At 41.1% G+C, this 263905-nt stretch overlaps 5 protein-coding genes, 1 long non-coding RNA gene and 2 pseudogenes across 11 annotated transcripts; 6 read left to right on the top strand and 2 right to left on the bottom strand.

Moving 5' to 3' along the window:
- Positions 1–5066: 5066 nt before the first annotated feature.
- Positions 5067–8156, top strand: twist2. 2 transcript variants are annotated; one of them, XM_026144853.2, is made up of 2 exons: positions 5067–5816; positions 7600–8156. In XM_026144853.2, exon 1 carries the CDS (start codon positions 5289–5291, stop codon positions 5781–5783), a length of 495 nt encoding a protein of 164 aa, XP_026000638.1. In that variant the 5' UTR covers positions 5067–5288; the 3' UTR covers positions 5784–5816; positions 7600–8156. The 2 variants fall into 2 exon arrangements, with proteins under 2 accessions (XP_026000638.1, XP_080147065.1); XM_080290939.1 differs by having other exon boundaries at positions 5083–5700.
- Positions 8157–20507: 12351 nt separating this feature from the next.
- hdac4 (histone deacetylase 4) lies at positions 20508–141576 on the bottom strand. 3 transcript variants are annotated; one of them, XM_026144284.2, is made up of 28 exons: positions 141411–141576; positions 127721–127915; positions 87962–88024; positions 65553–65729; positions 65326–65471; positions 64381–64531; positions 62378–62498; positions 60473–60591; positions 55004–55132; positions 54786–54892; positions 52192–52311; positions 51683–51893; positions 50431–50648; positions 45853–46125; positions 44696–44882; positions 44240–44373; positions 43393–43495; positions 42244–42290; positions 38889–38996; positions 36972–37027; positions 36707–36794; positions 35498–35617; positions 35305–35402; positions 29187–29305; positions 28335–28468; positions 22227–22311; positions 21900–22041; positions 20508–21143 (listed from the first exon to the last, which is right to left on the bottom strand). In XM_026144284.2, the coding sequence occupies exons 2-28, from the start codon at positions 127740–127742 to the stop codon at positions 21104–21106; spliced, it is 3318 nt and encodes a 1105-aa protein (XP_026000069.2). In that variant the 5' UTR covers positions 127743–127915; positions 141411–141576; the 3' UTR covers positions 20508–21103. The 3 variants fall into 3 exon arrangements, with proteins under 3 accessions (XP_026000069.2, XP_026000070.2, XP_026000071.2); XM_026144285.2 differs by lacking the exon at positions 87962–88024; XM_026144286.2 differs by lacking the exons at positions 87962–88024; positions 127721–127915; positions 141411–141576 and adding an exon at positions 70913–71204.
- LOC145421108 (uncharacterized) lies at positions 47032–50627 on the top strand. The gene is made up of 3 exons (XR_013902398.1): positions 47032–47171; positions 48835–48914; positions 50488–50627. It is a non-coding gene; the product is annotated as an uncharacterized LOC145421108 (long non-coding RNA).
- Positions 141577–167529: 25953 nt separating the features above from the next.
- On the top strand, positions 167530–174179 carry LOC145421007 (uncharacterized). The gene is made up of 2 exons (XM_080290710.1): positions 167530–168143; positions 171400–174179. The coding sequence occupies exon 2, from the start codon at positions 171692–171694 to the stop codon at positions 173252–173254; it is 1563 nt and encodes a 520-aa protein (XP_080146836.1). The 5' UTR covers positions 167530–168143; positions 171400–171691; the 3' UTR covers positions 173255–174179.
- A 118-nt stretch (positions 174180–174297) lies between these two features.
- LOC113007897 (lactase/phlorizin hydrolase-like) lies at positions 174298–186970 on the top strand (annotated as a pseudogene). The gene is made up of 17 exons (XR_013902386.1): positions 174298–175158; positions 175423–175493; positions 178853–178930; positions 179022–179115; positions 179671–179761; positions 179869–180547; positions 180643–181291; positions 181393–182931; positions 183043–183311; positions 183412–183702; positions 183812–184010; positions 184768–184970; positions 185054–185160; positions 185388–185519; positions 185621–185844; positions 185994–186216; positions 186382–186970. The product of XR_013902386.1 is annotated as a lactase/phlorizin hydrolase-like (transcript).
- A 13803-nt stretch (positions 186971–200773) lies between these two features.
- Positions 200774–213334, top strand: LOC113007899 (lactase/phlorizin hydrolase-like; annotated as a pseudogene). The gene is made up of 17 exons (XR_013902385.1): positions 200774–201386; positions 201658–201728; positions 205101–205178; positions 205277–205370; positions 206202–206286; positions 206417–207071; positions 207167–207815; positions 207917–209455; positions 209567–209835; positions 209936–210226; positions 210336–210534; positions 211009–211211; positions 211295–211401; positions 211658–211789; positions 211891–212114; positions 212274–212507; positions 212733–213334. The product of XR_013902385.1 is annotated as a lactase/phlorizin hydrolase-like (transcript).
- Positions 213335–235210: 21876 nt separating this feature from the next.
- On the top strand, positions 235211–247632 carry LOC113007898 (lactase/phlorizin hydrolase-like). Its single transcript, XM_026144938.2, has 17 exons — positions 235211–235829; positions 236512–236582; positions 238692–238769; positions 238861–238954; positions 240092–240176; positions 240267–240945; positions 241041–241689; positions 241791–243341; positions 243437–243705; positions 243796–244086; positions 244169–244367; positions 244600–244802; positions 244883–244989; positions 245138–245269; positions 245446–245669; positions 245838–246068; positions 246998–247632. Exons 1-17 carry the CDS (start codon positions 235217–235219, stop codon positions 247192–247194), a joined length of 5673 nt encoding a protein of 1890 aa, XP_026000723.2. The 5' UTR covers positions 235211–235216; the 3' UTR covers positions 247195–247632.
- Positions 247633–251559: 3927 nt separating this feature from the next.
- gjc4b (gap junction protein gamma 4b) lies at positions 251560–259071 on the bottom strand. Its single transcript, XM_026145450.2, has 3 exons — positions 258883–259071; positions 253095–254271; positions 251560–252992 (listed from the first exon to the last, which is right to left on the bottom strand). Exons 2-3 carry the CDS (start codon positions 254239–254241, stop codon positions 252979–252981), a joined length of 1161 nt encoding a protein of 386 aa, XP_026001235.2. The 5' UTR covers positions 254242–254271; positions 258883–259071; the 3' UTR covers positions 251560–252978.
- Positions 259072–263905: the final 4834 nt, after the last annotated feature.

Raw genomic sequence — 263905 nt, 5'->3', positions numbered from 1 at the left:
TCTGTTTTTTGTAACTGTCAAGTCAATGAGTTGCATTTGAGTTGAGTGTGGCTGAACTTAGGGACCGTTACTTTGTGCCAAGAGCGTTCTCTTATTGGACAAAACTGATAAAATAAACAACCTATCCATCTGAGCCCCCCTCCCACAACCAATCTGTGTATACATATATAAATACAAAGCTCAGGTGGTAGAGCAGGTCAGCCATTAATCACTGGGTTCAACAACTAGCCGAGTCCTCAAACCACACACCGAACCACAAATCTATCCTCTTGCCTGCATGGAGAAAAATGCGAGTCACTTTAGACAAAAAGCATCTGTGAAAATCTATTTTATTTTTAAATTATTTATATTTCTCAGCTTAATTTTGACTGACAGCGTTTTGGAACCAGGGTACCTTACCTAACAGATACAGCATGCACCATGTGACTATAGATCATGATTTCTTTTCTTAAGGCAGCTCTCCCATAGGGTGTAAAGCCGCTGAAAGCTGCACTTCAAAGCTTGGCTTTTTCATCGGATGGCCATAATTCTGCAGGGCAGCCAGGCAGAGTCAGGTACTGCGTGCACAGGTTTTGGTGTGGGTGTGGGCTGATGGTGTGTATACGTATAGGCGTGTATTTGTGTCTGTGTAGGACAGGGGTTATTCTGCTCTATTTCCCCTTCCACCTCCAGATATCAAAGCAAACTCTAACAGTGGGGGTCTCTGGCATCCCGGGCCCCTTTCCACCCAGGAGACAAAGCATCGAGCAGCGAGTCTGCATCGTATTAAACAAAGTCTAAATGCTTCAAGCTGTTACACACTCCCCAGTGAAACCTTTATGAAAGGGCCCCTAATGCGATTTCAGAAACACCTTGTCATCAGCCCCGGGGCCGAGGAATGGTGCAGTGTGGATGTATGAATGAATGGGTTCTGGGCGTTACTGAGGACTCGCTCTGTGAGTGCAGGTGACCCTATGGTTTTATAGTCCAATATGTACCACTCATTGATATTACCTGTTGTTTCATTCACTGTGGAGGCCTCTGCTAAATACGGGCTCTTATTAGAAACAAGTGGCAGTCTCGTGCTTTCAAAGAAACGCAAGCCTGCGATTGCACGTTTGGGACAATGTATCCCTAAAGAAATGTTTTAGCAGGAAAGGCAGCGATGTGTAATTTTCTCTCCTTGATGCTATCGGCCTTTTGAAGTTACAAAACATGTCTTGTTGGTTTTCTAAATGTATTTGCATTCATTCGACCTTAAATAAGGACTTTGAGTAAGTATGACGCGCGAGTTCTTATTCGGAGCTGACTTGTGAGTCATATTTTCACAACTTACTGGAAGAGAACTGTGCAATAAAACAGACATTCATGTTTTTTTTCTCAAACTCTGGAAACAGACACGCTTTTACAAAACAGCAGCGGCAGAGATGGCTAACATTTGTTTTCTGTTTTGTTCCAATACTAATCAGCGGTGATCACTCATGTTCTTTTTGTCAATAGATAGCACTGACCTTTTGGAAATGTTGTACTCTTCTTTTTGCTTGTGGTCCTCACAGCCTGTTCGGAGAAAATTCCTTGTCGTTAGGTGCTTTGTGGCTGGTTCAAGTCGCAGGGTTGGATTCCTGTATAGATATGTAAAGGATTCCTCCAGTGGAAGCAGTGGTGCTACAAGTAGCTTTAAAAGCGATTGCACTCCTGGTAATAGACACCGTACTCTGTGCAATGAAAAGCAGCTGGGCCTTCCTCTGCTGATCTCTGGTTCATCTTGAATCACTTTCTGGCACACCCGCACGCGCAGATCCGCACATGTTAAGTGCACATATAAAAAGGCAAATGTGGATGCACTGATGCATGCCGTAATCAGGTGATAATGTAGACTGTACACGACTTTGCATGCAGGCCAAAGCTAGTTCCTCTTTCCAAGATCATTTGGGGTGAGACTTCACGAGTGTCTGGGGATGGCGGGATAGTGGTGAAGTCAAAGGTAACCAAATCTGTCAGACACACAGCAAAACTTCACTCATCGCAGCCTCTAACAAATCATCTCTTTCCTGACTTTCCTCACACATCCGTGACCCTCCACGTCAGATCAAAGTCTTCTGTGAATCATCACACGTCCGTACATTTGGCCTCTTTGTTTGCCATTTCATCTCTTTTCTTTCTTTTTCTTTTGAAACTGCTTTTTGTCTCTCAACACCTCTCACTCTCACTCCTCATCTCTGTCCTTTTCTGTTTATGAGGCGGTGCATGCAGCAGGGATGCATTTCTTGCTGCAGTGACAGCAGAAAGGCTCTGCGCTTATTAAGGCCTTGCCCTCGGCTCATGTGGAGCTGGTCTTAAAGGTGTCAGACGAGACAGAAGTACGTCATCCTGCTACGCTGAGTTACGGCCCAAGCTCACCTTTGATCTGAGAGGCAAGTCATCCCTCTCTCTCCCCCCTGTCTCACTTCATTTTACAGTATTTGGCTGTGTTTTTATCTTCCAAGAGCCAACAGCCTCTCTCGATGTCATTGAACACTGGGTGAGATGTATTTGAATTATGAATAAAGAAACAACACATGGTAACTAAACTACCTCAGCAGCACATCAAGTTAAAGGTTTTTTGATTAGCTGAATTATTTTTACTCTGTTAGTGTGAAAAGTGTTTTTGCAAGCTTTGCTTGACTTTTGAGTGGGCACTTGCTTAGCATTGCCTAGAGCACACAGTGGGTGGAAAAGTGTCAGCTAAGGTCCCATTCTTCTTCTTTTTGTGAAGTTTGTGTGTGTGTGTGTGTGTGTGTGTGTGTGTGTGTGTGTGTGTGTGTGTGTGTGTGTGTGTGTGTGTGTGTGTGTGTGTGTGTGTGTGTGTGTGTGTGTGTGGTTGAGAAGCCTACCTCATAGTCACTGCACAGGATCAGTCTCATACTTTGCAAGTCAACCCTTCTCCCAGGGGCCTCTTGCAGCCCAGCCAGGGAGCAGAAGGTCAGAGGTCATAATTGGGGGAAAGTGTGTGCAATTTTGTGCACGCTCCTTCAGGTGCATGTTCCCTCTTTCATACTTGCTCTTGTGCATATTCGAGCATTGCTTTCATATTTGCATGTGTGAAACATTTCCTTCTTCGTGTAGAAGCTGTATGAAGGAGGCCAGTAAAATGTGAAACCACACTTGGACCTAGCCCGGGGCATGCCACGGTCTGAATTAATGCATCTGGCACTACGTAAAAGTAGAGTGACACTAACCGTTACCGGTGATGCCTAAAACACAAAGCACACTCGGTTCGCATAAGCAACACCAAGTTCTCAGGAGTTTAACGTTTGCTTACTTCATACTTGAAACTTCACGGCTCCTCGTGCCACTGCCATCAAATTCAAACCGAGCATGTAATTTAACACAGAACAATAAATATTTTCAGTTCTGATATTTTATGTTGCCTTTGTACTATTTCAATTAATATAAATCTTAAATAATGGGCAAATCATTACATTCTGTTTTTATTAACACGCCTAACAGTCGAGCTGCTGTAACGTGATTATTTTCACACTTGTGTGTGTGTGTGTGTGTGTGTGTGTGTGTGTGTGTGTGTGTGTGTGTGTGTGTGTGTGTGTGTGTGTGTGTGTGTGTGTGTGTGTGTGTGTGTGTAAATTAGCTAAATTGCTTGTTAATGATGTCATTCTTGGACCAGTTTGATTTTCGTTGGATTTACATTAGCAGTTAAATTTCTGTTTCTTTAATAAATACATGAACATCATGCAATACCGGTTATAAATATAGCCCCTGCTGCAAAAAAGTAAAATATACACGCTCTCGTTCATTAATCTTCATTAGGAAATGTTTTGTTTTATCTTCAACACAGTCTTATTACTAATATTAGTCCAATTTCCTGTAACTAAGTGAAAGTCGGCTTTATCCCCAAGAGTCGAATAAAATGCATTTGATTGAAATAGAACATCTTATTTCATCCGACTGTCATATTTTTTGTCCGATCTCTTTTTTCAATAACAATAAAATAACTGGTTATATTTTGGTGCTTTATGGGAGCTGAAATGCTCTCCAGTCAGAAACTGATAACAAAGAAGTTAAAGAAATCTCCAGAGGTCACAGTCAGCTGATTTGGACAAACTGAGATTTTGGCAGTGGATAAATTCAGCTCTATAATATGAGCCACCTGTGCGCCGCTCTGTGTAGGGAAAACACGACGTGACAGATGAAGAGGTGGGCCGCTGACAAAACGCATGGAAAACCGTTCATTGGAGGTATCGGCAGAAACCGGAGAGCTCGATGGTTAGTTTAAGCCTCCTTCCTGTTTGACTTCCACATTATAGGAGCTGCGAGTGCGCACAGACTTGATTCGATTAAATATCAAGCGGATATATTTCCACCGGTCCGACGAGTCTGTGCGTAAATCGCCCTCCGCGGTGCGCATACTTTACACTGGCGTTAAAACTCTGTTTTTACGGTACACGGAAGGTTTGTGTGGCTGTAAAAGGCCTCGCAGGGAGCGACTGTGGCACAAAGCCTTCACTCTCCAAGAACAAATGGATTTTATACTGCAGTTAATTTGATAGTTTTATTGACCCTAAAGGCTCTGGCTCATGTTTTACTTTAATTCAAATCCAGCGACCTTTTAAGAAATCTGGAAAATATTTTTATGAGGAAAGACTGTTATTGTTATTATCATTATTATTATTAAACTTTAACTTTAAGATGTAAACTAACTATAGATATATGTCAAAAATATCATTGCAAATATTCCAAGAAGAACGAGACAATTTTTTTCTTTTTTATTAAATTATTTTTTGTTAAATTATGAGTCATTTCATCATCTCAGTAAAAATAGTGAACGTAATTTTCTTCCACGTAAAGAAACTGTACTTTTTTTTCCTTCTAGGGACCACCGATGCTAAAAAGGGAAAAGAAAATAAGAGCAGAGTAAGTCGGTCATCCCTGGCCTCTGACAGTAAATACGAGTCTTGTTTAAGTCTTCTATGATACACGAAACCATGACTGGTCCCTCCCGCTTGCTGAACACCAAGGCGCACACTAGCTCCCCCTCCGCACCTCAAAACCCCTCCCCTTCCACTCTTAAACCTATTTAGCATCTGACGCCGGGATACCGTTTCCAAAAATATTGTAAGGAAAAAACTTCCTGCACGAGGAGAATCGTGCCAACCGCCACTTTGACCATAGTTCCTTCCAAAGTAAGACGCGCAGAGACCCATCTCGAAATTATTCCCCTCAGCTTCAAGGATATCTATACAATTTTTGTAACCACGGCTTCAAAGGTGGACAGCGTGTTTTCCTCTCTATCTCTGCATTTCTTCAAGAAAGAAATGGAAGAGGGCTCCAGTTCTCCGGTTTCCCCTGTGGATAGTCTGGTGACCAGCGAGGAGGAGCTGGACAGACAGCAGAAAAGCTTCGCGAGAAAGAGGAGGCACAGCAAAAAGTCCAGCGACGACAGCAGCGGCAGCAGCCCGGGTCCGGTGAAACGGGGGAAGAAGCCGAGTCCGAGCAGCACTCAGTCGTTCGAGGAGCTGCAGAACCAGCGGGTCCTGGCCAACGTCCGGGAGAGGCAACGGACTCAGTCTCTGAACGAGGCCTTTGCGTCTTTGCGCAAAATTATCCCCACACTGCCGTCGGACAAACTCAGCAAGATACAGACGCTGAAGCTGGCCTCCAGATACATCGACTTTCTCTGTCAGGTGCTGCAGAGCGACGAGATGGACAGCAAGATGTCCAGTTGCAGTTACGTAGCGCACGAAAGACTCAGTTATGCGTTCTCTGTGTGGAGGATGGAGGGCGCTTGGTCTATGTCAGCATCTCACTAGCACCCACAGACCGTCACTTCCAATGCCAAAGCGGTGGGTAGCACGAAGCCCGGAAAGAAAAAAGTCGATGATGTCAGTGTTTACAGCAGGAAAAAGAAGTAATAACGATGAAGGGCTCGTTTGTAAAGGCGCCGCTGTAGGCAGATATAACGCCTTATGGTAAAACGGTTATGAAGCGCATTATGGGAGTCATCCCCCAAATTCTGTTTATTTTCACTTTGAACTTTACTTAAAAAAAAGAGTCGTTATCAGGTGACGACTTGACCACGTGTCTGGAGGGAAACTGTAGCCAGATGTGTAGGTGACAGGCATCCAGTGCGTCAAACGTGTCCCCATCCCTTTTTTTAAATGTTCAAACTTTAAGCACGAGGCCGCAGCATCTTTTAAACCCTGCCTGTCCGCGCGCAAACTCTCGGGGACAGAATAATCCATGATATCAATTTGATGTTCCGAGACTTGAGTGAAGCAGAGGGATGTGAAAAATGTGCTCGTGTTTATTTGAAGGATTAGGCGGAGGAATGAATACAAATAATAGTTGCGGAACTTGTTTACATGCAGGCATTAAGTAGGTGCCACATCTGCTGCTCTCTTCTATTTATTGCCAAAAAAGTAAGTTTTTTTTTTTTTTTTAGTTTTTTTTTAACTTTTGTAGTCCCTCTTATAAGGACCCTAGTTTTTCTTTTTTTTAAAGGGCCAAGACGCAGCTGTAGTGCCACTACGGGTAATTTATATCCACAACAGAGCGCCTTCCTGTGTGGAGACCGCAGGAATGGGCAGCTCCTGCGGCTGGACGGGGAAGTTCAGGCCAGTGCAAGACAACAAAAACAGAGCCCGCATTAACACGCAGGCTCGTTACTTTCTTCGGGCTTGCTTTGCTCCCTGATCTGGTGGACTGGTTACTCTACAGCTGACCTGCAGCTGGGACAGATGGCACTGTTTTGGAGGTTTTACTTTTAATTTGAGCTTTTTATTTTTATTTTAGCAAAGGGGTATTAAAGAGGGAGTAACAGTGACTCTATTAGTGATGTCAGTAATCAGGAATGCGTCTTGTTTTAGTCGCTGTAACCTTCCTTTAAATATCCGACAGGGCTCAGGGCCCGATGTGAAGATCGAAGCCTGTCCGGTCCTGACTGCTCCTCGGAGCTCCTCTGAATCTGATATCAGGCTCTTCACCGTGATTTGCTTTAAATTTGAAGGCGCATCCGCGACATGCTGGCTAGATTCAAAATATTCCGACGCGTGGCTTGATAGCGTTAAAAAGGCAGAGTTAAACCGGCGCTGGGGTTTCTCACGGGCTTCAGGTTTATCCAAAATATAGTTGGAATGAAAAGTAACAACAAACATTTTTTAATTTAGCAGCAAAATGAATAATTCACACCGGGCTGTGGACACACTGCGGGGCCTTTCAAAACAAACTGCGACCTTGGTGAGCCGCGTGATTTATTTCAATAATAACTCGGGGCTTAACTTTGCTCCGAGGAATTGGATTTTATTGTTTCAGGCTTGTCCACTAACGCCGAATTTACTCAGGTGCTTTAAAACCGAAGCCCAGAATAAAAGCAGCTGTGGAAGTACATTCGCATTCAAAACCACGCTGCTTCCCTGCCTCCATGTGGTTTTACTCAGCTCCGTGGCTAATAATTGATTCATTCATTAGTTCGCACGTGCTAATTGAGCCCTTACATGCGTAAAATACGCCAGATGTCCTCCCCCCGAAAAGCCAGAGCCGATAGATAGCCTGTCACTGTCCACACACGTGATCCCTCCTGATCAATAACATCTCCCCCACATTTCTTTCTCCCTGTTTCTTTTGCAGACTGTTAACTTCTACAAAGTATGAAGACCACAGGGATTATTGAAGAACCCATGGACCTCAAAGGCATGGCGCAGAGACGTAATGCGAGCCACAACTACAAACTCTCTGGGAGTGAGTGTGGATGTCGACCCATCGCACTGCTTCTGATCGTCCGGAGCAGTTTGTGGAAGAGAGAGCGGGGGAAGCAGGAAAAGAGCCAGAGCCCTGTGATGTGTGTAGGCCTAAAAGATGTTACAGCGAATAGCTCGGATTCACGGCCTGTATTCCACCAAAGCCATCCGTTAATCGTTTTTAGAAGTAAATATATTTTTGTGTTTTGTTTTGTTTTTTAAAGACTAAACCAAATTATAAATATATATAAATAAATGCATTTTGTAAATACTTGTGTAAGTACGCCTATAGCCTGTAAAGGGACCAATGCAATTTAGATTTTTTTTTCGCTGCATGGATTTAGTTCATCGACTTTCTTTAGCAAGTCTCCATCCAAACTCCGTCCAGTGTACATTTTCTTTGGTTTGTTTTGCTTATTTATTAAAACACGTATTTTTTGAAAGAAATACGTTCCGGGTTTTTTTTTTATTCGAGTTATATATTTTAGGCTAGAACATGTAGTTCTGCTGATTAAATTCAAATAAAAAATACATCAAAGAAATAAATATAAAATTAAAAAAAAAATTTAGCCAATTTTTTAGATGGGCGTAAAAGAATACGGCTCCCATGTAAACCACATTCTTTCCCTCTTTCTCCGCTGGGTGTGAGAACGTGCCCCTCCTCTTGTTATGGAAAGAAAACACCGAGAAAAAAAACAGACCATAAAATAATACAGCTTCATTAACAGTGCAGGAAACTCGAGCCAGTTTCAAACTGGGTCATATAAAATGTTTGTACGCTTAAATAACGAGTAATCATTTCAAATGGCGATGCCTTTGTGCTTCCTAACGAGCAGGGAGCCCCCAAAAAACCGCAGATAAGGACAATAACTCTGCCTGTAGTATGAAAAAAAAAAAACCCCAAAGACCCCTCTTAAATGACTGAAGAAATTCCTTTGAATCTCCGCTCAGTCAATACATCCAAACTGTTTACATGTCGTTTTCCCAGACGTGGTTAGATGCAATCTAAACACTAAAAGGACCTCATTGTTAACGTGGGGCTGTTAGTGTAAATGGATGGCTGACTCTTTGTGGCTATTTCAGCTGTGTACAGTGCACTGTGGGTCTGCTGCTGGAATAACTGGGTAGCCTAATTTTATCAACCAGTAAAACAAACGCCTGCCCCCTGGTTTAAATACAGCACTTTCAAATTACTTTTTCCCGCACTGAACCGCCGGCTTCTCCGGTGAAAAGCTGTATAAAGAATCAGCGATCTTCACTGAGCTGGTCTTATAAAATACTTGTGTTACTAAATATTTAACCCTCTACATGAGTGATGCTGAGTCTGATTTTTTCTTAATGGTCTTTGAACGCGGCCTCAATTAGGAGCCACCTGCAGCCACCGTGGCTTTATCCTCCTGTAGGTTTGTGAATATGGTAATGCGGCACTCTGCCGTCAAACACTTTTACTGTTTTACAGTGTGAGGAGTCTGTGCAGCAGGGAGCCTCTTTTATTTTGAAAATCAAGAGCTTTCCATCACTTAGAAACCGAGAGTGACCTATATTTATTTCAACCTTTTAAAATAGATTGGTTTATATGATAAAGACGGTGTGACCAGTCCCAGTCTTACTGCTCGAGGAATGGCACGACCCTCCCTGCATGAAGGGTAAGGATCAGGCCATTGTAAATGTGGTGAATTTACACATGCTATACCTGAGCCGCATGGCAGCCAAAACACACTCACTGGAGTTTCTGTATAATAACAAGCGCATATTCCTGTGAGCTCTAACTAATTAATCTCTAAGAGTTTAAGCAATAATAGCCAGAATCCTTTTCTAAATCTTTCACAATGTTTCAAAAAAAAATATGAACAGACGCCACAGTGTGCAGTCACTTTTGGCATGGTGGTCTTGGACGTTGTTGTGCAGCCCTTCCTACCAAGGCCGGCTTATCCATAGGAGCCCGTTTGATACCTGCTCATTATCCCAGGCCCTCACAGCTGAGCAGCACAGAATCACCCGGGGCCACCGCTCCAGTGGTGCGAGAGATCCAGATGTTTCCCGTAAAATCAGACGGAAAAAGCTACAAAACTTTAATTTGCACTAAAAAACGGAATAAAGTAAAGGTTTACACTCTGTGTGCCTCAAACGGTATTGTGTGTTCGTCTGGTTAAGTAAAAAAAAAAAAATCAAAGGTTAACCTTTTACCACTTTGAAGGGTGATGTTGGCTCAACTCTCTCTCTCTCTCTCTGTGTGTGTGTGTGTGTGTGTGTGTGTGTGTGTGTGTGTGTGTGTGTGTGTGTGTGTGTGTGTGTGTGTGTGTGTATTTGTTTGTATGTGTTTGCTGGCAAGGCTGGAAGTCAGCTGTGTAGGCTGCCACTGAGGGAATACACAAAGCATTAGTCAGGCTTCAAATATGCCTCAAAGTTTTGAGCCATATCTGATTTTTCTCTTTGGTTCCCCTGTTGTGAAGGTTTACTTTATCAAGTTAAGACTGATGAAACGGGTGATTAAAAAGGTATTCTTGCTAAGAAATTAAACTACTTTGAGCAAGACAGCTCTTTATTATTCAGTATTTTATGCATACACTGGCCTCACTAGAGGAGAAAAATGCTTCATGCAAACACAACAAAAGCTGCAAACAAGCCACATAAAGATCCTCCATCTGTCATAAAACAAATAAAAATGAAACTGCAGGCGTTTCTTTCTGTGTTTATATGAACCGGTGCTGACATTATGGACATCTTCACTAACAAAGCAATAAACTGCTGTGTATAAGGTAAATGAGCAGAAGTTCAAATGCGAGGAGAGAGTGTGTGATAGTTTGAGAGTTCAGAGAAACCTGGCAGAGACTGAGCTGTCGAGGCTGCCCTGAAAAAAACAGAAGATTCTGGCATTTTTCTTAAGCTCGTCTCCACCTTTCCTTCATTCCATCATTTATTCAGGCGCCCTGAGATCCTACACAGAAGCATGTGCCTGCATTACTGTCATATCTCAGGCTCATATTCTTAAATATGAGGATTTTATTTCTTCAAAGAAGGTGGAAACTCAATATTTTAGATTTTTCTTAAGCAGCTTTATGCCTCTTACAGTCACCACACGTCGTCACTCACAGTCAGCTCCTTCCTCTTCATCATGCATCTGCTGATTGCTGATTATGCTGATTACACTAACAGAAAGCGTTTGGTGTATGGGATAGTTTGTAATGACTGATCGTTGAATTCCACCAGCAAACCCTTTTTTTCCCTCAGTCTGCTTCGATCCTGACCTACAGCCTCAAACTTAACAGACTTTACACGACACTGCTGAGGTTCATCCTCCATTAATCCTACATTAAAGGGCGTGGCACTCGAAAGCACTCCTAAGTATCCTCATAACCCCGATTTTGTGTGTCTGTCATCGGCCCTATAAAAAGAAAAGTTCACTGCATGCACATAGTTCAGGTCTCATACCTACTCTCTGGCATCTCCGTGCTTATCAAAGGGTTTCCTGCATTTTACAGCTCTGAGTCGTAGTGTGCACATCATCCTCTCATCCCCACACTGCTGCCGTTCACTGCGTGTCTCTTTGGGGTATTTTATTTCCCCATTTTGTGTGACAAACACATCTGCAGTGCAGTTCTGAAAACACCTTTCACTTCTGATTTGTGATGTACTAAAAAAACCCGATCTGATGCTGCTGCCACGTGAAAAAAAGACAACGTCTGATCTGTCATGTTGTTTTCGTATCTCTCTGTATGAGATTACTGTTGTTATAAAAACAGTGAAGGCAATCACACTCAGTTCTGGAAAGCAGAGAGACCAAATTCCAAATTAATGTGGAGGCAGATGCTTTTGTTGAAATCCTCTCTGGGGTATGAAGTGTTATTTAGGAGTCTTTTATGACAGACTGTCAAAACAAAAGCTTTTTTTTGGAGCATCAATTGATATCAGGTCTGGATTGCATTAAGAAATAAATGTGATCAATTAAGCAATAGATAAAGTATAATTGCAGAGCACAAATATGCATGCAGCTGTGGCCTGGAGCTGCATTATGTGTGTTTATTATACATAACCTCTGGTGTTCTCTAAAGTCCATCTGACCTCAGCTTATATGCATGCACACATATATATAAACTGCATCCATTTCTGACTAACACAGCCAACATCTTTTATTGTGCATTTAAATATGTATTATCCCTTCATAAGATTGAAAAAAAAATTGTGTGAATCGTCACACCAAGTTAGAAAATATCCAACTTTAGCGTCAGTGATGTCAGCCAAACAATAATTGCAGCCTTGCTATCAGGTTCAGGCGAAGGACGGTGGAAGAACGAAACATTTCTTTAAGGTTTCACTGTTTTTTTTTACTCACAAACAAATACACACAAAAAAACACATTAGCTATAATAACAGTTGATCAATATTTCTAACTCACCCCATAGTGAGTTCGGCCAGACACCAACAAATCAGTGCTTTTGCTGGTAAACCACAGTTTACAAATATGAATATGTATAATTTCCCTTCACCGTGGCTGAGAGCCAGTAACGAGGCTGATAGCTGCTCACAGACAACGCAGTAAAATTTGATTTGTCTGCAGGCCGGGGAGGAGACGAGGGTCTGTGTTTGTAGGGTGATGTGCCCCCACCTTCCTTTGCGCATCATTAGCACTAGTGATGACTGCAGGGTCAGCAGGAGTCACCAGGTCACGCCACTTCAGGAGCCAACCTTCTCGTTTATTTTTCACTACATTCAAGAGAAATGAGAACTAAACAGCTAATATATTCATATATAATTTAAGGCAAAAATAAAATATTTACTCACTGCTTCGAAAACCCAAAAGGAATTTGTTGGTATTTTTTTCCACTCTGCACAGGCACCACTATAAACGCTGAGGTCCATCTGTAGGACACAGCGGTTAAATCCACATCACAGTTCAAGCCGTCTGAAGACCTGGAGACGCCGCTGGTGGCACGGCTTCAAACAAGCAACATTCGGATTCATGATTACGATTACTGTGGCATTAAAAACAATAGACTATAATGTTATTAGTAGCATATCTAGAGAACATTTGTAAATAATAATAACAGCATCAATTTTCTCAGTCACTTCAATGTCACTGCAAGGCGCTTAACTATATTTTGTAAGATAAAGACCCCGCAATTATACAGAGAAGACAAACACAATTTAAAAAAAAAAAACCCTATGTGCAAGCATCTAGCAACAGTGGGAAGGAAAAACTTCCTTTTAACAGGAAGAAACCTCCGGCAGAACCAAGCTCAGGGAGGGGCGGGGCCATCTGCTGGTTGGGAGGGAGGGAGACGGGAAAAGACGGGCTGTGGAAGAGCGCCAGAGATTAATAATAACTAATTATGCAGAAAGGTGTATAAACACACAGTGAGTGAAGAAGCAACAACCAGGGCATCATGGGAACTCCCCAGCAGCAATGACCTAAGTCGGTGTAACTAAGGGAGGGTTCAGGGTGACCCGATCCAGCCCTGACTATACGCTTTATGAAAAAGGAAAGTTTTAAACCTAATCTTGAAAGTAGAGGAGGTGTCTTCCAAATCCAAACTGGAAGCTGGTTCCACAGAAGAGATGCCTGAAAGCTGAAGGCTCTGCCTCCAGTTCTCTAGGAACAACAAGTAAGCCCACAGTCTGAGTGCAAAATACTGTTTTGGGTGTGATAATGCACTGAGATGGGGTCTAACAATTAAAGACCCTGTATATGAGGAGAAATTGTAAATGGCCTGTATTTGTATAGCACTATACTAGACCCTAAGGACCCCAAAGCACTTTACACATCCAGTCATCCACCCATTCACACACTGGTGATGGCAAGCTACGTTGTAGCCACAGCCACCCTGGGGCGCACTGACAGAGGCGAGGCTGCGGGGCTCGAACCGGCAACCTTCCGATTACAAGGCAAACTCCCAACTCTTGAGCCACGATCGAAGGATTTTAAATTGTCCTTCGCCTCCTCCAGAACCACAGTGTGCTCAGCCACACCTCAACGACATCTCAGGAACAGCTGAATAACAAACCACAGTGCCCGAGGCATTGATCTGGCCCTCAAAATCCCCAAATACCAAACTAATCAAGCATCTGTGGGATGTGGAAGAACAGCCTGATCCACGGAGTCTCCATCAGACAATCCACAGGACCCAAAGGATCCGCTGCTAATGTCCTTGTTATAGACGACCGCAGGACGTCCACAGCGGTCCCGTGGAAATTCCCAGATGGGTTTATGGTTGTTCTGTTGGCAAGAGGCAGACCTACACAACATTAAGCATGTGGTTTTAATGTGGCTGATCAGTGGATGTACAGTATGTGCTGCTGTCCGTCACTGAACTTCGTACTTAGTCCTGAAACCCAAGCTGAGAGTGACCTACTGTTGTTCTGTTTGCAGAGCCTTCCAGCCATGTGTGTGTCTTTCCATTTTTGATGTCAGCGCACACCGAACAGTAGACTAAACACACACAGTAGCAAGATAAGCAAATGCTGCACAGCTTTTCAAATACACTATGGATCAGAAGTGTCAGCCGGACTGACGGAACATCCGATGGAAAGAACAGCAAACGGCCACAGGCTCCTCACGTTCATTTCCATTGTTTCCAAAGTCATGCTTGGAATAGAACAAGTCGAGAGAAACTGCTGGATTTGTTCTAATTTTGTGTCTAACATTTCGTCGACCTTTCCTTCTCCAAGACTTCACAGACATTACTCGACTGGGCCGCCTCTGTGATCCCAACGTACATGTTTGTTAGGACCTGTTAAATATAGCTGATGTTTGTGTGCTGAAGATCCAAATTTAATTCTAATGACTCTCTTCTATAATTAGTTTTATATGTCATCCAAGCAACTGGCCAAAGCCTCATCGCCCATTTGGAGTCACTCGAACCTGCAATTAAAAAGTGCGGCGATGAGCACAGCTGGGAGGATGAGGCCTTTTTTTACGCATACGGGCGGCTGGGTAATGACAGAGCTGACTGATAACGGCTGACGCTGGAGGAAGATGAGCAAGGCAAGAAAGCTGCGGCAGACCAGAATGTCACTGCAGGGAAATGAGAGGGAAACAAAATAAGGGGTGGGGGGTTCTGACTTTTCAGTTCTTTGTTGTGGAAGAAGAAACCATCTTGTGGGTTGAGCTTCAGGAGGGGGGAAAGTTCAACTAGCAGGGCTTCACCCGTTCTCTGACCTGACCTGACTTAGAGGCCACGGGGGTTGTGTGTCACTGCATAGCGGGAATACGGTGAACTTAAGGTGAGACGGGCAGTCTGTGTGTGTCACAGGCACGCCATTAGAGCATCTCAAGGCACAGAGGAACCATAAAAGAGCACATTCCCAGCTTTACTGTCGTTGTTTTTAGTAGTAGCGCTTTCAGAGCTCTTTTCAGCATCTCTAAGATGGTAAATATTGTCCCTCACGCCTCAGCTGAATGTCATTTTCTCAAGAAACCAGATGTTGTCTTCTCATTTGTCTTTTACACTGCATGGTGCTTCAAACCTGACAAGTCTACAAATCCTGCCGCAGTGGTGTTATTTACACTGTTACTCACTGAATTCAGACTCTGACCGAAAGCACAGCGATGTATATTTATTTGAGGGGAGGAAAGTCGGGATTGGCTTTGTTTGTTTTTGGACTGTTGTCTTAGCGTTAGTTCCACCACCATCAGGGATTCAACGCTGGTTAAGACCTTTGACCTCTCCAAATGGGTGTTTAATCCTGGTCAAAGCTACTGTGGGGCCCTTGTTGTCGTTCTTGCCAATGATGCCCACCTCTGGACGTAAAGGCACACTACCCCAATTTTACACTGAAGGCTGTTTGCAGGAACTGGGGAGCGCAACTTTGAATGTTAACATTTATAAAAACTTGTGTGCCTGCAGAGGGAGCTGTGTGCAGTGTGATAGCTTCTTTAGCTTCAGATTAGCTTTAATTTAGTGTGCCATCTTTCACTCTCATTATTTTAATTTGTATTATTTACTGTTGTCATTTATATTTTTATTAATTTAAATTTTTTTGGTCTTAAATCATTTGCTTGTTTTTGATGACTTTGTTAGTGCAGCACTTTGGTCGTCGTCTGTAGTGTTTAAATGTGCAATATAAATAAATTGACTCCGTTTTTTTGGCTGTTGGTTGGATTAAAGATTACAAGCTTGAAAGAAAAATCAAATCTGGGGATTTTCGGACCTTTAGCTTCTGTTAGAGCAGAATATCTGACCAAACAGTCTGCGGTCAATATACATCGCAGGAGATTTGGCCAAAAGCATATTAGTTTAACTGGCGAATCTACTGGGATACGCTCCAGGACTGGATAACCAGTTAAGAAAATGAATGCATGGATGGACCATCATCATAAATATTAGCATGAGGTCCAGTTGACTATGACTGGAATTACTGGAGGCGAAGCTTGGCAGATTCAACCATCAGCTACACCCTGCTGTGTTGGCACACCTCTCAGTCAAACCATCCACCCTCCTGATTTTGACCTTGAACAGATCCAGATGGATGAGTTTTTTGCACTAGCCTTGGACTTGTGAGCTTTTTAATGCTGTAAAGTTTGATATTTACATTTTAACTATGGTATTGACTCACTTGGAAGTTGCCAGTTGGAAACTGCATGTCTGCAAGGCCAGATCAACCTCATCAGAATATCCTCAGAAACACAAGCCTTTCTCAGGCTCCATCTTTTTTGGAAATTTTACCAAGCGTGGCATTCATATGCAACCATATGATATGTTTATGCAGGATTAAACTCTGTCTAGTCTCCAACCATTACCCACCACAACAAACTGCTGCAAAGTAGCGATGGAAGCAGATACGGATATGCTGTTGCACTTGAACTTTTAAGTGCAATCCCTTTAAATCTCTGTAGTATTTCTTTTATCGCGTATGAGGACACATCCTGAACGTCTGCCTTCATGCTTTTTCTTCGAAATTACAGCAAACAGTAAAAGCATAAAAACACACATTGAGGTTTTTTTTTCCAAAACAATACTTTATAATGTACATGTCAAAGACAACATGTTAGAGCAAAGGTTCCCGAGAAAAATGTACTATTTTTGTAACAATGGTGGAACAAGTCAAAAACATAACTGATAAAAAAAAAAAGAATATGCATTTTATACATATGTAAACCTAGAACTGTTTGTTTCTGAACCACAGTGGTCAAAGAGATAACTGGCTTATTTACTGGAATGGACAACTGTAACAATGACCTGGCGTCTGGATGGAGCCCTTTGATGAGTTCAGACGTGACAGAAAACACAAATATCTTCTGAAAATCCTCCAAAGTCACATCTCGCCTGGTTTGGGAAAAAAAAAAAAAAAAGACAGTCCATTCTGGTCTTATAGTTTACAAAGCATCCCACCAAACAATTCATTTTCTACATAAATACAATAAAATCTATTGTCTGTGCTTGATACTATTTCTTTTTGTGACTTATTCAACTTAAGTCTGCCAGGTTTGATGATTCATTCGCTACAGGTGAAAGCACAACATGGAAAGCACCCAAATTCCTCCATATTAGAAACAGAAAGAGAAGCAAAGAGATAAAAATAGTTTGGATACAGTGAAAGTCCTTCAGTGCTTGATCCCTTGTGCTGGTGTGTGGCAGGGGACAGACAGACAGGTAATGCATGCAGACAGACGGATCATGCAGGGAGAAAAGAGGAGGAGCTGCGTGGGGTCAGACCGGGGCATCTACAGAAACAAGACAGCTCTCAGACCTGCGAGGGTTAAAAAAAAAAAGATTTACCTTATAATAAATGGAAATTACACCAAAATGGAATGCTGCTTTTTTCTTTTTGGTTACTGGACATTGTTTTAAGACTAACAGTGAAGACAGATGGCCAGAGTAGCCAGACAGTGCTAGTTTTGGCAGCGTTTGAGAAACGAAAGCATTAAACAGAAGAAAAGCCATGACTGGCACTGTTGTGCAAAGGTTCTGGGAATGTTCTGGGCTGGGTTACTGAAAGGCATCTCTTCAAGTGTGTTAAAATGAGCCGAGATGTCAGCATATCCCAGCTGAGGTCATATTCAGGATAGCCCGATTATATGCATTTTCATATCCCGACTATGAAAGTACGCAAGTATCACACACACAAAGAAGCTGGCCAACATCTACAAAGGAGAAGAAAACAATGTGTGTCTCACAAAAAGGGAATGTACAGAAAAAGCTAAAAAATGATAATAAAAGATGCCCTGCTGCAACCAGACCAGAGGTTTTGTTTTGGCAGAATTTACTTTATGCACGATTTAATGCAAACTGTATTGGTATAGATATTATCTTTAGAAATTTACTAAAAAAAGATGATGGTGGAAACAATCTACCATATCCATATCTCAACTACAAAAGTTACGGAAAGGATTTGAGACTTAAAGACATTAGTGGTGCATTAGTAAGGAGAGGGAAGATCTCTGCTAGATACATTCAGTTAAAATAAGCAAATTTATTTCTTGTACGTCTGATTGAAATTCCCCCCCAAAAAAGAAAATCAAACGTGTTTTTTCCTGTTTTTTTTTAAGGCATCGATACCTCGGTCCTGCTTGGCTGTTACTGTGATCAAACTGCGATTTTTAGATACAGAAACATAACTTGCATACCAAAGCTGATGAGACTTCAGCTGTGAACTTGAAAAATGTTAATTTAAATTAAAAACTAAGCATACTTGGCCTGATAAGGAAATAAACGTTGATCATACAAAACCATTTGCAAGGCCCGTCGTGGTGATTTAACACAGGGGGGAAAAGCAATGGCTGTGTTCCAATTCTAATCCGCCCTCGCTATTCTTCCTATTCTTTCAAATACGTCAGATGATAATCTTTAACAAAGAGGAACAAAAAAAAAAGACTCAAATTTCCTGAAATACTGAAACTTAACAGATGCCAGGCAAGATATGCGCGCAAGAACATCTGCATGAGAAAGAAAAGGTATGGAATCTGACAAATATGTGCATTAAAATGCAAGGCTGAGCAGAGGGCGACTGCACACCTACTGTAACAGTGTTATGGTACCAATGGGGTAACTAATGAAATAAACAAAACAGACAACAAAAAAGTCATTACTGCTGAGAGACAAAAAAAAGCCAGAAAGATGCTGCTCAACACATGATCAACAGCAAAAGGTGCCTTCAGTAACACCCTAAAAAGGGCCAACTGTAACTAAGACCCACGGAAAGTATTGTTTTTCAATACCAACTTCAAAAACAAGATCGTAGCATTTTGTAATGTATAGATATATAATATACTCATTTCTTTTTATATATAAATCTACTATGAACAGACAGTAAATACACAATTGTCCATCATTATACAAAGTAGAAACATTTGAATCCCAACGCTCCCGCAAAAACCCTGAACCCAGAAAACGTACTCATGTAACGTCCACTAAAAACAGAGTCTGAACCCTCACCTGCTGTGAAGTATGTCAGCTTTACAACATAACAGAGAAACAGAGAGTGGACAACACGCACAAAACAACAGGAAAATTGTACAAAAATAAGTCACTAGAGCTCAAAAGCAGAAAAAAGCGAAAGAGAGGAAAACAAACCACAAAAATAGTGAATGTGTGTGGCAGGAATACTCAGGAGATCAGTGTCCTATGTACAGTAAATAACAGTAAATACCACAGCGCTCCGTTTCCTGTTCACTTAAAAACGACATTAAAGACACGATTAGTTTTTAGGTCAAATAAAGGCAGCAGAAGGTAGTTGCCCAGAGGGCCAAACACAAGCTGGAAGGAAGTTAGCATGTTGATCAGAGGGGCCACTATAGTCCTAAACTGGGACTGTTTAATTATTAAATTAAACTACTACGACCTAGCTGCTGGCTGTGTGTGTGGTGCAGAGCGACTGGGAGCTATATCATGGGCTTGACTTCAAAAAAGTCAGAGCAGGAAAATTTTACATCTTGTCTTCTAAAATATTATAACATATAAAAATGCTGATTCAAAAAGATTTGATGCTCAGATTAGTAACGAGACCCGGCCTAACGAAACGATTCAGAATCCAGGAGGACAGGCTGAGCTACATGTGCTATTTAAAGCTCAAATATGTGCATTTGAGCCAAGGGCTGTCAAAAAGAGGACTGCATTTTATAATGCAGAACACCTAAAAATGTTTGCATACTATTAAAAAAATATAGAGAGAACAGTTTGTGCTTTATTGAAAACGAAGAGGCAGAAACATTCACACCTGCCTCGTATCACCTGACATTTGCAAAGCAGATGTTCTTGATCGAAAGGATCGAAAGATGTTAGGCCAGCTGTGAAAGCTCCAGAACACCCCTCTGGAAAATCCCAGGTGGTATGGTCCTTGTCTTAAAGAGAGGGCTGGTTCAACAAATGAGCCCATGTGAGATTAGTTTATTTCCATTCGGCAAATGTCTGAAAAAGTGAGACAAATTCTAATGTAAATACCGACACTGCTCAGTCGTTGTTATATGTGTGGGGCGGTAAGTGGTTATACTCTACAGAGACAATAATCTGTCATGCTTTGGCTTCATTTTTATGTAACTACTACATACGATATAAACAGGATTCTATCTTTCATAAGTCCAAGTGCTCCAGTAAAGTGCATGCTACGTATATCTTTCTCTGACAAAGATGCCTATGTGATTAAACGATACAATTCCAACTCTTAATTTCCTTTTTAAAGGAGCCACCTCCAACTTGTGGCTGGGAACTACCTTCCAAGCTGACACTGAAAATGAGGGGAAAAGGTGGGGGCAGAGACAGTAGGCTGGTTGCAGGGAATTATAGGTAAACATGCCAAAGTCCTTCAGTCTATGTGCCAACAACATGCAGGCAGTGGATGTCTTGCCAGGATAGAAATGTGTGAGGGCTTGGGGAGAAGAGGCCTCAGTCCCAAAACTATTTTTAAGGCAAAACTCTTCCAGTGGAGTTCAAAAAAATTCCACCAAGTTTAGACGGGGTGGGGGGAAAGGCACAAATGTCTTTTACTCTAACAGGTTTGTGACCTTTCTCATCTGTAACCTTCAACAACATGGAAAACTGACGTTTTTTCCCTCTCGTTTAGATATCTGGAAAGAGCAAGAACCCATCTTTAGTCCAGAGTAACAATCACAATAGCTATGGTGGTCTTCACGAAAGCGAAGAGATGAAGATAAAGCAGGGACAGAGCAGAATTACACGAAGAGTAGATGACTGTAGGTCCTCTGCATGGTTCTCACTGGCAATCAAAAGTATGTCTGTCTAGTGTTTTAAAAGCACTGGCACTGGAGGTTGTCATTACGGGATAGCTGAAACAATCGTATATCCAAAAGTCTTTAAGTGCAATGCAATGCAACGCGTTTATGCTGATTGCTCAGTGCACCGCTGATCAGCAAAAGGGTCGCTCATCTTCAGTGGTCCATTTTTGTCACGATAAAATGCCACAGACGAGTCTGAGTGATCAAAAAGGTCGTGGATGTTTCTTTACATAGGAGCTTCCTCTTCCATCGGTTCCTCTTCAGCCCTGTGAAAAAAAGATAACACTATGAACAAAGGAGAAGTAACAGATGCTTAAAACTGTTTCAACTAATTAACAACAAATACAACATATAATGTTACAGCAGGAAAAGGCTGCATTGAAAGAGTCCTGTAAAAGAAAGTTTTCACAGGATTCAGTAGCGTATTGAAGCAACAACTAGAAGTCATCATTTTCTGTTTGACTTTTTCCTTCTCTCACATCATGAAGGAATTTTGGCTCACTCTTCTTTGCAGCTTTGCTTCAGTTTTTTTAGATTCGCAGTCATTCATTGATTCATTTATCTCTCACAGCAGCATTTCAATCACGTTGGACTTTGACTGGGCCACTGCAGCACTTTGATTCTTTTCTTTTTCAGCAATCCCATTGTGCTTGGGATCATTGTTGTGTCCTGGCCCAGTCGGGGCAACGGTTTTACTGTAGCCTCACATTTAATTCTAACTACAAGATTCCCAATGTCCTCTGACTGAAAAACAACTTGGTGTGAGGTGTTTGGGCTGATGTGCCGTGTTTGTTTTCATTAAACAAGGTGCTGTGCATTATGGGCAAACACCTTCTGTTGTTCAGAAGCAACTTTGTAAACCTAACTTTAGGCTTTTTCTTGGCAATCCCTCTAAACAAGCAAAGCTTCTTCAGGGGTAACTCTGGCTCTGGTGTTGCGATATCGTGATGACCTGCTTTACCTCCTGAGCCAAATGTACACTAATGTAAACCAGTGACTGTAAATGACGACAATCAACTTACCTCTTTCCAATGTGCTTGTTTGCAACAGACAATGAGGCCATGGCAGAAACAGTTTCAGCTTCCTCTGCTTCACGCTTGAGGGCCTCACTCAAAGAATAACCCAGTGAGGAGGCAGAACGTTGCAGTGAGCACCAGTATTTACCTAATAACGAAATGCAGATAGAGTGTGTGCAGAGATATAATATGTTCCGCTAACTGGGTTTGAATGTGAAGTTTAGCATTTAGAAGCTTTGCTTACCAACTACCTGACTTACCCTTAGGGAAGCTAGTTACACCTAATTATTATTTCTAATGCCAGCAGGAAAAAAATGTAAAAGATCTACTCACTGTGAAATTCGATTACTTTCTCCATAGACCGTACCGCATTTGCATTTGGTCTCTGCTGCAGCACCTCATCGGGAATGGGGTCCAACTGAAAGGAACAGAAAACGATAGAAAAATTAAGCATGAAATGTTTTTGTCTATCAAAAGAAAAACATGCACATTTTTACAGTATCAGCGCTGAACCATCAGAAGAGTCATCTGTCAGACTACTTATGGCACCTTTGCTGAAATAAAACTGCTCTAACTTGGCGATGAAGCTATGTCTACTGGGAACATCGGTTAAGCGCTTTAAATGTATCACAGCGTTTCTTCTGGTGAGTTGCATATGGCGAGATAGGCCTTTCTATAAATGTGACTGACAGCTGTTCAGAAGCCTCCCTCCAAAACTTCACTTGAACTAATGCGAGTCCCTCCAGGTTTAAGGGATCGTTTTTGATCGTGGCCCACGGCCCACAGTTGAGTCAATCCAAGAGGTGGGGAGCAAGTTTGAGCTGCTGACACAATAGAAAATAGGCCTGCAGATGCACACCACCTCCCACTCATCAGCAGCTCTGCTACTCTTTGACACAATCGACAATGCGTGCTTTGTACAGCGTCCCACTCCGAGGACACATGCTAGTGCAACAGATGCATTAAAGCAGAAACTGCCAGTTCACCCAAGCGCTTGCACTGGCACACACGTGCACGCACGAAAAATGGAATCCTCAGAGAGCTCAGCTCCAACTGCAACACACAGAAAACAGGGCTATTCCCCAAAGTGCATTCCCAACCCGGAATGATTCAATTTCCCTTTTGGCCAACTGCACATACGACACTTTCTCATCCCATTTTGTCAAATAGGCTCATTCAGCTCCACATTCCACCACAGACAACATGCATCCCTTTTCTGCTCAGTCATAACCCCAACGGAATAAAGCACTGACTGAGAATCATGTAAAGAGAGACACGGAGAGAAAGAAAAACAGTTTGGCCTGAGATTTGTGAGCAGAATGCCAGAGAGAAGAGGAAAAAGTCATTGTCGGTTGGTCTCGCTTGGCCGAGGCTGGAAGTTTTCTTATAATTAAAACAAATAGTGTGTGGGAGGAGTTCAGAGGGAAGAGGGAAAAGGCAGTCTGGGGAGAGGGATACTTTAATCCTACTGTGGCACGACAGGCTACATCATGCAATGAAGAATGGACAGAGGTCGCACACACACACACACGCGCACACACACACACGCGCGCGCACACACACGCGCGCGCACACACACACACGCGCGCGCACACAGTTTTAGCACAATATTTTCATTGGCCTATTTAATATTTGGCCAACACTTTCATCCAGAGTAACATACAGTAACAATGGACGGTCATTAAGCTTCCTAAAGCTTAATGACCGTCCATCAACTCCAACTATTTATCTATGTAATAAGTCAAAGCCGGCCTTACTTTTCCATACTGTTTAAATCCAAACAAAACCCTCAACGCACCAAAGGGCCGTTCGGGACCTTGCTGATGGTTTTCAGTCACCTCTTTGTTTCCTTTCTGTTCACTTCTTATTTCATTTTAATTCACGGCTTGCTTCAATTTAGGGTTAAAATACACCTTTCCTCAACACTAACCTAAGATGCAGTGACAGATCTGCCTCGCTGCCGTTATAGGTACAGCAGTGAGGCCCAGCTACGAGAACGAGCTGCTGCACTCAATAATCGACAGCCATGGAGCTCAATTACCGCAGAAGGTTCGGTTCTTCACCGCCGCATTTAGTCTGGCAATGATGTACGCGTCAACCCGTGTCAGCCGGCTCTCCTTCATATCCCGCCTCTTCAGCAGAGCTGAACTCGGAATAAATGTCTGGATTTTTTCTCTGGTGTTGCCATTTCACAGAAATGAAATCACATTTATGTGATACTGTAATTTCAAATGTCATTTAACTGACTGGACAAAGAAACGAGGGAGAGAAGCACATGAAATGACCCGAGTCGTATGCAGCTCTGCTCCTTAAAAGTGGTGTAACATTACTTTAGTTGTGGCGGAGAAGGAAACAGCAGTGCTTATTATCCCATCTCAAAATTTCCAAGTCTGTAGACTGAAATCATTAATCTTTTAGTCAAAACTAACTCCTCCAACCTCCAGGCTACAGCCACCATCTACCCACCATAACCCAAGCCAGTTCCAGCCCAGAACTACCCAGCCCGTGCAAATCCAGCGTGCGTCAGCTCCCTGTCAGAGCGAGGTCAGGGGTTCTCTGGGGTTTCGTGAGGTTCACGTTAGAGCAGAGTTGGATAGGGGCAGTCTGTCAGCTTGATTGACAGCTGGGCCTCACGCTTATAAACTTTAATGGCTCTTGTCAGGGTAGTCCAGGGGCCCCACCCAGCAGGTGTGGCAAACGCACATATACACACACATACAGATATGCAAGCGTACTCTAACACAAGCCCAACTTTCTCCAGGACATCCTCTGTGATGATAATTCTGCTTATTTGAGTTGGTTGTACTGGCCTTGGCCGGATGTCTGGATCTTGGTGTCATTATAAATGTGTCGCAGTCTTTGATAGATAAGTGCGAGAGAATGATGGTTTGAATAATCTCTGAGGAGGTCTGCATCGCTCTGTGACACAGCGGTCCAAAATACAAAAACTCCTGCCCAAAGGAACTGAGACACCATGGAAAGCCATGAGCTGAGCGAAAGGAACGTGGCCCGGTAAAAACATTCCTAAGAGAGGCTGAAACCAAAACAGTGGAAAGAGGAGGAATTCCACTTGTTCAACAAAGAAAAAGTGCACAAGGCATCCATTGTTTACTGTTGTGTATGTGTGCATGTGTCGGCGGTCGCTAAAACCAGTTGATTATGTTATGCTAAGTAAACAAGGAAATGATGTGCACTGTGCAAAGCAGGCCACCTTTTTTGGAATAAAGGTGTGGGTTAGCCTTGCTCTAGTGGGGGAACAGTCAGATCCAAAGAGGGGGACAGGTGAAGTCGAGTGTCTTACTGTAACTGGAGTGTAAACGCACAAAATAACCTCATTGACAGCTGGTAACAATTAGCATATTAGCCAGTTGTTTATCAAATAATTGCTAACAACCGTGGTTCGAGCTGGGCCAACATCTGTTTGTGAGCAATCATCAATTAGTCCAGAGTTCAGAGTTGACTAGTGGAGCTGCCAATGCATCATTCATGAGCTATTTAACTAGAGAAACTTCAGCATTATGCATTACAGCAGTGAGACTGAATAAAAGAGCCTGTAAAGTCCATTCAGCAATTTTCTTCCCTAACTCTTCCCACCAGCTAATTTGAGCTGCTTTCAAAAGAAACCCAATACTCATTATAGCAAAGCTTGTCTTAACCTGCCAAAGAAAGTACGGCTAGAACTCTCACACAAGTTCGAGTAAAACACAGAAAGTACGAGACACAGGGGAAGAGAAGATGATGTATAACATACAGAGTCTTTTGCAGTACCTGCGCATTACCTCCCAGTCCATGATGGTCAACTAAAGAGCACCAACAGCATGAACAGTGTTTCAGTTATAGTCGTGCATTGGGTTCATGATACCTGCAGACAAACCCCTCGCCCCCCCCCCCCCCAGGCAGCTGGAAGCAACATAAACAAATGCACAGCTGACCAGCAGTGATCGTATGCCTCAGTCCATCCCTCCAACACGCACACATGCACAAACTGAAACAGTCTCAAAGAAAGAGAACGAAAGTACTCAGTCATTCAAAAAAAAAGGATTTATTCTGACTGTTATTCATTTGATGCCCAGCTGGCCTTGGACCCAAAGGTTGGCAAGGCTTCACTGTTCCTAAACTTTGTTTTTGCCATTACCAGGACAGAAAAACAAAACAAGAAAACAGGCCACCATCCTTTCCCTCCAGCTCCATCCCCCACTGACGTTTTCCATCAACATTCCTTGTCCATTACAGAAACGTTTGCTGAGATTACGTTAGAAACACTTGCTTCCTGCTGTTTTGATCCGATCAGGGACATTTTAGTCTACTTTTTCTTCTTTGCTATCAGCTATCAAAGCACCAAACAACCGTGTGATCTGCCTTTGTTCAAACAGCTGACATCACTTGCTGCCAAAGAGCCAGCCGGAGCAGGTCATGCAAACTCTAGTTCTATCTTTGAAAGGGAAAAACATCATTGTGTTCTTCACAACTTTACTCAAACCAGTCTGCCCATTCAACACATGCCAGTAAGGCCTTCTGTACAACATGTCCTGTCAGGCTCCTGCCATATATCTATATCTATCTATATATATATATATATATATATATATATAGATATATATAAATATATTTAAAATCATTATTCAAGATTTTGTTTTTTAAATTAAAGATGAAGCCAAGTTGTTGGGACTTGTGTATAGTGGCCAGGTTTATTGAAAAAGACTCCGAAGACCTGCACAGGTACAACAATACTTACACACGTCTTAATAACAATAGCTTCCTCCCTCCCGACTTCAAATGATTGCTCCATTTCCTTTTATTATCGGATTCCAAGACCAAGGCTGACCCTGCTTGCAGAGGTGTGAGGGTAACCACTTTCAGATGTGTATCAATGACAGGGCCCCGGGTGAGAGGGATGCCCTGCAGAGCCGAGGCAATTGACGCTCCCTGCCTCCTGCCTATTTTCGAATTTTCAGCTCCCCATGGCACTCGTCCAGGTACCTCCTCCAAACCCCTGCTGAGACTGGTGCTCTACAGGCGGCTGAAACCTTAGAAGCAAAGCCCCTGGCCTAAAATATTATTTTTGCTTCAGGGCGGTACTGTGAGTAACGAAAGTGTCCTTCAAGCTGGAAGTCATGAGCACAAACCTTCGTGACAGCAAAAAGCATCCGCCCTTCTGAAGTGTCCTTGAATTCCTGAAGCTTTAACAGATGTAATGGCAGTGCTATGTACTGCAGCTTCAAGTCATTGGTGGGCAAAATGCAGGTACAGAGAGGCAGGTTATTACATTTAGCCTCCAAGTTTAGCCATTTCCCATGAGCTGGAAGCTTTCTTTGATCTGTTTAGTCAGCGGTTAAAACATCGCCAGCGTGCTCACGATGCACTTTACGATTCTTTTTAGAAACGCCATTTTTATTTTGTTTTTCATGCAGGCTTTGTTTAGAGTTTATAAAATAAAAGTACATTTTTAATTATTATTGCTTTTTAGTATTTTGCATTAAAGTGTCCCGAGGAAAATGTTAATAACACTGCATCAATACACTGTTACATCACATGGTATGATGTATTTGTATTTCAAGGTGCTCTATACTGCTGATACTGCAGAAGATGACGGTTTTAGCAGGAACAGAAACAACTCCAATGACAACGATCTGAGCCTGTGCGTGTGGCAAAGACTCCAGTTTAGATTGTTCCATTTTTAAAATAAATGTTAATATATGTCAGTCTGGATATTAATCCTCGATGTAAAGTGTCTCTCAAGAATCTCCACTTGAAATCGCAGTTCGCTGGTTCCTTTGCAATGAATCAGACACCAGCTAGAAGAAATCTGTGGGTAGCCATGAATCACAGAGCTGCTCCACTCCACAACCTACACACTCTACAATTAACCTTCTGCCTGGAAATCCTCCCTCTGACGTATGTGTGTGTGTTTGGTGCTCACTTCCTGTCTGAGTGGTGGGGTAGATGAAGAAAATGTGAAGAGCTTGGGCTTGGATGAGTTAAAAATAAAAATCAGCCTGCTGTTGTTGCAGAATTGTACAAACTTGTGGTGTAGTAATAAAATACTTTTGAAAACAGGTTCATCCTTCAGCAGGGACTATGAACCAAAACACTGCCGTTATGTGCGATGTAAGAAAATACATGACAAACACTTAAATATTCAATCCTAAAACATTGTAACAGCAAATCAAGAACCGAAATCATCGCTCAGTGATTCATTTGTAACACTTTTTGTTTTAGCGTCATTCATTTAAAGTGTACACAAAAAGTCTGCAGTGTTACTGAACCGCCTACTTGCACTGGAGCTCAAACTCCAGTGCAAGAATTATATGAGTGCTCACATATCATCACATATCAGCTGACACAGGCAAACGGTCATCTTTAATGTGCTGATCAAGAACAGTTTGACAATACTTGACAAATATTTAAAGTACTCTCTCCTTCTCTCTCTGCACATCTTACCTCATTGCCAAGCAGAGCAGAGATGCAGGCTTCAGAGGCATCACATATGGCTGTGAGGTCGTGACCCCCCTCCAAGGCAAGCACCAGCCGACCGCCTGCCAGACCCATCAGCTGCCTGGTCAGGTAGCCAAAGCCTGGACAGACAGGAAATCACAGCAGAAATGGCAAAGGGAGGGAGAGAGAAAGAGCAGGAAAAGAAAGAAAGAAGAAGAATGAAATGGTATTCAGCCTCTAACTTCCTTTCTGGATATTGATCAAAGAAAAAAAAAGCGGCTGGAGCGTGGATGAAGGAAGGGGTGAATGCATCACAGAGGAAAAGAGAAAGCGAGTGCACTGTGGATTTACTGGGGGGCAAAAAACAAGCCCTAATATAAGCCAGGTTTAATTTTAATAAATGTGGCTTTGCGTTTAGTCTTGGTCACAGCCTTTGATGTTTTTCCTCTCAGGATGAGGGGCGTTCTTATATATGTATTCAGCCATACTTTAGTCCCCCTAAATTCGACCATATCCCCTCTTCCTGCAATCCTCTTTAACCCACCCATAACCCCCCCTCTTTGACAACAAAGACCCCTAGCTCTTATTTGAGATCTGCTGGATGGTTTTAGAAAAGCTCTTTGCTGTCACGCCAGGGTCTCTATCTGAATATGTAAGTTAGATATGCACACTGCACACAAAAGGGGCGAGTTTATGTTTTTGAGTCTTTCCTAGCATTGAATGCAGTGTAGCATCACACAGCATACGGCACGAGTGACGTGGTGCACGCCTTAAGATGTGCATATATGATTCAGCTCATAGGAAAAAGAAAAAACAGATTTAGAAGAAATGAAATGGACAGTTTGAATCAGCACTTACATTTGGCTGTCAGTTTGTATCCTCCCAGCGGTGGGGCATGTCCATCTACTGCATCAAAGCCAGAAGATACCAGAACCATATCAGGCGCAAACTCATTGGCAATAGGCATGACCACCGTCCTGGAGAAACAATAGGCAACGTAATGTATCCGTAAAAACACTTTAGTTAAATCTCAGTCAGTCAAAGGTTTTCAGCTTCTGATGTCTATATTTCGACCTTACACATCAGCATCTGCATGCATGCTTCTTATTTGGCTTGCTCCCCCACACACGAAGGCCAGAAACCAGAAGTAATTTTAAAGTCTAGTGTTTCTCAAAAACATCACAAAATCTTGGCGATAAGTGAGGTTAGATTTTGTCACACAGCCTTGTGGAAAATTCTCACTATTATATTGTATTTTTCAAGCAAGGCTATAAAAAGTGTCACACTACATTTCACTGGCATTCTTGCAACCGGATATTCTTAAACTGCCACATATGGTTAATATTTGATCTAAATGACAGGGTGACCGGGCTGCTCTTACTGTATGAAACATGTATTTTTTAAAAAAAAAATGCATTAAATACAGCAAATACTTTAGATTAGAAAGAAATGCAGCTCAAACCACCAAAAGGAGAATCAAAACCACCAAGCCTGAGATTTCAAGATTAAATTATAACACTATTAGAAGCTGTCCCATGTGAATATAAACAGTTCGTTTTTCCCACTGCCATATTTCCAATACATGAAACTGTGTCAAAGGATAAGGAACTCACAACAAAGCATACGTGGACATTAAAGAAGCACAAAAACCAAAGTGCTCACATCAACAAACTCAGGTCTGACAGACTTATAAATACCAAATAACGATTACCTCAGCCAAGGTTATTAAACACGATAGCTCGGAAGGTTGAACTTTGCAGTCATGTTTATAATCCATTAAAATTTGGGTTAGATCTACCAAGGTCTTCAAGGTTAACTTGATGATTTATTGTTTGAAAATTGACAAAAATTATTATAAATTGGCAGCTTATAGAAAGTACCATATATAGACTTAAAGTATCATGTCAGATTTGACCTCTGCTTTGAGATCGATGGACTGATCTGAAGGACAAAGTGATGATAATAGTATGTAGAGCTGCTGAAAACTATGTTAATAACTGCCATCGTCTTTAGGCATATATGGACTGCTATATGGCTTTGCATCAGTATTGTGTTAGCTCTGATGACTAAAAGAAGAGTAACAAGGACTGCTATAAAATCAATATACTAAGAAATGGCTTCAGTGTTCTTAGTGCCCTCGTGATGTTGCTTTCTTCCACTCTGAGGATGCTACAATTCACTCGCACTGTCAATGAATTGCAGTATTTTTTTTTTTTTAATTTCTAAACGGTCATTTTTCTCCATTTCATGGTTTTCAAAGCAAACATCCAACTAATCAGTTTGTTTGTACAGTATGTGTGTGGTAAGGAAAACTGCCACATAAATGTTTGAAGTGGAAGTTTTGGAAATTTAGTGCAATGAACCGCATGAACCTTAAGTAAAAAGGAAAAACGGAAGGACAGATATAATTGCATATGTGTATGCGTGTTAAGTACGGAGGATAACTAAGACTGGATGGGTGTGGTGAATGAGGGCTGCTTGTGTACAACCTTCATCTGACTGCTTGTGTGCAATGTGTCATACACAGAAATCAAATCAACAGTGGAATAGTGCGGAATGATTCACTGCAAGCTGTGGCTGGAAAATCCAGTCGGTTTATAGGATGACCTTGTTTTGAAGAAAGGGTTTTTGACCAAGCAGATTAGATAAAATAAGATTAGAGCTGTTTATATTTAACTTTTTTTGTCGTCCTATCACAAAATAACAATAACACAACTTTTAAGAAGTGAAAACTTTAGATGTTTATGGGGTTTCCATAAGTTATGAACCTGTAATAATCAATCCTCGAACTAGTAATAACAGGAGGGGCACAGACGTATCATGTGACATAGCATTCTGGTTTAGCATAATTTACAATGTCTAACTGAGTTCATAAATAGGACTTCCCAGATGGCAAAACAAGTGTCTCTGTCATTCGCTGTGGAACCTCTGGCATGGCACAACAATTTTTCTGGGGCCTGGGATATTTGGGCAAGTAGCATTTTAGTGAGGTCTGTGACTGATGGAGTACCACAGGGTTTCGTTGTAGGTCCCCTGTACTTTGCTGACCTCAGGAACACGGTGTTGGTTTGCCAGCTGTGGGTGAACAGCGTGCCCTGAGCTCCGTAGGCCGCAGGTTTTTCCATCTCTTGCTCACCACCAAATTATAACCCTTAGCTGTGCACACCCCACCCCCCACCACAACACAACACTCCTACATACACACAGCTGTCTGAGGGAGAGGTGGGAGGTAGCACTGGGAGGTTTTTGGGAGTCCCAGACAGTAAGTATACGCAGAGTGTGAGCGTCACTGTGCGCTATCGTGCAGCTGGCAGCGTTTCAGATGAAAACGTCAGGCCGAATAGGATGAAAAACAAAGTGAACTTAATTGAGTAAAGACATAAATGAAGAGTGGATGAATGAGGCGAAAGACGTGACATACTGCATCTTTTTTTTTTGCTGTTTTCCAGCCTTTCATATACTTCAAGTCAGACAGCCGTAAACAACACAAACGTGTACACGAGCAACACAGATAATTATGTTTGGATTTATGTTAAATTAAAAAGGACTTCTGCTAAACCCTCTGACTAACTGCTACATTTATTTAAGCATACAGCCTTGGCCCATTAACATTTGGGGGCCATAAAGACCCCACACTAAAAGAAGCCTGCCAGAGACGCTTATGTGGCCTGACACACGACTTGGTGGGAAACCTTGACTGCCGAGGATATGCCTCAACCACCAAGGGCTCCTCCACCCTCTCCCCTCCAACCTTGAATACAAACAGCAACTAGTTCTGGTCACAATGCTGAAAACTGCTGGTGTCGACAGTTCCACACCCCACCCCACTGGAATAATATCCTGACATTTAAACAAATAAAAAGCCGCAGTGATCAATTACCAGGCTGGCAGAGAGGGAAGTAAGTGGTTTTGAGAAGGGCTAATTGTGCGTGAATCAGAGGCTATGCACGCTGAGATGAAAAAGACTTTTTGTTAATTAAGGGAGGGGAGAGTTTACGACTGAGCCGTAAGCGATGGGACATCCTGACCAAAGAGGCTGAAATCTAAACCACTGCTGGCTGTCTCCCAGTTACATTTAACTACAAATGCAATTACTTGACAGCTATGTGGTCTAAACTTTTGTTTAGCATTGTTTGGCTTACCTAGCAACAGGTGCAGCTGAGTCTGCATGCACAGAGAGCACAAAGGAATGCTGAATGGCTGTTGCACTTCAGCTATGAGATGGCTTTAATAAGAATACTCAAAATAGATGCAGCGGAGCTCGGGAAAACAACGAATCCTACACTTCCTGTTTCTGCAAGCCAGAATAAGCCTGGTGACATCACTGGGGGTATTTTCTCAGTCTTTTCAGAGAGAAGGAGCTCCTGTCCACAGAGTGAGGAGCATTCCCTCAGCTGTATGAACAGATCTCCATGCGTAAAATCTGTGGAGGCGAACACATATCTTCGATTGGCACCGCTTTAAAAGACTTGACCATGCTCAACCTTATAATGCACACTCTTTTTCATTTACTCTGCTCCAAGTAATTTCTCCTTGTCTGATTCCAGTGAGCACTTTTAGTATTTGGCACATGTCACCCAACATGATATCAAATGTGCACACTCGAAAAAGTTAACGCGGCAATAGGTCTCGGCATAGCTGTCTTTTTTTTGAGCCAAGAAAAACTTCCTCTCTCGGGACTACACATCTGTATGTAATTAATCTAGTCCTGAATTTATACATTGCCAGATCTTGATTATGCCCTGTGATCCCATGTACTTCAGCTTTGTAACATGAAAAGCAGTACTGTCATGTACAGAATATATATTAAAAAAAAAGTATTACTATCCTATCATTTTGTATAGGATGACTGGCTCTGGTCTAGATGAAAATGCCACCAAATTAGATATTTGTAAGCTTTAAAGCTCAGAGAAATTCATTCTCATGGGGGAAAAAAAGGAAAGAAAGATCCTTCAGAGGGAGCAGCACTTGTCAAACCAGCAAACAAAAGGTTAAACTGCAGGCTTCCCCCCTTCGTTCATAAAAAATGAACAGGAGAGCAGGAGAAGAGGGAGAATAAGAGAGCGAAAAACTCACACACGCACACTTACACTTCAAAGCCCTGTCATCTGGCTCTGCGGAGAGCTGGTTTGAATTAAATTTAATTCTCCTCCTCTCTCGTCTTTCCAAGTTCATGGCAAAAAGAGGGGGGTGGGTGGGATGGGAGTGAGAGAGGAAGAGAGAGAGAGAGACGGGGAAAGAGACGGTGCTTCTGGTTTTCATTAGGGCCAATTTTCTTATCTTTTTTCTCTGTGCTTTCTGGAGGCTCAGACTTGATCCCCTGCAAATGCAACGTGGCACAGGCCAGAGGAGGAATGGGAAGGTACTGGCTGCAAGGCACGCATCCCCTCCTCAAGACAGAGAGAGGAAGGAAAAGACCAAAACACACAAGTAATAAGAGTGAAAGAGCAACTGTGTTCACCAGGTGTTTATTTTGGGTTGTAGATGTGTGAGCAAACAGATATGAAAGGTGTGCATTTGCACATCTGTTGCACTGTGCACATTTTGCACACAATCATGCAAATTTGAATCAGGGCATGATGCATTTGTTTGACAATGAGTGCATGCATGCGTGTGTGTGTGTGCGTGCATTTGTGACAGATCTATGACCTGCGCACAGGTTTGCTGGTGCCCCCGTGGGGCATATAAATTGTCCAATACCTCTGGAGCCTCTGGGAATTAATGGTGACACGACCTGAGGTTCATGAACACCAAGCTCCTATTCTGCCTCACGCAAAGAAGGCTGAATCGCAATCGCATTAACAACCTCAGCATGCACAGGCTGATATGCAAATGCACGTATCTGTGTTCATCACTCCAGGACAAACGCACACAAAACAAGGGCATAAGAAAAGTTGATCCAGATGACAGCAACACTTTTAGTCCAGTGTGCGTTAAGAGTGTAAAATTAAATATTAAATAATTGTAAATGAGAAAAAAAAAAGCGTGAACTCTATTTTCTGAGGCAAATTCTTAATCACAGGAAGCCAGAGTTTGAGTGAAAGTTCCCTTTGGTTCAGTTAACTGTGTTTTCGTGATTATATTTTGGAACTATTCAAGAATTTCTAAAACTTGAAATGAGTGTGCAGGGTTAATTCTTTCCCCTCCTAACGCAAATAAACATATAAATACAGAGTTATAAAAGTAATAACTTAGTAATTTAAGGTCTTCCTAATGGTCTCTTGTGCTGTTAGTATTGGAGAGCTCTCAGTTATACTCATCTCAACTGTCAACACAGTCATTAACATTTAAAAGGTGATTTAATACAGAGCACGGTTACTAGTCTCTTTTTGTGGTTTTATTTATTTATAAATTCCTGAGAGTAGCACGTCTATGATGGTAGAGGGAATGAGAATGAGGCAGCAGCTACTGACTTCAGTCATAGATTATAAGTAATAGCTGCAGTATGACATACATTACGTGGCTGTCATCAACGCAGATGCAAAGAGCAGGGTAGAAAGAGGAGGATGAGGAGGAGAGAGAAGAATACAAAGGAGAGAGATGGGGAGCGAGAGCACCCTGGGTTCTGGGGTGCATTAAGAAGCTAAGGTGTACTTCCGGGGGATTGCGTGCCTAAAGCCGCAATGAGCCAGTGGCCTGTTGGTTTGATGTGTCGGGCTCGGGCCAGATGGACAGACAGTTGCAAACATGGACTCATCTTCAAAGAGCGCTGGAACCAATCCAGGCCTTCTCCTTTCCAGCTGTGTGAACTAAAAATGTATGAGAGACAGGTACATGTCTGCACCGAGTGCATGCCTGTATCTGTGGAAGCTTATGTATAGTTATAGGAGCGCGCCTAATGGGAATCAGATGGGATAAGGGTGAGCACCATAAGTTCTTAACAGCTACCAACAGGTAATTTGTTACACACTGTACTTCATACTCCAAGGCTATGACAGGAAGAGTTAGACTGCAGTGAGTGACATCACTGTCTTACCTGAATGCAGCTAGATACTCTGCATCCCCCATAGGAGGGTCCAGTCCCCCAGTAAAGGCCATGTTCACGTTAAAACCTTCACCTGCTCCACTGCCCACCTAGGAAGCGCAAACACACGTGACTGGGTTTGTTATGTGTGGGCTGACCGAAGGCTGGGTCTGAAAGGTTTATTAAAAGCATTTGTCGTCTTTACCTCATCGGGTGCGCCACTTCCCGGGAAGAAATTCCCATCATCGTAACGATGCAGGGACAGGTAAAGGACACTGGGGTCAGCGTAGAAGGCCTGCTGGGTTCCATTGCCATGGTGGACATCCTGGAAAGATTATAATGGGCATTTTTTTATTAAAAAATAAGCATATAATAATATTTTCAGTGTAATTATCCTTTAAATCTCTTCGGTCAAAGAAAAACCAAATACCAGGGGCACATAGAGACTGCCTCGTCATTAAGACGGATTATGATGAATAGGTTTGAGGAAATTAATGAGATTCACAGAAACGGGACCATCAATCTCTGCACCTCCACTTGGACCAGCTGACTGATGCAGAGAGAGAGTCCTATACTGCCAGACTATATCATCTCCTTCCAGCCTGTTGCGATGTCACAAAAGGATTCAGCGCGATTCAATAAAACACTCGACTTCAACAGCTGCTCACTTTTGCCAAAAGCGTCAGTTATAAATGACCTCATTGTCTATGTCTATGAATGCTACAGTACACAATTTCTAAAAATGTCCCGGCGGCTGGAGGCGAGTGCCATGACAATGAGCCTGCACTCAGCGTCCCCCTGTGACAGACAGAGAGGAAATTAAAAGGCCCTTCAAAGGCTTTGGGGAATGGCCGTGACCAGCCAGGGATGCCACTGAACAGCACCGCTCCTGGACACGACAAAGGCTCCGTCATACCTTCTTATAAATTTTATTTTTTTCTCTGTGAAGAAAAAAGGGATAATATCTGACCCAAATAGCCAGACAAGAGCTCAGTTTGCGGCTGCTATGTTCATAACCCCTCGCAATTTAAAAACAAGTGGAACAGATAACATAATGAGGATTTTTATATTTTTACTGCCTCATAAATCTAGCAGCTATTTTCTTTTCTTTGTTAATAGAAGTTAGTGAGACGTTTGTGCCTTTGTCAGCTGACAGTCTCTTTCTTTCACACTTTATGGTATAAAAAATTATTTTAAAGTAGTTATGCAGAAGGGATTATTCTGGGATGCAACACGAGCATAAAGAGAAACAAAGAGTAGCTAGCCAACGTTGTCAGTTTCTCTCTCAACTCTTTGTCCTTCAAGTGAGAGCAGACGTCTACCGTGCAAGAACCTTGAGCCACATCGTGTCTAATATTGTACCTGTGCATACAGGTATGCTGTCATGTAACAAACATCCCACTGAGAAACTCACCCAGTCTACGATGAGGATTTTACTGACATTGAGCCTCTGCTGCAGGAGCTTGGCTGCTATGGCGACTGAGTTAAAATAACAGAAACCCCTGAGGATTGAACAAAAAAAAAAAAAAAAGAGAAGAAGACAGCAACAAAATGATGACATTTTAAATTTTATACTCATGCTTAAGCAATATTATTTGCATCATGCAGTAAGTGCTGTATAAAAAGTACAGAAACACTAAAGTAAGAGGAAAACAGCTTTGTAAGATGAGATTACTTACATAGGTGTGCTCTCCTCAGCGTGGTGTCCAGGGGGTCGAACGATAGCGAAGCCATTCTGTCGGCAAAAACAGATCACAGATGACACGCCTGCTCACTTCATTTAAAAGACTAGTAAAAAATAGTTTCACAAATCCACTGCTGCATGCAAAAACCCACACATGGAAATCCATAAAGACTGCGCTTGGACAGTTTCTTAATTGCTTATTTAACGTGGGGGCTTGGGATAGTGGGCCTACACAGGCTGAATTAGCCCCTCGTGTGGTCCCATGGACAGGTGTCCAATCCATCACAGGGCAAACACAGAGTGACGCATAACCACACACTCTCACATTCATACTTACAACTCATCACAAATTAACCTAAAAAGCATGCTAACACAACTGGACTATAACAACGAACACATTATTTTCCCAGCATCGCTATTTACCCCGTAAGGACGAGTAATGTGTCGATGAACAGAAAGAACACAAATACATTCAGAAGTATTAAAATCTATTTCTTTATTCTAAAGAATACAGATGTTAGCTTCTCCCACTGAAAGTGCATGCGTGTCCTCACGGGAACAATGAGTCTGTTAAGGCGAGCTTTGTCAAGGCAGGACTCCGAGCAATTGTTTTTGGAGGGTCCCAGCGCAATGTGGGGACATTAGATAGATGTTTGAGCTTATGTAGAGCGATTGCAAACTGGACTAATGATGTTGAGTCAGCTGCAGCGGATTAGCAGCCAGCCGGAAGATTACTGTAGCGACAACTGCCTCTACTGGTTTCCCCACACACGGTTAAAGAACTCTGTACGGTACCATATGTATGTGAGCGAGTGAAGTTTCTCTATACAAAGAAAAAAGTAATTAAATTAAAACAGACGTGGGGGGAAACAGAAAGTAGAAGCCACAGAGACAGAAGTGTGTGTGTGTGTGTGTGTGTGAGAGAGGGAGTGTGAATGTGTGCCTTCAGTAGATTTATGGCTTTCTGTGGAGTTCATAGAGTTGTTGGTGCAGGTGGAATGTGGTCATTTGGCCATGAAGGATCCTCGGAGAACCGTCTGCATGTGTGTAAGCATGCGTGCGTGTGTGTAGGTGTGTGTGTGTGCATGTGTATACAAGCATTAATTTGAGGGTAAGTCAATACCAGCAAACTTTAAGCAGGAAATCACTCAAACTAAACTGTGTTGTTGTTAATTGTGCAAAGTGATGCACAATCACTCATGCCCACTCAACATGATGGCAGGATGCTAGCAACCCCACCCAAAACTCAGCTGGGTATCAGCATGGTGTGCTACTGTTTCTTGCTGAAGAACGTCACGAGATAGTGTGCTATACTGGTGCAAAGCTAACGCTAACCTGGTCTGCAGGTGGCTTTGGTGCAACACTTCTAAAGGGGGCCTGTTAATGGGGACTGCTGGCGCTTGCGGTGCGTGTGCACCGGGTCTCCCTGCTGGGTTCAAACAGCAAGCCGCCACCGCCACAGACGCACGAGTCTGGCTGGGATGGGGAGAGGCGTGATGGGGTGGGGATGTCTGTCTGGGAGGTGCGAAAGTTGGTTCTGGAACTTTTTCCTTGTTTTTTTTTTTTTTCCTTTAAGGTGTCTGGAAGTACGGCCGGATAGCACATTACTAGAGGTGACCTGATATAGTGCTCTCTTTGCGCTGGGCCTTGTTCTGTCTGTAAGCCTATGTGACTGGAACTCAGGTGGAAAATCGACTAGAGCAGTAAGACCTTAACAAGGATATTAAAATCAAACCCCTCGAAGTTGGAGGGGACCAATTATACTGCAGAGTCCATTTGAGTTACATAGCATTTAAAGGTTAACGCACATTTACCCGCTCCTAAAGGCCACAAGTGCTCCAATGCCTAAAAATACACTGCAGCCCTGCAAACAGCCATGACTAATCGAACTCCACGGAGCATCCAAACCAACCTTCAGTTCTCCCGATGCTACTTTGAAGACGAGCTCCACCACAGAGCCAACAGCCAGACGCGCTGCGCTGGATGAATGGACTTCATTCCAAATGGTGTCGCTGTCCACCTGCCAACACACACAAACACACATGAGGCCTTGTATTGTTTAAATAACATTTTCAAACGGAGCCAAAATATGCAACTTCATACTGTTTTCCACTTATCTATTTTTTGCTGGTGTTACTGACAGCACTTGAGTGGGGCAGAAGTCGTAAAACTGAGCACATTTGAAATCATTTAGCTTGTGTCATTTCACAGCATCAAAGTTACTCTTTGAAAGTTTGTCTGCAGCGGTGCAAGAAGGGCTGGAAAATTTATTCACTGTGAGGAAAACAACAGAGAGAAACACTACGAGACATAAAATTGGAGGATTCATCGCGCTGTGTATAACACAACAGACTTTCTAAAAATCCCTTTGATCCGTAAGGATATGACACTGTAACTCCGCACTCCAGAGACCAATCAAAGACTTAAGTATAATATGATGAAAACACAAAAGCCTTAATTAATAACAGGTTAAGCAGCAAATTTATAGTAAGCTGTCAGTTATACGTCAGTTTTAAGGTTAAACCATATAGAGGGGTTTTCAGGCAAACAACACTCATTACGTTTACAGATATTTAGAGACATTCCATAATTTATCCACCTTAAAATATTACACGACAAAAAAAAAACAACTGTAAAAGGCCGATTAAAAAAAAAAAATTTTTTTTGGTATAGAACATGAGGTTTTTTTTTTTTTTTAAAATGACTAAAATGTGCGTGTGTGTGATCATATCTTTGTGGGGACCAAGAAATGGACGTTTACTATACGTGTGAGGACCAAAATCCTGGTTCCTGCAAGTCTGAAGGCATTTCTGAGACTCAAAATGTGGCTTTAGTGACAGGGTTACAATAGGGTTATGGTTAGGTATAGGGTAAGGGTTAGGCATTCATATATCATGGTTAGGGGTAGGGTGAGGGGATAGGGAAAGCTTTATGTCAATTAGATATACCCATAAGATATGAATACCTGACGTGTGTGTGTTTGAGCATGCTTAGACACAGGGCAACTATTCAGTGGTCAAGCCTGATTAATGCAGAAGCACGGGCAGCGCAGCGCCCCCCCCCCAGCCCAAATCACTACAGTACCTACACACACATGCATACAAGCCCAACAGACCACAATAGTCTGTGTGATTGATTGTACGCAGAGGGCCACGCACAGGATAATATACACACCCTCCATCAGGCATGGCAGATACTGCAGGCAGATGGAGCACACGATAAACACAGAGAGAAGAAGCTGGCTGAGGAAAAGAAGAAAGTGAAGGCCTGTGTGTCAGTGTGTTTTGAACCGTGCACACATGTGCAGAGCGGCCGACGCCAGAGCTCTAAGCGAGGCTTTCCTGATGTAAACCTGGGGGTCTTTGAATATGTTAACTTTAACCTGCCAGTCGCTCGCCCTTTCATCCACGCCGCTGGCCTTTCAGTCAGTCAACTGACCGAGTGGAACATTAACCTTAGCCACCCAGTCAGATCCTCGGTCCTTCAACCAGTCAGCGAGCCGAGCGAGTCGACAGCCTTTCAGGCAGCCGCCCCCCTTTTCCTCCGGTCTCCAGTGACGAAACTGATCAAGGCCGGATGATTACTCCATAATAACATCCACGGAGAAGAAAAGGGGCTCTTTTAAAGTTGCGCCAAGAAAGAATTTGTCATGAAATGAAACTGTGGAGCGCTCAACATACACTAAAGATACTAAAAAAAGGGGAGTGCATTGTTGATGAGTGACTAATGGAACCCAATGTGAAGAGAGGGGAACGCGGTGTAAGTGGATGACAGTATGTAGTAGCCGAGTCAATGACTGAGCGAGCGAGCAAATCAAGAGTCAAGTGAGTGAGTGAATGGGAAACTGAATCATATATACAAGTCAGGTTAATGAGCGCAAACAGATGCTGCTCTGAAGCAGCGCGAGTGCTTTATTATTTCCCATGTTGATGTTTAGTTTTGCCTCGAGCCTGGAGGGGGACACAAGCTCGTCGGGGGAAAGTGAAAGGGAAGTGGTGTGTGTGTGCATGTGCGTGAGTGTGAGTGAGTGTATGTGTTAGAGGCAGAAAATAGCGGGAACGTGCTGGTATGACAGAATGATGGTTCTCCACAGGCTGACAGCTTAATTTGAACCCCCTTCCTCTGCAAGCGAGTGAGTGTGTGTATGTAAGACTTGTATGTGTGTGTATGACAGGAAAACAACAATTTAGTCCCATTTGCCATTATAAAGAGCAGAACGGAGCAACGCAGAACTCCGGCTTTTCTTGTTCCCACCGCAGCAGCAGGAGTGGTGGCCCCAAAGGAGGCAAGAAGAGGAGAAAGGAAACAGAGGTATGAGGAGATGAGGAACGATGTAGAGAGATCAGGTATGTGGCAAGGTAGGCATGATGTAGCCTTTCAAATGCTCAATATTGTGAAGACAACAACAAAAAAAGCATGGAAACACACACACACACACACACACACACACACACACACACACACACACACACACACACACACACACACACACACACACACACACACACAAACAGGTGCACAACTGTTCCAATGTATCAGTTTTCAGATACATTATCACTTCCAACTTGAAGCAGCCATCAAAATCATTGCCTTAGCACACAAGAATCCCCAAACACAAACTATGCAATGCACACAAACAAAGTCATACCCCCTGCCCCACACACACACACACACACACACACACACACACACACACACACACACACACGCACACACACACACACACACACACACACACACACACACACACACACACGCACAGCTCGTAACATCTGGTTACAATTACTAACACGGCGGAAAGGCGAGCAACAGCTTTTGTTGCCTCTGGTCCTTGAGGGGTGGTGTTTGTGTGTGTTTGTGTGCATCTGCGTGCTAGTGTGTCAAGGCTGTGTGTGTGTGTGTGTGTGTGTGTGTGTGTGTGTGTTTGTTTGGTGCAAAGAGAACAAATGGGACCATTATTTAGGCAGGGGGCAGAATGAGTGGGCGAAGGAGACACTTATTATACTGCTATTTGATAAGGCTGAAACTATGCTTATTTGCTTCATTCCAGAGTCTGATGGAGCTGTGCCAGATGGGTATTGATTAGACTAACAGTGTTGTAAAAACACAAGTGTCTATTACAACAATTTTCCACTGAATAAACCAGTATGACTAACAATGGCCTTTTCCAAGAAATATCAAGAGCGCAAATTACAAATACTTAATTAGACAGTGAATATTTGGAAGATGACTTAAGCATGAATTAACAAACAGAGTAAGTGACTTACCCCTATGCCTCCACACGGCAACCTCACAAACATGGGATTTACTGAACCTGAAGAGAAAGAAATGAAGTGAAGAATTAGAAAGAGAGAAAGCAAAAGTGAAAGGTTACTAAGGGAAGAGGTTGCACTGCAGACTCACAGACACCCTTAAAACCAACTATTTGACTTTGTGACCTTATCTAACAGCAATAGTACACAAGGGCATGCTTTAATTAGGTGAGGTGAGGAAAAAAAAGTATCTGCTTGACCTCTCAATCAAGCCTTCTTCAGGAAAAAAAATCTAGATTTGGCCAGAGAGGGGTCAGTTTGTCACTGAAGAAGAAAATCAATAAACTTCACATTTCTGACATGTCTGAAAACAAACTAAGCTGACGTAGTTACTGACCCCGAGTGAACTCTTTTCAAATGTGTGCTTACACTTTTAATTTCCTTTCAAACAAAACAACATCAGCTTACTTTATTATTTGTAATTTCTTTTGAAATTAAATCTGACTGCTTAACATAATCCTAATCCAGAGTTAAACACTACACCACTAACAAATATTTAATATAGTGTGAATACTTTAATTCCTGATTAGCCGCCACCTTTGTGGTTTATTCCTTTACTCCAGCTCTTACTGTAGGCTATCCCACTTGTACGCTGAAGCTCACACAGGAGTATCTGGTAAGACTCCTGTGTGAGCAGTAATAATAAGAGGAATTTATGCCTCCACTGAGTGAAAGCCAAGATCGCCACTGGGGCTCGCCCCTTTGATTTTTTCACATAATGCAGACTACTTCACTACACCTGCACTTTAAGGCCAGACATAAGTGACTAAGCAGCCTGCGAGACTTTTAGTTTAGCAGCTCTAGTTGGTCCTTGTCTTATCGTAACACCTCTGAGGACTTTATTAGAAGGACCTTTAGTTATGATACGATTTAAGCATTAGAACAGATTCCTTTAAACGGACCCTGCAGAGTCAGGCGGTCAACTTCAGACTTGTGAATAAATGCATGAAACTCTACAATTCTCAAAAACCCAGTAAGTCTTAAAGCATCCACAATTTTTTTAGACTAAACTAATGAGTAATCTAGTCTAGGAGGTGAAGCAGTGCACGCTTGGAAAAAGTGTGTTTGTGAATGTGTGAATGTGTGTGAGGAAGCATGTCTTACTGTCTAGTTTCTGCCGCAGCGGGTTAGTTCCATATAGCATGACGTGGGCTTCAGAGTGGACTGTTTGCAACTCCTCCAATGAGGCCTTCCTACCACGGATACACTGAAAACAGAGAGGAAAAAAAAGATACACAACTTCTGATTAGCTTTTCATGCTCCGCATTTAAACTCCCCGCAAAAACAGGATAGGAGAGCAGAGTTCTGCAGAAGTTTTATCATATTGTTAGTCCGAAGAAATAATATACAGGGCGTCCCAGTGTTGTCACTGAGTCAGTTTAATATTAGATCATATTCGAAACCTCAATGTGAGAGTTTTCACCTATAAGGACAAACGTTAAAAGAAGTGCATTAACACTGCCTCCTTCTGGCTACGACAACAACCTGCAATAAAGTGGTAAAACATCACTGTCAGGGGAAAATAACACAAACACTAATATATGAAACAATTTCCAATGACACAACAACAAATGTGCTGTTTTTTTCTGTTTTTTAAATTTGGGCAGGTGTGGTGGGTAGTTTGATTCCTGGCCTGCTCCATAAGTGTTCTTAGATGAGATACTGAACCCGGAATTGTCCCAGTGCACCTGACTACTTTAGAGGGTGTGTGTGCGACAGATAAGTGTATTATGAATGTGAGGGAAAACATATGAGCGTAGCTTCTAGTGTAAAGCGTTTAGCATCAATCAAACAGGAGACGACTGCATAAACGTCAGTGAAGTTAACATTTGCTTTCTCAACGTTTCCAAAGACTGACAACGATTCTTATTGTTTGCCTCTGAAAGCTAAATACTCATGTACATTTTCTAATTGTCCTTCAATAATAACACAAGTCTAACTTTGTCTTTACCTCACAGTGCGCCCTGAGGCCTGTTTCCTGCAGTCGGGACCAGATGCTCTGAATGCGGCCAGCGTGCTCTGGATGACTCGTTGTGCTACCACATATGCACTGGTGCTTCTGCATCAAAGACTCATACACAAGACCTGGGAAATTCACACACCACCACGCACAAACATATGGGTGATTATGCACCACTGACAACAAGGATAGAAACAGCTGTCACGATGACATTTTACGGTCACACCATAAGACGTGGTGTGATTATCATCTATTGCACCTGCTTCTTCTAAAGCAACAGGTTATCATTGTGCAATAAGCAAAAACCCTGTTTAGGATGTTTAAACACTGCACACAGCTACTCACTCTCTGCATTGTGTTTGATTACTGTGGTGCTCATGACAATAAAAAGCATCACTGCTGTGTGTGTGTGTATGTGCAAAGAAATAATTATGTAACTCAGCAGACCTGTAGTGAATCGAGGTTTGGCTGGCGGCTCCTGCACGACCATGGGGAAGGAGGAAGAGGCTGGCGATGACTGAGCTCTCGACAGAGGCCGGTGGCCAGCAAAATTGGCCGAAAGCCCGGCTGCTTCCATCGAGGCTTGGTAATTCCTCAACTGGTGGATCCGCTGCTGCTCTAAGAGCAGAGCCTGCTGCTCACAAACACAGACAGTGCAATATTCAACAGAAAGCTGGGCTGCAATATGAGTTTCCCACCAGAAGATGGCACCAAATACCAACATCTTCCTACTTGCTATAGCGCCCAGTTTAATCAGCTTCCATAAAGAGATTCCTGTTGCAAAGAACCAAACTACATTTGGTTGTTGAAGCAACATTTTCTAGCTGACATAGTGCCAAACATGAGTGTTTCACATTAAGGCGTCATAATTATTTTAAACTGCTTACAGAAAAGAAAAGTTATTATGTAACTATTTATGTAATTGTTTTCAAAATGATCTGTAAGCACCTGAGTGGAATATTTCAGTGCTCGCTAAGCAGTCGTGTTTTCCTGCTCTGATGGGTGTGTCTGTCTACACTATGGGCGCCATGGCGACAGTGAGAGGAGTGTCTGATTGAATTTGGCTGAGCGGACAGCAGGGATGTGGCCAAAGAGAGACTGCGATGTACAAATTCACGTGTAACAGAGAGATTTGTTGCTGCTAACAGCTTTTACATAAAATACTTGCACGTGTATGCCCGCATGAAGTTGTGCTACGGACTAATTTCGAGGATATTTATACACATATTATACTGGAAGCGGGTTGGGTAGTCAGCCCAGTCGGGAGGAAAGGCAGATCAAACAAATGTGGAGTGTAATGTTTCAGTCACAAGAAGCTCCATCTGTCACTGCTATCAGTGTGTTGTTCAGCCCAGCTACAACCACTTACTGATTACTGTAATACAAAAAGAATCCTCCATACTGTGTAATCGCTGCCAGTTTGAATCATCATGCACATATATGAAGACATTATGTCAAACATATGAATCTGACACTGCTTTTAGAGTCATGCAAAAGAAGAAACTTTCTCCCTTTTTATAAATGCCAGATTAAACTTGTGGAATTTGAATTTCATGCCCAGTCCGTCTTTTCCACTCCAACTGGTCCCCGCCATTCGTGCTTACCTGTCTGAACAGGAAGTCCTGCTCAGCCTGCCTCTCTCTTTGCTCCCTCTCTTCTTGCTCCTGGGGATCCGGAGGCTCCTGCTTGATGACCACCCCACGTAGCAACCCCGTCTCTTGCCCAGAGGTAGGAGAGGAGGACGATGATGACGAGGAGAGCGCCTGGTGCTCCCTAAGCTCCTCCTCCGTCTCTTCCGGGTGACTCTGGTGTTGCCTGCCTGGTCCTGAGGCTCCCGGGCCTGCAGCTGAGGCCTGATCGCCGGGCTTGGACATTATCTAGAGGGCAAAAAGACACGGCCAGGTCAAACTTTTGACGCAGTGATTTGACGGTGTTATGCATGTTTTTAGAGGAAAAACTGGAACACTTTGGACATAAAAGAAAATGTTCACATAACATTCGGCCAAGATTAGGGAGTCAACTGATGATGTTAGGAGCCAGTAACAGAAAGACGTTCCAGAAAACAGAAAAAAGACAGAACCGAGAGTTTCAAAAGCATGAAGGGAGGAAAGCACTAAGGAAACATCAGGGACAACATGCTCCAATTTAAAACTACACTTTGGATGTTTTTCATTCCAAAAATAACTGACTAATCAGTCCGCGTACAAAGTTAATGAAAACAACCTTAGATAAACCCACCAAAAGCTAACATTAGCCGGGGCTTTTGACTTTTTGCACACACAGAAATAAACCACATCTGTACTCTGGATTCTGATAGGCTAGTTATTTGTTTTCAAACTAATGATATAATCTCCTGAGACTATGGATGAATTTTACTGCTAAGTTCGTCGTGTCTGAACATGTAAGAGAAAAGAAAAAGCGAGGAAAGAGAGTGGAAGCACCGCAGAGGGGGGATTGTAATAATCTTGTTTTGGCAGCTGCCCTCGTCCCTGTCGTCACAGACCTCAACCTTGATGTGCAGGTCATGATTGGACAGGACCACTGTTTGTGCCTGGAACACACACACACGGCTGGCATATTGCCCAGGGAACAGTCCATTGACGTCAGAGAGAGCAGGCTCTTGCCTCATCCCAGTCCCTCTTCTCCAAACAAACTCAAAACACTCCTGCCACACTGACTCTCTTCCTTTCTCTCTCAATTTGTTCTCTTTCCCTCTGTCTAACCCTTCTTCTTTTACAGAGGAAATAGTGGCTGGGACGTGAACCATAAGGGGGACAGACACTAAATAACCCTGTTAAATCAGCTGGAAGAGGGAGAGGAGAGACGGGGTGGTGGAAACACTTGATACACTCGGACTCTGTGCGTTTATTTCTCTCCCCTAAGCACACCGCTGTACCGCCATAGTGGCACACAACAAGCTCAGGTTGGAACCATTTCAAGATTCTTTCATTCATTTCTTTCTTTCTGCTGCAGAAAAAAGCCAAAAGTTTTCAGGAAGACCCCTTTTTCCTGCTGACTTGACTGATAGATGCAAATAGGGAAGGGAAGGAAGACTGCAGATGAGTCAAGAGGTGGCTATCCAAGGGTGAAAAGGGTAAATGAAATAACTCCTGCCAACAGGATATTTCTACATAATAGTTAGCACCACTTTTAAGAGTCAAATGGTAGGCGTTACATGCATCACTGGAAACATATTCGTCCCACGCTGCTAACTTTAGTCGCGTATTTTCCCACGTCAAACAGAAATATAGCAGATATTAAAACCAGCTCGCAGCAATCAATATTTCTTGGGGATAATGTTAAATTCCTCATTAAGTCTGATCTTTATGAGGCAAAAACAAAACAAAGGCAATGAGTAACTACGGAGTCCGCTGGGGGAACTTCTCCAATGACTTCCATGGTGCAATGATATTAGGCAACATTAAAAAGCAGGAAATGAATAGACACCTAAAATAGCACTGTCATAATCCTGCTTTGCGGTTAATGCAGGAGCTATAATTACAGTCACAAATATCAGGATAACAAGTCACACACACGGCAGTCAGACACGGACGGCAGGAGAACAACTACACCATTCAGTAGCTCGAGGTTTTATTCATTAATCTACTTCTGTGCATGACTTTGGTAAAATAATACACAGCACTATAGTAACGCTCAGCGATCATCACACGCCAAAGCATTTTCTTGTTGTGGTCTAAAGCTTAAAGTCTAGCTCTTCAGGTGTTCAGGTGATATTTTGAGTAATGGACTCAGGTTACATTTCTTGCTGAAAAAGGGCAGATCGTTAAAGTTAAAGGTGCCATTACAGCTTTTTAAAGCTACGCAGAATGGCTCCAGTTAACTAAACAACCACCATCCTTTTTCTGTCCTGCGTCTTTTAACAACTTCATGCAGTCACTGAACTCCTGCCTCTTCTGAAAACCTCACTGGACGCCTTTTATTTAATCCTGTGTGATAATTCCACTGCTATATGAAGAGGAAATCATCAGGTAAGGGATTGCTTGAAAGTCTCTCCGAGGCCCGTCATGGACACCACACACACAAATACACAATTGTCATCCCTTCAAGCCACACAGGAGAAAATAGGCTGCGAGTAACCACGCCAACCCAGGGAAATAAAGCAAACTGTACAAAGACCTCAACGTTCCAGCAGCTTTAAATCCAGTATCTGTTTCCCATGAGGCAAGTCGGGAAAGCAGTAAGCTACAATTAGACCCTAATAATAATAAAAATGAACTGACTTAATTGGAAGACTTATGTAGCAGAACTCAACGCAAAATTACACAGAACATTATAGCTCATTATAATTGCCGACAAATAACCTAATGGGATTTACAGAAATTGCCACAAGCTTTGGTGACTTTACACTTGTTCATTTTTATGCATATATGTTGTTCTGGTTGTACCGCAAACTTTGGCTGCTGATTGTTAGTGATTAGTGGGCAGCTCCTCACCTCATCCTCTGTGCAACTCAAACCATTTTAGTTCCAGTCTCCCTCAGCGCCTCCTTCTAATATGCATGCTTTGTCCATCTCTTCCTCTTACTAGTGTATAAATCTTTATGTGGGGAAAAACTCTTTCTGCAGATACATGTTCAAGCCTGATCCCCAACCTGAAATATTGAGGTGACATCCACAACAAGAAAGATTACAGGAGGATGTTTCTGGTAAGTATGACACTCACTGCTTGCTTTTTATGTGATAAAACTATTGATTTAGTATCTTAATCATATATAAACAATGGGGGATTTTTTTTGTAAGTTTGCTCACTTACAAATAAACAAACTGTCTTGTATTTTGTGGCAGTTTCGGTTTAATGGAGAGAGACAGAATAAAAGTCACTCAGTGATCCTCTGCAACCCAGCCAGAATTCTAGATCCCACAGACTAGGGGTTAGGGATACAACCAGTCAATTAAAGATACGCCAGAGCTCATCTTGTTATGTATATAAAGTACACCTGTTTATTCCAACCTCTCCACCATCATGTCAAGACCAAAAAGTTGTCCAAAATTGTCGAATGGACAACAAAAGCATCAGTAAGAAGCTTGGTGAGGAGGTGAAACTGAAGAAAACTAAAATGACCAACAGTCACCCTCAGTCTGGAGCTCCATGCAAGAGCTTGCAAGAGGATGATCATGAGAAAAGGTGGTGAATAAGCCCAAAACTATTAAGACAGTTGGGCCCACAGTCACCAAGAACACCACCACTGGTAATCTTTCAGCAGCTACAAGGTCCCCCTGCTCAAGAAGGCACACACACAGGCTGGTCTTAGGTTTCCCCGTGAACATCTCAGTGACTCAGAAAAGGCCTGGGTGTCGGACGAAACCATGTTTACTGGGAGGAAAATGCTGAGTATGACCCACAGAACACCAACCCCACTGACAAGCAAAGAAACCTAAAGGATTTAAAGTTTCTGTGAAGAGGAGAGGACCAAAATCTCTCCTGAGGGGTGTGCAAACCTGGTGAGCAACTATAAGAAACATCTGTTTCTCTCCATTAAAATAAAACTACCATTAAAATTAGAGACTGTTAATTTCTTTGCACGAGAGCAAATGCACAAATTCAGCAGGGAGTCAAATAACTTTCCCCTATTGTGCAAGGATATAAATATATTTTTTTGGGGGGCTGCTATGCCTTGAGTAGATGAATGCACGTCCATGATAAGCTGACAAAGCCTCAGATTTTCGATCACATTGATTACTTTTACAAATATTTACCTGATTATTTGAACCTTTGGGCACATTTAATGCAGCCATGTGACACAGTATATGAAATTATGAATTTCAGCCACATAAATTATGACTGTATCATAGAGCAACTTCACACATAAGCTTGCACATACGCACACTCTTCAACAATGAAGCAGTGAGTCATATTTCCTGTGTGACCATATATGGAAGATGCTTCCTCTAGTGCACAGTTGCCAGGGTGACAGTGAGAAGCAGGGACACATGAACACAGAAAGAAAAGAAAAAAACTAGCTAAAAGAATTGCTAATTGCAGGCTGAATCATCCAGCGCTTGGAGAAAAGAAAATAGGACTCACAAACATTAACCAAGTCAGTGTCATGTAGATAGACAAACACTCACACACACAGTATATGGACAGACATACAGCTGCCTGCAATACCGCAGCTGTTCAGAGTTACTTTTGATACTGCGCACAGACATGTGTTGAAATACCTTGTTGATGATGTGCTGCTGCTGCTGCTGTTGGAACAGTTGTTTGTGCTTCTCCAGGAACTGCTGGTGCTGCTGCTGGACCACCAGGTGCTGCAGGGCCTGTGTCTGTCCGCACTGCTGCTGGGGCAGAGGCGCCGACTGCGTTCTCCCCAGGGGACGGTGGCTGCGCATGAGCTTGGAGACGGAGGACGATGGCAGCGGTAGGCCACCCAGCCCAACTACAGACAACACAGAGCGGTTGCAGGAAATGATCTCAAGCATTTTTTTCCAAAAGCTGTGTCTTATTTCTGTAGCTCCACTCATCATTCACACATATTTTAGGTGATAATTTTAGGTGATTTTATTTCATCTACTTAAAAGAAACTGGAGGCTTTACAACTGGAACCACAGGGGCCCCTCTCATATGACGGATGGAAACCGTTACTCAGGAATACCGGCTGCACATTTTAGCTGCAATGCAGTGCAGGTCCTGCTTTTTTCTAGCTGAAGTGATATTTTAAAATAAGATGATGTCAGACAAGTTTGCCACATTTGTCTCCACTTATAAATTTCAGTAGCTTGGTTCAAGCAGCCCCTGCAATATAAACAGTAAAATAGATCATGCATTAAATGTACTGTAAGTGACAGAGTTTCACTCCTCAGGCTGAATCACATCTGAGCAATCAAAAGGCCAAAAAAGGATTGATTTTGGCAAAATGTATCCTTTGACAGCTATTTAGGTCTTTATTAGTGTTTTTAAGTCATCTCCATTCATAAACAATGAACAGCAGAAGGAAGAGGAAGTCTTGGCCCTCATATATGCCAGCTTCATGGGAAGCTTTCCAAAAAAGATCGGCCTTCATCTTTAGAGGCCAGATTCAGCAGACAATAGCCAATGAGATCACAGATTGCAGCAGTACAGAATGAACTGTGAGGTCATTTTCCGAATCCACGACAAATAATCTCAAACAAAAATCGTATTTATTTTATTCCTTAAAAATCGTTGACGTTTTTTTCCTCCAGTGATGCTCTCAAAACTATAAGCTGCCCAAATCATTAGAACCTTGAATTGTGTGTATGTAATCTTTCCAGTAATTATTTTGGCACACTTTGAAACATAATACTGTTATCGCTAAAGCTTAGAGAAGAAACAGCAAAATATTTGGGCTGTAGATTCTTTCGGTGGACCACACAGTATCAATAATTCAGACCTCACCCACTGTTTGAAAGAGAGAAAAATAAAAATCCTGCAAATGTTGCAGTGAAAACTGACCCACTGGACTGTGGCTTGGATCCAGCAGTACCATGTGTTGGAGGAGGGGGTTGTGACCCACCGTGCCCCCTCCTGGGCCCTCCCTGTCCAGTGCTGAAGATGCCAAGTAGGAGGGCAGGTGGGAGGGCAGGAAAGGAGGGGTCAGTGGAATGCCCTGCTGCAATGCAGGCAATGCCAGATGACTCTCGCCATCTTGGTGTCCCGATACCACCTACAAAGACACACAGGCAGGGAGAGGGAGAAAGAGATGTTAAGGTGGGGAAAGAAGGAAAGAATGAAGGCAATGACAAGACTGACGAGTTCAAATCCAGTTACAGGCTCTGTAATATCCTTTGTATTTCTAAGGAAACTAACCAATGAACCTTCTCCACAGTGATGAGAGTAATTACAGTACAACTAATGAACGATTCGCTATAACTAATGTCATATTTCCCTCGGGATGAATAAAGTATTCTGATTCTGATATCTAAAAGTTTGATTCTGTGGTATTTTCTTTTAAATGGACTCACAGTGCTAGCAGGTCCTGTGGCTGGCAGGCCCAGGGTGATGTTGGGCAGAGACGGAGAGGTGTAGAGAGAGAGGTGGCTAACTGACCCTTCCCGTGTTGCCAGCCTCTGGAGCAGCGAGGTCTGCAGACACATCCACATTGACATAAATACAGTGCAGATCCAAGAAAACAGTGCTGTGTACAGTGCAAGACTTTTCCATCTCTCTCACACATACAAATGCACACGCAGCCACGGGCACACAGTCATGGATATTAGATTCATTTAAATCTATTTACCATAATATGTAACCACAGCTATGGCATGAATAATCCAAATATAACATTAACCTAAAATCAAAACTTCCCCCGAAAATTAAAATTGACTTGCTTTATGAAGACTTAAATGATGACACTGATTAAACAGATGCGGGTCTCTCTGCAGGTGAAGAATGAAGCCAAAGCTTAACAGCCAAAAACTGCAGTTCCTCAAACTGCCACTTGAGGCTGGCATCAAATGCACGTGAGTCCACAGAGAATAACAGAATAGCAGAAATAAACATGTTTACATCCTGGCACCAACTCTTTTGGTCTTCCTACTTACTTTCCCCATTATGTCAACTGTATGGAGCTTTTTATACCTCACCTAACACCACAGGGTCAGGCTGTGGTCCAGGCTCTTTTACACAGAGTTCGGTCATGAAAGGGTTACAGACCCAAAGAGACAGAAGCAACAGGGTTAACTTCAGAGTGTACCTAACCTAGCTGGCTGAAGGCCACTGATGAATACCTGATGATTTTGGAGCTGAAGAGCCCATGCAAGACTTTTGAAAGTACCCCTCGTGTCTCTTTGGATGTAAAACATGTTTTTTATCCACTCGTGCGGCTCGTTATAAAATGTGAGATCACTTAAAAATTGCAGAATGTTTAAAAAAAATGTCGATGGGATTCCAGGAATCACATTCGGAGACTCCAACTGTCTCAAGATGTGCAGAGTTCACCATTTTTGCACCTGAGAAAGTTTGTGATGCGGGTTATTTGTCCTTGAATTTTCTGTGTAGCCTGTATGACTCACACATTATGACTGTATTATCTAGGACTGATTCCTGGAGTACTATAAATAACACAGTTTTGTGTGATTATGTGTGAATTTAGTTCTCAGTCTCATTGCTGTTATTTATTGAAACAGCAGTGAGACCCTTTTCTAAGAAAGCTGGTTGTCTCTCTGGGCCTTGAACACTTTTGTCCTCTGACGCAGACTCTATCGCCCAGTTAAATGTTCTTAGAGTCATGTGGAAATAAAAGGTGTGGCTGTTTGAAGCGACAGGTTTCTCTGAAGAGTGAAAATCTAGTATCATGTTCTTTTGTTACTTATCACTAATAAGCAGCTATCTGTGCATCTGTATAGTTTACTATTACAAACTGCTAACCACTTTTGGTAGCAGAGGTTGATGTCATGGTTAGGGATGGGTATCGTTTAGGTTTTATCTGATACCAGTACCAAACTGGTACTTTTAAAATGGTGCCGGTGCTTAAATGGTGCTTAAAGAATGGAAAACACACACTTTGTCCAAAAACCTCTCATGTTTAGCTGTTTTTTTGTAAAAAGATAACAATGTTAGCCTTTTCTGGAGCTATGGGGCATATATGGTATCACTCTTGGCTGGAAGCAGTGCTTAAACAATGGAAAAAACACAAACTTTGTCCAAAAACCTCTCATGTTTAACTGTTTTCCACTTTTTCTTTGGTCATTTTAGCCTTTTTGGCCAGGGTGGAGGGAGTACCTGCCATCAAACAAGAAGACAGCTGCATGTACCCACGACGGTGTTTGCTAGTTCACCTTACATGCATTAATGTAATAACGTGGTTAGCCTACTCAACGTGAATTATACACGGACAACATTAAGCTACTCGCCCAGAGAAGAACGGCTGCTGCTGCATCACCATCCATCATCATTTCTTCTACATTGGCAGGGCTAGGGGCCAGGACTCTCCTCTTCCGGTTCTTGGGGGATGTTGCTAACTCCGCGTCCGATAACATGCACCACGCCCGCAGTAGATGTGCACGGTGTGAGGTCTCGCAGCAAGCTATCAAATACGGTGCATTTCTCGCCTTTTAACAAAATGCTATGCGTCGCCAGGTGTTTTATCAGATTCTTGGTGTTACCTCCTTTGCACAGTATCACAGTATCAGCTTAAAGCACTTGTTGCAGGCTGCTGAGTTTGCATCTTTTGCTGTGAAGTACAGCAAAACCGCTTTGCCTTGGGCATTTTTAATCTGTAGCTCTGCTCTAAAAGAACGGACGCACCTGGGCCCGCCTACTATCCTTGGAAACGTAAAATGATTGGCTAGAATCTGAAGTGTATCACATCTCAGGAAAAAAGCACCTAAATGTGCGCTGTTTTTCGGTCTGGTTACTACCGTTTATGTCAGAACCGGGATACCGATACCCATCCCTAGTCATGGTGGCCAAGTCCATCTTTCATATACAGTGTATGGATTAAATATACTCACAGGCTGACGCCTCTATTAAAATAAATTAACACTGCAAATCCTGGTGTCCTACTTCACAAACACACATGTGCATACGCTATAATTAGAGATGCCATGATGTTTACCTCTCCTGGACTGCTGCAGATTGTGATCCCATTCTCTGTGGGGATGTTACTGGAGCCATTGTTGGGGGAACTGGGACCTGAGCCTGGTGCACTGTTACATGCAGACTCTAGAGTACATACAATGAAGAAAAAATGAATCAACTTTCTGCACTGAAATGCATCAAACTGGGTGACTATTTGTGATAGCACCTTAAAACAACAGTGACAGGAGTCCTTACCAGCGACGTCTAGGGGACGCTTCTTAACAGTAGCAAGGGGTCCATCTTTCCTACGGAGCAGAGGGCTGCTGCGACGCTCCGTCACCTTCTGTTTTAGCCGAGAACGAAGCTTTAGGTTGGGCTCAGAGGCTGAAAAGACACAAATGTCCATACATTTCAATCCAGTTTAAACGATTTAGTGTCACTACAACTGTCACCTCAAAGAATTTCATATTGCAATGTAAAGACGCTAAAATGTTACATCCTAAAGTAAATCAGACTTTCTTTGACTTAAACTCATGTCTGTTTGTAATGTCTATAACTGAAATAGCTGAGCTGCGACAGGGCTAGAGGCCTTTAATTTCCAACTAAAACACCATTTCTAAAAATAAAATGTGTTACAGCTCAAGCTCGCCCCATAAATGACTTACAGTTTACACAGTTTCTCTAACCTGGCAGTCTGGCCCTCAGATTTGTGGGTCACACGAGTGGGAGCTCGTTTGTTGGCGTGTAGCGGTGCTAATGAGCTTGTCCCTATAGACCACACTGTATGCACTGGCTGACATATTTGGGAGCTGAGGTTTGCCATCATCATGTGACAGCGGGAAGCGGTGCAACACCAGGGGAAGCAGCCAAATGGTATTTTCCTTGACCCCACGCTTAATGATGCTGCCTTCACGCTCTGCTAATGAACACTGCTTGTTTCCAGACACTTCCAATTTAATACAAACACGAAAAATGAAAAGAAAACTGACAGTGTTTTCAATTAGGTTACTACGCAAATGCTGTGTGTGGTGTGGGAAGGCGCTACATGAGGTGCAGAGGCTTGTCAGAGGCAGGCGTACGGTATATCCGGGATTCCTGTCATGTCACCATCCGCGCTTGACATTTTCTGCGCAGTGCTGCTTTGGTGTCTCTGTTGTAGGCAGTTTACCAAACAAAGGCAGATTTATTCTCTACTCCACTGGCTTCCTTCCGTTCCCTTAGGTAAAGCAGGACGGTTGACCACCAGTTGACCCTATGCTCGTCCCCTGACCTAGTATCAAACAGACCATGCCTCATTCATTAGCCTCAGAGAAGGAGGCGGGGCTTTTTGGTACAGCCAAGTGGAAGCGATTGATTCTTTGTGTAATGTGGAGATTTATTCTGCAGCAGAAGAATTATTCTGGGTCATTACAAACCCTCTGGCCCCTAGAATGCTAATCAAAGTAGGATAATGCACCAAGTTTTAATGTACTTCAAAGAGGTGCTAGCTTTCATTATACCACCTGGTCAGCGGGGATGAGATAAACTATCATGAATCTATAATGTCTAAGTACTTTTTCAAATGCACTCTCAATTTTAAGGGGAACAGTGCTGCAGAACTTATGAAAGTCAATTATTTAAAAAAGACCTTCTTAGTGGAGGGCACTCTTCCAAAGTCTTTGTTAAGAGGGACGGGGAGACTGAGGATAAAATGCTATGCATTAGTTTAACAGGAGGAGACCCTGGGAGAGTGAAGCCTGTGAGAAAAGGAGCGCAGTGCATTAAAGTTATATTTTAGACTATGACATGCTGAACTGTAACAGCCTGACCATTCTTTCAGTGCTGACACGATAATGATAACTGACAAAAAAACCCGATAATAACTGCACGTCAGATTTTCTCTGCTTTAATAATCTCTGATTTAATCAACAAAACAGAACAAAAGTTGGCCTTTGTGTAGTTCTCAGCCATTAAAAAAGGCAATCAGTGTTATCTTTGTATGAATGCCAGCATTCACTGATGAAGTTTGTAGCTGTCATAAAAGAAAGCATTCAACATAACTGGTTTACCTGACTGACTCTGTCTGGTTTAAACACGATTCAATTATTCGTTTAAATACTGGCAAGAGTAAGATAACCGTGTGCTGAGAACCTATGAGAAACTGAGCTGATCCACCTCCATCAAAGGTCTACCTGTGGACTGAGTCACATGCCCCTGCTTGTTTACTGATACATTAGTAATAACTAAGAAAAAGCTAAATAGTCATCAGATGCTAGCCGATGTTTCTGAGCCACTCTGTTGCTCTCAAACTGGAGCGTTTACCTCCCTGCAAGCTTGCTCAAACACGATTGGTCAGTAGGATTTGAACTATAATCAGACTAAAAATAGACCAAAAAGTTTCTGCAATCAAAAATCCCTCTGGTCTGTAGATTGTGTACATGAGCAGCCAGGCGATGGAAACTGAGAAGAAAGAACCACAAAGGTAGTTACAGCAGACACAAGAGATACGCATTCAAGGTTGTTTTTTGTGTGTGAGAGTTATTACGATATGGAGTGCTAAAGGGAGCGGCTAGAGTGCGACCGCTACCGAAGGACAAGCTGGAGATTAGAAGGACGTTAAAGAGACGAGGAAGGAGGGTGAAGCAGGGTGTATGTCTTTGCTGGGCACCATTCACAATGGGAGTGTTCACCTCAGGACACAGTGACTTTGAAGGGTGTTAATGCCGACTGGGCAGAAGCACACCAGTGTGCACACGTGCGAACACACTCGCTGCAGAGGGCCCAGACTGTTCTTTTTTCTGCTGATGATAGCGTTTTATTGCAGCCTTTTGTGCCTCCTTCACCTCCATCCATGCCCTTCTTTCTTTGGCTTAGTCTAAGAGCCCATTTCTCTGGAATTATTTCCTCTCCTGCTCCTTATTGTTGACTCTTCATGGACACACTGCTTGTTACAGTACTGCCTCGATTTTGTTTTTCTTTTTTTCAGATTTAGATAATCTCCCACCAGAGCAGGACATTAGGCAGCATAACTGTGTGGCCTTGTAGGTGTGATAATAGATGGGACCAGAAGGACTTTTATAACCTATATAACACATACTTTAAAAACCAACAGTCCGAGCATGATAAATGTGATATGGCATAACATATTTGAATTTAAGGCACATTTTATATCTTTTATCACCCCTTCAAAACATCCAGATAAAATTCTAGAAACGTCCTACCTGGATGCTTGACCATGCATCAAGACTCCCTGACGTCACGTGGCTATATGAATCGTGCTGATGGTTTCCTGTTCACGGAACAGGACAAAAACTGATCCCTTACACTTCAAGTTATCCATTATATCTCAGATTAAACATCTGCATATGTGGTATTTAATATTTTAATAGGGAGGTGACGGGGAAACCGGTTCTCAGATCTAAAACATATTGATCAGATGCTCATTTGTTTTGACAGAGGAGTCCCGGGCTAAAGGAGTCAAGCCGGGGGAAGCCATGCTGCTGTGCCAAGGGGAGGGAGGGAGGTTTATGGAAATCAATAGAGCAGTTTGCTGAAACTCATCAACTGAGCTTCCGAGAAACATCATATGTGGATCTACATTAGATAAATGGATTAGATGGACACAGACACAAAGACATATAGACAAGCCTTTGTCTCATTTGCATGTGTTCTACAAAAAATAAAAATAAAATAAAGTCAATCAACTTTGATTAAGCAGTTCACTAAAGCCATTTTATGGCATGAAAAGACAGCATTGTGATTAAAAACCATAATTCAAGAAAAGATTTCTTGCGGGCACATTAAATAAATATGAACATAAGACACCAAAGAGCTCGCCAACAGTTTCCCTTTGATTATAAACACTGAGGTTTTCTCAGGGGAGACACAACTGTTAAAACCAGCGACAGCCGAGCCGTATATGAGAAGCGAGAATGAAAGAATGGAGTCATTTTTACAATTCAGCTATTTTACCGCCATTTGTAACATACCAGAGCGACCCATAAGAGCATAGCGCAACCAATTCACATTCCAGCAACATCACGAACAGTCAGTCTTTTGCTTGATTTACCTTTTGTTTAGTTTAATATGTAGAAGTGCTAAGTGTTCATCCTGGGGTTAGACAGGAGCAATAAAGAACGCAGTTAAACTCGAAGCTAGGACGTGACCTTCCTGACTACAGTCACCAGAGACATGCAGCTCATAAAGGAGTGTCAAAATGTAAAGCCGAGCAGGATAAAAGAAGGAAAAAGGAAAGTTCTGAATTGCACGCGGATATCCTGCATGCTTCGACATTAGTGCAAAGTGTGTTATGGGAATGTCAGTGTGTGATCTCGTATGAAAGAGACAGGGAGAAATGGGGTCAGCATGACAAGTCTGCCTCTGTCGTGAAGGCCTTGCAGACTTCCTGCCATAGCGTTCAAAGTGGCCTTCTGTGTTCTGAGAGTCATTACCACAAAGCCCTCCATACTTGGACAATGAGCCCCTTTTGGAATATACTGTGTGCCTGAACTTGCTAGTCAAAAAATAATTTTTAATGCACATTCAGTGAACATAATAGGGCAAAAACGTCATGTGTGACAGCTCCAGCGTCAGCAGAGTGCACGACTGCGGCGACTGCTTTCACTCACTTCCTCCGAACACAGTTCACATATTCACTTCAGCCAGTCCTGCTCACTTCTGACACAACAGTTCCTCAGTAGCCGTATCTGTATGTCTATACGCAATCGAGTTTTCCATCTCTTTCTCTGGTTATATCGCGCAAGCAGAAATACCTTAAAATCCAAAACACTTATCTTAAAGAGGTCTTTGCACGCGCGCTCTGATATATAATTAACTCCTCATTAAGCTTTGTGTCAGTGCTCAGTGGGAAGAATTTTTAAGTTGTGGATATTTCTCAGGGGAAAATTCCTGAATTACATAAAGTGTCCCTGAAAGTTGAAACTCGCAGTGTGAGTTTGTGTGCCAGGAAAAATCATTCCTGCCTCCAATGCGCAGCAGGTGGGCAAGAGTGCAGAGTACACAGAGTTTGGCCTCCAGCTGTGAAAGCAGCCAGTGATACGGCCAAAGCAGCTGCTGACGCTAAGTGAATAATCACAGCTTGGCTGTGCTTAATATGGACAGATGGACAGAATCTGATGCAACCAAAAGGCAGTAAGTTTGTTTTACATTTCCTTCAGCGCTGTTTTGTTGACCGGAGCGATCCATGGTGTCTGTGAAGACGTGTGACCGAATGACTGGGTTAAAATCTTAAAGAATGCAAACAGCCTACAGAGTTTTTCTAAGGAGAAGCTGACCGTAAACAAAAATGTTTCCACTCACATTTACTGTAAGACCTTGAAACCAAGACAAATGTTTTTTCAGAACCATTTCAGGTCTCTTATCTTTGAGTTTGTGCTGGTTGCTTGACAACCTGCCCATTGTTGTCATTTCTACTTTGGCTTTTCATAAAAAAACCAAACCCAAAACAGCAAAATCTAGTGTGTGTCTAGACAGACTCCGCCTCCAGTCCTCACGCAATGCTAAGCTAACGGACTACTAAGCAAACAGAGGGCTCTATTATCTTCAATCTTCCGTGTTATCTTTTTAAACAACAATTTTAAGAGCTCCCGTAATTTTTCATGTGGTTGATAACCGGTAAGACAAAACTTTCACGTTGCTAAATGAGGAAGAAGGAAGATCAGTGCAGCACTGTGGAAGTGTGGAGAATGTCAACAATCAACACAACTTCAGCAAAGCCTTCTGTACCGGTTTTGCGGAGAGGGAAGTCATCTTTGGAGTCGTATGTGCCCAGCATGGGATGGTTGTACGCTGACAGTGCCGTTTGTGGAGGTGAGCTCTGGTCCAAAGAGCTATGCTGAGTTTTTCTGCAAAAAAACAAAAAAAACAACACAAAATAGACGATTAAAAACACTAAACAGTATCAGTATAACGTGCTACATGAATGCGGAAACTCTGCTCCGCCGGCTTTGTACACACGACACATTCCCAGCTCAATCTATTACTATACGTGACTTTTGATACTTGCATACCCACACACAAGCTTGTGTCTTCTCTCCAAAGTCAGCTAGACACGTCAGAGCGTGGACAATGACGTGGGTGGAAGGAAGAAAGAGGTAAAGCTAGAGGGACAAAGCCTGAAAGCTGAAAACCTTTTTTTTCCATTTTAGGAAAGTAAACGGGCTGAAAATGCACAGAGGCAGAGGTGAAACAGAGAGGGAATACACGCATGAGAGAAGTGAGGAGAATGCCAACAGGTCAAACAAACGGAGAGAACCCTAAAGAAAGGGGAAACCGTGATAAGCGTGATTTATAGCGACTGGCAGCACAGTCCTCCTGATTATTCCATCATCTCCTGCCTTGGCAGAAATGTTTGACTGCTTAAAGCCTCTTCAAATATTTAAAGCACAGGAGAGGTGCCATTGTCTTTTCTCTCTGCCCACTTCAAACATGCGCACACACCTCAAAGAGAGCTAGCTGTCAATCACTGACAACAAACACTGACAGGAAAAAAAGCCTCATCGCTTCAACGTTTTCTCTGCAGCTCGACTCAGAGAGGCTAATGCTGATGTTGGAAATTTGATGTGAACACAAAAGCACATCAATGACAGACGCCTACACAACAGGAGTTCATAACACCACGGGGTTCGCCATGTTTGCAAAGCCAGGATGATGAGAGACTTTCATGTTGCTCATCACTGGTTTTTATGTTTGATATTTTTCCTAGTGTCGATTCTTTTTTTGCTTAGATTAAAAAAAAAAAAAAAGCAGCAACCAAACTCTCGTAAATGCATGAGAAATATGACATGCTGATGTTTCATAGCTCTGAATATTAAGGTTATTGAAATACTGATGTGAAAATGTTTTAAAAGAAGTCAACATAAAGCATTTAAAACAAAGTCTTTTCACTTCAATCAATCTACAAAGTCTATATTAAACCACCTGATGTATGAAAGACCAGTCTGATGGTGGCAGCGAGAGCTGTTAATGACATGTTAATCCAAAACGTCGCATCCTGATTTCTATCAGAAGTAGAAAAGTGGACCGCGGTATAACAGAGCCATCAGTGTAGGGCTCAGGGGTTTGTCATTTAATTCCTGACCCGTGTGAAGAAATTGCTCTAAAATTCTTTCATCTTTAAAATGTTTGACTTTAGAAGGAAGAAGGAGGAGGAGGACATCAAAACTCCACACAGATGGACGGTGGTAACCCCGGCACCACGTTCACAATGGTACAGTCACAATAAGGAACACAGTGGTTGGAGATTCATTGCAACCTCCGTGTGCAATGAACTTGAAATGGTTGGTTTGAAGGTGGGGGAAGTCTGTGACTGCTCGCGGGCAGCCACCATCTTCAAACTGACTTTGTGCCAAGACAGCAACAAAACAGCAATAAGATTAATTTAGTCTGCTATCAGTTTTCCACCGAATTGGGTCAAGTTGGCAATTAATGCAATGCATTTGTGGTAAAATGTTTATTCACTGAGATGAACTGGCAAAAACAAACAAACAAAAAAAAAAAAAAAAACATGCAACACTCAGAAATTCACTTTCACTACTTACACTCCGAGTGCAGCCAAACAGATATTCAGGAATTCCTCCACAAATTGTGACGCGGTTGTTGCAGAACGTGTGCAAAAACAATGACACTCACCCATACCAGTAGCGTGGGTCACTGGGCAGACAGTGGTTTAGGTTTCGCTGAGCCAAGGCTTTCTTTTTGTTCAGGACAAACTCCTGAAGTCGCATCTTTACCTCTGTACTGGCGACTGCACCTGCACAGCAACACAGAGACGGGCAGAACAGTAAGCAAGCGAACATTTTTCAGCACAGCCACGTCCTTCCCAACCAAAACACAAAGAACCTTTTGCCCTACGAGAGCTGCTGCCATATTCTCCAGTCTGTGACACTAGGAAGATTATAACTACATCCATCCATACTTTGACAGATAATGGCAATCTGAGTTCTACAATCAGAGTGCACAATCTTGCATTAGAGTGTCACTGAAATCCCACTGAGACCACTGCAGCGCTACGTAACCTGCCTCGAAGACGTGCATCACGAGTTTCACTCCGCTCCTGGTCTCTCCTCAATTACCAACCTCCTCTCACAGCAACAAACAAATTATCAAGGGAGGGAGACAGAGGCAGGTGAGAGGGAAGGAGAGATGAAGAGCGAGGGAAGCCGGGCTTAAAAAACTGGTTTCAGAAAGTAGAGAATAGAGTAGAGGTGTGTTTTCATTAGAATGTGACAGTAGGAGTGATAACAGGTGACGTGTCGAGCCTCAGAGCAGAAGTGGTAAATTCACTGTGTGAAAATGACAACAGCTAATACATGTTCCCTAAATCATGGTGCAGCTGGAAGTGCTGACATCCCAAAATGTCTGCTTTGCCACTGAAGCAAATTGGCTTTTATGAGACTGCCTCAGATGCAATTTAGTGCAGTACTTAACAAAGCTTCCTCTGTTTGCAACCCAATGCTTTTTCCATAGACGTCAAACTGTAGGCTCACTCTGCTCAGCGCAGAATGATTGAGAAAAAGGGCATTACTGGAAAAAAATAATGGCTCTGAAAAGTGGGGGTCCATACACTGTGTGTGTGTGTGTGTGTGTGTGTGTGTGTGTGTGTGTGTGTGTGTGTGTGTGTGTGTGTGTGTGTGTGTGTGTGTGTGTATATATTTATTTATTTATTTACGGTCGTATCCAAAACCTCGTTTTGTTCATTTACAGACATGAAAATGCGCACAAACACACAGCAGCATGGATGGATGCATATTTCCTATATTACAAGACTGATTCAAGTATAAGTACAAGTGAAGAAGCAATTTAGTAAAGTGTGGCTCAGAAATGTCATCGAAAGGGCAAGTTTATAAACAAAGCGCCATTCAACAAGGAAATTCAAAGTCAATTACGCAGTGAGTCTTTCATACGAGTACTATTTAGCTGTAACAATTAGAAACACAATTAGCTTGATGCTGCTAAAATAATAAGGAATCACATTTTATTTTAAAGGAGAGTTCGAATATTTTGAGTAGAGGAAACAATAGAGATGATCTTGCTCTGTCCCAGTTGTTATTGGTGAGCACAGAGATTAAATAACTGATGCAATGATGTCTAAAGAAATGATACCAGACCAAGAAATATGTTTAAAGGGAATAAAGAGAGAGAGAGAACATTGCCTGGTTCAGCTTTATTGCTGTCATTTTATTTCACAATCAGTCCGCCTGTAGAAAAACTGACGACACGTCTTTCTGCACGACGTCTCGCCCCTCTAACCCCGTCTTGGCTGTCTTATTATGATATTCCCTGCGGTGAATGTGTGAGGTCAGGCTGTTCTGACTGCTGTGCTGTAACTGCAGGTGCTGTGACAGAGGGGCTGCGAGGGCCAAGCTCCTCTGACACCTGCTGTGATAATATGGCACAGTGTTTCTGCACAGGTACAGCAGATGTTGGCAGCGCACAGCAGAGCAAATATGCGCTCGGTCGAACACGAAGACTTTGTTCATAACACCTTTGATCCCACTGCGGAGTAAATCCAAGCACTGAACTGACTATTTTGGCCATACGTTACCTTCTTACAGTAACACTGTGCACATTTTTGATGAAGATCTCTTGGTCGCTTTCTTTAAAAATAATTCTCTGTGGCAGTCGCTACTCACTCTCTTGTCCCCTCTCCTTGTTTTTGAGCTGTTGGAGTTTGTGTTCCCGCTGCTGCTTCTCCAGCTGCTCCTCGTGACGTTGTTGCTCCATCTTTCTGTGGTGCTCCAACAGTTCTTGTTGATGCTTGAGCGCCAGTAACTCCTGTTGGTGCTGAGAGAAGGACGAGGAGAGTAAAGAAGAATCAGTATGAGCTGAAAGGACTTAGCCATGGTGATCTGCAGATAAATAAATAACATCACAGAAAGCAAGAAAGACTGAGTCTGAAAAGCAAAGCTAATATAGAATGGCATTATTTTTAATGGCCACAAGGGGGCGACAGCTGTGGTTCCAGTCCTACAGAAGTCTATGGGGAAACGGTTCTCTGTAAACACTCTCCTGATGAATTTATGGGCTCAGTCACTCATTTTTGTTATTTTATTTTATATTGGATTATCCGGAATATACTTGTTGGCAAGCAACCTGTAACGACCTGTGTGTCACTAGCCAGTAAGGATGAGGGTTTCACGGTCACTCTGCTGTCACATCCAGGTTCAAAGCGGGTGGCATCGAGGTAGCTACGCCCGTTAGAGATGCAGTCAGGCCAAAATGACAGTCGTTGTTACCTTTTGGTTTTGTGGTCATGGCAACACAGTCAGGTTTTTTGGGGCGTTTTGAGCTGGGTGATTTGCTGAAAAACGTACCAGCACTAGATCAGATTACACCAGCATACACACTTAAATTCAATTTGTTTCTGTTTGCCCTTCACCAGGCATATTTCTGCTGAGTACAGCTCTACAGTATCCGAGGAAGATTTCCCGCCTCACCCCCATCCAGCTTTCTCACACACACACACACACACACACACACACACACACACACACACACACACACACACACACACACACACACACACAGAAGGGAGGAGAGGAAATTTTCTCCTCTCCATCTTCATCACAACACCTCACCTTGACATGCTCCTGCATCTGGGCTTCATGTTGTCGTGATAGCTGTTCATGTTGCCTCTGAAACTCTGCGATGAGTAGCTGCCTCTGGAGCTGCTGCTTGTGTTTAAGAGCCACCAGCTCCTGCTGCAGGTGCTGCTCCTGCTGGCCTGTGGGAGGTTTTGGAGACGCGATTACTCAGCGCATCTACATCTACGGGCTGGAATGCCGCAAGATAAGCGGAGACTTACTAATGACTGGTCCGCGGCCTGTCTCAGTAGACGTGGAGGTGGGTGGCGTGGGGTGGGGTGGAGGAACCAAGCCAAAGGAGGGCTGCTGCTGGTGGTGGTGAGCGTGGTCCACTATGCGCAGATCCATGGGAAGGATGGCTGTGGCGGTGGAGGGCAGCGCCGCTGTGCTCACGTCCACTGAAACAGCAGGGAACAGTGAGCAGGAAATTTTATTATATGTTCACATTAAATTTGTAATTATTTAAAGATCATCTTAAGTTCATTTAATAGCAGCCAAAACATCATGTCCTCTTTGATCCAAATGAGACAGACGGACACTTGTTACATCAGATGTCCAAACTCTGTGGCCGTGCCAGCTGCACTCTTCATTACACTTCATGGTGCTCGCGGCTGCTTGTAACGTTAGCACTGAGAACTTAAGTCTGTTTTTATAGCTGTACACAGCAGATAAGAGCATTAGGGACACAGCGAAAGCATAAAATGTGTCTGAGATTTTGAAAGCCGGAGATCATCAGAGCATCAGTGTAAGCGGCAGAGGGAGAAAACGTGTTTATGTAAATCCATACAAACATCAGAGAGCGAAAACACCGCCCATCCCACCCCAACATGAATTTCACAGCAAGGATTTGTGCGTGTCTGCGTTTCGGTTTGTTACCGTGTGTGTGTGTGAGCAGAACTGCTTGTGTCACAGCCGTCACGACTTCAGACGTGACACCGTAAAGAAAAAGGTCGCAGGAATCGACTTTTTAAACCTCACGACAAGGTGTTAAAATATTAGCAGGCAGGAATAAACCGTAAAGACCCATCTGTTGTTGCTTCCTTTATGATTTACTCAGTCTGCATCATTTAATCTGCTTTATATGAATAATCCAGCGAGGTCGCACAGGGCCCCATGGTAAATGAAAGGTAATGCCCTGCTTGTCATGCAACAGCTCAGGGTACGAGTGCAATCAGATTAGTTCTCTACAAGCAAACAACACAGCAGCTTACACACAAAAAGTAGCACACCAGGGAAACGAGAAAAAAAATCAAATTCTGTGCCTTGATCTTTGAATAAAACATGCTGTGATCAAACACCATTAGCACGCTACTCCATTCAATCCAAATTGCAGATTCAGTTTTTGAAATAAACCTTTTATCTATGCAAGTAAATTCTGACTTATACATCAAAACCTCACGTGCACCATTTGGTCTACTCGGATCAATATCTGCTGTGTGGAGAAGCAGCTTGCACCACGCCAAGCCCTCCACCAGCGATCAATAACCTAAAACCAGCGCGAAGGCTCCCCAGCCTATCGTGGATGTTCTGGCATCCCTGGTGGCCAATGAGGTGGCGATGAAGTTGCAGTTACTTGCAGGAAAGGTCCAATGACATCTTTGGTACTGGGCAGGTTTTCAGTGCGGGGAGAAACTTGACACCACCCAATGGGACAGCATGGGAGAGAAGAAGGGTGTGGCTAGGCCAGACTTGCTGGTGCTTCGCTGGTGCACACGTGTGTGTGTTTGGTTGTATCACTGCTCTTGCAGGGACTTGTTTATAGGCTGGACATTAGAAGTTCTGTTAAATCCTTCAGTTGGAAAAGATGAAAAGGACTAGGCTTAGAATTAATTAGGCAAGGGTGGAGGTTTATTTAAAGACTTAAGAGTTTACCATCCAGCTGCGCCACTCTTGCTGCTCTTAAAAAAAACATAACGCCAGGTGAATTTAGCAGCATTTACTGTGACGGGTGAGTCATCTGTGTCTACATGCAGGAGCCTCATTAGAGGACCACAGTGACTGCCATGTTGAGTAAAGAGTCGGTCCCAATCAACCATGTTATCCAAACAAAGCCAGCCGCACTGAACCATGTTCAAATTCAGCCCCCTTCTCGCCTCTCACGCAAACATTTACACAAACATGTCAGCTGTTTACACACATATTTAATAAGCAATAAACATCAAGGTCAAACAAAACAAAACGTTTTGTTTGACAATCAGTGGTGACAAACATGAATGGAGCTGGACCTCAATTAATGCCACCTCAACTGTAAATGTTTCCACATGAACTTAGGTGAGTGGCACAAATGTCCTGTAAACAGGCCTCTGGCACACGCTCTCAAACACTCAAACACACACACACACACACACACACACACACACACACACACACACACACACACACACACACACACACACACGATCACTTCACAGCAAAGTACAAATTCAGCTATCCAAACTTTCATGCAACCCTATGGAATCCTTAGATGTTTATTACTAAACAATAAAACAACAAACGCAGCTGTCTCGCATGACCTGAAATGAAATATGGAGCAACTCGTGTTTTCGCAGCACAGATTAGTAAACTAACACATGAAACTTATCAGACACACACGTTTTGCCAACAAGCTGACACTTAGTGCCACGATTCAAACACAGCAGAGCGAGTTTCTCAGCCAAAAACATGCGCCAAAGAACCAAAATAATTTTTACCCAAAAACGGTGCTAAACTTGTGCCACAGCAGTCCCCCTCTCCCCACCTCGGAGCAGCTGGTCCTGAATATACCCTTGTCCCTGTGATGCATATTCCTTTGTGCGGTTTGTGTTGTGCAAACAGTGTTTTAGAAGCACTGGGTTACCTCTGTGCGTCTACATGGGAAGCAATTTTAAAAGCCAAATGCCTTTGTATGTTTTATTATGTTAACACGGCCGGCCACTTACGGAGCTGTGATCAATGGCCAAGTGCAAGGCTAAAGCCAGGCAGCAAAATAAACTAATTACAGCTACTTATCCTCAAACTGAGGGGCTACTAGTGCCGACGGCCAGGAAGAGACAGAGATGGAGAGAAATAGGGAGGCGGTGTAATAATCATCGCTTCGACCAGCTACTCCGAGGCTAACCACACTGGGCTGCCACATTAAGACTGCACTGAGAGCTATTGCTGGCTACAGATTGTGTTGTTAGCTACACAAAGAGACACAGGAAGATAAATAAGGATCATGTACCAACACAGTCTATACCCAAACTGCGCAGACTCGGAGAAGTCGTTCCAGTGCCCAGAGAGAATGTTTTTGCTCCTATGGTTTCATCCTCTTGGATAAATGCATCTCACATGAGAGAAGATGCACTTAAGACTGTAATGCTGTCGGGATTGTGTATCTTTAGGGGCTGAAACTATTTTCTTTAATTATCCAGACACAATTATGCTTTGGATCATTAAAAAGAGGGCTGTCAAAAGTTTGGAGCTCCAAGGAAACATATTTGCGTCACTAACAGTTCACAGTCAAGCTGACACGGCTCTCAAGGATCGCAGTACTGTTACAGTTGCACCGTGACAAAAACACCAGCAGCTCTCCTAATAACAAACCTCAGAGGCATGTTTATAGTAAACAAAGCCTTGTCAATGGCGGCAGACAAACAGGGCGACATACAGCCCTGGGAGAAGCCACCTGTGAAGTAATTAGCCCAGCTTACACTGATCGCACTCTGTGAATATGGCATTGGCTTACGGGGAGGAGAGGTGCTTTCATAACAGCTGACTCACCCCGACAACAACGGACGTGATAATGCAAAGATTCTCGCTGCAGATTTGGATGAGCAATTCAGAATGAATGCTAACAGATGCTTCCTGAAATAAACGAATAAAAATACTAGCGCTATTATTACGCACTGATTTCTATCTCGAGTATATGTGCACGTGTGGAGACTACTGCTGTGGTTCTTGCAACCTTGTTGCACAAAACACTGCAAATTGTAATAAATAAAAAAAAGTCTTTTTTCGAATAATTCACAAATGAAGTTGGCTCTAAATGTCCTTAAGCCCCAGGACGTCTCTTTAAAACTATAAAAGGCAAACGTAAGATAAACTCTGGACAGGAAATTGTGTTTACTTTGTAGAAATCGTTCAGGATCGAGAGAGTTCATGACTACGGCCTGACTGAAAGCAACGAAACCCAACATAAACAAAACTCTTGAAATGCCAGGCTCTGCCTCCTCTTCTCTCTCTCTTATCTCCTCATTCATCACTGTGTCCCTCGATGTACCCCTCCCTCCTTCCGCTCATCATCACCCCCCCAATCAGGCTAAGATTATGGATCACACAGAGTTATTTATAGACGAGGACTCCCAGAGGAGTTCCTCGCCCCACTGGGCTCCTGTGCACTCCCATGTATGTTTACTCACAGCTTATGAGAAACTAAGAGTGCAAACTCATTCACAGTTCCAACAGAATGAGCAAATGTCAACACAAGCCTCACAAATTTAGAATGAACAGCAATCGCTGACATAATGTCAACCGGCTGCGAGCCCAGCAGACTCAGGTGCTCACAGAGGAGGGAGGCAAACACCATGGTGACTGCTGGGACTGTGGCCAGTGGTTGGTCGGACAGTGGAGAAGGGGTGGGGCTTGAGGTGGAGGGTGAACCAATGACGGTAGGCAAGCGATTCAACAAACGATCTGCATGTGCATTTAGCTCAGTGCTTTACTGTCAAGTCCGGGGTGGGTGGGTGTGACTGTTGATGTATGCCTCGCTGCATGTCCCAGTAGCATGGTAACATGGCCACCAAAAACCTGTGGGTTTTTTCTGCTTCCTCCTTTCTCTGGCGATATTTCCCCAGATTAACTTATAAAAAAACAAAATGCATTTAGTACTAAAGTGTTCTCGTTAGGAGATAAAGAGATACAAAAAGTGTATACTAGCACTTTTCAAGGAGATTATCTAGCTGTGTCACAGCGCTGTGATTTTAAATGTCAAAGCTGGAGTAAACTGAGATAAATTAAAGTGATCCAAGGCAGGCAGCAGCAGAGTCAAATGGTGATACGGGATGCAATCTAACATTCAGTCCTTTCTGTTTATATGTCGAGCAGTAGTCCCAGTGAGCTTACACACTAACTTCCATGCATTTTGCTCCACACATGCACACTTATGTGCACAATAGGCTGTGCGGAAGGACAGACGCAGCCACTGCCATCTGCTCCATTCAGTTAAAGGCTGCGCTGAGCGAGCCTCCATACATCAGTGCCATTCAATAAACACTGCCACTACTCCAAGCCGCACACCCACACACACAGCAAATGAACATGCACACACACGAACATGCACTCACTCCCTAAGTGAACATATATACGTAACACAGCAACACATCCACAGGCAAAACAAGAGTCTGCATAAACAGATGCACGCCTGTTGATCACTTAATGTACAATCAGCACACTGCACTGAATAAACTCTGTGAAAGAAGACTCCAACAACACATCCTTTACACAAAGGAAAACCACAACAAACCTACAAGCCGGCCGAGCACAGCTACACGAGGATAACATAAAGCACTTCACTACATGCGGTTTGAACAGTAATTCTCTGCATAACAGGAATAGCTCTTACCCATCAGTTATGCCGTGCTGCGCTGTTCTTGCACGTTTGAGAGTGGCGTACAGTATCTGAGCGAGAGAGAGACAGAAAGTGCGTTTGTAGCCAAAAGTGCGAGTGAGAAGAGATGGCGTTCAAGTCCACTGCAGCACACAGACACAGCAGACCGGCCTGGGTTAGGTCCTAACAACAAATCTTTCTCCCTCTCGATCTTTCACACAGTCCGTCTCTCACTCTGTCGCCTCTCTCTGCTCCTCTCACTGACGTGTTTTGCTCTGCCCTCCAGCTGCCACTCTCCCTCCCTCCCTCTGCTCCTCCGGTCCCCTCCCACTCACTCTCTCTCCCACTCTCTCTCCCTCGGCTCTCAGTGACATCAGGGGGCAGTCTCGGGCATGTTGAGCATTTTATTACAGTCACTCTCCCTCTTCTAACACACCGGCAAACACTACATTCCTATTTCCCTACACCACCTATGCTTTCGTGCACTAAATCTGCATTTTTGGACTAAACAGAGCCAAGTTGTACTTACCCACGCTTACACATTTATTAACAGACACACACACACTTTATGTAAAATCCTCCTACACACCAGGAACCTTTGAGCATAGACAGTCGCTTTCTGTGAAGCTGGTTTGACAGTAGCAATACATTACAACCACTGAAGACACACATACGTCACAGACATTGTCTCTGTTCACTACAAACACGCACATAGAAACAAAACGAGCTGTTTACTGGTGGAGACTGATACCCCAGAAACTTTATGATGTTAGTAACTTTGTTCTGGAAACTCTTTCTGTTTTTAAAAAGAAAAGTACCTTTTATTCCAGTGAATCATCGCCACCTAAATATGCAAATAATGGATTATTATTACACAAGACGGAAAGAGGTTCATCTGTTTAAGGAGTTCTACTGAAGCAGTTAAATAAGTAAATCTTAGCAAGAATGCATGACTAGTAAACAGGAGAGACGCTGAATCACAGGCCTGAAACCTTATTTGTAGATTAGTGATGAGTTTGGGATTGAATGATAACGGGGAGCGTTTAGGGGACGGCTGAAGGACTGGCCTACTGAGTGGAATCAGTCCACTTAAGACAAGTGCTCCTCTGGGGGCAACACCTGACGTGCCTTTTGGTTCTTTCAATGAAGGTTCAGTCGATATGTGTTAAAAGAAACAGGCAGGATGGACCTGACTGTTTGCCCCAAGTGGGTTAGTTGTCCTCTGCGCTCTAACACTCTGCTTTCCAACTCCCCTTGAATTACACTGGAGTAAAGGCAGGGTGCCAGTTGTGAACTGGAATCAGACACCTGCCTTTCACCGACAGGGTGCCAGTTCAGAGCCCGGGTGGAGCCAGTTACGCTTTAATTTCTTTAAATAAATACAAGTTTTGACAAGTTCAAAAATCAAACTGGACCAAGCGCTGCACAGAGGAATCATGGTGAACAGAATCTGTGGGCTGAGTCACAGGTCGATTTCTTGAGACGGCCCCTCCCATATACGCAGGTATGTGGTGCAACTTTGGGCCAAGCAACTTTATGATGGTGTGATGGCGTCGGCTTTCTTCGGCTCTCACGCCAGTGTTTGTTTTTTGTTTGTTTTTTTCAGTTGAAATTCGCGGGACTGCATTTAGAAAAACATGAGTGATATACTGCCACTGTGGAGAATGTTCAATTTTTCACTTTTATGAGTAACCCCGTTTGCAAGGCAGTTGAAAACAATTGTCTTCATTTTGATTCTGATGGGAAACAGATGGTTTTCTGATCCACTGCATATGGAGTTAAACAACACTGAAGGGTTAGGACTGCTCAGTCCAACTGAGATATGTCCAGTGCTTGCAACATACACATCCAAGGTCAGAGATGTCCTTTGCAGTTTTTATGTCTGAAAAAAAAAAAAATCAAAAAGTAACAAAGAATTATTTTCTTTAACGGCCGTCTAGCCTGGCAGCTTTTGCAATCATCATGATCTTGCTTTTCCAAGACGGGCTCTGTAAACTCTTTAAAGGTTCCTTGCGTGTTTTTCTTCTTCTTTTCTTTCCTTTATCCATTTATTCATTTCTATTATTATTCACATTAGTGCATATGGAATATGGCAATGCCCAAGCTGACAAGGAGAAGAAAAAGAAAAAGAGAAAAGATAAGAATAAACGGACAGAGCAGAAGCGGGGGGGGAAAGGAATTACACTGATAGGTTTGAAACTAAAGAGATCATGGAAGCACACAGGATACCAGCATGCAGCATACTGTCCTATTTTTGCATATGTTCCCATGAATGTGCATGTACATACACGTGTGGATGTATGCGTGTGTAGCATGGTCTGTTCCTGTGTGTGCGTGTTTGCAGAAGCTATTTTTGAAGTTCAGTGTAGAATCCAGGAAGCCAATTTTGTTTGATCAGACAACCCACCTACACACCTGGCTGCGATAAAGGCCTGCCTTATCAGCTTGTTGTATAGTGTTGACGTCAAAGGCTTAGCTAAGCATCATGCAGCCATGACACTGATAACACCTAACGCTACTGATCCCAAACCGCAATGGCATACACGCACGCAAACAAACACCGTGTCATTTTTAGAACAGGGAGAATCTCCCTCGTACAGGCCGCTGACACATCGCGGCGAAATCAGCGTGCAGAGAAAAGCCGGGAGGGAAAGACGACGGTCAAAGAGCAGCAGCAACGATCTGACAACTTAACAAATGAAAATGAACAGCGGGGTGCGTGTAGTCGGCTTTGGAAAATGTTCGTTGGTCAACACCGCATACAAAAAGGACGACTTGTTTTCAGACCACTCATGCATTATTGGGCTTGTTTGGATGGACAACATAAGAAAGAAGCAATTAAAGCAAATTTGTTTTGTAATCAACAAAAGTCTTGAAATAAAGGAGCATGCTGCAGTGCCATATACAGCTCTTCACAAAGAGTTTCAACACAAACAGAACTTCTCTTGCTCCACACGGAGTTGTTCAAACCATGTTGTGGTGCCACAGCAGATGTTGTTTCCTGTTGTTAATATGTGTCTTATTGGGACTTTTGTCTGCTTCCTTAGTCACAAGGGATCACCACAGCAGATGGATCCACATATTTTATTTGGAAATATTTTACGTCAGCTGCCCTTCCCGCAGTCTCCCTCCTGAGCATTTGTGCCTCCTCCCCTCAGACTGCAGCTTTTTTGCATATTAAGCAAATGTAATAACAACTACATATGGGACTTCCACGTAAGACTCGCTGCCAAAATCACTGATGTCCGACAATAGCCAGCCAGCAACAATCAGGTCAAATACACAACAGGTTTGCATGCAGATACAGTAAGTGTTGCTTCTACCGAACTGCATCCTTGGGACTGCTGGATGTGACGAGTGCTCATCAAGTAAAACCAACTCATATTAGTCAAAGCCCAGAACCTTCATACAAGTTAGGCAATGAATTCCTGTGAAACTGGGCTTTTGCAGTTATTTAGAAGCCTTAGAGAGAAACAGACGAGGCAATAAGTGAGTGATTCACAGATAAATAACTATCTGCATCATAGTCAGTGTGCACATGTGTCTTAAATAATGCATGTGGCATAATGATCGCAAGGCATGCTGAAATACACAGTGTGGCAAGCAGGCAGACAGAACTGATGAATAAGTAATGGATGGTGTCCGACTCATAATGTACACACGAGAGCTGCTCACACACACACACACACACACACACACACACACACACACACACACACACACACTAAACAATAAACGAACCTGTTCAAGCTCAGGAAGAAGAAAAGACACCGAGTCGTATTTTTGTACCTTGGTATGCTCTCGTCATCCCTCCTCCTCTTCATAGTGATGGGGGGCTTTGCTTTTTTCATCCATCTCCCCAGAGAACTCCAGACCCAACTTAAAATACTATGTCGTTTATTATTGATTTGAGTTATTTATAATACACACGCATACTCTCTTTGTAATCCCCCTTTACCTTCCCTTCTCTCCCCTTTAGCGTTCCCATTTAATGGCACACTGGGAAAATCTCAAAATTGAGGAACTAAATCTGAAACTTATAATAACAATACAATAATATATAATAACTAAAATTAGTATTACGAAGTATTTCAAAATAATATCAACACAGATTTAGTTAACGCCATGAAAGTCAAGAAAGGGGGCATCTTAGGTTTCCACCTGCTACAACAGGGTAACACCCAGTCTGATCCCAAACCCCCGGTCAGATTATTCTCTGGTCTCTAAGAGGACCCAGATAAACTATAAATAAACTAAAAGACAAAGTGCACTTGGCTAAAAGAAGCCTCCAAAAGTAAAATGGGGGAAGAAGCAGGTGAATTGAAGGGGGATGCAGATGGGTTGTAAGCCAGTCCCTCTGCAGAGCCCAGAACGTACTAGATATCAAAAGGGCCACTAGGATGGCAACAGAGGCAGCAGAATTTACAAGGTGGCAAAATATAGTGTGTATATATATTTTGTTGATATACTGGAGTGAACTGAATGTTGTCAGAAGTGACTGAGGTTTAAAAATGTTTACAGCGATTGATATCAGCTTCTTTTTACTGTCTATTGAACAGCATGTGGATACACATAAAAGCAAAAGTGACAGAAATCAATACCATCGCTATAAACCTGTGTGGTGCTGCCTTTCTTTGCATACACAAACACACAAATACACGTAAATATACACACATACGCTGACTGGACAAATCACAAGGAAGCAGCATCAGTTTTCTAAAACGTCTCGAGCTGCTGGTTGTATGGTTGTAAGATCCACTATGAATACATATACACAGTGAAATGATTTGTCATCCAGCAGAGATGTAACTTAAACGCTTCTAGCTGTGTTAGGCTGCTAACACAAACCTTATAGAGCTAAATAATTTATATGAGTGGGAGGCCTACAGAGATAAAATTATCCAGCCATATTGTAAAAGACACTCTGAGAAGAGCTGAAAGTGCAATGAAAGTTATTATTCAAAAATAAAATCATTGCATCCACAGATATTTCTTCTTCGGGCGATCGTGGCTCAAGAGTTGGGCGTTCGTCTTGTAATCGGAAGGTTGCTGGTTCGAGCCCCGGCTCGGACAGTCTTGGTTGTTGTGTCCTCGGGCAAGACACTTCACCCGTTGCCTACTGGTGGTGGTCAGAGGGCCCGGTGGCGCCAGTGTCCGGCAGCCTCGCCTCTGTCAGTGCGCCCCAATGCGGCTGTGGCTACAATGTAGCTGGCATCACCAGTGTGTGAATGTGTGTGTGGATGGGTGGATGATTGTGTATAGTGTATAGCGCTTTGGGGTCCTTAGGACCAAGTAAAGCGCTATACAAATACAGACCATTTACCATTTACTTGGTTTGTATCCAGAAGAACAATAATGATGAATCTCAGCTTTTCACTGTTTAAAGCTAAAAGCATTGTTTTTGGAAAAAGCTCGGGCCAAATGATGCCCACTGTACAGCCTGGATATGTGTGTGTGTGTGTGTGTGTGTGTGTGTGTGTGTGTGTGTGTGTGTGTGTGTGTGTGTGGGGGGGGGGGGGGGGGGGGGGTAAAGCTCCACAGAAATATAAATTCTGGCAGTTCTGAAGAACTGAAAACATCAAGGCTTAAAAACACCTTAAAAACGCAGCAAAGATAACAGAAAGAGAGGCTTCGAGCTGCCAGCTGCAGAGAGGAACTCCGTTCATTCATATTTTATACCGTCTCGCTCCATCTCAATTGTAATGCCTTCGCCGAGCTCACAGCAGACAGAGACCCATTAGCTTTCAGTGATGCTAAACTGAACTTATGAAAGACGTCAGCCCACCGCACTGCTCCCTGTGCTCTTACAATCACATGGGTCACAAGAACACCAACCGCTCAAATCTCAGACTCTTCATGAGCAATGAAGCTGTTGTTTACTACGGCCTTGTCAACAATGAAGAAAAAATAAAACCACAGACAAACAAACACAAAGATGACCACAGATGTAAATGGAGGATAAACAAATATCATCTTGTGGGGCTATATTAAGGACTTGTTGCCCTTTAAAAGGTTTTTTATTTTATTTCAAATACCTATTTATACTTCGTTTTTACTCTGATTATTTTCTATTACAGAAACTGTAAGCATAGAAGATTAGAGATATCTGATAAAGAGATACACAGATTAGAAAGTCTATTCTTGATATTCACTTTTTCAGTTCTACAAAACGCCCACCTCTCGTCTTTCTCGGCACCATCTTCTACTCTACTTAGAAAATTGGTGCAGGCAGAAAACCATTGTCTATTTCTTCTCTTAAATGAGTCTGCGGTAAAGTACAGTCTATCACTGACAGCCATGCCGTAGTCATTAGCCTGTGGGCTTATTTATAATGAACTCCTTTTCCAGGACCAAGGAAAGCTAACCTTTGGTTGTGATGGTGTCCTGGACAAATGGTAACAAATTCTTTGCGAGCAGAAAGCAAAGGTCTGAGCCCTGGAGTGGTCATCCATAATAGCTTCCAGAAGACTCTTCCAGAGCCATATATTTCTACTAAGGCTTTTAAAAGCCTTTACAAAACACACCTCTGCATTAATAAGTGAGTTTGACAGGAAGTGAAAGGGCAATGCATAGTTGGAGTCAAATGTGAAACATATCCATTTGCATATAAACAGACAAACACTACTTTTACAAATGGCTTTAAAGGAACTGGAGACTCTGATGTGGTAATTGATGAGAACTTAGAAAGAGGAGGGAAAAAAAAAAAAAAGAGTATTCGCAATACTGCCTGCTGATTATATCGCATTCTAGCGTGCACATGCTAATACGTTACCGTTCGAGTCTTTCTTAAACAGGCAGAGGGAAAGAGAGAGGGAAACCACAGCTGCAGATTAACAGAATCAATGCAAGACAAATAAAGTCTGCAGAGCTTGTTGGTTATGCCACAATCTGTATTCTGCATTCAAGTTGTGTTCAAGGCGGTGGTACCAACTCCCTATGTAAGCATGCTTTTCTTTGTGTTCAGGGACTTTTATATCTCTGACCACTCCAGGTTTAATCACAAACAATGCATTTTTATTTTTCCATTGCCCGCAAAGAGCAAACAGGCAAAATCATTTTGAAAAAGTCTCATTATTGATGCACTACGTCTATCCCACTCTTGAGCTTTTTATAGCTGCAGAAAAACAGTAAAAACAACCTATTTATTGACGGCAACAGGCCGTCTTATTGCTTAGCTGTCACACAACACACAAACAATGTTTCAGACCATTGAAGGCCAGATCACCTAATGAGCAGTGAAATCTCTCTCGTGCATAAAGTGCACAGGTTAAGCTATTTTTTATTATGATCCAAGAGAGCAAAGGTGGAAATGCTCATCAAGTACCTTCAGAAAGATATACTTTATATGCAGTCTATACTCACAGCCTGGCTGTATTCATTCAAGAGCCCCACAGCAGCAATAACACTTCCTTCATCTGCATGAAGCCACAATGCACATATTTGTACTTTTTCTACTGAAAGCAAATCAATACAACCTCAAAAGCTCCACCTTCCTCAGGGGAAGTTCACCCAGGCTGAACTTTCCCACAGAGTTGAACCATGGTGAACTTTGAGCGAAGATGCGACCCAAAGCGTCACAATCGCAGGAGACACCAAAAACCAAACACAGAATTTAGACAACTTTGCTCTGCCGAAACAGAAAGTCGTGCCCGGTGCAGACGGGTCATGGTTTATATAGCGGAGGCGTGACGATTTCACTGGACCGTTTTAAAATGTTTGTGATTTGGTCACAAAGTTTCCAGGCCTACCTTCAACTGTTCCTGTGGAATTTCCCCTTCAACTCTGTGACGTGAACAAACACACGAGGAAATAAAAACAAATTTTAAAAGTGTTACGATCAGGGTTGGTTCCCTTGTGATCAGAATGCAAAAGTAGAAAAACCATCATTAAAAAACGTTTCCATTTTGCTGTCCTGTAATACTACACAACCACACCTTCGCTGGCACTTCAAATCCCCACATCTCTCCTCTTCACCAATTCCCATTGTGCCCCAAAATGTTACTATCTCACATCAAAAATGAAGGTTGGGGTTTTTTTGTGGTTTATTTATGTATTCATACACAAACATTGACTAACACAGCCTCACTCTTGAGACGTCTGGTAGGTTTTTGAAAGCCATGACAGTCAGCCGTAACAGGGCCAAATGCAATATTTATAACCTGGTAACATGGTAAAATCTTTCTCCCTATATGACATCCGCACAAAGTCTCATGCAGAACCTGCCGAGGCTGTCAGGATAATGGCACTGATGCAGACAAAGTAGGTTAAGGCAATGCCTGTTCTGCTGGAAGACGAAAACAAGTCTGGCTCGAAGCACTCCGCCATACTTTTTTATGCCCAAATGTGAAGAGTGTGTATGTGTGTGTGTCTCTTTAAGGGGGTTGACATGAAGGCCACAACCTCAGGCTATGTCTGTAAATATAATCAGGCTCTAATACACTGCCTTGTATTCCCTTTGTAACGCCTATCTTTCGCTCAGGATCAGATTTGATTTCACCTCATGCTCTCCGACAGCTTTAGGTTTGTTTTAGGATTCTGCCTTAAACTCGTGGCTGTATGCTCCGAGGACTTTATATCAGCCTCTAAGGAATATTAAAAATAGTTAAATTATTCTGTTCCGCTTGGGAAAAATAAGTCGTGACGAAGCAAAGGGCAGAGGATTATATCTTAGCTCATCTGAAGTTTCAGAGAACCCATTGGAAAAATCTCCTGAGCATCGTCTTTGTTAGTGTGTGTGTGTGTGTGTGTGTGTGTGTGTGTGTGTGTGTGTGCGTGTGTATTTCTGCTAGTGATGGTGGTTAAGCAGAAAAGTAGCAGCTGCCCACCAGCTCCTGCCTACACCAACCTGGCACCAAGCAGGGGAATCCATGCCAGGTCAGGGAGTGACAAGGATGGGGAGGGGGTTGGTAGGTGGCTCTGGGGGCCCATATGGGGGGCTGGAACCAGGACCCGACAGCCTTGTGGGTTCCCTGGTGAGCATGTACGTATTAAACAGGTGGCCTTCGGTTAGGAATTAGGAAAAGGTGTGGACTCTAAGTGACACTGCTGGGATCTAGGACTAAAAATTCACAAGGTTATAATGTTCCGTTTATTTATCTGTGACCTACGTCCTCAGTTTAAATGGATGACTCAGTCTTGAAATTGTATGTTTTAGTGCTTACACTCATTGTGATTAAAAAAAAGAAAAGGGTAATGTGATGATAATGTGTGGCGATACTTCAAAGGTTTTCCTGAGGGGAAGTTTGTTTTCCTAATGAGTTCTTCAGCATACAAAAGCAAAAAACATGAAAGGATGTGATGACAGGATGTCGTACGGAAGAGAAATGAGAAGTTAACGAGCAGAATGAAAGAAAGAAATGAGGTTGTACCACAAGCAAATCTGACCCATTGTGACGTAAAGCATGTTCCTTTACATTAACAGAGTGGGAGCTAACACCAACACACAAAACAACAATGTCAGGATTAAGGTCAAGCATACACTCATGCGCAGATACACGAAACTCTCTGTTCCAGCGAGTAGGGAGGGAGGCAGCAGGGGTCTGGCTGGCAGACAAGTGTCTGGTCATGGTGACCTACACAAGTGGTGTCCTCTGGAACACACCTCGCTCTCCATCTCTGGCTTTTCACCACCAACCCTTTCCCTCTTTCGGCTGCGTTTCCACTCTCTTCTGTCCTTGCTTTGCTGTTATTTCCAAATTTGCACTAAATTATTGGAATTCAGCATCACTGAAGGGAGAACATTTCTGCGGGGTTAAGGTTGAGGTTAGCGATTTAGCTGTCAGCGGTTAATTCTAGGAAATGCATTATGCCAATGAGCATCCTGTGCATGTGCAGAGAGATGCAGATGCAGAGGGGGAAAGAATTTGGTGTAGTCCAAAAATGTTTCTCTCCACTTTTTTTCTGATTTCCTTTCCAGAGTTTTGAAATGGTAATGAGGCTGCTGGTATTTGCATAATGTGCCTTTCCTCGTTCCTCTTTTTCTACTTATCCAGGCTCTCTTCTACTCAAATTGCGGTTCTCCTGCCTCTTACCATCTCCTTTCATTGCATTTATTCTTCTCCTCCCACTAACCTGCTCTCAGGTTCTTAAGTGCTCATAGATTATTGACAACTCTAAATAAAGATACGATAAGATAAGCAGTTCAGCCAGACAACAGGAGCTGACCAACAGGTCTGCCACTTCCTGTGTGAACAGCTCCTCGTTCTTAGCAGGCTTGCTCAAAGCCTCTCATTCAGCTCAGCCCTAATATCAGCACTGTGCAGACGGAAAATGGACACTGCACAAAGCCTTAAGACTAAAAAACTGAAAAGGAAAAAAAGAAATACTGCTGTCAAATTTCTTGCCGATTACGACGGTGCATGCCAGGCAGGCAGTGATGAAAGGAGCCATAACGAAGTCCTTCTGTGAGCTACAAAAGCATTTCTGGTCTACATAATCTGTCACTTCTGCTCCCACTTTACTCTTCTATTTTCCATCCTCTTCTCTCAATTTGTCTTCCTCTCTCCTCCTCCTTCCTCATCACTTCTCTCACCTTCCCCTCCCTCCTCCTCGCTCCCTGCAGCGTCTGTGCTCTGACAGTTATGTGTGAGTGGAGCGTGGGCTGCTGCTAATTTGTGCAGAGTGGGAGAAAGCTGTTTTGGCTCACCGAGGGGGGGAAAAAAAGCCCAGTTTAGCCTATATGATGGGATGGATGGATAGATAAGCCAAACTAAGCACAAACACACACACAAAAAAACTCACTTAATACACGTTTGTTTAGCCTGTAATTTTCACATCCTTGTCTAATGTCACATGTGCATTTACTGATAGAAGCAGCTGCTCAAACCTACATTCACATCCAAAGTGTGGAAGTGACTCTGGAAGGTGCAGACTTCTGTTCCTCTTACAGTACCTCCTCCTGGGTGCAATTTAGTCATCCTGATTAATATGCACCCAAATCTGTTTCTATCAGAGTCTTCCTCATTATCTCCCTCATTTTTAAATTTCAGTAGCATTCATCATGTCGCCTGATTGACTCAAATTTTGATCTGAAACTTTAAAAAGAAAGAAAATGCACAGTCACAGACTTGTGGCTTTAAGGTCGGCACCACTCACTGATGCTGTTAGCATCTCATTAAGGTCTGTGTTGAAATGGACTTTGCAGAATCAAATAAACACACACACACACACACACACACAGAGGAAGTGTTACTGTTGCTCTTGGCACCCACTTAATTAATTCTAACACATCGTATGAATGTGTTAATAGACCATTGTACTGTACCTATTCCAATAAAATGCTGTTGTCCTTTTTTTGGCAGGCATTTAAACATTTAGTTATTCTTAGGGTTGGAACAGTCTCCACATTTTCAAGTGAATTTATTCAGCATCTCAGTCCAGCGAGTTAACTGTAGAAATACAACTGTACTAGCTTTGAAGAGAACCGGTTAATCTTCCATCTATGGCGGATCCTTTGTGGTATACACAGTATGGGTGGCTGCAACCTGTGATGAAACACTATTTCTGTGTGCTGCCCACAATGATGGTATCATGACAGCAGTTTTGCAATACTCGATGCTCTGCAAGAAAATTATCTACAATACATCAAATGTCTTAATGAAAAAAAAAAACAACCTCTGAAAGTGCAAAAAAGCAGGAATTCTGCATTTTTCACTGCCCTTTGTTGTTAGTGTGCGTACTATCGACACTATTCAACATCAATTTTGTGGCAGTTCAGTTAATCGGATCTCTGATTTTCTTTTTATTTAGTTTATCCTTTTTACAGCTACTTCCCTTCACTTTAACCTCATTGACTTGATAAGCACCCCAATGAAGAGCCATGAAGTACTGACTCCTGCAAGTCAAATTATCAATGGAATCTGCTATGAGTACCTGTGTATTTCAATAAAAACAGTCAAAAGAGGCACCGTGTCCTCTCTGTGCTGCCTCCCCTTTCATCTCACCCACCAACCGGCCCAGCAGATGGATGCTTCTCCCTGATGCTGGTTCTGCCAGGTCTCTTCCTGTTAGACAACAGATCTTCCTTCCTACCATCGCCAAACTCTTTCTCACAGGGAATTGGTGTAATATAACTGAAATATCATCACAAGAGAAAGTAATGTAATATAATGCCCTAGAAATATTTTTTCCACTCTAAATACACTGTGGGACATTTTGTGTACAGCTTCTCAGCATTTAAAGTGTAATGTACATTGTAATTTATGGAGCCAGTCACACAGACGTAGAGACCAGTTGGAGACCACCTTACAACCACCACAAGAGGAAAGAAATGAGCATTTGCTATAGTCACATGTAGTTTGTATGGAAGGTACTAACTTGTCTAACAGTTGTGAAACAGGAGACTGTGGTCCAAACTAGAGATGGCACGATACCACTTTTTTATGTCCGATACCGATACCGATATCATAAATTTGGATATCTGCCGATACCGATATGAATCCGATATAATGTTTTTTAATCAACAAAACTGTTTTTTAAATATCTTGCTGCATTTTGTATAAGTTCATACTCAAGTTTAAAACAACAACTACACTAAAGCTATTCTGTTATACCTGTATGCAAAAAAAATATTTCATAGTTCAGCAATACTGATCAATCTAATAAACTTAAACCTGCACCATCCTCCCTATTCTGGTATTTTAAAGAGTACTTAGCATAAATATTAAGCAACCTAACTAATAGGGTTCCAACTCCCAGCAACAACAAAAATAAATAAATAAAAAATAGGGAACCACCCCTCACGCTCCACCTCATGATGCTTAATCGACGTAATCAACCTTAATTTGATGCAGTGTGAAAAAAATGCACAGAAATCAATTATTTTTCAAGAAATATTAAATAGATTCAACATCTTTCTTCAACAAAATTGCAGACTGCACAGATGGTACCTTCCCAAAGGAAAAAGTACTATAGCTTATTAGGGTATATATATTAGACTTAATAGTCACTATATACAGTAATTGACTTCTATTCATTTTACATCAAATTAAAACTTTGGGTGTCAGATAATTATTTATTAAAAGCTCGACATTTTAAATGAGAATAAGAAAGAAAAGTATGTCTTTGTGCCCCCTTTTCCCTGTTAATGCCCTATCGGCCCCCCTGGCTAAACTTTGCTAGATCCGCCCCTGCACAGTTACCAGCGTCAGCTACGTAGAAAAAGATCCTGGAGTAGAAAGTAATATTAAATAAATTCTAACAATAGCTGATCAAGCTTAAACGTGCTGCTGTTGTTCAGCCGCTGGTTTCCTCTTTCTGGTGCAAAGTGGGCCAAAAGCAAACTAGAGACATGGACTCAGAAAAGCCGATCAGCTGATCGTTAAGCAGTTTCATCATTGAAGTAGCAGCAAGAAGACGCAGTCGCTTGTTAAGCTTAACGCAGGAATGCTTTACAAACATTCAGAGATGGACTTACACACTTGCTTTACTTCTCTCGGGATAACTTTGTCGGAGATGAAATGCTGGGTTGCTAGCGAAGCTCCACATGCTATCCAGACCACCGACAGGTCCCGCATGCCACAGCCGCTCTATCACGTGATGCATACTGCTCCGACGTGCTAACGTTCTGAGGTGAGTTACAGCGTGTTGCAAGTTTTGTGAGGTGCTTTCGTGATATTTAATGGATCGGATTACATTTTTTATTTTTCTCCGATATCCGATCCAGTAATTTAGGTCAGTATCGGACCGATACCGATACGTAATATCGGATCGGTCCATCTCTAGTCCAAACTAGAAATGGAAATCTTCCACCTTCTGAAGTTTCACCTTTGGAAAGGTAAGTCACATTTTTAAAAAAAGTTTTAAAGTGCCCACTTTCCAGTATGTGTCATGTCTTTTTCAGTTTTACTGCGACTCGGTTTGCAAGTGCGTGGGCGCCTTCCGTCTTCTGTAGGAAGTGCAGGCGTCCGAGGCAATCAGTTTTTTGGTGCAGCATTCTCTTTGCAACCACTTGCCAACCAATCAGGAAAACCAAATTTTTTCTTAGAAGCTGGAGGTTACCAGGTGGTCATTTACTGGTCTGTAAGCTTGTGTCAGTGAGGTCTTATTGATATTTCAATTTATAGCAATTTGTATGGAGGAAGTGACTAAAGCCTTGAAATAAATTCAAACAATTTATTTTTTAACTGCTTCTTTGTTGATATGGTGACAAACATGAGTCATACCACACACAAAAAAATAGTGCCTTTAAGAAACTACTTTCACTTCTTTCATATGACACAGGGTTAGTTTCTCTTCTCCATTTTTGTGAATGTCAATGTATCATTACACAGTGATGCGATTTTGTATATAACACAGTTTTAACCCCCATTGGTCCTATCCACCACATGAGAAAGGGGTCAAAGGTTAATCCCTGCTTGTCACTATTAGCAGAGAACACAGGCTACAGTGGAGCTCTAACACTTTCTACAAATCTCAGACTTGCAGTACATTAATAAGTTTCACATTTACTTCCCCTTTCAGTTTGCTCACTCGCCCACACGTTCATATTCTTTCTGTTTCGCTCTCTCATTAGGGAGTCAGTTAAAGACTTGTAAATGTCAATATCATTAAGTTCATTTCTCTCCATATTATAGATACCAGCTCAACAAAGGCAGGCATCTAGCCCAAAGTTAACCGAGGAGTAGAGCAGGAGGGGATAAAGTGTGTTGGTCTAATGGGGTATAATTTTGTACATGCATTATATTATGCTCCAAGCTCCAATAAACGCATAATTACACCAAAGCTTTCTTGCAGACATCAAATTTTATGGAAGACTAAAACTTTCTAGATTTACAGCTTTGCTAAGAAACTCTAAAAACACTCTATTTCAATTTCATTCATAAAGCAGGGGTTTTAACATTTTTTTATACTTAAATGAAAACTAAAATGAAACTTGAAAGTCTCTGAGAGCCACTTGTTGTTTTGGGTTTTATTAAATACATGGATGTAGGCAGTCGGTTGAGTTGTTTTCGTGTCTCCTGGACTGACTCATTGCTGGTGAGATCAAAGCAGAGGCCTTACAATCCGCAGGATTCATGGTTCTTCTTGTCACTGAAGTTAGTCCTTTACAATCACTCTCGTGCTTTGTATTTGGCACCAGTAAGCTTTCCGCCTCAAAGTACTGCGGGATGGATACCAATCTAAAGATCACGAATGCCTAAAACTTCTGCACCATTGTCTATGTGCATGCGTCTGTCTGTGTGTTTATGCCATTACGTGGGTCACCACTGCAGGCAATGAAACATACTATTAGCAGGCTACAGCTCCGAGCCTTGGCACCCATATCTGTGACATCACTGCTGCATCAGCATTTCGTCCTGCCACATGGGACAAACATACCGCTTGTGGGTTGATGACATGCTTATGTGGCGCGATCATCCTACGTTCCAGTCAACAAGAAGATGAAGTTCCAACCAAATTTGCTTGTGCCACGTGCACTTTCACGTAAATGCACATGAAGTGACACACGCAGAGCGAATTCTAAACGGAGTCTGTCACTGAATAGCAAATTGTCATGTACTAAAAACAACACGCAACGTCAGCTAGTGGAAATGATTGCATGGCTGGGCCTAAATGATAAGTTCCCTCATAATCAGACACTGACAGGGTGTACTCTTAAGCCACATATTAGCAAGCAAGAGAAACCTGATCACCTCTGAGCATTAATGTTCTGTAATCACCTGTGGTGTACACCACCCAAAGACAAGACTGGATCAATTGCTCAGCTCTCAGTAAACACATGTAAGATGTACACCACTGAATTAATTGTACTGGATAACCTGTTCAACTGCTCATTACTGAACAGGTTTAGATACTCATTATCCAAGTATCTAATCAGGTAATCACATGCCAGAAACTCAGCGCATGTGCACACGCAGACACTGTCAACATGACCTGCTCAAGTTCAAACAGAGCAACAGAACAGAGAGGAGAAAAGTGATTTAATTTACTTTGAACGTGGCATGGTTGTTGGTGCCAGAAAAGCTGGTCTGAGTGTTTCAGAAACTGCTGATCTGCTGGGATTTTCACCACATAACCATTTCTACGATGATCCAACACAGAGAACTGATCCAGTTAGCAGCAGCTCTCTGGGTGAAAAAGCCCCATTGAGATAAGAGGAGATTATCCAGACTGTTTCGAGCTAATAGGAAAGCAACACGAACTCAAATAACCACTCGTTACAACCAAGATACGCAGAAGAGCATCTCTGAACACACAAAACGTCTAACCTTGAAGCAGATGCGCCGTAGCAGCAGAACACCACATCATGATGGTTTTGAAAGAGGAATGGAAGAAGCTATGTATGTCCACTATGAGCGACCCTCTTTGAACAGAGGCGGTGGTTTACGGCACAAACTGTCTGCCATCTATAATCCAGTTTTGAGATTCCTTCCCAGACGCCTTAACGCCCGCTCATATCCTGGGCCTTCTGACCTCAGAAAATCCCATGATAGGGTGGGGCTTGGCTGACTGTGGCCTACACCCGTTTTCACACCTTGGCTCATGTGATTAGGTAGAGGATCATGGGGGGGGGGGGGGGGGGGGGGGGGGGGTCCACTGTCCCTCTTTGGGGGGGGGAACTCCCACACGGCTTAAATCTAGGACTCCACCATTTGACCCTAGAACTGAAGAAGCTTCTCGAATGAGAGGTGAAATATCTTCAAGCAACTTAAAGAAGTCCAGACGCTTTTCTTTCCAAGCTCCTTAGACTACGATGACCATGACTGAGAACCTTCACAGACATACCACACCGTGTGCTTCTCCTGTAAACCAAGAACAGGAAACTGAGGCTAACCAGCCCCCCTGGTACCCTGGTACCCAGCCCCCCCTGGAACCAACAGTTTGGATGGTGGTGTAATGAATTTTGGGGATATTTTCCCTGCAAACTTTTTGGCCCCTTATTACCATTTGAGAGCTTGGTTTAAATGTCATCGACTACCCGGGTATCATTTCTGACCAACCTGTAAAAACCTGTAATAAAAATTTATACGGTGAATCCAAACAATGACAAGACTGATCCAAGCCATCAACACCGATCCAAACACAGTTCACACACATGCAGTTACACAGACAAATAAGCCCTACCAAAATGGTTGTGTGCCGTTGGTTTAATAAGTTCCAGAGGCTTCTCCGTGCTGGTTAATCCACCTGTCGGAGAGAAGGAAAAGTTGGGCTAAATATGGTCTTTAATGTGGCAACAAAATTAACTTTAAAATAGAATTCAAAATTAATTCTCAATTTGGCATGGACTGTGCAGGATTGGATTAAGTTAAGTAGGATTAATTTCAGTCATCTTTGCAAGCCCTCATTAGTGAGAGTATTAATATTTATATTGGGATGCTTATGAAATTAGCATTAGTGAAATCTGAGAAGAAAAGTACTGAAGATGACTTAAAAGCATTCACAAGCACAATGTCAAAGTCTCTTCTTAAATGGATCAGTCTTCAGGCTTTCTTAATCTGGCTTCATTGCTACAGATATCTGCTCAAAAGAAGGCCTGCTGTACTTATGACTGCACTTATCAATATGTCAGGAGATTTTAACAATGTTTCCGGCTTCTTTCAGGAATCCAAACTGCATGATGTAGTACAGAAAGCTGGAAGTCCAGAACTAGACTTAAGCCTTGTCCATTACACGTCCTCCATGCCAGGCCCCTGTCGTATGATGGAGTGCATGTGTAATTATTAGCTGCATGTGATAATAAAACAATTAGCAACTGATTCAGTCATGGACTAGCCTTTAAAAAATGTAATAAAAGAGAATTCAGTAATTTCCAAAACTCTACATTTAATTGGAAACTAATTGGAAGACAACAGCTGCTGAAACTGAGGACTGGATCTGTGCAACAGCTTTCAAAACACATGAGAGACGATGAATACATTTGAGATTTGAAAGGAAGATTTCCTGGTTTTTAAAGAGCTTTCCCCGCACCTCCACTCTTGTCTGAATTTCAGCTGCTCAACAATTTACAGCTTACTTTGTTTCTAATTTACTTCTACTTGATAGTTTCAGGACATACTGAGGAAGTTTTCAATGAGTACGTTTTGCACCCAGAAACTTTCTTTTTGTACTGTATCAGGTGTAGAATGAGACAATAAAATCCTCCCCAGAAAAGAGATTCGTGGGTGTCAGTATATTTCTCCACAACCTTTATATAAATCATTAAGCATTAAAGGTGCCTTCACAGATGTGTGAGTTACTCATGCCATATACACTAATGTAGTTCTAATATCATTTAGCTTTAATATCTTTTTTCACTCTTTAGCCTGGATAATTTCGCACACACATTACATATAGTTTATTTACATTTTACACATATCCCTTTTTTAAAAAAACACAGGTTTTTTTCCTGTATTCCCATTCTTACTGCTGCTAACATATATTTCTAAACTGTATTTATTATCCATTTAAAAAGACTTTGACCTACTATCAGGTGCTAAGACCTTGAAAAAAGAAGATTATACCATGTACTGTAGTTGCAGCAAGAGCAGTGTGGTCAAGAAGTATGGGGATTTTTCTCACAGTGTGTGGGAGTGGGGCTCTAGTATGCTGGGCTTATAAATGAAATAGTGAAAGTGAAGCAGTGCCGACTCTCAGCTTTCACGTCAGTGTATGTAGTGAATTGTAAACCCTTTTGTTCACTGTTGTTAGAGGCAAGTTAAACATAAACTTATATCAAGCAAACATCACATTTAATCTTCCATTATTCATAACAGCCCTCCAACATTTATCAACAGATATTCGAGCTCTTCTTCTGTGTACTGCAGCCTTGTTTAGCAAGTGATTCACAATATCAGTCACACTGGCATCAAGTGACAACAGTGTTATGTTTTATTTCATGACTAAGTTATATGAGTTCAGTACAGGGATGTGATCACCAACACTTACTGACTGTACAGGACACACAGAGTTATAATTAGCCTGCTGGACTGAATTTTAAGAAGGCAGCTAATATACATTTTAGAGCGTTTCCAAGGTTACCTCAATGAAGAAATTTCAGCTTTTGGGCGACACCGTCAAACGGCAAACAGTTTATGCTTGCTTTTACAAACTGTCACTCTGGCGCTCCGTGGTCTTGAATTCAAGCTCTTGTGCTGAATACAAGCTTGCTGCCATATTTCTACTCAGCTTCGTTCAGCCTACATTAGTTTATCTTTAAGACTGGCAGCTGGTATGCATGGTGGGGTCAGTAATCCTGCAATTATCACCACTTTTGGGAAGCAAACTCTTAGAATGTAGTAAATGTCTAACTTTGTCTATACTCAGTGGGTGCGAGCACAAACACAGCAGGCTGTCAGAGTTAAAAATGTGTGCCAGACGAGCAAAAAACGACGAAAACTGACACACGATATAAAATCGACAATGCTTAGCAAATTTGAAAAGCAAATAGTAAGTGTGAATGGAAATCACAACATCAAAAAAATGTTCATCGTTTTCTTGAATCATTGGAGACAGACATGCGGAAAGAAAAGAGAAAGTGTGGAAGAAAAGGAAAATGTGAAAGGAGACCAAGTGCTGTGGCCACATGATCGAGCAGCAGTACATGACATACCCACAACTACTATGGATTTTGTTTTTCTGGGTTGCTAGGCACTATTTTGAGCCTAAGCAGACTGTCCTATGACTAATACATGATGAAGGGAAGGGCTGAATTAAATATTCATATCGCACATACAAACACAGTAAATGCATTTCTTGAATTCCTGGGCAACGCCGGCTTCCTTTGTGTGTTTAACAGAACATATTGAAAAAGAAAAGACACAAAACTAAAGAGAAGAGAAGCTTTGAATAGACAGAGTATTATAGGAAAGCTGTGTGTGTGCACACGTGTGTGTGTGTGTGTGTGTGTGTGCGCTTGTGCGCGCATGTCAGTAGGATGGCAGTGGCAGATGGCAGAAAGATGACACCAGAGCTTGATGGGCAAGAGACAGGCCACACTTAAACACACACAAAGGAAGATTTGAACGTGTGAGGGGCTGTTATACATCTTCCCTCTGTTACGCTAAATTCCACCACCTCATTTTAACCTCTTTGCCTTTGGCCTCATGGAAACTCTGTGTATGACTTTCTCTTTAATATATGCAGAGATGTGTATAACAGCCTGATTTTAGCCTGAAAAAGAAGTCATGGGGTGGTGCTTTAAGATCGGCAGACAAAGTGGGAGCTGTGCATGACAGTTAAGGTCTACTTTTACCTGGTATAGTGTGTCGTAATGGGGGGAAATCTATGCTGCAAGATTTTATGACTCTTTATCTGCCACAACGATCAGCAACACAAATGCTGTTTACCTTCAGTTTTTATTGTGTCTTGGTCAGAGCAGTTTTACAGAAGTCGATTTTTATGTGTGACTGGAGGAAGTGACTTAAAAAGGAAGACAAATATAAGGCTCAGAAATGTGTGTAATTATCTGCATGTGCAGAGGAAATGTATTTCGCGGAAACCAACCAGCTTCATTGGGTTGTCGACTATGACCGGTATGACCTCTTAACGCCTGAGCGGGAAGACGGGTCAAGAGCTTTCTGCCATAACACGCAGTGATGAGAGAAGGTCTCCATGGGAACCAGAACAAACAAATAGGCAGAAAGAGAGAACGTGTTGTTTTAAACCTGGTGTTTGCAATACTCATGGCACTACCCTTAAATAGCCTGAATATCTCGGCTCAACAAGCAGTCACAGTGCTTGTTGTTAATGTATTTTCCAGCACAACAAATGACATAGTGTTGTGCAGAAACTGATAAAAGCCCAAAGTAAACATGACATAGGAACACTTGAGGAAGGTTAGTATTGTTAATGAGATTATGGGTTGGAACAAAAAAAAAACAAACAAAAAAAAACAGCAGTAATTAAATCTTCATTTGAGTCGTCTCCCATTCTTTACATTCTTATTTAGGTTTTGCGTGTTAAATTATATTGTTCATTTTCTTAGAACAGGCACATCCACGAAGCACAGGATAAACACCTGGTGTTTCTGGGAAAATGTGTGACGGCAATGATGTTGCCAAAGTTTAATTTTCTTACAATTATGATTAAAAAAATAAAATAAAAACATATCGACAAGTCACAGGATTACACATGTGGGGATAAACTCAACCGATGAATTGAGGTTGGATTGTTGATATGACAAAACAGGCTACTTGAGGGCATTTCCTGTTATCAGGAAATTATCAGTAAATCAAAATAATCAACAAACAGACTGACAATAAACCTCAGATCTTAACTCGACAATCTGACTGAATCACCATTATATCGGTTTATAGCTTTCATTGTTTAAAAGGCCATTAGCAAGTCCAGTTTTTCGTTTTGTATCAAGCATACATGATTATTAGCCCTGCATAACATTACATTACATTAAAGCACTGATTGGTAGCAAGAAGATAAAAGAGATTAATTTTATGCGCCGAGCAAAGCACACAGAACTATGTTTTAGGTGTCGTGTTAGATAGATCCTGCATACGCACATTCAAAGAGCACCTTCATCTGACCGTGTATTATAGATATGCTTTCAAATTCTGTCTTGACCTCTGATGTCCCTTAGACACAAAAATTGGAACGCCAGTGTTCTAGCTAACCAGGTCCAATATGTCCTACTTTGCTCCTGATTTACTTTCTCCAAAGGCCAGCATTAATCAATCGAGTACCTATATCGAGTCCATTGGAGAAGATACCAAGTGCTACCTGCAAAATTGCCTGCCAAACCCTTTAATTCATTTTAAGGAGGGCATTTATCCATACTGTCCAAATAACACATCAGTTGTGTCAGAGTTTTATTGAACAGTTGTCCTCTCTACAGTACAACTATTATCTGCATTTACGGTGGTGAAAAGAGCTAAAGTTCAAGAGAGACGAGGCAAAGAGGTTCGCCACCACTCACAGCTCATTCGGTGGTCCGAGCTCTGGCTCAGCTGCTGAACAAATGGGAAGAGGAGCACTCGAAACGGCTTAATTATTTATTTTGTTATGACACATTTTGTGTCACCAGTATTTAGAGGATGTGCTTGTTGTGCAGCATAATGCACAAAGTGTTATTAAAGTAAGTAATGTCCTGCGGGGTGTTAATGCTGTGCATAAGTTATATGTGTTATGTGTATGTAATGGATTATTTTAATGTGCAGACCTGTGACCTTTGCCATATGCATACCTCTTAGCAAAGACTGACCATACTCCTCAGAGACAAGTAGGAATACAGAGTACATATGGTATGTAAAAATAAATCTGACATAAAATTTAAAAAATACATGTGTGCCCGTAAGCTCAGGCAGGAAAATGATTCGCTCTCTTTCCTTATGTCATATTCCTTTTGTAAAAGCCTAACAGCCTTCCTTGTGGACAGACATACGTGATCGCCACATGGAAAAGGAAGAGGAGGAGTGCCAAGTTACCGATGGCTGGCAGAACGACAAGTTGGCTCCGAGGCCAACAGGAAGCAGGAGTGCCTGGTTCAGTGGATACACACCCGGTGTACTAAGCTAAGGGGAGAGCCCTTCCACAGCGTAATAAGAGAAGCACAAAGAATACATGAACATTCATAAGAACACATAAGACAATGTGATGACATTTACACACCCATCTCGCTAGACCGAAGGTGTCAAACCTGCCTTGTTCAGGGCCGCTTCTCTGCACCATTACCATACACGCCAACCTGTCTAGTCCACTACAACTCAGTCTGGTGTATTCTGAGCCCTGCCACCCTCTACTCTGCCAACTATGCCATTCTGTCTGCCGAGGCTCCACCAAAACTGCCCTTCTGCTACAACCAAACTCCGAGCCAGTCCGAGAGGGTGCCAGCAACGCCAACCTGTCATCGCCACTCTAAACCGCAAGATAATCTGCTGGGAAGCCAACATATGAGGAGACTCAATCCAAAATGAGATCTCAATCATGTGACTGAAAAAATGACTTTCCATGGAAACTTGCAGTTTCTGTATTTGGTAAGGAAGCTTCTTTTCTTCCCCCTTTCCTTGACATCAGCTTTATTTAGGAGATTAGCTTATAGTGTATGTGAAGCAGTCTCCAGCTAAAGGGTTTTATCCGTTGTTTGCTCATACTGTCTAAAATGACCTGTATAATTAAAGAGTCACAGGACAGGTCAAACCAACATGACTCCTGAGCTTAACAAGAAGTCACCAGCTGTAGAATCAGCCACTTCTGTGTGGAAAAACATCCTGCTCCTCACATAAAGGGTCTTGAATAATCAGGCCCCATATTATCTTAATATAGTACCATATCTCCCCATTAGAGCACTTTGCTCTCGCTCTGCAGGCCTACTTGTTGTTCCTAGAGTATTTAAAAGTAGAATGGGAGGCAGAGCCTTCAGTTTTCAGGCCCCTCTTCTGTGGAACCAGCTTCCAGTTTGGATTCAGGAGACAGACACTATCTCTACTTTCAAGATTAGGCTTCAAACTTTCCTTTTTGCTAAAGCATATAGTTAGGGCTGGACCAGGTGACCCTGAATCCTCCCTTAGTTATGCTGCAATAGACGTAGGCTGCCGGGGGACTCCCATGATGCACTGGGTGTTTCGTCTTCACTCACTACGTGTTCACACCTCTCTTTATTCAGTCATCAGTTATTATTAATATCTGGCTCTCTTCCACCGCGTGTCTTTTGTCCCGTCTCCGTCCCATCACCACCAACCGGTCGCAGTAGATGGGCGTCTCTCCCTGACCCCATGTCTGCCGAGGTTTAGCCTCAGTAAGATATTATTACCACTGAAGACTATATCAACTAAGATAAAGAGAAAAATTGTGTACAAATATATCATATTCTAATAAAAGTTCAACAGTTCCAACAATCACAGTCTATAAATTAAAGTCGCACAGATTAATCACTCACACTGATGCAGACTTTTGTATATAATAACAGATCAATTACAGAGCATGCCTGATAGAGTTTCAGCTAACTCTGAGATGGTGCCCCTCTGACAGATTCTAATCAAACCTACTGGAACTTTCTAGAGACTGACCTCTACATTATTCATTCATGCTTTAATAATTAGCAATGCACAGAACAGCAAATCCTTGTATTGCCTGTTGAATCCATCTATGTGCAGGCTAAACCCATGAAAAACTTCTCACCACTGCAATGCTGCAAACCACTTGTTGGTGTTGTGGCCATGTTTACCAACTACTCAGCCCTTCCTCTGGGCATTTTAAACCTACGAGACAAACCACAGACTTTGACTTTATTTTTACTGCTGAGCCTTTTTACATTTGTCTGACTGCACTCACATGTGTGTACTGTTTGTGTACACATACATTTGTGTGGCTTGGCTGCTATTAAACAACATAATTTAGGTATTTATAGTACACACAATATGCATTTATGTGTATGTACTACAGTCACGTTAAGACTTAAATACTAGTTTCTAAGGCCAAAGTATATTTACTTGTTAAACAGAAGAATAACAGAGCTTCTGATATTTATATACAATAAATAGTTAAAAAAGCTTATTTTCATCATTGTTTTGTCCAAGTACGCTGCTTTAATTAAGAAGCAGTTTTTGCAGAGAGGAATAGCCAAATGCTTGTCCTAATATATTTTTTAAAAAACTTATATAGTTTCAATATGATGTACTATATACTCCTATTTTCATTGCAACTGTCTTAAAACCTCCACAGAAACAAAGCCACCTTCTCAAATTCATTAACAGGAAAACAGATTTGTGGTAAAATGCAGCAGCGTCACAGCTGAAAACACAGAAAGAAGTGATCTGCGTATGTGTGCGAGGCCTGCTTTTCTGTAAAGATGCTCCTGGAAAAGAGGTTAATTACTACATGTTTTTGTGCCATCAACAATGACAAAGAGCATCGGTGACACTCGGGCCCATGTTTCTCATTACATTTTAGGTGCAACTCATCACAAAGACTCAGTGAAACAAGGGCTGTGTACACATTTAACCAGGAGCACGCGTGAGCATCCAGATATCCTCGACAGGATATTTGTAGCTAAAAAAGTAACAATTCGGATTTTAGGTCAAACGGTCTGATCCAATCTACCACTCTTACTGTGTCTCACTCACACACACACCAACTATCCACAAACAGAGTCCATGTGGGCTGGCAGCATGCAGGCAACATGAAGTAAGTCCACTGAGAGACAGCAGATTGTGCGCATGTTCGAGAAAGGCATTTAAAGGAATTTAAAAAAAGAGAGAGAGTGACATCTGTCCAGGATTGAAGGGGTCACTGGGAAGAGAGAAGGACCTTTGTGTTTGTAAGAGCATTACAACATGTGCACAGCACTCGGCAGAGTCCACAAGATTGTAAAATATACAGGTGTGGAGGAAAGAGTGTGGACTCCAACAAAACAGATCATTTCTGCTGAATTTTAAGTAAAAAGAAGTTAATACAGTCCCACAGACACAAGTGTTAATACATGTTTTTCTTTCATTAAAGCAGTTACACTTCAAATAGTCTGAATTCATCTTATACTCTGCATTATACTGTGCTCAGTCCATTCACTATCTGAAACTTTAAGTGTTGTTTTGCTGGTTTGCTGCTCCTCACGAGCAGAAAATCTAAACTAGGTGGGGCTTCTGTGAGCTTTGCAGTCCGAGCTGCTCCCGAGTTTACCTTATTAAGGCTTTCCTCTCTCGCTGACATCATACAGACCCCAAGATTGTTTCTGACAGATTTTTCCCAGAGTGCTTATTCATATTTAATATGAATGATAATTTTACACACAGCAACAAATTGTTGTAGTTTTCAACTTGATGTGTCTCTCCTGCAGAAGACATCAAGCCAGACTATAAGCTTGTCTTGGTCTGTGGCATCACAGTCTGTCCCCGTGCAGGATTTTGATTCTGATGTGATTGTCTTCTTTGAGGCTAAAATTTCTACAATCTACAACTTGGCTAAGTCTTTCCTGAGTGTCTTAGGAGTCCTTGTGGGGTCTTTAAACATTTCTAGCAGAGTCGATCTTTGAAACCTTCACTTCCTCCTTCTGTGCTGAATGGCCCTCTTTGAATGTCCCGATTATACTCCTCACTCCAGTTCTATCCACTTTGGAAACTCTGTGATAATTTTGTATATTCACCTCCTGCTTTGTGAACATCAACATTTCTTTTTTCTGTTTTGGGCATGATGCTTTAACAGTGACAGCTCAAACCTCTGCTGAAATATTTACACTGTGTGTAAACTTGAAGATAATTTTTGAAATAATTTTATCCTCCTCTGTCTGACAGAAAATAAAGAAATAAGGAAGCGTATAAAATATCCACTTTAACTAAAAAAAATGTAAACATTGAAAATGAATATATATATACTGCTGTTATAGTGTGCTATCATCAGGGAGGCTATGTCATTCACTTCAATTCTATTTTATTTATACTGCGCCAAATCACAACAACGGTCACCTCGAGGTGCTTTATATTGTAACATAGACCCACAGACAAGGGGCGGCCATCTGCCTCGACCAGTTGGAGTAAGGAGGGGAAGATGAGACAAAAGACGCTGTTGAAGAAAACCAGAGATTTAAGTACGGTTCAACGCAGAGAGGTCTATTAACACATGAGTGAGAAAGGTGACTGGAAAAGAAAACCTCAGTGCATCATGGGAATCTCCCAGCAGCCTACGTCTATTGCAGCATAACTAAGGGAGGATTCAGGGTCACCTGGTCCAGCCCTAACTATATGCTTTAGCAAAAAGGAAAGTTTGAAGCCTAATCTTGAAAGTAGAGATAGTGTCTGTCTCCTGAATCCAAACTGGAAGCTGGTTCCACAGAAAACTGAAGGCTCTACCTCCCATTCTACTTTTAAATACTCTAGGAACAACAAGTAGGCCTGCAGAGCGAGAGCGAAGTGCTTTAATAGGGTGATATGGTACTACAAGGTCATTAAGATAAGATGGGGCCTGATTATTTAAGACCTTGTATGTGAGGAGCAGGATTTTGAATTCAACTCTGGATTTAACAGGAAGCCAAAACAGGAGAAATCTGCTCTCTCTTTCTAGTCCCTGTCAGGACTCTTGCTGCAGCATTTTGGATCAGCTGAAAGTTTTGCAGGGAGTTTTTAAGCACACTCTGATAATATTGAATTACAGGAGTCCAGCCAAGAAGTAATAAATGTATGAATTAGCTTTTCAGCGTCACTCTGAGACAGGATATTTCTAACTTTAGAGATGTTGCGTCATTACCATGTGTGCTCCAAGCTGCACCAACAAGAAAGAAGGCAAACTATTTTAACCGCGGTATCTGCCGTACCTCGCTGATATTTGTCTAAAATGTTATAACCAGCTTTGTGGCGATTAAACTTGACTTCAAAACACGTTTGTGCTTTATTAGCCTTGAGAGCCACAAAGGACTAAGAGCAGGAAATCCAAAGGATGTAACACTGAGAGAAATCCCAAGGTTTCATCACAACTCTACACAGTACCATGTTTACCCTCTAACCTCAACTCATTTGTCATACCATTCTATTGTGAAAGGGACAAATGACTTTTTCTTACGATAAGGACAATAGAGGGTTGATAAGTTCTCCTACGCTGAATGCAGGCACCACCAGTTTAAAATGCAGGACTGAAGCCACCATGATGAAGACAAAAGAGTGAGACGAACAGAGACCCGTCATGACAAGCTAGCTACACCAGCAGGCTGTAAACCGCTGGAGTTAATTGCACCTTTTGTGTATCAGAGTTTGTTTTTACAAGAACTGTATTCACTGTGTGTGTTGATGCCGGGAATATGGGTGTGATTCTCAGCATGTAAAGTCATGTTGACTCCTGTTGATTTTGTGTGTATGCTGCTGAGACCTGTTATTAGTCTCTCTATAGGCTGTGCGTTTACATATGTAGATATAGTGAAAGTCAATAGCATGCCCCTGATTCTCTTTACATTATGTTAATAGGTAAACTTAAAAGAAACCCGATGTTTAACGCTGGTTAAAAAGCTGGAGGGGATTTTTTCCGCCCTATCCTGTATTATCATTTACATTTTTAGGCCTATAATAACCCACAAGCTACTGAACCTGGAAACATCCAGGACATCTGGACAGCCAAAATTCTACCCTGCTGCAGTTTTTACTGTGGTATCACAGATACTGCATTCACATTAGACTTTGAATGATTTTTATTTGTCTCAGCACTACAATCTCAGGTCACAGTTAGAAACTAAGACCTTAGGCCTCATTTAGACCTCTGTGGGGAATCTTTGTAGAGCCTACGACGTAACCAGCACAAGAGGCTGACGCTGTTGCCAACATTAATGTTTGTGCTGGTGAATTATGTGTTAATTACTGCGTGGTCATGTCGCAGTGTTTTATGTACAGTGTCAGTCGAGACAAACAAATCAACGCTAGGACTTCTTTCCTTCCCGACTGCCTGCTCTTTGTTGCGGTCAGTTTTTATGTTTGCACATTCCCTCAAGTCCATTCCAACAGTTTCCTCCAGGAATTTGCTGACATTTCTGAGTCCTTACATTGATGCTTTGACTATTATTCATCATACTAAGGCTATGATTGTTGTTCTCTCAGTGATAAATTAAAAAACTGTGGCACAAATGTATCCGGAAATGCACATGAGGAATGAATTGTACTCAACAGGCCAATCAGCAGGTTGTGATGTGAAGTTCCACTTACAGGGCCGTGCACGTCAGGTTACAGCTCAGGCTTTCAGAGGGTATTTGTGCTTATTTCATAGCTATGGCGTAAAACACACATTCTCACATCTGGGTTTAATGATCCGAACTTTGATGCTTCTCACATATTATAAATTACTATATTAATCAGACCTCCAGATGCCTCTCAACTGTTGATGAGCGCAAGTCAAACTCAATTATAAAATGACTGCTAAAAACAATATAATGAGCAAAAAAGGAGTCTAGAAGGCTCGGTCGGATGAGCAACCTTGGTGATGTGATCATTTATTGTTAATCACGGTGAAATTTAATTAAGTCATTACGCCTTAATAAATCAAACAACCACAAACTTTGTACAAAACATTTGAAACCCAATCCAGAATGAACCAAAGAGATGCTAACAGGGGGGGGGGGGGGGGGGGGGGGGTTATCTGCTAAATGTAATTTGATTAAAATCATTTAAATTCATTTACGTTGTAGTTCCATTTGAGGGCAAGTTAAACCAAAATTAACAATATTATCAACTTTCATATCCACCAACAAATCCTTTTAACACTTTCATCATAAAAGCAATAAAACCACAATTTAAGAAAGGCTTTAGAAGGGAAAGGAGAGTGAGATGGTGAAAGGAAGAGCAGTAAGGCACACAGGGACGGAGCGAGTGATCCCACTGTCCCATAGCCTCAGGTGCTGTTGGCAACAGCGTAGAGTTATAAGGCAGGGTCAGGGGTTAGGGTGACACACTACACATCCTTCAGGAATTGTGTGTGTGTGTGTGTGTGTGTGTGTGTGTGTGTGTGTGTGTGTGTGTGTGTGTGTGTGTGTGTGCCCAAAACATTAAGCAGCCCTGAGACTACAGCTCACAGATGTCACATGATCACACTGGATGCAAAGAAATATACAAGCCTGCTGTATTATTGGGCTGATGTTGGCTATTAAAAACTAATAATCTGTCCATTTTAACAAATTGTTCTAAGATAAAACACCGAAACTGAAACCAAATATGGAGCCTGTAAGGAAAGGAAAGTCCCTAACATTCATTTTGGCTCCAACATATATCGTCCACCAAAATGTGTCTGATCAGTAGCTCTCCCCTACTAATAAAATGCTTCCTGGGGGAGAAAGAAGAAGCTTCAAAGTCATCCTCCAGTCGATATGCGATCCTCCATAAATCCCCGAGCTTCCTACAGTCTCCATTTTCAGCACAAATCCTCCCTGTGAGTGTGTGAAACCTACTCGCACCTCGCCATCAAACTCCTTTCTCCTAAATCAACTCTCGCCACTCAGCCCATCTCCTTCCTCTTTAAACTAAAGCACTATAGTATAACTCTATCAAGGACCCTGAAAAGGAAATCGATTTTAGAGACACATCGTGTTCCACTTTTTGCCCCGCCTCAACTCTGTCGGGCTTTAGCAAAAATATGTGATTTTACAGAAGACAAAGATCTACAGCTACAGTAAGATTAAAGTAAATTAAACTTTATAAATGAACCAATGTAATCCTGTAAAAACAGGATGCACACAGGTCTTTTGTGTCTTAGTGTCCTGCTGCATAAATCATTGATTGTTTAGTAAAGTTTCATACATTTTCTGAAACTGGGAACGCAATTAATAGTTAATACTTTTCTTAATTCATGTTCTCACAATGACATTTGTGACACTGATTATATCCATTACTGTACAAAGACTTTATAGGTAAAAGTAAGCAACAACACTACAACTAATTGTCTGAGTCTAGTTTCATGCAATTATGGGAACATGAGCATGAAACACACTCGATGACCTTTCAGTACATTCCTGAAAAGAAGACTCGCTGCAACACCAGTAAGGAAGAAAGGAAGGAAGGAAGAGGAGCATAAGAAATAAAGCAGTTTGAAGGAGAGAATAATTAAGTGCAACCACAGTGCAGGGAAAAAAAATAAAGGGGGAATCAACAAGGAGGTAGTTCATTTTTAGGGCTGGCTAATGTATACTACCAGAGAGAACTAACACAACACCGAAAAGACAAAACAAAGAGACAAGTTTTAAAACATGAATATGAACTGGAACATTTTTATACAAAAAGCCTGTGCATTCCCAGTAATTAGGAAGGAATTTCTTACATGTGGCTCTCTCTGACGTCAATCCTGTACCTTCCCAGAGTTTGCTTTCTCTTCCCCAGTGCTGTGAATGTTTAGTGTTAGGCTGCTTTTGGCAAACCTCCTGGACTTGGGTGCTAGAGAGGTTTAGGGGGAAGGGTGGGGTTTCTCTGCTTGTTTGAATAGCAAGCAGAGATGAGCAAGGTAACCCCAGTTCAAGTATTTGGCTCTCCTGTGCTAATGCACTGTTATTGTGTATGTTGGCGATTGCTAAATAAGTATATCTTAACAAACTCAAAAAGTTCAGATATTTCAAGCAGAGTGCAAAAAATCTGTAGACTTCAAAGACATGAGAACCAATAAATACTGGACTGGTGTGTTCAAACACTCTTATATAAAGTCCATGTGAAGTGTTCGTTTGGCCCCAGCCTGTGAGAAGGTTTAGATTTTTGATTCTGCTTAAAGTCCTCTTTAGGGAAAATTTACAGTCCATTCATCCAACAGTAATTATGTAAATTCATTCTGGACTGCCTGCAATCATAAAATCCTGTTGCTCTGCTTTTAAAAATCAAAAAACACAGCTGATTTAAATTTGGCTGATCTCCACTTGTGGATTTTGTTTTTTTCATTTTTGTTTTTTTTAAATGGAGTTGATATTTATGAGACGTTCACTGTAAGTGACATTCTGAACACTTGCCTGCGTTTTCTGCCATGCACAGAGCCCAAACATTAATTTCCATGTCAAACTAACCTGATTCCCTAGCTTCACAAAACACCAATCAACAGTTTAAGAGTCCAAAGTGTCCAAGCTCTAAGTGGACCATTCGGTAAGGTGCATGCAGCCAGGTGCAACAACAGTTCCCCATGAAACCATGCTGTCAGCACAGTTCTAGTGTGACGTCCTGAGGTATTTAAGGGAGAACATTTGGTGATAATGAATTGAACTGCAGCACTTGTTATTGTGCACGAACATACAGCAGTTTGAAAACCCAAGAGCTTTTCTTAGCTTTTCCTCAACAAAATCTTTAATCTCATTCTTTCCATGTTTGCCAGATTAGATTCCCTGATACTTTACCCTATTCCTGAAAACAAAATAAATTGGACTTATTGTGAGGAAATGAAGTTCAAGTATTAGAATAAAAACAGAGAACTTTTTGAAAGCAGCTGACCCAAAGTCTGAATAAATTTGTCCATCAATACCTCATCAGGCAAACTGAATTAACATTTTTACCAAACTAACAAATACTAAAATACTTTAATTTTCCAAGTTCACAAAATAATTTCAGTTAGTTTTCATTTTTATTACAAATCTTTCTTCACAGCTTGTTTAACTGTAATAGTTTTATTACAGTCCTGGCTTCTTCTAGAGATCACGTGGAGGACATGAAGACATGTATGTGGGACATTGACTCCAATCATCTGGACTCAACATTGAATATCCTTTATCCAGGGAGCTCTATGATACAAAGTCTATTAATGTAGCAGGTTACAATGAGTCTGAACTCCTGCTAACCCTCCACTTAACAAAACACGGCATTAACTGTCAGAAAAACACATCTCATGTGGACTACCTACTGTTGATGCTACAGGTAAGAAAAAGGGCAAATCAGGACAATTTCCCAACCTGATCCTCCTGACATTGTCCAGACTCCACGTGTGGAAACCGCTTAAAAGCAACAAGATTCTCCTGTTGTGCTCGAGTTCTAAACTAGAATATCTGCATCGTGGATCTCTGTGTAATAACCTGATCTGCTTAAGCACGAGTGCATACTGGGACATACATTCTGCTGATGACAGTCTGCTGACAGCATTCATGCAGCACAACATAAATAAGATAAAAGCAATCTTGTAACATTATACACAGCAGCCATCTGCTTTGTGCTGTTTTCTGTTCAACTAAGATAATAGCTGAAATGCAATCAGTTTGTAAACAGAATGGTGTGTGTGTGTGTGTGTGTGTGTGTGTGTGTGTGTGTGTGTGTGTGTGTGTGTGTGTGTGTGTGTGTGTGTGTGTGTGTGTGTAGTTTACTTCTGCATTCACCAGCATGTCACACAAAACCAGACTAGGGGATTATCTGTAATAATAGTGACTCACTTGGGTTTTAGAAGAGTTTACTATAGGATTACAGACCAGTCTGATGCTGAGTGAATTGCACTGTCATTACAATTATTAATATTCATACTGGGCTCATACTTACACTGTATGTTTCTTTCATTGAGTGTTCTGATTGCACGAGCACCAAATAACGCACTACACTTGATACACAAGTAACTTCATTCTTTTGTATCTAAGATAACACAGATGGGTCATAACTGGCTTATCTTTGGATTGTTCTGCAGCATGTAGAGGGTGTGACTGATCACAGTTGGTTTTAAAAATGTTTAATGATATAATTTGTCCAGTTTATTTGATAAACTTTTAATAATCAAATTATCAGTTTGATATCTCAATAGCTTATATTAAAGCCACTCGGATTGTTGGGAATTACTGGGAATTTTTTAACCAAGTCTATCACTGACAACCAGAATGTCCTTGTATCCATCTTCTTCCTCTACCAAATGTCTATGGGAACAAGCCAACTGTGGAGATACTTACTTTAGGCTTAGTTTATTTGTTTTTCTCCCCTCTCTCTACGTGCCCGGTGCAGGATTGCTTGAGCTCCTTCACTGAGCCTTGTGTGTGGATTCATAGTTCCCATGCCATCTGATGTCAACAAGCTCCTTCAGCAACACTAATCCACTCCTGAAACTCCCCTAGATCAGTTAGCAATGGAAACAAACTGAAGGAGAGCCAACTTTCACACAAGTGTTGTTTAGAACTCGAGAAATCACCTCATAAAAATGTAAATAACTTGGGACTCATCTCACATGCTGTGCTGCCAATCACATTTGTGTATGTAAACAGGAACGAATGAGGTTAAAAAAAAAAAAAAACACCAAAATTTAGAGGATGACAATAAATCAAGAAGCAGAAAAGTTAAACTGGTGTAAAAATAGCCAAAATTTATGCCGGTGTTCATCGGTTTAGATCAACTGTGGTGTTCTTTCAAACTCTTCATTCCATGTTTAGTTATGAGTCAAATAAAATTCTGTCACAGTCAGATACACGTTTGTGACCGTTGAGTAAAATACAAGCTACGTACGGTGAACATGACCCAAAAAACTCATTCACGCAAAAGAAAGTAAAGTCGCATTTGCAGAGGGATGATGAATGAACATAATTTTTTTTAATAATAAATCACATTTTTTTCTTTCAAAAAAATAGAATAGTCAGTGTATTTATGATGAAGTTCATGTTTCACTCAGATTGGTCCACCTGTCAAAGAAGACATGGGGGACAAACAAAAAACCATAGACACATTTATGATTAAATTCTGAATGAAATTTAAAACATTACTTCAGAAACATAAAATATGCACAGCCTATAAAAGTTGCTTTTCAGAAGTCTAAACTTTATCTTTATGGGCATTGCCATGTTGGTTTTTCTAAGCCAGACAAGGCTATATTTAGACAAGAGGGTAGCGTGCCAAAATATCAGTTAATTCAAGCAAGCTTGGTTAGCAGCATGCAGCACATAGACGGTACGAGTCTACACTCAGAGACAGACGTCTGCTAATTCGTACAAAATAGGAGAGTATTGCTCACCAAACGTAGAACACAGACAGACTGTTAGTCCAAAATATCGACACATCAAGTCATAATTAATTGTCAGATAATTATAATTGTACTATAAATGCTTGAAAATGGCACAAACAGCATAAACATGTTTGAAAGGGTGTAGATCTGTGGCTAAAACACCACTCAAAGTAGCACCACCTCTAATAATACACACTTTAATTCTTAATACAATTTACTGAGATGGAAACTTTGGCTTTTATATAATAAAGGTTCCCAATTCATATTAACCTACTAAATTAGTGAGGCAATTGTACACCACTTTACCCCATGCATTAAGTGCTTTACCTGCTTGCATCCGTGCCTACAGCTAATTTAGAATCACCGTTTAAGCTAGCATGTATATCTCTGGACTGTGGGAGGAAGGACAGGATGACGTGCAAACTGCAAACACAACCCTGGCGCGGTGATCAGAAGGTTCAAACCCAGAATCGTCTTACTGTGACAGTGCAGGGCAACAATGTTAACGGCTGCACCATCCTCCATGTTGGTTTGCAGAAAGTGAAAAATCAGCAAGTAACTTGTTTTTTCTTTTGTTGAGTACGGTTGCAAACTTGTTAATATCCTTGTTTATGGATATTAACAAGGTTTAGCCTCAAGTGGACATTTTAGGAACTGCAGTTTTTGGCACATGCAAGGTGGCTTCATTTTTCTGCCCCATAAGTCAGCAGCTGTATAGAATGTGTAATTAATCTAAACTAAACAGACATTTAGGCACATATGAAAGCGTATGTGGATCATATTCCTTTACTTTCCTACTCGGAGATTTTCTCTGTTCAGACAACTTAACTAAACAAAAACCTTCAAGGTCAATCTCTTCACTCCATTCCACTAGTAAGCAGTCCATTAGCCAGCTCATCTTTCCCTAAACGCCTGGCATATTTAGAGAGGCAGTGTTCGGAAGGGCTGTGCTGAGATCACAGAACTGTCAACATGGGCCTCTGACAAGGCAGAGCATTGCCATTACTTTCATGTGAAAGGATGGGTTAATTATAAGATTTGGTTTCTAATATGAAGCCTTTCAGAGGAAGTGGAGAGCTTATACCCGGTAATTAGACATAAATCGTTTGACTGAAGCAAATGTGGGGATGTGGAGGAGGGGGTGGGTTGAGTAAGATCATGCTTTGTCTGTGGCAAGGAGGAGAAAATACAATCCCATGGAAACACAAGCTGAGTTTTGCACACAGGTTTAAGAACATGTTCATTGTAAGGTGATGCAGTAGGACCTTAAATCTATCTCATGGTCTATTTTGTATACTGACAGAAAACTACACACACAGCCATTTAGGATAGTTTGTTTCCTTTCAATTTCATTAGGTGTTATTGTGCCGTAAACCAAGTAAATATACTCCATGGTTTGAAAATGTGCCAACTGGGTCTAGACTGGGTCTAGAGAGTATTTTAAATTCAGGGAATTTAAAATAGAAAGTAGCTCGTCCACAGAAGGACTGGTAGCTCCCCTTACGATAAGGGTTCAGATCGCGCGAACAGGTGTGAAATATGTGTGTTTAGTTAGTTTGTTTGTTTTAATCAATTTTAAATCATGCTTTTTATTTGTTTTTGTTTCTAATGTCTCTGTAAAGCACTTTGAATCACCTTGTTGTTGAATTGTGCTATACAAATAAATTTGCCTTGCCTTGCCATTCTCTTACTACTTTGGTCTAAACTGAAATATCTGCATCTGTCCAGAACTATAAACCTTGACTACTTCCCTTGACTTCTCTTTACATGGCAGCAGATGCTTGCCCCTCCCGAGCCTTGTTTTGGAGAATGTTTCTTCCTGCTAAAAGGGAGTTTTCCTTCCCACTATTGCCAAGAGCTGGTTCTAGTCTCATCTGGGCGCTCCATTTTCTCCCGCTATCAGACATCTTTAATCAATCGTACTGCCAACGTGCGCTTGATAAAAGTGCTGCCTTACCGCTGGATCTGGTCCCAAAATACACAACGTAGTGAATGACTGACTATTCCCCGTGTGTCCATGCACAACACCAACTTAACAACTAGTTCACCTCAGTTCACTACAGATTTTATGACAGAAAGAAAACACGCTCACGATGAAATGTTAGAATGTACCAATACCAATGAACAACTGGCTGAATAAAGGTAGAAAGACCTCTCTGAACACTCTCACTCTAACCACAGTATGACTAAACATGCTACAATTACAGCCTTTGACCGCTTGATTTTGAAGCACCATTTCAATAAGTGTCAGCCGCGATGGATTCATTATTCACATAAAAGGGAAAAATGAAAGGGCCTGTGACTGTGCTTGCCCGGGGCAAAAACACAAGGAGTATGTCCTCAAATACTAATAGACCCACACCGACACACTAACGCACACATACAGTAATGCGTTGCTTACCATTGGCTCAGTCCCTTCACCAATTTTCCCCCTCTAATTACAATTAAAATCGTCACGCTTGTTTTTATGCAGCATAATTACACCAGCACAGAGCTGAGAATGGCTTGCTTGTTTGTTGTGGTCGCAACAAAAGGGCCTTCAATAGCGGAGGCCTGTGTCCAGCCTGACCTTTGCCAGCAGAGATGGAAAGCTGTCTATTTTCTCTGACCTGAATATTAGTAGATTGCCTCTGAATGTCATCTAGGGGATAAAAGGTTATTGGTTCAAACCCATTTTAGGAAATGTATTTCCAACGCCACACAATCCAGGACACCAAATCGTCACATCTAACAACTTTAAGGACGAATGCGTCGTCACATTAGGGCTGTGCGATATGACCAAAATCTCATATCCTGATATAAGACATCTATCGTCCCGATAACGATATAAATCACAAAAATTGAACATTTTCTGTAAATTCGGTGAATCTCGGGCAGCTCGACTTGCGTGAAGTGTTTCCAGCTGGGCGTCGTGTACCTGGGGTTGAGTGTTTTAACCGATGCATGAAACGATACATTTTTAGACGTAAGTTGTAACGCCCGCTGTTTTCTTTGTGAGTATTTATTACACGGCGTGCTGCGGGGAAAAGCCTGTTCTAACGTTTGAGTCTAAGGTTTATTTTTTAGCACCTGGCGGCTCTTTTTTTGCTTCTCATCCGTAAACACTCTGCATCTTTCACGTGATTCAATTTATTTTGAAAAGTCTCAACAGGATCTTGAGCTTTATTGTGAAAGGTTTGTGGAAACTAAACCAGCGGACACGCGATGGTTTTACCAGCGTTGTTGCTAACGACAACGCATAAAAACAGCCGCTTTTCCGTCTATAGTGTGGTTATATTAAATATAAGAGAATGAGAGAACTTTAAGAAATTAATATAGCCACTACAGTGACCATCAAAATGATGAAAAATATTGTCGTAAACAGTTTATTTTGCGACACCACAAAACAAATGATAGCGTAAAATGAAGTGATAGACGTTTTTATATCGTTATATCGAACAGCCCTACGTCACATGATAAAGAAATTTTCACAGAAAGTTTGCAGTCATGTGAAAAAGTAAGTACAGCCTTACATCTTCTAATTAAGAGTGTGAGCAGCAGCCTGGTGCTGCTAATAAATCACTTTATTAACTGGTTATTACAACGTATGATCAACTCTGCAAAAGCAGAAAATCAGCAGGTTAAAATTCATGACAATACGATGTTTAAAAAAAAGAAAAAAAATTGTACATATAGCTTGTTTGCAATTGTTGCAATGAGAAAGATTCTTCTGTCTAATAAAAGACGATAGCATCACAGCTTAGTTTTGCAAGGTTGCCTCAGATCAAACCAGAAGAGATTTCGAGAACTATGTCGTTTTAACAGATGAGAACAAAGTGTTGATGTTTGGCCATCGTGCACGGCACCACGTCTGATGAAAAAACCCAAACAGCACAAAGGTTTCATACGAACCACCTAACTATTCAAATACATAAATCAGCACAGGACCAAAAATATTTTATCAGGAAGCTCTAGAAGATTTCCAAATGACCACAAGTTTCTAGGAGCAAATGTATGTTTTTAAAGTCTTTTAAAGTCTATCTGGCCCTGACCTTTATTTGGATATTTAAACAAACATATACATATCTACTACAACAACAACAACAACAACAACAACAACAACACATGAAAGCCAGAAAATGGTTAAGAATCTAAGCTAAAAGGGAGTTTTCCTTCCCACTATTGCCAAGAGCTGGCTCTAGTCTCATCTGGGCGCTCCATTTTCTCCCGCTATCAGACATCTTTAATCAATCGTACTGCCAACGTGCGCTTGATAAAAGTGCTGCCTTACCGCTGGATCTGGTCCCAAAATACACAATGTAGTGAATGACTGACTATTCCCCGTGTGTCCATGCACAACACCAACTTAACAACTAGTTCACCTCAGTTCACTACAGATTTTATGACAGAAAGAAAACACGCTCACGATGAAATGTTAGAATGTACCAATACCAATGAACAACTGGCTGAATAAAAGGTAGAAAGACCTCTCTGGAACACTTTCACTCTAACCCAATGACTGTATAAAAGATGGACGACGCGACAGCACCCCAAAAATGAAGCCAAATCTCTCTATCGCCCCCTGGTGCCTGGCTGCAGTATAGGTCATAAACCCCGCCGCCTCCATGTTAGCGGATGGGACTGGGGTCAGACTAAAATAAATTTATTCTCCTCAGATAATTTTTATCCAAAGATTCTTTCTTTTGTTTTCAATAGTTCTCATCACGCTGATTTATGTCCTAGGGGTCATCATAGCAGCTTTGACTGGCAGCTGCAGTCACGGAGAAACTTGCGTATCTCTGTCCGGGAATAGTAGATAGAGCGTAGGCTCTGAGAGGAGGGCCAGCGTTTACGTTACGAAAACAAGACCGAGTGTTTTAACCTGACAGCTAGGGCTGGGCGATATGACCCAAAATTCATATCTCGATATTTTTTAGCTGGATGGCGATAGAAGATTTATATCTAGATATTTTTTTAAAGCCATAAGGTAAGAACAAAAAGAGAGTTCTTAGTCAAAGCTGTGTCCCAGATGTCACACGGGCACTTTTATTAACATACAGCATAGATGTACATGAAAAAAACTACTCAAAAATAAATTATGAGCATTTATTATATAATAAAAGTGCTCCATAAATAAAAGAAAACTATTTTGTTTTTGTGCATAACAAAGAGCTCACAATTGTGCAGTCAAAATGTAAACTAAAAGACGCTGAGCATAATAACAAGGGCAGATTTCACAGCTGCTCTGTTCCCAAGTTTGTGACTGACAGCCTGGAGTTTGAAATCCGCTTCGTAACCGTGTCTCTTAACAGGTGCCATTTATGGTCCTTATACACACACAATACGGTAATATTACGTTGAAGCACAGTACGTATCACTCCGCGAGGCTCCTCGGTAGCCGTAATGCTCCGACAAGGCATCAAGCCGATGCAGCTCCGTAAATTACCAAAGTCGTACTAAAACATTTTTTGACAGATTGCTGAGCGCCGTGTTCCACATAAAATCGGTTCGCGGCCATCAAGCACATCAGAATTCATACATAAGGCGCGCTGTCGATTTTTGAGAAAATGAAAGGATTTCAGGCCGTGCATGGCGTTAGCGTGGTTAGCTCGTTAGCGTGGTTAGCTCGTTAACACGTTGACGCCGTCCAGCCCCACGCACGGGGCCATGCGCAGTAACTCGTTAACGGAGATTTGCCGTGTCCATCTTGTCGCTGCCTGCAGGTGAAGCAATGGGGGAGGAGGGGGAGTGTGTTCAGTGAAGGAGGGGCGAGGCCGAGTAACGTTGTGGAAAGACAAAAGCGGACGAAAGAGAGGCAAACTTGTGGCTCCACAACTATAATTATAACGTAACATAGACTATATCGATATAAAAGATATTGTCACATCTTATATCTCGTATAAAAATATATCGATATTTTTTTAAAAACTCGATATATCGCCCAGCCCTACTGACTAAACTGGACTACCCGACTGAAGGACCCGAGGCCCCCGCTGCACTTTTTCGGTAAGTTAAATGTGTTTGTAAGCTACTCCATAACTACTGTCCTTAGCTAGCTCCTGAGACCTTAGCTAGCTAAAATGAGCACTCGGCTGTCAGGGTTCGTTTAGCTAACCCATGCAGGTGAATGAATTTACCCTGACTAAAGAAATCAAGAGAAACGCCCCGGGCTACTCAGTCACTAATTACCGTTACTGTACTTTTATTACAAGTATTATACTGTAAAAGCAAGAGGCTGCACCCTGCTTCAGCTCCTGTGCAGAGCTGAATACTAAATATGTGCAAACAACAGCATGTTTTCAGTCTCTTGCTACATCTGTAAAGACAGTAACATTTTTTTAAAAGCTTGTACTTCAGTAACTCCTCATTAATCAGGAACTATGGATTAAAGTACTGTAGTGTACTGTAATACTGAAAAAAATGTAAGAGAATAACTTCAGATCCTGAGTGTGTGAGGACAGAAGAATCAGCTTTATTTCAATTTTGAGGGATACAATTTATATTTGAGTTTGTGATGGTTCTGTTCTCTTTGTGATTACAGGAGCTGCCCTCAGATTCAGACCTCAGCACCACCCAGTGACAGCAGACAGATCATCCAACATGTTCACATGTTAACTGCAAAATGAACTGATGAAAACAGTGCAAAGGTTAAAATACCACATGTGCTGTAGTGAAAGCTGCAGCTGTTTTATTGATAAAGTTAAAGACAAAAAAACAAAAGGATTAATCACTCATGTAACTGTGTCACTATATATCAGCATTAACAGGACCTCAGTTTGGTGTTTCACAAAGCTGCTGATCTCAGACCTGCACAGCTTCCGTTTTAAACGCTTGATGTACTCAGCTGCATGAAGAGCATATGAAATTTTCTCTAACACAATCAAATAAAACCTGATGAAGGTCAAAGGTCGTCACTTGTATGTTTAACTACAAACTTGTGGTCTGGAGTTCTTTCTCAGTTTTTTGCAGATAGTGTTATTTACCATAAAGTGATGCAGAGTTATTCATACCAGAGTAACCAGAGAGGATCGTATATTTTTAAATACCGTAAATGTCGGGCTATAAGCCGCTACTTTTTGCACAAGCTTTGAACCCTGCGGCTTTTAGTCAGGTGCGGCTTTTCTATGGATTGTCCGTGATTTTTGTCATATCGTAAGACGATTTGTTTTGTGTGTTCCGCTGTTGTACGGCACTACGTTGCCTGGCGGAAGGATCGGGGTTCAAGAGTGGTATGTTAGTCACATGTCCGTCCGCCAGGCAACGTAGTGCCGTACGAAGTAGCGCGAAAAACAAACTTCAAAGTAGCGCTACGCATTCAGCGGGAGTCGTGGATGATGAGCGGCGATAAACTTGCAAGTTATGCCCAAAAAGCAAGTTATGCCCAACTCCACCGGTGGATTCTGACAGCGTGGAAAAGTGTGAAAACATCCACGATCACCAACGGATTTTGAAGGGCTGGACTGCTGCATGATGGAGAGGAGGACACCGCCACGGCCCTTCTGAGGGTGTTCGACTCTGACACTGACAATGAGGATTTCTTTGGTTTTGAAAGTGACAACGAAGGAGAGAAGAAGAGTGGATGACGAAGCCATCCTGAGCCTGTTTGTATCCGACACTGGAGAAGAGGACTTTGGTGGTTTTAGTGCGCAGGAAGAAGAGAAAGATGATGGTGAATGACTGACTTTTCTTCTTGTTAAAGCCGTGTCACTGCACCTGAGCCTAAAAGGTAGTCCGAATCTATTTTTCTGGTGTGCTGTAGGTTATTGTTATGTACTACATGTGCAAATATGTACCCATAACTTGTTTTTCAAAATATTAATAAAAGTGATGTCTCCAAACAGCCATCTCTTTCCTGACAATTCCCTTTGTGCATATTCTCTTACATATGATAAGTCAACATTGAAACACCTGCGGCTTTTGGTCAGGTGCGGCTAATGTATGTACAAAACAGGATTTTCCCCTGATTTTAGCTTGTGCGGCTAATATTTAGGTGCGCTTTGTAGTCCGGGAAATACGGTATATAACTTTCTACAGGACTGAATATAATATCTTTATGTAAAAACCTGGAGCCTCTGGGGAGTATACGAGTATTTATAACATTACACAAAGCAAAGGTCTCCATCACAGTGTTCATGAAATGCTGGGTTTATCCATCTCCTGGGGCGGGCCTACGGAGGAGCGCTGAAGATTTCCCTGTGAGGGAGCTGCTGGTGAAGATCATGAGTCCTGCTTGATCAATGCCATGAGCTTCAGTGTTCCTGTTGTTTCTTAAATGATGCCTCTTTCAGTGGGTCAACAGAACTTCTGGCACAGGACAGCTGTGATGAAAGAAAGGGAAGAAGTTTCTCCAAACCTCTGGACCCAGAAACCCAGCTTGGTCCTGATGGTCTCCTTCACTAGTTTCTCTCCAGGGTGAATGTAGCTGTTGATATAATATGGACTCTATTTATACAGGGAGTGCAGAATTATTAGGCAAGTTGTATTTTTGAGGAATAATTTTATTATTGAACAACAACCATGTTCTCAATGAACCCAAAAAACTCATTAATATCAAAGCTGAATGTTTTTGGAAGTAGTTTTTAGTTTGTTTTTAGTTTTAGCTATTTTAGGGGGATATCTGTGTGTGCAGGTGACTATTACTGTGCATAATTATTAGGCATCCATCCATCCATTCGCTTATCCTTTTCAGGGTCGCGGGGGGCGCTGGAGCCTATCCCAGCTGTCATAGGGCGAGAGGCAGGGTACACCCTGGACAGGTCGCCAGTCTGTCGCAGGGCCAACACACAAGGACAGACAACCATTCACACTCATATTCACACCTAGTGGCAATTTGTATTATCCAATTAACCTATCCCCACAAGCTGCATGTCTTTGGACGGTGGGAGGAAGCCGGAGTACCCGGAGAGAACCCACGCAAACACGGGGAGAACATGCAAACTCCACACAGAAAGACCCCGGCCTGATGGTGGAATTGAACTCAGGACCTTCTTGCTGTGAGGCAACAGTGCTAACCACCGTGCCACCGTGCTGCCCTATTAGGCAACTTAACAAAAAACAAATATATACTCAAAAGCCTGCCATCCATGGATTCTGTCAGTGTTTTGATCTGTTCACCATCAACATTGCGTGCAGCAGCAACCACAGCCTCCCAGACACTGTTCAGAGAGGTGTACTGTTTTCCCTCCTTGTAAATCTCACATTTGATGATGGACCACAGGTTCTCAATGGGGTTCAGATCAGGTGAACAAGGAGGCCATGTCATTAGTTTTTCTTCTTTTATACCCTTTCTTGCCAGCCACGCTGTGGAGTACTTGGACGCGTGTGATGGAGCATTGTCCTGCATGAAAATCATGTTTTTCTTGAAGGATGCAGACTTCTTCCTGTACCACTGCTTGAAGAAGGTGTCTTCCAGAAACTGGCAGTAGGACTGGGAGTTGAGCTTGACTCCATCCTCAACCCGAAAAGGCCACACAAGCTCATCTTTGATGATACCAGCCCAAACCAGTACTCCACCTCCACCTTGCTGGTGTCTGAGTCGGACTGGAGCTCTCTGCCCTTTACCAATCCAGCCACGGGCCCATTCATCTGGCCCATCAAGACTCACTCTCATTTCATCAGTCCATAAAACCTTAGAAAAACCAGTCTTGAGATATTTCTCGGCCCAGTCTTGACGTTTCAGCTTGTGTGTCTTGTTCAGTGGTGGTCGTCTTTCAGCCTTTCTTACCTTGGCCATGTCTCTGAGTATTGCACACCTTGTGCTTTTGGGCACTCCAGTGATGTTGCAGCTCTGAAATATGGCCAAACTGGTGGCAAGTGGCATCTTGGCAGCTGCACGCTTGACTTTTCTCAGTTCATGGGCAGTTATTTTGCGCCTTGGTTTTTCCACACGCTTCTTGCGACCCTGTTGACTATTTTGAATGAAACGCTTGATTGTTCGATGATCACGCTTCAGAAGCTTTGCAGTTTTGAGACTGCTGCATCCCTCTGCAAGATATCTCACTATTTTTGACTTTTCTGTGCCCGTCAAGTCCTTCTTTTGACCCATTTTGCCAAAGGAAAGGACGTTGCCTAATAATTATGCACACCTGATATAGGGTGTTGATGTCATTAGACCACACCCCTTCTCATTACAGAGATGCACATCACCTAATATGCTTAATTGGTAGTAGGCTTTCGAGCCTATACAGCTTGGAGTAAGACAACATGCACGAAGAGGATGATGTGGACAAAATACTCATTTGCCTAATAATTCTGCACTCCCTGTAATGAAAAGAACAAATTAGACTACACTACTGAAACGTTCTGCTGATGTTTTTAAAGTTTCCATGTTACCAGGATGTAGAGATTTAACCAGTGTTAGATCCATTGCACTCACAGTCTTATGTTAAAATCTCAAAGGACACCGTTATATTTTTGATATTAACAGTAACTCTGGGCCTCTGTGGAGTGTGCAGCTGATCTCACCGCTGTCTAAAAATGGATTTAAAAAAAACAAAACAAAAAAAAAAAAAAACACAAGAAGTGCTGAATCCTTCAATAACACGGACTATTAGAGTAACAGGTGTGTAGCATCACTAACTAGCTAGCAACAAGCCTCCAACACAGTGCGTATGCTAGCGGCTAATCTAGCGAACGAATTAACAACAGAGTGATTTTAGAACTATAAGATGATAAGCTGTGTTTCTTTTTTTTATAACAGTGACACCTTAATTAAACGAGTCGTCAGTCGCGGTAAACCAGCAAAAAACTCACGCCACCGGGCTACGTAAAAAGTGTAGAGGGACGTGTTTGCGGTCAGGTCCAGCGGGTGTGATGGCGGGAGCGTTACACAGTTGCTCCACCTCAAGTCACTACGGCGCAGACTCTGGCTCCAAATTTGCAAGATGGCAGCCTCCACAAGTGGGATATTTTGGCTTCATTTTTGCACAATGGGAGGAGGCGGTGTCACGTCATCCATCTTTTACACAGTCATTGCTCTAACCACAGTATGACTAAACATGCTACAATTACAGCCTTTGACCGCTTGATTTTGAAGCACCATTTCAATAAGTGTCAGCCGCGATGGATTCATTATTCACATAAAAGGGAAAAATGAAAGGGCCTGTGACTGTGCTTGCCCGGGGCAAAAACACAAGGAGTATGTCCTCAAATACTAATAGACCCACACCGACACACTAACGCACACATACAGTAATGCGTTGCTTACCATTGGCTCAGTCCCTTCACCAATTTTCCCCCTCTAATTACAATTAAAATCGTCACGCTTGTTTTTATGCAGCATAATTACACCAGCACAGAGCTGAGAATGGCTTGCTTGTTTGTTGTGGTCGCAACAAAAGGGCCTTCAATAGCGGAGGCCTGTGTCCAGCCTGACCTTTGCCAGCAGAGATGGAAAGCTGTCTATTTTCTCTGACCTGAATATTAGTAGATTGCCTCTGAATGTCATCTAGGGGATAAAAGGTTATTGGTTCAAACCCATTTTAGGAAATGTATTTCCAACGCCACACAATCCAGGACACCAAATCGTCACATCTAACAACTTTAAGGACGAATGCGTCGTCACATTAGGGCTGTGCGATATGACCAAAATCTCATATCCTGATATAAGACATCTATCGTCCCGATAACGATATAAATCACAAAAATTGAACATTTTCTGTAAATTCGGTGAATCTCGGGCAGCTCGACTTGCGTGAAGTGTTTCCAGCTGGGCGTCGTGTACCTGGGGTTGAGTGTTTTAACCGATGCATGAAACGATACATTTTTAGGCATAAGCTGTGACGCCCGCCGTTTTCTTTGTATTTATTACACAATGTGCTGCGGGGAAAAGCCTGTTCTAACGTTTGAGTCTAAGGTTTATTTTTTAGCACCTGGCGGCTCTTTTTTGCTTCTCATCCGTAAATACTCTGCATCTTTCATGTGATTCAATTTATTTTGAAAAGTCTCAACAGGATCTTGAGCTTTATTGTGAAAGGTTTGTGGAAACTAAACCAGTGGACACGCGATGGTTTTACCGGCGTTGTTGCCAACGACAACGCATAAAAACAGGCGCTTGTCCGTCTGTAGTGTGGTTATATTAAATATAAGAGAATGAGACAACTTTAAGAAATTAATATAGCCACTACAGTGACCATCAAAACGGTGAAAAAATATTGCCGTAAACAGTTTATTTTGCGACACCACAAAACAAACGATAGCGTAAAATGAAGCGATAGACGTTTTTATATCGTTATATCGAACAGCCCTAAGGGAAAGGATCAGTTGACAAAGAGTGAGCGAGTGAATTCGACAAAGTCGAAAGCTGACGGCAGCTCGCGGCCCTTGCTGTCGAGCTACGTCACATGATAAAGAAATTTTCACAGAAAGTTTGCAGTCATGTGAAAAAGTAAGTACAGCCTTACATCTTCTAATTAAGAGCTCAGGTCCAAAACTATTTTATCAGGAAGCTCTAGAAGATTTCCAAATGACCACAAGTTTCTAGGAGCAAATGTACATTTTTAAAGACTTTTAAAGTCTATCTGGCCCTGACCTTTATTTGGATATTTAAACAAACATATACATATCTACAACAACAACAACACATGAAAGCCAGAAAATGGTTAAGAATCTATGATTCACCGTGTGCAAATATTTGTAGCCATCTGTCTTACCTGCAGCACATTAAGTGACACTTCGCCGGCAACTAAGGCTGAGTAATGATGTCATTCAGGCACTGTAATCTAGGGCTGCTTTTAGATTGCTGCCAACATTATTACAGGGCTTCACCTCACTGGGTAATGCAACAGGCTGCCTTGATCCGCCTATAAAGACATAACACCAAGCTCATAACATCATCGGGGTGAGACCAGAGCAACACTGTGCACCTGGACCTTAAAGCGGTATTCAAAGGTGCTGGCAGTGCAATTAAATCAATTCTATGATGGAAAACTACCACCGCGAAGACGGCAGTGGGACTGGGCTCTGATGTGGCTTGTTTATGTTTTGGTATGAGCCTACTGTGTGTTTCTGGTGTGAACAAAAAGGAATAAGAGCTCCATTAGATCTGTGCTCCCAACAAAATGTCCTTTGTTCTCCAAATAAAATACAGTTGTGGGAGAGGAAAACACTGGGGAGGGTGGATAACTGGTGTCTAGTAATAGGGTCTATAAATAGATCAAAAGCATATTTCCCTGTTTTTTTGTTTTGTTTTTTAGCCCTGCCACTAATAATCCTCAAGGCACCCTGCACTAACATAAACTTGTGATTACTTCATTAGAGCGAATTTAGATGAATATGGTTAGCCTAATGATAAAGGAGGAATTACTTTTCATATTAGGTTCAAATGTCTTACATGTCAAATATTTCAATCTTGAAAGGATGAGCTGCTCTGCACAGCTCTCGATAGATCTGTCTTGGACCATGCTCAACAAAGGAAATGCCTAAAGGTTGATTCTGTTCATCTGAACACCGCGTTTTCAGTGGGAGAAACATTATGTCACTCATCCAAGTGACATCTCCAATGGTTCAAAGATAAAATATTTTAGAAGAAGGACAAGTCACAGCATCAGAACTCAGAAATACCCTCTTAAAATCCTTAAAACACCTGCATATTTAACTTTATAACACCCACAGCAGTCTTCACTGTCCAAGTGTTAGTTTCTGTGTTAACCAACTGTTCAGTCCCACCAAAAAATCCTCTGAGTGTGCATCTTTGTCAGGTCAAATAAACATTCCCACGGAAGAAGCGGTGTTTGTGTGCGTTACATGTTGTGTCAGCATCTTCCTCTGCATTGAAATGCTTGCCGAGTGGCTTGTCATTGCACGGATGCTCATTAATAGAGTTTTAGCTCCCGTTGCAATCGTGTGAGAATGACAGAGAGCCTGATAGACGCAGACACAAAGACAAAAGCATTGTCGGCCTGACAAAGAGGAGATAGTTTAGCATGAGCTCAACAATCAGTGACATTTCACTGAGCTACAGCAGAGGAGTCCTTATATTCGATATATGCGTACACAGACACACTCACAGCAAATACACCTTTCATAAACTACAATCTTTCTCATAGTTGGAGTTAACTCCAGTTAACAAGCTTCCAAACTCACGGGTCACAGCGAGTCATATTTCTTACCCAACTAGCTCATTTATCTAGCCAACACCAAGTCTAAGCAGACTCTTGCTGCTTCATTCATCTAATAGGCTGCTGCCTCTGAAAGCTGGAGAAATGAGCGTGCTACGCTGTGGTAATGGATGTAAGAGAAATCTGGTAAATTACGAAGTGGGAGGACGACAAACCTCATTTACATGCAATTTGACTGATGACGAGTGTGGCTGAACTCGGTGATCTCGCATAGATTAATTCAGGAAGTTTCCTTGTTCCCCAGAGTAAAGGCTTCATGTAGCCTCTGGTGATATGGGTATTCTAGATAATGCAGAGTTTTACGATCTTATGAGTTTATGATAATATATTTGGATGAAAACTGGGCTGTGGCTAGTCCGAGACACCAAGGCTTCCTGTCTTAACCTATGTAAAAAAAAGAAAATCCCACTTCTATCACATTAGGAAGCCAGTTGTTGCTTCTCAAAGACTTGGCTAAAGTTTTCAAAGATCGCCTGCTGGAATATATTTCATAAGAGCAATATTTTTGCGTTATTTGTCCTTTCTGCTGTTTGGTCAAGAAATGCTGAACAAGATATTGCTGCTCTTGATGAGGTTCTGCTTTTAAAAGTAGGACTTCATCAAATAAATCAATAAAAAAAAAAATCAGCCAATCCATTGTTCTTTCTGAATTATCATTATCAACTCAACCTAGAGCACTAAAACACAACCAGACAGCACCCAAGAGTTTAGTTTCTATTCCAAGTTATAGCCAGATTAACCACAGCCAATATAATTTCATTTCATATAGTGAAATCAGTGGCAGTTGACCAAAGATGAGAAGAGAAGACAGCTTAATATCATTAGTATAATACATTTTAAAATGCTGTTATAGCATATGAAATCAAGCAGTGACACACCAGACTAATTTCAAAGTGTCTTCCTCCCATTTTTCCCCTCAGCTCGCCAATGATCGGACTAAGGTCGCGTTTTCATCTTTATCTGACTCTTTAAAAGTTCACAGGTCACTCTGTGTGAACGTAGCCTTAATGTTCACTCAGTTCACTCTGTGCGGCTATATATACCTGAAAACATAAACTTGACATTTTGCATATCAACCACCCACTCATGTATCACTCCACATCCAAAATAGCAAGTGTGTTTATCCAAAACACAGATAATGCAGCAGCACTACTGTGGCTTTGTGCGCTGCAGCCAACAAGCAGCTTGATGCTAACAAAAATATCACAAATCGAGGATCTTTCCATTCCACAAAGATCTGTTTTTTATATTACATTAAAAGATGGAACACACACACACACACACACACACACACACACACACACACACACACACACACACACACACACACACACACACACGGCAATGGAAACAAGATATCTAAATATAGCTTTGCTTTTAATTTGACCAGCAACATCATTGCAATGTCATACGGAAGAAATTTTATGAAAAGCAATCTTACCTGCTATTTATTTAAGAAATTCTTAATAAGAAGCCAGTATGTCTCAAAAAAGGCTTCAGATTGCACACATTCACACATGCAAGCTGCCAAGTGCAACCACAGGAGTCGACTCTTGGCAGCTGAGCAGCTCCATTGGAGCAGTAGGAGTTCAAAAGGCTTGGTGAGCACACGGTTCAGAAGGAGGAACATAATACACTCACTTAAACAACCCTGATTTCCCCAGATGAATCTGAGTTATAAAGCCAGAAACCTCCACGTCTGAAATCGTCTTCCTCTACCTCAACAAAGTCACTTGTGCCATATTAGGAATCATCTCTTGCTGCAGACTGAATTTCATCAGTTAACTGGAGAACTGGTTGAGTAGTGCTGCTTAAAAAAATGTCAAGTCCCTCTTGGAATGGGTTGGTTTGTAGTACTGTTCAGTAAAAGCAACAGGCAGGAAGGTTTAGGGCCAATTTGTTTCCATTATGACCTTCTGAGCAGGCTAGAAGCACCAAGGCCCCACTCAAAGTAGAGCCGTCACATGGCAGAATCGTGGCACAACGCCCTACTGCTGCTGGCTGGTGCTGATAGAGACATTATCTTCTCACAGAGGAAAGGAATGAGAGAGAAGGAGGTTTCTGTGAATTAATCATGAATAAGATGCCGTGAAATGATGTCAGCTAGCAAAACTCTGAAGATTAGGCTGCTACTTTAAATGATGTTAACCAGGATCAGATTGTTTGGGGAGTATCACAATGAGAAGACAAGAACAGTCAAAAGTTCCACAAACACAGAGGGGGAAAAAAATAATTTAAAGGGCATGTGCTACACTCATTTCCAGTTCCATAGTTTTGGTATTCTTCCATGCAGGATTCACATTACAAAAATCATTATTAGTCATATCCTGAATCTCTAAATATACCTCCTTCTCTTCCCTTTAACCCCTACCTTCATCTGATTGGCTGTCTCTCACAAACAAAACATTTGAAGTGATCGTTTTATACCTCAGCTCTCAATTTCTGGTGACAAACATCCACATTTAAACTTTGTGAAAGAAGTCGATGAGTGATGTTTTGATGGCAATATGCTGTTTTCTGTCAATAAGCGCTGCTTTTATCTGCCATTAGCCTCAGTTAGCTGCTGTTAGTCCCCATTAGCTGCTGTTAGCCAGCGTTAATAAAACTGTCTTTAATAAAGTGAACGTAACATTGTTGGGCTCTGATGCTAAGTGAATAAACTCTCATATGATGTGAGGATGTAATCAAACTGTGGGAGCTAAAGTGTGATTTTTAGGATACCTGAGCATAATACTAGCTGGCACCGTTAGCTTATAACAGCGGTCCCCAACTCCCGGGCCTCGGACTGGGACCGGTTCGTGAGTCGTTTGGTACCGGGCCGCGAGAGTTGAGGCTCAGGTGTGAAATGTATGGTTTTCAGGGTTTCTATCGGTTTTCAGCGTTATTTTGTTATCGTTTTTATTGTTAACTTGGTTTTCCTGGGTCTTTTCACGTGTGTTATGAATAAATCTTCTTTTTTTCGGTACCGGTACTAGTTTTATTTTGTTGTATTTATCCGCGACACCTTAAAGGCCGGTCCGTGAAAATATTGTCAGGCATAAACCGGTCCGTGGCGCAAAAAAGGTTGGGGACCACTGGCTTATAACCTGTTGTTGCCCTTTGGCCATCGAGTTCTCTTCTCCTCCACCTTTGGTGTTCCATGTATGTGGTCAGTTTTAGCTACATACGAAAAACACAACTATTTGCATTAATCTCTGTCCCAGCCACTGCATTTAAATATGGTGGGGCAAGATGATAGCTTCCACAAACTACAAACCCAACTCCTATGTATTTTTAAGAGATTAATTACAAGCTCATGAGAATGCATATGTTTGCTGGAAAATGTAACTACACACTATAATTAAGAATACAAACCTTTTTATGTATTTAATAACCTCAAAAATTACTGACAGACTGACTTTAAGCAACTGATAAAGCAGTGCAAGCATTTAGAGTCTGAAAGCCGAGCTTTTAGCTCCCTGAGATTGCTCGTACATATCTTGACCATGTTTGATATGCATAACTGTAATAGAGTACATTTCTGGGGGGGAAAAAAAATCATAACTGATCCACTAAAAATAAAATAAAAGCTCCATTAGATAAACCAAGACTATTACAAACAAGTTTACAAAAGTATGAGAGTATTCTAATATCAGCGACAGTCTCTAAATATCGGTTTAGTATTAAAATAAACGTTTCAATCTAAAAATAAACCTTCCTCTGCTAAATGAATTAGTCATTTCTAAAAGTTTATTTATCATCCATGAGATTAATCAGCAAAGCAAATAGAAACCTTGTTAAATGTCAGTTTTATCAGACCTGCATTAAAACCTTAAGAGGCAGAGTTGAGATAAGAGTGTTTAGACTGTGGTCTGAGTGGATGACTGCTTATCAGTTAATCTTAATCTATGGAACTGAGTCGCTGCAAAACCACCCAACTGTTTCTGAAACACGCAGTTTCTATTTTTAAAGCAACTTTCCTGCAAGGCAAGACCTGCTTTTTCAAACCACCAAATTGGTGCCACAAGTACAAATCTGCAGGGGAATGCCAATCATAGCGAGCGTGGCGGCTCCGTGGGGTATTTCATGCATTTTTAGCACGCCGTGGCACACAGAGTTAGAGGGACTCGGGGCTTATCCTCGGATTAATGCCTGGAAAAGTTCATTCTGCCCTGAGAGATCCAGGGTGCACCGAGTCCTTCCTAAAAGGGATTGTGTAACTGCTGGAACTTTTGATTTTGTTTTGTTCATAGAAGCAGGAGGATTACATCCTCAGAGACCCACCTGACCCACCTCCCTCTTCTCGGCTGTCCCCTGCTGAACTCAGCGGACTTCATCCCACAGCCAGATGGGAAATACAGCAGTACACGGATATTCTTTTCAGAGCTTTCTGCTGGGCAGAGGTCTTAAAGACAATGGGGCCCTCTTGCATTTCACTTCTAAATGTGAAGCCTTACGCGTTAATCTTAGAGGTCAATCATTTTCTTCATTTCACTACTTATGCCAGACCGGACATCTGGGAAAAACCCCATAACTACATACAAGGTCAGCTCATGCTGTCATTTCTTTTCTTTTCCCCACAAAGCAACGTCACATGCAGCAAGTATTAAGTTTCAGGACAGCCTCGTTTACTAGCACGGCTGCTGAAAGATTAAATAAGAAAAGAAAAAAAATCAACACAAAAGGCCGGGTATGAGAGGACGTTAAAAATCCATTACCACATTGTCACTGCTACCAAAAACAGCCCTAAAAATAATCTAATTATGAAATGATCTTTAATTACGTGAAAGAACACTATGCATAACAAAAAACACAAAACCGCAATTCAGTACCGAGCTTCTTGTTCCAGCAGCGGCAGCAGCAAAGCTCTGAATGCTTAATAAATTCTTCTGAAGGCTGCACCGCACGCTTGTTTCATCTGACAATGAGACTACTTGAATGGAATAGTCTGGAAAACTGTAGAGGGGAACACAATCATGAAGCAGTAATCTTATTTCTCCACAGCAGCTCCCATTGTTCTCCTAAAAATGCTTCTGTTTAGTCCGGTTCAGCTCTCATTCCAATCCATCACTCCATTGAGAAATATTCTGCAGAGCCAAGGATAAATTAGAACAATAACCGCGCTGCGCGATTTGAATGCAGCAATCAGGCTCGGATAGGAGAGAGTACTGTTGTGCTCCTCCAGCTCTTACTAGATAGCAGTAGCTGCTCTGTGCACGGCTGCAATCAAGCCCAGATGAATTGAACCACCTCGCTCTGTGTTCGACTTCCCTGATAACTTCCTCTGATTAAGCTCCTGCTTAATTCACTCTGCCTCTCGACTCTGTCGACTTCAGTCATCTTTAGACAACTTTCAAAACGTTCAGACTTAAACCATCAATTAACACCAGAGCCTTCTCCGATACAGCGACACCGGCCTCTGTAAATGAGGAATCATCGGCGTGGACCGGCAGGTGTTAAGCTCCCTTTTTGAAGATTATACTTCACTTGCAGTGGCCTGGCCCAGGCTAGCCACTCTCTTCTAATCCACCACTGCAAGCTTTTGATAGCTCCCACTGAGAGTCTTTATTACAATTTCTGATTAAAACCTGGAGCCAGAGAGAAAACGAGACAGACTGAGAAATTAGAGTGACAGAGGAGAAGGAAGGGCAAGTGAAAGAATTAAAAATTACTCCTATTTCAAATGCAGGAGCGTAAACTGCAGAGCAGCTGCCTTTGATTACCTTTAAATCTAATACTTGGGCTTAAATTTTGTTAGAGGAATGAGCTGACCCCAAAGGCCTAAACACGTATCTCATATTCTGACAGGAAACAGACCCTCCAGGAAAGACTACAGAATGAAACCCTGCATTTTTAGTTTAAAACTGCGACATTAGCACCACTACTGAAATGCTAGAACCAGACAAAATTGACGAGAGCCAAGGGAAAAAAAAAAATCATTAAGATCATGAAGAACGCACTGCCTCGATCAGTAGAGAAAACAAAACAAAACAGTCTTATCTGGTTTCAACTCCAGCATCATTTATGAGGCGCTTATTGTGCCGTCCTTCCTCCCTGATACTGAATAATCTCTGGGATAAAATCTACACATGGCTGTGGTCATCCCAAAAACATGAATAATTCACAGCCATCTGCCATAAACCAACAGTCTAAATTAAAAAAAGACCGAGGAGGTGCGATTCCTTTATTGTGATCACTTCTTTTATTTTGTGTGTGTTTGTGTGTGTCACAGAAAGGAAGTGTGGGTCTGCTTTTGATTCACTTTATTACGTCGTCACAGGAAGCGAGACGGACTCACGTTCACACCTACAGATTTAAATAATTAGCAATTTAGAATTCGCAGTTAACCCAACCCATGCATATCTTTGCACTGTGGGAGAAAGCCAGAGTAGCAGGAGACGTAAACACGTCTCTACCTTCTCGACAATTTAAGCCAATGTCTGCAGTAAATTAGAAATGAAATGTTAGATGTAAAATGTTATTATGTACAGGTGACTGTTGTATGAGGTTAGTGGAAGTCTCCAAAATGATCACGTGTGTAATTATCAGTAAGGCTGCTGGTTCTCAAATTTGGGGCCGAGTGATTATTTTACTCACAACTAAGCCTAAGACAACAGCAACAACCTCACCTTTAACCATGTGAATGGTCTGTTAAACAACGCTGCGATCATTTTATCTCCCCCAACTTTTTAAAGGCTGTTAAAGCCTCACTGCTGATTAGCACTGAAGCTCCACACCATAAAAAGCGATCTTCAGAGCTCCAACTATCAGTTACTTTAAAGCAAGTGGTTGTCATGTTGAAAGTGATATGTTAGTCAAGAATGTCATCACACCTACTACGTTAAAGTGACTAAGGTGCTTTTGCGGACATGAAGCAGACCCGTTAAGATGCCGCCAGCATTTCATGGTTTCAAGGCAAGAAAAAAATCCAGCGGGGAGTTTTCTTGGTCTCACTTTGTCAAAGTTTGTGGCTGCTTTGTTTACACATTCTGTCCAGACTGCAAACATAAAGCATAAGTACTAAACAGCAGCATCCATATCATCACAGAAGAGGAGGCTGGGGCCAGTCCAAGAGGCAAGAACAAGACTGAGACTGCACAATACACTCTGACCCAAGTGCATACAACATCCAGGATTTTTTCTGGTTAGACTCTAGAGGTCTCAAAGCTTTTTTAACCAGCTATACAAGGCCTCCAGCACCAGACGGCCCCTCTCTCTGTTTGTGTTCCAGGCCGGCGAGTCGCTATGCATGACGATTTATTGACGCAAGATCCCCCTCAGCCAGGACTGCCACCGATTACTGCTGCTGGAGAGAGGAGACGAGGGCAGGGAGAGGGGGGTAGACAGAAGGGGAAGGTCTTGCAGGGATAAGAGAGTTTTTCTGTGTGTGTGTTCTAGCTCTGCCTCCAAGGCCATAAACCCAGTTCCAAAATGCCAAGTAGCATGTCAACATGCCAGTCTTTGCCACCCAAGTTTAAATCAGACAAAAGGCTCTTTAGTCCTCTAAGTGGTGGTCTGAAAAAATAGGAAATGATGATCTGTCATACGTGGAAAAAGGCTTTACCAGAACTGCACAAACTGAAGGACGACAAGGAGAAAATGAACTGCTAACATGAAGTGAAACTGAGCAATGAGAGCTTAATTTCTGAGCTCCCCAAAGAGAAGGAACGTCTGGCACTGGATGAATGCTCTGGCCTAATGCAAACACAATCATCCCTCACCTATTTTTTATTTCATTTCATAACAGCTGACACTTGTTTTTCAAAAGATTTGTCCATCAGCAGATTGTTAGCTGTGACGTAAAAATTCCACCTCCCCAAATGAAATGAAAAACATGCGACGAATACAACTCTTCCTTTAACTAAACACTGGAGAAACGTCATCAATTCAGATTTATTATGTGAAAAAAACCAAAACTGCTAAGTTACATTTATGTCATATATTCTGAGCATGAGCAGGGAACAGAAATGACCAAAATAAAAAGGAAATGAAACAGGAAAACACGGCCCACTCCAACGATCACTTGCATAACGCAGCGTATTTAAGAAAAAGAAAAAAGAGGAAGAAGACCAAGAAAGAAATCAGTAAATATCTTTGGCCTGTGCCAGTTTTCCCCGTAATGTGACGACATGAATCCCCTCTGACGCAAACCCCTTTGAAAAGCCTTTTGGCAGGGACTCAACCATTTCTCCAAACACTTTTCAAAAGAATAGAAGGTGATGCCAGCAAGCTACATTGTGTCACACAGAATCTTTAGTACTGCAACAATTAATAAATGCCTGTGAAATCAATTTGCTGAACATGACCAACACAAGCAGAGCTTGATGGGAAGTGAGGACACAATGGACCTTTTGTCCAGTTAAGTAAAATAGAAAATCCAGACCTGTGCTAAGGAGGAAAAGAATATATACTTTTCCCATAACACAGCAGCTATAAATCTATTCAAAATAAACTGCCGTGTTTAAATTTTACATTTCTTATTTCTTACCTTGGCAACTGTGAGAGCTCATTGTTATGGCTGCTGTTGCTCGTGCAGACTTGATGTGGAAAGAGAGGAGCGAGGGCGTCAGTGCGCCTCTGTCATGGTCACCATCGTTCGCTACCCAGCTCGACCAAAGAGGAACATGGATTCATCACACTGTGCCACAGAAGAAGACCTCGTTGGACTGCTTCACCAAACAGCCTGTGAGGAGGAGATACAAAAAAAAGCGGGGGATTTCATGCAGGCGCTCATTTATCACTGCAATATGCTCCAAATTTTTAAACAAACTTAAAACAAACACGTTTATGGTTTTTGCCATTCATTTATTCCTCCCTGCACAGGCAACAAAGCACAGACAGCCCTGCATGCCAACCAGCTTTCAAAGAACTGATGACCCCAGTTCAAAGTTTCTGCCTCTCTTCAGCCCCAATTAAGTCTCTTGCACAAAACTGTCCAGGACATTCTGACACATAGTTGGTGAAAACCACTGACAATTAGAAAATAAACTGCACTGCAATTTCTGCTATTGCTGTTACAAAACAAAGCCAAGTGTTTAATATTCAACAGCAACTTCCTAATTGTTGTAAATCTGTTATAAACAGTCTTACAATTACAATTGTTGCTAAAAGTGAGAAATAAGGTGAAGAAAATGTGGCAAGAATCAAGTTAGGACACGGTCCTGAGTCGCACTTTCTCACATGCAGCACACAGCAGGAGACGGTCTGCAACAATGCTGGAAACACAGAGTTCAGTTTAGGTGAGAGTGTGTTCGGCAGGCAACACACATGGCTTGCAGAGAATTTCCCGGACAAATACCCTCTCCATTCTCACAATCGGACATCACGCAGCCTTTGCTCTGGGGAGCTGCTTCAGTAAATACTCTTTAATATTCAATCCAACTGGCTTGGAGATTTTCATTTTGACATAAAACTCTGCTCAGTTATACAGAGAAAAGTTCAGGGCAGCAGTGCAGGTGTTAGACAGCTTGGATTTGGTGGAGAAAAGCAGGAGTGGGAATTCAGTCTGTGCAGGGGCTGTGAAGATGAACTTCCACAACAGCTTGTGGGCTTACAGGACTGATGTTCTCCAATGCTGATGGTTGAACAGCCAAGGGAGCAACAGTGGGGCTAACTACGAAGAGGGAAAAAGTACAAAAAAGGCAGACTGGACATTCGTTTTCATTTTTAACACTCTGTTGTATATTTTGGCATCTCTTCTCCACAGCAGGGGCTAAACCAAAGGACCAACAACACAGCAAACAGCAACAAGAGTAGCCCACAGGGCGGGTTGGTCCACATATTTTTGACACTGCCCTCAAGTGACAGGAGGCGGCTACAACATGTCCATGTGGGTCTTCCAAACTTTCAGTGCACGAGCAAATTTAAAACGGAGACTAAAAGAAAGAGAACGGAGTGAAAGCAAACTGGCAAGTTGTATAAGATGTTTATTTTTTTTATCAAATCAAAATGATTCATTTGAACCATCTGGCTTTACGTAAAATCACAGCATGTTTACAGAGTAATGCGAGTCACTATCAGAACTGTCATCACAACACTGCCTGAGCCACACCCAGCAAAGAGATTGAGCAGGTGTACATCGGTGATTAAGCACTGCAACAATAATACACCGCATTTTTCACATTTATGCATCAGAGCTTACCGGGGCACACGCCTTTGCAAGCATTTTAAGATTTGATCACATCTATTACTGTTACACTGTTACCGTGTTTGCTCCCACAGTTTGCATGGTCGGCCTGGGAAAGTCACTGCCTAAATGAAAGGCTGTAGTAGAGCCCCAAATGAAATGCAAACAGAGGCTTCATGAAGGCTTAGACTCACCTCTGAGTCAACAGCAGAAGAAAGAGGGGAAGAAAACTTTTCATACTGCCTGGTGTTTGTGTGTCTTATGCAATCAAAACTGCAAGCGGTGCGCAAACAAACACACAGAGAGGCCTCTGGCTCTTCAACTTTAACCGGCAGAAACTAAAACTCACCTCTGTCACGTCTAACAGGTGTCGGCAGAGCTGAAAACAAACATGTGGTAATGAGAGCTGCAATCAGTCCGTTTAAACCCCACAGTGGCCGCAGCAAAGTGCGTCTGCGCTCCCTTCTCTTTCTCAAACAGACACGCTCGCTCTTTAAAGCTGCTAAACTGAATTACTGTCACATACCTACGTTCAGTTCTGTTGCGCAGAAAAATAAAACTTCATGGAAACGTATTCCTGCCAACAGTCTCCAGGCTCTTACCTCAGCTATCAGGAATTACCATAAACACCATAACGGTCCCTTAAGTCTAGAACAAAATCTGAGAAACCAGATTATTAATTGCCGTCAAATGTGAGGGGAAAAAGTGTCAGAGTACTGATGGGATAACTGCCACTTGTGACTTTGAGAAAAAGATGAATGTGTTGCTATGACAAAAGTCAAAACACAGTATTTCCACTCTTTGTGTTGAGTGTGCTCTTCATAGCATCTTTCAAGCCATTGGGCAAAACAACAATGGAAGAGGTTTAGATGTCAGTCTGAATTCCTGATAAGGGTGTGTGTTTAGTTACATGTACACTGGTGACACTTGGATGACCGTGAGGGACACCGAAAATGGGTGTTGATGGATTTGCTGAGGCATGGGGTGTCAGAAAAAGTCGCCAGGGTGCCAACTGGAGGGCAGTGGAGCTATTCTCAGCTCAAACCACCTATTTTTGTCAGACGAGTTGTCTCACACACACGCGCACACACACACGCGCACACACACACACACACACGTAGACACACAATGTGCTTTTACAGTCTGTTATAGTGTGACAGCAGTGACTTTAGGCATTTTCTCCTCCTGCTCTCTCTGTTGCCAAACACATACACCATGGAGCTCAAAGACAGGCCTTTACCGACTCCAGCCAGTTGCAGATTGTAAAGCTGATCTGTTGTCAGTTGTGATGCTACTTCCACATGACTTCATTTTTTTTCTCCTGGAATCTTAATTACTCTACGGGGATCCCATTAAAAATGGATCTTTGTACAACACTGCAGATATTTCTTTTTCCTGCACTGTGGCACCATAAAACACATCACCTGCATCTCTTCAAGCATCTCATTTTCACCGGCTAACTCGTCTGGATAAGATTTATTATTCTCATGCAGTGAAGTTTGGATCTGGAAACGTTTCATGGCGCTTGACAGGAAAACAGCTCTCAGGACCCCTTAATGGACTTCATTTCCCAAGCACTCTGAGCACTGCCGGGAGTAATCACGATAGCATAAAAATAACATGTGGTTGGATAGTGAGCAGTAAACAACAATTAAGAGACCCCTTGCATAGCTCATGAAATGAATCATTGAAAATGCATTTGCTCCATGAAGACCGCCTCAGCCTCTCAGCCCTAATTGACTATGAATTATTCAGCTGGCGATGGGATTAGTGCCTTGTATGCCATGGACTGACATGTTTCTGAGGTGTAGAGTCTTTACAGTGTGATAGCAGCTCAGTATTCTTGAAATAGATGTGGATGGCCCAACAGGAAGCTTTTTGCTTTATTATTACCACCAAGACAAAAGTAGAATATTGTAGTGTGTCTGACAGGAGCTGGTCGGTCCATCTGTGAAGTAGAGCTGGGCGATATAAGGTTTTTTCATATCACGATATGTTTTTTTCATTTCAGGCGATAACGATATCTATCACGATATAAGCCAAATAACTATATTTGTAAGATTTAAATGTGCCGTTGCTCACAAGTAAAATGTGAAATAATCAGCAGCTTGTTTTTATTTAAATATTTATTTCCCATAATAAGTTCAACAGGGTAGATGTACTTAAGGAACATGAGACTTTTTCAGATAAATAAAGGCAAATATTGCAAACTACACAAAAGGCAGCCGCTAAAGCGTTTAAGTTTCAAAATAGAACAAACGAAAACAGACTAAATTGTCAATTCCACTTAGAAACAAAAGATTAATTCTAAAAATAAATCTTAGTTTGTTTTACAGAAGAACAGACAAAACTGACTAACTTTTGTCAATATCAAATAAACTGAGAACTAAAAGGAAATTCTCAATCTCTCCTTGTTGTATAGCTTAGCTTTTCAAACAGTTTTAACAGTTACTTTAGTCTGACAAAAGCCGAATGACGAATTAGCGCTTCCAGTCAGAGACTGAGGCTACGTCCACACGTACACGGGTATTTTTGAAAACGGAGATTTTCCGTTTTCGTTTTAAAAAATAATCCCGTCCACACATAAAGGCAGAAATGAAGGAAAACGCTGCTATGAACATGCCAAAGCAGCAGGTGGCGCTATATTACTAACCGTGCAGAAATGTTGGCCAATCAGAAGTCTAGAAGCCTCGGTGGGAAAAAGTAAACAAAGCTGGGGCATAGAAGCAGAACCGAGTCGTATGTGTGGAGGGACAGTAACTGTGTGTATATGTAAGCATTTAAACACTGCAGAGAGTAGAATTAACAGTAACAGTATTGTAGAAATTCATTTCACCGAAACAATAACGTGGCGCACAGTGTGACGCATGCACCAGTTTATTGTATTTCCAGACTTGCTTTCGGCACAATTTACAGTGCACGCTACTCTGTTTTTTGTCAGACTTGAAATAGCCGAAATACCTTCACACTACGGAACTTCTATGGCTCTTCCGTTCGACAATCTCTTCGGCGTTGGAACCATCATCTGTTTTCTCTTCGGTCACGCTCGGTTGATTTTTCTAGTCGGCACACTCATTTCCTCCATTGCCCGCTGGCTGCTTCCCAAACAAACACACGTGCGGCTTGGCACGTGTGCTGTACGTAACAAGTAACGCGACGTGACGCTGCGGCTGTGATTGGTTCGGCTCTGCGCTACTTAATTTGGATTGGCTGACTTTTTTTTTTTTTTTAAAGAGGACAAGAGCGGCGAGGTCTATCGCGATAGTTTAATTTCTCTATCGAGTAAAAGTTATATCGCGATACATATCGTTATCGTTCTATCGCCCAGCTCTACTGTGAAGTTCAGGGTGTAAAACAAGGGCTGGGTAATGTACAGCTGATATAATTTCAAAACATATACCGAATGAGACAGTCCTGTTTATATAAGAATGTCCTTTGATGCTGAGGTATATAAAGTGTGCCCTAGATAAAGCTCTCTATGCAGACTCTCACTTTCTGCAGTTTCTCCTGACGTGAGTGATAACTAAAGTTTGAGGCATTCGTTAACTGAATGTTAAAATTGCATTTGTGACTGAAGCTGATGAGGTTTCCTGCTTTATTTAAACGAGACACTAAGAACAAAACTGCTCTTTTCAAAGCCAAAATACTCAACAACAACAAAAAAGATTCAAATCTCATAGTTTTAGATTGTACATGCCAAAGACCTACGAGAACAGCTGAATCACTGCACCACCACTGCTTCCAAAAAGCCTGAAACCGTCATTGCTTTGAAAAGGTAGATTGTGGTCATAAGAATTAGAACCTGTACTCCATCACTTTTGGGTGCGTAAACCCTAAAACAGGTCTTGCATTATATCTGCCTGCGTGCACCTTCACAGAAATGACTGCTCTTATTTTGACAGTAGTTTTGGCACAGTGGACAGGAGCTTAGTCCTGCTGGAAAGTAAATCAGGATTTCCATGAAGCTCATCAGCAGATGGAAGCATGAAGAGCTTCTACCACAATCTCGTGGTAGAAGGCTGCACTGACTTTGGACTTGATGAAGCACAGCTGACCAACAGCAGCCAACTCCAGCAGATCACACCCCAAAGCATCACAGAAACGTCACGCTGGACTTCAAATCCATTGGATTCTGTGCCTCTTTACTCCAAAATGTACTTTTATCTGAAAAGAGCAGCTAGACTACTGAGGAACAGTCCAGGTAAGACACTTCTGACAGTGTTTCTGGTTCAGGAGCGGGTGGATATTTGGATGAAGTCTATTCAATGACACAAGCCTCGTCCACTTGAAGTTCTTTAAATCATCTTTTCTTTAAAGTCCTCATTTTACTGACACCTTTCCCTTCATATCAACTTCAATACAGCACACAATGTTCCACATCAAAATGCAAAACAGTAACCGAGTACATGTTAATGAAATGACTGGAGATAAAAATCATGAGACCAGCCTCGAGACCTGGTACCGGAGTTCTACACAAATTCAAATAACATCACGGATATTGCATTAAAAGTCTTTTAAATTAAGCGACTTTAAAATGTTTTAAATGCAGCTACGGTGAAGGCAAATCATTACTAAACATTCAAGCCTAAAGTGGTGGAGGTCGTGTTTTATTTCTCAACAACATACCATTTTAGCATTACTTCTGTTCATGTACTGACTCATCTTCAGTCACAGTTTTTATTACTGGGTTAACGTCACAAAATGCTGGAATTCATCTAAATGTCAAATAAAATATCCCGACGTGGGTGAAGCACACCAGCTAAATGCCCGAAAATTCACTTTTCCTGCATCCTCAGCTGATGGTTGACTCAACCAGATGCAACTTTTTATGTTGAGTTATTTTTTTAAATTAATAGTTTCAGAATATTAATGCAACTAGGAAGGGAATATGAACCAAAATTCCCATCACAAGAACAGACAGATTACCTGAAATGGTCTTTCTTTTGCCTATTAAAAAAATGGCTATTTGCACAATGGCTGAGTGTGCAGGCCTGTCCATCACAGGTACCAAGCTCTAACCCAACACAGCTGTGCTATTAATAGACACAATCAGTGAAAGGAAAACAAAATGGGCACTAATAAGGATGTCTTTCCAAACTGCAAACCTATTGATAACCGATTTCAGAGCGCTAGGACGGGTTCCAAGTCAGGAGGAGGTCCTGGAAAAACACAAAGAGCTAATACGGGTTATTATTAGAGTTGCGAGGCACCAACAGGGTGTAAGGGGCTGAACTGTGGGAGAATAATTCACAGCCATGAGTTCATTGGGTGACCACAAGAACTCATCAAACCTCAAAATCACATCAGTTGAGGATGAGAGCTTCTGTATAGCCGCCCATTAAAATCCCAGCATCCTTCTTGCTGCTTTCAATCTTTGTCTTCTTTTCGGGCCAAAATCCATTTTCTTTGATTAAAGTGAAATTTCAATCTATACTAATGAACAAGTCTGAACGTAACAAAGCACTCTTCTGCTAATAATAGAAAAGTCCTAGCATGCACAGCTGTCTTTCCTGGAAGGTTAACATCAACATACCTGTACTGAAAGTTTTCTGGATCAAAATATAAGCAATGTGTGCTGATTTTATCAGGTTGCACGTTTCCCTACATTCTTACTGGTTTAGAAAATCCAAACATTAGCACACTGATACTGTAAATGGTAAATGGGCGGATTCTTCTATAGCATTTATACAGCCATTTGTTTTTTAAAGAAATGTTAGAATCGTGCAAACAGTGACAACACCATTTTTGATTGGACTATATATAGTATATAGTGCAAAAAAGTAATTGTAAAATATGTATGTGACAAATATTTTAAGATTGTCTTAGGGAGCACCAAAACACTAAAACATGACAGTGGTCATTATAATGTTACAGACAGGCAAGAACGATAATGCTATGATTTCATTCTTAGCCCGCTACCTTAATGACAATTTTAAGCCAGGAGACAAATGTTATCAATTTTGTCTGTCTGTAACATCATAATTAATAACTTAACAGATGGCTAACATTGCTATCAAATGAAAATACCTTCAGCTGAAAGATCCACCTTTGATTTGGCAAAGATTTTAATACCAGATGCAATTCCTAAAGCAGCGCTCCCAATTAAGGAGGCATGGGACCAACACCAACACTAGGCGTACACTAGTTTGTGATCCCCTGAGGCTGGGTTTGTAACTCCTAATAGTTAAGCAACTAAAATTATTGTTTGGTGGCCAAGTTAACATTTATGATGGTTCATGACCTCTGAAAATTGTTCAGTGTTGTGGACATCAAATACTTCAGCTGCTGGTAAGGGGAGGAGCTGTGTACCTACCTGTCTGCAACTGCTCTGTGTGATGTTTTGTGTCAACTGGAGGAGGCCAAGATGCTGTCATTTGTATTGGTACTGCTGCAAATGATAACATAATCACAAAGTAATTTGCAGTATTATCAGTCAAGTTAGTATCTGAGAATCTATTTTTTTGACAACCGTAACAGAGGTAGGAGGTATTGTGGAGGGAGGGAGTAGTCTGCAAGTATTGTGTGTGCATGCTTGCTTTCTAAAATTCATTGATTCATTCATTCATTCAAATATACTTCACGCAAGTAACTCCAACTCTGACTTTAAATCAGTAAGCCTGGCACAGCAGCAGGTGAACCGGTTGTCCATGTGCTCCAGGTCATGGTTACAGAAAAAGGTTACAACTGCTGACGAAGAAAGACCACCACTGCCAGCGTCAGTCCCAGATGGTGATATTGAAGTAAATACAGATGTAGAAGACTCTTGGTGCATAAGCAGGTGAATGGCATTGAGGACCGCTATAACAGCCAGCCAGCCCGACCTGTGCGGAAAACCCAAACTGTTAAGGGCAGCAACAAGGCGGCTAGCAGCAGAAGAATGAGAAAAAACGCAAAGGGATCATCTACTAGTAAAGTGATGGTGTCATTCCAACAGACAGCTAAAGAAATCATAATGAAAAATATACTGCTAATATACTGAGGCCGTTAGACCTACAGCCGCGCAAGTTTACATGTGGAAAACACTGAATGGTTAGCATGTGCCAACTTTAACACTGTCAGATACCGAGAAGCAACTTTTGCCATCTGCATCTAGTTTTCTAAATACACATGGCACAATGAAGGTTATTGAAGTGAGACTAAAACCAACATATGGTGATTAAGAGGAATTAAAATCTAAACTACACTCATTTGAAAAGCAACTGTCAACTGCAGTTTTGGTTTGATAGACAAATTACTATTTGGACCATGCTGCTTGAGTATGAAACCAAAGCTCCAATGCCATTTACAAAGCCAATCAGTGTAACATAAACAACATGTGAACAAACAGGGGTGCCTGTCCCAAATACCAACCACATGCTAACTGATTTTAGAGGTTCAAAGTCAGGACAAGAACAAAAGAGCTAAACAGGGTTTTTTTATTGGAGTTTTGAGGCACCAACTGGGGATAGAGCTGAATGTTGGAGAATAGTCAACAGCAATGAACTCATACAGCACCCAAAGGGGGTCAACACAAGGATTCATCAAGCTTCAAATCACATCAATTGAGGCTGAGAGCTTCTTTACAGTTGGCCATTGAAAATTCACAGTCCTTTTTTTACTGCCTTCAATCTTCCTCTTGTTTACTTTTGCTGTTTTTCTGGCCAATATCCAGCTTCCTTTCTTTTTATAAACTTGCATAACAGTAAGCCAAATGAGAAAAAACAATGTACTGTAACCATCTGTTGACTGGTTGGCTGCTTTAGTTGAAGGATTCATGTGCAGCCGATTTCCCCAAGTGTCATTCAAACTATATTAGTGTCTTCTCAAACACTGTGCAATCAAGAGAAGGACAAAATAAAAGAATAAATGAATACAGACTGAAATCAAAGATACAGTAGTATTCAGAACGGCAGTGAGCTGGTGGAACGACCTTCCCAGTTTACAAATTCCTACTGGGTGACTGTGGATTGCTGGGTTTTATTTGTCTCCGAGCACAACAGTCTCATTAATAGAACCCATTAGAATCCAACAACGTCCACAAACTGTCCACAAACAAGCAAACGTTCTGAGCGCCAGCTTGTCCTAAATAATAGAAGGAAATTGGAAAGTCAGACCCAGAATTTCACAAAGCACAATGGAACCAAGATAAATGAGCTTATTAAAGAGATTAAAAGAGGCAAACTTAGGACACAAGTGCTCATGAACTTTGGTAAGGTAATGATGTAGGTAGCCCGTGTGCTTACTGGTCTAAGGTCACTTACTGCAACTTCTCTTATGTGCGCCTTTCTCCTATTTTTGTCTACATTTCTCTTGTTTCTTGACTTTACACATTTCTCCTGTTTGCTATTTATATTTTATCCCAGCACAGTTGATGCGGAGCACCTACATTTTCATAGTCCATGTGCAATGACAATAAAGGGCTATTCTAGTCTATTCTACACATCTTGAGATTTCTGTACTCCTCTGAGTATACTACAAGCCAACATGGAACTTAGAGGTTTGATGCATGTACTCCCCATGATATTAATGCGTAGTACTGAATTGGGGCCAAGATGTACAGCTGTTATACATCCACTATATCTTTCCGTGCTACACCCTCCTTGGCGCAGTGATGATACCAGCTGGGGGACAAATCATACAAACAAAGCTTCTCAACAAGATTTTCTTCTTTGTTGGAATCTCAACTATTTTGTTCTGCATGCTTTACTTCCATCTATACTGTTTGAGTTTGTTTTGGCTCTTTCACAAGCGCTCGTTGATCAGTGCATCATTTCACACTGCATTCCTATTGGTCAGTTGGTAGTCAGCAGTCACACTGTGAAATGCTTATCCTACACTTCTGGTACTTTATGAATTTTGCCTCAGGCTTGGTTGGTTTAAAGACCAATATAACTTTGAACCTCTCTTATTACGTGACTTAGTACCATGAGTTTGGAGTAACGACCAAAAGATATCAGCATGACATATCACCTGTCTTGTTAGTCAACTTTTGTCTGGGAAACTCCAGGAAAAAATAGAGGCTGAATCAACTAGATGATTGAAGAAAAATAACAAAAAAAACCTCTTTTTCCTTGTACTTTCCCAAAACCAGCATTTTAATCCGCCTAATAGCTCCTAATAGAAATACAAAACAATCTCACAGTGCACTCTCGGTTCATACTCAAACAAACAAAAGCACAACTTGCAGGCCATCATATAAAAGCTTTTTCCCTGATGAAAAGATGAAAAGACTGGTTACATTTACCCCAATCAGCCCAGTGTTAGAGACAGACAGAAGTTCTCTTTTTCTTTACTGTCAAACCCAAAGTCCTGCTTGAAAATGCAGACTTCCTAATATTACAGCCTTTTGCACATGGCACTAACTGCAACAGATTCCTTTAAAGTGGACATAATATGGCTGACATAATAACAATAGCGGGACTTCCAGTCTGTATTGTGCTATTAAGTCTCATTTAGCTTAAATATTACAAGAAAAAAAAACTATTTTCTTAAACACTAACGCCTAAGATCCAACACCCTCCAGCAGATATTGGGCAAGAGGCGAGTTACGCCCTGGGAAGGGCGCTGGTCTATCGCAGAGCTAACACATGCACATGTCTTTGGATTGCACAGGGAGAACACCCAAATCCCACACAGAAAGGCCCCGGCTGACCAGCTGTGAGGCATCAGTTCTTACCACTGCACCACTGTGCTGCCCACATCAAAATCCCACATTGCACAGTACAATTAGGAATAATTCAGTTCCACAAACACAAAAGTCTAAAATGTGAGACAGTTACTGCAGGTGTTTAAGCCATGCAGATGTTTTGTTAGATGGACTCACAATTAATTTACAGTGATTTAAAAACTCTCAGTTATCCTTTAAGTCCTTAGTCCACGTAAAGCTGTCGAAAGGGGAAAATCAAATGTGCAGGTGACTTTTTGTCTTTTAAAGTCAATACAAGCAATACAACAGGTGTTTCATTTGAAATCTGACCAGATTATTTATGCTTCTCCTGTAGCTTACTGTACACCCCCATCACGGAGATGCAGATACAGATGGATACAGAGCATCTGGTCAAAATCCAAGAACTGTCTTGGGTGGGTCGATCAACTCTTGTAGGGTCGTCCTTGCCAGAAAGCAAAAGGGTCCGACTCCGTTTCGCACTCACATTCTACAATAACCCACACAAATCATCATCACTGGTCTACAAAGACTAAAATCCAGAGGAACTGCAAGATATTTCACACCCCATGATCATTACAAAGAAAACAAGAAAGAGACTTAGATAATAATAACTGAAATCATTACCACGCACTACAACCATGTCAACATTTCCTCTTTGCATGTAGAATGCAAAATGGCAGTAATCGCCACAAAGAAAAACTTTGTGCAAATGCAAAACCATTTATTTCAAACAAAAACATTTTTTGTGGCGGCTTTGCGTTGCAATCCAAAACGCCATAATATGGTCTTCCTCTGGAATTTTTCATGTGGCCAAAGAATAATTACAGGCTGCCAGCCCCGTGGAGTTTTATTAGGCATGTTTAGAGTTTGTTTTGTACAACAAGACTTTGCATATGCTTCTTAAAGGGGACACCCATCCTCCAACCATCTTATTCTCCCACTTATTCCAGCTCAATACTTGGACTCAACTCCTTAGAGAAGTCACTTTTCCAACGTTCAAATAACCCTTTTTTTATCCTACAGTAGGCCTTGGTGTAACCTCTCAGGTTATCCACTGTCTTAACAACCCATTTAACTCACTCCCCAAATCAGCTTTCTTCTGGTTGGCTGCCCGTCTCAGTCAGAAGGTTCAAGTTTGCAGCTGCTGTGCTCACAATCAGTGTGGCGTGTCTGAGATTGCATGACATCACGAGAAGCCAAGAGTGAAAAACAGTCTAGAGCTGATCGTTCAGAGATGCCAGAAGCCCGAGCGTTTGGCTCACAAACATTTATTTCTTTTACACCATCATCTTCACTATGCTGTTACCTTCAAAGGATTGAGATCATGATGTAATGACATCCGTCATCACCAAACAACTGAATGAGACCACATGAGGACGTTTTGAAGCTGCAGAAGATCAGACATGCCTAACGAGTTCTCAGTCACAGACACTGCTGAACATCAGCTCTTAAAGAGTAAGAATATAACAGGCAGCAGGCTGTAGAAAGAGATCCTGCCATAATTCAATGATGCTGTTTTACATCTTCACCAGTCTGGCCTGTGCTCTCGGCAGACTCATCCTTTAGGAGGACAACTCAGACATTTCTTTAGTGGACTGCTGTGACCTTGTTCCCGTGGGGCCTGGAGTTTACAAGCATGCGCCAGCAGTGCTCCAGAGCTTGTAATGCTGAGGGAATAGTTTCCACTAGTGAAGGCTTACAGGAGATTTAGCAGAGCACAGGCACAGCCCTGCTGCTGCTCCGCTCTGTTTACACTTCACCGAGACAAAGTTTACAGCCAGAACTGCGGCAGCGCGGTCCGACCTCAGCAGAAACCTCCATCACACGCGCACGCACGCACACGGACACCCGTGCTGTCTCTGTGTTACTTGAGGAACTATGGAGCAAAGCGGTGCGTTTAACTACAAGAACAAAACTTTATGTGAGCTCGAACAGCTCCGCTGGAAGCGCGGCTGTTTGCGCCGAAACCTCCCCAGAACATCTGGCAGCCCTTCGCTGTAACCTCAAAGTCATCATGAAGGCAGTGTGCCAACACGAGGCAGAAACAGTGAATACGCTTTAATAACAGTCCGCTTCTCACCGCAGTCTGCCTCTACCGAACTGAAAGCTGAGCAACAATGTTGCACAACACACTGTTTTTGATCACCTACTACAAACTGCTGAAAGTGAGCAACAACGCATCTATTGCGCAACACTCACGGCTTCCTTCAGCTGACTGTAAAACACCCACAAACCCACACGAAACAGAGTAAAGTGGAGTTGCCCCACGACTGCAGCTCACTTCGGGGAGACGCAAAGCGCAGCGACCCCAGAGATAAACATCGCTAACTTTTTTTCAATCATGTGCCTTAAACGTTCAAAGCAAACACTGTTTATTTTTCCACAAACACGGAACAGAAACAGTACCTGAACCGAGCTGTGCTGGCTGGGAGCTGTTGCTGTTCTCCCGCTGCTTAACAGCATCCACGGAGCAGGGTTTTAGGACCCGTCGGTGCCGTTAAAAAAAAAATCAGTCATCCAACAGATCCGCCATACTGAATTAATCACGTGTCAGACAACCCCCTGTGTTTCCGTAGGAGGCGGGGTCTGCGGGCAGTATGATTGACAGCTGACGGGAAAATCTCTAAGTGGACACGAGGTAAGACCACCATTCTGACACACAGGTATCATCACCCGTCCTTATCCTCCTTTACTACCAAGTACATTAAGCTTTTTTTATTTTTAACTTGTTTAATGGGGTTTTTATGTATTTTACATTCAATAGAGGATTCATTTGATATCCAAGTATGTGCTCAGCAAATATATATATGTCCTAATTTTGTTTAAATTACAATAAACAGTAAAACAGCTCCTGAGTGCTGATTCAAACCTTTGGTATTTTTAGGCAAATACCAAAGTACAGGCCAAGCAAAACCCAGCCTGCACTAAAGAAACAAGGTTTCTAATGTCACTGGAATGCTCGGCACTCCTCTTACTTTAATATATAACACAAACAAGCCTGTACTTTTTTTTAATCAGGAAAAATAATGCACCCACTGGTACCGAAGAATGAAATCCCCGTGCGAACTCAGTCTGCTGTTTCAGTTGGTTCTTCCCACTCCGGGTCGACTTTCCCAAACTGCAGATAACATGTGTCAACTTGTCACACGCAGTAGCTGGTTTAATACTTAGGTGGAGAGATATGTGGCAACAGTAGATTTTCCAGAAGGGGTTGGAGGACTGCAGTTGCCCTCCTGGAAGTGAGCCTTCTAAAACCATATACACTTCAAATTACACACACACACATATATATATATATGTGTGTGTGTGTATGTGTGTATAAAGCTGCCTTATAGTGTCCAAGGAGACATTCAATAGCCACAAAACCACATATGTAACTGATATCTGCACAGCACCAAAAGGCTTAATTCTCACCAGGGGGTAGTGCTCTTGATTCCCCTTGTTTGTTAAAGGAACACTTCCGTAAGCTGAGAAGTGCAACTCCAACTTCCTCTAACAAACTGGAGCATGGCATACATCTGTCTCATAGTTTTTCCTCTTCAGTCGCCACCAATGTTGGTCAAGTTACTTGAAAAAAGTAATCAGTAACTAATTACTGATTACTTCCCCAAAAAAGTAATCCAGTTACTTTACTGATTACTTATTTTCAAAAGTAATTAATTACTTAGTTACTCAGTTACTTTTTAAAAACACGATTTACAACCTGAGTAGGTGATAAAGCGACAGCTCTTTCAGCCCAATTCTACTTTTTCTGCATAATCCATCATACAAAATGTAATCAAATGGAAAAGTCTCTTTTTTAAACTTGTTTTATTAGTTTTAATCTTTTAACTTTATGCATCAAGCAAAAATTTTATTATATGCAACATTCTCTAATTAGTTTAACATTTAAACCTATTTTCTGCACATTCCAGCTCATAAAATAAAATATTTTTTGTGTTTACACTCAGTCTTTCAAATAGATGCAAGTAAAACACAGCAGAAAATAAATAAAATCAAAGACTCAGCGGTCCTTTTGCTCTATTTTCACCTGTAAAGCAGGAGCAGGGTAGGCGGAGGTTTACCCTGGTGCAGGTGTGCCGCGGTCAGTGGAAGAATCCGCGAGTTTCTCTGTGAGTTTCCCATTACGTTGTAGCTACTCGGTGCTTGTTTGGAAGTTTAGGGTTTTTTTTCGCTGTAAAAAGAAGTTTTCTTCCCACGCACAGCGGACGCTAATGTTTTTGTCACTTTTTATGGAATCAAACTCAAAGTAAGGTCAGTACTTCCACGCTTTAAACGCTGCACGCTCATACTCTCTCTGCACTCGATATGTGATCCATTGTTGATCTGCACACAGCTGTTGTCACGAACGTCGCACTTGCCTAAGTCACTGTCATGAGACATTCTCGCAAAAAATCACGGTTTTAGTAACGCAGTAACGCAGCGTTCCTACGGGAAAGTTGCAATAGTAATCCCTTACTTTACTCGTTACTTGAAAAAAGTAATCGGATTACAGTAACAACGCGTTACTGCCCATCTCTGGTCGCCACATTAATCCCTGTGACAGCTTTATTGGCTCGGTCAGTTTTACACAGCATCCCAAAATAAGTCAGCGAACAGTGAGTTCATCTTGTGTATAATATTAACTACAAACAGATGTTTAGTTTATTTAAAGTCATTACTGTGATGTTTAAAAGAAACTACAGCACAAAAGAGATGAGTTCATAGCCTGCTATAGACAGCATGTGTGCCAACAGCAGGAAAGCTACACAGGCCATGGAAGGATTTTCCTTTATTTTACAGTATTTGCACCTATTCAACTGCATGTTTATGTAAATATCTCATCAGCCAAGCAACTCAGTGTATGTAGGCATTCAGATATGGTTGAGACCAACCATATCTGTGGAAAAGAACAAACCCAGTGACTGTTAGCTCTCTGGGTGAAAATGTCTTGATGACATAAGAGGTCAGAGGAGAACATCCAGACTGCTTTAGGCTGATAGGAAGGGATCAGGAACTGAAATAATCACTTGTTCTAAACAAAGTATGCAGAAGAGCATCTCTGAATACATCACGCTTCAGATCTTGAGGCAAATGGGCTACAGCAGCAGAAGACCACACCAGGTGCTCCAGGAACTATTATCACTTCTTTTTCCCATTAATCTTCTTTCCTTCCGCTGTACCTTAGTCAGTATCAGTATTAAGCAATAGGGCTTACTCCCTGATTTATCTAGTAAAATGACGCTATGAATCACAGCGCGTAGATTAAAATGTTGCACAATTCATGAAAAAGTGCCATTCTTAGTTCCCTTTTGATTGTGCAATCTAATGTTTTCACTCTTTTGGAGGGGGGAGGGGGTCATCTTTGAAGAGCAACATTATGAATGTACACAGCCAGTAACTCTGACGAGTGCCATTAATTACCAGCGTTTGGGGAATTAACACACATCAGCAGCTGAAACAGGGAGCAAAGACATCAATAACAAGCGGCAGCATGAAAATAAAAATGACACAATAGCGGCAAAAACAAAACGCTCAGTGGGAAAGCAGGTTTAATTAGGTGGATAAAATAGAACAGTGAGCTGTAAATCACCTCATCCCCTTTAAACATCATTCATCTACTTATTATCCAAACACATTGTCTGGATGCGATTATGGCTATGAGGCGATAAAGGCGTACTTTATTTTTCATGGAGCAAACAGAACCTGTGACTTTTTTTTCTTCCATTTAAAGGACAAATTGACTAGGAAGTACTCATGCAGGCTGGAAGCAAAACAGAGACGTTTTGAAGATGCTCGCTAATGTAGCCAGGCTGTCAAAGAAATGTGATGAATTGCTGTTATGTGGTAACTTTGTCCTTAAATAACCGACACCCAGCAGTGCACCGTGTGTGGTCATAATAAGCAGTTGCACTGATGCAAGTACTGCACAACAGTGGACTGTATTACTGTCAGGCTTGAAAGGACACCTGATGCTGCCACAGATGTAGCAGCAACAAGGCTGGGATTACATAAACACTCCAGCTTTAAGAGTGTGGGCTCACCCAAAGAGAAATGAAACAACTCGACCCAGTGGAGCTGCTCGCTAAAGAACAACACTGACAGCATAATGAGCATCCTCTCACACGGGCTTGTCCACATAAGCAAGGAAGCTGATTTGAACAACGATGGGATGGCTCAACCCGGCCACAAGCTCCACTGACAGCATAATAAGTATTCTCTTGAAACCCGTCCACGGCATTTAAGAATGGGATGCATCCAGAGTTTATCTGCTGCAGTGGAAGCAGATAGGGCCAACACAAGATGCCACACCAAGCTATTTGATATAGCTAGATAGTTATAAAGAGCTCATTAGGATCATGTTCATTCATTCAGCACTATGGAATAGAAATGGCACAACTCTTTGACCCACAGCAACATAGATTGCATTAAATCTGCACTGCATTAAAAGAAAGTGAGCTGATCAAATGCAGTACAGCGATACAGTTTTTGAGATATGAACATTTGTTTTTTGTTTTGTTTTGTTTTTCCAGAAAAACTACAAGAGCGTGATAGTAATGCAGAAACTGCATCCAGGACAGAAAAACTGCATTATGTTGCTAACCCAACATAATGGCTCTTTTCAAGCATCTGCAGGGACAGCATGCTAACGCTAAGCTAGTAAAGAACCCAGAGTGAAGTTAAAGCTGAGTGAATGCCGACCCAGCCCAGCAGCCAGACCCTGAATTTAGGCAACAAACTGATGGGCAGTCAGGCTGCAGCCTCAGTTTCTACCTGTTTATGTTTCTATAGTAGAATCGCCATGGCGATTGCACTAAAGTCTCTTTGTGCTGGTTTTCATCTTTGATATTTGTGTTGTCGGCTTTTTGTTCATTACAAAATACTAAGAGAAAGATGATATATGTGTCCTCAATATGAAAGGTATTTGTGTTGGTGTGTGAAACTGTATCATGTAGGTTTATATCGTTAAATGATAATTATGAGACAATGTGTTTCGTATCATTTTATGGAGAAATGCAAAAGTAAAGTAACAAGTAGTATAACAAATTACTTTCTCCTGCGAGTAATTATGTATTTCATTACTTTTAAGAAAAGTGTTCAGTGCAGTATGTATAATAATGACTTCTTTTTGAGTAATGATCACAAAACTGATCAGAACGAAGAAGGGAAATACTCCCAACATGCACAAACATTTGACCCACCGCATACAATTAATTTGCATGAATGTAATGTCTTTGATATGGCGCTTAGCGATGGTGGTGACTCAATGAGGAGCCAATGAGAATCCAATATGAATCAATAAGGAATCAATAGGTGATATCGATAATGGAATCAGAATTGCTAAATACTTATCAATTTCCATCCCTGGCATGATTTTAAGGAAAAGTAATGAGTAATGTGCGATATATTACTTTTCTTGAGTAACTGACCAGTTCGCACCCATATTCAGTGTTGCCCTTTGCCAAAGAGTACAGCCGACATCACTACACGGTTTTCTGAGAAGGCCAGATGTGGTCTACATCTGGCCTTGAGTGACACCGTAGCCTGAGGGTCAGTCTGGCTTCTGCATATTTTGGAATAAAAAAATAAAGAAAGAAGTGATTTGTCCATTTCTCACTAAGAATTTCCTGCAGTGTACCTCTAGCCATGATCATATTCAAATATTCTTTATACTGATGTGTCGGTAGACTGACTGAAAAGTAAGAATAAGGAACAATTCCAGCAGCGTGTTGCGATGCTCTTTGTTTGCGAGCTTGTCAAGTGCAGCATCTTTCATCCTTTGGGGTCATTGATGGCCTGTTCCATCTCCTAGCTCTCTGAGTACACTCACTTTGATTTTGTGCTGAGATGAGATCTGCTGCTTCACACCAGAGTTTCTTTTCTCGGTGTGATGGAGCAGCATATGCACGCTGTCCTTTAATGGCAGAACAGATGGTGGCTGACATCATTGTTTTCAAGCTCGTGCACATGGACGCTGATGTCAAGCAACACATGCAGCTTTTTCTGACCAGGAGCAATAGCAGCCTCTGTGGCCACAGGTGGTAGTCACAGGATTCCTGCTTGGATCTAAGTGTAGGTGGTAAAGAGAACCAGAATACAGTTTATCAATTGCTCGTCAACAAACAAAATCTTTTTTACTTTGCATGACTCTCCTGGCCATATTGTCTCCAGATTTGCTGATTTTATACTCACACAGAGCCAAGATCTTCAGCCTGTACAAAGAATAGAATCCCTCAGCAGAAGGATATGAAGTTGTGTATTAGGAGGATCTTGTGCTCTTGAAAGCAGTTTCACTACAAGCAGACAAAAGAGACAGATTGCTTTCTGTTTACTGTGTAACAAAGACATATGTGAAAAGAATGTCTTGGTGAAATTATGCTCATGCTGTAATAAACAATGCATTCAAAAAACAAACTGAAATCATGCACAGTGTCTGAAACTTTCCGCTTGCAAACACAGTAGGCATAGAAGTAATTATCTGCTTTTGTATTTTAGCATGATGGTGATTTTACAGAAAAAAAATGAAATGTTTGGCATGGGCGCATTTTTGGGCTTCATCTCTTTCTTAGGCTTTTAGAAAAACTCATACGGTCATCGTCTTCCCCGAGAGAGGGATGAGGTGAAGACTTCCTGTGGCTTTTCACCTCTCAGTGGCAACGATTCATCTTGAGTTTCCCTTCCTCTGATCATATCCAGAGCTTCATTCCTTGTCAACTTGTTCACCCATCAATCTTTGCTAAGTTCTCCTGAACATGGACGGCTGACAAAGTGGAGCTTCCTGTGTTTGAGTGCAGGAAGAAAAAGGAGAGGTTAAAAGATTATAGAGGAGTCTGGAAGAGCTGCAATTTGTGCAGAGCATGAAAAACAAGAGTGTAACGCCAACTTTGAACTTTTTGAACTATTAAAGTGTTTCTTTCTTTATTTTTTTTTATAAAAAACTTAAGCTGCACATGTTTGTGTGCCTGTGGATGAACCCTGACTTTTTCAGCCCCCTTTTTGTGTCTGCATTCAAACATTTCAACAATAACTGGAGTGCTTAGCCTTGAAACAGAAAATCAAGATTCACGGTGGATAATGTGCATTTCACTTCATTACTTGAGATAACATCTAATTCCACAGTGTGCTCAAAAATGTAACCATATCCAATATTTGTTATGACGCACTACGGGGTGAGAGCATGAAAAGAAACCAGAGATCCTTCAACGTCTTTGTGAAAGTTTTTGCTGTCAGAATGACACCATCCAACATAGTTAAGTGACATAAGAGACTCTCTCAAGAGTTTGAATGACACGAAAATGGGGCAAGAGAGACATTTTTCTCACTTGGGTTGATACTCATCTTGTCACCCTTGTCAGGACGGGAGACAACAGCCTGCGGGCTTCAGAAAAAGAGAATGACACAAAATAGAAGAGTTTTCCTTAGCTTAGCTCTCAATCTTGTTGAATGTAAAAGGATTCCTAAATACTGTGTGACAAATCTGAATCGTGATGATAAATAACCTGTTACTTTGAGACATAACTTGATGTTTAGTTTTAATTCAACAAAGTAATGTCAGCATAAACTGTCGTAAGTGACATTCTTTGTAATATCACTTTCTTGTTGTCTGAGACCTGTCAGAGAAATTCATACAAACTCCGAGTATTATGGATTCGCTTAAAGTTTGTGTGACATTTTGGCTGGAAGGAAGGCATTGCATTTAAACTTTAGCTCTCATGATTCAATTCAATTCAGGTCAGTTTAATTGCATTTTTTATATAGCACCAAGTCACAGCAACAGTTACCTCAAGGTGCTTTATTTTGTTAGGTAAAGACCCTAGAGTAAACCCCAAAAATCAGATGACCCGTGATGAGCAAGCACTTGGTGACAGTGGGAAGGAAAAACTTCCTGTTAACAGGAAGAAACCTCTGTCATCTCACCATCTCACCGAGCAAAACAACCGCTCATTTGAAAACAGGAGTTTTTGGGCCACACCAACACAATTTAGCTTCCTTACTTGCCCTTCTTGGCAGATGATCTTGAACGGGAATCAGCTAATGTTCTGGAGTTTTATATGCCCGTCGCAGTAAGTTTTTTGTTCACAACTCAAAGCAGATTTTGCATGTCATGTCTGCAAATTTAAATTTTTTGTGCAGCATTTTATTGCATCATATGAGACATAATAAGTATGATATCTAATAGCATGCCAAAAAACAGAAAAATGGTTTGTAATAGGATTTAAAACATAAGGGTGCTGACAGGGAGACACCGCTTCACCACTTCAGATAAAGTCTGTAAAATGTAATTGCTCAAAATCCCCAGCAGATCAACAAAACAACTCGTGGCAAATGACTCAAACAAAGCCTTAAAACTGTGGAGCTATAGTAGTTAACAAGAAGTCCCAGAAGCACTGAGTTTCCATAAATGATCCATAAATCATCTACTGCAACAAAAGTGCATGACTATATTCTATTTTTGTCTGTAAAAATCATACGTATTCCATCTTCATCACATAAAAATCCTAATAAGCTACAGCTAATCCCTCTCTGCTAACAGAAGCAGCTTGCCCACACAATCACTGTCAACAACCCTCCTTAGAAATGCCAGTGCGGGCCTTTCAAAACACCTGCTTCATTAAATCTTGCTGCTTTTCTTCCAAACATTGACTGGTAATTGTGTTTGAGCTCCGCAGTCACCCAAGATCTTGAGGAAATACACACTGTATGCCTTCATTGTAATATTGCTTTGACAGCAGCGGATGGATTTCCTGCCCGCTATGACGGGAAGATCAATTCTCGCAATCCAACGATAGCAGAGCATTCTCCAGAGAGCACAGCATTATCTTTTAAGAGATAAGCTAACGCTGGCACATTCACACACTGTAGGTTAATGCAATTCAAAGTGGGATAGAGGATCTGGTGTAGATGCCTGCAAATGCAAATGGGGCACACATGATGGAGTGGGGAAATTGCTGGTACTGCTGTAAACTGGTGTGCAGGGAACAGGGTTTTGTGTGTAGGAATAATCTAATAATGATCTTCTTTGCCATTATCTTATTTAATTTTAAGATTTCTTCCACCCACAGAAGAAGGAAAAAAAGCTAACAGGGCGTGTGTTTGTGCATCTAGCTAATGTGATTAAGAGCCCGACTTTTAGTTCTTTCTGTTGTTGAATGTTCAGCCCATCGATTTAGCTCTTTGGTCCAACACACAGACAATTTGTGTCAGCGATTAATGTCAAACGATGCATGTTCAGTTTAATCCAAGACGGTGAAAAGCAAGATTTATGAAACAGGTCTGCAGACTGTGATTTGTTACTCAGGTGTTGGAGCATCGTAGGCATGCTAAAGGAGATAAAACACATCATTTAAGGAGTTTATGAATCGTGGGCATAAACATGTGATTGATGAAACAGTCCTGAGGCACATTGTGAGTCTAGATGATAAATATCATGCTTTCATAGCTTTGGCTACATCTCAGATTTTTTTTTAATAGTTGTAGGAATTAGTTTTATGTGACATATCATCTTATTTTGTTATCAAATAAGATGGTATCCCCCCCCCAAAAAAACACCAAGCAGTCATCCTGTCAGCCAGGCACAGTCAAGCGGCCCTTCAGGTAACTGTGTCAAGGTTTCACTAAAGTATTCAGATGTAGGAAACAGCTGACAAGTTTATCAGTTTTAATGAACAGAATTTTCAAAATGAGCAGTAACAATGAACGTCACAACAGGATCCAGCAGGAAACACAGCTGCTCCTCTCTTTCTGCAGGGCTGACCTCCGCTGCCCAGAGTTTCAGGCCAGGTGAGTAGTAAGGATTCATATAAGGTATGTAAAGCAGTGTTAGGTAATAAATATATAATCTTAAATGCTTATATGCTGATTATATTGGTTTATATAAGAGAGGCCCAGACTTCAGTGTAAAACTAGGCTGCAGGCTGACGGGAAATTACATGCTTTTGCAGCTAGAAAGGGAAACCAACTAAGTGTGGTGTGACGTAGAGAGCAAGTATATAAATACCTAGGCTTCCGTTTGTGCTTCAGACCTGGGGTTGTGTGTTTTGTGTTCAGGTCTCCATATCCCGGATATGTAAAAGCTACACTACCACACATCAGACAACAGTCCAGCAAGTAGTGGTGGTGCTGCACTGAAAAGTTGTGCTTTCTAGAAATCAGAAGACCACGCTGACACTGTAAGAGACTGGTTAGTCATAGCCACGCCCACATTCATACAGGTAGAGGACAGAGAGCACAAGCCAAGTCTCCACCTGGAGGACAAGGGGGACCATGACACACTGGAAAGGCATCTCAAATATGTAAACATGTAAATCCTTTTGTTCCGTTGTATTATTTTTGGCTCTTTTGATTGAAATCTCGTTGGTTATGAAACAGTTGTGATCAGATAGCTGCACAACAATGGGTAAACAAACTCGTCTTACTGGACAGAACATTTTCCCCATTATAAAAACACACGTAGATGTAGATTTTATTTTTAAAAGCTTAGTCATCATTGTGTGTCGCTTATTTGTGCAACATCAGGGCAGTAAGGTGCTAATAATAATAAGCAATGTTGCATCACAGCGAGAAGGATCTGGGTTAAAATACGCCGATCCCCCGAAGAGTTTGCAGAGGTCTTGAAGAGGAAGGGTTTCTTTCCCCTTTTCAGCAAAATTTAGATGTGATGATGCTTTTACTCAACATCTTGACCAGAGGAGCAGCTCTTCACCTTTCACTTTTTAACCAAATGTCAGAGTCGTATAAATGTGTAACAAAGCCATCCATTCAGGGTTTTTTTTCCTGTGTGGGAGCAGATAACAGATGCAAAAAACCCCTGAGCAGAGTATAATACAGTGCAATGCAATAGAAATGTCAATCACGGTACGTGGCATTCAAATGTTTAGTCAAAACTGCTGTTTACTGCCTTAAAAACATGACGCTGAATGACTGGAGGTGTAGAGCGTAATTCGCTCTACACACATAAGTGTTGTTGGTTGTTGTAGCTTTTCTGTTGCTTGATGTTTAAAGAAGGGATAACCACCAGTAAATATTAACTGCTTGCTATACTGCTTATCTTTTTGCGTCAGTTTAAGGTGCAGCAAGTGGATAAGAGGGATTAATGGTATCTAAACCTTAAAACACCAGCCAATCCTGTAATCCAAGCCGAGCATGGTTGCAATAGTGCAAATGTGTGTGGCTTTGGCGATCCTTCGTACATCTCCTGACACCAACGATGGCTCTGATGACAGAGATCACGCCCTACACGCTTTCTCCTGTAACAGTGCGTACACGCCAGTTTATCCCATTTTACAACCCCAACTCAAATCCAGTTCCTCTTTCAGACTACAAATGCTGAACCCATGATCCTGAGTCACCACCGGCTCCATCCTTTCTGCTTTAACCAGTAACATAGATGCTTGGTTTGTGGTGTATCCCTCCATAAACACCCTCCCCTTTTAAGTTCTTTGTCCTCGTGTTCATCCACGCTAATGGCGCATCCACGCTTATTCCTGCAAATTCCACCCCCTCCCAATACCAGTGCAAAACGTGAAACATGACATATAGAATGCCTTTTTTTAAGCTTTAAGTCAAAGCTTTGTAGGGCTTGTTCCATACTATATGCTTGTTTGCCAGCCTGCACAGTAATGCTGCTAAGAAATATCTGAAAAGAACCAAGAACATTGTGGCACAGATAACGTCCTGTGACGGTGTGATAAACAGAAGCTACTAACAACACTGATCCATTATAAAGAGAACTCGAGGAATGACAGTGAAGTGGGAAAGACGCTTTGATGCTGTCACAGTCCAGTGCAATCTCCACACCAGATGTGAGCAGCATTACTGTGGTAACAGTGGATTATCAGTGATTACATAACAGGGGCTGTGCACTTAAACCCACACGATAAACAGTCACATTGTGCAGCCTTTGTTGCTAGTGTGTACAGTACAGATCTGGGTGGGACATATGGTCCTGATGGTTCAGAGAAGTAGAATTTCAAGAACAGACAGATCACTGAGTGTTCAAGGCCTAATATGCCTGTTTTCATAACCTTGCAAAAATACTCCATTATTAAATATATAGACGGATTCTTCATTAAAAAATAATAAAAAATTAAAATGTTAAAGATTAAACAAAGAAGAAACTCTGCAGCGAGGAAGCTCTCATTGTACCCTCTAATTATGTCCTACTTCTCCATTCACACTGAGATAAGACAGGCAGAAAAACATAAAAACACCAAATGGCATGAACTCTCAGTGCATCTGTGTTTGTAAAGTTACCCCTTATCATGATTATTTTAAATTATCTGACTTCAAAAGCCAATTAAAATGCACTACATCGTGTATTTAGGATTATTCAGGTTTGAAACACAATCTGCGTCTGCTTATGAAGTTGGACGTTTGAAAATGCTCACGATGAGATTGCTCCTGCTGACTTATACCAACACCCTGGAGTCCATTTTCATTGTATGTGCGCTAAATATAACCAGCTTGCATTTTAAGCTTGCCATCATGCTATATGCACAATCTGCTGCCAGTGTGGCCAGCAGATACTCTGATCCAGAAGCACTGTTCTGCTTCCCCTTGTTTAAATACTAATCAGACCTGCTGAAATCTGATTGGGGAATACAACATGGACTACAAGAGTCTACAAATAAAAACCAAGAAAGCAACCAGCATTTTGCAGATGAAGATATTTGCTTATAGAGCCAATATGTGCATGTCTTAAATTTTGCTTCGGTTGATGAAGGTAAAATATAACCCTCTGTTGTTAAACTCTACTGCACAGGGTTGGCATGGTGGTGCAATCGTTAGCATTAGATAGACTTGAGTCTCTTCCCGACCCTGAACTGGATAACTGGTAAAGACAATGTACAGATGGATGTCTTTGCATGGTGAGGGGTGACATTATGCTTATCAATAAAATACTAAATTGTAGCCGTGTTTTTGTAAGCTGTCATCTCGAGTGTAACAAAAACTCTATTATTAAAGTAAAGACAGTCTCCTGCACAGATGCACACATCTATGCACTCAAACACAAATCATGTCTGATTGCCTGAGGGGGTGACCTTTACGAATAAGAGCCCGAATCATCCACCTCCTTTGCTAATAACAGAAGTGCTTCACTACAAAGTATGTGCACTGATTTAACAGACAGGCAAATGTCAAACAGTCTGCAGGCATACGTATACGTTTCAAAGTAGCGGTTTTTACAGATATTGTATTGAAATCAGCACATGCTGGGAGCCAAACAGCAAACGCCTACTGGGAATTTCACCATGCAATCGAGTCAACAGTGAAATCCACCTGGGCAGGCATACCTCTTACCTCCTAATTACTAAGGTCCCTGGAGAAATCTAAAGTCATTGTTCTCTAAAAACACTTTTAACTTAAAGCCCTTTTGAAACATTTTGATTGTGTTTTCAAACAAGTAAAGGTAATTGAGCAGAAAGCTGTTGCTCACAGTGGGGTTAAACTTCGTGCTGCAACAGGAAGTTTTATTTGTTCAGTTGCTTTAGTCAAAATGTCCAGCTGAGCTCTTGTTAGCTGTGTGTGTTTGTGTGTGTGTGTTTTAATACATTATAAGCAAAAGACTCTCAAAGAATTCAAAATTGAAATCTATAGAATAATTCCTCAGTAGCAAATAAAATAGTAGAAATATAAATAATAGGTAAAAAAAATTGTAAGAAAGTCAGGAAACCTTTTAAGGATTTTGATGCAGATGACTGCTTAAATTAGAGTTAATTCAGATAATTTCTCAGTACAAACCAAAAATAACTGCTGAATGATTCGATTCACTTCGGTTCAGTTGTATTTTTATAGCAAATCACAACAGCAGTTGCCTAAAGGCGCTTTATATTGTAAAGTACAGACTCTAAAGTAATACACAGAAAATCCCCCAAATCAGATGATCAAGCACTTGGCGACAGTGGGAAGGAAAAACTCCCTTCTAACAGGAAATAATGTCAGAATTGGGTTCAATGCAGCCATCTGGCATGACTGGTTGAGGCAGATGACAAAATGCTTCATTTCCAGTATTTTCTTGCATGTGTGTCAGTAGGTGCTTTGTTTCTGTTTGTGGTAGAGCAAAGCACCAAAGCACTGCCTGTGAGTCAGAGTAAAACAAAAGAACCGTGCTAGAAGTTCAGTGAGGTTGAATTAAGGGAAATTGATGCTTTGAGATTAAATAACGTGACATGCATATTTCTGGCAGATGATGCTAGTTTACTAAGTTACAAGCGCTTACTTGCTAACCTAAGGAGTAGCTCATTCTGTTGTTGGAAGTCTGTTGGAGGTCTATGCAAAGAAAGAACTATGATAAGACTTGCTTTTCCCGGGACACCAAAGTTTAGTCATTTTATAGTTTAACTGATACTGCAGGTATCAATAATGGATCAAATAAGGGTTGATGGATTTAGGCTTAAATGTCTGTGTTTAAAGTTGTGTAAATAATCAGGTTTTGGCTAGCTATTGAAAATGTCTACAGGTCCTTTTGAGTAACTTCATTTGACTCTGTCTTACATTTGCAGCAGCGGAGGCAGTGAATGGTATATGAGTCAGTCTGTGAGTCATTTGGATTCAATCGGCTCTAAAATAAAAACTCTTTGTGTAACCGGGTTTCAGTTTTTTCCACGTTCTGCATTTTTGTCTTTGTTGCATTGTGAAAGGGAACTAGCGAGAGATGACAAGTAGCAAAGGTCAGGAGCCGGAGTGGTGCGGTTAAATGGCATGTGAAGGCGGCCGCTGCAGTGACAGTGTTAGTCATATCCATCACATTTTGTTTTGGCCTTCATGTAATTATTTGTCTTTGTAACCATTTGCTGAATCTTGAGCTCTGTGATTACAGCAAATTAAAGCATTGAAGTCATACATACATGCATCAGTGGCAAAAACCTTTTTACTCCAAACTCTATCAACTTTTAGGGGGAAGGTGATTCTTCAAACTCACTCTTCATTTACCCAGATACTCGCTCTTGGACGAATTGATTCATTCAAAACAACCACTTGTTTGCGAGCTTCTATAATCTCGATTCTTATAGAAAAACATACAGGGGTGCTCTGCAGTTACCTGTTACCATTTTTATAATAGCTTCATTTCGGAATTTCAAATGAACAGAGCTCCCTGGCGCCACAGTGCAAACCTCCAATAACTGGGAAAAGGAGGCGATACTACAGCACACAGCTGTGCAGCATTTGGTATATACCTTTATTCTGTGCAGGAAGGCTCTCATAGAACTAATGAAATCACTCTCCTACCTGATGATCCTGAAAGTGTTTGCTAGTTTGTTTTGCAGAATGAGGAGGCAGTTGCACAGGTTCTCCTCAGCAGGGTGAGTAAGCCTGGTGGGAGAATGGCACACTACATCCTGTCATGTTGGGGCTGTTGCTAATTGTTTCCCTGAGACCAGTGGCACGCCAGACAGACAGACCTAATTAGGATTTTCAAAGACTCCAACCTGCCCGACAAAGTTGTACAAACCCTCGAGCAGGTACACAACACTCACAAGTTGAGTTTATACTTTTGTAGAGACATCACAGATTACTACATAGAGTCCTGGCTTGTGAGAAGACTTTGTATTTGCATACAAGTACAATATTACAGTAATTCCCTTTTTATTAAAAGTCCTGCTCTCATATTATGGCTGTGTCCCTGTCTGTTGACAGCAAATTCAGAAGAAAAGTCTAAATAAATCCAGACTGTGGTAACTCATGTTTCCCTTTTCACTTCTGAAAATTAAGTGTTATAATCAGCAGAGACTCTAAACTGGTTTTGGCACTCAGTAAACATTAGCGAGCAGTCTGTAAGCCTCAGAGAAACACCAAGCTGTATACCAGCTGCTGTGTGCATACTGCCGCATGTCCTTTGAAGTGCCAAAGCCAACCAGGCCTCATGATGAATGAGCCAAGATGGACTGAAGGTGCCAAACGGCAGACTACTGCCAGGTCATTGTCCCAACAATAAAGCGTAATTGAGCTCTGAAGCAGCAGCAGAGTTATGGGTAACGCTGTATTACACGCCTGACCAGAATTTCCCCCTCAAGGACTGAGAGGATTATTGGAGGGCACACATACATCTGGTGAGCTGTACACGGCCGGCATGTTCCGAGGAAATAGCAGTAGGCACAGCAGTCTCTGCAGCACAACGGGAACCCTCTTTCCAATTTCCTGCACCAGTTTCCATTCCTGCTTTATTTCGTGCAGGGACCTGTAAAGAGGGATTCGCTAATGCAGAATGTAACATTTAGCCGATATGGCACCACAGAGCACAAAACAAGGAAATTGATTCTGTCAAAGGCAATATTTGTGATAATGATCTCAATAAAAACATAGGATGATTTCAAACAGGGTTAGCACAAGTCCCTATAGAGATTTCACACCTAGCGCAGCAGTTGTTTCTAACAGGCTTTAAAACAAGTGCCTGAGGTATAATCTAGTTCCCTCAACACAGTAAAGCTTGATATCAGAGCTGAGTTAAGACTTGTTGACATACATGCTTTTCCTCTGCTTGTTTTAGCAGCGACACAGTTGAAACAGTCAAGAGGCCCAGACCTTTTTTTAAAACGTTGCATCTAAATGATCCATGCTGTCTATCAAATATGTAGACAAGCAAATTTTACAGTTGTTTGCATATATGTCGTCGTGCAAACAGATCTTTGCGCGCACTTGACACCAATTTCGTTCATTTGACAACTTTAATAAAAATATTGATAGATCACAAAACATCATCTATCCCTTAAAGGCTACCTTCAACATTTTTATCATGCAGTGAAAGAAATGATCTAACAAAGACAATCTGACACCCATTTATCATTTAAATCAAATTTTTAAAAAATACACAGAAAATTCAGTTTTTTGGAAAATGGAGTGTTTATTGAACCTTCTTATGACGATTGTTCTTAAAGATACGATTACCAATTTGTTTTAATTGTATTCTAATTTGTACCAATTTCTATTACATTGCACAATTTGTTGCTAATTTCATCATGTCATTTACTCAGATTTTGCATAAAAACTCAAATCAAATATGACGCATTTGAGGTAACAGGGCTGAGGAAACCTACTCTGCTCATTTAAAACCCCTTATTCTTTTATTTTAACTGTTTTAGCATTTCTCCTTTTAAAGACACGTTTCCTTTAGGCCAGCCTTCTTCTTTTTTTCTACTGGTGCAAACAGAAGGTTCAAACAGCAGGTGGCACTGGCTCCTGTGCTGTGAAAACTGTATTAGGGATATCCCCTCTCAGTGACACCATAAAGCCCTGAGTAGAAAAAACTGCCTGAGCTTTGGGATCCCAGATTTTACACCGGCTGACCTCAGTCTTTCAGACTTTGGTCATGTTTGTATGAGCGTTTAGTTTGGTGGGTTTCCATACACACCTTTTTGTGCTCACTGCATAAAAACACACAGGGACAGAAAATGTGATAAAATGTTAAAAAGATTGTGTATCGCTGAAAGATGACAAGCTACAAAGTGCAACAAAAAGGAACTAAAATCAGACCACCCTCACCACCAAGGTCTTATTTCCCAATTAGGCTCTCGCATGGAACACTACAACGTGATTCAATTCACGCTGCTTGTTTTTACGTGAAATCTTATTAATTAAGGAACCTTATTGAAAACATGCCGTTGTTTTGGTCTTGGTAAGGAATAACATATGTATTGTATATGAAGCATTTATTAGTCGATGAGACCAAACGAAGAAAGATTTGATTTGTCTTGAGCAACTCTTTCTTATTTTTATTTTTATTTTTTTCTACATTTTGATTGCAACTTAGTTGCAATTAAACCCCAACTTTACAGCTCGCAGAGGATCATATTTGGGGAAACAAAGATAATAAATTATGTTTATGCATTTCTGTGTAGCACCAAGCTTATGACTGCTGTTCGATCAGGAGTTCGTGGAGAAGCAAAACAGACCTATTCAACTTCTGATAATTAATCTGATGTAAATGAACAATTATACTGCCATAAGCCTTGGCTACTGTGGAAAACCCTATGACGGGCTGAGCACTTCTTCTTCCTACTTCCTTCTTTCATTTTCTGTGCATTTGCAGCATACTTCATACAGCTATCTCAATCTGTGCCCTCTTCCTGTAATTTTCCATAGAAATCTTTGACTCAGGAGCTGAAGAGAAGTCCTGATTTGAGATGATTGGCCACATCAACCTGCTCAGATCTTTTTTCTCCCTGTCTTCACACTCCTCTCACCCCACCAGTCACTGACCCTAATCCTGGATCTGCTGAAGCTCTATTTCCATTAAAAGGCTTTTCCTCCACGCTGTCACATCACAGTCTTTCTCAGAGGGGCCTGCTTGCTTTCACTGTATATGATATTTTCCAGGATTCACGTCACTAAAGTTATTATTCCGTAAGTGAAGTGAAATGAAAGCTAGTGCTCTCTTCTTATTAAATCTTGTAATCTTTTTCTTGTTTTAATGCACTTTGCTCTGTTCTTCTACCCGCCTACATGTAAAACACTTTGAATTGGCAGTGAGAATGAACTGAGCTATAAAAACAAACTGCACTTCCTTTATGTTCTCAAAGTGGCCTGAAAAATCTCTGCAAACACACAACAAGGTTGCTATTGTTCGTACAGGCAAATGACATAATTTAACATGCACGTTCAAGCTGTTTATCAGCTTAAATGTGTATGCATGTTGTGTAATTCATTGGATGCCGTGGTAACCTCAAAACAACCAACTAACTAAGACATAGCAATGGGAGTTTCATACTGGAATGTGTGTGTGTGAGGCAGAGAGTGAGCAAGTACATCACTAATTAGACTCATAAAAGTAACACACACAGACCTGGATTTCCAAATCTCAGGTTGCCACAGGAAACAGACAAAACAACTCCCAACAATTAGTGTTATTCTTTACAGATGTATGTTTGTATGAGTGTAAATATTTATGAGGCTTTTTTGCTATAACTCAAATTTTCCAAAACAGTGGAGTTATTGGAGAGACAAATTAGTAGAAATCTCTAATGGGACATGTGTGTTAGCCACTCAGTCTTTTTTAATTAAAGCCAAAATAAAATACAAAGCACCTTTGTTTGGATTCACGCAGATGAAGGAAATCACTGGTAGGATTTTTGGGTGATGTTCAGTAGCTGCAAATTTCTCATCGAGGTGATTTTCGATATATTTTATTAATTGCAAAAGAAAGCTCGGTCTTGCAGGAGGTGCTGCTTCCAACTGCTCAGCTGGAAACATTCTTAAAGTATCACATTGCTATTACTGGAATGAAAATATTCCTCCTCCATTCCGGAGTCTCATCCCACACTGTTCTTCAACAGTAATGTTTTCCTCTCCTAGTGTTTCAAATGGGAAGATCTCAGCCTCTGTCCTGGAAGAGAGACAGAGCTGAAGACTCCCACAGTTCTTTGCCTTTGTGGAGCATCATTTAATCACTTTTGTATGTCAGATTGGATTAGTACATGACACATAGCTAATATATACAGCAATAACAAATGGCACAGGAGGGTAAACTAACTTTAAAAAAAAATCTGTAAAACTCTTAAAGAGATTAACTGTTGTCATGCGCTCGCACAGCTGAGGCTATAACAGGAAGCAAAGATGGCACACAGCAGTTTGCAATCACCATCACTCTCCCTTCATGACACAAAGGGGAGACTTTCACTCAGCAAGCATTTGATTAAAGCATCAGAAGAACATCAAGTTCCTTTTTTGTATTGCTGCAAAACACAGCATGCAGAGGTCGTACACAGCAGCAGATGGGTGTTGTATTCTAAAGCTATACCTGACTTTTATTGTGATGTTGGACCGACTGTAAGTGTATTTTCGTGGAGTAACTGTAGCTGATGATATTCACTAAGAAGCAAAAAGATCTTGTTGTCAGATTTATTTGAACTGGGATGATATCAAAACCAAACCCTTGAACCTACAGTGAATACCAAATACTTTGTAATTATACAAATCAAGTGAATCCAAAGCTATGAATTTTGCAGTAAGAATATTTTTGATCCAGAGGGTTTCTTTTTAAAAATAATAATGGATTGGATTTATATAGCGCTTTTCAAGGCACCCAAAGCGCTTTACAATGCCACTATTCATTCACACACTGGTGGAGGCAGCTACAGTTGTAGCTACAGCTGCCCTGGGGCAGACTGACAGAAGCGAGGCTGCCATATCGCGCCATCGGCCCCTCTGGCCAACACCAGTAAGCGGTAGGTAAAGTGTCTTGCCCAAGGACACAACGATCAGGACAGAGAGCCCGGGGATCGAACCGGCGACCTTCCGGTTACAGATACGCTTCCCTACCCCCCTGAGCTACGGTCGCCCCATTTTGCCAATTCTTTTCTTCTTCTGAGTGTGTTTAATATAAGTTGTGGTGAAAACGAGCATCTGCATTATTATTGCTATTAAAGGGAACTTTGGACGCTCATCTCGAGCTGCATTTTTTTTTTTCTTTACAGCAGCTTTGCATGACTCGCAGTTCAAATATACTGGACTACTATATACTGCTATGTACAATATAATATTTATTTTATGCTGGGGCTTGGTCCTCATTTCATCATGCTTGAGAAAAACTAGGAAAAGATGCATGCAGTGTAATTATTTAGTATCTTAAATAAGTGTTTATGAAACAGAGATCAGCAGGTGCACATGTACATGTCATCAAACTTTTATGTATATTAATTACTTGACCTAAAGACATTTCATGAAACTATGAGCCAACATGGTTTCCTCAGTTTGACCCATACCCCATCAAGAGTGACTGAGGTTTCAGAGAGGAAACAGACTGCTTGTTAACCAGAGCTGCTGAAGAGCATGCAGAAGAGAGACACCTACTGTGTGTTAATGCCTACATCCTGTTGAGATGAGGTGGGTCACCCTGGAGACCAGATGTAGGTTTCTTCACAGGTGGGAGCAAAGAAACAGTGTATGTGCTCTGTTTGTTCCTGGATGTGTGGATTACTGAGTCGACAAACAGGCATTTCTCCACAATAGTTTTAGCCAGAGGTCACTGACCAAAAAACCTTTAAAGGTGCAGGTTTGACCCAGTGACCTATCCTTGAAAATAGTGGAAGTAAAACGAAATGCAAAACTAACTCATGGAGCAGCTCAACAGTTTAAGAATGATGATGTACACTCAGTAATGTGAATTAAGTGCTTCAGTGATCCCTTCGGGAAAGTGAGTAAGCATTGCATCAGAACAAAGTAGGTCATTCACTCCACATTTCAAAAAATCAATTCGAACAAATTTATTCCTTATCAAAATTTCCCATCATGTTATTTCAGTAAAATGACAATAAAAGACCAGTGGAGGAATGAAATATACCACGTTGTGCAGCTCAGAACAAAGAAATATGTTTTATTGCACAAGCACATAAATGCCTTTTAAAATGCCCTCATTAGCTTATCATCCTTTTACCTTCAACTCAGATTTTTGTGAAATATTATTATAAAATCGTGATATTGTAGTAAGAGGTAGAGAGTCACAGCAAAAGCCTCGTTAGAAAATAATTTACTGGCGCCATCCAGAGGTCAATCATTGACACTGGCACGTGAAAAGGTGAAGCTCTTCTGCCAGCTGGATAAATTCAGGGCACACGTGAGCAAACCTGTTTTACTGCTTTAGCAAAGCTGCTGTCATAATAGGGAAGTTATAAGTTGGTTAGAAATAAGAAGAAACTCAGAGAACAAACAAACAAAAAAACATTTCTTCTAGTCTGGACAAAGAAGAGGTGCCCCGAAACGTGGCTTATTATCAAGACTTTATTTTTCTTCATCCTAACAGATTTCATTTATTGCATTCAGGAGGTAACAACATTTTAAGGTCATCCTTCATATTTATGCAGGAGCCACAAATACGAAGGAAGCCACAAGCCAGTAAGTTTGGTGAGAGGCAGTGTACAGGTGTTGTATATGTGTAATGTGATGACTTTGGGATTCTACTGTTACAAAAGGGAGCAAAACAAAAAAATATCGACTTGTTTTTTCAGCTATATTTTTCACTGTCTCTCTCCTCTGTTAGAGACGTGCATTTGTTCCACAAGCTTATATTAAACAGAAAATGCAGCAATTCCTTCATCCTACAGTGATTGGGCTGGTTTAAACATTGATAATATGACGTGAGATGTGAAGACACAATTTATAGATGTGAGGAATGGTGTAGGAGTTCACACACACACACACACACACACACACACACACACACACACACACACACACACACACACACACACACACACACACACACACACGCACAAGTTAATGATTTGTGTGCGTTTATGACTTTTTAAAGATAACAACTTTGTTTACTCTGAACATATACATAACATTTTAATGCCTCATTGATTTTACTGCTCATGTACTCCATTCTCTTGGTGTCATTCAGACTGCCCCACCTGTAATCAGCTGGCCACTTAAAGAACTTAAAATTTAAAATTCAAGTATTCTGAAGGAGTTCATAATATTTCCAGAACTCAAAGGTGTAGAACAGATGATTCCAGAAGATGTCCACGACCAGGAGGAGTAAAGTTTTGCTTGGAAGTTAGTCAGACCCACTGGGCCACGCGCTCATCAGTCGTAGCTGTTGGTGTTGGTGTGGCTGTTATACCAGGCTGTAATGCAGGCCAGGGCTTCCTCTACCCTTACCTATATTTTTATTAGTTTGAGGGATTGCTATTTAAAAAGGTGCATAAAAAAAAGAAACACACATTCATGGCTTGGTGATTGTTTATTAGGTTTATCAGGTTTGACATTTGGGTTACTATTTAAGTGACTGTTTGTGGAAGGCGAAGACTGATTCAAGCGTGTGTGTTATTAAATTTTTTTTAATTTTATTTATAATTTTTTCTATGTGTTGTATTGCGGTTTGATGTTTGCTTATAACTTCTGTTATTCCAGATGCTTACATGAATCAGGTAGAGTATAAAAGAAAGCCAGCTGAAAATAAAATTAAAATGAATTGATTTTAAAATCACATTATAGTTTGCAAAAAATGTCATGTTTGACCTCTGACCTCACTTTTACAATCCTGCCTTTCCTTCAAGCTGACCCCACTCAAGAGACAGAGAGCTGCACTGTAGTATAATATCATAGCTAATAAGCTAATACGCTCAAGCTATTCATGATCAGTTATTTACAAATCAATATCTATTATCCATGAGTTACTCCTACATGTTTGTGTAATCAAAACAAACATGTGTCCTGCTCAAGTTTTCAGGCAGTAGGCTAAACAAAGAAGTTTGTTAAAAAAAATAACAAAACAGAATGAATATATAGAAAATTTTATACTATTTCTTTAAAAGTTAATATTGTCCAGAGCAGGGGTCGGCAACCCAGGGCACATGTGCCAAGGATTAACTGATGCAAGACCATAGCGGGACTGGCCATCGGGCATACTGGGCATTACATATCTTTCAATGTGTGAAAGATATGTAATGATTTCTAAGATTCTAAGTTTTGGCTCAAACAAAGACAGTTTCATACTTATTCTAAACTTTAGGACATTAAAATTAAAAAAGTGAAACAAAGAATAATTAAGACGAGTTGTTTTGCTTTATTGGTTTTCAAGCTGGTAATCTCAAGGTTGTTTTGAACCTCTCAGTCATTCTTTTGTCAGAATTTTATTGGTGACGGTGTCACCTTTTGATTTGAGCCGTACAGATTAAACATTTATGATGATTTTTTTTTTTACATAACAAAAAGTGATATGTAGATCAAAGTTCAAGTGGTATGGGACACATCATGGCAAGATAACGTTAGTTACATCATGTTGTAACTAACAGTTACCGCTGGCCTCTCAAAATCAGCAGGTTCCTCTGATTGTCACGGGTTGCCGGGGCAAGTTGTGCGAGTTAGTTAGGACCCAGGAAGCGGCAGCTCTGGTGCAAGTGAGTTTAATAACAAAAGAAAATACAAACAGCAATGGCGAACATGAAACAGGCAAACCTAAACTGGGCAAAACAAAACAAGCCAGAAACGAAGACGCAGGGAGGTACGAGGAAATACACGGAAGACAGACGGACAGAAGCAGACAAACCAGCAATGAGGACGAGGGAACACACACTATAAAAACACACAGCAGTAATCAGGGGATGGGGAACAGGAGGGAAACACACCTGGGAGACATAACAGCTGACGAGGCAGGGGAAACATAAACAGAACACACTGACATCAGACAGAGACCTTCAAAGTAAAACAGGAAACACACCCTAAACACAACACACACCAACTAAACACAGACTGGAGGACACCGACATTGGCACATGAAACGTGAAACAGAAGAGTACAAAAACCCAAGATAACCAAAACCACAGAATAATAATAAACTTAACATTGGGGCGATCGTGGCTCAAGAGTTGAGAGTTTGCCTTGTAATCGGAAGGTTGCCGGTTCGAGCCCCGGCTCGGACAGTCTCGGTCGTTGTGTCCTTGGGCAAGACACTTCACCCGTTGCCTACTGGTGGTGGTCAGAGGGCCCGGTGGCGCCAGTGTCCGGCAGCCTCGCCTCTGTCAGTGCGCCCCAGGGTGGCTGTGGCTACAATGTAGCTGCCATCACCAGTGTGTGAATGTGTGTGTGAATGGGTGGATGACTGGATATGTAAAGCGCTTTGGGGTCCTTAGGGACTAGAAAAGCGTTATATAAATACAGGCCATTTACCAGGCCATTTTAACATAAACACGGAGTCACAGACTCCGGACCATGACACTGAAGTGATACTAAGTCTAAATAGATCACTTCTTTAATGTCATATAAGGTCAAACTTTCACAAAATGTATTTTATCTTTAAACTCTGCTTAAAATTCAACGGTCTTTGTTTGTATTGGCAACATTTAGGACAATTATTTGGATACAGTTCAGAATCACTTTAGTTTGTTTTTTTTACAGTAGTGTGTAAAAGTTTTTGCTCCTTTCTGATTTCCTAATTTTTCTATGTTTGTCACATTTAAATGTTTCAGATCATCAAACGAATTTAAATATTAGACAAAGAAAACACAAGGAATCACAAAATGCTGTTTTTAAATGACAGTTTTATGATTAAGGGGGAAAAAATCCAAGCCTACATGGTCCTGTGTGAAAAAGTGATTTCTCTTTAAACTGGTTGGGCCACCTTTGGTAGCAACAACTGCACAGAAGTGTTTGCAATACCTGGCAATGAGTCTTTTACAGCACTGTGGAGGAATTTTGGCCCACTTATCTTTGCAGAATTGTTGTAATTGGGTTTTAGAGCATTAAACAACCTTTTTAAAGTCGTGCCACAGCGTCTCAATTGGATTCAGGTCAGGACTTCAGGTCATAGGTGGACTTACTGTTACATTTCACATCTGCCTTACTGTCAAGTGAACCTCAAAATGTGTCATATATAAAAAGCAAAATGTATTCATGATAAGTTATTTACAAATAATGCCTATGACCCATTACCCTCTCCTACATTTAAAAAAAAAAAAAAAAAAAAAATATATATATATATATATATATATGTAGGAAAAATTGAATATTGATAATGATATTGTGATAACATCATTTTCATTGTAGTTTAGAAGTAATATTACATGCACTTTGCTTACAGACAAAACTCTTATCAGAATTATATTCTTGAAAGACTTACTTTGACAAGAATATAATTGCGATAACAGTTTTCTCTGTAAGAAATATATAAAATTCTGGCTCTCATTCTTTGTCCTTCAAGCTCGGGCCTTTACCAGAGGCCTGGGAGTTTGAGGGTCATCTTTGCTGTTCCTAGGACTGCGCTCTTCAGGACAGAGATCTTGGATGTTGTTCCTGGGATGTGTTGGAGCCACTCGCCCAGCTTGGGGGTCACTGCACTGAGTGCTGTTATTAATGGGACCACTGTTACCTTCACCCTTGACATCTTGTCTTAGCTCTTGGTACTTATTAAGCTTCACGTATTCCTTTTTCCTGATGTTGCTATCCCTCAGTATAGCTCCATCTACTAGTTACTACTATGTTGAGTTGGTTAGGCATCACCTTCCCTTGGCCTGGAAGATATCCGGACTTCCAGGCGATACTTGGTATAGATGTTGCTTTTTACTGTGCCGGCCACTTGGTTATGGCGTTCCATATATGCCCGGACTCTTGCACCCTGCTGTTATGTGCTGGATCATCTCAGGCTCATCTTTACACAGCCTGCCCCTGGGGTCTTGCCTGGTGTGGTAGTCACCAGCCTCTATGGATCTTGTGCTTAGGTCTTTGTTTCTGTGCTGCCATCATTAGTGCCTCTGTGCTGTCTTTTAGTCGAGAGGACGGTCCTTCCATGATAGTTCCTCTTCTTGCTCCTCATCCATCTTAGATTTCTGCTGACTGAGGTATTCACTAAGTGGGGATAAATTCCCCACTTAGTGAATACCTCAGGATATGAATTCTACATGATTACTATTAATAAAAAGTAAATAAATACATGTTAAAACTAAACTTGTATCAAATAAATCTTTTTGATACCTTGTTGCACATAAAAAGGCTTCACAGACAATAGCAATAATAAGAGTGGTAATAATTATAACAACACAAACCTTTCAACATCTCTGCAACACTTCGACAGTAAAATGTTAACTATGTTAAACATAAAAACAAACCAACAGAAGTTGTTACAGGAAAAATGATTCTATGTTTCTTTACCTTCTTTTAAATGTACAAAGATGCCTTTTGTCTGCCCTTTGCCTATGGTTAGATTAGTTTAGAATTATCTTTTTAGACTTTCTCAGCAAAGACATACTGTTTTGGGACATATTGTTTTAGATTGTTTTATCTCTCACAGCCTTCTCCCAGCTCTCTGCTGACGAGACTAGCGCCACATATGGAGTTGTTTATTTTATTTGTTTTGTATTTTCTTATCCTGTTCTCACTGTCTTTCCTATAAAAATTACCAAGCCACTGTGCATGGTGTGAGTTGTTCTTAGCAGCTCACCCGTGTACACGTTTGATAAAGAAAGTAACTTTGTCTCATTGTGTCTTTATTTCTCCTGGGTCTTTTACAGAGTTTTCCCCCAACATTTCTTGGTCCTTCGACAGCCGGATCACCTCCATCGTGTCCCATCTCCGTGACCAGTCCACGTTGTTCGCCTGTCGACAGCCCACACACCAGGTGTGTGGAAAAAGACCAGGAGCGTTAAATTCGGGTCTTGGCCAACGTCTTAGAAAGCGACCCACGGTGGTGGGACCCGATCGAGGTGGACCAGACCCGGCGACACCGACCAGGTAGATACAGACACACTGACACAATCTTGCGTAAAAGCGCATTTTGAATTCAGGGAATTTAAAATAGCGGAAGTAGCTCGTCGACTGGTAGCTCTGGGAGCTCGTCGACTGGTAGCGTAGCTCGTCGACTGGAAGCTTTGGAAGCTCGTCGACTGGTAGCTTTGGAGCTCTGGGTAGCTCCCCCAGCTGGGTCTAGACTGGGTCTAGGGAGTAAGTAGCTCTGGGAGCTCCCCTTATTATAAGGGTTCCGGTCGCGCGCGTCGAAGCTGTGAATGTGAGTGTGTGTGTGTATTGTTTTAATTAATGGAGCAAGCTGAATTTTCACGGTCCAATAAGAGACTGAGCTGCTCCTACTGTGTTTTTCTTTTACTGCTATTCACTGACGTGCTGGTGAGTTGAGAGAACGGTCGAGTTCCGTCTCGTAAAGTTCACACCGCTTTTGGAAATAGTCCGAAAGTAGAAGGGCGTGTGAGCAACCACTCTCGTCTCTAATACCAGCGAAGGTGATAGCAGCTGTATTGTGTATATATTACTTAAACAAAAATAAGTAAATACATAAATAAGATGGGTAATCACGCAAGTGAAATTAAAACTCACTCCTGCTGACGAGCAGGGGTGAGAAAAGAAAAGTCCAGACGCCGGACAAAAACAGTGTCTGTAAACTGAGAGATTTAAGAAAACAAAATATAGACAGTCAGAAGAACAGAACTCAACTGCCAGTTTAGTAAAACCAGAAGACGAGACACTGTGCAGTTCCCACAATCCTTTTAGTAAACCATCACTCATTCCTGCAGCCGCATCTGCAGCACCACCCATATCAGGAAGAACTTAATAATCCCTTATTAAGTGAAAACTAGAGATCACAGTAGTTTGAAGTAGTTTAAAAGGGTTGAAAACAGACCCCACTGAGTAGATATAAATATAAAAAGTACGAAATAAAGATGAACAAAGGGAAAATTACAGTAGAAATTATCTTTAGAGTATTTGAAATTAATAATAGCAAGGATAACAACCTGTAAAGTGATATCAACAATGAAACACAGTTGGCATGATGACCATGCCCAGCATGTATAAAATGAATATAAAGCAAATAATTCACACGAAAATATTTTAATAAAATAAGGTATATTAAGGCTGTGTCATTGTTCAGCCAAGGACAGTGTGTGAAAAGGTAACTGTCTCCATCCTGGGAAAAGGATGATTCTGCAGGTCATCTGAAGCCCTTGATGGATACAAAATAAAATATAAATAATATATTATAATAGAACTGCCTGGTCCACCATGCAACAGAGAGAACAAATGTGACCGCAGATTGGATGAATTCAAAATTATCTGTTTGCTGAATAAGATGATCCTAACTAACAAATTGGCTCAGTAGTAGTATAGTGGTACACACTGATAAAATATTATAATATGCTATTGCTGTTATATAAGACAAAGAGGATAATATTAACAATGACATAATATTAATATGAAGAGGCACCTTAATCGGTTATGATGTGAGGTGAATAATTGTTAAGCAGTAGTCTGCATCAAGCTTAAGGTTTGCTGAAACTCAGTGTAATGACATGTGAGATGAAGACAATACAGAGAATAACTAAACTAATGAAGTGCATAGAGGCACTTGACCAGCTTGAAACCTATCATCCTAGAATGACACATTGCTGAGATAGAGCACACCTATAATAACAACCAATAAGCAAAACCCTGTAGACAACAGCTAAAACTACAGGATTGAGAAGCTGAATTAAATATGTAGACACTGCTAAGCTGATGAGCATGTTCCACATTTTCTTTTCTTTTTATTTATTTGTTTCTTTTAGAGCAGAAGCATTCTGTAACTTAAAAATAAGGCTGACTGTTGACAACAGACTAAAACACTAATTCGCAGGTGGCTATCAGGAACAGAGAGGCGAGCAAAGTCACAAACACCAAGGCCGCAGACAGCCACGCAGAAACAGCAGATAACATAGAGACAACGCCTGCTAGAACCGTGGAGAGGAAGGTCACTTCACACGAGATTGTTGCGCATGTGAAATACACAAAGATAAACAAATAACCATTTATATAGACAGCCAGTATGTTTTCTCTGCTGTGCATCATTTTGCAAAAAATCTGGAAAACCAGAGGAATGATTACACCAACTGGCAAACCAGCATGCCAACCTCTTACAACGCCTACTGACTCTTTCATTACTACAGGCAACAATTTTGCTGACAGAGCAGCAAAATAGGCGGCACAACAGGCAAACATCACATTGATGGCAGTAAACACACATCAGATTCCACTGGATGTGTTGAAAAATGAACAAAAAGCAGCAAGCACAGCAGAGCAGGCAAAATGGCTAAAACACGGTGCAGTTCTGACAAACGACTTAATGATGTGTTATGGCAAGCCAGTGTTGCCAAAATTCCTCCACAAAATGGCGGCATTAGTGACTCATGGCTGTACGCATTTGTCAACGGGGGGACTGACCAGTATTGTCAACTCTCATTTCTACACTGTAAATTCTACACAATACTCTCATTTCTACACTGTAAATTCTACACTGTAAATTTTGAAACCTCAGCAAAACAATTTGTCAGAACATGCATGACGTGTCAAAAATATAATGCTCAGGGTAACCTGCGACCACAAAGAGGCCGTTTTCCAACTCCGCCTCATCCTTTTCACACAACTCATATGGATTTTATTGAACTAAGCGAATGTCAAGGGTCGAAATATGCCCTAGTGGTTATAGACGTGTTCTCAAAGTGGCCGGAAATCTATCCAGTGAAAAAGGCAGATGCAATTTCAGTAGCAAAGTGCCTATGCAATCACTTCATACCCACATATGGCATCCCAGCTTTGATACGGTCAGACAACGGCACTCATTTTGTAAATGATGTCATCACTAAGGTCTCTGAAGCACTCGGTTTCAGCATAAAACACCACTGTGCTTATCACCCTCAGAGCGCAGGCCTTGTAGAGAGAACTAACGGCACTATAAAACAAAGGCTCAGGAAATGCATGGCAGAAACAGGAAGGCCGTGGCCTGAATGTTTGGGTTTAGTGAAAATGTGGATGCGCTTAACACAAGGCTCCCATAAACTAACTCCATTTGAAATCATTCATGGCAGGCCGTTTCCACTGCCTATTACCAGTCAACCAATAGACAAATCAATCAGAGAAAACACATTAGCAGAATGGATGTCTAAGCTGTTAGAAAACAAAGAGATCGTTGTACATAATCAACAACCTGATGATGTTTCTCCAGTGTCTTGCAGACTAAAGCCCGGTGACTGGGTTCTGATCAAGGTGCTCCAAAGGAAAAACTGGAGCACACCCAGGTGGGAGGGACCATACCAAGTCCTCCTCACTACACCGACCGCTTGCAAAATTGCGGAACGACCATCCTGGGTCCATCAGAGTCACTGCAGGCGTGTCAGTGAAGCCATCTAAACACAGCTGACGGCAGGCTTGCCCGCTTGTTGTGATCTCGCCCGGTGGAGGGGTCAGCTTTCCTGGCCGGGGGGTCTACTCGCGACAGGAGGGTGTGTTCCGTCGTCATGACGTGGTGGCTCTTATCAACTGCAGCGGCCCTGACCATGGCCGGGCTCCTCACCTTTGCTTCCGTGAGGGACAACAAGTCACGCTACATGGAGAAAAGGCAGACACTGTATGACAAAGGAAAGTACACCAAGTTTCCCCATGGATACGCCACCAACTTCTGGTGGCAGTTTATGAACACTACAGCTCACCTGAATAACAAAACTGACTGCTATGCATGTACCCATATGCCCCTATCCTCGCAGACGTCTGGCCTGTGGCCGTACAGCATACCTGAAGATCGCAGTTGGTGTCTGTTGGGCCTGGCAACACATCCAGGCTACGGTACTCTTTGGTCCAAAGCCAACTACAGCATCCCAGCAAAAGCAACCTGGAGGTCATCATCACTCACAAATGTGAACTGTTCCGCACAGACCTACCTACTGACCTGGCCCCAAGTCTCAGACCCACTGCCTGATGTAATTCTACTGAACAAACTGAACGCATCACAACTGCCAGTATGTGTGATGAACAATGGCTCGCGGGCAGTGGGGGAGCTGCCTACTCACCTATGTAAGCACATATACACTTTCTGCCCACCAAGGAACGAGAGGAAGTGTATGGCCTGTTCAATCAACGCCACCTGTGCCAGTAACACGACGCTGATGGGCCTAAACTGTCGCTCCGACTACAGCTACCGAATGCCACTACAAACAAAGACTCAGTACCAGACAGGATGTGCACGGACGGCACCCAGCAGCAGAGGAACCAGAGTTTTGGCTGACTGGTACTTCCTATGTGGCAACAAGGCTTATCTGTCACTCCCTGAAGGTTGGGGAGGTCTGTGCGCCCTGGTGGAATTATCAGATCACGTTTTCTTCATGCAAAGTGTTGCACATCACCCAAGCAGCCGGCAGAGACGTGAAGTGGACATCGCCTCCCCCAATTCTTTCGGCATTACCGTGGACACTGGAGTGCCGGGAGAGTTTCGCATCTGGGGAGGAGGAGTGAAATTCTTACAGAGCTTGATCCCCGGCATTGGAGTTGCCGAGGTGCGGGATCACGTGGAGATCAACCGATATGCTCTGCTACGACACATCAACTTGACTAAGACCCTGGGAACTGCCTTAGCAGGAGAACAGCAGGCCATCAGAACGATGGTGCTGCAGAACAGACTGACACTAGACCTGCTAACAGCATCACAAGGAGGAGTTTGCAAGCTGATCGGGGAAACATGTTGCACTTTTATCCCTGATGGATACGAAACTGGAGGAGACATTTATGAAGCTTTGCAGAATTTGACCGCTCTGCAAAAATATGTCACTGACCACACACCTGGAGCAGCTACAGCACAAGGCTGGCTTGACTGGCTGTTCAGCGGTTCATGGCTGGCTGCTGTAGCAAAGCCATTTTTTCTTCTAGGTCTCATCATGATAGCACTGCTCATATTAGTGTTGTGTGTGTTGCCATGCCTAAGAGTAATGATTTCAAAGATGATAACAACTACAATGACTGCTTATGTTGCCGTGCCTGAAGAAGAACAACATCCCGTTGCAATTCTGTTAGAGGAGAACTTGTACTAGCTACTAATAAATGACGTGGTGATTAAAAATGACTTGTCAAGTGATCATGCACTGATTAAAACATTAGTAGGTTATGCAAGTTTTCATGCTTTTATTTTTTTTGAAGTCTTGACTTTTAAACATAAAGTTTTTCATTTTTATAACGTTTTCATACTCTTATTTTTTTTTTTGAAGTCTTCAGTTTTAAACATAAAGTTTTCATTTTAAATATGAAGTTTTCATTATTTTACATATAAAGTTTTCAATTTAAGGTTTGCATCATTTTAAATATAAGGTTTTCATCCTTGTATTTTTTGAAGTTTTCATTTTAGTTTTCATCCTTTTATTTTTTGTAGTTTTAGTTTTATTATTTTTTCTTGTTTATTCCACTTGTTATTTCATTTACTATGATTTTCATTTGCTATGTTTTTCTTTTTATTATTTTCTTTTGTTTTATTCTTTAGACCAAATGACTGCCATTTCTGCTATGATGACATTTTGAAGATTTTGGAAATTAAAAATTGCCTAACATACTTAATAAATAATTTTCATAGACAATTGTTGTATACATTTAAAATAAGTTAAACAGGGGGGAATGTTACAGGAAAAATGATTCTATGTTTCTTTACCTTCTTTTAAATGTACAAAGATGCCTTTTGTCTGCCCTTTGCCTATGGTTAGATTAGTTTAGAATTATCTTTTTAGACTTTCTCAGCAAAGACATACTGTTTTGGGACATATTGTTTTAGATTGTTTTATCTCTCACAGCCTTCTCCCAGCTCTCTGCTGACGAGACTAGCGCCACATATGGAGTTGTTTATTTTATTTGTTTTGTATTTTCTTATCCTGTTCTCACTGTCTTTCCTATAAAAATTACCAAGCCACTGTGCATGGTGTGAGTTGTTCTTAGCAGCTCACCCGTGTACACGTTTGATAAAGAAAGTAACTTTGTCTCATTGTGTCTTTATTTCTCCTGGGTCTTTTACAGAGTTTTCAAAGTCAAAAGTAAATAAAAGAGTTAAAAGACTAAAATTAAGCACCTAGGATAGGAGTAGTAAAATTAATGACTAAGATATGATTCTACAGCAATAAAAAGTATATCAGAGCTCAAGAACAGAAGATGGGGAAGGTGTTATCTCTAGAGTCCAGAGTCTATCTGCCTATCTCTCAAAGCTACAATAAAACACTTGTGATAACTAGATGAGGTGCCAATAACAATAATTGTGTAACAATGTAAAAAAAAGGAAAGATATTGCTGTTAAATAGCTCGGCTACATTCAAAAAATATCAGTTGTTCTGTTTTTGAGCCACAATGAAGAAGCTGTTGTGGGTCTTTTGTCTGTACATTTTTTGTCTCTGTAGTTGTCAGAGCAGTGAGGTAAATGGAAGAGAGGACTTCATGTTTCTTGCAGGGCCTCTGACAAAGCAGTTGGTCAGAAGCTCAGACAGAAGCATAAATGATGCCTTTGACTGCAGTCATCCCGTTCCTCCTGGCTCTAAGCAGTACTTTGAGTACCTGCAGAGCAGAGGGGTGACCCACTTCAAAGTACCGCTGTCATGGGCTCAACTTCTTCCTACAGGCCACCCCAGCCAGCCCCAGCAGGCTGTGGTTAGATGTTACCAGACCCTGCTGAAACAGCTGCTGGAAGCAGGTCTTCAGCCTCTGGTCATCCTTCATGGATGGACAGTTCCAGAGTCTCTGCAATCAAGGTATGGAGGCTGGGAGAGCCAGGAGCTGGCACAGATGTTTCAGCAGTATGCAGAGTTTGCCTTCCAAGAGTTTGCACCACTTGCACACTCATGGGTGACACTGGATGGTGTTTGGCATGATGGGCAGCCTGCACATGCTCCCAGTTTTCTGCAGAACATCCTTCAACTAAACAAGAACATTTACCAGATGTACCATCAACACTTTCCTGACAAAGGTGAGTCAAATTAACAGGAAAAATGACGATTAATGACAAAAGTGTCGTGACTAAATTTATGCTTTCAGAATTCTTCTCTAGTAAATACTTTTTTGTATTTCTCTGAGGATTGAGTTCACTTAAGGTTTTGTTTATAGACAAGTGTCTTGAGAAATCACTTGTAAAAATAAATCATATATAAACCAACTAAGTTAATAAAATCCTTCAGCACATGTTCAGCAGTTCCAAACAGTAAAAGTGCCTTTCATGCTTGTATATTTGCAGGCAGACGTCTGTCACTTGGACTGAAAACTAAAGATGTGGTTTCTCTCTCCGACATTAAAGCTTCAACAAGTGTAAGTTTTTTCTTTTCTTTTATATATACATATCTTTTAAACACTAATATATGTATAGTCAGAATTTCACCTCCTTGCATGATTTTTATTTAGGATCCTAATAATATTTTCGGTTGTTGATATTATTTTGATAATCGGCAATGAAATATTTTATATTTACAATAAGCTCCAGTTATTTACTCACCAAATACAGTGGGGCAAAAAAGTATTTAGTCAGCCACCGATTGTGCAAGTTCCCCCACCTAAAATGACGACAGAGGTCAGTAATTTGCACCAGAGGTACACTTCAACTGTGAGAGACAGAATGTGAAAAAAAAATCCATGAATCCACATGGTAGGATTTGTAAAGAATTTATTCGTAAATCAGGGTGGAAAATAAGTATTTGGTCAATAACAAAAATACAACTCAATACTTTGTAACATAACCTTTGTTGGCAATAACAGAGGTCAAACGTTTACTATAGGTCTTTACCAGGTTTGCACACACCGTAGCTGGTATTTTGGCCCATTCCTCCATGCAGATCTTCTCGAGAGCAGTGATGTTTTGGGGCTGTCGCCGAGCAACACGGACTTTCAACTCCCGCCACAGATTTTCTATGGGGTTGAGGTCTGGAGACTGGCTAGGCCACTCCAGGACTTTCAAATGCTTCTTACGGAGCCACTCCTTTGTTGCCCGGGCGGTGTGTTTTGGATCATTGTCATGTTGGAAGACCCAGCCTCGTTTCATCTTCAAAGTTCTCACTGATGGAAGGAGGTTTTGGCTCAAAATCTCACGATACATGGCCCCATTCATTCTGTCCTTAACACGGATCAGTCGTCCTGTCCCCTTGGCAGAAAAACAGCCCCATAGCATGATGTTTCCACCCCCATGCTTCACAGTAGGTATGGTGTTCTTGGGATGCAACTCAGTATTCTTCTTCCTCCAAACACGACGAGTTGAGTTTATACCAAAAAGTTCTACTTTGGTTTCATCTGACCACATGACATTCTCCCAATCCTCTGCTGTATCATCCATGTGCTCTCTGGCAAACTTCAGACGGGCCTGGACATGCACTGGCTTCAGCAGCGGAACACGTCTGGCACTGCGGGATTTGATTCCCTGCCGTTGTAGTGTGTTACTGATGGTGACCTTTGTTACTTTGGTCCCAGCTCTCTGCAGGTCATTCACCAGGTGCCCCCGTGTGGTTCTGGGATCTTTGCTCACCGTTCTCATGATCATTTTGACCCCACGGGATGAGATGTTGCGTGGAGCCCCAGATCGTGGGAGATTATCAGTGGTCTTGTATGTCTTCCATTTTCTGATGATTGCTCCCACAGTTGATTTTTTCACACCAAGCTGCTTGCCTATTGTAGATTCACTCTTCCCAGTCTGGTGCAGGTCTACAATACTTTTCCTGGTGTCCTTCGAAAGCTCTTTGGTCTTGGCCATGGCGGAGTTTGGAGTCTGACTGTTTGAGGCTGTGGACAGGTGTATTTTATACAGATGATGAGTTCAAACAGGTGCCATTCATACAGGTAACGAGTGGGGGACAGAAAAGCTTCTTACAGAAGACGTTACAGGTCTGTGAGAGCCAGAGATTTTCCTTGTTTGAGGTGACCAAATACTTATTTTCCACCCTAATTTACGAATAAATTCTTTACAAATCCTACCATGTGGATTCATGGATTTTTTTCACATTCTGTCTCTCACAGTTGAAGTGTACCTTTGGTGCAAATTACTGACCTCTCTCATCATTTTAAGTGGGGGAACTTGCACAATCGGTGACTGACTAAATACTTTTTTGCCCCACTGTATATGAGAAACAAAATTCTTCCACGGCCTCAGAATTGACAAATATCCCCTTTAATGATTTTCTTGCATTTAAAGCTTGTTTTTAAATCTCTCCAAAATATTACAAACCTCAAATTCAGCTTTTTAAGGAATTTGCTTATCTGCTTAGGATGAATATTCCAGTGAACGTCCCCACAGATGTTCGCTTACATGATGTTTACCACTCATTGATAACTTAAAGTCTGTAAATGAATCAGTCCACATTAAAAGGTTTGCATGTATCACACAGGTGATTTTTACTGTGGCCAAACAATGAAATCTTACATTTGTCTCATGACAAAACTTTATTTCCATTCCAAGTAACGTGCATAAATTGCACGTTAACTGGCTGTTTTTGCGGGGGGTTGCGTCTTGTAGAGGATTGTTCCCTTGTTATAAAATTATTTCAAGCCATTTAAATAATTATTTGATCCAATTTTTTAATATTTTATTCTTTTTATTTTGGTTTTGTTGAAGGCATTCAACAACTCTTTACTCCACACACTCTAGTGACAAGAACAGCAGCACTAACGTACCTGAGGTTAATCATTCCCAAAGGAAATTTTAATCATTTTCTCATAATCTGGAACTACTGACTGTTGTTATATGGATTTTATATGGATTGGTCATATAATTATATATTTTTTGTTTGTTTAGAATAAGATTGATTTGGTTTTTTATGTCATGTTGAGTGCTGTGTGGTAGGCAGGATATAGGACCCAATTTCAGGACTCATATTTCAGATTGAACTTAAAGCGGCAGCGTTTATATCAGGGAGACCTTCCATAAAAAGTAAACGTCACAAAAAACAAACCAAAACCTCAAACTAGAAAACTAGAAATAAACTGGACACACTTGAATCTAAAAACTAAGAAACCAAGAAAACCACACAGCACGGTGACAGTACAACGCAACACTGACAGAGAAACACGGGGCTTAAATACACTGAAGGATAACGAAGGAATGAGACACAGGAGGAGAGCACAGCTGTGTCTTGTCAGCAAACATGGCGCGACCAAGGGGAAGCAAAAGTAGAAACACTGACAAGAGACAAGGGACTGTCAAAGTAAAACAGGAAACATGAGACAGTTCACAAAGACGCAGACTAAACACTATGACGTGGAAACACAACAGACCTAACAGAGGCAAGACCAAGACTACAAATACAGACTAAGTCAAGAGTATAATAATACTGGGCTAGGAAATATAAAATACACAGAGAACCTAACAAATAAACAAGACTCAAGAGAGAATCCAAACAAGGAGTTAAACAGGGAATACAGGACTCAAAACAGCATATAAGACTATCAGTGAATCAGAACATAAACCATACTACAAAATATTACCAAAACACAAGAAACTCAAAATGCTGGGTCATACTGACCCTGAACCATGACATTCAATTTATTTAAATGATGCCAATGAAAACAAAGAATAAGTAACTTTAATTACCTTAAGATTTCTAAAAAATGATGACGTAACGGTTCAAAAAAGTCCCATCTCAGAATGATGTGACAACCTGATGTTGTGTATCTCCTGCTTGGAACAGATGGACTTCTTGTCAGTGCACATTGACTACAACTGTGCCATCTCTTCAGAGTTTGAAAATGAACTGAGGAACTTACAGGTACAATAAGCATTATAAGATTTTTTTTATACGTTGCATTTAACATTTTGCTGATACAGCAAAGCTGCATATGTTTCATTTTATGTTGTAGATTTTGAGCGGGAACTTGCCTATCCTGATTTACGAGATGAGCGCTCATGATTGTTCTCCCAATGATTACCAGCTTCTTGGATATTTCCTAAATGGTAAATGTCATGACAGCTTTTTGACTTTCCAAATTTAAGATATTAATAATCATTTCCCATAACAGAAATGAGAACAATACCTAATTTTATGAATGTGCAGCTGTATATGTAATACTACTTTCCGGTAGCTGTTGTAGTAGAGATTCGTGTTGTGAAATACGTACTCATGGTGCCTAATACACCAGTTAAATGTTTCTGTGACTATAATACCACTTATTATTGTGTACAGTGTACATCCTTTTCAAAAAACAGCTATCTGAAGATATTATGGGATGGCAGAATAAAGAAAAACCAAAGGCCACAAAATCTGGGCAAATCCTCTGGTGTTATTAACCAAACAGAATACATTAAGATAAAGTTCTAAATCTTGGGAGTGTTATCATGTCATGAAATCTTCTTGTTATGGGCCAGTGATGTTATATAAGGCACCCATAGACTTAGCACACACTTATGATGTTTTTCAGTAATAGTGAATACATATTGTTACAATAACATATATCAGAACTATATCAGAACTGAACTTAAAACAATTCATATTTCTTGAACACAACACAGTCTTGATGGACAAGGACAATGGCCTGAATATTATGGGATGTGACATGAAGGACATGTTAGGCAAGCTGGACACGGAAGATGCTCTTGTCAAGTAAGAGTTCATTTTCTGATTTATATGTACTGGAATTCTGTTATCTTTTTTTTTCTTATTTGATTAAAGATTTGCTTATATTTTTCATGTCTCTCTCTTTCCAAAAGTCATGGCATTTCACACCACACCAGGATGACAGGGTTAAGAAACAGTTATCAGACTGTGTGGGATAAATTTAAGTCCCAGACTACAGCAGAACGAGATCTTTTCCTTCAGGAATCATTCCTCTCTGGCTTCCAGTGGGCCACCTCCAGCGTATCCTTTAAGACTGAAGGTGGCTGGTCAGAAGGTGGGAAAGGAGAGACTATTTGGGACCGGTTTGGTCATGAGGGATTGGCCTTTGCAAATCAGACAGCTGACCTAGCTTGCGACAGTTACCGTAAGGTAGATTATGATGTCTACCTTCTGCGAGGTCTTCAGGTCGACACCTACCAGTTTTCCATCTCTTGGGCCCGTATTTTCCCCACAGGGTACCGACAGAGCCAATCAGAAAAAGGAGCTCAATACTATGACCAGCTGATAAATGCTCTCGTTGCATCTGGCATACAACCCATTGTCACTCTGTACCACTGGGATCTGCCTCAAGCACTCCAGAATTATGGTGGATGGACCAATGCCTCCATTGTAGAGGCCTTCAAAGACTATGCAGATTTCTGCTTCTCCAGGTTTGGAGACAGAGTCAAGATCTGGAACACATTCAATAGTCCCTGGGTAGTGAGCCATGCCGGGTATGGTACTGGTGTGCATGCCCCAGGAGTAAAGGACTATGTGGAATCTTCCTATCAGGTGACAGTGATGTTATTAGAATACTGTAATTAATCACTGTATTACAAGTGTAATTATTGCACTAATGTACTTAACATTTGATTTTGCATTATCAGGTCACTCACAATATTCTCAAGTCCCATGCCGAGGCCTGGCATGTCTATAATGACAATTACAGGAAAACACAAGGAGGAAAAGTGGGCATTGCCTTGAACTCTGACTGGGCTGAGCCCAGTGACCCTGCTAAACCTGAAGACGTAGCAGCTGCAGACCGTTACCTGCAGTTTATGCTGGGCTGGTTTGCACATCCCATATTTGTAGACGGAGATTATCCTGCAATACTCAAAGATCAGGTGGAACAGAAGAAAACCGCATGCTCTGACTCTGTACCAGCAAAGCTCCCAGTTTTCACTCCCACAGAGAGCAAGAGGATACTTGGTACTGCTGACTTTTTTGGTTTAAATCACTATACTTCTCGGCTGGTCAGCAACAGTGATGGTGGGTGCACCCCTGGTCCTGACGGTGTGGGTGACTTCCATGCAACTGTGGACCCCACATGGAGTTCCACAGCTTCTGACTGGATCTATCCTGTTCCTTGGGGACTTAGAAGGCTCCTGAACTACATTGCAACAGAATACCTGAGTGCTAACAAATTACCTGTATACATAACAGGAAATGGGATGCCAACAGATTACAGTGTTGACAGTCTCACTGACACCAGCAGAATGGACTATATGAAAAGTTACATCAATGAGGCCCTGAAAGGTTAGTGTTGGAGATTTCCCCAATTTGAAGGCACATTTTTTTTAGAGAGAGAGTTAAAATAATTCAAATATTAATTTTGTTTTTGTTTGTTCATTTTGTAGCAACACTCACAGATGGAGTGGATGTGCAGCGATTCACAGTGCAGTCACTCATGGATGGATTTGAGGCAAACCAAGGCTACAGTCAAAGATTTGGTCTTCACTATGTCAACTTTGAAGTGGGATCCAGACCAAGGACCCCAAAGCAATCTGCATATTTGTACGCTGAGATTATCGAGCAAAACGGTTTCAGTTCACAAAAAAGTAAGAAGTTTAAAGCTGCAGAAAGGCCATTAACTCGACGTTTAGCTGCTTTACCACCCTCAGAAGTTCCATCTCAGGCAAAGGTAGTTTGGGAGAAATTCTCTTCACAGTCAAACTTTGATAGAAAAATGTACCATTATGGCACTTTTCCTGAGGGCTTCAGTTGGGGAATTTCTTCTTCGGCCTACCAAATTGAAGGTGGCTGGAATGCTGATGGCAAAGGTCCTAGTATATGGGATACATTCACTCAGACAACTAACACTATTCCTGATAACGCAAACGGCAATGTAGCCTGTGACAGTTACAACAGACTTAATGAAGATCTCTACATGCTGCGGGCTCTGAGGGTGAAGTCATACAGATTCTCTTTGTCCTGGTCCAGGATCTTTCCTGATGGCACACGTAAGTCCCTCAACCAGAAAGGTGTTGACTACTACAACAGACTCATTGATGGTCTTATAGCGTACAATATCGAACCCATGGTAACACTGTACCACTGGGACCTTCCTGAAGCTTTGCAAAAGGTCAATGGCTGGGAAAGTGCAGAGATGATAGACATTTTTAATGACTATTGCGACTTCTGCTTTGCTACATTTGGTGACAGAGTGAAATTCTGGATAACCATTAACCAGCCTCAGACAATTGCATGGTCTGGATATGGACTTGGAAATATGCCACCAAATGTTGTGGACCCAGGATATAGACCATACATAGTTGCACACAACCTCATTAAAGCCCATGCCAAGGCCTACCATACATATGATGATAAATATCGTCAGTTGCAGGGTGGTCTAATCTCCATAGCCCTCAATGCTGATTGGTTTGAACCTGCTGATGTCAACGTAGTCCGTGAAGTGGTGACTGCTGACCGGGCGATGCAGTTCCAACTGGGATGGTTTGCACATCCTATTTTTAAGAATGGTGACTATCCTGATGCACTGAAGTGGCAAGTTGGGAACAAAAGTGAAATCCAAAGTCTTCCACAGTCAAGACTTCCTTCCTTTACTGAAGAAGAAAAGAACTTCATCAAGGGAACTGCTGACGTATTCTGTGTAAATCATTACACTACAAGGGTAGTGAGCTACTTTACAGCTGCACTTCAGCCTCACTCCTATGAATCAGACCGGGACATGAGAGAAGCAGAGGAACCTGATTCACCAACTACAGCCATTCCTAACCAAAAAGCTGTGGCCTGGGGCTTGAGGAGACTCCTCAACTGGATCAAGGAGGAGTATGGTGATCCAGAGATTTATATTACTGAGAATGGAGCAGCAGTAGAATGGGATGACTTTGAAAGAGTAATGTTTTACAAGGCCTATATCGATGAGGCTCTCAAAGGTGCAGTGATATAAAAATATTTCAGAAGATATTTAACATTTTCCACCACTGCCATGACTGGTTGTTCATTTATTTTGTATGTATGTGTTTGCATTTGTGGTTACATTGCAGCCAATAACCTTGATGGTGTGCGGTTGCGAGGATACACAGCAACAGCTTTTATGGATTCTTTTGAGTGGCTGCACGGGTACAAATTTCTATTTGGGCTGCACCACGTGGACTTCACAAACCCAGACCGTCCAAGAACACCAAAGTACTCAGCTCATTACTATTACAACATCATAAAGGATAATGGTTTCCCCTTGCCAGATGATGAGAAGATGCTTCATGGCCACTTCCGAGAGGATTTTATGTGGAGTTCTGCTTCAGCATCATACCAAGTAACTTATACTTTTACTGAAATTTTACTTTTACTCAATACTGTCTTGCTTCCCTTGTTTTCATCTCTTTAAATTATTGTTTTGGATTTATTGTGTCCAGATTGAAGGAGGATGGAGGGCAGATGGAAAAGGTCTAAGCATCTGGGACAAGTTCGCTCACAGTCCTTCCAAAATATTAAATGATGACAATGGGGACATAGCCTGTGACAGTTACAATAAAATAGAAGAGGATGTTGCGATATTAAAGCAGCTGAAAGTCAGCCATTATCGTTTCTCCTTATCCTGGCCGAGAGTCCTTCCTGATGGCACCATTAATAACATTAACGAGGCTGGAATCAACTACTACCAAAGACTTTTGGACGCACTGCATGCTGCAAATATCCAGCCACAGGTATGAATAATTCCTTTCTGGCAAACAGAAAATCTTTGTGCCAGAAAATATACATGGAAAGTAGATCAAGTCAGCAAGTACAGCCAATTTTCCTTTCCTTTCCTTTCAGGTTACTCTATACCACTGGGATCTACCACAAGCTATAGAGGATTATGGAGGCTTTTTGAATGACAGCTTTGTTAAGCTTTTCAGGGACTATGCTGACCTCATGTTTGACCGTCTTGGTGACAAAGTGAAAATTTGGATCACCTTTAATGAGCCGCTCGTTGTAGCCCGCCATGGATATGGCTTTGGAGACTTTGCCCCAGGTATGGTTTGAGCCAGTGGTTTCCAATTTTTTTTTCTAGGCCCCCTCCCGGCACAAACACATGATCCATCCACACACACACATATTTTGTTTTCAAATTCAATTGCGGTTTATTTCACACCTCAAACTGTTTGTGAAGAATTAAACAAATAAATGTAAACTAATAAATTACAGGTAGCAATAACATCAACTACTACCTCTTTTACACCACGTCCACACCTACACTGGTATTTTTGAAAACACAGCTTATTCTATGCATGTGGGCCTTTCGTCCACACGTAAACTGCAGTTTGGGTCACTGAAAAAGTATATTTTTAAAAACTCCTGCCATGGTGGAGATTTTTTTTATCAACAAAAACAGAAAATCTCTGTTTTCAGAAATACCCATGTACGTGTGGAGGTAGAAAAATAAACCATCTTTATGGTGTAATTATTTTATGTGTAGTTATTTTGTTTTGGTCTTATTGTGTAAGAATATTCAACATTGCTATCAATACATTTTCCAAAAAAATGCCTCTCTGTGCAAAATGGGTTTAAAAACATAAACAACTGTTACTGTTTGTCCGTGATATGGATATGGGGTCAAGGTAAATATCGGAGTATTTTGAAATAAGCTGTAATCTGTACAGCAGTTCTTCACATTTCTAAACCATAGTGACAACCCCCCCCCCCCCCCCCCCCCCGACCTTGCAATAAAAACAATAACAACAACAAAAACAGAGCATATAGGCAGCAAATGTGTCTATGTTTGTCCCCAGGAATCAGTTCAGGACCAGACACTCTGCCCTACATTGTTGGTCACAACCTGATTAAAGCTCATGCCGAGGCCTGGCATCTCTACAATGACAAGTACAGGGCCAAACAGAACGGCATAATCTCCATCACAATCAGCTCTGACTGGTCTGAACCCAGAAATCCTTATAGACAGGAGGACTATGATGCTGCACGACGTGTGGTGGAGGTATGCCAATTCCTTTCAGATTTGACAAAAGAAAAATTAACAGCAGTTAGTTTCTAGTGACTATTATGTTTCTCTTTGTGCAGTTCACTCTTGGCTGGTTTTCCCATCCCATATTTAATGGTGACTACAGTGAAATTATGAAGACAAGAATAAGAGACCGAAGTCTAGCTGCTGGTCTACCACAGTCTCGGTATTATGAAGGCTATTATTAAATCACAAAAAGCTAATTCTGTTCACAAGCGTTTTTCACTAACAACACTACTTCCATATGAACAGAATCAACTTTTTGGGATTTCCTTACCTGGATGATTGAGCATCCATCAAGACCCTATTATTAAATCTTTAAAAGTTGTCTGTGATTTTCTAAGTAGCTCTATAGTATAATAAGTAAGTTTGGTTTCACTTAAATTTCTCCAGGTTGCCTGAGTTTACTCAAGAGGAGATTAAGAGAATTAAGGGCACTCATGACTTCTTTGGATTGAACCAGTACACATCTGCCCTGGCATTCCCTGTGGACCATGGAAATATTGCAAGCCTTGAGGCAGACATGTAAGAAGTTAACATTTGAAAAACAACTGTCTTCTGGAACTAATTCTTCTGAACAGCTTTGCTTCTTTATTCTGTGATTTACCAAATTTTGCCCTCCGCAGCGGTGCAGCGACAGTTCCTGATCCCACTTGGTTGGATTCAGCCTCCGTCTGGCTAAAGGTCACACCATTTGGTATCCGCAGATTGCTGAACTTCATCAAAAATGAATATGGAAATCCACCAATTATCGTCACTGAGAATGGAGTCTCAGAGCAGGGACCTATTGATCTAAATGATGTTCACAGGATCTACTACTATGAACAGTACATTAACCAGGTGTTGAAAGGTAACAAAAACCTCCCTTTATAAAAAAAATCTAAAGCCAGGAATGTCCTGGAGAGGAAAATAACATAATCATGTTTTGTGTGTAATATGGATGCTTTAAAATAGACTATGAATTTCAAGAATATGAAGGTACTTATTTTCTCTTCACAGCTTACTTGCTTGATGGTGTGGATGTGCGTGGTTACACAGCGTGGTCACTGTTGGACAACCTAGAGTGGGCTTCTGGCTTTTCACAGAGATTTGGTCTGTTCTACGTTAATCGCTCAGACCCTAATCTTCCTCGAGTGCCTAAGAGCTCTGTAAATTTCTATGCCACAGTCATAAAGTGCAACGGATTCCCTGAATCAGGAGTGCCTGAACCCAGAGTCTGGAGGTAAAAGAATGAAATATTTGCTTAGATGCCTACTTTGAATGATAGACCTTTAAATTAAATGTTCAAATAAATAACTAACTTACCTGCTGAAAAGCAGGTTAATTACTATCTGCAAATCTTCACAACTAATACGACAGTATTGTTTTTACTGTGTCTCTTCTGCAGCAACAACCGCGCCAACAGCTGCACCACCAGTCAACATTAACAGCGTGAAATTCCTTGGTCTGGATCTCTCCGCCGATGATGCTGAGACTGGACTTTACACCACATTTGCTCTACTGATTGTTGCAGTAGTAGGAGTCATTTGTGTTTCTGTTTTCCTCTTTAAGATAAAAAAAAAAAGTCCAAGAAAAGTGAACATGTGGACAGTATCAAAATGGAGTAAAAACTGTAACTGCAAATAAGCTGATGTGCAGTGTAGGCCCCCGTAAACAGCATTTGATTGCAGACCCTTAAAGACTGAAAAATACTACTAGGCTCATCAGACATAGAAAATTGTAAGTTTCTCATGACTTAGTTATTAAATCCTTGTACATTATAATTTGCTTGACCACTGCTGCAGCATGAAGATTTGAGAATCCCCCAAAATGATTAAAAGTGTCATTTTATCCTGTACTCAAAAAACATAAAAGTAATTTATGTAATAAGAAAAACAATTTTCAGGTTATAGTACAGGATGTAACATACGCCTCAAATTTGAATAATGTTTTTGTATATGTTTATCAGATAATCAAATATATCAAATAAAACACTGCAAAAACATCCAGTGAATTATGTCATGATTGCTGTTAAATGTAAGTACCTTCTTCATCTTCAGATTTTTTTCTTCACTTTTTTGTACAGTGATAAGCCATTTTTGATGGTGATACTGTTATCTTGAAGTAATCAAAATTACACTGTGAATCAAAACAATATATCCATTATATTTATTATATTTGTTTAAACATTTGTTATTTAGCTATAAATCCAGTGGCCTCTGAAATCTCTTAAATCTTTGCAGTTTTTTACTTCAATACATTTGACTTCAGCGGTCTCCAGCAGTGTTTCACAAACAAGGAGCAGAGTAACACACTTTAAATTGTTCTTGTTAAAGAGACCTGATGAGAGTAAGTGTCAGGGTACTGTATCTGCTAAGGTTTGGACTTGTATTTGTTTTCCAGCTTCAGTCAGCACTCTACAGCCCTCACCACACTCCCTGCCCCTGGCTGATGCCCCCAGGCGCCGGTGCGTTGGTGGTTCTAAGTGTCTGGGGCTGGGCGCTCAGGTATGTACTGGCTCACTCCTGGTGGCTGCTTGGGGGCCCTTAGGCCTCTGGGCCTGCAGCTCGGTTCACTCTGGCGCAGCTGGGTGCCGGCAGAGCCAGCGGGCACATCACTGCAGGCCCCTTTGGCTTCTGCTCCATGGCTGCTGGTTGACCCCATATCTGTGGCTCTTCTCAGCTCCTTCCAGGAGGGCGGCACGGATGCCCCTCCAATGGTCCTCCTTGGGCTTTTGCACTCTGGATGTCATGGGCCTGGATCTCCTGCATGCCTGCTTCATGTCCTGGGGGACAGGGCCATGGCTCCCTACATCCTCTAGCAGATCTGTTTTTCTTCTCTCTTTCCATCCTCTCTTTCTTTCTCCATTTCCAATCCTCCAGCCATGTCTGTTGGGGGATAGGAAAACCCCCCCCCCCAAAAAACAAAAAACTCTACAGCCAAGGCCAGAACCGAAAGGAGGAAAAATGGGCGACGTAAAGGTATCATTATGTTAATATTTATCAGAGTGAGAGAAGTGAAGTGAGAGAACTCTGAAGAATCTGGTGTTCCGTTAAAATCATTTTCAAGGACTGAAGGAGTCAAAAAGCTTTATTTGTCATTCGCATCACATGTTAACATGAGGTGGAATGAAATTATGTACACACGGTCCCGGAGTGAAAAGAAACAAAAATAATGAAGAAACAGAATTATTACATTTTTTTAAGTTATAAATAAATAGTTAAGTTTATTATGTTTTTTTTGTTTGTTTTTAACAAGCAGAAATGACAAGTAATAAGACATTACAATAAATAATACTATAACTAGAGTGCAACAACCTGAGTACCAGTATGGAGTATGGGTTTAGAGTGTGGGTATAAATATATATATATATATATTTATATTTTTATATTAAAGATTACTTACATTTTTTGTTTGCATGTACTATAAATTTGGAAAAAGTACAAAATAAAAAGTAAAAAAAAAAGATTACTTTCAATCTCTTAAAAACATTTCCAAAAATTAAAATAGAAAACCCTTTTTTTATGCTGCTTCTCACTGCTAATCTCAAAAGCTGTGATTTAAACTGGAGTTGCTATGTTCTGCAGAAATCACAGTCCCACTATAGGTCACTGTGGAGAAGTCACATGTTTTATACAGAACAAAACAAACAAATACATATATATATATATATATATATATATATATATATATATATATATATATATATATATATATATATTTTTTTTTTTTTTTTTTTTTTTTCCATGTGTCCATGTTTGCTTATAACTTATTCCAGATGCTTACCTGAAACAGGTAGAGTATAAAAGGAAGCCAGCTGAAAGTAAAATTAAAGCTTAATTGATTTTAAATATCATAGTTTGCAACAAATATCATGCCACGTTTGACCTCTGACCTCATTTTAACATTCATACATTATCACTATAGTTTAAGGCATTCGAGTTTTGAGGCATTAGGCTCAGACATTATCAGTGGGATTTATTTCTTTGAGATATGAATTTCTTAAACAAAGAAGTTTGAAAATAACTTCTTTGTTTAAGAACGAGACAAAATAGAATGAATATATCAAAAATTTTATACTATTGCCTTAAAAGTAAATATTGTCCAGAGAGTGGAGAAGTAGCTTGTTGGAGGTTTGTACTCTCCAGGTGCTTCTTGTTTATTTATATTTTCCACCATGACAGAGCACTTTCTCCTTCCTCCTGCTGCATTAATCGTCCTTTGTCATCATGACCTTTGGGACATGTAGTAAACAATTAGGAAAACGCACCGTCATACTTTCTGCACATCTAACAACTGTGGGCTGCATTTCAAGAAAGATAAAACCTGTGTCCCAGAGTAATCTAATTTCTTATTACCAAAGTAATCAAATTTTCTAAGAACAACCTGAAAGAACATGTGCGTGCGCACACACACACACAAGCAAAGATACTTAAACAAAGAAATTGAAAACAAAAGAAACTGACACAAAGTGCTTTACAGTCACCCTCATTTGTAATCAGGGTCTCCAAGAACCCAGTTAAAAAGTTGGAAGTAATTGAAAAAAGTCAAATAAAAATCAAAATATAACCAAAATATAAATATATTATATATAAAAATTCTAATAGTGGTAACACAGTCAACTAAAGCAGCAATAGGAAACATTTATATTGAGCTTGACCAAACTGAAAATGTGTGTCTGAGGACAACTGAGGAAGTTCAGGGTCTCTCCAAAGATCCTCGGGATTTTCTATACAGGCGCTGTGGAGAGCATCCTCACACAGAACATGACATCGTGGTTTGGGAACAGCTGTGTGAAGGACCAAAAAGCTCTCCAGAGAGTGATCCGTACAGCAGAACGCTGCTGCAGGATTGTTCTCCCCCCGCTTCAGGACACCTACACCAGGAGATGCCGGACTAGAGCAGCGCAGATACTGAAGGACCCGTCCCATCCTGGCAACAAACTGTTCCAACTTCTGCAATCTGGTAGAAGGTTCCGCATCTTCCGGGCAAGGACAGAGAGACTCAAGAGGAGCTTCTATCCCCAAGCCATCCGTGCCCTAAACACACACACCCGCCCTCTCACATCATCTATAATTGACTGAGACAGGACTCTTCCAGACACTCTAAACCAAGGCACAATGTACATTTCAATTCCTTTAATTTTAAATATGTTTATATTGTCTATCCTGTAAAATAGTCAGATGTCTATTCATATTAATGTACAGAATTCACCTGCTTGCTGCTACTACTGCACATTCACCCAGTGTATATACTATATGTATGTATATATATATATATATAATGTTCTTCCTCTACACCCCCCCCCCCCCCCCCCCCCCCCCCAATTTTTGCACATGTCGAGGAGCGTGTCAGGCTACATTTCACTGTGTGTTATACTTGTATAACTATGCATGTGACAAATAAAGAACCTTGAACCTTGAACCTTGTTTCCTTTAAAGATGATTTAAAATCATCACTTGTTATAATTGTCTTTTATCTGTATCAGGCGGTAGATTTTATTTGCTGTAGAACAGAATAGAACCTTATTAATACCTTTTTAATTTCCCCTGAGGGGAATTATGGTTCCAGCAGCACAACACAACACTAACTGAAATACAAATAAGAAAACAAAATTACCAAGCAGGTACAAATAATTAAGAATAGAACATTAAGAATAAAAAAATCAACAGCAGAATTTAAAATGGTAATAATGAAAGGAAATCCAGGAATTAAAGTGTAAAGCGTAATACATTGGCAGTGTGTTTGTTTGGTTATTTCACTGGGTTGACATCATCCACCCCTCCCCTCCTCTTCCCCCTCACCCTGAGTGCTGAGTTGTACAGTTTGATGGCTCAGGGTACAAAGGAGATTTTAGGCCTGCTGGTTCTGCTGCTGGGGAGGAGCAGCCCATCGCTGATCGGGAATCTCTGGGCTTTGATGACAGTATGCAGAGTGTTGCTGACGTCATCCATGTTTGGCAACAGTCCTGTTTTCTTCCACTGTCATCAAAGATATAAAAGCTTTAATTAGTTTATCTGAGTAATAGTGAATGGAATAAAGATAATTTTTATAGCAGGCTGTTATCAGTGGCGGTCCTAGCCTGTTTGGCGCCCTGGGCGAACACTCCCTCTGCCCCCCCCCCCCCCCCAAACACACACGTAAAACATATTAAGGATTGTACACATTAACATAAAACTGTTGTCGGAACCATACTGAATTTCACCAGAGAAACACACACACACATATATGAAGAGAGAGAGAGAGTATGCATAGTATGCAAACGGCCATCATAATTCGTCATACAATGAAAACAGGACAAATCAACAATTGACACTGACTAATTAATATTAAAATCTGCAACATAATGTTTGAAGTTTAGTTTGTTACTGTTATTATTTTTTACCATTTCTTCTTGGAGCAACTGTAACCCACATAATTTCTTTAGGGATTAATAAAGTATTCTGATTCTGATTGTTTCAGGATGACCTGCCAGGATCCAATCACACATCTGCTTACCTGTATCTTTTGCTTGTTTCTCTTCCTCTTCTTTTATCTTTTTTCTAAACTGAGCACCAGATGGCTTTGAACTTTTCTTGTCCATCTTCCACTGGTTTTAATTTTGCACTCCAGTATGAAAACAAATCCCCCAACCCGAGGATCGCCACAAAATAACCTAACAGACCAACACCTTAGTTCACAAATTCACTTTGTCTAAGGTTTATTTCTGGGATTTCGCACAACCCAGGATTCAACTCATGAATACATAATGGATTTGGATTTACAACATTATGAATGAAATGTGCTCTATTTGGAAGCAACATCGACGGGTTGTGTGTGAGACTTTAAATCATCAAAGTAAATTATAAATTTCAAATTGTTATTGATCCTTTACCCCGAGTCCTAAAGTGTATATTTATTTTCTTACCCTTCTTATATTTATTGTTTGTTTACTTGCACTGCTGTAACTGGAGCCTCGTCGTCTCGTCTCTCTATATACTGGACTGTAGCGGAGATGACAATAAAGTTTACTTTGACCAGCAGCGAGCAGGCGCACCGAGGGCTCTCGCGCTCACTTTTCGCGTACAGAATTTCGAAAAAACATCGGTGCAAATTATAAGTCTGTATCATGATGTCTGTTGTTTTCGTGTTTGTTGTTTTGTTTTTCTTTTCTTTTATTCTGCGAGCTACAGCCAGCCAGAGAATCCCCGCCGCCCCGTCCTCTCCTCCCTGTGCCACAAGCAGCAGGCGCACCTCGTAAACGGAGGGCGCCCTTACGCCCAGCAAATGGGCGATAGAAAGCCGATACGTGCCTACACATTCGGTGACATTCCCACTATGCGCTGGCTGATGTCGGGGCGGCATGAGTATGATCATTTCTTTTTTGTGCCGATGCCCGTGATTCCGCCCCCCACCACGATGCCGCCCCGGGCAACCGCCCGTGTCGCCCGTATCAAAAACCGCTACTGGCTGTTATAAACTTTGGGACTAGAAGAATTTGTCCAGAAGACTACGTGAGTGTGTGTGTGTGTGTGTGTATTTTCAAATTAAATTTTAATGTATTTTTTAGCTATGAAAATACCATGCTGGAATCTCTTATACTTTGCTATACACTATACAAATAAAATTGAAATGTATTGAATTGAATGGTTTGATGATTATAAAAAATTCTGCAAATTTTTATGCTATGGCTTTCACAAACACATGCCCTGTCGATCAACTATCATCATTTCTTTCTGAAAGTATTTTGCCATTGGAAATATATTTTCTTCTTCTCAGTTGCATTAATGTTTAGTACAGATCATGTTGCACTGACACAGATGCACTTTGCTGTCAGACCACTGCTTTTCAAATAAATTAAAGGGAAGCTTTCATGCCCATTTGCAGCTCTTTGTTCTCAGACTCTATTGCAGTAGCACTATCGAGAGTGTCCTGAGCAGCTGCATCACTCTGCTATGGTAACTGCATCGTATCAGATCTCAATACCCTACAACGGATAGTGAGAACAGCTGAGAAGATCATTGGAGCCTCTGTTCCCTCCATCACGGACACTTATAGCACCCGCTCCATCCACAAAGCCACCAGCATCATTGTGGAGGACCCCACACACCCCTCACACACACTCTTCACCCTGCTGCCTTCTGGAAAGAGGTAATGGAGCATCCAGGCCCTCATTACCACACTGTGGAACAGTTTCTTCCCCCAAGCTGTCAGAGTCCTGAGCACTCAGTGACTGGAATGACACACACACACACACCCACCTTCATGCACATCACTACCAAGCACTCATCTGTCTTATCTTGTTTTTTGCAATTTTTGCACATTGCACTTTAAGCAGGGTCTCAGAGGAACATTGTCTCATTTCACTCTGTACCGTACCACGGTACATGGTTGAAATGACAATAAAAGCCACTTGACTTGAGTAGCGTTGTATGACTCACAGGTCAAAAACTTTCCATTTTGCTAAAGCATATAGTTAGGGGTGAATCACGTGACCCTGAAACCTCAGCTATGCTGCAGTACGTGTAGTCTGCTGGGGGATTCCCATGATGCATTGAGTATTTCTACTTCAGTCACCTTTCTCACTATGTGTTAATAAACCTCTCTGCATTCAATCATACTTGTTATTCATCTCTTTTTGCTTTTAAACCTTAAATTAGGTACATTTAATGTGATCAAACAATGAAATTACCTATAAACAAGGTCAATGAATGCGACAATATGAATAATAATACTTAAATGTACAGAAATATACAGTTAACAGTTGGTTTAAATAATAATGGATTGTATTCATATAGCGCTTTTTGAGACCCTCAAAGCACTTTACAATTCCCCTCTGGCCATCACCAGTGGGCAGTATAGGTGAAGTGTCTTGCCTAAAAACACAACAACCGAGAGTGTCCGAGCCGGGGCTCGAACCGGCAACCTTCTGATTACAAGGCAAACTGCCAACGCTTGAGCCACGATCGCCCTAAATAACAGTAATAATAATAATTATTCGATGTAAAAAAAGTTTATAAGAATCATTTTATATATTTTTCCATAGCATTACATTTGAATTTAACAGTTCAATCTTTCAAATAACGGATAAATATTTGTGAAATTATGATACATTTGTGAATGTATTTTAACAATCTAAATATGCATATGTACAGACAGATACATTTAAAAAACAAGAAAATTATGTTTTATTACATTTACAGTAATAAATTTACATTTGAAATGTAAAATCACAGTCTATTTATGTAAATTTAATGATATTCTAGAAGAACAGTACAAAACTGTAAAGCACACAGTAAAATACTTTTATAATACATATTTCTTTACAGTGTAGGGGGTCATATGATTGTTGGGTTTTTCTCTGTATGTATGATTGTAGGGTCTACCTTATAATATAAAGCACCTTGAGGTGACTGTTGTTGTGATTTGAATGTAATTGAACTGAAATATAGTTAATACTACACATAGAGATCTGATGACACACACTTTTCAATAGGCTCACACAAATCTCCACACAGATTGAAATGCACTCAGAGAGATTGAGATATACACAAACAAATATAGTTTTCTACAATATTCTTTCTCCTGCTTGAATAACCTACACTCCTTATCATGACCTTGGGACAGGTGTTCATGAAAGATATAATCTCACAAAGCAGGGTGATCATTTCTGAACAATCAAATAAATGTGGATAAGTCAACAAAAGAAGATAAAGGAAATCTAGTGTAACACCCAATACAATTATGGTGATAATAAATAACTACGCTTACAAATTTAACAGTATCTATGTTTTAGTGTCTATGATGAAGAAAAAAACTAAATAAATAAAACATACATAGCTCTACCTGTCTTTGTCACAGGTGTAGGGTGCTGTGTAGGGACCAACCTAACCCTATACCTAACAATTTCTGAATAGTATATAACTACATTTCATAATAATGCTAATGAGACAGAATAGTTTTAAAAATAAATTCTTAGTCATAAAAGTGAAGAAAATGTTATTTTCATTAACACGCATAGTACCAAATGTAGGAATTTCCAGGAGGTGATCAAATGATATCTATGAAAATAATTTGGTTAAATATGTGCACATTTTTTATTTTCAACACCTACTTTACCTACCCACGATTTTGAGACGTGCTGTCCTGCAAAAGTCAGTTAATTCAGGTTAAAATATAGTTGGAGACAAAACATGCCCGTATTTAACAAAATTATTTCATCATTTCAAACTGGAATCGTTATAACAATGTGTAGAAAAAAAGGTCTGAAGCTCACCTTTTTTAGCAAATATATAGAAACTCCAGAATTGCGTAGACTATGTACTGATATTTTCATTTTTGCAACATGTGTTTGCTCATTTCAACCTGAAAGTTGATTGAAAAATGCATTACTTGTGAATGTGAAGTATTCTACATGCTTTTTTTTATATTACATTATAGTGAAATATAAAGAAATGTGTTTTTTTTAAAAGATATTCATATTTAAACATTTCTGTTGATTTCAGTGTGTGAAAGATATGTAATGATTTGTACATCTAAGTTTTGGCTCAAACAAAGACAGTTTGATACTAAGTTATTCTAAACTTTAGGACATTCAAATCAAAAAGTGAAACACATAAGGAATAATTAAGACATGTTTTGCTTTATTGTTTTTTTAATCTTGTAATCTCAAGGTCGTTTCAAATCTCTCAGTCATTCTTTTGTCAACCCTGTTCAATAAACTGAATCTTATTGATTAGGGTGCAGGTGTTGCCTTTTGATTTGAGCCGTATAGATTAGGCATTTATGATGATTACTTTTTTATATAAGAAAAAGTGATATAACTTCACACGTGTGGATCAAAGTTCAAGTGATCTGGGACACATCATGGCAAGATTACATTAGTTACATTATGTAATTATCTTATATTTGACATTGAGAAAGTAAATGTTTAGTTTCAGTCTGATCAGATCTTTGTAACCTCCAACAAGGAGGTTACGTTTTTGGTAGCATTTGTGTTTGTATGAGTCTTTCTGTCTGCAAACACAAGAGCTCTGAAAATTTGCAATAATTTCTTTGTAGCGGTGTAGAGATAAAATTTGGCTTGCATGCATCAAGGACTTCAAGGCCAAATTAATGTTTTATTGGTCAAAACTGGTCAAAAAGCTTTATAACTTTGGTGTTTAGTCAATATGTAGAAACTAGTGTATAAAGATTTAAAGTATCATTTCAAATTTGACTGTTGGCCTCTCAAAATCACCAGGTTGCTCTGAAGGTCAAAGTGATATTAATGCTATATATAACAATTAAAAGCTGTGTTTCTTACTGCCATTATTTGTATTGACAACATACATGCATAAAGTAAATTATATATGGGCGTGATGGACCGAGTTGAAAAAGCAGGAGTCGTCACAGGAATTATTAGAAAAGTACGGTTTTTATTTATTTAACCCCCAAAAATTATATTTAAAAAAGTAATAAATGTTGAGCTCATAAAAGAGGTCAAAGAAACAAAACTGAACTCAGGCAAAGAACTGCGAACTCAACAAACCAAACAACTGCCCAAACGAACATCACTGACCTAAACAGGAAATGACACACAGGGGTATGTATAATGGCTGATCAGATCACTATGACACAACAGGGCTAACTAAACAAAACACAATCATAAACCACATAAATGATGCAGTACAGTCTGGTTTATTAATAAACTAAACACCAAAGAGGAAACTCAAAACCCACTAAAACCCTAAACTCAAGTATTTAATCAAATACAAAATCTTTGAAAATACACTTTCTCCTCCTTCGGCAGGAAGTGGTGGTGCAGTCCAATCATCCCCTCTATGTATTTTAGATGCTTTGAGCCCAGCTTTTGTCTGGTAACTCCAGGAATAGCAGGTTCATAGGGTTCATAGAAGGTAAGAAGCAGGTGAAAGAAACAAAGATTAGTCACAAACCAAACCACGAATAAGATGAATTGGTATGAATTAGGGCTGGGCGATATGACCTAAAATCCATATTGCGGTATAATTTGAAGCATGTGCGGTAACGATATATATCGCGATATATTCTTTTTTTTCTGTATAACATATTTTCCACCGTAAAAATCCTTTAATTTTCTCAAAAATCGAGAGTGCACCTTATATATGAATTCTGGTTGTGTTTACTGACCTCGAACCGATTTTATGTAATACACGGCGTGCAGAAATCTGTCAAAAAATGCTTTAGTACAACTTTGGTAAGCTACAAAGCCGCACTGCTTGATGGACTGTCGGAGCATTACGTCTGCCGTAGTAAGGAGCCTCGCGGAGTATCTGGGTCCAAAACTCCGTCCGCTTCAGGTCCCAAAGTCAAACGAACACTGAGAGTTAAAAACTGTCTAAATTCATTCATCTTCTATAAAATGATCAGTGTTGCTGCTTTACCAGGTGTAACAATTAAGTTTAACATCCAGGCATCCATAAAAACAGAATTTATTTAAATTTAATTTATTTAAATTTAACGGAGTTAGAAGTTAGCAGGAAGTTAGCTCGCTAGTTTCCACCTAAACATGTTCTGACTGAGAGATTTTTGAAACAAATTAAAACGTACAGCTCCGCTACCACTTCCAACCTAAATGAAGACAGAAAACTAAACAGCAGTGGCGTTTGTAGGGTTACTGAAATCTGGTATATAATGTTGTGCTACGTGATCGCTAGCGACACAGCTATGTTAGCATAACACTAGCACAGTGAAGCTGGAGGATGAACACCAACTCGATAAAAGTTAACGTGAGGGTTTCTGGTGGTTGGGGACACATGCAATCGCAAAGCAGGATGCTATACATGGACCAAACTTCAGTCAGGAGAACAACTCAGATAATTCATCCACAATACAAGGTTAGTTATTAATATACTGCAACAACGTGGGAATAGAACAGCTGCGAGAGAATTCAACATTAATGAATCAATGTTACGTAAATGGAGGAAGCGCAGTTGTTGGCTTTCCCCATATTTCAACAGTGCTTCATCTCTTTGTTATTACTGTCGCCTGGCATAATTTGCAGATGATAGTGGTTGTAGCCGCTGCAATACTTTCAACCAAAACAGGCGCAGCTTGATGACATCATCAACATGCGCTATCGTGGTAGAGCGGTATAGTCAAAATCTCTATCGTTGGCCAAATTTATATAGTTTCTATCGTATATCGTTTATATCGCCCACCCCTAGTATAAATATATAAGTAAACAAAATGTGCGCCCTTACAAATAGAACAAATGTACTGAAACCAATCAATAAACTTATTGGAAACTGAAGTGTGTTACTGTGTTCAAATGAAGAAATAAAAATACAGTGGTCCCTTGCTATATCACAGTTCACCTTCTGCTTTTTTTTGTGCAATTTTGCATGCTTTTTTTTCAGCGCATTGTGTTCTGCTTCCTGATTGGCTGTAGACCATTGTTAATCAATCTTGTGCCGTGTCTCCTGTACAGCGAGGAATGCGTTCAGCTTGTCAAATTTACATAACAACAAACACAACAATGTCGACGAAACATCATCACCTGCGGGTGCCTTTGGTTCCATTCTACAGGGTGGGCCATTTATATGGATACACCGTAATAACATGGGAATGGTTGGTGATATTAAAGTCCTGTTTGTGGCACATTAGTATATGTGAGGGGGCAAACTCCTCAAGATGGGTGGTGACCATGGTGGCCATTTAGAAGTTGGCCATCTTGGATACAACTTTTGGTTTTTCAATAGGAAGAGGGCCATGCGACACATCAAACTTATTGGTAATGTCACAAGAAAAACAATGGTGTGCTATGTATATATGTATACATATACGGGCGATCGTGGCTCAAGAGTTGGGAGGTCGGCTTGTAATCGGAAGGTTGCCGGTTCAAGCCCTGGCTTGGACAGTCTCGTTTGTTGTGTCCTTGGGCAAGACACTTCACCCGGGCCTGGTGGCGCCAGTGTCTGGCAGCCTCGCCTCTGCCAGTGCGCCCCAGGGTGGCTGTGGCTACAATGTAGCTTGCCATCACCACTGTGTGAATGGGTGGATGACTGGATGACTGGATGTGTAAAGCGCTTTGGGCTCCTTAGGGACTGGTAAAGCGCTATAGAAATACAGACCATTTACCATATATGTGTTATGTATTATCTCAGTTGTTCTCCTGACTAAAGTTTGGTCTGTTTACAGCATCTTGCCATGCCCTCAACCCTAACCACTGGGAACCCTCACGTTAACTTTTATCGAGTGGAAAAAAGTTGGTGTTCATCCTCCAGCTTCACTGTACTAGTGTTATGCTAACATAGCTGTGTCGCTAGCGATCATGTAGCACAACATTATATACCAGATAGTCCAACTTCAGTAACCCTACAAACGCCACTGCTGTTTAGTTTTCTGTCTTCACTTATGTTGGAAGTGATAGCAGAGGTGTACGTTTTAATCTTTTCAGAAATCTCCTAGTCAGAACATGGTATGTCATGTTTAGTTGGAAACTAGCGAGCTAACGTCCTGCTAACTTTTAACTCCATTAAATGTACTAAATTCTGTTTTCATGGATGCCTGGATTTAAACTTAATTGTTACACCTGGTAAAGGAGAAACTCTGATCATTTTATTAAAGATGAAATAATTTAGACAGTTTGCTAACTCTCAGTGATGCCGCAGTGCTTGTTTGACTTTGGGACTTGAAGCGGACTGAATTTTGGACCTAGATTACTCCAAGTGCGTGAGGCTCCTGACTACTGTAACCGTAATGCTCTGACAATCCATCAAGCGGTGCGGTTTCGTAGCTTACCAAAGTCATACTAAAACATTTTTTGAGCGCTGTCTATCACATAAAATTGGTGTGAGGTCAGTAAGCACAACCAGAATTCATACATAAAGCGTACCGATTATATGGCGCACTGTCAATTTTTGAGAAAATAAAAGTATTTTAAGTGCGCCTTATAGTGCGAAAAATATGGTAGTTACTGCTATGTCCAGTTGGTTAGCCATCACCAGTTTGTTTATATCTGGAAGGATATTAATTTGGTTGGTAATTCTCAACCACTCATTTGACATCAAGACTTCCAGGCCATACTCAGTATAGATGTTGCTGTTTACTATGTCGGCCACTTGGTTATGGCCTTCCATGTATGTCCTGACTCTTGCACCCTGCTGTTATGTGCTAGATTGTCTCAGCATCATCTTTACACAGCCTGCCCCTGGGGTCTTGCCTGGTGTGGTAGACCCCAGCATCTGTTGATCTTGTGCTTAGGGCTTGCTACTGCCACGATTAATGCCTCTGTGCTGTCTTTCAGTCCATCTTTGTCCAGTCACTGGTAGGATTTCCCTACTATTAATACAAATAAATGAATACATGTCAAAACTAAACTTGTATCAAATAAATCTTTTTGATACCTTGTTGCACATAAAAAGGCTTCACAGATAACAATAATAAAAGTGGTAATAATTATAACAACATAATGTTTTCAACACCTTTGCAACACTTCGACAGTAAAATGTTAACTATGTTAAACATAAAAACAAACCAACATAAGTCAAAAGTAAATAAAAGAGTTAAAAGACTAAAATTAAGCACCTAGGATAGGAGTAGTAAAATTAATGACTATGATATGATTCTACAGCAATAAAAAGTATATCAGAGCTCAAGAACAGAAGATGGGGAAGGTGTTATCTCTAGAGTCCAGAGTCTATCTGCCTATCTCTCAAAGCTACAATAAAACACTTGTGATAACTAGATGAGGTGCCAATAACAATAATTGTGTAACAATGTAAAAAAAAGGAAAGATATTGCTGTTAAATAGCTCGGCTACACTCGAAAAATATCAGTTGTTCTGTTTTTGAGCCACAATGAAGAAGCTGTTGTGGGTCTTTAGTCTGTACATTTTTTGTCTCTGTAGTTGTCAGAGCAGTGAGGTAAATGGAAGAGAGGACTTCATGTTTCTTGCAGGGCCTCTGACAAAGCAGTTGGTCAGAAGCTCAGACAGAAGCATAAATGATGCCTTTGACTGCAGTCATCCCGTTCCTCCTGGCTCTAAGCAGTACTTTGAGTACCTGCAGAGCAGAGGGGTGACCCACTTCAAAGTACTGCTGTCATGGGCTCAACTTCTTCCTACAGGCCACCCCAGCCAGCCCCAGCAGGCTGTGGTTAGATGTTACCAGACCCTGCTGAAACAGCTGCTGGAAGCAGGTCTTCAGCCTCTGGTCATCCTTCAAGGATGGACAGTTCCAGAGTCTCTGCAATCAAGGTATGGAGGCTGGGAGAGCCAGGAGCTGGCACAGATGTTTCAGCAGTATGCAGAGTTTGCCTTCCAAGAGTTTGCACCACTTGCACACTCATGGTTGACACTGGATGGTGTTTGGCATGACGGGCAGCCTGCACATGCTCCCAGTTTTCTGCAGAACATCCTTCAACTAAACAAGAACATTTACCAGATGTACCATCAGCGCTTTCCTGACAAAGGTGAGTCAAATTAACAGGAAAAAGTGAAGATTAAAGACAAAAGAACATGACTAAATTTATATTTTCAGAATTATTCACTAGTCAATACTTGTTCTTATTTCTCTGAGGCTTGAGTTTACTTAAGGTTTTGTTTATATGTAAGTGTCTTGAGAAATCACCTGTAAAAATAAATTTCCATCAGTGTATAACCAAACTAAGTTAATAAAATCCTTCAGCACATGTTCAGCAGTTCCAAACAGTAAAAGTGCCTTTCATGCTTGCATATTTACAGGTAGACGTCTGTCACTTGGACTGAAAACTAAAGATGTGGCTTCTCTCTCCGACATTAAAGCTTCAACAAGTGTAAGTTTTTTCTTTTCTTTTATAGATACATAATCTATACAATAATATAGGTATAGTCAGAATTTCACCTCCTTGCATGATTTTTATTTAGGATCCTAATAAAATTTTCAGTTGTTGATCTTATTTTGGCAATAATCAATTAATCAATCAATCAATGTATTTATAAGCACATTTAAAACCAACACAGGTTTACCAAAGTGCTGCACATAGTAAAAAGTAACAAGTAGTGGTGCGGATCGATATTGAAATACCGATTCTTCTGATACCAGTAATTTATGTTCTAGAATCGATTCTCATATTAAAATATCAATATTTTAGTACTTTGGGGTAAATTTGTAGTTTATCATTAACAGGAACACAATGGAAAGAAACTATATCATTTGGATCGTCTAAATTAGAAGGAACTACTTCCTCTTACGCCTTTCATAGTCCTGATGTCCTGTAATCATTATGAAGCTATATTATTATATTATTACAATTACATAATACAAGTATATATGAAATATAATGAAACAGTCTTTGTACAAAGTATCAGTATCGGATCAGTATCGTCGATACCACCCTGAATTTTACTTGGTATCGGATCGGAAAGGAAATCAGTGGTATCGCACATCACTAGTAACAAGTAGATCAAACACACACAAAGAACAACACAAAACTTAGTCACAATTAAGTTTGAGGATAAAAGCCAATTCTACAACATACTGGAAGCCCGTGTAAATGAGCCAAGACTGGGGAAATATGGCCATGTTCACGAGTGCCTGTCAAGAGTTCGGCTTCAGCATTCTGAACTAGCTCAAGACAAGAGAGCAGAGCCTGGCTGATACCAAAATAAACACTGTTACAGTAGTCAAGCCTGGATGAAATAAATGCATGTATCACTTTCTCAAAGTCAGCAAATGACAAAATGTTCTTAGTTTTTGCAAAGACCCTGAGCTGGAAGAAGCTTTTACTACAGAATTTATTTGTTTCTCAAATAAAAAGCTGCTATCAAAGAACTCAGATTCTCTGCAAAGGGATTTCTGGTCTTTTCCAGAGGACCAAGGTCAACCTTCAGAGAAAAGCGATGCACATTAACTGGCTGTTGTGAAATCATATTTGCTTCTTGTAGATGATTTTTCTTTTTTATTAAACTATTTCTAACCAATCAAATAATTATTAACAATTATAATAATTATTAAATTTAATAAATAAATTGTTAAATTTGTAGTTAAATTTTTAATTATTATCCAATTTTTTCATTTATTTTTAATTTTGGTTTTGTTGAAGGCATTCAACACCTCTTTACACCACACACACTTAGTCACAATTAAAAGCCAGAGAGTAAAAAATGTGTTTTCAAATGAGTTTTAAAAATGTCAAGTGTTGGAGAGATGAGCTGGAAGAAGCTTTTACAACAGAATTTGTTTCTCAAATAAAAAGCTGCTATCAAAGAACACTTCCAGATTCTCTGCAAAGGGATTTCTGGTCTTTTCCAGAGGACCAAGGTCAACCTTCAGAGAAAAGCAAGGGTCAGAAGGTTCAAATAGTACAATCTCAGTTTTTTGGTTGTTTACATTAAAAAAATGTAATGCAAACCACGATTTAATGTCATCACGGCAGTCTAGCAAAACGTTTAGAGAGTCCGTAGAATTCTTTTTAAGAGGAAAGTAAATTTTAGAATCATTGGCATAATAGTGAAATGAGATTCCTTGTTTCCTGAAAATAGAGTCTAATGGGAGCATGTAAAGGGAAAAGAGTACTGGGCCCAGGATAGATCCTTGAGGGACCCCATATGTAAGGGGGGTGGATAAGCGGAAGCGAATGGATGGATGGATGGATCATTAAGAACTTTTAAAAGCACAGTTTCAGTGCTATGTAGTGCTTTGAAACTGAGATGTCATTCTTTTCCAGAAAAGCCTGGAGCTGAAGAAAAACAATTTTTTTCCAGGATTTTGGACAGGAAGGGGAGTTTAGAGATTGGCCTAAAATTTGACAGAACTGATGCATTGAGATTAGGTTTTTAAAGAACTGAATGCAAGAGATGTTAATAATGTTTAAAACGTTGGGTCCAATAGTGTCAAAGACTTCTTTGAAATATAATAATGTCGAGGTGACACATAGAGGGCTCATAGAGGAATCATAAGCTGGAGGGGAGATGTGAGACCTGATAGTAGCAACCAACCTACCAAATATATGAGAAACAAAATTCTTCCATGGCCTCAAAAGTGACAAATGTCCTCTTTGAAGGAAATAAGTTGCGTTAATTTCTGCCAGTAATAGACTACTTCTTGCAGAAATTTAATCACGTAAGTAACCATGCAAATTTCCATCTGATGCGAGATTTTTCATGATTTTCGTGCATTTAAAGCTTGTTTTTAAATCTCTCCAACATATTACAAGCCTCAAATTCAGCTTTTTAAGCAATTCACTGGTGAATTTGTTAATCTGCTTATTATGATTATTTCAATGAACGTCCCCAGTGATGGTCATTTATATGATCTTTACCACTAATTGACAAGACTGAGAACATATAATTATTTGGTCAATTTATGTGACCACATAATTTGTGTGGTCACAATCAGTGACCACATTAAAAAGCTTTCATGTATCACAGAGGCCATTTTTACTGTGGCCAAACAATTAAATCTTAAATTTGTCTGAGGATAAAACATTTTTTCCATTTTAAAACTGAAAATTGAAACTGTTAAACTATGCCACTTAGAGTCAAAAATGTGCATAATGTGCACATTAAATGGCTGTTGTGAAATCATATTTGCTTCTTGTAGATGATTTTTCTCTTTTATTAAACTATTTCTAACGAATCAAATAATCATTAACAATTATAATAATTATTAAATGTAATAAATAAATTGTTAAATTTGTATTTAAACTTTTAATTATTATCCAATTTTTTCATTTATTTTTAATTTTGGTTTTGTTGAAGGCATTCAACACCTCTTTACACCACACACTCTAGTGACAAGAAAGTAACAAGAACAGCAGCACTAATGTGCAATAACGTGAGGTTAATCATTCCCGGAGGAAATTGGAATCATTGTCACCAAACCTGGAACTACTGATTGCTGTTATATGGATTTTAATTGGTCATATAATTATATACTTTTTTTGTTTGTTTCAAAGATGATTAATTTGTTTTTTTTGTATTTATTTAAAGGATGGAAGTGGCAACATAAGTCCGCTTAATCACCTTAAAATATATAAAAAATTATGTTAAAAACAACAATTTCCTACAAAAATGGAGCATTACATTCAGTCGTGCAAAAAAAGGAAAGGTTTACTGTAATACATTTCACATTAAGTCTCTTCTCATTATGTCCCATCTCAGAATAACGATGTGACAACATGTTGTGTATCTCCTGTTTTAAACAGATGGACTTCTTGTCAGTGCACATTGACTACAACTGTGCCATCTCTTCAGAGTTTGAAAATGAACTGAGGAACTTACAGGTATTGAAATTGTAATAAGATGGGGGTTTTTTAAAAAATGTTGCATTTAACATTTTGCTGATACAGCAAAGCTACATATGTTTCATTTTATGTTGTAGATTTTGAGCAGGAACTTGCCTATCCTGATTTACGAGATGAGTGCTCATGATTGTTCTCCCAGTGATTACCAGCTTCTTGGAGATTTCCTAAATGGTAAATGTCATGACAGCTTTTTGACTTAGCAAATATAAGATATTAATAATTAATTAAAACTAATTTCCCATAATAGACATGAGAACAATACCTCATTTTATGAATGTGCAGCTGTATATATAAAAGAAACAATACGACTTTCCAGTGGCTGTCTTAGTAGAGATTTGTGTTTTTTTTCTACATGAAATTCGTACTCATGGTGCCTAATAAGCTAGTTACCAAGAACATACCAAATGAATATGTATACTTCATACATGTAATGTTAAATGTTTCTGTGAATATAACATCACTAAATAATGTGTACAGTGTACATCCTGTCAAAAAATGGCGTTGTAAAACAGCGATCTGAAGATATTACGGGATGGCAGAATAAAGAAAAACCAAAGGCCACAACATCTGGGCAAATCCTCTGGTGTTGTTACCCAAACAGAATACATTAAGATAAAGTTCTAGATTTTGGGAGTGTTATTGTGTCATGAAATCTTCTTGTTATGGGCCAGTGATGTTATATAAGGCACCTGTAGACTTAGCCTTTGCTTACGACTTGTGCTCACTATTTTTCAGTAACAGTGAATACATATTGTTACTGAAACAGCTAATAGAGCCCTGGTGTGTCAAAGAAACAGCAAGTGGGTTTTTATTTAAGATTAAAGAGGATTATTTCTAGATTTAGTTAGATAAAATTCCTTACATAAACTAAGCGAAGTATTGCGAAATTCACAAATAAACTGATTAATTACACAAAATTTTATTTTAAGAGTAATATATTTTTCAAGATAAGTTATTTATCATCAGTCATAAAACAATTCATATTTCTTGAACACAACACAGGCTTGATGGACAATGGCCTGAATATTGTGGGATGTGACATGAAGGACATGTTAGGCAAACTGGACACGGAAGATGCTCTTGTCAAGTAAGAGTTCATTTTCTGATTTATATGTACTGGAATTCTGTTTTTTTTTTCTTCTTATTGTATTAAAGATTTGCTTATATTTTTCATGTCTCTCTCTTTCCAAAAGCCATGGCATTTCACACCACACCAGGATGACAGGGTTAAGAAACAGTTATCAGACTGTGTGGGATAAATTTAAGTCCCAGACCACAGCAGAACGAGATCTTTTCCTTCAGGAATCATTCCCCTCTGGCTTCCAGTGGGCCACCTCCAGCGTATCCTTTAAGACTGAAGGTGGCTGGTCAGAAGGTGGGAAAGGAGAGACTATTTGGGACCGGTTTGGTCATGAGGGATTGGCCTTTGCAAATCAGACAGCTGACCTAGCTTGCGACAGTTACCGTAAGGTAGATTATGATGTCTACCTTCTGCGAGGTCTTCAGGTCGACACCTACCAGTTTTCCATCTCTTGGGCCCGTATTTTCCCCACAGGGTACCGACAGAGCCAATCAGAAAAAGGAGCTCAATACTATGACCAGCTGATAAATGCTCTTGTTGCATCTGGCATACAACCCATTGTCACTCTGTACCACTGGGATCTGCCTCAAGCACTCCAGAATTATGGTGGATGGACCAATGCCTCCATTGTAGAGGCCTTCAAAGACTATGCAGACTTCTGCTTCTCCAGGTTTGGAGACAGAGTCAAGATCTGGAACACATTCAATAGTCCCTGGGTAGTGAGCCATGCCGGGTATGGTACTGGTGTGCATGCCCCAGGAGTAAAGGACTATGTGGAATCTTCCTATCAGGTGACAGTGATGTTATTAGAATACTACAATTAATCAGTTTATTACAAGTGTAATTATTGCACTAATGTACTTAACATTTGATTTTGCATTATCAGGTCACTCACAATATTCTCAAGTCCCATGCCGAGGCCTGGCATGTCTATAATGACAATTACAGAAAAACACAAGGAGGAAAAGTGGGCATTGCCTTGAACTCTGACTGGGCTGAGCCCAGTGACCCTGCCAAACCTGAAGACGTAGCAGCTGCAGACCGTTACCTGCAGTTTATGCTGGGCTGGTTTGCACATCCCATATTTGTAGACGGAGATTATCCTGCAATACTCAAAGATCAGGTGGAACAGAAGAAAACCGCATGCCCTGACTCTGTACCAGCAAAGCTCCCAGTTTTCACTCCCACAGAGAGCAAGAGGATACTTGGTACTGCTGACTTTTTTGGTTTAAATCACTATACTTCTCGGCTGGTCAGCAACAGTGATGGTGGGTGCACCCCTGGTCCTGACGGTGTGGGTGACTTCCATGCAACTGTGGACCCCACATGGAGTTCCACAGCTTCTGACTGGATCTATCCTGTTCCTTGGGGACTTAGAAGGCTCCTGAACTACATTGCAACAGAATACCTGAGTGCTAACAAATTACCTGTATACATAACAGGAAATGGGATGCCAACAGATTACAGTGTTGACAGTCTCACTGACACCAGCAGAATGGACTACATGAGAAGTTACATCAATGAGGCCCTGAAAGGTTAGTGTTGGAGATTTCCCCAATTTGAAGGCACATTTTTTTTAGAGAGAGAGTTAAAATAATTCAAATATTAATTTTGTTTTTGTTTGTTCATTTTGTAGCAACACTCACAGATGGAGTGGATGTGCAGCGATTCACAGTGCAGTCACTCATGGATGGATTTGAGGCAAACCAAGGCTACAGTCAAAGATTTGGTCTTCACTATGTCAACTTTGAAGTGGGATCCAGACCAAGGACCCCAAAGCAATCTGCATATTTGTACGCTGAGATTATCGAGCAAAACGGCTTCAGTTCACAAAAAAGTAAGAAGTTTAAAGCTGCAGAAAGGCCATTAACTCGACGTTTAGCTGCTTTACCACCCTCAGAAGTTCCATCTCAGGCAAAGGTAGTTTGGGAGAAATTCTCTTCACAGTCAAACTTTGATAGACAAATGTACCATTATGGCACTTTTCCTGAAGGCTTCAGTTGGGGAATTTCTTCGTCGGCCTACCAAATTGAAGGTGGCTGGAATGCTGATGGCAAAGGTCCTAGTATATGGGATACATTCACTCAGACAACTAACACTATTCCTGATAACGCAAACGGCAATGTAGCCTGTGACAGTTACAACAGACTTAATGAAGATCTCTACATGCTGCGGGCTCTGAGGGTGAAGTCATACAGATTCTCTTTGTCCTGGTCCAGGATCTTTCCTGATGGCACACGTAAGTCCCTCAACCAGAAAGGTGTTGACTACTACAACAGACTCATTGATGGTCTTATAGCGTACAATATCGAACCCATGGTAACACTGTACCACTGGGACCTTCCTGAAGCTTTGCAAAAGGTCAATGGCTGGGAAAGTGCAGAGATGATAGACATTTTTAATGACTATTGCGACTTCTGCTTTGCTACTTTTGGTGACAGAGTGAAATTCTGGATAACCATTAACCAGCCTCAGACAATTGCATGGTCTGGATATGGACTTGGAAATATGCCACCAAATGTTGTGGACCCAGGATATAGACCATACATAGTTGCACACAACCTCATTAAAGCCCATGCCAAGGCCTACCATACATATGATGATAAATATCGTCAGTTGCAGGGTGGTCTAATCTCCATAGCCCTCAACGCTGATTGGTTTGAACCTGCTGATGTCAACGTAGTCCGTGAAGTGGTGACTGCTGACCGGGCGATGCAGTTCCAACTGGGATGGTTTGCACATCCTATTTTTAAGAATGGTGACTATCCTGATGCACTGAAGTGGCAAGTTGGGAACAAAAGTGAAATCCAAAGTCTTCCACAGTCAAGACTTCCTTCCTTTACTGAAGAAGAAAAGAACTTCATCAAGGGAACTGCTGACGTATTCTGTGTAAATCATTACACTACAAGGGTAGTGAGCTACTTTACAGCTGCACTTCAGCCTCACTCCTATGAATGGGACCGAGACATGAGAGAATCCGAGGAACCCAGTTCACCAACTACAGCCATTCCTAACCAAAAAGCTGTGGCCTGGGGCTTGAGGAGACTCCTCAACTGGATCAAGGAGGAGTATGGTGATCCAGAGATTTATATTACTGAGAATGGAGCAGCAGTAGAATGGGATGACTTTGAAAGAGTAATGTTCTACAAGACCTATATCGATGAGGCTCTCAAAGGTGCAGTGATATAAAAATATTTCAGAAGATATTTAACATTTTCCACCACTGCCATGACTGGTTGTTCATTTATTTTGTATGTATGTGTGTGCATTTGTGGTTACATTGCAGCCAATAACCTTGATGGTGTGCGGTTGCGAGGATACACAGCAACAGCTTTTATGGATTCTTTTGAGTGGCTGCACGGGTACAAATTTCTATTTGGGCTGCACCACGTGGACTTCACAAACCCAGACCGTCCAAGAACACCAAAGTACTCAGCTCATTACTATTACAACATCATAAAGGATAATGGTTTCCCCTTGCCAGATGATGAGAAGATGCTTTATGGTCACTTCCGAGAGGATTTCATGTGGAGTTCTGCTTCAGCATCATACCAAGTAACTTATACTTTTACTGAAATTTTACTTTTACTCAATACTGTCTTGCTTGCCTTGTTTTCATCTCTTTAAATTTTTGTTTTGCATTTATTGTGTCCAGATTGAAGGAGGATGGAGGGCAGATGGAAAAGGTCTAAGCATCTGGGACAAGTTCGCTCACAGTCCTTCCAAAATATTAAATGATGACAATGGGGACATAGCCTGTGACAGTTACAATAAAATAGAAGAGGATGTTGCGATATTAAAGCAGCTGAAAGTCAGCCATTATCGTTTCTCCTTATCCTGGTCAAGAGTCCTTCCTGATGGCACCATTAATAACATTAACGAGGCTGGAATCAACTACTACCAAAGACTTTTGGACGCACTGCATGCTGCAAATATCCAGCCACAGGTATGAATAATTGTATTAATTTCCCTGTGTGCCAGAAAAGATACATGTAAATGTATTAGATTTAGTAAGACAGTCATTTTCCTTTCCTTTCTTTTCCTTTTCCCTTCAGGTTACTCTGTACCACTGGGACCTGCCACAAGCTATAGAGGATTATGGAGGCTTTTTGAATGAGAACTTTATTAAGCTTTTCAGGGACTATGCTGACCTCATGTTTGACCGTCTTGGTGACAAGGTGAAAATTTGGATCACCTTTAATGAACCAATCATGACAGCCAACCATGGATATGGCTTTGGAAGCTTTGCCCCAGGTATGGTTTAAGTCAGGAATCTCTGACGCCAGGTCTCAAGGGCCGGTGTCCTGCAGGTTTTAGATATCACTCTGGAACACACCGGAAACAAATGATTAGTTCGTTACCAGGCCTCTGGAGAACTTCAAGACATGTTGAGGAAGTCATTTAGCCATTTAAATCACCTGGGTTAGATCAAGGACACATCGAAAACCTGCAGGACACGGGCTCTTGAGGCCTGGAGTTCGACACCCCTGGTTTAAGTAATGCTTTGCATCTAATACTACACTGGTATTAACCAAGTTCTATAAGTGCTACAGAGTAATATAGTGTTAAAGAAAAAATGTTAAATTGTTGTCCAGGTAAATTTCTGACTGTTTTGAAACAAGCTGTAATCTTTATAGCAGTTCTTCAAATTTCTAAACCGTAGTGAAAAAAAGCAAACAAACATGACACATTTGCTGCCTATATGCTCTGGGTTTTTTTTCTCACCAGGAATCAGTTCAGGACCAGACACTCTGCCCTACATTGTTGGTCACAACCTGATTAAAGCTCATGCCGAGGCCTGGCATCTCTACAATGACAAGTACAGGGCCAAACAGAACGGCATAATCTCCATCACTGTCAACTCTGACTGGTCTGAACCCAGAAATCCTTATAGGCAGGAGGACTATGACGCTGCAAGACGTGTGGTGGAGGTATGCCATTTCTTCTCAGATGTGACAAAAGAAAAATTGACAGCAGTTAGTTTCAAATGACTATTATGTTTCTCTCTGTGCAGTTCTACCTTGGCTGGTTTGCCCATCCCATATTTAATGGTGACTACAGTGAAATTATGAAGAAAAGAATACGTGACCGAAGTCTAGCTGCTGGTCTACCACAGTCTCGGTATTACAAAGGCTATTATTAAATCACAAAAAGCTAATTCTGTTCACAAAACATTTCTCCTACTGAAAACACTACTTCCATATGAACAGAATCAACTTTTTGGGATTTCCTTATCTGGATGATTGAACATCCATCAAAACGCTGTTATTAAATATTTAAAATTTTGTATTCGATTTTCTAAACAACTTTATAGTAGAATAATTTAACTTTAAGTCTACTAAAATTAGTAAGTCTGGTTTTACTTCAATTTCTCCAGGTTGCCTGAGTTCACTCCAGAGGAGATTAAGAGAATTAAGGGCACTCATGACTTCTTTGGACTAAACCATTACACATCTGTGCTGGCATTCCCTGTGGACCACGGAGATGCTCAAAGCATTGAGGCAGATAAGTAAGAAGTTAACATTTGAAAAATAAATGTCTGCTGGGACTACTTCTTCTGAACAGCTTCATTTTTTTATTCTGTACTTCTCTTAACTTTGTCCCCTGCAGGGGTGCCATGGGAGTTTCTGATCGTACCTGGCTGGATACAGGCTCCTCCTGGCTGAAGATCGCACCATTTGGTATCCGCAGATTGCTGAACTTCATTAAGAATGAATATGGAAATCCACCAATTGTAATCACTGAGAATGGAGTTTCAGAGCGGGGGACTGTTGATCTAAATGATGTTCACAGGATTTACTACTATGACCAATACATCAACGAGGTGTTGAAAGGTATCAAAGCTTCCCCTTATATGAAATCTAAAGCCACAAGTGTCCTGGAGAGGAAAATAATGTTTTGTGTGTAATATGGATGCTTAAAAATTGTTCTGCTCATTCTCTAAAAGAAAGAAGAATTTTAAGAATATGAAGGTACTTATTTTCTTTTCACAGCTTACTTGCTTGATGGTGTGGATGTGCGTGGTTACACAGCATGGTCACTTATGGACAACCTAGAGTGGACTGCTGGCTTCTCAGAGAGATTTGGTCTGTTCTACGTTAATCGCACAGACCCTAATCTTCCTCGAGTGCCTAAGAGCTCTGTTAACTTCTACACCAAAATGATTAAGTGCAATGGATTCCCCGACCCTGAATCAGGACATGAGTGCCTGAACCCATAGTCTGAAGGTAAAGTGATAAAAGATTTGCTCAGATTCCTACTTTGAATGATAGACCTTTAAATTAAATGTTCAAATAAATATCTTTTCAGCAGGTTAGTTAGTACTCTCTCATGAACCCTCTATTTCCTAAGCCATGCAACAGTTAAAATAAAGGTTGGATTTAAAGTTACTATCTGCAAATGTTCACAAACAATATGACAGTATTGTTTTCACTGTCTCTCTGCACCAACAGCTGCACCACCAGTCAACATTAACAGCGTGAAATTCCTTGGTCTGGATCCCTCCACCAATGATGCTGAGACTGGACTTTACACCACATGATTGTTGCAGTAGTAGGGATGATTTGTGTTTCTGTTTTCTTCCTTAAGATGAAAAAAAAAGGTCCAAGAATAGTGAACATGGGGCAGTATCGAATGTAGTGAAAACTGTAACTGCCAATAAGATGATGTGCAGTGTAGGCCCCTGTAAACAGTATTTGATTGCAGGCCCTTAAAAATTGAACAATACTTGAACTCCTAGGCTCATCAGACATAGTATGTGTAAGATGTCTTATAACTAAAATTGTAAGTTTGTCATGATTTAGTCAGTTATTAAATCCTTGTCCATCATGTATCATTTGCTTGACCACTGCTGCAACATGAACACTTGAGAATCCAACAAGATTATTTAAAGTGTCATTTTATCCTGTATTTAAAAAATAAAAGTGATTTTTGTAATAAAAAACAATTTTCCAGTTATAGTATAGGATGCATAATAAGCCTCATATTTGAATAATGTTTTTGTATATGTTTATCAAAAAATCAAATTTATCAAATAAAACACTGTAAACAATAATCCAGTGAATAATGTCATGATTGTTGTTAAATGTAAGTACCTTCTTCCTCTTCAGATTTTTTGTCTTCACTTTTTTGTACAGTGATAAGGAATTTTTAATACTGTTACCTTGAAGTGATTAAAATTAGAATGTAAATCTAAACAATATATCCATCATCCATCATGTCCTGTGCTGCTGTGTGCCATGTGCAGCATTTAAGCTAAATAATGATCAGTGTTGTAGGTTGATTCATTTGTTAATAAAAGTCTAAAACTGTGTTTAAATATTTGTTATTTAGCTATAAATCCAGTGGCCTCTTAAACCTTTGCAGTTTTTTACTTCAGTGCATTTGACTTCAGCGGTCTTCAAAGTAGAGCAGTGTTTCACAAACAAGGAGCAGAATAACGCACTTTAAATTGTTCTTGTTAAAGAGACCTGATGAGAGTAAGTGTCAGGGTACTGTATCTCCTTAGTTGGTGACTCCTCACAAACTGGCCTGGCCTGTGGCCTGTATTTGTATAGCTGAAGTCTGCCAGCCTCGACCTCCATCATTCTAAAGACTTCCTCATCGACCAGTAAACCGTCACTATCAGTGTGATGAGCCTGGCCACATGAGTGCCCAACACCAACCGTGAAGACCAGAGCCACTCAGCCACAGGGAAACAACAGTGGAGTTGTCGAGTCAGGTGGCCACCACTCCAGCTGCCTGCCCCCCTCCAAGAACAATGCACCCTAGTTAGCCAACTCTGTCACGTCAAAGGGCTCTATCTGCACAGCTGTATTGATGACCAGCCTTGCAATCTCTGGTAAACACAGACCTGCTGGAGGGCCTGTGTTGACACATTGAAGCCAGTCATAACCCTAGGCACAGAGAATTTGTCTCTCAAGTGTGGCTAGAGGAAGAAAAAGGACAGTCACCAGGCAGCTGCCACCACTGCTCACGTCAGCCCCAACATCCGGGTCTGATAACCCTCCTTCGACTGAAATAACCCAAGCTGTCCATGACATATGGCAACACAGCAATGCAGGTCTCACCACTGACCAGCATCACTGGTTAAGGTGCCTCCTAGACGCGTGCGCTGCCAGTGACAAAGACTGCAGACAGACAGGACTGGTCCATCACAGCTTTGACACCAGCTCTGCTCAGCCCCTCCGCCTCTCCACCAACTGCCCTTCACAAAACGGCTGCACCGACCAGGTTTCCCTAACCTTGCTCTCTTCAAACACCCAGAAGGTCAGGTGGCCTGCTGTTTGGAAGTACTAAGAGCACCACCTAAGAGCGGACAAATGTGAGGCCATAGATCTTCCGTATTGATCTTACACATAAGCTTCATTTGACTAGAATTGAATTTATGGATGTTATGATGGAATGATGGATTTCAGTTGCAGGTATTCAAGAAATTTATTGTTGCTGATTCAATATGTTGATACAAGTTCTTCAAATGAAATAAACCTTCCATCTTGTATAACATGTTCTAGATTTTTTAGCCCTTTCTCACACCACAATGAAATCTTTTATTTTTTCAGACAAATATCAGGTTTGTGTTGGTTGGGCATCCTTAAAAGAAGTTTTCATAGACTTCAGACAGCACAGACAGGTCCACTCCCTGTCATGAACTGAAGGTTCACTCAAGGAATGGACCTAAATGCAGACACCAAAACACATAAAATAACTCTTTACAAGAAAGTTTATTTTGATAACAGAAAATGTTTAACAGTTTGAGATTTAGGTTAGTAATTGCCATGGGGAATAGTCCCAGAAAACTGGGTTACTAAAATGGTCATGGTGAGAGACAGAGGAACGGGAGGCAGGAGGTGAGAGATGTTTTCTGGTGAGTGATTTTCCTTAATTTGCAGGTCCAGGTTTGCAAGCTCTGAGAAGGGGAGGTCTGTGGGAATTTCCAGAGAGTCCGAGGTCTAATGGAAGGCCGGAGGGCAGGCAAACAGGCAAGCAGGCAGGGAGAAGAAACAGATATTGAGGTGAGTATGAACCGTGCAAGCAAACACCTCGCCGTGGAGAGCTTAGCGAACAGGCGAGGGGAAGCAGGTTGCACAGGTTTATGAAGTGCAGGTGAGGTGCTGGAGGTCCTACATAAAAAGGGGAGGACAAGTTGCCACAGGTGGAAAACCTCCCAGGCACTCCCACGAACCATGAAACTCCACTCTCATTATAAATGGAGAACGGGTGGAATCAGAAACCGACTGCTTGTTAACAAGAGCTGCTGAGGAGCATGCAGAAAAGACACTTAGGCCCTTACTCAATTCTCAAGTACGCGATTTGTACAATTGGAACACCAGCGTACTTGATGATGTCACAGGTCCGGAACTTTTACTGCCATCCCCTCTTAATTTAACTGTGATTAATATGTTATGAAATACACTGAAATAAACCAAATATTAACATTTAGAAGTGATCTAAGTGACTTATATATCATGTTTAACCTGAGTAGTGAAAGACCACAGGGGGTTGAAAACGATGTGCCGGGAGTCCGCTGGTCTCGTTGGCTCTAGCGATCCTCGACCTCGCGGTCTGCTATGGAGCTGGTGGGTAACAGACGTCTCTGAAAACGTCAGAGCACATTTGGAAATATATGATATCTTGATAAATCGAGCAGATATTTGAAGCTTACACAGCTACATTCTCGCTTGAAAATAACATAAAAGTTTATTTTGTGACCCAGAAAGAGTAATATTTAAAGGTTTTTAACGGCGCTCCTCCGCCATTGCCACGTTTGGGTTTTGGACAAAATGCAGTCTGTGATATTTAGCTGTACTAAGTACACACAAGTCACCACCGATGCATGCTTGATAAAACCGGCGGAGCGAGTACACGTCTGGGAATTTTTCGCGTTCTCAGCTTGATGCGTACTTTGAATTGGAACAGTACTTGGTCTCCGACTGATGACGTATCACGAGTACACGAGAATGCAAGTACGTACAAGTACGCATATTGAGACAGGCCCCTACTGTGTGTTAATGCCTACATCCTGTTGAGATGAGGTGGGTCACCCTGGAGACCAGATGTAGGCATCTTCACAGGTGTGAGCAAAGAAATGGTGTATGTTTGTTCCTGGATGTGTGGATTACACACAAACGAGAAATGCCTGAAAAACAGGTATTTCTCTATAATTATTTTAGTCAGAGGTCATTGGCCTAAAAGCCGGCCTTTAAAGTTGCTGGTTTGACCCAGTGACCCATTCTTGAAAATTCTGTAAGTAAAACTGTCAGCTGTGTAGTCAGGACCCCAACACAGGACTCTCGATATAGAACACAGTGTTTACAGTAAACACTGTGGACTCTGTAAACATTTTACAGTGTTTACAGTGAAGTGATAACAAGATACAGATAAATCCCTGTGTGTGCTCCTGGTGAGTGTCTATTCCCGATTCCCGTGTGGTATCTTCTCCCAGTGTCCGTGGTCCGTGTTTCCACTCTCTTGGTGGCTATATACAATGTGCTCGCTTCATCTTCTCGTTTCCGCAACTCTCCTGGAAACCACAGAGTAACTTCCATACTGGTGGTAAACTCTCAAACATACAGTTAACTGCGAAACTGAAGAATTTTATCACAACGATCCAGCGTTGACTGGAGCACAACAGCCACTCTGTTGAGTAGCTCCCAAGATGAGGCTGATCAGCAGCAGGTGTGTGTGATTATGCCTCAGGTGTCACGGTGGGAAGAACCACCCTTCAGGCCTGGATCCCAGGAAAACCAGGTCAATAGATTGAGCAAGCGGCCCCTCCCTGGGGCCAGCTCCCCCGCTGACCCCAGTAGGCACCCCCACACTCTGGAACCCACCAGGGCAAGGGGGCCCAGGCCCATCCGGACCGGGGCCCGCAGCAGCAGCACCGCCCAGCCCCACAGAGTCCAGGGCAGCCCACCCCAGAGAAAACTGCACCCACCCCATCATCCAATCATCTCCCAAACTACACAAGACAATAGACACCCAGGTTGAGTTCATTCTCTACCTCTCCTATATCTCTCCCCCACCTGCAGAGTGAGCTCCTGTAGAGAGGAGACCACCTGCAAAGATATAACAGCCTCCCCACCAGTTAGAGAGCCCCCTAGTTGGGCCGATGCACCGGAGGTCCCCTGCACTGGGGCTGAGCCCCCCTGCACCCACCCGCCCACAGCCCCGGCGACACAACAACCAGGACCCAAGCCCCCAAGGCCCAGCCAGCACCCCAGACCGGAGGCGGCGCACCCCCAGACCCCCAAGCCTCCACGCCCGTCCTGGACCCACCCAGGGGCAGCCAGGCTACCAGGCCAGTAACCAACGTCCGCCAGCACAGACCCTCCCCCATCTCCGCTGTACGCAGCCACAAGGAAAACACCATCTAAGAGCCACCAGAGCCCCTAACCAGGTCATGGCCACATCCCCCGGGTTAGGCCCTCCAGAGAAAACATCCCTAGGGACTCTCCAGACGCCCTAAGGCCGTCCCTACCCCCATATCAACCACAATAGCGAAGGCAGGACCAGACCATGACCCCCCACCCCCACTAGGTGATGAAGCCGATCAAAGGAGCCCAAGGGATTGATCAAATGTGATGGCAGAGGCTGTATCAAGACTAATGTGATCTATTAGATGGTTTTTATATTGGTTAGAATTAAGATTATTTTTATTTTTCCAGTTAATGAGGACCATTTTCTTGGCAATGCATAGGGCCGTAAAAACAATGTGGGCTGTGTTTATTTCTGCAGTGACCTCATCCAAGTTGCCCAGCGAGCATACTAAAGGGGAGGCTGGAATGTTACATTTCAGACACTTTGATAAGTCTTCACATATCTCGCGCCAAAACTTCTGAAATGGTGGACAGAACCGAAGAGCGTGGATGTAATTGTCCGGTGTATTTGCTAGACAGTGTGAGCAGTAGCAATTCTAATACAAGTGTTTCCACCTGCTGCTGGCTGAACTCCAGGGATTCTTTTAGAGATTTAAATTTCCGGTGTAAGATCTCCACCAGGGACAGCCTCGCATCAAAACTGGACAATCGCTTATCGATTGACTCCAGGATGTCTACGGTGTCTTTGCCGGCAGGCGATGTTGTGCCGGGGGAGTCTGCCGGGCAACATCTTTTAGATGACGGCGTCTCAACTTTGGCCGGGGAAGACGCCCTCTAGGCCTTCTTCATTACTAAATCTTGGAAGCACCGGTCGATGTAATCTTGGAGAGCGTCTAAACTCTCCTCGTTGTCTTCCAGGGTGTTAGAGATGATAGGACAGATGTTGTTAGTTATATGACAATCGGTTAGTTTATTTGGCAATACTGAAGCTTAAAGAAACTTTGTTAAATTCTACGCTACCATTTGCTTTTTTCCCACCAAAATCTCCGGCTTCTGACGTCACCTACAACATGGGTCGCTTACCTTTTTCCGTCACTTCCGTCACTTACCTCCTTCTTCCTCTCATTCCGGTAAGTTCTAAATATGTTCATATCGCTCTTTATAGCCTATTAGTTTTATTTTCGATGCACTCTGAGGCCATAGCAAATTAGAACAAGCATTCTACTGAGTGATTTTGCAGAACTACGTTCTATTTATAGAGTTGCTAATTATTTGGCATTATTGCAGACAAACAATAATGCCAAATATTGGTATTATTGTTTGTTTCATCCATTTCACATCTATGAAATGGATGAAACACATCATGACTGGGTTCCAGCGCTACACAAGAGACCTGCTTCAAACATACCACCATGCCAATCAGATTACTTCTTCCATGTGAGGGTGAAGAGGTGACCCTTCTGGATAAGATGGTGAAGGTTTGCTGCGTTTGGTGAACAGTGTGGTAGTAAAACCGGGGAAAAATGAAACTTGCTCCTGTTAAATATTCTTAAGCCTTGTGCCTTTTTTCAAAAGATACAGTAATTAAAGTAATGTTAGTAGTGAGTGATATCATGTAAACACTGTCATGACTTTGCGTAAACGTTTAGTCATTTGTAAACTATAAATGACATGGATTCTACATTGTAACTGATGTGATGTTCTGTAAAGTGGTTTTAAAAAAAAACTGTCAAAAATTAGTTTGTTTCTTTATTCAACTTTTGAACAGTGGGACTCAGTCAGTAGATATTCAGTAAATGCAAATTATTTACACAGCAGTGCACTTCAGGCATAAATCTAGACCCCTAGATAAAACATTATGGGTCATTCCCACAACCCACAGCTTTACTGTGTTCCAGCAAAGTATCCAATAGCAGTGACAACTCCTCCACAGTAGCAGGTGGGATTTTTCTTTTTTGAGGATGGCTTCTTTTACCTTTCAATAGGGGTGGTCTGTTTATGTTTTGAGCAGGAGCCTTTTTTTGGGCAGCTGAAGAGGACAAGTCTATCTTATGGCCAACCTCTGGCTGTATCTTGGTCATATTACCCAGCAAAACCCAGTATGCAGGTTCATCTGTAACAGTCCTTGTGCCACGGATCAACACTGTTGCTTCTACTTTAAACAGAAGAGCAGTGACATGGGTGCAGGTCTCCGCGACTCCGGCCATACAGGTGCAGTGGGCAGCTTCAACCTTACCTGTGATGCTCACAGTGACCCATGGCTACAATGCTGGTTCATTCAGTCTTTGCGAGTGCAGGACCTGAAACACACACAGACAAAGTTAATTCAAAGACAAGAACTAATGAGACAAGGCCGACACAAATGTGTTTTATCTACTTTATCATAAATGTAACAAAGTGTTTAGAAAGTTAGCCAATACATGTAATTTTTCATTTTTTTATGTATCCATCTATAGAACGCTGCATGTTATATTCTAAATCTGCCTGTTCTCTGTCAGAAACTTGCCTGCAGAAAATGAACCTAAAGTATGTAATGCAAGGATGTAATCACTATCAAGCTGGAGAAAGCATAAAGTGACAATTATTAATCACTTAATATGATAAGGAGATTCTGCAGGTCATTAATCAATGTCTAAAACTAAAATAAAAATGTATTTTTAGTGACACAGGATACAAACATGGAAGCAAGATGTATAATAAGAATTATTTATAATAAATATGAGTAAATCATTGCAATTTCTTTAACCATAAAAAATAACTAAATCCTTCAGGACAATGTCACATCAATGCACTGTGTTATCCCTCTAACAGAGCCTCCACATGTTCTCACTGTAATTTGCATGAATGAATGAATTTATGCTGCACTAATCTGAATGTTCAGAGGGAAATCAAACGCATTTCACTCGCAGTACTCAAGCTGACTTTGTTTGAATAATGACTTTTACACGCTGACTCCACAGACAAGGTACGAAAATATATCAGGCTACGTCAATAGAGGTAGGTCTTCAGGGTTTCTACTCCACGGCCGTATTTCATATATACGCTATTTTCTGCAAGTACCGCCGCTTCGGCTCTGGACGCAATCGGTCTCTATACAGTCCATTCTCTTTTGAGCTGCTTTTAAGCATCTTTCTTGTGTTTGTTTTGATTTGTGGACCTGGAAAATGGCGCAGCGCTCCCACAATACATTGCGGCGTGACGTCAACTGCAAAGCCCTGTAACTAACCACATCTAATTCTCTGTCTATATTTTCAATAACAAATTGTCAGCTTATTTCATGACCACCTTACTTTTATGCAACCTTAGTTTTTATGGCTACTCTGAGTATTATTAGCTAAGCTAACATTAGCTACTAACCTACTGTTAGCTACTCTGTTAGTGATGTAAGTTGATAGTATTTGGTGTAAGTTAATAACTACAAGAGAAATTTAAATACAACTTAACTAATTAAAAAAGTTAGTAGTAATTACTTACCTTGCAGTCCTACAGCAGTACCTAGAATATAGGTTTGATTCCACATATATTGTTATAAAACTTTGTTTTATGCAAGCATCGATATATGAGGCATGTCAGGCTATTTCTATTTAGGCTTATTACAAAGAAACTACCACAGGTGTTTCCTGGTAATAATCAAACACTTTGCTTTAATAGGTTATTAATATGTTATTAAATAGAAACAAACAGTTTTGCATTTTGCAGCTCTTTTTCCTCACAGAGCTACCAGAGGTAAATAAGTGGTAATAACTTAGAAATTACCTCATTATTATTTTCTTGTTACCCTACTATTAGCACTTTATTACTGAGCTGTATTTCCGCATTATTACCACCAGTTTTGGGGCCCTTTATATCCAGCTTCATAAGACTTTTTGTAATATTATTCAACTGTAACCAATGTTGCTACCATGATGTTACTTTGATCTTAAGTGGTTTTTACTTTGGTAGTTGTATAGCGACAACTTAAGTGGTAATAACAACATTATTATGCTCTTGTCTCCCACTTGTAATCCTACTATTACCCCGTTATTACTGAGCTGTAAGATAAAGTACTACCAAATAATTAATAGGATATTAAGAATAAAAAATCAGCAGCAGAATTTAGAAAGATAATAACGAAACCAAATCCAGGAATTAAAGTGTAAAGTGTAATACACTGGCAGTGTGTTTGTTTTGTTTGGTCATTTCACTGGGTCAACACCCCTCCCCTCCTCCTCCCCCTCACCCCAAGTGCTGAGTTGTGCAGTTTGTGTTTTTAGGCCTGCTGGTTCTACTCCTGGGGAAGAGCAGCCCATCGTTGATCAGGCTTCTCTGTGCATTTATGACAGTATGCAGAGTGTGGCTGACGTCATCCATGTACAGCAGCTTGTCCTGAGTCTCTGCCGCTGTCATCAAACATATAAAAGCTTGAATTAGCTTATCCGACTCCCTGTGGCTGGAGCAAAGATAATTTTTATAGTAGGCTGTTATAAACTTTGGGACTAGAAGAATTATTCCAGAAGACTGTGTGTGTGTGTGTGTGTGTGTGTGTGTGTGTGTGTGTGTGTGTGTGTGTGTGTGTGTGTGTGTGTGTGTGTGCATTTTTAAATTACATTTTAATGCTTTTATTTCAGCCTTGAAAATATGCAGCAAGCTCTTATACTTAGGAAGTTGTTGAATTAAATGTTGGAGTGAAATAAGGCCAATTTTTGTCCTTACCTAGACTGTTGATTATTATTATTATAATAATTGTTATTATTCAGAATTGCATACCCCTGATCATGATTACGTCTTAGTCTATTTTGACCTTGTTACCGCCAAATTGTTCGTATTTTAACTCACCAAGGACTACGGGCTGAGGTGGAGGAGTGGCCACAGTTTATAAATCTACTTTTCACTGTCGCCAGCTGTCACCTGTCACTTTCTCCAGTTTTGAACTGAATATGTTTGAGCTTGGTAGCAGTCATCCTGTTCTTTGTGCGGTGATCTACCGTCCACCAAAATATAATAGGAACTTTGTTAATGACTTCTCTGAGTTCTTGGCTGAAATAATGCCAAAGTATGACAAGGTTTTAATCTTGGGTGATATGAATATTCATGTGTGTTGTCCTACTAAACCATTGGCAAAGGACTTTTTAAACCTACTTGATGCTTTTAATGTTTTGCAGTCTGTCACTGGTCCCACTCATAAATATGGACACACTCTGGATCTGGTTTTGTCTTATGGTTTACCTGTTTATAATCTTCAAATTTATGATGTCGTCTTTTCTGATCATATGCCTGTATTGTTTGAAACTTCTCTTCCCTGTAATATCACTACCTGTGGCCCTCCTACTGCTTCTCGCATGTTTAAACCATCAAGTGCCGTCCAGTTCTCTACCGCCTTTAATAAGGCCTTAAATGTTGACTCAGAGCTCTCAGTCTGTGCCGACACTGAGGTGCTGACTGCAAAATTCTTATCTACTTGTCAAATCATTCTGGATACTGTTGCTCCTCTGAAGGTCAGGCGGCCTAAATTGAAGTCTGAGCCGTGGCTGAACGACATCACTCGGGCTGCTCGAAGAGAGTGCAGAAAAGCAGAACGCAAATGGGAAAAAGACAAGCTACAAGTGTCTTACGATATCTTAAGAGATAGCTGGCATAGATATCAGAAAATTGTCAAGAACCAGAAATCCGCCTATTTTGCAGGTGTTATTAATGACAACTGCCATAAGCCCCGTGTCTTATTTAGTATTTTAAGCTCTGTTCTTAACCCTCCCCAATCCTACTGTATAGAAGCTTCTGCTGAAACTTGTGAAGCTTTTTTAAATTTCTTTGTGGAGAAGATTTTATCTATTAGAGCACATATTTTACCCCCTTCTTATGACCCTTCTGTTATTTTTACGCCTTTAGCAATTTTTAGCCATTTTGAACCTGTGTCTCTATTTAAACTGGGTAAAATTGTCACCCAAATCAAGTCTGGCTCTCCCAGTGATGTTCTTCCACCTCGCTTTTTTAAAGAAGTTTGGGGCACTATTGGACCTTATATTCAAAGGCTTATAAACAGCAGCCTGACTTTAGGCCATGTACCTGCAATTTTTAAACAGGCAGTGGTCCAGCCTCTGCTGAAACGCCCTGGCTTGGATGCCTCTTTGTTGAGTAATTTCAGACCTATTTCAAAGCTTCCTTTTGTTTCTAAAATTTTAGAAAAAGAAGTGTGCTCACAGCTGCAGACTTTTTTAGAGAGTCAAAACATTTTTGAGGTATTTCAATCTGGTTTTAAAGCACTTCACAGCACAGAGACTGCACTTTTGAGAGTTTTTAATGATATCTTATTAACTGCTGACTCTGGGAAGTCTGTCTTACTTGTGCTTTTGGATCTCACAGCAGCTTTTGATACAGTAGATCACAATATTTTGATTTATCGTCTAGAACATCATGTTGGAATTAGAGGCACTGCCTTGGAGTGGTTTAAGTCATACCTCTCTGATAGAAGTTTTTCAGTCTCACTTGGTAAATTTCATTCATCTTCCGCCCCCCTCCCATGTGGTGTACCTCAAGGATCCATCCTTGGGCCCCTTCTTTTTAGTATTTATTTACTTCCCCTTGGCCATATTATTAAAAAACATAAAGTCTCATTTCATTTTTATGCAGATGATTGTCAAATTTATCTACCGATGAAACACAATGACCTTAACCCCCTCAGGCCTATTTTAGAATGTCTTAAGGATATCAGAGCATGGTTGGCTCTGAATTTTTTAAACTTTAACGAAAAGAAGACTGAAGTCATTATATTTGGGCCGAATGGACCTGGTGTCCCTCCATCTGACTTGGGTCCTCTTAATTCGTGTGTCAAATCAATTGTCACCAACCTTGGAGTAAAATTTGACACAGCTCTTAAAATGGACAAACAAGTAAATACAGTGGTGAGAAAAAGCTTTTTTCAGTTGAGGCAGCTCTCTAAAGTAAAACCTTTTATTTCTTTTTGTGACTTGGAGAGAGTTTTGCACGCATTTATGACCACTCGCCTTGATTATTGTAATGGACTTTATATTGGTATTGATCAGGCTTCACTATCACGCTTGCAAATGGTCCAGAATGCTGCTGCTCGCCTGTTGACAGGGACACGCAAACGTGAGCACATTACCCCTGTTCTTGCCTCCTTACACTGGTTGCCTGTCCATTTTAGAATTCATTTTAAAATTTTATTGCTTGCTTTTAAAGTTTTAAATGGCCTGGCTCCGTCTTACCTGTCAGACCTTTTACACCAATACACTCCACAAAGGTCTCTCAGATCATCTGACCAGTCACTCCTTGCTGTCCCCATGTCGAGACTGAAACACCGAGGAGACCGAGCTTTCGCTGTTGTGGCCCCCAAACTATGGAACAAACTGCCCCTCCATATTAGGCAGGCCCCAACACTTGAAATGTTTAAATCACTTTTAAAAACACACTTTTTTTCAAAGGCCTTCTAGGAGTGTTATCAGAGCCAGTTTGTAGTCAGTTTTTAGTCAGCTGTTGGTCATTCTTAATCTTTTTACTTTGTTAATCTTATTCATTGTATATCTTATTGTTTATTCTACTCATGTTGATTTATTTTTATCTTCTTTTTCAATTATATATTTGTTTTGTTTATTGATTTCATTGTATGCTTAAAGTATGGTTTTAACTGCTATCTCTGTTTTATTATTGGAAAGCACTTTGGTCAACTTTGTTGTTTTTAAAAGTGCTATATAAATAAAGTTGGATTGGATTGGATTGGATTGTTTAGCTTTTTGCACAAGGTGTGCAATACTCAGAGACATGGCCAAGGTAAGAAAGGCTGAAAGACGACCACCACTGAACAAGACACACAAGCTGAAACGTCAAGACTGGGCCAAGAAATATCTCAAGACTGGTTTTTCTAAGGTTTTATGGACTGATGAAATGAGAGTGAGTCTTGATGGGCCCGTGGCTGGATTGGTAAAGGGCAGAGAGCTCCAGTCCGACTCAGACGCCAGCAAGGTGGAGGTGGAGTACTGGTTTGGGCTGGTATCATCAAAGATGAGCTTGTGGGGCCTTTTCGGGTTGAGGATGGAGTCAAGCTCAACACCCAGTCCTACTGCCAGTTTCTGGAAGACACCTTCTTCAAGCAGTGGTACAGGAAGAAGTCTGCATCCTTCAAGAAAAACATGATTTTCATGCAGGACAATGCTCCATCACACGCGTCCAAGTACTCCACAGCGTGGCTGGCAAGAAAGGGTATAAAAGAAGAAAAACTAATGACATGGCCTCCTTGTTCACCTGATCTGAACCCCATTGAGAACCTGTGGTCCATCATCAAATGTGAGATTTACAAGGAGGGAAAACAGTACACCTCTCTGAACAGTGTCTGGGAGGCTGTGGTTGCTGCTGCACGCAATGTTGATGGTGAACAGATCAAAACACTGACAGAATCCATGGATGGCAGGCTTTTGAGTGTCCTTGCAAAGAAAGGTGGCTATATTGGTCGCTGATTTGTTTTTGTTTTGTTTTTGAATGTCAGAAATGTATATTTGTGAATGTGGAGATGTTATATTGGTTTCACTGGTAAAAAGAAATAATTGAAACGGGTATGAGCTTCCTCCGAAGGGTGGCTGGCCTCTCCCTTAGAGATAGGGTGAGAAGTTCGGCCATCCGGGAGGGGCTCAGAGTAGAGCAGCTGCTGCTCCACATCGAAAGGAGCCAGCTGAGGTGGTTCGGGCATCTGACAAGGATGCCCCCTGGGCGCCTCCTGGGTGAGGTGTTCCAGGCATGTCCCACCGGGAGGAGGCCCCGGGGCAGACCCAGGACACGCTGGAGAGATTATATCTCTCGGCTGGCCTGGGAACGCCTTGGTATTCCCCCGGATAAGCTGGAGGAGGTGGCTGGGGAGAGGGAGGTCTGGGCCTCTTTGCTTAGGCTGCTGCCCCCGCGACCCGGCCAAAGCGGATGAAGATGGATGGATGGATGGGTATATATTTGTTTTTTGTTAAGTTGCCTAATAATTATGCACAGTAATAAGTCACCTGCACACACAGATATCCCCCTAAAATAGCTAAAACTAAAAACAAACTAAAAACTACTTCCAAAAACATTCAGCTTTGATATTAATGAGTTTTTTGGGTTCATTGAGAACATGATTGTTGTTCAATAATAAGATTATTCCTCAAAAATACAACTTGCCTAATAATTCTGCACTCCCTGTAGTTTTACTTCCCCTGTGTCGTCATTATTTTCATTCGTATCAGCTGTTTCCCCATGTGTTTGCACTTCCCCTGATTACCTCTTGTGTGTATTTAGCCTCTAAGGTTTCATTTGTTGCTTGTCTGCCATGAAGATCTTCATTTGCTCATGCCAAGTCTTCACGTTCCAGGTTTTTCCATGCCAGGTTTCCATGTTCATCTTTCAGATTTTTTTATGTTTTGGCTTAGTTCTCCCAGTTTAGGTTATTGTTTAGTTTTGCCTTTTCCTTTTTGTTTTCTACTGTTAACCAGCCTTAAATAAACGTCTCGCTTCCTGTTAAGATAAAGTTTTGTTTTTCGCATGTCAGCACTTGGGTCCTCCACAGTCAGCTTCAACTAACTGTGACACAAAATTATATTGTCAGTCAAAATGCAGTTTACTCCAAGTCCATCATCACTTGCATTGGTCAGCAATGATATGCCCAGTATATCTGACGTGACTTTTACAGAAAGGCAAGCAGAGATGATTGCCCTTCCTCCACTACATTCATCTAACACGATTAAAATAAAACACACCATCTGTACACTCCACATGGGCTCTTCATCTTTCTGCCCTCCTTCCTGGCTGAAGAATTGTAAAATATAATTACTACTATAGACAAGTAAGTATCATATATTACTAAAAATTATTTGTTATTAGTTTAAAATGATAAGTGGTGGAGGATTTTTTTAAACCATTCCTTTGGAAAAACAAACAGTGCAATTGTACGAAAACCCTTCAGACCACAAACTATTACTGGAAAATTGTGCATTAAGTATCAAAATTAAAATAATTATTCTTCAAAACATGTTCCCCATCAGTGTTAAATGAATCAATGCCATTGCTACACATGTTTAAGACTGAGCCGATTTTAAATACTTTTGATGCTTTTTAATGTTCAACATCATATTCTATAAAACATATTTTTGTAGTGGCTCTTCTGTGATGACCTCTAGGTAGGTGGGAGGTATGATAAGGTTAACGATCAATATCTATAGAGAAAATTAAAATATGAATGAAAACTGAAGGTGGAGTGTTGACAAAACAGCTAGTTAAATGTATTCCATTCAGACATTCTCATAGATGCTAATCTAAAAGTGCTGCTGAGACTGCACCTGCTCAACTTGCCTGTTTGATGGACATGGTCAGAGCTGCTGTCTGTCTCCATCTTCATCATTTCAGCTTTCCTTGCTAATTCCTTGCTAATGCTAATGCACTAAAGCAGTTACTGATAACTTTTTCAAACACCATCTTCTGTGTATCACACATACTGGCCAAGGTGGTTAGCAAGAGGAAAGACATCTGTTACGATGCTCAATCACTTATGTGCATTTACTTGCTAATGCTAGCCATGTTTCAAAATGAACTGCAGGTCCTGGCTGATCTCAGAACAGTAAAAGCTGAGGCACTGGCAGCTTGCCTCATAGGCTTCTCTCTCATTAGTTGACACGGAGCTTTCAGTGACAATGGCCATTCTCAATATGCGTACTTGTGTGTACTTGCATTCTCATGGACTTGTGATACGTCATCAGTCACAGACAAAGTAATGTTCCAATTCAGAATACGCATCAAGCCAAATGTGTTCTTGCTCCTCCTATTTTATCGAGCATGGACTTCGTGCAGCCAAATATCCCAGAATGCATTTTGTCCAAACTCAAACGTGGCAATGGTGGAGGATAGTGGCTAAAAAGTTTGAAATATTACTGTTTCTAGGTCACAAAAAAAACTTTTAAGATATTTTCAAGTGAGAATGTAGCTGAGTAAACTTCAAATATCTGCTCTGTTTATCAAGACACCACATATCCCCACCGCCCCTACTTTAGTGTTTCTGGTCATAATTGTCCGGCCCTTGTTAATTACTCATATTTGTAAAAGTGCTCTGACATTTTCGGAGATGTCTGTTACCCCACCAGTTCAATCACTGACCGGGAGGACGAGGCTCACTAGAGCCGGCGAGAACAGTGGACTCCCAGCACATAATTTTCAACCTTGTGTATTTATGTTCTTCATCATGTCGTCAGTCTTGATGTCCTCCCGTCATGTTTCTCCCCATGCTGTGTGCTTCATGTTTTGCCTCTTACTTACCACACCAAGAGTTTATTGTTTGGTACTTTTAGTTAGTAGTTCTCAGCACCTCTGGAGTCCTGTGTTTGGGTCCAACCTCTGCTTGCCACACAGCCAGGCCTTGGTAGGTCTGTAGATCCAAAGTAAACAATTTTAAAACCAAAGGTGATCTTAAAGCCAAACATTATTGTCAAAAGATGGTAATTATTGAAGGTAGTTAAAAGAAAAATAAAAGCAATAACTTTTAATTATAATGAATCTTTCACAACACACCAACCCACTGACATAAATATGCTCAGTAATATGAAGTAAAAAGTAAGTAAAATGCAGTCAATAATAAACATCTGTGCCTTCAGTTTGTTCATTTGTTTTGCTCATGTTCATGTTTTAAAATGTATCACAACTTTAGTTATTGCAGCAGGTAGCCACGATGAGGAGCTATTATGCAAGAGTTATAAAGTGAATAAATCCATCATTCACCTTCTGTTGCATGAAACCACAACCAGACTGTTATGTAAAGGAAATCCTGCAAAATTTGAAATGGGGTTTAGAAGGCACATCAGGGTCTAATCAAAGAAAATGTCACAGTTGTTTGTGCAAAACACTGAGAGGCACAACACACTTAAAAAGATTTTAATGAACTCTGAAATTAGTAACAGGTAGGATTTTGCAGCAGTTCAGAACAGTACTGGAATTATTATCAATATGATGTACGAAGGTAGTCTCAATAAGACTGAGACCTGTGTAAAAAAATAATTATAAATATAATATAAAACAACATATTAAAGATGATCACAAATTAAGAAAAAAAAAGCAAGAGTAGTTATTTTTTTGTGGCTTGTTATAGGAACCAAAGTATTTAAACCTGTTTTTTCCAAGTTCACTGTGAAGAAGAGGTACAGTCCTATGCAGTACAGAACTGTAAATAAATATCATAAAATGTTGCGCTCTATTGCTGAGCAGCACAATCCCTCTGTCAAATAAGATGCATGGGCGAGTAAAAAAAGAATCATCTGTGATCAATCATGATGCACTGTGATACACTAAATCTACTTCAAAGTGGATGTAGAAGCATGCATATAAAATATATCACCATAATCAATGTAGACAAAATTGTGAATTAGATGCAACAACGTGTGAATGAGAAGTAAGATTTAGATGTAAAAATCTGATCTTTGTCTTTAATTTTCTTGAAAGGCATTCCATATTGTTTTTAAAAGGAGTCTATCATCCAGCCAGAGTCTAAAGTATTTATAACAATCAACAGTTTCAATTTTATGATCATGAAGGGTCTGAATATGAACTGTAGGCTGGGTCCTTTTATGTGCGTGTGTGTGATTGCCGAATTGAATCACACACAGACTGTTTACATTACATTAAAAATACTGTAAACTTGGAAAAACATACATAAAAGAGGTCCAAAAATAGATCCCTGAGGAACACCTTTGGTATATTACTGGTGAGTGGACTTGACTTTAAACTCAGGTTCTAATAGAAAGATAGTACTTAAACCATTTCAAGGACTGTTTATCCAAACAAACTGAGAATACTGTTTCTAATTCCAAATTGATCTCCAAATTTCCCAGTTCACTGAGATATTGCATTTAAAAAATAATACAGATGAACAGGAGCTGTAAATGAATGAAGCAGTGTAATACAGTAACTTTTGCATTAGGAATTGCCATATCTATTTACGTTTTGTTGCACTGGAGTCACCAGCAGTTGCTGGTAACAGATGAATGTGATTTTAATGACATTCATTATGACTAATACCACATGCAGTCATTAACTTTGCTTTTCAGTCTCATGTTAAAGTACAGCACACTCTATTTTCACTTCTTCACTTGCCCACCTTAGTGGGTAAGTGACCTTTGGGACCTGTGATAAGCAGTTAGCACTGTCATAAATACTGTCATAAATACTGTCATAAATACTGTACATCTAATAAATGTGTTCTGGACAAGAAACTAAGACAAAAGAAAGCCTACCAAAGTAACTTTACCTCCTAATATAGTTTTCAGTGAAAACTGAATTATTTTTCTATGAAAACATGCAGGGTGTGACTTTGCTGTTAATACCCCCAGAAACACAACTCCTCTCCATTTAGATTTGGCCCATTTAAATTTTGCCAATGCAGTCAACTTGAGGGCATTCAGGTCCCCCCCCCACCACCACCACTGCTTGAAGTTAGGTCTCTCCTATTGTCAGTTTCAACTTTCAGTTTGATTTGTTGGTTTATATTGTCTGTCTGTATTCGGGTTCTAAATACTGCGCTTCATAACATAGCACATATTACGGCAGGGCCGTGCAGAGACGTTTAAAGGGGCGGGTGCTCAAAGTTAAAAAGGGGCACATTGAACCAGGCTGAATAACAACAACACACATTCATCAAGAATCTAATATAGGAAGGGCAGGGCTGTGTTGATCTGAGACTGTAGACATTAAAAAGTTCATAGGAGAGATGGTAGCTGATTAAACAAGTGTCATGAGATAATAACAAAATGCAAAGATTGGTGACAGCGCTTGGAACCATAAGGCAACAAAAAACTGTGAGAAATAATTTAGGCTCTGCCTGTGAATCACTCTTTGCTTCTCTTCTTCCTTCCATCCCATCATTTCATATATCACTCTCCACTTGCTGTCTATCTGAGAACAAGGCACAACTTGCTATTGCAATAAATATAATCTAATTATCCACACCTAACAACTCCAGCACTTAATCTATAATAAAATGATGACAGAAAAATGTTATAGCACTGCCTTTAGTAGCCTCACACAGCTCCTACTGTTTCCTCCTCATGTCCTTACCAGGCATGTCTGGACAATGTTATATCATGAGTAATATTTTTTTTTTAAATCTATCTAAATAAAACACACACATGCAAGCACACACAATGACATTTTAGACCTTCTTCAGAATACTGTACAGGGCTCGCAAAATCGCTAGCCCGACGTCCCGGGGCTAGCGATTTTTCCAGTCGGGCTACCAAAATCTTTCTCTGCCCTGCCCGTCGGGCTATCGTAGAAAGGAAAAGTATGTCAATGCTTTTGCATTCTTTCAGAAATGTAGCTGGGTAATTATGTCATTGGCATCGGTGAGCCACTGTCAATATGTGACATATTGAAATCGCGTTTGAATTTGCGCTTGTTTTTTTGCTTTCACTTTGCAATCGCATGAACTGTGTATAGAGAGCGACAGTACTGATTGGTGAGTGATGATAATTTGCGCACCAATTCCTCTGACATCGTCTTATTAATCGTTAGCTTACTATGCAAACATGACAAGTGAAATCTCCCGCAGCTTAAACATGTGAGAGGTTGATCGCGCAGAGAATCGCTGAGCTTATGTGAGTGCGTGTGTAAAAGCAGCAGGATATATATTTCAGTTCTGCTGAGCCAAATAAGACAGGTCAGGGTGAAGAAGTGACAGCCAAAGAAAAGCTTACCGCAAAACGGAAAAGTTATGACAAATCAGACTATAAGGCAAAAAGAAAGTGCAGCTTTATGGTTTCATGGACAAAATAATTTCTGTGGCTGCAATATGACGAGCTAAATAACCAGGGCTGCACATAAGTGGTCCGCAGGTGCGCATTCGCTGTCAAAATAGAAAACGTGCACAAGATAAGAAGTTGCAACGCTTGTTTGCTTACATAAGATTTTCTGGAGGAGGACAGACATTTGTTTAGAACTCTTAAAGATGTCGAAGAAGCTCCTTTAAGCAATTACTTTGGTGTTCCTCTACCTCCAAAGAAATGTCAGGAGTCAGAATCACAAAAGAAGCGTGTATTCTCGGAAAACTGGTTGCAGGAGGTGAGCTGGCTTCAAACAAATGATGAACACACAGAGATGTGATGCAGAATGTGCCGTGAAAATCCCACTCTAGCGGACAAAAACAGTGCCTTTTATATGGACGCAAACGTCCATATAAACTTCTTATCTGGTGCGCGTCTTTTATTTTGACAGGGAATGCGCACATGCGGACCACTTATGTGCACCCGTGCAAATAACATAGGCCTAATGTTCTGCCGGGTGTGTTGTTGGTTTTCCCTCGATTTCTGAGTCGACAAGCGCCTTTGTTACTGGGACCAGTCATTTTAAGAAAGGCCCCCATTAGAGCCCATGAGAAATGCAAGAAATGCATTATTGCTCAGTCTGCAATATCTTTCCCAGAACAAACACCAATTGCAAATAACATACTAAAAATAAACCTGAAAAATCTGTTTAGAACAGCGTACTGTGTTGCAAAGAGTGAACTACCTCTGGCAAAATTTAGCAGTCTTTGCAAACTTCAAAAAGCAAATGGCCTCGATCTTGGTTCCACTTGCCTCTTACCCGTGACTTCAGTGGAAATTTCATATTCAGGATCTGACACAGACTGATTCATGTTCTACAGTTCTTACAAGTTCATAGAAATTTCTGTTCAATTAGAACCAAATATTTGAGTTGATGATTGTAATTTTTATACAATGTTGTAATTTGTGTTTCAATAATTTTTTGATTAATGTTTTGTTTCCATTACAATATTATACTTTAATGTATAATATTGTAATGGAAACAAAACAGGAAACAAAACATCAATCAAAAAATTGCTCTCTTTTTTATTTGGGCTACTTAAATTTATTTTGGGCTACCAAAAACTGAAGCGTCCCTGCCCGAAGGGCTACCAGGGATTTTGAAATTTTGCGAGCCCTGCTGTATATACTATGGGCATCATGGTGCTCATCCAGAATCCTTACATTATTATTTATTACTAGAGCTACAATAATAAAGCAATGAGGAGGGGGAAGTAATAAATATGAAATAATGTATTTATGATGATTCCATTTGTTTCACTATCCACTCTGTGCAGGGGTTATTACATTTTTAAACTGTAGAAATACAATAATTTTACTGCTGTAAAATCCAAATTTTGTCTTATTTAAAATATAAATCTAATATAATCTGCTTCTTAATGTATGTTCTTTAAAATATAATGTATGTTCTTTTTTAATATATTATAATTATAATAATGCATAATTATGTGGTCATGCATATTAGATCGTTTTTTAGTGAAATATAATCCCTCCAGAAAGGCAGGAAAAGCCCGGAAACTTACTTTAAAACTAAATATGTTTCTAAATACTTTAAAACTAAATATGTTCCCTAAAACGGTGACAGAGCTACAGACCCATGACAGCCAGGTAGCCAGCAGCTATGACCAGCACTACCTGTGCAGTTAATAAAAGGACAGGTATGTTTGTCGCGCTGTTGCACACACAGCACGCTAGTTTGTTTCAGTTCGTCAGTTGCCACAAGACAGCTTACCAACGTGTACGTAATAAGCTAATACTCCTGGGTGCTATACACTACAGTGTGCGCTGTACACCTACTTACTGGTTTTGTCGCATCAGTCTGTGTCTCTGAGTTAACTTGTGTTTCTCCTACAGCTCCGGACCGCTAAAAATGCGCGTGCTCTTTGTGAGCTCGTTCCCGGCTCGTAACCAGCGCGTTCTGCCGTCAAGGGCGATCATTGGTTAAATGTGATCATGTGACTGATGCAAGCCAGATCCTTTTATTTAGCAAAACTGTGATTAATAGACTAGTTAAATATTATTGTTGAGGGGCACAGACAGGACTCCGCACGCACGCACACACACATAAAAAAAATAAAAAATAAAAAGTAAATTTTTTTTTAAAAAAGTTGCCTCAACAAAAGGGCACTTTGGGCACCCATCAGGAAAGGGGCGGGTGCTCAAACCCCTCTAGCCCCCCCCCCCCCCCCCCTCTGCACGTGCCTGTATTACGGAGCAATACAGTTTTGGCTGTATAACCATTACTTATCATTGTACCTTGAAAGTTCGGGAGATTTTAATAGCCTTGTTTATGCAAGTCAGGAGGTTGAGTATCAAGAAGCTGATAGTGGTTTATGATGGATATTTTGTTTTGACAGCTGTAGCTGATACTCCAGTTCATCTACATAGAAATTAAGCTGGTGAGAAAAATACTCAGTTTTAATTCACTCCCCTTGGTCTTTTGAACTGCAGAACTAACTGACTAAAATATCTTCTCATGCTTGTTTTCTGCTAATTATCTGGTTTTTCCTTTTAACTGATATACTGTAACTCACACTGATATAAAAATTATACATTTTAAAAGGTATATTGCAGCTGCAAATTCGAGACTTTTCAGATCACTGCAAGATAGGGATTCAATTATCAGTAGATTGAGTCCAGAGTCTTTCTGACCATATTTCACAGCTACAATAAACATGTTCACTTGTAATAATTACACAAGATACCGATCTTGATTGGGTAATTATGCAATAAGAAGGAACAAAAGTTGCCTTAAAGAACTCTGCAACCAGTGAATATTTTCACTTCGTTCCTTTCTTTTGAGCCACAATGAAGAAGTTGTTGTGGGTCTTTTGTCTGTACGTTTTTTGTCTCCGTGGTTGTCAGAGCAGTGAGGTGAATGGAAGGGTGGACTTCATGCTTCTTGCAGGGCCTCTGACAAAGCAGGTGGTCAGAAGCTCAGACAGAAACATAAATGATGCCTTTGACTGCAGTCATCCCGTTCCTCCTGGCTCTAAGCAGTACTTTGAGTACCTGCAGAGCAGAGGGATGACCCACTTCAAAGTACCGCTGTCATGGGCTCAACTTCTTCCTACAGGCCACCCCAGCCAGCCCCAGCAGGCTGTGGTTAGATGTTACCAGACCCTGCTGAAACAGCTGCTGGAAGCAGGTCTTCAGCCTCTGGTCATCCTTCATGGATGGACAGTTCCAGAGTCTCTGCAATCAAGGTATGGAGGCTGGGAGAGCCAGGAGCTGGCACAGATGTTTCAGCAGTATGCAGAGTTTGCCTTCCAAGAGTTTGCACCACTTGCACACTCATGGTTGACACTGGATGGTGTTTGGCATGACGGGCAGCCTGCACATGCTCCCAGTTTTCTGCAGAACTTCCTTCAACTAAACAAGAACATTTACCAGATGTACCATCAGCGCTTTCCTGACAAAGGTGAGTTAGAAGAAAAAGAGACAATTAAGATGAGATACTAAGCAAATAGAGTAAAAATCAGAAGTAAGAAATCTTGAGAAATTTCTCCAAAACATTCCTTAAAATAAGCTATTTTAAAAATGTTGCTGAGAAATCAGATGCAAAGGCTTTTACAAAAGGAGTTTTTAATTTCACCTTTAAAAACACAAAATCAGTATTTTGAGAAAACTGCTAAAAAAAAATAAGCATTTTAAAAATCAAGTTTGATTGGAAACTACTATCAAAAGGTAAATAAAACAAACAAAAATAAATGACCATTAAATGTCATATTTGCTGTTTTCCAGTTCTCATATATGTCAAGAAGTTACATTTTGGTGTCATAAAATAAACACATAGATGTGTATTTTAGGCGTTTTTGTAATATTACACAACACATCAGATTTTCTGTATGTCTTAAGAAGTTAAAATACTGTTAAAAATACCACCTGTTAAAAATACTTTATGGCCAACTGATACTGAAAGCCTTCAAAGCATTATTTATCAGACATATTACCGTCATGATTATCTCAGCAGCAATTGAATTCACTAAAATAATCTTGTATGTATGTCACTGTACAGTTTGACCCAACAAGCCATTTTTACAGCAGACATTTTATATTAAAATAAATATTAAAAAACGATTTAAATGCTTCTACATTTACAGGAAGACGTCTGTCAATTGGGTTGAGAGCAACAGATATGACTTCCCTCTCCCACATTAAAGATTCAACAGCAGTAAGTTAAATACTCTATTTCATTATGTATGTAAACATTATGTATACCTTAAGCTTTAATTAAGACCAAGTCCCTTTATTGTTAAAATTGAAAAGAAAATCAATCTGAAAATAACAATGAGACATGCTTATTTGCCCAGAGCTATTAGAAATATGCGAAGCTTTTTGAGGGTACAGGGAGAATCACCTTTACCCTTGAATTGGAGATTAGCTTGCCTAGATAAGATAATCATACACAGCTTGGATCAGCAACCCAACCCAACAGCCCGATTAAATTCCAAGTGATCTTTCTCCATCACACACCCTTTCACCTTGTTGTCATATGCCCACATTCTGCTCATCAGATTTTTCTTGAGCCTAAACCATGAGCCTGATCACAGTTGTTCGATCACTGTATGAAACACTGCTCAGCCTGCATGAAGACTCAAGCAACAGCGCATAAAGAAAGTGGGGGGTGGCTGTAGCTCAGGTGGCAGAGCAGGTCAGCCACTAATCAGAAGGTCGGTGGTTCGATCCCAGGCTGCATCCTGGCTGCATGCCAAATATCCTTGGGCAAGATACTAACCCCGTGTTTGCCTACTGGTGGTGGTCAGAGGGCCCGGTGGCGCCTGTGTCCGGCAGCCTCGCCTCTGTCAGTGCGCCCCAGGGCAGCTGTGGCTACAATGTAGCTTGCTATCGCCAGTGTGTGAATGGGTGAATGACTGAATGTAGTGTAAAGTGCTTTGGGGTCCTATGGACTAGAAAAGCGCTATACAAATGCAGGCCATTTACCATTTACCAAAGTGAGTTCTCTGTCCAAGATCTAGATGCCTCATATATCAGGGGGGACCAAAGGAATTGGGGTAAAATGACATGCTGTTAAATCCAAACTCTTATTGCCTGGTAGGCCAGTCTTGCCTACCAGGCAATGGTTAAAGCTTGTGATTTAACCAAATCAAAAGCTTGTTGATGTTGCTTAGCATCTCTGAGGCTACAATCCAAGGCTTAAGATATGATATTGTGTGGTTTCTTTATAAGAGATGTATTTGCAATGCAATGAAAAAAGATGGAAAATAACATCACATTTATTCTTCTCATGGAGGGCTGTGTGAGGCAGATAGGATTTTACTCTGAACCCAGTGCCAGATACTTGAACAAGAAAGCGACAGCTCAGAGTAGGCTGTATCACCGTTTGAAGCATACTTCCCCTGGTTTGCGTGTTTGGTGGTTGTGAACAGCGCTGTCCTGTTTTCCTGTTTCATATTTCTGCATGGTATTAATGCTACTTTCAGAAATGGCTATCTCTGGTTTGTGCACTTTGAATATTTTCTCAAACATGGTTGCCTGTTTTCCGTTTGATGTAACGAGAGGACCACATGTTTGGTGGTTGTGGGTTGCAATGTGCTATTTTCATGTTTAATGCTATGTAAATAAAAAATTATATTTCAACCTAATTTGGTATGGTTGAAAATGAATTGATACGGTTTTAGCAATGTGTTAAAGGTCCACAGTTTGAGAGAAATTTCTGTGACAGTTCATAAAACATAAAGATCCATGCCAAATTAATTATACTGAACTGTCTATTGTGGTGACTCACAAAAGAAGCTTTACATTCATTTATATGACAAATTGACAATTTTTTTAATAGACATTTTTATAATAATAATGGATTGGATTTATATAGCACTTTTCAAGGCACCCAAAGCGCTTTACAATGCCACTGTTCATTCACACACTGGTGGAGGCAGCTACGGTTGTAGCCACAGCTGCCCTGGGGCAGACTGACAGAAGCGAGGCTGCCATATCGCACCATCGGCCCCTCTGGCCAACACCAGTAGGGTAAAGTGTCTTGCCCAAGGACACAACGACCAGGACAGAGAGCCCGGGGATCGAACCGGCGACCTTCCGGTTACAGATGCGCTTCCCAACCCCCTGAGCCACGGTCGCCCCATAAATTTTTTTAAACAATGATGTTCTGGCACTTTGTGTTTCACATGACTATGTAATGGTGTATTTTTGAAACAATAGTAGTGTGTTATATATACATCAAAGAGTATCACATACAGTTTATTTTTTGATCAAGAGGCTTGAGTGTAATGGTATGCCGTTGTGTATCTTCTATTTTTAATAGATGGATTTCTTGTCGGTGCACATTGAATATAACTGTGTTATCTCCTCAAATTTTGAAAACGAGCTAAGGAGGATACAGGTAGAGTAAACACATGATGAAAAAATTCCTAGCTTTTCAGATTTTGCATTACTGTTAAACTGCTGCATCTGCATATTCTGTAACACTGTAGATGTCCATTGGGAACTTGCCTATCCTGCTGTACAAGATGACTGCTCATGACTGTTCCCAGAGTAATTATCAAGTTCTTGGAAATTTTTTAAATGGTAAATACAATTATATTTTATGCTGTTATTTTCCATTAAATTACCAATGAATATGAAGAGCTATACAACTAAATTTGTATTTACAGATATATAGCATATAATCTCAAAAAGTTAATTCTGTTCATCTGGATGTAGAGTTTTCAGTTGGAGTAACGTTTCATCACTCATCCAAGTGACTTCTTCAGTCTTAACTGCATGCAGGTTTCCCCAACCTTATAAAGAGTACATTTGCATACTGACTGAAACTAGCACCGGTGACTAAAAGTGGACAGTGAGGTTTCCTAGCCCCATGAGCTTTCATAAATATGACAGTGATTTGCCATACAAACTTTTGCGTCTGACTGGAGGTAGATGAAGTGTATTACACTTAAACCAGAAGATGAAGTTAATATCGTATAATATGTGGAACTGTTAAGAGATATTAACACCAAAACAATGACCAGCGCCACTGAAACCAGTGCTCACACTGGTAATCATGGAAAAATAAAAAAAATATTATGTCAAATAAAGAAATCCTCTGGTATTTACTGAAGAAAAAACACATTAATATAACATTAGTCAACACTGTAAAAATTGACAATACTGCTCTCATAAAAGTGGAAGAGTTATCAAGTGAAAGTGATGAGTGTCATGTCATCATATTATGAGCCAGTAAAGTGCTAATAGAAAATGTTGGACCACAGTCAATGCTTTCTGCATAACTGTTATGACAGATGCATTGTACCAAGAATATTGGGTTAAATGAAGAAAGTGTTTGCACTGTAGATTTTAGTTGACTAAAATTTCTTTTGGTAACCCAAGTATTAGCAAATATAAGCAAATATTATGACCCATTTTATTAGGATACACCATCCTAATCTGATATTACATAATGTATTATAACATTACATTCTATACTATTAAATTCTGCATTTTGTCCTCAATTGAGCTGCCAAATGTACAAATAGGGCGGGTAAAATAAGTACTGAACACATTACCAAGTGTGTTTCTAAGTAAATATATTTCTAAAGGTGTTGTTAACATGACATTCTCACCAGACGTCTGTAGCAACCCATCCAAAGGGAATGCATTTTTTATTTCTTTATACTTACTGTTTTATAACTGACAAGACTTAACTGTTTCTTGACCACAACACAGTCCTGATGGACAATGGCCTGAATATTGTGGGGTGTGACATGAAGGACGTGTTAGGCAAGCTGGACATGGAAGATGCTCTTGTCAAGTAAGAGTTCATTTTCTGATTCACATATATTGTTATTCTATTTTTTTTTAAGTTCACGTGTGAAATTTATGTCTTTTTATTTTCTGAAAGTCATGCAGGTTCACACCACACCAGGGTGACAGGGTTAAGAAACAGTTATCAGACTGTGTGGGATAAATTTAAGTCCCAGACCACAGCAGAACGAGATCTTTTCCTTCAGGAATCATTCCCCTCTGGCTTCCAGTGGGCCACCTCCAGCGTATCCTTTAAGACTGAAGGTGGCTGGTCAGAAGGTGGGAAAGGAGAGACTATTTGGGACCGGTTTGGTCATGAGGGCTTGGCCTTTGCAAATCAGACAGCTGACCTAGCTTGCGACAGTTACCGTAAGGTAGATTATGATGTCTACCTTCTGCGAGGTCTTCAGGTCGACACCTACCAGTTTTCCATCTCTTGGGCCCGTATTTTCCCCACAGGGTACCGACAGAGCCAATCAGAAAAAGGAGCTCAATACTATGACCAGCTGATAAATGCTCTCGTTGCATCTGGCATACAACCCATTGTCACTCTGTACCACTGGGATCTGCCTCAAGCACTCCAGAATTATGGTGGATGGACCAATGCCTCCATTGTAGAGGCCTTCAAAGACTATGCAGATTTCTGCTTCTCCAGGTTTGGAGACAGAGTCAAGATCTGGAACACATTCAATAGTCCCTGGGTAGTGAGCCATGCCGGGTATGGTACTGGTGTGCATGCCCCAGGAGTAAAGGACTATGTGGAATCTTCCTATCAGGTGACAGTGATGTTATTAGAATACTACAATTAATCACTTTATTACAAGTGTAATTATTGCACTAATGTACTTAACATTTGATTTTGCATTATCAGGTCACTCACAATATTCTCAAGTCCCATGCCGAGGCCTGGCATGTCTATAATGACAATTACAGAAAAACACAAGGAGGAAAAGTGGGCATTGCCTTGAACTCTGACTGGGCTGAGCCTAGTGACCCTGCTAAACCTGAAGACGTAGCAGCTGCAGACCGTTACCTGCAGTTTATGCTGGGCTGGTTTGCACATCCCATATTTGTAGACGGAGATTATCCTGCAATACTCAAAGATCAGGTGGAACAGAAGAAAACAGCATGCCCTGACTCTGTACCAGCAAAGCTCCCAGTTTTCACTCCCACAGAGAGCAAGAGGATACTTGGTACTGCTGACTTTTTTGGTTTAAATCACTATACTTCTCGGCTGGTCAGCAACAGTGATGGTGGGTGCACCCCTGGTCCTGACGGTGTGGGTGACTTCCATGCAACTGTGGACCCCACATGGAGTTCCACAGCTTCTGACTGGATCTATCCTGTTCCTTGGGGACTTAGAAGGCTCCTGAACTACATTGCAACAGAATACCTGAGTGCTAACAAATTACCTGTATACATAACAGGAAATGGGATGCCAACAGATTACAGTGTTGACAGTCTCACTGACACCAGCAGAATGGACTATATGAAAAGTTACATCAATGAGGCCCTGAAAGGTTAGTGTTGGAGATTTCCCCAATTTGAGGGCACATTTTTTTTAGAGAGAGAGTTAAAATAATTCAAATATTAATTTTGTTTTTATGTGTTCATTTTGTAGCAACACTCACAGATGGAGTGGATGTGCAGCGATTCACAGTGCAGTCACTCATGGATGGATTTGAGGCAAACCAAGGCTACAGCCAAAGATTTGGTCTTCACTATGTCAACTTTGAAGTGGGATCCAGACCAAGGACCCCAAAGCAATCTGCATATTTGTACGCTGAGATTATCGAGCAAAACGGTTTCAGTTCACAAAAAAGTAAGAAGTTTAAAGCTGCAGAAAGGCCATTAACTCGACGTTTAGCTGCTTTACCACCCTCAGAAGTTCCATCTCAGGCAAAGGTAGTTTGGGAGAAATTCTCTTCACAGTCAAACTTTGATAGAAAAATGTACCATTATGGCACTTTTCCTGAGGGCTTCAGTTGGGGAATTTCTTCTTCGGCCTACCAAATTGAAGGTGGCTGGAATGCTGATGGCAAAGGTCCTAGTATATGGGATAGATTCACTCAGACAACTAACACTATTCCTGATAATGCAAACGGCAATGTAGCCTGTGACAGTTACAACAGACTTAATGAAGATCTCTACATGCTGCGGGCTCTGAGGGTGAAGTCATACAGATTCTCTTTGTCCTGGTCCAGGATCTTTCCTGATGGCACACGTAAGTCCCTCAACCAGAAAGGTGTTGACTACTACAACAGACTCATTGATGGTCTTATAGCGTACAATATCGAACCCATGGTAACACTGTACCACTGGGACCTTCCTGAAGCTTTGCAAAAGGTCAATGGCTGGGAAAGTGCAGAGATGATAGACATTTTTAATGACTATTGCGACTTCTGCTTTGCTACATTTGGTGACAGAGTGAAATTCTGGATAACCATTAACCAGCCTCAGACAATTGCATGGTCTGGATATGGACTTGGAAATATGCCACCAAATGTTAAGGACCCAGGGTATGGACCATACATAGTTGCACACAACCTCATTAAAGCCCATGCCAAGGCCTACCATACATATGATGACAAGTATCGCCAGTCTCAGGGTGGTCTAATCTCCATAGCCCTCAATGCTGATTGGGCTGAACCTAAAGATGTCAGCGTTCGCCGTGAAGTGGTGGCTGCTGACCGGGCGATGCAGTTCCAACTGGGATGGTTTGCACATCCTATTTTTAAGAATGGTGACTATCCTGATGCACTGAAGTGGCAAGTTGGGAACAAAAGTGAAATCCAAGGTCTTCCACAGTCAAGACTTCCTTCCTTTACTGAAGAAGAAAAGAACTTCATCAAGGGAACTGCTGACGTATTCTGTGTAAATCATTACACTACAAAGATTGTAAGCCATGTTACAGCTCGGCTTAGCCCTGCGTCTTATGAATATGACTGGGACTTCAAGGAAGAAGAGGAAAATGATTCACCAACTACAGCCATTCCTAACCAAAAAGTTGTGGCCTGGGGCTTGAGGCGACTCCTCAACTGGATAAAGGAGGAGTATGGTGATCCAGAGATTTATATTACTGAGAACGGAGTTGCTACAGAAGCACAGACAACTTGGGATGATTCTGCCAGAGTGTTTTTTTACAAGGCCTATATTGATGAGGCTCTGAAAGGTATACTGTCAAAGTGATTTTATTAGCTACATTGCACGATCATTATAAGTATTTTTAATGTACCTAATTTTTTTGTGCGCTTGTTTACATTACAGCCTATAAAGTTGATGGTGTGACTGTGAAAGGATACACTGCAACCTCTCTAATGGATTCTTTTGAGTGGCTTAATGGGTACAACGTTGGATTTGGCCTGCACCACGTGGACTTCAGTAACCCAAATCGGTCAAGAACACCCAAGTACTCAGCTCATTTCTATTATAACATCATAAAGGATAATGGTTTCCCATTGCCAGATGATGAGAAGGTACTTTATGGACATTTTCAAGATGATTTCATTTGGAGTACTGCCACAGCATCATACCAGGTACCCTAGATAAGGCCACTGCACATATATTGCAATGCTTACTCTATTTTCATTCGTTTTAAATTACTGTTTTATACTTATTCCTTTCAGATTGAAGGAGGGTGGAGAGCTGATGGAAAAGGTCTCAGTATTTGGGACAAGTTTGCTCACACTCATCTCCGAATCTCCAATGATGACAATGGGGACATAGCTTGTGACAGTTACAATAAAGTAGAAGAGGATGTTGCCATATTAAAGCAACTCAAGGTGACCCATTATCGATTCTCCATATCATGGTCAAGGGTCCTTCCTGATGGTACCACCAACTACATTAATGAGGCTGGACTCAATTACTACCACAGACTGGTGGATGCACTGATTGCTGCAAACATTCAGCCTCATGTATGTATAATTACAGCTAAAAGAACTGTACTAGAATTGGTAAATTCAATAACGTCAGTAAACCCTTTCCCTTTGCTTTCAGGTCACTCTGTACCACTGGGACCTTCCACAAGCCCTGCAGGATATTGGGGGATGGGAAAATGACACTATTGTTACCAAATTCAGAGATTATGCTGACTTCATCTTTGACAGACTTGGCCACAAAGTGAAATTTTGGATAACTATTAACGAACCCTACAATGTAGCCATGATAGGACATGGTTATGGAGTAGGTGCCCCAGGTGAGCTTTATGCTTTAGTATTCCTGGTTGTCTGCTTTATTTAACAAATAGGAATAGTACTGTTACTGAACATGCAAAACTGTATATAAGGACACCAAAAGTGTTCAAAACAAAATGTACTGTTTCAAACATCAAACAATATGTCTTCTGTAAAAACAATAAAGCAATCCTTGACCAAACCCTCAACAACAAAAAATATAAAGAGGCTGCAAATGTGTCTGTTTGTCTCCAGGGATCAGTTTCCGACCAGGTACTCTGCCCTACGTTGTTGGTCACAACCTGCTTAAAGCTCATGCTGAGGCCTGGCATATTTACAATGACAAGTACAGGGCCAAACAGAATGGAATTATCTCCATCACAATTAACTCTGACTGGTCTGAACCCAGAAATCCTTATAAGCAGGAGGACTATGATGCTGCAATACGCGCCATTCAGGTACACCAGTTCTTCTTATATTTTAAAGCAATATGTCATAGTGGTTATTTCAAGTGTCTTTTGTGTGTCTTTTTGTGCAGTTCTACATTGGCTGGTTTGCCCATCCTGTATATAATGGCGACTACAATGACATAATGAAGACAGTCATTCGTGAGCGAAGCCTTGCTGCTGGTCTGTCAGAATCTAGGTATTCAAAAAGTACATTTAGGCCCCAAAAAGAAAAAAAAATTGCTATAAAGTTACCTTTAAAAGCAGCAGGACATTTTCACTTTTTTTGTTGTTTGGTCCTTTTTTCAACAACCACATAACCTGTTGGTTTCACTTCCATTTTCCAGGCTGCCTGAGTTCACTCCGGAGGAGGTTAAAAGAATTAAAGGCACTTATGATTATTTTGGGTTCAACTATTACACCACTGTCCTAACATTCCCTGTGGACTATAAGAACCTTCAGCACTATGATGGAGACAAGTAAGCAAACGTTAGATAAATATTAATAGAGTAATCTTTCATTTTTCTTCTAATAAAAGAAACCAACAGATTTAGCACAGCTGACTTTGTTCTCTGCTGTGGCCGTTTACTGAAATGTGAAACTTATTTCATTGTTTTACTCAAACTCAAAAATCTAACCTTTTTGATCTTCACAGGGGTGCAGGGTCAACTGTTGATCTCACCTGGCTGGATTCAGGTTCAGGCTGGCTGAAAGTCACACCATTTGGATTCCGCAGAATACTTAATTTTATCAAGGAGGAATATGGAAATCCACCAATTATTATCACTGAGAATGGCATCTCAGAGCGGGGCACTGTTGATCTAAATGATACTCACAGGAGCCACTACTACGAAAAATACATCAACCAGGCGTTAAAAGGTATGAAAAATTTATCTTTAAATCTATTTAGGACCAGCACAGTTAGAGAAGAAGGCTATAAATATGTCTCAGATAAAACGTGGCTGTTTTTTCTTTTTCTTTTGTGGAAACATTAAGAAACTAGATTTTAAGTGCAAAAAAGTTAACTTATCTCTTTTCTCTTCCCAGCTTACTTACTAGATGGTGTAGACATCCGTGGCTACACAGCTTGGTCACTGATGGACAACTTTGAGTGGGCTAAAGGCTTTTCAGAGAGATTTGGGTTTTTTTACGTGAATCATTCAGACCCTAATATTTCTCGAGTAGCTAAGAAATCTGTTTCCGACTACTCTAAAATCATAACCTGCAATGGATTCCCTCACCCTGCGTCAGGACATGAGTGCTTGAATCCTGTGGAAGGTAAATTGACACCATGGATTGTAAATAGTATGTAAAAGATAAGTACGTGGCCAACCTACTGTAAACATAAATATTTAAAGTCTATGTTTAGTTGTATCAGTTCAGCATTATGGCTATTACCAACTTGGTACTTTAAAGTCAGAACACAATATATTTGTGTGGGAAGTTTTCAGCTAATGCTAACCAGCCAGGCTGGCTCTCCATTGACACAGTTACATTGCTAAAAACTGCAAAATGCATTAAAGTTAAGAGAAGTGGAATTCCCACCTAACAAGGTGCTTCCACAGTGCAAAAGCAAGCCTTTTAGGACACCTAAACTGGACAGCTGCAATACGATATGCAGTTCCATGATCAGAAGGAACAGGGATACTGAGGGGGTCCTAAATATCTATTCCTGCATACAAGCATTTTGTAAGTTGAGCTTAAGCATTATAGCAGAGTTGAGCTTGTGTATTGTATGAATGCAGATCATTTAGACAGATGTAAGATGTTTGCAAGTGTGTTAGTTTACAGCACTAGCTTACTAACAAATAGCTAAAATTAGCATGATAATTAGACACGGTGCAAAAATAATGCTCTGACATAGTGAAAGCTAATGTTTTCATTTTGTTAGTGTCTTTCTTACCAGCTCACAGACACCTGCTACTTAGAGGTGTATAGACATGCAAGAAACCTTGTTGTAAATAATAGCATTAAAAGTGCTCAGAATACTGAGAACAAAATTCAGAGGTCCAGTTCAGTTGCTAGCAGAGTGCTAGCAACTGTAGTTGTAGTCAAACCTGCTACACCACACCAAATAAATTTAAACCTTAATGCAATTTCTGTGGAGGAATTCTAACAACAGGTAAAATAGGGCTTTGATTTACAGTTACTGCCTGCAAATGTTAAAAAATAATACGAAAACTTTGGTTTCTGTGTCTTTTCTGCAGAAACAGCTGCACCACCAATCACTGACAACAATGCCACTGTGAGGTTCCTTGGTATGGAGCTCTCTGTCCGCAATGCTGAGACCGGACTTAATGTCACATTTGCTCTTCTGATTGTTGCAATGTTTGGAGCTGTTTGTGCATCATTTTGCTTCTTTAAGTCAAAAAATCAGATTTGTAAAAGTGGAAAAACATTCTAATTGCAGATAACTTGACATATTATTAAAGCCCTCATATTGACAGATGCATTTTAATTGCAGGTATATAAATTATTTCTTTTCCTCTTCTATAATGTTGCTGTCACTGTCAAGGTTAAACTACAATTTTAAATCATTTTTAAAAATGATCTGTGGTCCGTTTAGTTTGAGATACCACGTAAGCGTACATGTAAAAATATGTTTGTGTGTTTTGGGACTAATTGAGTAAAATATTTCTTCATTTGCTGTTTAGTATCAGACTTTCAGACTTCTACATATAGGACTGACCTGCAAAAGCTTATTACCTGCTGTATTAGTCAACAAAGCCAAGTATTTTCTGTTAAAAATCATCAGTTTGTCAGCCAGGGTGGATTAGTTTGTCTATATGGCTGTAAAATGGGTTTAAAAAGTGCTATTTATAATATTATGTTGTTTCTTCAACTTTCTGTTCTCAGAAAGCTTTTTAAAAATGGAGTGTAGGTATCACCTAATTCCTCTAGAGGTCACTGGCTGTCTAGATATATATATATATATATATATATATATATATATATACACACATACATACATACATACATACTGTATATATATATATGTATATATATATATATATATATATATATATATATATATATATATATATACACACACACACACACACACACACACACATATATAAATACAGAGACAATATAAATAAAATATACGAAGGGGATAAATAGAATAAATAGGAATAAAAAATAAAAATACAAGTGAATGAATTGCACATTTCGAGTATTGAGGTCTATTGCACTGTTGACTATTTACAAAAGTATTGCACAAAAAGGTATTGCACAGTGAGGTGAAGAGGCACTACAGCTTAGTTGTTCCCCCCTCCTTTGTCCTCCTGTTTCCCCTCCCTCTCCCCTCCAGAGAGGAGTTAAACAGTCTGATGGCGTGTGGGACAAAGGAGTTTTTAAGTCTGTTAGTTCTTGTCTTGGGGAGAAGCAACCTGTCACTGAACAGACTCTTCTGGTTGTTAATGGCCGTGTGCAGAGGATGCCTGGCATTGTCCATAATGTCCATCAGTTTCTTTAGTGTCCTTTTCTCTGCCACTGTCACCAGAGTGTCCAGCTTCATGCCGACCACAGAGCTAGCCCTCCTGATCAGTTTTTCCAGCCTGGATGAGTCCTTCTTTGCTGTGCTGCTCCCCCAGCACACCACAGCATAGAAAAGTACTCCAGCAACCACTGACTGGTTAAACATCCTCAGGAGCTTCCTGCAGATGTTAAAAGACCTCAGCCTCCTGAGGAAGTACAGTCGGCTTTGGGCTTTTTTATACAGGTGCTCTGTGTTGCATGACCAGTCCAGTTTATTGTCCACCCACAGCCCGAGGTACTTGTACTTGTTGACCACCTCCACCTCCACCTCCTCCACCTCTATCTGAACCGGCAGTGGACCTGCTCTAGACCTCCCGAAGTCCACAACCAGTTCCTTAGTCTTTGAGGTGTTGAGTTGCAGGTGGTTTGTGTGACTCCATGCGACAAAGTTCCTCACCAGACTTCTGTACTCCTCTTCCTGATCATCCCAGATACACCCCATGATGGCTGTGTCGTCTGCAAACTTCTGAATGTGGCATAATTCAGAGTTGTAGCAGAAGTCTAAAGTAGCCATATAAAATGTACTACGCTAATGTTCAGTACCAGAAAGTAAAATAATCTGATTTACTGAAAATAAATGTATACCATACTGTATAGCATCAATAATGGTGTCTGTCCAACCATCAATTGTCTTACATTATCCTTGTCAGTGTCGCAGGAGGTTGGAGCCTATCCCAGCGGCCATACAGTGGGGCAAAAAAGTATTTAGTCAGCCACCGATTGTGCAAGTTCCCCCACCTAAAATGATGACAGAGGTCAGTAATTTGCACCAGAGGTACACTGCAACTGTGAGAGACAGAATGTGAAAAAAAAATCCATGAATCCACATGGTAGGATTTGTAAAGAATTTATTCGTAAATCAGGGTGGAAAATAAGTATTTGGTCACCTCAAACATGGAAAATCTCTGGCTCTCACAGACCTGTAACGTCTTCTGTAAGACGCTTTTCTGTCCCCCACTCGTTACCTGTATGAATGGCACCTGTTTGAACTCATCATCTGTATAAAAGACACCTGTCCACAGCCTCAAACAGTCAGACTCCAAACTCCGCCATGGCCAAGACCAAAGAGCTTTCGAAGGACACCAGGAAAAGTATTGTAGACCTGCACCAGACTGGGAAGAGTGAATCTACAATAGGCAAGCAGCTTGGTGTGAAAAAATCAACTGTGGGAGCAATCATCAGAAAATGGAAGACATACAAGACCACTGATAATCTCCCACGATCTGGGGCTCCACGCAAGATCTCATCCCGTGGGGTCAAAATGATCATGAGAACGGTGAGCAAAGATCCCAGAACCACACGGGGGGACCTGGTGAATGACCTGCAGAGAGCTGGGACCAAAGTAACAAAGGTCACCATCAGTAACACACTACAACGGCAGGGAATCAAATCCCGCAGTGCCAGACGTGTTCCGCTGCTGAAGCCAGTGCATGTCCAGGCCCGTCTGAAGTTTGCCAGAGAGCACATGGATGATACAGCAGAGGATTGGGAGAATGTCATGTGGTCAGATGAAACCAAAGTAGAACTTTTTGGTATAAACTCAACTCGTCGTGTTTGGAGGAAGAAGAATACGGAGTTGCATCCCAAGAACACCATACCTACTGTGAAGCATGGGGGTGGAAACATCATGCTATGGGGCTGTTTTTCTGCCAAGGGGACAGGACGACTGATCCGTGTTAAGGACAGAATGAATGGGGCCATGTATCGTGAGATTTTGAGCCAAAACCTCCTTCCATCAGTGAGAACTTTGAAGATGAAACGAGGCTGGGTCTTCCAACATGACAATGATCCAAAACACACCGCCTGGGCAACAAAGGAGTGGCTCCGTAAGAAGCATTTGAAAGTCCTGGAGTGGCCTAGCCAGTCTCCAGACCTCAACCCCATAGAAAATCTGTGGCGGGAGTTGAAAGTCCGTGTTGCTCGGCGACAGCCCCAAAACATCACTGCTCTCGAGAAGATCTGCATGGAGGAATGGGCCAAAATACCAGCTACTGTGTGTGCAAACCTGGTAAAGACCTATAGTAAACGTTTGACCTCTGTTATTGCCAACAAAGGTTATGTTACAAAGTATTGAGTTGTATTTTTGTTATTGACCAAATACTTATTTTCCACCCTGATTTACGAATAAATTCTTTACAAATCCTACCATGTGGATTCATGGATTTTTTTTTCACATTCTGTCTCTCACAGTTGAAGTGTACCTCTGGTGCAAATTACTGACCTCTGTCATCATTTTAGGTGGGGGAACTTGCACAATCGGTGGCTGACTAAATACTTTTTTGCCCCACTGTAGGTGCGAGAGGCAGGATACACCCTGGACAGGCCGTCAGCCTGACACAGGGCTAACACAGAGACAGACAATCATTTGCACTCACATTCACGCCTATGGGCAATTTAGATTCACCAATTAACCTAACCCCACCAACCGCATGTGTTTGGACTGTTGGAGGAAGCTGGAGTACCCGGGGAGGAGAACATGCAAACTCCACACAGAAAGGCCCGAGTGAGGTGGAGGAATCAAACTCAGGACCTTCTTGCTATGAGGCAGTGCCCTGTCTGATTTAAGTTGCAAATAAAACCTATTCATAGAAAATTAAATGTATGGCCAAATCCCCAAATAATTTATTTAATGATAAAACCTCACTGGAGGCCTTTTGGGTTTTTTTTTAGATCACACTCAAATATCTAACTGGCCAGTTACATTATACCAATTCAATGTTTGGGCATGGTCAAGACCTGAGCACCAAAATGGAGAAGAAAGGTAGTTTAACTGACTTTGAATGTGGCATGGACAGCAGGATAGAGCACTGTGTCATAAAGCTCAGATCACCTCTGACTGGTTTTCTGTGCACTCAAATGGCCTCCAGTCGCCAGACTGTGCACTTCTGAAAGCGGTAAGTGTAGCTACTCAGGTATTCAGTGAATGTAGATAGAAGTGACCCGACATATCAGCTTGGATTAGTCATTTGCAGGTGAAATTGGCAAGTATTAGACCTCACAGACATCATTCAAGTCACTGTACAGGTCACTGATGGAAAGTAACCGAGTTATACTTGTGGCCTTTTTCAATACATACAAAGATGGATCTATTTAACTGGACCACTTTCCAAATTTTACCCAAGATTGTGGGACGTGAGATAATGTCTACGTTACCTTTACTGGTATGCTCTATTGTCCAATGTTGTCTAAAACAATATTTGTAAACAAAGGAAAACTAGGACCAAAAATCTGAATTTGCTGGATTTTTATTTTAAAACTAACCACAAAGTTCTATCAATACAAAAAGTATAAAAAGTACAAAAAGCATTGTTCAAAAATAACTTGAGATGAAAATATGAATTGGCACTGTGGGTATTATTCAGAATAGAAAAAGATGGCATCTCGTCAGAGCGCGTTCAAGGCATTAAATTCACATTGATTTGATTACAGATCCTGGAACAGTGAAAACACTCATCCAGCAATCAGCACTTTCAGATATCAAACAGATACAGTTTTATCCCCACTTAACCAAAAGGAAAAAAACAAACAAAAACAAAAAAACCAAAAGTTAACATTTCTTGTGGTCATACATGATGTGTACCTAATAAAATAAGAAAACAAAATTATTTAAATATTAAAGAAAAAAGTGTTGCAATATTATCTCAACTGTACCAAACAGAATACACCAGTCCAACAAAATCTGGCATCAGGGAGCTAAGACAGTAGCAAATACTCTTTGAAAAACAGGGAAAAAAACAAAATAATCCCAAACGTGTTGGCCACAGTGACAAGAGTCAAGACAACAACACTTACAACTAATACAAAAATACAGTATTAAATGTTTAAAACAATGCAAGTCATTATCAAGAGTTAAATGGTTTTCAAGCATTACCCAGGTTTGTCTATTCCTTTGGACAAAGGCATCCCAAGTGTGTTCCAGTCACCAGTCAGGCGCCAGACTTGGGAATGTTGACTGGTGCAACATCATCAAAATCACAAAAAACAAATCCTTTGACACACTTGAGGGAAACCTTTGTATGAAATGTTACACCTCAAAGTCTTCATCAGCATGACAATAACTCCAGTACCTTTTCTTTATGAGTGGTGCTGTGTCCATTAACCCTTTGTTTGCATGTAAAAGCACTCTCACTTCTGCACAAAACACAAAATTCTTACAGTTTCAACATCTTTTTTTGCACATCTGGCTTGGCCTTAGAAAAATCCCATTAAGTTTTCCAGTTTTAATCTAATGCAAACTTTAGATGCAATCACTGAACATCCAATGGAGGACAAACTCATAAAAATGACTAATAGCTCTAAGACTTAAAGTTAATTATATTTATAAAAAAATAAAAATAAAAAAAAAAATAGCTGCCCTGAGGGAGAAGCACATGGTAACCTTAACTGTTCTTGTTGCACTATGGCAGTTTGTAAGCACTTTGGATCTTTAGACCGGCTTGTGTCTCGAGTATTGCTGGGTTGAGACGACCGTTCTTGCAATGTGAACCGATGCTCGACCACAGTCGGCCATAACACTGGAAGGCTTGGGCTGACTTCATCCACCTCAAGCAATTTCACAACATCCCACTCACACATACAGACTCCCCTTGGTTCAAATCCCTTGTGTCCTCTCACTGCTCCTCATGTTAACTGCCCAGCTGATGAGAATCTATGCACGAAGACCTGCAGACAGATCATCAGGGTTGTTAAGCAATGAGTTTCAAAAACAGCCAGAAAAAAATAAATAAAACTGTGGTTATCAAGAGACAAAGATGGAAGCCTCACCTTTGTCACAGGTACTGCTCTGCTTTTCCTGGGCAAAGTTTAGCCTGTTCTGCTCCACTGCAGTGCCGTTAGATTCGGGGCTGCTGCTGCGTGACGGGCTGCTCTCCTCGTTCTGGTATGCCATATCCAGATGCTGCTGGGCCAGTTTTAGGTGCCTGCGCAGCCTCTCCAGCTCCCGAGACGATGCCTCGTCCCCGAAAGACTCGCGACCTGAGTCTCCCAGGTTATCTCGAAATCCCAGTTTTCCAGATGGATCCTTCTTCAAAGCAGTGTGATAGCCTGGAGGCGCAGAGGGCTGGCGGCAGATGGAGGACCTCTGGCTGGCCAGAGCTGAGTGTCGTGGGGTGGGGTGCCGGGGCCGTGGCGTGCAAAAGCAGTCACGGATACCACTGATGCCAAGGTGCAGGATCTCCAACAGGGTAAAGAGGAGACACAAGGCGCTGACGGCATACATTATAAGCAGGAAGATAGTTTTCTCTGTTGGGCGTGACACGAAGCAATCCACTGTGTGCGGGCAAGGGGAACGTGTGCATACGTACGACGGTGCCACTTCCAGACCATAAAGGATGTACTGTCCAAACAGGAAGGAGGTCTCAAAGATGGCACGTGATAACAGCTGGAACACGTAGACCTTCATCAGGCCATCTCTCTTGATGCGACGGCGCCCGTCGTGCTTTTTCTTGGGCTTTTCCGCAGCCTCCTTTTCCTTTTCTGGCTCAATTTCTTCAATGATCATGGGATCCTCCTCCCCATTGTCCTCCGCTTCCTCATAGTCCCTGTTAGCACCACGGCTCACTATAGGCATCCTCTTCCTGCCCTGGGGCCTGTAGTCATCGTCATCCATGCGAGCAATCTTGTGCATAGCAAACCCAAGGTACATGATGGTGGGAGTGGTGATCATAATCACCTGAAACACCCAGAAGCGAATGTGCGACAATGGCGCAAAGGCGTCATAGCATACGTTCTCGCAACCAGGTTGCTGCGTGTTACACACAAATTTACTCTGTTCATCGTAGTAGATCGACTCTCCTCCAACAACCGTCAGCACAATCCGAAAAACAATGAGGAGGGTGAGCCAGATCTTGCCCACAAAGGTGGAGTGATTGGAAATCTCATCCAAAAGGCGTGTGAGGAAGCTCCAACTCATTTTGTCTTTGGAACAGGAACACAGCTATGTCTGTGTAAGAGAAAAAAAAAAAAGCATATATCAAAGTTAATTTCTGGATGTCTTTACCAAGAAGCTGGCCCAACAACAGAAAGCGCGTGAAGGAATATGGGTCACTAAAATATGACCAAAAAAAGAAATACAGTAGTACTTAACATTTAAATACACTGTAGTAGGTGTATCATGTTTATGCAACACAAGGTGGTGCTATTATGCCACCCTCACAGTAGTACCCATTACAGCCATGGAGTAAAATCTGCAGGCATGTTCAGGCAAGGATCTGATATTGTCTGAATAGATGCAATCAAAATCATGTAACCACAGGAAGACTGCGATGTGCAGACAGTCTAACCAGCAGACATGGTACATGGTGTTTATCACAGCAAAAAAAGAAAGAAGAAAAAGCCCTGAGGTCAGACATTAAAAAAAAGAAGCATGCGCGTGTTAGTGTGAGGAAACTTCAGCAAGCAAAATTTCAGTCAAGCACCACATTTCCATGTTACGACACTGCTGTGCAAAGACACTGAAAGCTGTCTTCATCTTTTACAGAGTTCAGTGACATTCACAGAAGTTTAAGAAGTTACAAACTAATTCAGAGCCACGTGTGGTTGTTCTTAACTGAATTTTAGTAATCTGACAACAAGGTAGTAATGAAGAGCGTGAGTGGCTTCACACCTCATAACTTCAGCTGTGTAATTATCCAGAACTATAAACCAAGCTGCTGCACTTCAACCAGCTACATAAGGTACAAGTTTCTATTCAAACTCTTATGCTGCTTTTTGCCTCTGCCTTGAAACGACTCTGTTCATGTATCGGTCATAAAGACTGAAAAGCCTTTATTCAACTATATGAATCATAAAATAAAAAGTAGCGCTGTGCGAAAACCTCAAGTCAGCCCTCATTTCTTTAGTTGTTATCATGTGATGTATATACACTATATATTAAATATAATGTTTTGTTATCTATGTTAATAGTGAGATCAAAAGTCAATTGTTGTTGTGACCACCTTTATTCTTCAACACAACCTGAACTCTCAGGCTGAGACATTTCTGATGACAAATCCGTGCGCAGCAGATGGATCAACTGAAGGGCCAGATCCCTCTTCGCTGGATTTTTCCTATTTCTCAAGGTCATAACTTACAAATACTGTTAATCACCTGGTTTTTTTGCCCTTTTGTCTTCCCTTTGACCAGTTTTCTCAATTTTTTTAAGCTGAAGCCCAACGTATGCAAAGTTTTTAGCTTAACAGCCATGTGGGAAGCACTCTGTTGTTGCACAAACACTATTTCTTGTCTGTTGAACTTTTATCTGTGACCTTTTTCATCAACTCGACTAAAGAAATGGGAAATGACTTTTAACACTGTGTCATCATTGTTAGTTTTGTGCTTTTTATTCTTGACAAAGAACAGCTAGCACCCTACGGCAACATCAGCACAAAGGAATGGACTCGACTGATCCTGACATCACCATGCATTCTATTTATACTTTTTTAAATTTATTTATTTCCTGCTCAGTGCAACTAATTTATATCCAAATCTCCACTGCCAGGACATGGATGTGAGCAGAGAAACACGGCTGGAATGAAAAAAGCAACCCATGAGCTTGATGGAACAGATTCTGGATTTCCATCCTCCCATCCCTACTGTGAATATAAAAGCATGAAGTTTTGAATAACTTATATATTATGGTTACAAAAAACAAACAAACCAAAAAAAGAACATATTCACCACATCATACCACAGAGTTTATATAACATCCAAACATATCTTTAGAGTTTAAAAGTTGAAGCCAACTGCAAGTACCTCAAATCGGCATTCTTTCAAATGCCCAAAAGGGGGCGCTCTCTATAGTTTTAAAAAGATGGTTGTATTGAAGTCTGTGTGGAAACTACTCTCAGCTGACAAACTGCTCAGTTTTTCAGTCAGATCAGCTCATGGGTCATGTCGTCTGTGTGAAAGAACTTCCTTAGCTTGAGGTTTCGTGAGACTGTGCCAACGAGTGACGCCGTTATGCCGTGAAAAGAAACGCTGGACATGAAAGCCTCAAATTATTCACCCAGCACATTTGTAGGATTTATTCATAGCTTGGATTATGATACTTTTCCATCTACCCCCATGTTTTTAGCAGTGAGGGAGAAATCACGTTTAACATCATTTAAACGTTCATTCATAACTGCTGATTAAAAGTATACATGCACACCTGCAACAAGCCTTTTAGCTGATAATATGCTGTGTGGCTAAGAAAAACTGCATGCATGAAAAGACCAACTAGATCAAATAAGGGAAAAGTGACCCGAACGATTCCAACACCAACTACCACTGAAAAGCCTTCTAAAGATTACTCTCCTCAGCGCTCCAGCTCAATAAGTGGTTTGTTATACTGGGCAACTCTCCAGTGTGAGTGGTACTCATGTTTGACGCAGGGTTGGCAAGGACAAAAAACAAAACAACACAACAACTTCCCTAGATAAAGAACATTTTGCATTGTGCAGGAACAACTGGGTAATGACAATCAGATAAATGATCAGCAAGTTTGACGATTCAGTCTGAAACATTAACTACTAAATCAAACAATTATCTTCCTGCGTTTAGTCACTGCTCCCCTCTCAGTATCTCATCTGTGGTTTATGTTGTTGCTGTATGCAGCCATTTCATTTCTACATGCAAAGAGATGCAGCAACACAAAAGTGTGGTATCGCAACTGTTGGGTTTCCATGGAGATAACACATACTAAATATTTGTGAGAACTACCTTTACCCTCCATCTAAACTGAGCTATACTGTAGTTTTGTTGATGCAAAGCCAGAAGGACTAAAGGTCAAGATGATCCTCAGCTGCTTGAAATGTAGGTTAATAGTTAGTAAGAACTGACATTTTGTTCAAGTCTGAGTGCTGCCTCACAAGCAAGCCTAAAGCAAAAAGCTGGAAGTAGAAAGAGCTGAATTATGTAACTCTCAGCTGCTCTTGATAATTGAGCACTGGAATCAAAGAATGGTATGTAGATGGGCCTGTTGCTCATATCCTTATTTTTAGTTTTACAGCTCCTTCTCAGCACCACTATTCACTAGTCCATCACGTGCGAACTGCTAAGTTACTCAACAATTTATCAACTTTTACATAACAAAGATTGCCTAACAGAAATGCAGGACCTCGCTGGATCAAATTCCGAGCAGGGATTGGGATGAATAACAGACTCCATCAAAAACAATTTTTGGAATCGAGCTTATCACTTCCACTCATCAATGCTGGTACACTGCACATAACAAGGGACCTGAAGTCACGGCAGCGGAAGTGTTCATCCAAATTTTGATGAGTTTTTGTAGCGTTTCTACGCTGCTTTCAGTCTCCTTCAGCTGTGCTGACTCTGAAACCTCTCATGGGCCTACCCACCTATCAAAGAAACAGTAATGTAATGTAAAATCCATCTGCTTTCAATGACCACATTTTATATAGCTTGAACCTTACATGTACTAGAGGGGGTGATGCGAACATCAGTATTAACAATTAAGATTTTGCAGAGACTCCCTAGATGCTCCCCACTCATCCCTCAAAAGACAAATGAGTTTCAGCCTTGTCTGCAGAGCCAGCCCGGGCCTGTCTGTGTGGTATTTGACAGAAAACAGGCTGCTTTCACCCAGTGGAGATTCAACACTGCTGCTGAACAGAGAGGGTTTTGTGCCACATCTGGGAGGCTCGCTGCAGTTAACCTTCCGGTACCCCAATGCGCTTAAGCATAGAAGCCCCTGTCCTGAAGCGGGGAGGGGGGGAGAGACCGACAAGTAAGCAGGGACCGAGCAGACCTGAGTAAGGAGTGACTTCCGGTTAAGTTTAACGATAGAACCGGGTTTGGGGGAAAAAAAGACATCCCAAACCATCCGCCCATCACAGCACAGTGAGTCACATCATAAAACCTACTTAATTAGTAAAACTGAAGAAGAGTAATGACAAGAAAACAAGAAAAATCATTTAAAAACCCAAATCCACGAATTCCGATATGAAATTTTAAGGAAGCTAATCCATTTGCAGGGAATAAAATTCCTCCTCGTGGCCAACGACTGGACACGTCGTCAGCGCGGTGCCCCGCGTGCTCCGTTAACGTTACCGACTGTTATCAAAGCAAACCGGTGGGCGACATTGTTTTTATAAATCCTGAAAACCGTTAAGAAAGTATCGATATTGCAGCTAATATCCCACATAAGCGTGTGTGGGCAGATTCCAGGGAGGAAAAAACCAGACGGTTCCTGACCGTCCAATCACAAAGTGGATGCAGATAAAAGTCCCGTTAAAACGAGATAAATAGTCCGCGTGCCAACGCAGCTGTAACTGCACATTCTGCTAATTAGATATCTTTGCCTTAATGTGCCGTAAGATTCCCCTTTTCTCTCTTTAATTAGCGCTCCCTGCTTTCACACTGTGCGCGTAAACTCTCGTTTAACGGATTTGTGCTGTAACGCACGGCTTATTAAAAACGCTGCAGTGACCTCCGACGCTTTACAATCACAGCCACCGGCGGACAGGCCCGAGAAGTTGAAGATAAAAGTCTAGTTAAAGCTCTTATTTGTTAGCCAAAGCTAAGAGAAGATGCTCCCGCGTCCCCGCCGCGCTTTGTCTGTGAGGTGTTTTACCTTCAGTTATGATTCCAGGTCTTCCTTTTCATTAAAGTCGTGGTCTTACGCAGGGTTTCTCTTTTAAATCAAAGTCCTCCCGCTCTTCATATTAAGCCATCCAGGTTTTTCTTCTTTTCCAACGAGGAGCTCGCGTCGTTTCTCCAGTTGTGTGTCGAACTGCTGGGCGAGGACAAAGAATATTCCCAAATCCCCCCTCCCCTCTTTTCTTCTCCTCCCAGTTCCAGCCAGGCACCCCACCCCCTTTCTGCGCAGCCTGGAGAACAGCATTAAACTGCCAGCATTCCTGATGCAATCTTTGCTTCGTCTTATAACTCCAGGCTGCTCAGGGTGAGAGGACCGAGAAATGTGTCGCAGGAGGAGCATTCTGGAAGCAAAGAATAAATCAGTTTTTTTACTGGAAAAAACAGAGAATGGGTTTAGTTCGCCGCTTAAATTTTGGCCTCGTAAAAAGGCTTTAATTGTTAACAACAGAGACAGCTTTATTGGAGGTGCTTGAGCCTGTCTGCAACCTGCAGAAGTTTCCATTTCTGTCCAAACTGGATAATTTCCAGGTATCCAAACTGAATTAAATGTCTCGATTTAAACTCCAAGTCAGAACAAACAGTTCCAAATCAGATGAATTTAAAACAGGCTTTAGATGTAATGACTCAGTCCATCTCTGACTCAGAGGTCCAGAAAAAAAATCAAACACACACACGTACAAACGAGGACTGACAGGTTCCAAAAAATTATAATAATGTCACACAGAAAAGCAGATGTGCAGTGCCTTCAAAGCTGAAAGTCACAGTAATTCAAGTGTTTTAGATATCCACGTTCAAGGAGCTGATTAAACACATCCAGCAGATGCCAAAGAGATAAGATACCCATTGAGGAAGACATGCATCAGTTTGTCTCACTGTTCAGGTTAAACATGTCCACACATACACTGCAGTGTATTAAATCAGATCCCACAAAAGCAACTGGCCTGCAGCTAGAAGTCTGCAAACAGGATGATTTTCCTTACTGTCCTTATTTTCCCTTCAAAAAGAAATTCTTTGTACAAACAATGATTAAATTAAACTATGGCACAAGGAGCGATGCGTCACTAAAGCTTGTGATGCTTAGAAAACACTGCCATCGCTAGTTTCACAACTGACATCTGGACCTAATGTTGTGTAGCAGACCAAACACAAATCTGTTTTTTCACAGCACAATAACGTAGAAAAATATGTGAATTGACGCAAACTCTCTGGACACTGAGACACAGTGTCCAGCTGTGATTCTGCCAATGACTGTGGATTCTCCTTATGCCATAGGCCAGGGGTGGCCAACTCCAGGCCTCGAGAGCCGGCATCCTGCAGGTTTTTGATCTCACCCTGGGTCAACACACCTGAATCAAATGATTAGTTCATTACCAGGCTTCTGGAGAACTTCAAGACATGTTGAGGGGATCATTTAGCCATTTGAATCAGCTGTGTTGGATCAAGGACACATCTAAAACCTAAAGGACACCGGCTCTCGAGGCCTGGAGTTGGCCACCCCTGCCATAGGCAATTACGAATGGAGGACAAACTCAGCGTCAGCATCTGTGGGCAGATAGAGCTGAGTGCTTCATCTTCACTTGAATAAAGAGACAGAGCGAAAAGGGGCTTGGAGACAAAATCCTAAGTCTTTTCAGAAAGTTTCTTTCATTCATGAGTTTTACTACTCTATCTCCCATTGGCCGTTAGGGCTGAATATGGACTATATTTTCCATATGGGCTATGGAAAATATAGCATATCCTTCATACATTAGAAGTTCCAGCAGCAGTATCGTAGTGTGCCATGAAAAAAGTGGCATCAAGCCATGAAGCAGCTGTCAACCATTGTTTTTCTAGAACAATACAGCCTGTTGAGAGTGGGTGCACCTCTTCCTGCTGATGCCAGCATTCGGAAGTTGTTGCTATCATAAGCCCCCTTCCTTTGTGTCACACTTTCTTTGCTAAGAAAAACATGTGTTTCCTGAGCCCTCCTTCAACACTTCTTTGAACCCACAGTAAACAACGTCGATTAGTCGACGTCAAAGGAGAGTTAAAGCTTTTAAGCCATGTTGTGTTTAAATCAAGACCTTCTGTGTGCCCTAATCTGACATTGGCTCTAAATGTTCTTATTTTATTTATTTATTTATTTTTTTTTGGGGGGGGGGGACGCGACACCCACCACGCATTATTGGCTTGCACTTAATCAAACCTGCTGAATTTGCAGTTGGCTGATGCTGCACTTTCGATACAGAAGTGACATGAATGAGGTATGCACGGTCACCCAGATTAAATATCGCAAGCATGCAGTCAGCATCAGTCTCCCAAGATAGTCACTCAAACTGAATGATGACATTGTTCTCCCTGGATTCCCTGAAATGCTGCTCTCCGTCGCTTCACCGCACCTCTCCAGAGAAAAATGCAGACAAAGCACATCTACTCTACTTTCTGCATCAAAGCTGCGAATGCACCGTCAGGCTGGGGGACAGTTGGGCTTCGTCTTATCTCTTTGATAAGTGCTCGCTGCTGGTGAGAGCAAACAAGGAGAAGGACTTATTATTTAATATCTGCTGCAAACAGGAGGTCAGTGGAGGAATGCAAAGCCCTTCCCCCTTTTCATGGTGAAGCCCGAGCTCTATTGTGAACCACAAGCATGCTTTTATTCATGGGGTGTAATGTGGGGTGCTCTGGGAAACCACATTGCAAATGACAGTGAGAGATAATGAGGAGGCAAGGAAGCCTGCCCTCACGGCCCCTTCAGACCACGAGCTGATGCTTGTCTTCTTGTTAAGCAAACATGCATGTCTGCATCAACAGAAAGCACCAGTGTCTGTTAAACACATTTGCAGTGTGCCTGTCTCTCTTCAGCTCCTTGGCATTCAGATGGGTGTTCACTCCTGTCCGGTCAGCTGGCTTGATAGCAACGAACACTGAAAATATTTGGATTTAGTATCTGGGTGACAATAAGTCTGCTAGGTGCTGAGAGCGCCTCGTCACATTTTAAAGAAGCATCTGCAAGCCAACAACACTGCCACAACACAGGAAGTGAGGCCTGTTAGGGAGTCACAACAGCTGGCTGTCAGTTTAACTGAGGCTCTCAATTTTCTGTAGATTAGTAAGCTTGCTGCTGGTTCTGCACTAGGAGTGATGCTACCAGTATGAGCTCTATCACATGAGTTAAAGACAATGAATTACAGGTAAATCTGGACTGGGATGTACATCCTCTCAACATGTATCATCAAAACACACAGACCCAGTTCAAAGGTCCTTTTGAGTTGGTAACAGCAGGTAATGTTGTCATGTAACTGATCAGTTTTGAAACGTATCAAAGCACTTTTAAAAGTAACTTTAATCAGTGCTGGCTAGGATCAAGGTTATTATAGTGAACTCAAACTAGACATGAAAAAGCATCATAGTTAATTCAAATAAAAATAAAAATTATGCTAACTGAAAGAAATGTGTAAATAAATAAATATGTAGCGGATTATTTTTTTAGTTTGAGCATCTTTAATCTGAAAAACAGTGTTGTTTCCTACCTGACGAGGTGTTGATGAACATGTATGTCCACTGCTCTTTTGTTCTGTGTTTCTATTGTAATACCTGTCCTTATCTTCCCAAATCACAACCCTGCTAAATGCCCTCCATACAATAACAATTAAAAGCTAAAAACAAACAAACACTGAAACTAATAAAAATAAACTGAAACTGAACATTTTCAAAAATAAAAACTAAAGTGAAACAAGATAAAACTCACTCTGGAAACTAACACAAACTAAACGTAATTAAGAACAAAAAGTCAAAATGAAATAACAACGCAACAAAACCACAGCAGCACTGGTTGGAATACATCCTACAAGTTTGCAAATACAAACTGTAGACATTTTTCCATCCACGTCAAACATCTGTTGCCATGTTTGCCTGTAGAAACCGAACTTTTTCAGAAACAGTGTAGAAAAAAAGTGTTTGTCAGCACTTTTTCTGTGGATGGAGAAACTGGTCTCAGAGCAGATCTTGATTTACGGCTTAAAGCTGCTTGCTCAAGTGGCCTTTGATTACCCAGTGGGGGAGACTTGAACATTCCTGTGTTGTACTGCTGTTACAGTGTGGGCCACATGGTTTTTAAAAAACACAAATAGCTCTAAGTAATTAATCCGCACCCTTGCGGACAAGGTCTTACACCACTTGTTTATCACTGTTGTTGGGCTGTGCGTCTGTCCACTGGCTTTGCTGAAAATCTAAAAAAAAGAAAAGAAAGTAAAACACACACGCAGTCACACGCACGCACATACATCCGGCCTTTTGGATGTGGTGTTGCAACATAATATTCAACTCAAAATGTGAAAGGGCTTTGCTCAAGAGTTGCCCTCTTGTTTGCCTCAGAACCTGAGCCACTCTGAATCATACTCTTGTGATATTTGCTTTCCTGCCACAAACGCACACACGCACATACACTTTTGATGAAAGGGTCAACCCAGACTGGTTTTGTGCTTGAACGCTTGTGTAAGTTCAACTTGGTGAGCCATACTGTTCCTCTTTTGGGCAGTTTTAGCAGAAAAAATATGTGTCACTCGGCAGGGTGCACTGATAAACTGTACTTGCTTATTTAACTTTTAGATCAGATATGTGCAGTTAACCATCTTATTAGACATCCAGAGAAGAGATTCCCTTTCCCTCTGCATTAGCACCACCCTGACAGAGCAGATAAACCACAGAAGCACACAGACCCACACCACATTAAGGTCTTGTTAAGAGTTTTGCTTGCTGCACGCCCTTGCTGGTTTTCATTTTTTAAATCGCATTCTTGTGGCTGTCTCCCAGCTACAACACACACACACACATATACACAGAAAAATGCACAAGGGCGCGACTCATTTTATGAAATGGCATTAGCGCAGGGTTAACGTGGCAACCAACCAGCATGACTTTGGAAAAATAACCACCCTGTCTTCAGTGTGGCCCAGAGAAGAATTCCAGTCTCCTACAGCCTGACTGTCAGCTGTGTAACCTCTTTTGTTTTCTTCTAA

This window comes from Astatotilapia calliptera, chromosome 16 (genome assembly GCF_964374335.1).
Source record: "Astatotilapia calliptera chromosome 16, fAstCal68.1, whole genome shotgun sequence".
NCBI classification, from domain to species: Eukaryota; Metazoa; Chordata; class Actinopteri; order Cichliformes; family Cichlidae; genus Astatotilapia; species Astatotilapia calliptera.
Note: the sequence above shows the minus strand (reverse complement) of the source record. Positions and strands in the feature narration are given on the sequence as shown.

What these genes read in the sequence shown, in the direction of transcription:
- LOC113007898 (XM_026144938.2), top strand. Translation starts at nt 235,217, where the DNA reads ATGAAGAAGTTGTTGTGGGTCTTTTGTCTGTACGTTTTTTGTCTCCGT. An exon ending in ACGAGCTAAGGAGGATACAG is followed by an intron (nt 238,770 to 238,860) that starts GTAGAGTAAACA and finishes GTAACACTGTAG; the next exon opens with ATGTCCATTGGGAACTTGCC. An exon ending in ATGTGGAATCTTCCTATCAG is followed by an intron (nt 240,946 to 241,040) that starts GTGACAGTGATG and finishes TTGCATTATCAG; the next exon opens with GTCACTCACAATATTCTCAA.
- gjc4b (XM_026145450.2), bottom strand. Translation starts at nt 254,241, where the DNA reads ATGAGTTGGAGCTTCCTCACACGCCTTTTGGATGAGATTTCCAATCAC.
- LOC145421007 (XM_080290710.1), top strand. Translation starts at nt 171,692, where the DNA reads ATGACGTGGTGGCTCTTATCAACTGCAGCGGCCCTGACCATGGCCGGG.
- hdac4 (XM_026144284.2), bottom strand. Translation starts at nt 127,742, where the DNA reads ATGAGCTCTCACAGTTGCCAAG. An exon ending in AGGACTTCCTGTTCAGACAG is followed by an intron (nt 44,883 to 45,852) that starts GTAAGCACGAAT and finishes GTTTGTGAGCAG; the next exon opens with CAGGCTCTGCTCTTAGAGCA. An exon ending in GAAAGTAATCGAATTTCACA is followed by an intron (nt 22,042 to 22,226) that starts GTGAGTAGATCT and finishes TTTCGTTATTAG; the next exon opens with GTAAATACTGGTGCTCACTG.
- twist2 (XM_026144853.2), top strand. Translation starts at nt 5,289, where the DNA reads ATGGAAGAGGGCTCCAGTTCTCCGGTTTCCCCTGTGGATAGTCTGGTG.